Raw genomic sequence first — 288,358 nt, 5'->3', positions numbered from 1 at the left:
CTTATCCAGTCTCCTGAATAACCAAACTATTTACGTTTCACAGATGACCTTTCTGAGCCCTTTGAAAGTCTGCGCCTTTCCACTGTTAGCTTAGCTTAGAATAAAGACTGGAAACAGGGAGAAACAGCTAGCCTGGCTTTATCCAAAGCACACAAAATTCATCTACCAGTACATCTAAGGCACAATAATTAACATGTTAGATTTTGTTAGTTTAATTTGTACAAAAACCAAAATGTGCAAACAAAAGGTTGTGGTTTTTTGGGTGGTCATTTACGTGGGACTATTTCACGGCCGAGTGTAGTGACTTCCTGGAGTCTTTTCAGTTGTGCAAATGTTACCAATCTTCTCATCTTTCCCTGAAAGAGAACGTAAAAAAGAATCCGTCCCAGAATGTCATACTATTCCTTTCCGCTTAAGGTACGGTGAAGAACATTAAGTTCTTTCTGAAAGAGTCCAAGTTCCATCACTGCCTTGACTTGCCTGCCAAGTTGTTCATAACTATGTAATGTCCTCATGCATTATAAAGACCTGGCCACGATTGAAAACAGCATAGTAAAAAAACAACAAGTGATCAAAGATCCTGAAGTTGACAGAAGAGGAACTGAGATGGCTTGACCTTAAACATACTTGGGTTCCCTGGTGGACATGAGAACCAACTCCCTCCTCAGTAAACAGTCCTGTAATATTAAACACAGAGGACGTCAAAGGGCTCTAATGTTTGCTCCTCTCTGCTGTGGATTGGGATGTTTTGCCCAGGGTCGGCGTCCCACCATTATGACATCACTCAGGACCCAAGCAGGAGACTATCAAAGGCACCGCGATGGTGTATCGTATTCATCAATTGAAAATATTCATATGCATATACACCCTTGCCACCCTAGAAGGGAAGCATCTCCTTTTTAAAGGCAGCACTCCACTGGCAACACATGAAAAGTTACAAAACATCAAATAAGGCACTGGGAAAAGAAAATTAAAAATACAAAACGCTGGGGTGAAATGGAAGACGTGTTAAAAGAAGAGGAAATTCTTTAAAAGTGTAATGATTGAGCAGCGGCTGATTAATCAGCGATGGCTTTCTCGGGTAACTGTCCAACATTACTTTTGATTTAGCGTGCTGGGCGATCAATAGAAAGAGCTCGAGGTGGTGTTTCTAATTAAGGTAATTCATGGTCTGGCTGATATGGGTAAATTACAAATTGCTTTGCACATGTAGATACACATCATGTGAAACGCTCATCAATTAAGTTGAGTTTGCTGGTTTTATGTTTTCTGTGTCTGAAACTTGAATTGTAAGTTGGGCTTGAAATCCAAACCATACAGACACCTAGTGTAAAGCTCAGTGTCAGATCAAAAACACACAAACTGAGAAGAAGTGTATTTGTGTCAGGATGTTGAGACCCCCATCCAGCAGGTCTGGGATATCACATCTCAAAAGCCTTGTGTTCTTATCGATGGCCCTTAAGAAAACAAGATTTAATGGAGCAAACATTAAATCTATTGAGGATCAAAGAGGCCTGATAGCAGGTGACGGATTCTTTACCACAGAAACAAAACCTCATGTCTCCAGTGGTCAACGGGGGGAAAAGATTTGTTTGTGTCTCCTACATGATAGTACATCTGGAGTTTGGGTGATTTCACTTTGGAAAATGTCTCCTCCTTTTCAGCTCAACAAGTTTCTGGAAAGAGTGCCAAACCCATTTTAAAATCATGCAAGCCATATGGGTATTCTGCAAACAAATTTACTCTTGAATCTAATAAGAAGTTAATGTTACTGTAAATAAATGCATACATGTCGAATCCAAAAACTAATCCATATACAGGTACTAAATCCTTCTACAATAGCAAATATTTCATTGGAAATACTCTTCACCAAAAGAATGAGAAGAATTCTAACAACTTCATGATGCAAGCATTTGATTTAGCATAGTGTTAGCTAAAATAAAGGTGCTGGAGAGCCTAGAGATGTGATGAAATATAGATATCTGAGTTCAGGGTGAGCGGGCTGGTTTGTGTGTGAAGCATTCGCTTTATTGTTACAGAGAGAAAAGAGCTGTATTCAACCTCTATAAGATAAGGCAGTAAACACCAGTTCACCACTAATTCAAAGTAGTTGTGTTTGTCCACTGCCACTCCACAACAAAATGATGTCAATTGAATAACTGCAAATCTTGCTGTTTAGTGTATAATCGGGAGGCGTCTTGTGTTACCACAGGCCTCCGAGCCACTATTAAACCTGGAGACTTTACTGTGATGGGTTGCGATGAGGTGCACGGCATCAAAAAGACACAAGGTGCCACGCTCTCAAACAGAGAGGTAGGTTAAGTGGCAAAGAGTGGCAGAAAACGGCAGTCATTTCAGAACACTGCCGCTGTGCTGCATGCTTATGCCAGCAGAAATGGCTTAAATACACCCCCATGAATATGCGATTTCTGTATGAAGAGTTTGACAACAAAGGGCTCACCGCATAGTTTCTGATGAGGCTAGATTGCTTGTGCTTGTGAGTGTATGTATGTGTGTGTTTGTACAGATCGGCAGGTTTCTACCATTCTGTCCTACTTACATCTCCGATAATGTCCAATTAGGGAAGTGGAGAAAAATGAGTGGTGTTTAGATCAGTTTTTACATGATGCCATGGTTTTTACCATGGTCAGAAATCTTGCCACAGCATGATTAAAAACTAAATAAACAAACAACAGTCAGTTTAAAAATCCAGTGCAGTCTTCCATTTGTTTTTTCCTCAAACTGAAAACAGTAGCCTACGTACAATAAATGGCTCGTATCTGCAAAAGAATACACTTCAAAACACTAACCACTGGAGTTGAAGGACTCCACATACAAGCAATAGACAATAACAGTAAACAATCCTAAATTGTTAAATACCAGCAAATAACATTTTATTCTAGATTACTAACCAGGATATTCAGGCCTTGGTTTTCAGTGGGATGCAGTGGTGTACTTTGTGACCAGTTATCTAATAATCATCTTAACTTGTGCTGTGATTGAAGGGAGGGATTTTTCTATATTTCATCTAAGCAGTTCACGCTGTTTCTGCCCCCATCTTTGGGTTTGAATACAAAAAAGATGTTTCTAATGCTAGAGACTATTTATTGCATCCTGCAAATGTTCTGAGCTGTACACTTAAACCTTTGACTAGATTGTTATTAATTTTACAAATGGTATGCCACTCAGGTTTTAAGCAGAATTATATTTGGGTCTGACCATTTGTTTAGAACAGCTGAAACAGCCAATGAATGATGATATGCTGGGTCACTGTGACTGATGTGGTTAATGTGACTACAGTGGTGACATGATGAGGAATGAGGGTGACCCAAGAGAATTAGGAGGAAACTGATGTCAATTTTCTGCCTCACGCCAACGTAGACCTACTGGAATATCACTAGAATGTGCCGGGGGAAAAAAAGGAAATGTTTCCAGAAGACCACTCAAACCATTATGCAGACAATGTTCATATTCTTGAAAAACAAAATTACATTTATCTAAACTTTGGCCATTTCAACACACCAAGTTGTGCCACATTTCATAAAGCTGATTGATGTTATCATTCTTTTTGCAATATTATTTCCAAAAGACATTTTTTTCACATTATCTGTCCCAAATTATTCCACAAAATTTCTATGAGCTTCTCCTTGAACTTAATTTCTACATTCATACTCTACTTTTACTTAAATCTTGCAGTTCACTTCCCCTCTAAAGCCCTGGTAAAATAGCTCTCCTTATGACTTAAGCAGAATTGACAATTAGCCTGCTAGCTGGAGCAGAGGTCTCTGCAGTGGGTCCCTGATGGTACTGTACGGCAGATGAAGAGATTGAACCACCACCATCAATGGTTGCCTGTCTGAGATTGGCTGCTGTAATTGGTACCCACTCTGTAACGCTCACATTCCATCACACTTTATTAACGCCCGTCATCCAGTCAAAAGCTAATCTTTTATTCTGTTTTCCAATTATTGTAAAGTGGCGGGCTTTAAATGAGGAGGAGGAGATAATGAAATTAACTTCCTAACTTAGAGCAATTCTCCATGGCACAATGATCAGATATTCTCTTGGTCTGGGAAATGTATGCTAATTTTATGCATCTATCATTAGTTATTACCACTGCAGCAACATAAAACACAGTTTTCTTGAACAATTAGACTTAAAATGCAGAATTTTAATCAGTCAGAGGAGGCTTGCATGCATATTAAAACTGCTGTAATTGAAAAGTCTGAACTTTTGACATTTCATGAAGCAAGTGTTTGACAGCAGTGACAGTTTGTTTACATCCTGCTGCATCTGCGTTCAGTTTCAAAGATTCTTTCGTAATACCTGAGAGCAACCATGGGGAATACTCCAAGGCTTTTTTTTCCCTCTGCTTGTCTATTGTTGGTTCTTCAATATTATTTTTTCTTGTCACACATTTTAAGCATTTTCTTTTTTTGTTTGATTTCTTTATTTTATCATTTTTGGGTCAGGAAAAGGATAGTTTGGTCTTTGTTAATGTAATAATCACCTATGCTGAAACCTTATGTCAGGTATGCAAGGTCCCATTTATGCTGTTACAAACATGAGTAAGACATCCATCCCATCCATTTTCTACCGCTTAATCCATCAGGGTCGCGGGGGATCTGGAGCCTACCCCAGCTAACATGAGTAAGACATACATAAGAAAAAGCTCAGAGAAAGCCATTCAAGTAATGGGGGCCAGATAAATAAATGAGGCTTTTAAATGATGCAGTTCTATTTTTCTGGTAATTTGTGCCAAATTACTAATTGATGAACAACAATAAACTCAGTGCATGTGTACCTCCCCTTGTACACGTAATCCAAAATCACCCCAATCACGCTTAAGGAGGAATTTTTTCCAGGATCAAGTATTGATAATCGATAAGCTGTTTAATTAATTTTTTTTTCCAAGTAAAAATGCCAAATATTGTTAGCTTTTCCTTTTTTTAGATCATACACTGAATGTCTTTGGGTTGTGGTCTGTAGGTCAGATGAAACAAGACATTTGAAGATGTCACCCTGGGCTTTAGGAAATTGCAATGGCCCACTTTCACTTATTATCTGACATTTTATAGGCCAAACAATGAACTGAGAAAATAATCATCAGATTAATCGAGAATGAAAATAATCCTCAGTTGCAGCCCCAGTTCAATTTGTCTCAGTTTTTCCTGACATGGATTATTCTTCTATTTAAAGTATTTCCCAGTAGTGGAATAAATAGTTTGGGGGTTTTCCTATCACGCAGACAGCAAACAACATTTTTTTTTTGGTAGCAGCAGCAGCAGCAGCTCTGTTGCACAGCAAATTAATTTGGTTTTGCTTAACTAATGAATCTAACACTCAATAAGCACTCCCCCTTCCCTTGTCTTCTTTGCCACAGGCCCAGAGCTCCAAGGCCCCCAGACGAGCTACCATCCCCATCCAGATCATCAGTCACCCTGGGCAGTCTCTCCCCAAACGGGACCCCCTGATGCCCAGTAATGGCTGTTTGATGACCCTCATAAAAGGAGTCAATGTATTGATGGAGCCCTTTGAGGACAGACCTAATTTGTATGAGGATCAATTCAGCCAATTCATAAGAAAAGAACCAGCGGATGGAGAGGAGGGGTGTGTGTATGTGTGTGTGTGCGTACGTGTGTGTATGGGAGGACTGAAGACTTCAAAACATAACATTACACCTGTGACCTCGCAGCTCCGACTGTGTGTTTGCGTTGACATACACAATTTGTTTTAATGATAGTCTGTCGTGTTGTTATTAAATAATTGAATCCCTCTCAGATCAGATTACCATGTAAAGGACTGCACACTATATTATGCGTGTCACTGCTGTCTGTCATGCGCGCTGCTTTATGTCATCAATTTTTATGAGTGGGCTAGATGCATATATGGGTGATCTATTCAGGGTATTATGAATCTCCAAAAATCACGATAAAGTCATTCATTCCGCTATAAACTGAATTCAAATAAATACAGCACTGACATATAATTACTGTATCTATCAAATTGACAGAACAATCATTTAGTGCATTCGTCTACAGATAAATGAAGCAAGAAGGCCTGGCCAGACAACAGCAGCTGGCATTCAAGAAGAGGAGTAACTAAGAGAAGAAGAGTTAAATCCTCTTTTAAGCTTTAGAAATTAAAATTGAAAAATTGCAGAATGCTTAAACGACACAAAATAACTTCTTTAAATGCAGTATATTTCAAAACTCAAACATAATCCCACACAACAGGCAAGATTAATTCATTTTCTCAAGTCAAAAAAGGGTTGAACTATAAGAGACCGTAGTTCTAATCAGGTGTATAGCTGAGGTGATCCTCCAGATATTGCTCTCAGAATAATCAGTGTCTCGGTGAAGCCCTGCTGCCCTGGCCTCTGCTTACCTAATGAGACCCCATGCCCGTGATTTCTCAGCGTGCTCCGGCTCACCAGCCCACTCCTGCTCCACCCAGGGAAAAGAAGAAGAAGACGAGAAGTAAGAAGAGGAGGAGGAGGAGGAGGAGGAGGAGGAGGGGGCAATGAATCCAAACGCAGCCACCCCCCCTCCCTCCCATATCATTTGCATGTGCAGACTCAGGAATGATATCCACAGAGAACCAGTCAGGAGGGAGAGCTGGAGAACAAAAAAAAAAGAAAAGAAAAAGAAGAGAAGGCAGAGGGAAAGAGGTGTACTCTCTGGCCACAAATGCTTCCAGAATTGGGTCAGGTTTTTCTCTCTTCATCCTCAGGAAAACTGAAAGAAGTGATAAATGAAATTAGCCACCACAGAGTTCCTGTCTTCTCAAAGCGATGAGGGTGGGGGTGGAAGGTGGCAGGTGAAGTAATAGGAAAGACAAAAAAAAAGAAAGAAAAAAGAGCAGAAGCAGAGGGTAGGGGTGGAGGGAATGAGGGAAGATAGGAGGGTTTTTTTTTGAATGGAATCCAATGGCAGGTCCTGATGGTGAGGAGAGGAGAGAGTGGAGAGCCCCAGTGTCTGCAGCTCCAAAAGAGGATGTGATGAGACTGCATGGCTAATGAAGCAGCGCTCCTCTCTGGCTCCACAGAGAGCCCAGCCTTTTCTTATTCCCATTCATCATTAATTCAAGAACGTTGATAATTTCATTAGTTTTTTTTTCCCCGCGCATTTTCCAGGGCCTTTATCAATAAATGATGGGCAATGGACCAGGGGCTGCCCCTGCTTAACTAAACACACACTTCTCTCTCTCTCGCCATTTCTTTTTTCCCTTTTCCTTCTCTTTCATACTAGCAAATGTGGATTTGTATAGTATGGAAAAAAGGGGGAGACCTCACCCCAAACTCAAAATAAGCTCCGAGCTTTTGTCTTCAGTCGTAAACTTAAGTCAGTCAATGCACAGATAGAACACAGAAGTTGTGGGTGGCCTTCTGTTTCACAGAGACATGACCCTGTCGGCACCCTCGGATAAAGTTTGTGTAATTTCTGATTGAGCCCATGTGTGAATAGAGCAGGTAACTGTCACAGAGAATTCACAGTCAAACACATTCTTTGTGTAAAACTAAAACCAGATCAGCTCCACTCTTAACATGGTAGAAACAATATTATAGTAACTTTTTTTCAACCAGGAAAGTGCCTCACTGGGATTAAATATCTGTTTTATAGCAGTATGTTGGCCAAAGTAGCAGCAGCACAAACATATACACAGACATTTCTAAACACACATAATGAACAACAAGTGGAACACACAATACAGATAAACTCGTTCACTCATTCACACTCACCCAGTTTGTGTCTATATTTGTTCACTTTTTTGTTCTACACCATTGTAAAACCAAGAAACATTTAAAAACAAATTGAAAAAAAAGGAAAGAAAAGAAAAGAAAAAAGAAAAAGGAGGTGCATTCTGGGACCAATCATCCTGGGATCTAACATATGGCACTTGCAGTGACACAGGGGGCATCTCAGGTAAATAAACCAGTATCTGGCACACTTCAGTAGAGTCTGCCTTGGCACAGTTGTAGTGACACAGGGAGCTTGGCCAGGGTATGCATGTATGCACACACACAGACACACAGACACACACACACATACACCCACAGAGCTAGATTGGGGGCTCTGAGGGGCTGGATCCAGGGATTACTCTAACCACATTTATTTATTAACTCTCAATTAAGTATGGGTGTCCCAGGGCTTAGAGTGGCTTAGTGAGCAAGTGGGACCTCAAGCACGTTTTGATGACAGTCAAGGCCCCTGATCTCAGTTCACTCCATTTTGCTGATTAAATATAAGCTTTTCATCTGTGGATACAATGCTATTAATTAAATCATTAGATGAGTGATTCACTTATGAGCAAAGGGAGCAGTGAAAAGAGAGACTCACACGAGTAGCTCGCTGCAATAACTACTGAAATATTCATTAATAATAAAAAAAAAAAAAAAAAGATTGCCTAAATTCAGTGACAAGGATTACATGTGTAGAGACCCTCTCTCTTCCTTCATTGGACCAGCCCCCTTCAGTATGGGCTCATAGCCCCTTTTTGATCACCAGATAAAGGGATCGAACAAACGCAGGAATCACACATTAGTATAATGGGCATGTGCTGCACACACACACACACACACACACACACACACACACACACAAAGTTACAATGAGCCTATTAAGTGTGTTGCATTTTAAACAGTTCTTCAATGAAATATGACCATGGAGTTGTGATAGCTTGCTCGGGGGAAGTAGGATCACTGTAACTATAGAGGGTAAAAACAGAGCTGTGTTTTCTGTTTCCCTGCTGAATTACAAGACAAACATGATGCAAAGCGTCCGTATTTGTAGAGCATCCCTCAGCTGATTAAGGGCACATTCATGCACAGACACACTGCTCAGGAGAAACGCAAATGTAAACCATGTATTTCAATGGAAGAGTATTCGTATTCAGGTCGAGGCGGGGGGAGCACTGTGACGTGACCGCATTTTTTTTTTGTCAAAAAGCACAAGTTGAAAAAAAACTTTTGAGTAGATACAACAAAGACCAATGGTCAAAGTGCAAAGTGCAAACAATGAATGACAAGCCTTGGGAAACACCAGTCTGCATCCCTGTAAATGTTGTCAGTCGCATCATCTTATTGAAACTTGTGTAAAAAGCCAACTGTTTGCTAACAAGTTCACCATATAAGCTTTATAAATGATGTAAAATTGTACAATATACATGATAAGACAACCTTTTTTGATAAATTCATGGCATATTTCCATTTTCAAATCACTGAATTGATGGAGTATGTCAACAGGAAGAAGAAAAGTATTTGTATGAAGTGGAGAAAAGGTTTTGTGGGAGGCAGCAGTGGAGGCCGTTAGTCACAGACAGCTACAGCACTCTGTGAGGTGTAATATGAAACAAAGCTGCAGGTTCTTCTTTACTGTAAGACACCTCTTTCACCTCTTGCTGACATGAGAGCACAGGAGTTGGGTGAGGAGCTGGCTTGATAGATGGACAGGCAGAGGGAAAGAGATACAAAGAGGCAATGGGAGAAGGAAAGAGATGAAGAATTAAAGAGAGGGAGGGAGACTTGTCTTTCAGGAGCCGACGTTCTGGGAGGCCTGTCGGAGGAAGTGAGTGCTGTCGAGCAGACAGAGGCAGACTGAGCGAGCAGGTGAGGGAGAGGGAGACAAAGCGGGTCAAAGCTTCAGTGCTGCCACCCAGGAAGCTAAAGGCCAGACAATCAGCATGGCAGGGACCACAGCTGTGTGAAGCTGTGATGGCTGAGCTACTGAAAAGGTACTGACAACACACTGCACCTCTCTGTGTGTTGGCAGCAAACAGCATTGCAGTTCATGTTCTTGAGGGGTAAAAAGCCAGTATGACATACAGGCATTGAGAGAAGAAACCTCACTTAGGTCTACATGTGTTTCCACCAGATGCACGCAATAACATACAAAGATGCCTCTTGTTAAAGGGCAGTTCACAACAATTACAAAGAAACATTATACCACTTGCTCATAGATTTTTTTGGCCATGTTGACAGCTTTTGTTTCATTTACTTAGCTTTTGAAATGGCCTTCTCTGAGATCTGTGCTGCTGCCCCAATATCATACTGACAAACACATTTAACCACAGACAACCACACTAGCAGCACTCTGAGGTTGCACTAATGACAGCGTTGTATTGTGGTACTGAAGTCCTGGATAAAGTGACATTTTGACATGGTGATGGCACTTTAAGTTAAAGGATTCACCAAAGTTATTACAGTTCATCTAGTGGAAGTTACTTGTCAAGACATTTTAATCAGAACCTTGAATCTGAAACTCATGGTGGCACAAGAGGAAACGTTAGTAGGCTTCATCCTCTGAGGATCATGAATGTCCAAGTCACATGCCAATCCATCCAATTCTTGGAGATATTTCGGTCTGGACCAAGTGGACCAAGCCCTGATCAACTGATAGACCAACATTGCCACATCACTAATATGACTAAAAATTCAACCACAAAGAAATAAATAAAGAATAACCCAGGTAATCGACAGATATATTTACATAGTTTATCAGTTTTCAGTGAACTATTTCCTCTGTGGATTAGTCAAAGTAGCTGGGAGATTGTCTCTGAAAAATGATTTAATGTAATTAAAAATTCCCGATTTCACCCAGGTGGGCTGGGTTCGACTCCTGGTATGTGATCTAGTTTGAGATCAAGCATCTAAAGGGGGTTATCCTTCACTTCTGAAATAAATAAATGCTTGTAGTCCCACAAATTACGAAAGAAATTACTACTCCAAGAGAATGATGGCTCAACACCTGGAAATATGAAACAAAAATATCTTCATCTCTAGGTATCATTGCAGACAAGAGAGAAAAAACTGTATATTTTCTTGTACTTGGATGAATCGACCTTTAAAAGGTGAAGTATTCGAACTACAAGGCTGGCGAGGAGTACATATCAGTCTATAAATAAACAAAACCAAGGACAAATGGTCATAACACCAAGACTGAAGGATGCACTGTAAACAGAGCAATGGATGGTACTGATTGATTGCACAGTGTTATGTGCTAGAATACAAATTTACTAACGACAATACAGTTGACTAATGTCTGGTTCATGGCTGCAAGGGAGACCAATGGCAGGGGTACAAAAGCAGATGAGAAGGATGCTCCTCCCGCCTAGATAGAGTTGTGTGGTTTGAGCATCTGCCAGTTCACCACCCATAGGGGAGTGTCGGTGGGCTCTTCAAACACCCTGCGTGGGTCCTCCTCCTTTTGATGCTCCTGGAGAGGGAGAGGACAGGGGGAACAGGAGACACTCCTCCACACACGCTGCTGAGCACTATTGGACCAGATGGGGGGAAAAAAATGTAGGAAATGAAGAAGGAGAGGAAAAATGAAATGGAAATAGGAAATTTACAGAATCAGCTGGTGTTTTCTTGGTGTGTATGAGCAGCAGGAGAGGAAAATGAGGAATTAGACAAAAATGAAACTAATGATCAGTGTCAAAAGTTGTCACACCTGATACTTCATCTCCATCTCTACATTTTACTGTCAGTCTATGAACATGCAGTGTACTCTAGATGAACTTTAAACTGCTTGCAGGTGTGAATCTGAGCATCATTTTTATTGTTGTTTTGCATGTCTATGCGTCAACCTTCAACTGACCCTGTGTCTCGACATTTATGACTTTCTGTCCATGCCTAGATTTTCATGACAACCTTTTGCCCCGAACAGCCACGGGACATATGGGATGTGTCCATGCGGTCAAGCTCTCTTAATCTTAACCATAAAGAAAAATGAAGAGAAAAGAGTTTAAAGTTTGTTATACCTTAAAGATACCTGCAGCCGTACCTAGGGATGCACAGATACGACCAGCCGCAATGGTATCATCACTAATACCAACTTTTTAAATACACATTATACTTTCCCACAAACATGCTTAACTTATTCAAATGTGTTTTTTTAGCTGCTGATTTATTTCCTACGGGTCAGTTAATTGGTGAATCCCTTCAGCTAAACAGCTAAAAAAATTTCAATTTTTACAATATATAACATAGTCCTTTTGCTTTGGTCAGGCTGCCAATACTGCCAATAACAACAAAGGACACACACACACACACACACACACACACACACACACACACACACACACACACACACACACAAACACACATACATGCAGCAGGATCACAGGGAAAGCATCACAGGAAGGGAGCAGTAAGGGGGGAGTGAATCGCTTCTATAACTTTGAGTTTTTCCTCTGTGTTTTATTGGCTGCTGAAAACAGACCCATACTCAGCAGTTTTATATCTTGGAGGTGTCTTCTGGATAGGTTTAAAGCAAAACCTGCAATGTGACTCTGTGTGTGTATATTTCATACCAACAGTAAACAATGCAAACATACATACAATCCTATTTGGACAATCAAAGACAATCAAAAATGACTCCTCATAGGATAAGTTTTTGGGTAATTGACAGGATGCTTGTAAAAAAAAAAGCATGAAAACCATAAATAAATGAACCCATGAGGCTTTTGTGTGGTTTTGGGTGAGCACCTGGTATCAAACATACTCATACCTTGCGGATAAAAGCCATGACAGAAAAATTACAGCAACAATCAGTTAAACCCTGTACAAGAGGAAAAGCTGTTTGACTGACAGGTGTAGGTGAGAGGTAAGCTATGGAGACCAGCAGTCAAATGGACAATGGAAGTCTCACCTGCGCTGACGTACGGATAAAAACATCTTACACTGTCTGATCTTCAAAGACAGAGGACTGAGGAGCAGTCATGTTGAAATGGTTCAAAAGTGGTTCTGAATTATTGAAGAGCCCTGGGTCTCGTGATGACGTGATAACAAACCAGTGAGCTTAATAATCAGGTGAGAAAAAAGCATCTTAAACATGTGTATGTGTTCAAAACACAAAAATCTGATCTGAGTGGTTAAGAAAAATCAAATAGTATGAAAAATTAGAAGGCCTCCTTTTAACAAAGAACAGTTTGTGAGGTAAACTTCACTTGCGCTATGAAGCACTATCAGAAGAGCTATCTGAACATATAAAATAAAAGACAACACCGGTGATATAATATCTACAGCAGCAGACACAGAGCTGAACCATTCCAGCTGACTGGAGCTACACCACCATTTGAGCTAAGGGCATTGTGAGGGATGGATACTGGGAGGCAGACATGAATCATATGTCTGGGAATTATGTCCACAACATTTAATATAGCAGGAGTGTATTTCTGTTCAGAGCCATGAGGTCCCAGCAACGCCTAGACAGGGAAAACAAATCTGTAATGGGCACACAATTGAATCAGGTGTCTGGTCCTCTTAAGGAAATTAAGTTGTCGCCAGAGCGGGGCCACTTAATGAGAGGCAGGCTTGCGGACAGTGACGAATGGAGGGTGACACTGGCAAGAGTGTGAGGCCGCCACAATATCTGCATTTGGACTGGTGATGATTTTTCATCCATGAACCCCCCACTATCCTGTTTCTTTCTTTCTTTCTTTCTCCCTCATACACACACACACACACACTGCCTCACCTCCCTCCACCCTCCCATTTCCAAGGCTTCATTGGGGACACATTTGCTCCCTGTGTGATACTAGCCATTTATTTGCACATATATTCATGGGAATGATGACAGCTAATAAAGAGGGGAATCTTCTTTCCATGTGTTTTTACTTCATGGTGCATCTTGATGGTGGCCATTATGCGATTTTGATAGATGTCTCTCCATAGTCTCAGTCACTTGCAGCAGAACGTACACAGCATGCCCTCCAGTATGAACAGAGAGATATACAATACTATTAAGTTGCAAGGGAACCCTGTTTTAATAGGGAGGTACTGTAATGCTTATTTTTATTGCATGATTTGATTTGGTCCATTATTATGCATTCGTAAATGAATGCACCAAGAATCTTATCTACTCAACCTTTATGCATAAAATATTCATGGACAATTGTGACTCAGTTATAATATCATTTTAAACAGATGTTACACAAAAACTGCCATTGTAGGTTCATTTAAAGTCATACTCCAACCAAAATCTATTTTTGTGAGTATAAAATACTCTGTAGGCTAGAAAGATTTGGTCAGTCGCCATGGTCATTTTAAATATATGTCACATGTGATATATTCCAACAGTGACAAGTTACCAAAAAAAAATGAAAGAGTCCTTAGAAACTCCACAAACCGCTGTTGTACTTGTAGTTCTGAGTGAAATGTGTGTTCACAAGGTCTGAATGATGCCAACACGCAGCTCACTCTCAACCTATGCTAGGTCCACATTTCCAAGTGGTATTTAGAGCTAGGTATATCCCACAATTCACCAGGGTCTACTGCTCCACACCAGTTTGAGATGATCGATGAATATTCACAATCTATTCTTCTTGATGAGATCCACAAGAATGATATCACAGACATACATAATGACAGAAATAACATCCTTCCCTAAGCATTTTATGACAGCTTTATTTTGAATGGCAGAAATCAATAAAAATAACATAATTTTATGTATCTTCTATGTACGGTAGATAGAATTTAATTGCTTTAAGAACTGTATCGTACTACTCTGAGGAACGTGCATTTGTTTTTCACTGTCATCTGACTGTAATTGTTGATCTTCCTCATTAGTTAATTATGTGGACAGAAAATCAACAAAACTATCAAAAGCACGTGAGCTCAATTGAACCATGTATTTTCCCAATCCAGTGGACAGCTTCAGGAAATTTCCAAACGCCTGCAGTCTTAACAAGCACCTGGATACTGACAACAAGTGAGGGCTTGACTACTCACAAATTCTGCAATAAAGATTGGGTATTGGGACGAACCCGAGGACTGCTTGGAAAATTCTGCTTTTCTTCCACCATGAAAATTTGTCACCTCTACAGTTCATTGTACAGTAACTAACAGTAATTTAAACTGACCAATGCAGCTTTATCCACAAAGCTAGAACAGACTTTTTACAGCCACCTAATACACACATGTTGTTGAGTATTTGATGATCAAAACATGTTTAGTATATTATCATTGCACATACTCTGATCACTCATGTAGACACAGTATGTAAGGGCCTGATTTATTCTTTCCCCTTGAGCTTGTGAACTATTAAAATGCAGACTCATATGCAACTTGTGAGTGAAAAGCTCAGCAATCTGTCACCTAAATGGATTATCCTGATGTCAGAGATATTGCCACTAAACATGGAGACATGGAAATTTTTCTGCCACGGCGAAATGGCCTTGAAAGGAGGAGCCATTCTCATTCCCATGAATTGCTCCATCATTGTCTTCAGTCCTGTCTTAAATGGAAGTGAAGAGGAGCATCTCAATAGGTTTGATCCTTCTGTGTTGTGTTTCCAGTGATGAAGTGCTCATTTGTTTCTGACGAAAATGAGAAAGTTGCCATTACCACCCCCCGAGATGCTTCTGCTCTTGAGGAGGATCTTGAGTATTAAGAGGCATTTCCCTTTTGTGCTTGACTTTTGTGTGAGACTCCACCTACAGAAGCATCTACAATGCTAATTCAGTAACATAATCCATGTGTAGCACAAACAGACAGGACCAATACTTGACACTGAGGCTCCCCACGCTGATTAATTCTCTTTGATAACTGACCCAACATAGTCCACTGTATGCATAATGGCATTACTTGGATACAGCTGTAGTGTGTTGACGATCAATGTCTGTCCTTTCAACACAGTAATTGTGAGGACAGAGAATGGCTGAGTAGCCCAGGCTGCTGCTGCAGGATGGCCACTGGAGTGAGTGGCAACTCATATATGCCTTTTAAAGTTATACTCCATCCATCCAGACCAGACTTGAGCTTAGGTTTAGTTGTGTGGATGGAGGCAGCAGTGCAACAAAAAAATAAAATAAAATAAAAAAAATCACTGTGGAGTGTGGTAGAATTGTAGGATTCAATGAGGCTTCAACACCCCTCCTCTCTTGCTCCATCTCTCCCAGCTGACTGGGCATGAATAATTGACCCCATGGTCTGGGCCCCTGCTCATTACTGGGGGAAGTGTCGGCCTGGTTTGTGATGCTATGAGGGACGGTGCAAGCGCCCACTGTCCACATGTCTGGCTTGGTTTTCCCCTCTACCTCTGACCACACACCAGGTGGGCGGGTGGGTAGTAAGACTTCTATTGCCAGAGAGGAGCTTTTCGAGAATTCTTAAGAATTCTCTTGTGGGTTTAAGGAGTTTTGGGCAGGATTATCAAAGGGTGCAGAAGCAGATGAGGGAGCGAACACTGACATCCAGGAAAGTTCTGTGGGAAAGTTTTCAGGCACACACTCAAACTAGAAGAAAACTATTCATGGTCTTAAGGTGAATACTCTGCTTGCATGGAGTCATGACTGTTTTGATATGGAAGTGGGAAAAGTCTTCCGCAGGAAAGTTGCACAGGGCAAAGTTGTGCAGCTGCTAAAACTCAACCAAACAAATTCTCAGCACATCACAATTTAACTCTAAAAATCTTCACATCAGACAAAAGAAAAGTAAACTGTGCTTCAGTCACTATTCATACGTTACGGAAATTCTTAGGTCGACATGTGACCCATTTCTCCCTGCAGTGCAGTGAATCTGACACATCTGTATCCACAGAGGAGGGACAGATAACGCTGGTGAGCGAAGCCACTGAACGCTTGCGAGGAAAACAATAGCTGACGAGACGCCCCCCAATACATCAATCAGACAAGTCTGTCAGCTCAGCTCCCTGCAGAGAGATCCATGGGAAGCAAAAGAGGGACCACACAAAACACGGAGCCTGCAAATGAGAAGCCACAGTATGGATTACTGCGTGATGAGCAGCCAAACTAGACAGAGACAAGGGATAGATGAAGAACATGTGTGGGTTGTGTGGGTCACGTCCACAAGGACAGTTAAATAGTGTGAAGACAAGTATGTGCCTTGTGCTTGGGTGGTGCTAAAGACTGACAGAGGAAAAAACATGAACTGCACCACTAATTTTAATTCCACTGTGATCATGCGTACTGAGTGATTATGTGATAGTATTTGTTTAAAATCCATCCATTTAAATTCAATTTACTTCAAAAACAATTTCAATATTTCATACTGAGTATTTTCATCGGGAAAGGCATTTGAATATAAAACAAGACAAAATTTTCAAAATTACACTGGTAAAATCCAGGTGTGTTAAAATGGCGTGTTATAATCACATATCACATCAAACAACAGCTTCGGTTGTCCACACACTAAAAACAACCTATGTTTAGATTGTCCTGACAGGTGACCTCTTGAGGTCATGAAAGTCTTTTCTATCCTTTCTAAGTAGGAAAGGTGCCAACAGTAAGCAACTGTAAGCACAACAGTGTAAAACTGACAGGAGGAACTGATTCAACACAAACATGTGGATCCTCATGCCCATGCATAAAATCAAACACTGATCCGAAGGTCTGCTATTGGTCAAAAAATCTAAGTGGTATCTTTAGTCACAGAGATGAGAGATCAGCAAACATTCACACAAGATGTGTTTTGGAGTGGTCAGTTTTTGACACTGACTTAAAACTTAAACTTCATTTCTGGAAGTTTTGCTGTAGCAACAAATATTTTACCAAGGCATACTTTGTCCTTTTGAGGATACTTCTTTGAAATTTTTCCTATTAGGGCTGCACGTGGTCATTATACTTAATAAACTTAGTCACTGACTACTTCTGTTATGTGAGAACAGATTGGCAGATCGTGGGAGGGACCAGCCCAAGCTTCTCTGTAAGATGAAGGTGGTGAATGGCTTACATTTATCCCCATTCACTTTTCTTTCTGAGAGGAACTCAGAGGAACACAGCGATGACAGGAAATTTGCATTCACAACATCACATTTTGTACATATTCTGTATTGAACGGTTATTTTTTTCCCCAGCAAAACTTGGTTAAGTTAGACACTAAAGACATAATTTATGATGTTCACAGTAACTACAAGCCCTACATAGGCCTTTTACATAGTCACATTAAGCTTCTTTTTATTTCACCTTTAAGTCAACTGTAAGTATCTAAGACTGCATATAAACAAACATACAATTATACAAACAAACAGCACCAATCCATAGCTCAGAAATCACTGAATTAATTCCAAAGATCACACCCAGATTCTGAGCACGCTCGGTAAAACATTGTGTGAGTGGCACAACTTTCAGTCCACAGATACAAAGAAAAAGGGAGAGAGGTGTCTTACCAACATTGTGGATGAAGGAGATTATCAGAGCTGTTCCTGGATGTTTCATTGGTCGCAGGCAGCCAAGGATGCTGGCGGAGAATATCGCGAAGCTGTCAGTGTTTTCAGGGAGGGGGGGAGAGAAGAGGGAGAGGTATTGTTTGAACTGGGAGTAAACGCTGTGAAAATGGTGGAGCTGGCATATTTACACCCTGGGTCTGCACAGGGGGATTACAGGCAACGTTTTTATGTCACCCATTTGACAGCATCATCTCATGGAGGTTTTGAAGGCTCCCCCTCATTAGCTGGGCTGGGGCTGCATTTAACACAGCTTTGAGTTTATAAAGACAATGGCTGCCAAACCTCAAGGCCTTTAACAAACAACAAAGGAGAGGGTAACAATCAAAGTGCCCCTGTTCCACTTTTGCCAAACTTGAGTGAAAAGTCGCCAGCTCATAAAAACGACATTTTACATGACAACTGGAGAATCCCAAAAGGCAGTAAATGGATATAAGTGAAAAGTGAAGGCAACATAATTGTGCCTCAGTGGGCTCAGTAAAAGTATCAGGAGTAAAGGCATGCCACTGACTGAATATCACTTTACATAAACACAGATTTTAACTGGCTGTTCAATCTTCAGCAATTTGAAGTTTTTTTTGGGGGGGATTTCTTGCATTTATAGCCTTTGGTCAAAAAACTTGGAGAAAACATTAATGATAAAAAAGTGACACATAGTGAAACATAGAATTTTGGGTGTTTTGGGAACCAGATGAACAAACTTCTGCACTTTGTCTCTTCTCTTGTTTAGCAAGACCTTGTTATACTGGACATGTTTGATTTTATGTTGGATATCAGAGGATATTTTGTTAACTATATGCCAGTGGGATTAATTTGTGTTTTGTTTTGTTTTTTTATTAACCTCATGTTTATTTTCGTGATTAATGTTTGGTCTATAAAACATTTTTAAAAATTCCCATCAGTTTCCTAAAGCCCAAAGGGATGCCGTCAAATGTCTCGTTTTGTCTGACCAACAGTCCAAAACAACAAATCAATTTAAAATTTATCAATTAATCATTTAAGTCACTGCCAAAAAATTGCTGTTTCCAGCCTCGCAGTTGTGAGGATTTGTCAAAGTTCGTTGTTTTATATCACTGCAATAACGACACAAACAAAACATGACCTTTGGAGATGTTATGTTGGACTCTGGGAAACTGAGTTTTTCACTACCTCTTGACATTTCATAGACTAAAGAATGAACTGATGAGGAAGAACATGTTCATAGTAGTGAAAAACAACAAATCCTTGCATTTGAGAAACTAAAACCAGAGATTGTCTGGAGTTATATACTTTAATTAATTAGACTAATCGTCTAATTATTTCAGTTCAGTCAACAAAGCCCGATCCACTCACATTTTCTAATCATGAACATGGTGTTACTGCTGTTAACTTTTAAAATAAGTCCACCTAGACAGAGAAACCATGGAAACAAAGATTCAAAATATTTTGTCTGATGATCTGAAAGAAAATCTGGTAAAAGTACATCTAAAAGAGCCTCTCCATTTAGTCTTTGCCTTTCTTTGCTTTCACCTCAAAAGCAGCACAACAACCTGCTTGTGTTACAACCTCCCTTGCTCTGACGTTTAGTCACAGCAAAGTATTTATCCACCAATTACCCACAGATACCATTCCTCTCGTTACAGCCGGGGGCCCCATAAAAGGAAACAAACAATAACAACAGTGATGGCTCCTCAGAAAAAAAAAAGAGACACATTATAATCCAGGCAGACGTGAGAAAGAGGGGTGTGGAAAGAGACTGTATTGATGGAGACGAAATTGAACTTGATTAAAAAGCAAACAAAACAAACCCCCTACAAAACACAAACACTCCACACACTTTGTGAATGGGCCCGCACAAAGCTAATATGTAGCTATCCGAGCACTCCTGAGGAGGTGAGATGAAAAAGACAAGTGTTTAAAAGGAGAGATCTTCCTCTGTTTGGCTGACATATTTACACAATTATGTGCAGGATCCAAAGCAGCGCAACTGGCGTTTCTCTTTCTCGACAAGTCACAAGAAGTTTAGTTGTTTTGTTTTTTTTTTCTTCACCTCCCTTTTTACTTTCATGTCAAGTTGATTAAATGAGAGTGTGTGACATAGATCTGCAGGGTAATGCCACATGGCAGAACAGTGTCATCCTTTTTTCTGATGGAGTTGCACTGGCTTTACCAACTCTCCATCAATTAATCTTAAGACTTGTTAAGCATTACTACACCTAAATGACGCACAAACACCCACTGAAGATGTTCTGCTGCTACATTTCTGATATGGTGCAGTATGGGTTTGATTGAATGTTTTCACTGACAGCACTTAAAATTACAACTCACCTAATTGCTTTATTTACATTACGAACTACATTAAACAAAATTATTTCCTAGTTTCATATTGATTCCTACAGGATGATTAAAAGCATCACACCTTGCTTGTTCGGTGGGAGTCATCACATTTAGAGGTGGATGTGTCATGGGCACATAATGAAAGAGTCCATGCAATAAAAGTACAATAAAATACATGGCATGAGATATAATGCTATGGGCAATTAAATCCAGCCACACAAAAAGGACCACACAGCTCTTATACATATTCACCCTCCCACTGAAATCCATAGGAATTGCTAAGTCATCCTCCATGTCTCTGAGGCATTCACGTACAATGGCACTTTTATCATATGCTTATCAGTGGTGGCCCCTCTCTTATAGAGCTCGATCTTTTGGCCCCTCAATCACGGAGCATATTACTCCTCTGTCAGAGCAAAGCACTTCCTAACGACAGGGAGGCCAGCTGGGACTGGGGAGAGGGCAGGAGGCACATGCATTAACATAATAATCCAACCACACTCCCACAGGCCCCGGGGCCAGACAGCATATTATAGGCCCCCCTCATGAAGGTCCTTGCAGAGAAATAAAGCTGCTTTACTGTGAGCCTGTCAACCTGTGGCGAAGGAGAGGATTTACCTGTGCTAATTGTTGACCGTAATAAAAAACATGGCACTACTAGCCCCATATGTGTAAACAGTGATCTTGTTACATGCTGAAAAAGGCTAAGTGTTGGGTAATGTGAGGTATAACTTAACCTAGTTCTGAATATCTCACGATGGATTAAAGAGAATAAGTAAGGCTGTTTCTTTCTCTCCCTCTCTGTGCGCACTTGCTTTGTTGCCTTCTACAGTCACATTGCAACACAACATAACCCAGTAGCCTGACACATATTTCTGAGTATAGGAAGCATCTCCTCGCCTCCTCATATTTACTGAAGTGAAATGCGGAGAGACATAGGCTTTGAGGACAAGAGAGACCGAGAGGGGAGAAAATAAGGGGGTTGGGTGTTGGTTCCGCAGCGTTCCCTGTGGCATAAACTGGGTAGTGTTAGCAGCATGCACTGAGGCCTGTGATCCTTTGCACTGGGGTCCCTTGGTACCTTGCGTGGTCTGCACATTTCTAACCACATGAGACACTTCGCTATCATTGCGTCAAAGCCATCATAATAAAGCCATGCAGCTGTAGCACACTGCTGATGCCTGGAGACACAACAACAAAAAGCCAATACACCAGTAACAAGAGAAAAAGTGGGGAAAAAAAGACTCAAGTTCAGCTATTTGGTAGAAACTTCAGCTTCTGCCTAGCCCAATTCTGCGCCACATCCACTGATGGAAAAAATAAAGTTCATATAGAGGAGAGAGCCAGCAAGTAATGTATTAGAAAACCAGCAGCAAAGAGCTGTGTGGAGCATTTTCATTGGGAGGCCTGTCTAGCACAGCCTGACTGTCAGAGAACCTCTAATGTGAATGTCCCACTGACTGCTACTGTAAGGCTGTCAGTCGCTGGTTGGGGTCCTTGACTGAAGACTCTCACTAGCAGTTCACACACAGTAGTAGCTCAGTGTTGAGAGAGAGGCTGGCAAGACGAAGAGAGGAGTGAAAAGAAAAAGGATCTCCACAAATCATTTTGATCAAGAGACAAGGTAGCAGTGAGGTAGACCTCCCCCAGCCCCCGCCCCACGAGGAGACAACTCTCTAATTGGTGGAAAGGGCAGCCTGTCCGTGGCCGTATGCGCTCTCAGATCTCTCCCAGGACAGCCAAGGCAACGTGCCAATTACTGCCAATTGTTGGCCTGTGGTTGAGATGTGGACAGTTGTCCGCATGGAATAAGAGTGAAGGCCTGGCAAACGCGCCCGCTGATGCTGATACTGTATAACAGCAACATAATAGGGCACTGTTAGCCCACAAACTTTCAGAAAATAAAAGATTACTATCCTTTTTCTTTTCTTTTCTTTTCTAATCTTTTTGATTTTGCAGACTGATTCAGTGGTAAACTCTGAAAAACTGAAATTAAATATAATCCACCTCAACAGCCGCAGCCATGTGAAGCATAAGCAGCTATTTCAAGCCAGGCGTCTTTAACACCACCTGACCGAGCCTGTACTTTTTAACAGTCCAAATATAGCCCATGTTTTGTGGGACCAGCAGACCATTATGAGGATCTTTTTAGCGGAAGTTGAACATATACTCACTTCATCCATTATCCATTAGCTGCTCATCATGGTATAGGTCAAAGCTGGAGCACAACCTCTCCTTGCAGTCAGACCTAAGCAGAGAAAAGAGGGCCCTTCACAACTCCGCTCACCCAAAGGCTCTTAACAAAGAAGCTGGAAAGTGCGGCAGAGAGGAGGGAAAACAGTCATAATTCTTGTTCAACTAAAAATCACTATAATGCTCTTTAATTGTGTAGGCAAAAATCTTTTCAAAAGAGCATGGTAATTTTACCCTGTTAAATTATTCAGCGCACATTAATAACGGTCGGGGCCGGGGTGGACGAGAGCGGCTGTTTTAGGAGTGATGAGCTGCCGGAGCTGGGAGACAGGATCTCACTAAGGCAGTTTTAAGCCTCGTTTTAAAGATACATTTTCAAGTAAACGACATTAAAAATGACCCGGAGTAACCCTGAGAGGTGCTGGGACTGTTGGTGCAGGACTTTAAGTACACTCAGAAAGGATGTCTTTCTCTTCAACAACTTCTCTGTGAAAAGTTTAAAATGAACAGAAAGGGCTCATTTAATAACAACAGATGAATATTTGGGTTCATTTGTTAAATGTCAGAATATTTTAGCCAACACAGTAAGTTTCAGCTTCAACAGAGACAGACTCATGTTAGGGCTTATTTTGCATCCTCAAAAATGTGAATTTACAGTGAACACAAGTATGAAAAAGGCGAATACCATAGGAAAGCAAGACAGAAAAGAAATACATGTCTCCATTAAGAGCCAAGAACAATGAAACCTCAATATGGCTCTATAGAAAATTCTCTTTTTTGTTGGTTGTTCATCTGTGCACTTCAAACAGTGAGTCATAGTAGAATAACAGATAAAAAGAGAAAAGGTCACAACCAAGATCTGATGAAGGGCAGTGTTGACTATAGGCTTTAAGGGATTCCAGCCAGCAGATAGCACATTCAAGAGAGCGATGCAAATGAGAATTTGCATGAACCATGCACTAGTAAAGGTAATATACATAACTGGGGGAAGGGGTGGTGGGATATAAAGGGGAGGGGGGGTTCTCCATCAAAAACGGACACGAAGCAACACTTTCTATGCTTAATAATTAATATAATACAGTGCACACACACATTGCATGGGATGCATATCACCCATCCACTGAACAATGACTTTTAAGTGCACTAGAACATAGTGAGCCTGACAAAATATGCACAAATGTGTGCGAGATGAAATACGCCTCTTCCCCCCATAAAGATGAAAAAAAAGCAAGAAACGCCTTCCCTAGGCAGAGAAAGCTTAACTATTCTTCTCAGTTCAAAGTCAGGGGTCTACTCTAAATATTTGTGTATTAAACATAACACATAAGATGGAATAAATGGAGGACTCTAAAAGAAGTGCAGGGCCTGCAGGAGAAAACAACATGGAGCTGTAATGCTTCTTAATGTCAGTCTGACTAACACAAACAACCATGGTGAAAAACAAGCCAAGCCTGCAAATCTTGTAGAAAGTGTAAATCAACGCAATTCAGATACTTGCTGGCTACATGTTGTAAGTGAACTGGATATGCTGGTGTAACTGGCCTGGCCCTCTCCAGTGTTGCGCAAAAGCACAAGCATTTCAAAATTAAACTGTTACACCTTACAGTTGAATCAATTCAGTGTCAACGCTTACAGCTTTCGAGGTATGCATCAAGGGCCGGTCTAAGGAGGTACCATGCAGCAGATTAAATCTAAATACGCTGACTCTCACACTGTTTGTTTGTTTATTGAGGCAAGTCAGGGGGTGTTCTGAGCCTCAGAACCGCATTTAAAGCTGATCTGGCTCCTTCAGACAGTGCTGCATCCGACTTCCTGTTGTCGACTCGCAGTTGCCACAGAAAAATTGCTGCTGCAGCCGAAGACAACCTACAGCACTTTGTATGCCGAAAGAAAAGAGTTAATTAGAAATACAAATTCTCCCAGATTGTTATTAATGGGAACTGTAGAGTAAGCAACACATATTTTGTGCCCATAAGTAATTCTCAGGTATCTTTGATCTGTGGCCCACAGCGGATGCTGCTGCGTGCCGCTGTCTGGCTTCTGGGACTCTGCCAGCGCCAGACATCTGGCTACTTTGTTATCATTGGCTGATCTGCTCCCGGGAGGCCACTCTTGTGACACCAGGCAGAGAGTGTCCTGGCAAGGAAAATTATCAGCACATTTTGAGTGGATTAGAGTTCCAAAGTGGTCTTCAAATCTCTACAGGGGTCTGGTGAGCCATGCTCTACTGGGGGTTCCTCAGGGCTCTGTTTTGACACCACTGTTGATTTGAAAGGCAGCGAGGGTATGGCTCCCACTGCTGCATCACAGGTTTCAGGGAACATCTTAGGAAGTGGAGAAAAGGCCCCCAATTATGATCTGTCAGATGTAGAAGAGGGAAAATGCACCAAAGACTTCCCTTGATTAGTGCGGAGATTCTGAGTAGCAGCAAATGTTTGTACTGTAGAGTGCTGTACGCCGTTTATACTCTAGTGTCATATCTGGCAAAAATGTATGAAGTCTGCATTCGTTTTTACTGACTAATGCAGTTTTGTTGTTCTTCAGATTCTGCAGCGATGAAATTTTCAGTCACGTTCATAATACCTTTGCCTTGAGCTTTTTTAACTCTAAGGGAGTTAAATATGACTCCATCTCAAAGGTTGTGTCTGACAATCCGTCATACAAAACACTTGTTTAGAGGTCAAAGAAAAGAATGCTGCCTAAGCACTGGCTTAGTGGAGGAAAAAAAAAAGCCATGATGTGACAATCTGAACCTTATTCATAGGATTGATTGAGGTATCGTGTCTTCTCCCTTTTTTCTCTTGGCGTTTCCATTTGTGAATACAAAGCTGCGGTGACCCATAAATATTACATGGTGTGGAGATGCAAAGCAGGAATTAATGACTGGGGTGTGTGTGAGAGAGCGTGTGTATGGCAGGTCCCTATGGGATTCTGCTTAGACAGGCGGGCATGGCGAGGGTGTGGTCTCTCTCTCTGTCTCTCTTACACACATGCACACACGTGCGCACATACACACACACACACACAATGTAGACTGTATTCTCCTCTGCACATCTTCACTGCTGCTGGGCTGCAGCATTTTTGGCCAGTGTGCTAACCTGCTTGTCATTACCTCTGTACCTCTGCAAACTCGAACCAGTTATTCTGCACAGAGAGACTGGCACCGTTTCAAAGCCGCTTTGTGTTAAGATTTTAGTGATAGCTAAATCAATAAGTAAATATTCAATTTGTTAACTGACCAAAAAAAAAAAGGTAGCAAGTTTCAGCATCTCAAATGTGAGAATTTGTTGCTTTTCTTGGTTTTAAATCATTGTATGTTAAATATATTTGGATTTTCAGGCAATTTATAAATGTCACCTTTGTATCTGGAAACTTGTCATGGGCATTTATTGGAAAAATAACTGAAAGGTTAAATGATAATGAAAAATAGGAAAAGGAAGCTGTAATATTGAATAGTAAGATTCAAGTGCACAAACATCTGATATCTAATGTGCACTGAAAGTAACTTTGTCTCTCTCGTTTAGAGCAAAATTATTTGCCAATTAGTTGAGTAATTAGTTGATTAACAAAAAAAATTTCTGCAACTTTGATAAATGATCGATCGGTTATTTGATTATGATGGGTTCTGAGGATTTATTGCTATTCCGTGTCTTACGTGTTAATGAACTGATTTTTTTTTTGTTTCGGACTGTTATATGGACACAACAAGCAAACCTGAAGACACCACTGTGGCAGAATTTTGATGAGTATTTTTCACTCAAGAATCTAACTGGGAAACCCACAACAAAATTAATCATTTGCTGCAGCCCTACTCTCTCCATTATACAAACATTTACATGTACATACACACCATATATCAATTTGTGCTCAATAAGCATGTGTGAACCAAGCTGTGGACCAAGATCTGTTTGCATACCGCATCCTAAACATTGCCATCACACAGTTAACATGTGATGGGGGCACTCTGAGGTAATGACAAAATAGTTGTATGAGGATACAAGAAAGAGACAGACAAGCAGAAAAATACAAAGACAGATAGAGATAGAGGGAGAGGAAAGGAGAGACTGAGATTAGCTTTTCCTCTCTGCTTAGCATGATGAATCAGTTGAGGAGGGGCCACTTGACACCTGTCACCTAACCAGCCAGGCACAATTACCTCCAGGGGGAGGACAGGGGACTTGCTAGGGAGTTGCGCAAAGCTCCCAGTGAAATAGACGAGCGTTTGAAGATCATTAGTGTTACAGGCCCTGTCTTCGTGGCCCTGTCCAACCTCCTGAATGGCTCGCTTTGATCACTGTGCTGCATTTTTGTCAATAGTATGGGTACACCGCATAAATTATAAAGTTATACACACAAAGTCAGCAGGTAAAATGCCATGCTCAATTTCTGTTTCGGCCACAGATGGGGCAGCTGATTGCAAGTAATGAGCGTCATCATCACTCTGCAGCCAATAATGTGCGGTGGCCGAGCTCTCATGTTGCTATCATGTTCAAGCCAGTGGCTTCTCAGAACGGCATGCACATGATTCAAGTTCAACAAAAAGAAAAAAAAATCTGCTCAGAAAAGATATTGGTCTGTTCCAAATGGGAATTCAGAGTTCTATCAGAATGGGAAAAACTAATGCCACCATTGTGTTGCATGGTGTGTGCATTTTTAAGAAATTTTTAACAACTTTTTTTTGGTTGACTATCCTTTTACAGTTTGACAGAGTGAGGCCGGTAAATGTGACAAACTGTAAATAATCGGAGGCTGTTAAAGAAGAGGTTACACTGGTAATGTTTTTAAGCCTTTAAATAAAATATAATCTAGTGTAAATTTGAAGTTGCAATGAATAATTGATGTTTGTTTGTGTATTTCCCACATATAGGCAGAACTCAAAATGTATGCACACGTTAAATTTACTTGAAAATTTTAAAAGACAAAAATGACCCTTATCTATAGGTTGAAGGACAGTTCGAGATTAACAGTACTGAAGATTTCACAGATGACAGACAATCAGATATGTCACACACATACACACGCCATGCATCTGCAGCAGCGAGCCCCCTTAAGTATTGTGTTTGGCAGTGCACTGCAGCGGTTCCAGTGAAGAAAAATGATCATTATAGCTGATGAGGCAAGGGCTTCGAATGATGACAGTGTGACAGCAGAGAGCTTTTTAATTTGTCGGATCAGATTGTGACATGCTCCATCACAGAACCGAGGAAATCTTTTCATTTGTGCAGAAGAAAGGGGGAAAGGAGGTCAATTAGCATCAACCATTAGACAACCCAATGACAAGCAATATATTACCGTGCGGGACAGTCAAACTAATGAGAGAGGCAGCAGAAATGTTCATCCAGGTTGGACAGAATTCTGCAATCATCCTCCTACATTAATCACTTGTATAGAACTTGACATACGCATTCTTTATAGTCACATGCTTCGAGGCGTTGCTCCTCATATACGCTGCCTTCCTCGCCACCGCGCTTGTTGTCATATGAGGTCAGATTTACTCAAAGGAACATCTGTCATGTCAAACGTTATCCTACAGAACCACGTGCATCAATGCTACATCAAACGGATGCAGCTAACAGTAGCTCATGCTTTACTACTCGGTTAAATTTAAACTTTCTGTTGTTTCTGTCTCGCTATTCAAGGTTGATCAGTCAAATCTGGTCAAGACTGTAGGATATTTTAAAGATCACAAAGGCTTCCACCAATATGATCTTTGCCAAAAGCAACGAGAGAGAGAGGATCTCATTTTATCAGAAGAGACAATCTCAAAGTGAGGTTTTTTTTCCCCCTCTTTGCCAGACAGACTTTATTTGACTGGCTGCCAGGTATAGTGCGCCTCTCTCGATATTGATCTGAAGTACCTAAAGGTATGTGACATCATTATGAGGGTTGACCTTATCATCTGCTGCCCTGCAGCCTATAGGCACGACTGGGCCAGAATCTAATTCCTCCCCCACAAAGGTTGGTACCTGGTGCGTAATAGGGAAATTGGTAGCGGTGTTATTTGTTTTCCTGACCTCATGGCACACCTCACTCCAAAGGCCTCTAATCAGTCGTGGCCTGAGGTTTACTTCACTACTTGACCAGGTTAGACAGCTTTGCTTATGCTTACTGTACTATAGTCAACATTCATGATGTTACTGCCCATAATGATTTGAAGAAATATGGAGAACATACATCAGCAGACAGCTGTTCTCAGTGATTTACAGTGATTTCAAATGAATGTTGTTTGCTAACACGTTCGTTAACTTTACAAGGTGATAATACGTCAGCGCTGTGCTTATAACTTGTTCCACTGCCCCCAAGTGGCCATAAAAAAAGAAGAATAGTGACGGAGCTTTAAGAGGAGGCAAAGGCAAACAAACGCTGATCTTCATGAAGATCATCACACCAGCCTCCACATCCTTATCTGTGTTGTGTGTACTGGGAGGAGCACACTACATACAACAGAACTGTCCAATATGAATGTAATTTCTGGGCATACTGTGCTGAGATAATCTAATACAGAGGTGCTAGGATTAAACTACAATTAAGAGACAATTTTATGGTTGCAAATTGTGACACAAGAAGGTGTTATTTGATCACTGCATGGCCCCTTTCCAATGATGAACTTAACCTTCATCCCAGTGATGTACAGAATAGTGAGGAACAGTCTGAGATGTAAGTTAAAACTGTGACACCAAGTAGTAACAGTTTTTACAACTGCTATTATTAAATTAATCACTGCTTTATCAGCACAGAAGGCTAATTGGCAATATGTCATCATAATCTGCCTTAACACCAGAGGTCCAAGCATTTTAGGTCTTATTAACTATTTTAGGAGAAAAAAAGGCGCGAATAAAATGTCACAGACACACAAGTGGTTCCTCTAAAAAGTAATTAGAATATCTTGAGAATTGTTGATGCTCTTATTTAACCCCATGAAAAGATCAAATAGAAAATCATCACACATTGTGTTCCGCTTGAGCTGCAATTCAAGTGCAGTTTTTGAAACCTCTTTCATTATCTCAAGTGGTGAGCCACTTGTTCCCTCTGAGAGCTACAGAACAGTGTGTGACATTTAGTAAATCCTGAAGGTTTCTACCTTTTGTTGTATGCATTTAAACAACACATTAAAGCCAGAATGTTCCTTGTGGAACCTGTCACATTTCCCAGGTAAAGCAGATGAATAAATAAAGCACCGCTGTTAGTGGCTGAAACACCCCCTTCTTTGTGTGATTTGCTGTTGCCTTGAGTTAGATCCTGATCTCTTTGTAGGCCCTCTCCCAACAAGCATTGACCTTCTGCTCCGACATGTAAAGAGCTCCACGAGATCAGAAAAGGGAGGGGGAAGCTGTGAATAAAGGCATCACCACTGCGAGCAGCCAAGAGACTTCATCCACTTCACTCCACACTTCGCTCCCTCTCCCTCTCCTCTGTCTCTCAGTGCAGCTTTATCTCTGCGTTGAGTCTAGGAGCGGAGATACCTTGTTGGCGGCACAAAGGAGCGGTTCTGTAATAAAAACAGCTGTCTCTGGTGGTCTCGGTGTAATTGGGATTGTTAACGTGAAGAGCTCCTGAGGGAGGCTGAGAAGAGTATGTCTTTGTGTAAAGCACACAGACACCTCTGCAGCACTCCTTGATTCGGATGTAAGTAAGAGAGTGAGGAGGAAAAAAAGCAAACAAGTCACCTGAGTTATATCAAGCCTTGCTGCATGTGCTCCGCTGTTTTACTATGGTTTTACTTTTATTTTTAGACAGTGCAGATTTATTTATATGTAGTAAAGCTCCTTGAAGTGAGGAAAATCTTTTCTTGCACAATTCCACTGAGGCTTTGTGTTTTTAAAGGCAAGGTATGACTGCACCTTCCAGCGGTGAGACAAATCTTTTTATGATGGCAACATTCCCTCCAATTACTGCATCAGTGTGATGAAACAAATTGAGGCAAAAAATATTTAAAACTGGAAGAGCGCTTGGCTGACTATATAGTAAAATTTTAAAAAGTGACACAACAAAACAAGCCCAATCTCGAGGGTGTAAGATTTTTCTCATTTGGAGGCCTTTTTATATTTTATAAATACTTGTTATATTGTAAAATAATTCTGAAATGCCACATAATCTGTGTATTTGCTTTCCTCAATAAAGCATTGTAATGAGTTAGATTTATTTCTTTATTTTTACTCATAAATTATTTAAGACCGAATTATAATTTTACATATAACAGTGCTATTGCAGCCTATATGCACCTAAAAAAAAATAATAATAAATTTTACAAAAGTATAACTACGTTATATATTTTTCCAAACCATTACTTTATGGGCCTAAAAGGGTTTGTGACCCCTGCAAAAATATCTGATCTTGCCCCTTGATTGTGTTTCAGTTTGCCATGACAGACCCATCAAAAGTAATTCTGTTGAACAGTCTGACATACTGTCCTCCCTCAAACGTGAGAAAGCTGTTGGCATTGGAGGTAAAAGTGTTAGGTACGTGAACACACACGAAAGTGTTGAAAATGTACTTCAAAGTCAATTGCTTGCGAGCAGCTCGGGCTGATTTATTTGACTTAAGATATACTTTTTTGTGTGTTTCATTGTGGATGAAAATTTCATACACCGATTTAGAGGTGGTGAAATATAAATGATTTCTTTAAAGTTTCATCATAAATCAGTCTGTCGGTATATGTGAGCAGACACTGATTGCTCCTTGATGTCTCCTGAGCCTGATCTCTGTCTCCTGATGTCTGGAGGTGGCTCCAACAGCGCCTGTTGTCCCGCTGGGGAGAAACATATTTCTGCAGCTTGATGGCTCTCTTGCAACGTAAAACTGCTATGCGGTAATGCCAACAGGCTTTTTGTCGCAGCCGTGGGGACTTACTAAACGTCTATGAGCATCAAAACAAGGGGAAAAAAACCGGGAGATGACATCTAGTCCTTCACAAAGACCCGCCGTACGGAAGAGCGCGTCTACTGCCACCTTAACGCTGCTCTAACATCTGTAGTCTCGATTAAAAAGCTTTCAGACTTTATAGAAGCGATGCACACACTGTGGCCACGGACCAGGGCGAGGAAGTGCAGCCTATTAATTAGGATAAGACCATATATAATAATCACCAGTGAAACCAGTGATTTAATGTAGATTCCTTAACATTATTATTATTAGCATGTTTAAGGAGACTGAGGGATAATTTCACTATCTGTCAGAGATATCGATCATTGCCTCACACCTGCTACAAGATGTCACGTTTCTGTGTGTGTGCGAGGTTTAGTGTGTGTGTGTGCAGAGAGAGAGAGAGAGAGAGAGAGGGAGAGAGGGAGGTGTGTTTTGAAAATTAGAATCACACAGGAAAAGAAAAACAAAATCCAAGAGGCATTGTTCTCAGTACTTTCTAACCTCCGAGAGCTCCGTTACATCATAACAATTATCTCTTCCTATAGACGTGACCATATTAAACAAATGAGGTGCCCCTTGTTAATTACAACGTGATTGAATGTTTTAATTACATTACCGATGATGTGGTTTAATTAGGGGGGGGAGATAAGATAATAGCCTGCTATGACAAGTATATAGATTTGCAATTAAATAGTGCTAGCCTAATTTTTTTAAAAATCCACTTTTATCGTCATTCATTAAGTAACTAGTGTCCTCTTTGCAAGCAAAAACTCCACGCATTAAAACAATACAATATAGTACAACACAGGTTATAATTTTCCAACAAACTTTGCAAATTTATTTTCTGTATTTTACACCCGTTTTATTAACATTAAGAAAATTGTTATAGCAACAAATGAGGGAAAAAAGTGCAGGCGATAAAATGAAACCTTTCCTATACTTTGAATTTAGATAGAAATATAACAATCTGAGCAGTTTCCAGTGTTTTTAATTTTTTTCAAATTTTTTATTTTTTTTTTTACCTTAGGTGTAAAAATAAAATCAAAGTAATATATTTTTGACGTTACGATAACATGATCTATTTTGACCTAAGTGTGTGGAGTGGAGCTGTCCATGGTGTTCATTCACTTTCTCTGCTCCTTCGGGGACGCAACTGTCTATTTGGCATAAGTAGATTTTTCTTTCTTTCTTTCTTTTTTTTTTAAAACAACATTCAACAATAGAATATTTTCAGACGCAAAAAAACGGAATTCTAAAAATGTCTCAGAACTTCATAAGACGTGGTGTTGGTAACGAGGAGTTGGTGGTAAGAAGTAGAGTCATTTTAAATAAATGCCCTGTCGCAGACTGCCCATGCGCAGAGTCCCCAGCGGCGGCGGCGGTGCTGTGGCAAATGAAGAATAATAAATCATGAAAGGGTTTTTCAGGTACAGCTGAAAAGAGTGTGTGTGTGTGTGTGTGTGTGTGTGTGTGTGTGTGTGTGTGTGTGTGTGTGTGTGTGTGTGTGTGTGTGTGTGTGTGTGCGAGAGGGTGAGAGACTTGGAGAGCTGCAGAGAGAGAGAAAGAGTGTGAGAGGGTGTGTATGTGTGAGTGAGAGAGAGAGAGAGAGAGAGAGAGTGAGGGGGGAGAGAGAGAGAGAGAGAGAGAGAGAGGCGGAGAGAGACTCAGTCTGCCCTTCGCCTCAGAGCAGAGGCAGTTCGGGTCCCCGCAGCATTCAACGTAGTCGAAGAGGTACAATACAGAGACTGTCACCGCCATTACTTCTCACTTACGGTCATTTCAAGACGGAAACTTTTGACCAAAAAAAACAAACCAAGCAGGTCAACGAAAGCGGCAACAGTTTGAAACTTGAAGTATTTTGGAAATCCTAAGAGACGGAGAGAAACTTTTTTAATTTTTTTTTCTGTTCTGGCGTCGTCTATGAGGAGCTCTGCCAAAAAATATCCAAGGCAAAAAAGAAAAAAAATATTCATATGATACAAAGTGGAGACAGTTGGAGGAGAGAAAAAGAACAGAGAAAGGTTGTTTTTGAACAATCGCGCCACAAGTCCACAAAGGAAAAGGTATCGGCTGCGCTCAGTTGCATGGCTTGTTGGTGCCTGCGATATCTCATTTGCCAAAAAGACGAGACACCTCCACACCTCCGCTAGTAATAATAAATAGATGTGATAACTTCAGTGTTGGACGACCGTCTTCAGCCTACACTTTATTCGACAGTGACTTGAGATTCCTGCGAAGCAATTGGGCTTCAACTCCCGACCGAGGAGGCGGAGTCTTAACTTATTAAAAGGAACTTGCTGAGGCTTGGACGCCAGTAAATATGATGATGATGTCTCTGAACAGCAAGCAGCCTTTTGCAATGGCCCACGCCAGCTTGCCCGAACCCAAGTACTCCTCGTTGCATTCCTCCTCATCATCCACATTGACTTCCAATGCACCTTCATCCTCCTGCTCTTCCTCCCGACACAGCAGCACCATCATCAGCAGCAGCGGCAGCAGCTCGGAGGCGATGCGCCGAGCCTGTCTCCCAACCCCACCGGTACGTATTCTGCATAATCACTGCTTAAAGGCACATTTTGACAGCCCACTTTTTTGCTTGATGTTTTTTTCATGTCTGCACAGCAAATCACCCAACACCTCCATATTTTTTTCCTCTGCTCAACTTATGTATTCAGTCGGCTTTGCCTTTCGTATTAATTTTTATGACCTGGGATGTTGCATGTGTCTTGTTTTGTGTGCTCCCTTTTTTAGGATTTCTTTTTTTCACATTCTGGAAATGTTTTAAACCGAGGAGTGGAGGGAGAATTCCCTGCTGACAGTTATGTGTGCATTCTATTTGCAATTGCAGAGCAATATATTCGGAGGCTTGGATGAGAGTTTGTTGGCCCGGGCTGAAGCTCTAGCGGCGGTGGATATAGTCTCGCAGACCAAGAGCCACCATCACCCTCCACATCACAGTCCCTTCAAGCCGGACGCAACCTACCACACCATGAACACTCTCCCCTGCACCTCGTCTTCCTCCTCCTCCTCCTCGGTGCCTATTTCTCATCCGTCCGCCTTGGCTGGCCACCACCATCACCACCACCATCACCACCACCACCAGCCTCACCAGGCACTGGAAGGGGACCTGCTGGACCACATCACCCCGGGACTGGCACTGGGAGCCATGGCTGGGCCGGATGGCTCGGTGGTTTCCACGCCTGCGCATCCTGCCCACATGGCGGGCATGAACCACATGCACCAGGCAGCCATCAACATGGCTCATGCCCACGGGCTACCACCGCACATGGGCATGAACGACGTGGACGCCGATCCAAGGGACTTGGAAGCCTTCGCAGAAAGGTTTAAGCAGAGACGGATCAAACTCGGGGTTACCCAGGCGGATGTAGGGTCAGCTTTAGCCAGCCTGAAGATTCCTGGGGTGGGCTCCCTCAGCCAAAGCACCATTTGCCGATTCGAGTCCCTCACGCTCTCTCACAACAACATGATTGCTTTGAAGCCCATCCTGCAAGCGTGGCTAGAAGAAGCCGAGAAATCACACAGGGAGAAACTTAATAAACCCGAGTTGTTCAACGGCGCGGAGAAAAAGAGGAAGCGCACGTCGATAGCCGCACCAGAGAAGAGATCACTGGAGGCCTATTTTGCCATTCAGCCGCGTCCCTCCTCGGAGAAAATCGCAGCAATCGCAGAAAAGCTGGACCTCAAAAAGAACGTGGTGCGGGTCTGGTTTTGCAACCAGCGGCAGAAACAGAAACGAATGAAATACTCTGCATGCGTCTAAAAAAATCGCTTTAAACCACCACCCACAAAAAGACTTGGAACTGTTTAGAGACGATTTGTATCATATTTCCTATCTCACACCTTTTTTTCAATCATCGATGACTTTGTGCTTTGAACTTCGAAAAATTCCTAAAATTGAACAGTGACTGAAAAACTCGAAAACCCCCAACGACAGTCACATCTTTTACTCGCTGAGAGGGAGATGTGGAGTCAAGTAAAGCATCGTTTGACAGAGCAAGTAAGACCACTGTTTCCACACTTACTATGCTTCACCTTTTTAATGTCAACGCAGTCTGACTTACAGGACTCTATGCTTTAATTTTTATTTATGGTTAATTTAAAATGAGGACTATAGTTTGCGTTAGACCCCAATGAAAATAGCATTGTTATTTACACACAACGGGACTAGTTTAACTCAAAGCACTTGGTTGGTGACTATTGGTGTTTATATTTTGGGCTTATAGGATAAGCTACATTTTTTCCCTCGGAGTTCATGGCGATGCAGTCTGACATTTATTCAGGGTCCATGAGGGGATTAAGAGGACAACACACTGCTTGGTCTTGAAAGCTAATATTAGATTACTGCCAAATAACCCTCTGTAAATGAATAATTTACTTGTCACACACTTCATTTTGTGTCTAAATGTGTAATTAATTCCACTTATTTTGTTACCATGTGTGATCTAAGTCAGGGATATATTTTCAAGATACCTGGGGTTTGGATTAAGCTAGGGTTGTTTATTATTAGGCCTCAGTATGTGGAAATATCGAAAAAGGGACTCACTTGTTAGGATTTCACAGAATTTCCCAATTAAAAAAATATGATTTCTTGCCGGTTGCAATAAGTTTACAATCCAGCGTGGGCCTGTATCTTATGAACTATTTATTGAGTGAGGTCATGTTTACTTCATTATATATTTATTGGGATTCCCCCCTCCTCGTTTTGCTTGAGAAAATCAAATTCTGACAGCAAGTTAAGCGTGTTGTTCTGGTTTAAAGGGAAACGACTGTGAAATATACAGTCACAAATTTTAATTTACGATTTCTAACGTTTGAGATGGTACAATCGAGATATATATGAGATAGTATTCTCTTTTTAAATTATTTTATGTATGTTTTCTGCTATTTATTTGTATAAATATACGCGCATCATTATGAAGTCGTTGCTTGTTAAAAATCACCTTGTTTAAGTAATGTTTTTTCTTGAAGAGAAAAGAATCAGCTTCATGGAAGTATACGTGTACAATGTAAATATTTCATTGGAACCAGTCGATGCACATAAATATATCCGTACAGGTTTTTGCTGTATTGCTGTTTTAGCTGAGGTAACTTATTTCTGTAATGTATGTTGCTTTAGGTTCCTGGTTAAATAATTCTATTAATTTATTACATCCATGTAATTTTAATTTATTTAATTATTGAACTGCAATATGTGTTTCATTAAAGAACAAACTTTAACATTTAATCGGACGTTTTACATGACTACACTCTGTAATGTGGCTCATCCAGACATATTAATATTCTTTTATTTATTCATCTACTTATTTATTGATGATGAGGAGGGAAACGGTTTAGCTGTGGGCTGCACAGCTTGAGCACAGTAAAAGATATTTTGTGGATTCTTTAGGCTTATTTGACTTAGAGCATTGACGTTTTTTTAAAAAGGTAACGTGACTTCGCCGTTACCAAAAGGTGTCAGGTTTGATCTTAGAGACAGCCATGAGCCCTGTCACAGTGCCCATGAGCAAGACACCAGCAACGACCCCTCCCCCACCCAATCTGTTCTCCTACTGTCTGGGTAAGAGATGAATAACTAAAACGAAATTGTAAAATGTAATTAGAAATTGCTTTTTGTTGCCTTTAACTTCTGATGGCACCGTCCTCCTCCAGGCCTCATCATAAAGCAGGCCTGGCAGGAGTCCTTTTTCTCCAAGCCATCAATGTTAAAGACACACGTGGCTTCTTTCACTGACTTGCTGCCAGCTTATGCAGCTCACTGTTGCCTTACCTGAGAGCAAATGCTAATATTCTATTAGAGTCTAATCAGGGGGTCTATGGAGAGCTGGATGGGTCCCTGGAGCGCAGACTTGCCAGATGTCAGCCCGCCAGAAAAACAGCTCGCCTGCCAACGTGCCCGTCTCTATTTAAATACACACTCAAACATGCTTCGTTCGTGCATGCGGGCACACAGGCTTTGAAGCGAAAGCTTTGGTTCGAAGTTCTGGTTAGATGTGCGGAGGAAGAGGGGGGGAAACACACAAAAAAAAAAAAGGAGGGGGGAGCATCTTGAATGTCATGTCCATAGCAGAGGTGCTGTTCTGGGGCTTCAGGGCTGACTGGCTAGCTGAGCGCTGAGCAAGCGTTTCAGCACCATGGACAGATACCTGAGAGGCTGCACGAGCCAAACATTAGCATTTCTGAAACCTGTCCTCCACGTTTACACTGATTATTTACAGCACCTGGTGCACATTTGCATGGGGATATTTTTGGATAATTTGAAATTGATTATAGCAGTAGATTTTACGCCAGCAGGAGGAAGCAAGGTGATTTTGCTATACTTGCAATGGAGAAAAAAAAAAGTGATTCAAAAATATTTAATAATTGGCCAGTTGGACTTTTGAGCTTCAAAAAAGCTGTGTCAAGGTCTTTTATATTTTTATTTTTTGACTATAAAATATTATTATGCGCCTCCTGGCTTTAAAATAAAAGTGTCACAGAAAGGATTGGTTTACTTTGCACAAAATACGTATATTTATATTTTAATTTCCAGGCACTTTAAATAATTCAAATGTTTCACATATACTCTTCCTCAATATTTATCCAACAAAAAAAATAAACCCTTATGACTCTTAACCAGAAAACAACGACTACATTTCATCAATCCATAAACCAAACATCTTCAACCGCCATCCTCGTGACAAATTAAGAGTATCAAAACGACCCTTATTAATGAGACAGCCATGATGGTTCATCAATTAAAAGATGCTCCTGGTGAGTGCTTCTAATTTCCCCTAAATGAGCCATTCACTTAATACGTTAATAAGAGCGAATTATTAAATTACACATCGAATTATGAAAACCAGATAATTATGAAGAGCGAGTTAAGTAGTCATTAGCTATCCCTGTTAATTACCGCTGGTCAGGGAGGGCTGCCGAGTGAGTGTCTCATCGGGAATTGAAATTAACTTTATGCAGTGAGCCTCGCTGCTGCTTGACAAGCACAGACAGACAGGCAGACGAGCAGGCAGCCAGCCTCTAAACCAGACTGCTGCTGCCTGCGTTCACTTTCACATATTGGGAGAAAATCGATTTAGATTCTTTGATAGCGAATCAATGAGGCCTCAGAACTGGAAAAAAAAAATACACAAAAAAATCACACATAGGGCAAAGAAAAAGGCCTTAGCACAATGAAGAAAATCGAAGGTCTTTTTTTTTTAATATAATAAATAGTCTATGTGAACCAAACACTACCTTAAAGCCACAGACACATCTGCTCACATCAGGCTGCATGGGCTCCATACATTGAAACGTACACACAGAAAGACACTGTGGGAGCTTTCTACAAAACGAAAAGGGCAGCGCTGTTTCCTTTTGTTATAATTACGCCCTCTGTTTTATTTTTCTCTTTCCCCTGAACATTTCCCCCCTTTCACAGGGATACTGATGAAAATTTAATGAAGCCAGGGACTGTCGGAGCTCCGCCTGGGGACCTGAGAGTAGAATATTTTAACTGTACATTTACGCCAAGTGTCTGCCTTCAAAGACGCGACTGCTCTCGAATTAGACGAACTGTGAGCCATAAACTGAACGCGCTACACGCCACATAAGCCTTTATTTATCATCTGTTGGCTCTTTTGCACCAAAAATATTGGGCAACACCCGTCAGATGGCTGCCTGAATAGTGAAGCGGCAATCGCCATTTGATATTGTCGCCAATCAGTTGTTGTTGATGCAATATTAATCAGCCATCAATAGTCATTAGTTTGTTAAGTGTTTTCCAGAAACTAATCGATGGGGCAGCATTGGATGGCTAGGAGGAGGTTGGTGGGATACTTTTTGATCTAGGACGGCATGCAAAGGAGGGAAAGCCACACTGTATCTGCCAATGAAACAGCTCCATCTCCCTCTCTCTCTCTCTCTTCTCGCTCTCTCTAATGCTAGCCTATCACACACACACTCGCGCGCGCGCACGTGCGTGCAAGCCACGCACACACTCACAAACGGAAGAGTTGATGCCAACTGTGGACATACTTTTTGGTTCAAATACTGTATCCTCGATTTGAAAAACATTTTAAAATCCTCGTTTTTTATTCTGATTGAAGACTGGATTGTTAATTAAACTGCATGGCAAGTTACTGTGTTTTTCATCACATGGGTTAATAATACAGGATAAATCCACACGACTGAAGTTGGAGTCTGAACTGTAAAAAAAAAATTTAAAAAATAAAAGTTGGGAAATTTCGTGTTCCGGTCAACTGATATAAGAAATTACGCTTTACTTTTAGAAATCTGAAATTACGCTGGGGTTGGATGTGGGTTTAGGGTGATTTCTGCCATGTGACAGTAAAAAGTAAAACGCACTATTGGTCAAAAACAGACGCACAATAAGTTATTTAAGTAAGAAACAGGTAATCATTGTTTATTTTGAAATCCAAAAACTGAGCTGTAGCTGTGTTGCAAACATTGGATGCTGTCCAGACATGCGTAGACAAGAGGTCTTCATTAAAAATTCATTATGCCGATGAATTTAAACACATCGCCTTTACTTTAAGTCAATTCATGTATTTCTTTAATGCAAGAAATTAAAGGCAAGGTTTTCTTTTTATGCAGATAATCGCTGCACACCCGGTGCAATAACACTTGCACCGAATTAAAACTTAAAATATACCAAAAAGTTGTGAATTTTCAAATTTTCATTAAATATAAGAACAAATAGAATTTGGTGGGAAAAGTCTGTCTTAATTTAATTTCATGCCACTGGAAACGTTCACAGCCTTCATAACTAAAATAGCTCAGGGGCGTGATTAGAGGGTGGACGCTGAGAGGCCACAGTCACCCCTGACATGTGGCTGCCACGCTGCCACCAAAATAATGATTTGGATGCAAAACCAAGTTTCTGCTTTTTCCCCAGAGCTTTTTTTTTTTTTTTTAATGTCTTTCATATATTTGTTATTACTGGCAACAATAAGTTATGTTTAATTTCTATAAGATCCAGAATTGTAATTCTTGGTTTTGTAGATTTTTCTTTACTGGCCATATAGTTAATACCGTTTTGTAAAATTGTGGATTTTATTTTTCAGCATGAATCAAAATGAATTTTAAATGCATTTGCTTGAGGGTAATAGTGTCTACAGCATGCCTAAGCTGTTGCAATACAACTATTTTCAATATGGAGCTCATGTTTTACACTAGACTTTATCGGGGACAGATTATATGTGCTCTGTACATTTTGCAAGTTAATTCAACATTAAGTCCAGTCCAGAGGAGTCTTCCAAATATGGGCTGGGATCCATTGTGCTGCGAATTAACATGTTTTTTAATGAAGATTATTTCTGTACATTGTGAAAAATAAAACTGACCACCCTCCAATATATCCGGTATCATTGACCGTCTGCAATACTTTTTTGTACAGCTAGAGGGATAGTAAGGAACCCTAGTTAAAAAAAAAACAAAACACAAAAACGTGTGTCTGAGTTCATAAAAGTGGCCAGCGTCTTTGCATAGTTGATTTTTCAGTCTTTAACTTTTTGTTCTTTCGGCAGTTACTGTAGATCAATGGAGAAAACCATTTTAAACCCGTACCTGCAGTTAATTATTCACAAAGGAAACAATCGACTTAACTAGAATTTACACAGTACAAACCAAATGCTCAACAAAATAAAATTAAATAAAATAACTTAGGGGGTTTAATCATGTGATTCCCATTTCCACCTACCATACACATTCCTCATTAATTTGTTTAGCAACCGTAGATGTGGCATTACAGAAACACATCCACTTGAAGCTTTATTCTTTTAATACCAATCAGCAAAAATTTGATAAGGCAGGAGAGGTATATGGGTAATTAATGGTTTTACAAACAATACCACTGTCTCATTAACTGGTTTCCTAATTCATTAGGAAATCTTTGCATAAGTTATTTGTGTCAACCCAAAGAATATGTCAAAATACTTATTTTAAAGACTGCTGCTCATCACATTTTACTTTTAATGAGAAAAAACCCATAGGAATTTGACTGCATGCATCTTTTACAACTCTAAGTGTAGCTCTACAGTACCGAGTAGCACTTTAACATATTCTATCACTCATTCTGTATATAGCAATGCAGGTAGATTGTCATACACCAGGACCTTTGACATCAGAATGGCAGATCTTAAGTTGTTGGTTCCGTATAATGTGTATGAATATATAAGCCATTACGTAAATGTGTTCATCGTTTAATTCAGCCTCACCATGTCTACTCAGTTATGTATTATGACCTGATGTGTAAATTGATGGCATCAAAGTGCCTTCAGCTATCAAATATTTAACAACATCGAATGGGTATACGCGTTTATGAACAGCTAGATCTCTTCCTTGCGTTCCCTTTTCACCTGATCTTCTTTTTGCAACCATCGAGTGTTAGACTTGTTCGTTCTCAGAGGCTGTTTTGGTGTTCCAAATGAGTAAGTTGTAGACCTCGTAGAGATTGGACCTTAATGAGAAGGTGGTAGAGCTGTCTAGTGGATGTGTGTTCATTGGGCTTTGACAGCCGTGCTCTGTTGCAGATCTATTAATCATACCCACAAGGAGTGCAAGTCTCTCTCTCTATCTTTCTCTCTCCCTCTCTCTCTCTCCCTCCCTCCCTCCCTCCCTCACTCACTCACTCACTCACTCACTCTCTCAGTTTTCAGTTTATACAGAACAGAATCATTTACATAAAGTCCTTAAGGCAAATAACTGTTGGGGGCTCTAATTTATATCTGATCGAAAATTAGCCGTCATTATGCGCACCATTAGCTGCGTCTTTAATGTGCTTCTAAGCACCATTTGTCAAGCAGCTTGTTAATATCCTTCAAGTCTTTAAAGTTGAGAGCTCATTAAAGACTGCTGTGCCTGCTCTTGATGCTATTTCATAAAATTCTATGGGAAGGGACAGACCATTTAAAAGTTTTTTGCATTGACATTGTCCAAAAAAAGAATAGACGATGTGCATCCTGCTTGCTTAATGCATGATTTGGAAACAGAAAGTAAAAATGCACAGTTTTAGTGTGGGAAAATGTTTTAAACCCTAAATACATTTAGGCAAGAATATCAATTGACTAGAGTCTAATTAAACATTTGCTTACAATATGATCACACCACCTGAAACATCAGTGGCTTATTATCAGGAAAACCAATTCTCTTTTGCCCATGTAAGACTTGGAAGTGAAAACAAATTGTTTTGAAATTCACACATCAGAAAAGCAAATGGACCTCTGCATATAAACCCTCCGCTCAGTCGTCTCTCCATAGTTGTCTTGCCCACAGCCCATAACAGGAGACCCTCACAGGCCCAATCTTTGCCTATGGGTAATGGGAGTTATGCTGCTTTATTATTGGTTAAAACTCCAGTGTCCTTAGCCCTTTTTTTTCCATCCAGTATAACAGATTCCTCTAGGCTAAAGCAATAAAGAGAGTAATTAGAATGCTAAAGACAGATGTAAATAAAGGGAATGAGACAGTGGTGAGGGATGAGGCGTCTAGGTCACACACTCTCATCAAAAACCCAGTTGGTAGCAAATGACACAACGTTCAGAGCCAGAGGCCTGAGGCTACGACTGCAAACCAGAGGACATAATGGACTAAATTATGGCCTCAATGGCTATGCATCTCAAAGCACCAATAAGGACGGACACACACACACACACACACACACACACATACACACACACATACACACACACACACACACACACACACACACACACACACACAACCCAAACCCCAAACACAGATCTACTGTATGTTCAGATTAAATCTAAAGCATTACATAATGTATTCACATTATACAGCATACCATATCAAAACAATGTGCTATTATTAAGCAGTATGATTCAGTAGTCACACAGAAACAGTGTTAATTGACTGCCTTTTGATGCTCCTCATAGATCAGTCCACTGAGGTTATGAACTATTATTTTTGAAGCTTCTGTCCAGCTATATGGGAATACATTTTGCAAAATCAATACCTGATTTCATTCTGGCATAGCGTGAGGCTTTCACTAGAACTTCATTTATTCATTTAGAGAAATACAATTTGTAAAATAAGGTGAATCTTATTGGATTAGAATTATATTGAATGAATAAGACGAGCAGTGTCTGAGTGTGTGTAGGCAGACCCCAGCAAACATCAACACTAAACACTATACACTGGAGATTACATGCATGGTGAGGGGGTTGGGCTAATTAAAATATTTGCATTATTAAAAATACATTAACTACTAGAATTCCATCATATTTAACAACATGAGACATTAATAAATTAGCCAACTTTTGGTGATGAAATAAATCCTTCTTTATACTGGGCCTCAAGGGGAATTCCAGTAATTTTTCACTGTGTCACTATTATCATCCACTTTAGTTTTGTACTCCTGTGTCATTTTGTAAAGTTTAAACTCTACATTTTCTGCATAAATGTTTTTGCTTAACAGTGAAAAAGCATCTTGTATTGTGTGTGATACCTGTCGTATCTTGGCGATGATGATTTTGAGAAGAAAAGACACATTATACAGGTCCAAATGAAATGAAAGATTATACAAAGAAAATAAAAATGAGTCACTATGGTTAGTGTGAACTCCACTGGGTGACATGGATTAAAATCTTCTTGGCACAACCATGGTACAGGTCATTGTATGGGGATAATGATGTACTGTAAGTTTTGTACATTTTCTGGAAATTCAATTGAGAAAATTATAGATAAAATTACTAAATTCAAGTCCATTCAAATTTTTCACTGTGTGCCTAATCAATTAAGCATCTGACAAATCATGGTACTTTATCACTTTAATGCACAAATCCTGTATTGCAATAAAACGGTCCCACTAACCAAACCAGGGCTATTAAAGGAAAAGATGCCTCGGTATAAACTGCGCAGAAAAATCACTGATGGTTGACAAGCTTCTGTCATCTTATATCACCACACCTTACACTATGGGTTTGTAACTGGTAGCAAAATTACTATATGTTTTTAAGCAACTGCTTTCATATAGGCAGAAGAACTTAGAGGACAGGATCCATGTCACAGAGACACCTATGGCTTCCATGCAATGGGAAACAGTAACAGTCTCCAGAACAGCACAAACATACCAGTATTACACCCACTCACTCACAGAAAATTTCCAGTCGTCTGGGCTGTTTGTGTTAAACCGTGATTGCAGTATTTCAGACAGCACTTGAAGGCAGACTTTAACAGCCTTATCCTGGGTACAGATTGGTAGCTGTCAATCATGCCTGAAATGAGCCATCAGAAGACTCTCATCTAAGGACTGCTACCAAAAAACCATGGACTTCATTCAAACATGTAGTAAGTAAAGACATAAACAGTTTCCTGCACAGAATTATAAATTTCTTTACTGCACTGAAATTATTACAATGCATATAATAAGTAAAAAATGACAACGTGCCAAATTATCTCTCCGAAAAGCTTAACATATTTCTGCTTGACCGTCAAGATGACATTTCACGCAGTATGTCGATTACTGTAATGGAAATGAGAGGTATATAGCATTTTTATTGCCAGTGACAAAAGTTACACGATCTTGCCATGCAAATACTCTGTTGGAAGTAATGTCTCAGCAAAGCAAGTTGATGCCACCCACTATATTAGATTACACTGGGCTGTTGAAATGTGTGCTTCTGAGGTGCCTTTGCAAAAGGTTGATTACTTTGGATATATTTCTCCTGCCGCTCTGGGCTATTATTGCTTGAGATACAGACTATAGTCAGAACCCTGATGGAGCGATCCTGAATGGGCAACGTCCCTGGTAAAACCATATAAAGTGATTCAATGCGAACATAAAGAAATGTTAACGATCCTCAAAGACCTTTGTGTTGGATGGCTTTCCTTCCAGTTACTCGCTCTTTCTCACTCTCTGCTGTCCTTTTTATTTCTTTCTCACTTTCCATGAGCACCAAAAGTGTGAGCATGTGCAGATTGCATTTTTTTGAGGAAAATAATAAATCTGATATCGACTATAAGAATAAGACTCATCCCCAAGAAATAATGCTTTTGCGGAAACACCCCAAAAAATATTCCATCAGCATGTTTCTTTAAAATTGCTAATATTGACAGTGAGCTTTGCCGGAGAGATGCCTGTGTATCTCAGTGGCTGTGCTGTGAAATGTGGCAGACAGACATAGTTTCTGACCTCTATATAGCAGTGTGGAAGGACCTCAACAGCTGTAAACAACGCTGCAATCAGTGTCCCATCTGCTCCCATGTCCCACTTGTGTGGATGCCTTTTTGCCATTTCTTTCACCCTCTGCCAAGTGGCTGCCTCAGGACATCTAACCCAGAGAAAAGAGCTCATTTACCCAAGGAGGAAAGAAGCAAACTAGATTTCTGAGTGCGTTTGCAGACAGGGAAACTTGGTTGTGGCAGCATTTACAGCATTTAACAGAGTTAGACGGGCTATAATATGCAAAATTTGCCATTTTACAAAAACAGTAGTTCATCAAACTGCAATAAAACATGATTTATGTTATAAACTAAAGTTAAAAAAAAAAAAATCAGTGATCAACAAAGATCTTGCAACTGACCAGTTACCCAAGCAGCTGTTACATGTTGATTTAACCTCTATTAACTCCTATTCAGGCTAATGATGCTTCACAGGGATTATATGAAGAGGGTACTTGAGCTACATACACTTCAAAGGTAAGTGATGTGACAGTTGAGTAGTATAAGTAATAAGAGCCCACATACTGATTCTTACTAATCTATCATGATACTGATAATTCTTTTAGGAAATGCTGAGATTGTTGTAATTTTATTTATATATTTTTTGTTTTAAGAAATAGTCACTAATTCAAACGTAAAAGATGCCCTGTTGGGTTTTTGACCACTTGCAGCACTATGGAGCAGTGCTATGGAACGAGTGCGTCCCTTTTTTTATTTGCATTACGCATGAATACCAGAACGCATATTCCTAATGCCGGTTTCACACTATTCAACTGCTGATGACGGTAACATACAAAAAAAAAGGCGTAGTGATGAATCAGTAAAGGTAGGGAAGAAGAAAACTGCTAGCAAGCAAATATGATGTTGCTGGTTTACATTTCAGGTTTAAAATAATAATATACATTTTTTTATATTGGGTTTGTAAATGTTTTATGAGGAAGGAATTGCATCAATCACATTTGTTATTCTTCAAGAACAGTACAATACACTTCAGTGTACGCCTAAATGCATGCATTTAACAGCAATTTATAGACTGTAAATGTGTAAAACATATTTGATAAGGACTTCACCTACATTGTTGTGCTCATAATGTCGAGACTGTTGACATATTATGCTAATTACCGTGTTGTGCGCTGTATGTTTAAAGAGTGAGAACACATTAATTAAGCATTTCCATATATTTGAGTCCTGAAAGTTTTTTTGTTTTAAATATGTATGATAGTGAAGATGATAGCATGATGCCCTTGCTACCTCGATGCAGAGAGGTCACCATGCCTCAATCAATCCACGTTTCTCTGTTCTCCAAATAATTGCCTTATGTTTCTATAATCAAAGTATAACATCTTTACAAGCTCTTCATTCAGGGGTGGGCAAAGGCAAACTTTGCATTCTGCATGCATAATCCATGTATAAATATGCCTCACACCAGAGCCCTGTGTGTTATGTGATCTGAGTGGGGGTCAGAGCCACCTGTATTCCTGTGGGTGGGATTGTGGAATTGCAGGAGATTTGATTGGAGCATTACCCCTACATGAGGGCCCTCCAGAACTCCTATCTGTTGTTCCCCCTACTCATTTACTTTATCCGTGCACTGCTGTAATATACATAATTCAGACAACCGGGGAATGTCTTTGGGCTCCGAACCACCTGCTGGCTTTTATTAGCTAATTAATGGTGATTTATCAGAGCTGCTAATTTGAGTGGGGCCGCTTGCCTCTAGGAGTCTCAGAACACCGTATGAATTCTGATGGTGATTATGCTTATTTGATGGGCAGTTTGCTAAAACAAAAAGTTCTGTCTTTTCTGCCCCACAGGGATGGAATTTCTGTTCTTACGAAAGACGACCTTGTGTGATTTTTTTTTCTTTCTCATTAAGGTCTCACACACAGTTCATTTTAATACTTAAATTCAAAACAGCTTTTTTACCTTTTTTTTTACCTGTGGATGTGCGTCCTTGGGAAGGTCTTTTTTGATGCCCTTATGTTTCAAGTATATTTACTCTTCAAGGACCACAAATTCACCTAAGGTTCGAGACTGGTAGTTGGGCAGCCTTAACAGAGAATTCCAATATAAATAGGTCCAATTTACCAGTACCTATGTATCTAAAAACACTCAAAACATTTATGTATCTCAACTTTGAAAACTTACTTACTTTTACTTGTTAACACAAACATGACAAAGATAAAGGTTCAAATAAACCACTGTCTCAATGAACAAAGATTCCAAGACGACTTGGATATGATTACTGGAAACAGACTTCTAGTTCAGGTGACAGGTGATTGACAGTAAGCAAAGAATAACTGCATGCGATGATATGCAAACAAAGGTGCTACAGTATGTGGTTATGGACTGTCAAGTTTGTTGCTCATGTCGGGCAAAAATAAATGGCAAAAACTGGTTTCCGAGAATATATGAAAGGCCATAAATACCCTTTGTAACACTGGGATTACCTTTACATGTCTTCTGGAAGATAATGCTCTACAGTTTTATGAAAGATTTTCAATATTACATTTTAACTTTAGTAATGGCAAGAATTTCTAAGCTGTTAAGATCAACCCTGTTACCTGGAAATTACATTCATATACATCTAAACTACATTCGCAATTACATTGTGGTGGCAACATAATCACGGACTGGATCACGTTCAGAGTTTTAGTTTTTTTTTTTTCAATGAATGGACCACTGCATTTATTAACAGCAGAGGGGTCACTAGGAGGTGGTTGGGGTAGACGGCAGGCGCACAATGCAAATGCCTGTCACCCCAGAGACCAGGGTTCACATCAACAGCCCTGTCTGCAAGCCTTTCTCCCAGATATTACATTCCTTTACTACTAAATAGCTTTCCCAATTATGCTGCGGTGGCAGTGTAATAGCTGGTTGGATTATGTTGGGTTATTGTTTTTTGTTTTGTTTTTTTTGTTAATAAATGAAGCCATACATTTATTAACAGGAGCACAGTTGCCAGAAGGTGGTTTCGGTGGATGGCAGGCATACAAAGCACACGACTGTCACACCACAGACCAGACTTCGTATCCAGAGTCCCGGGTTCAGGGCTGTTAGATCATCATTTTCACTGTCTTGTGTCAGGCTTGTTGCACACTGAACTTTTGTCAGAAGCTTGTTCTTTATGAGAAAGGCTGTCATAACCCTCCCTGAATACCTCCAATGACTCCTAAGAAAAATCCATGAACTTGACAATTGGTGTTTTCTTTTTAACAGACTGAGTTCTCTGCTTTTCCTGGATTGCTGGGAATTGATTTTCTTCAGAGTTGACATAAATAACCTGATGCAAAACTGAAGTTAATTTTTTTGTTGTGGTTGTTGTTTTGGTCTAACCTCAGCATAGGGCAGCTGTTTACATGTTGCCAAACCCTTTGAAGACAAGGGGACTAGCAAGGGGATAGCTGGTTAGAATGCTAACTTAAGTAGATATGTCTTCAACATTATACACGGATGTCTTTGACATAACATCAAAACTGTTATTTCCTTCTAATTTTGGAGGAATCGCATTAACAAAATTTATGTCCAGAACATGTAATGTGTGTATGAGAACAGGACTGGCTTGGTGAAAACACTGCACTGAAAAGAGTCAAAGTGTAAATGGAACCTGCATCTAACCTGTGCAAGCACCTGGACGTGTCCATTATATTATCTCAACTAAACACCATTTAACCAGCTACAGTATTTATGGTTTGTGTTTGCCTGATCGCTGTCTGGCTAGATTGTTAACATTGTTTACTAGCTTCATTGATAAAACCACACACTGTTCCATTGAGGAAGACCTCAGCTGATGTATATAGCACATCCCTGTGTTCTGCTGAGTCATGTTTTATTTTACCAATGGTGAAACTTCTTAAAAGATTGTTACGCTGACAGTCTGAAACAAAATGTTCACCACGCCTGCATTAACTCAAACTGAGACACGTTGTTGTCTTTGGGTGGTGAACAATTAAGGCATTGAGCTGAAATTTTGGCCTGATAATGGTAAAAAAAAAAAAAGAAAAGCCAAGGGCTAACCAAAGTCATTAGGGTTCATCCTCTGGGAACCATGAATATCTATAAAAAATTTCAAATCAGTTCATTGAACCGTTAGATATTGGTAGGTTTAGAGTGCCAGTTTGGAACTGCTCCAAGTCTAATGATATACACTGACCATTGAATGCAGATGTTTATGTTGTACAAGTACAAATTTAAATCCGATTTTAATTGACACAAGAAATCAGTTCTTTTCTTCATAAATGAATCTTTATACATTGACGATGCCAAAGTATTTGATCCAAAATTAACTATTCTTATCTAGAGAATGCTTCATGTCATTCAATTCACCTCCAATTCAAAACATTTGACAAGACCTTGTCATATCAACAAAGATCCAATGTTTAAGGCATCAGCTGGCCGATTGATGTTTTCTGCCCTCTGCATGCATATCCTTGGGGAAATACTGTAGACTCTCTCCCTCTCTGCTAAAGCTGGTTAAATCCCAGAAGGCAGGCAGAAGTATAAAACACTATGTCAAGTCATTTTGTATGTCTGAAATTAGAATGTGGAAGGAGAAAAAAAAAACTAGGGTTAAGATATGTCTGCCAGCGCACACCTTTTCCTTATCTTTTCATCCCAATTCAAATAAAATTCAAAACAGCAGGTAAATGGCAATATCACACAAGCAGGCAACGGTGCCTCCAGCGACGTGCTCCATTAAAAGAGTTTGCCGCGCAAGGTGCTGCAGCTCTCTGCACAAACTAAAGTGTTTGCTCAGTGGGAATTGAACAGGAATTCTGAAAACACACTTTAATGTCGAAAATCTCACAACACCCCCTCAATGTAAGCATTTTCAAGACAATACACATGTAAAAATAACCCTATTATGTGTCTGTCATGGCGTTACGAATATCACTTGTATCTACATGTGTTGTATCACATCAAAGCACAATTTCACACTGACAGCCAAACTCAATTTGTAAGCAGAGGTGGGTCTTTAGTGTAAAGACCATATAACTGTTGATCGTATTCATTTGACACCGCACGGAGAGTCAATTAAGATGCCAGTCAAGATCTCTACTTCAAAGGTGGGATATGTCTATGTAATTCCAGCGATGACCCAGAGAGGTCACAGTGTGAGTGTTTGTGTGTCTGTTTCTGTTTGTGTATACACACAATAGACCTCTGGTAGAGACAGGCCACCAAAGCCCCTCTTGGGATGGAACCTTCAGTATAAAAGCAAGCTATTCACAGGGACCTGAGCAATTGTACAAGGAGAAAGGGACCAATCCTTCCCACTTCACCACAACACACACACACACACACACACACACATACATGCACACACTCAAAACTCGCTAGGTTCGATGGGGGAAATGGAAATAATTCTGTGCCCATGAATGCTATCATTTCATTCCTCTACTCTGAATGCTCCAGGGATCTCTGAGAAGGAGTAGGAGCAATAAGTTCACTTTGCTGAATTAATGCTGTAATTCTTTATCAGGAGAGCCTTGGCATTACCTTGAACCGGGCTGGTTTTATGCAAAATGGTTTCAAGCCTAGTTTTTTTAATGATGGTCCTAATTTGTTGGCTCACTTTAAATTATTAATCTCTTTTATATTCAAGTAGTTATTACATGTCATAACTGTGTATCTATGGGGTGAGATTTAATAGCATCTGCTGGACCTTAGGAAAGAAGCCGGTGTAGGAATGCTATTAAAAATTGATAATTAGCTAAATATTTGCCTTGGCACCTGCTTTGAGCCACTGTGCTAATTGGCATGGGAACAGCTGCAGTGGTCACTGAAGACACAAAATGAGAGGTTCGTACAGGACCTCACTGACAGAGGCAAACAAATCAATTTGAGAAATGAAACTGTGACATCCAGAGGACTCCACTTGTGACTGTTAACATCTGGATATTGTCTCATTTTGAAATTTATCAGAAAACACAACGAAATTTGAAATTTGAAACAAAAAGGTAAGTGAGTAGCCCAAGCTGGTATCCAGTGCGGGCTTAGATTGGTACTCTTCTCTGATGAAAAGGATTCTGATTTAAATCATTACTTTGCCAATTTTAGATGAGATATTTTGCTTAGCCAAAGTCCTCAGCTGCTTGTGTTTAGAAGTACTTTATATTTGATATGTATAAGGTTTTGTAGATGCACTTATATGTTGCACTTATACACTGAGAATTTGGGGCATTTAAGTTAATTCTTAAGTGTGACGTGGTTTGAAATTGTATTTGCACAGATAGTGTGAATTTTGAATTTGAACAGGTCATTATTAGATCTTTTTTTTTTTTTTTCATGTTTGAATTTCAAATAAAAACCATCCCCTGGTCTGGATCAGATTCTATGAAATGTTACCTTCATGTTTATTGTTGTATCAGGGAGTTGAGAACCAAAAGAGAGATAGCAGTCCACGTAAATGTCATACAAAAAGACTGTAGAGATGGTGACCATACACACAACAGAAGAATGACAGAGTCAGCACCATCCATCCATCAGTCAGCCAGTCCATCAGACATACCACTGAACCATCTGCCAGCCTCCCCCATCCCTCGCTGAACCCCCACAGCCACCAGCCAGGAGAAGGCTCTCTCTCGGGGCCTGATGTGCTAATGTGAACCTTTGTGTTGCTGAGCTAAGTGGATGGCTAGGTGACTGAACTGTGTCTGTATCTTATCTATGGTTTATTACTTAAATAAAGTAAACTGTTGAAATAAATCAGGTATTAATTCTTCATCATATCAACAAATAATTTCTATGTGTATCATTACAGTCATGAATCGGTTCTTCGTTTGATTTGACAAATGGATTCAGGGAATATCACTGAAGCTTAGATTTTTCTCTAAATCTATTCATTTGATTTTTTGGAAAACCTTTTGTTTTATCCTTAAAAACAAATCTGAAGCCCTGCAACAGTGCACTGCATGGCGTCCTCTACAAAATTCAATTAGACATAATGTTGCACTGCAATCTATTCATTTGAGGCACCCAGTGAGGCAGCCAGTGGGAGTGTATTGATTGGAATGTGTCATGTGTGGAAGCGAGAGAGGGGTGGCCACAGTTTTTTTGCTTAATGGACTGAAATAAAAGAGGCGGGAATGGGCTTTAATTAGGAAGCAATGGCAGGGGCATCTAGTTTCCCCTCCCAGTAGTTACCCTGCACCCTCTGCAGAACACACTCATCCACCCATGCATTTTCACATGCAGATATTCACAAATACGCTCACACAATTCCACTATCAATGCACTCACACATACACAAACGTACACACAGTCTACCACCCATGCACACCCACGCTAACGCACATACTGAGACACACAGGAGGAGGGCAGAGGAGAATGGAGGGGGTGATGGAGGAAAGGATGAAAAAAAAAGAGAGGGAGTACTGGGCTCCCGGGGTCTCAGCTGCTGCTAGGGTGCTGCCTGCTCCTCGCAATGAGTTGCAACTGTCAGTTTATTTTATCTCAGGCTTTTCATCATCGCACAGAGCCTGGTTGGAGGAAGCCACCTGAGAGTCTTAGGAATTTGTTGGCTACAAGTCATTAGCAAAGACTGCTGAGATGCGCCGGGGCCAGAGATGTGAGCAGGGTACTGCTGCAGACAAGTGTGTCCCCTTAACCCTTGGTAGGCTGATTGGCACGGCAGCTTTGCTTTGATGGCTGGATAATTGCATGCAGCCTAGATGACACAGGGCAGGTCATAGAAGCTTAGCGGTGCGAGTAACGAAAGAGATGATGTGAATGAAGGCATGTGGAAAACATTAAAAAGTGAAGGCAAGTCTTTTTATTTTCTTTTAATCTATTATAACTAAAGAATAAGTGTATACATTAGACTGCAGATAAATCTCTAATAGATAGACATCTTAGTAGTGTAGTAGACCTGTTTCATTTGGCTGCACATTCACAGTGAGATGTACATTTACTTAGGTGAGTAGTTAAGTAAATGGGTAGGCTGTCAGGTAGGTGGATGGGTGGTTAGCTGGTGCCTTAAAGGATTATTGCAAACAGGATTTTTCATAATTTTGCCCATTGGTTATATTAGTTAATATATTATTGTACTCACAAAAGTAATTGCTGAGGTCTGGAAAGCAACAACATTGCTACAACAAAGTCTCACTAATGACAGAGGCATAGGACACAAAATAGATGCATTAATAGATATGTACTCTTTTGCACACGCAAACGTTGCCAGCTAATTAGGAGAAGTTAAAATCCTGTCCAATCACTGTGAAGCGTGTGTGCTTTTAAGATTATATGGTTCAAAAACATTACAAAAGTTGACAGATGTAGTCTTTCCAGTACTGATGCCACAAAGGTGCGGGGACTACTCAAGCACACTTAACCCATCTTGAGACCAGATGAGACAGCTGGTAAACAAGTCAGTTCATCCAGATTAAATCTTGAGTATACATGAAATTATGAGAACATTCCCAGACTGAAACAGAAAACTACAAAGGACCACCCTAAGTACAGCAGTAAGGTGAAAGCTTAACCTGAAAGTCGCCCATAAAGGATTTTTTCAGCAGATGGCTTAGGTAATAATTTTATTGTTTTCTGCCTTTGTTTTCTTCTCTTTTGCTTAAAACCTGTACGATTGTCTGACTGCTCGTGTTTCTTACCCAGATGGACCTTTCAGCAATCTTGTCATGCTCCCAGATCTCAGCAATTAATTTGGTGCATATAATGTTATAATTAGCAACAGGACGGACCCACAACTACAAAAATAAGACACAAGTTGTAATAAACCACAAGCATCCTCTCATAAACAACATCAAAGCAAAGGCTGCTATAGGTAGGCAGTAAAGAGCAGCACTAATGTGCTCTGTGACCGCTGACTGCTTGGATGAGTCTGGATCACTGAACATGTCACTTCCACTACACTTACACGCTGGCACAATGCAGGTACAGTGAAATGTTTGGACATATCTGTGTGACCACTGTGTGCTAAGCTATCATTGGGTTATTGGTTTTTTTTGTTTTGTTTTGTTTATTGTTTTTATCTGTATGTGTGTAACGTAAGATTCCACTGCAGATTTTCTTATAAAGGGTACCAGCTCATCTCTGGTGCCACAATGCCTTGGTCAAAGAAAGCAAAGTCTCTGTAGCTTCTTTTATGCTGACTTGAAAGAGTACATGTCCAAGTGGGAACACATTATTAAATATGGATTCTGTTTGGGTCCCACTTCAGTTGCCTCCCCGCTCCCACCAAACTCCCAACCAGTGTCAATGTCTCCATGTATGAATCCATGTAAGTGGATGTTTTTGTAATGTGAAGGCTCTAGAGTGGAGGGAGGCTTACCTTGGAAATACTGTATGATTACCCAACAAACACAAACAGTGGTTGTAACCTTGACCACACAGAATTATTCTTTGGAATGGATGAAGGGTGAAGAGGAGTAAAATGTGAAATTCCAGCGGGTGTCTCTGTGTGTATCTAACCTTGTGAAAACATAGAGACGTGAGTTTGATAGAGTTATTACACCTCTGTGGTTCTACCATTTGTGCAGCTGAATCTATTATCATGAGAGAGACAGGGCTAAGCTGAGATTCTGTTGGGACATTTCATCACCTCTGTGTCACGGGTCAGGCAATTGCAGCAGCCACTGTTTGCTTTTCATTACTAAAATACAAACGTAAAGGATGTCTTTTTGTTTTTTCTAACAGAACAGTGTTTACTCTTGCGATGATTAGAGTGTTATTATTTCTACTGTGCCTCTGAAAATGTAATTTTAGAAGCTGAGAGAGTATTTTGGCTTGGCGAGCCGCCTTTTGTTCCAACAATATGCTGCCAGTTTATTGTGGTTATAAGCATTCAGGAAAATAATTAGCCAAGCACATGTTGTGTATATTAAGTACAAGGCGCCTCAGTCGGCTCTCTTGGGTCTTATTTTTTTCTTAATGTACGTTAGTTCAAAGAAACAGGGTTGCACTCTACATTGTAGTGGTGACTGTGTCATCACTTCAACATGAGTCAAAAACTGGTGTATTTCATCATCGAAGCAACCGGTAAACACACTTCATGTTAAGATCAACATCAGGCGATCAGCAAATTGTTACCGTTTTTAGCTCAGTGTGATTGCTGCTTTACATTGTTAGAGCCCGTTATCTGACATATTCATCTTCTTGCTACATAAGGAGCGAGTTATCACTTTCAAGGTGTGTCTTATATCCATCAGGGAAGGGAAATAAGACGCAGGTTATCACTGCTCGACCTCCCCTGACAACTGTCCAATTATGTATATCACACCCTGCCTACTGTTTGCACTAGAAGTAATCAATAAAGGACGTGGCTGAGTGCACATACATTTTGGTGAAACCAAATGCATGAAAACTTAATCATTTGCTCAGGCTGGCGGGGAATCAAATATCGGTAGGGAACAAGTAGGCAGTGGTTGTTAGTGAGGGGAGGGACTGATTAGTGATTGTAGCTCCAAGTTTGATGGGGTGTGGGTGGGGAGGGTTTCTCTCCTGACGAGGCAAATGGAATGGGTGACAGGTGGAAATGGGGATGAAAAGGCGGCCCTCCGTTTCATGAATAAATGTAAACACAGCGCCATGCAATTACTGCGGCTGGTCATCTCTTTTAGGTTGCGGTGGGGGTAAACGTGAGGCTACATCCCTGCAGGTCCAATCTAATGAAAACGCGCAGGTTACTGGGGCGTTTAATTGTATATACGGTAAAGCTAAGTGTGAGGACTGTAGCAGCTTGTTGCGGATGAAAGCCTAACCCTACAACTGGAAAATTTGATTCAGTTTAAACATAGCGTTTCGTTTATTGATCCGCTGTGGAAGGTGAGATCATCACAGGAACACGACCTGAGCAGATGGATTCATTTGAACATGTCATAAGAACACATGGGTCTTGTTGCTCCAGAGAATAACTTGTTACACAGGGCTGGCAGCCCAAATGTAATTTTAAATGGCAGTGATGGATACATTGGCCTCACATTTTTCTAAGAAGTCCACTATCTGCATTTTGTCACAACAGATCAAAAAAGTTATTAACTCACAACTCAAATATGATTTAACTAAAATGTGTCTTTTTATCAATTATAAGAGAAGAGTGGTTAAATGTATTTCCTATTGAAACAGCGATATTACAGACAAGTGCTAATCTTCATCCTGTTCTAAAGAAACCTTATGTAATCATCTGCATGCATATGTATATCTATTTGGTATTAACACTTATCCACCACAGAAGAGGTAGGTCAAAGCATACCACAGTTATATCTTTTCTATTACGAAGGTTAATCAATAATTCATGGGTCACAATAGCAGGCGGTGAGAGTCGGGAGGGGTGGGGGGGGGCACCCTGAGATCCTCTCCCTAAGCAGGATCCCCTCAAAAACAGGAAGAAGAAATCAGAGCCTAAAACCACTCTGTGCAGGAAGAAAAAAAACACAATGCTTCCCTCACACCCACCCAAGATTTTGGCAAAAGGAAGACTATATTCACGATCATCATCACTGACACCACAGCCCCGTTCAGGCATTCCTCAGTGAGGCAATAACCTTTTCTTTCCCCTCTCTCCCTACGCTGGCCTCTGAGTAGTACTCACACCATCACTTAGAGCATTAATCAAAAAGCATGTGCCTAATGGCTCCTGACAGGCAGCGCCCATAATGGGCTGCAGTCCAAGCCTGCATCTTCCTCACGCATCTGGTAACACTAGCAGCGGCGGCCCATGTACAGCTGCCTGCCTGGCCACCACTAGATTGTTAATGACAGTGGGTGATGCGGTCTCACTCACCATAAAACACTTAGGGCCCCGAGATGCTACCACATCATGCATGAAGAAAGCTTTTTGATAGTATGCTAATCTCAGCCATTACTGTGGGATGATTTACAATCACTTAAACAGCACATGAGCCGACTATAGAGACACAGGCTGGCTGGCTGGGATAATAAAGACACTGGCGTGTGTTGATCATTAGAGAGCTCTTTCTCTTTCATTCTCTCCCTTTGTGTGTTTGTGTGTGTGTGTGTGTGTGTGTGTGTGTGTGTGTGTGTGTGTGTGTGTGTGTGTGCATTTGTGTATGTGGAAGCATGCACTCTGGATGCAGTGGCATTTGGCTTAATTAGTGAGCCATTTTAACATGAAAGAGACAAAAGACAAAGGGGAGAAAGCGTGTTGGGCTTCATAGTGGTGCAGTGTTTACCCCTAATACCTGTTATGTGTGATCACAGGCACTACATTAACACAGAACTATGTGGAGCACAAAAAAATGTGTTCCAAACTAATATTCTGATATACTGTTCACCGCTTGACTTGAAGGTCAAACAGACAAATATTGCTAAAAGTGCACCCACTACACAATCCTTTTTTATAAACTTCTTATCTATACTTTGAAGTAAAGCATGATGGAATACCTGCCAGTGCTATCACTTTAAAAAGAAATAAATGAAGACCTGAGATGTAGACATAGTGTTTATACTGCACCTGACAAAAGCCAAAGGCCAGAACAAACAGTCAGCTTCAAACACATTAATACAACAAGCAACATTTACCAATAAAGCTTCAGTTTTGGAAAACGTAATGATCAGAGATGTCTATCCCGCCTTACATATAGCACAGATATGTATCTAGATACACGATCCACAAAATGATACAAAATTTGATTCAGCAGTGATTTAACGTTATTTCGGCTCATATTGTCTAAGATTTGATATTTTTGTTCATAAACTTATATGTTCATGAACACGTTTTTAATAAGATTTTCACTGTAATAAGATTTTCACTACTTTTATCACCAAGGTGCTTAGTGTGTGATGCTAGTGGTTATAACATTATTATATTTACATTGTGACAGAAAAAGTTATTATTTTGATCCATAAAATTAAATAATGCTAACAGATTTTATTGTAATAGTGGCTTTCAGTGGTCTGTGTCAAAAGAAAAACATGTCCTTCAATAAACATGACAACGTGCCCACCTGACCTGCAGCTTACATGGTGATGGCTTGTTTTACCAGCGTTACACCAGTGTTTTGCTGTGTTTGACAATTTATGTTACCAGGCGACATGCCATTCAGCAACCTGCTGCCAGTGTGTAACACCTAGTTTTTTCGATTGCTTTTTCTACATGTAAAGCTAGGAAATTGCATCAATATTTCATAGAAGGCAGCATTTTCTTGTGCACAGATTCAATGGGCAAGGAGATAAACAGTGGGGTATTAATAATGCAGTGCGGTGACACTGACCTTATTTTGTGCCTTTCAACCTGCACTGATATTTTGATGCACAGTGCCCCACTACTCTCTAGCACACAGGAGGTTTTCACGCTCTTTGTTCAAAGCCTGGAAAAAAAAAAGACACTTCCTGTTTGACAGAGATTACATCACTACCTAAACCACCTAAAGATATTAACAAAAATGCTGAGGCCACGTGCTATTTTTTGGATACACTGTGGAAATACATATCTTCATTTTCACAGAAACAATGGGAATGCTAAGTGTCGGTTTGACAACTAGTGTTGACAGCTGAGCAGATGCCTTGAAGGTGAACTGTGAGTGGCTTTGACAGGGGACTAAAAAGGCAGCGCACACTGTATCTTCCCCACACTGCAGTATGGGGAAGATCCTAAGCAGCCAAGAAAAGCTTGTTAGTCTCACTTCAGGTCACCTGCATTAATAAATAAATAAATAAATAAATAAATAAATAAATAAATAAAGCCAGAGTAAATATCTGAAGGTATTGAAGGTTTTCTGTCCAATGAAATGATGATTTTGCATAGATTTGCCAAACCGTAATTTATATGAGACTAATACAGAGGGACAAAAATTGTATCAGAATCTTATATATCTTATTGACATCAATCATGTCTCCCAGCTCTGGGCTTTTAATTACTGATAAAAGTAAACCACCATAGCAATTGTATTATAGCCTGTATATGATCATTTTTCTCTATAAACTGCCTGTACTGACATATCTATGCTTTTGAAAACTAAGTTACATTTAACTATTCCCTCTATGTTTAAAGTAAATAAATATGTCCAGAACTAAAGCCTCAATTACAATTTAACTATAAATAACCAGACAGATTCTCCGACATCAGACACAACAATGAGAAACCGTAATGGGCCACAGTGCTGTGAAAGTGTAATATGATTCTCAGAATGACAAAGTAAAACTGAAATTCATCCCTGACAGTATTGGAAAATTTTGTGGAACAACTTGAGCCACAGGTCATGCATCACACCAATACTTTTTTTTAGCACCAGAGTTGCCTATTTCCCCTATTTCTGTCAATTACTTAAATACGATGCCAGTGTTACATATTCAGCCAGAAGATATCCAATTAAAATCTATAATTCATGTGTTAAACATTTTATTTGGCATGTTTTAAAAATAAATAACCTAAAAGTGTTTTTTAAATATCTCTATGACCCCTGAGACTATGTGTGTGTGTGTGTGTGTGTGGTGTGTGTGGTGTGTGCGTGCGTGCATGCGTGCGTGTGTGTGTGTGTGCGCGGCCTGGTCATGAGCTTGTCCTCTCAATCATTAGTGGCTTAACAGTGGTCATTTCTCTAAGCAGAACAGAAAGACTTGTCCCAGCAGAAACTTGTTTAAGAGACAAACATTTGCGTGTGTATTTATGTGTGTTTGGTCTCTGGTCCACACATTCACAAAGGTGACAAACAGTGACTAAGCCCCATCTGCCAGGAGCTTTTACCATGAGTGTTATAACAACCAGTAATAAGTGTAAATAATAAATGGCCCATATCTTACCATGAGGGGGCCTCGGCAGCACTGCTAAACTATTTAAGGTGCCTTGTTGATGGGAGTTATTTTTTGCTGTGGGGTTGTAGAAATTCTCTGGCTTCCCAGTAGAGTTTTGGCCTGACAATAAACAACAGTTTAATACTTTATCTAATCCCTGCCAGGAGGTGAGTCCAACAGCAAGCTCTTGCAGATGTTCACATCCAATAATCTATCCATAATTGATGAAACAGGGAGGTCAGATGTAATGGCTGCTGCCATTCCAGCAACAAATAAATGGTTATTGACAAAACAAGCCAGTGTGGCACTGAGTGGGCTGTGAGATGACAGGCACGGAGCGGAGTGGAGACGAGGCAGGAGAGGGAGGCTGAACTCTGGACCACTGCTCCTCAGATGGGCCAGCAGGGGCCAGACAGGGCCCAGAGAGCAGAGATCATCCCCTGGTGGAAAGTGGCGGACACACCCGCGAGGAGCCGTCAGGAGAGCATAAACATGAGGAGAAAGAGAGTGAAAAGGGGGGAGGAACGAGGAGGAGGGGGGCGGCAAGCGGCATGGTGAGGTGAGTGCAACTGCATGGAGTGTGCAGTGGGCCAGCTGTCCGCTCTTCTTTCATCTCTGGGCTTTATGTCAGATACAATCTACCTGGCTGTCAAGCCTCGGCAACCATCTCACAGCCCTCTTTCCCTCTTCCTCCCTTTCACCTCCTATGACTAACCCACCCCCCATTCCCTCTCTCTCTCTCTCCATTTCGCTTCACCTCTCTGGTGGCTGTACAGAGGCGTCCACCTCTGTGTCCTCTGATTCTTCTGGCTAAATCTCTGAATGATCGGCAGCATGCTTTATTCTCTGACTTCAAAGTCTCTGTCCTTTCAAACCATAAAGTAAGTGCATTTCCCACATATAACTGGAAATCTTGCAAGGAGATCACTACAATGCAAAATTAATATACTAAAGCGGATTACTTATTTAATTTTGTCCCAGGATAATGCATGGTATCATATCTGTACAGTTTTGGAATACTGCACTATTTCCATGGAAGAAAATGTAACAACTTCAAATTTTAATATGTTGTGTACTACAGTGTATTTTCAAATGCTGCATCCAAAGATAGATAGAATGAATGCTGACATGACAGAAAATAAAAATGAACATGTATACAAATATTACTCAGCAGGCTGCTGCTACCACTTACAAGTTTAAAAAAAAAAAGAAAGTTAGGAGATTCTTTAATTCTGTTTCGGTAATATGAATTTCCACGTGTCAGTGTTTATAGGGAAAAAACAGTAGAGGGGTAGTTAATGACGGACATGGCACGGTGAAAATGGAGAATAACAGTCCTGATGTCATACTGCGGCTTCTCTCTGGCACTTAACTGGAGTTAACTTACTAAACAAAACTGCACTTGTTTCAAGCCTCATTAACTCTTACATGGTAAGTGGCTCTGTGTTGCACAACAGCAGACACGATGAAGGAAAGGCTTCGAAGAATTACTGAGAAAGCAGAGGATGACATGCTTTTTAGTGCTGGAGAAAAAAAAGGCCATTTTTAACTCCAGCAGAGGGGTAGTGACTCTCCCTCGTAGAGTTCCCTTCTCCACTGCTTAATTACTGCGTGCGATCATGAATATTTCAGACATATGCTTTCCCACTTTGTCATTGGAGTTCAGAACTAAGAGAAACAAGTTCATATGCATATTAATAGGGGGTTTGCGGGTGGAGGGGGACAGGAGGACTAAGGGTTGCCAGTGTGCTGGTGACAGCAGGAGGAAATGGCACTCATTCCCCAGCAGCTGCTCTTTTTAGATCCCCCTCAGAGGGAACTGCCCGAGGAGGGCCTCCGCCACAAAGGGGATAAAGGAGATGAGGGCTCTTGATGGAAAACAGGCAAACAACCACTGGGACCCCTTCCTACCCCTCCCCTTCAAACACTAATGCGAGTGCACACTCGCACACACAGAAACCCTTGGCCCACACTTAGCCGACCCCCAGGAGTTGTCAGGACCTCTTTAGCATTTTCCGCGGTGGCTGCTAAACTGTGCATTAGCACCAGGCTAACGGGACCGCTCTAATGACAGACTGAGAGTGAGGAGATATTTTTTCCTAGCTATGTATAATGACAAATGGGATGCAGTCCTGAGGGAGGGGGAATGAGCTGAGGCCCTGGAAGCATCTGAGGCCCCTATCGGTTGAAGAGGGGCATACTATTAAAATGACAATATAAATGTAAATCCTAAGTAATAATTCTTAAAAATGGTTGACGCCTCCCTCCCCCGGATCACGTGCGTCACTGCACTAACGTGTTCTTGGGGCAGCATTAAATATTGTCTAATTGAATTTATGGACCTTTAAAATACCACTTAGCACCCAGTAGAGCATAATGATATGCTTTATTTAACATATCTAAACAAAGACGATTACCGCATTGTGCAGGTTTAATGGTGCACAAAGTGTTCTCTTTCCACTTGATAAAGAGGCCTATTTGCACATGTGAAGGTCTTGTTACCAAACCCTCTGCAAATAAAAGCCTCCAATTCAGACTTATTTGTGCATAGTAAATAGAACACCTTCCCACAACGGACTAATGAGAATACAAAATAAAACCCAATTTGATATACTTAAAATACATAACTTTTTTAATTACCAGCTTTGCAAAAAGTTGATATTTTTGCAATTAGGACCACTCTTGATTAATTTGAACTCTGTCAAGTCTGCATGGAGATATCAGGAACTTTCAATGGCAAGTTCAAAGGGAGCACTAATTAATTTGACCTTTCCTGTCATAATTAGTACGCCCAGTGAACCTCCCGCAATTTACCAGCAAGAACAAAAGAGGTAACACTCAAGCTGTGCTCTTGGATTGAAAACATTCTTTTAATTGATGTTTTCAAACAATACATGACACTGTGTTTTGTTCCACATGCCCCTCATTTGCACAATTCTTAACACGGACGCAGATCTGAAATACACACGCAGAAGTACTCAAGTTGGGAAAGTGTCTTAAAATGTAAGACAGGAGCACAAAGACAAGACATGCAGGGTAAGGCAATTAGAGCACTGGCAGCTATTTCACTTCTTCCAACATGTCAGAGGTACTAAATGTGATTTATAGTGGGAGTTCCTGCTGGGCACTCTGAAAGGGGAAAGAATTGAGAGGCATTCAAGAGTGCAAGGGGGAGGGCTTAATATTACTACCTAAACAAATGCTTTTTTTTGCTTCTTTTTTTGTTGCTTTTTTGAGAGGCAGAAAAATAAATTCGCCGTAGCCAAAGACAAGAAAAAGCTTATAAACGCACAGATAACACAATCATCACTAATCTATTCTGCTACAAATGTCTTGAAGTAGTCTTACAAGAGCAAAGCCCATTACTTAAGGTACTCAAAGTATTATTAAGCATTTATCTGCAGCCAGGGTAAGCCAATGACAGCCTATGGACAGGATTAGAGTACAAGTCTAATGCTTATATCTGCAAACACATCAGAATAACTGCCACAGCTACAATAAACCCTTGTGATCTGGTTCTGATCTTGTTCCACTTTCCCATCAGTCATCATCATAGCCCCTATAATTCCCTTTCTTAGTGCCAAGATTTTTCTGTCTTTTTTCCTCTTAGATAGAAGGCACAAAGAGAACAGGACGGAGAGGGGTGGCTTTTGTTTTGGTACCTCTGTGTCTTCCCCCACTCTTTCTCTTTCTCTTCCCTTCCCTCTGTGGGGCTCTGGTGTGATTATTACACTTTCAGTGGAGGATTTAACCACGGGCCAGTTGGGCCATCGCCTCGGGGAGGCCCCCATTTCAATGCGTGTGTGCTACTTTTTCCCCCAGTTTATTGCCTTGCCTTTTATTCTGCCAGGCAGTCCCACTGACATCAGGGGGCTCTTAGAATAACTTGCCTGAGGCAATCAGATCCCTGAACCTTAAATCAGCCACCGTATACTGGTATAGATTCCAGATCTGAAAATGAGCTAGTGCTAATAGATAAAGATAACTCATATAACGTTAAGGATTAAAGGATTTTTTTTTTTTTTTTATTGTTTTAATATTTGCACAGTCTGTCAACCAAGGAGGTGTTCATGTGCTCACCTTTAACAACCTTTAGCTAAGATGATAAAACAAATTTGGATTAAAGAATTGGATTACACTTTTATATGTGGGTGTTCTGAACATGAGACTCCATCATGCTACTCCTATATCCAATACACATAATTGCAATTAGTTTAGTATCTGTGTGTGTGCATTGCTAAAGCTTCACTCACACTACTTCTCTCTTCCTTGTTTATGAGAACACATTTTAAAGGCTATATTTTTTAATGATACTCCTCACAGTAACCAACCTACAACTAGGTTTGCGCATCATTCTGAAATATTTTACATTAGTATCACTAATGCAAGCCGCTTTACCTCTACAAGATCTCAAAAGAAAGTAGAGTGAACATTGTAAAAAGTACATAAATTTATATCATTCTGATTTCTTTTAAAATGGCATATATGATTTCCATACTCCATTCAATATCTCTATGTTCTGTTTTTCGTTATCTTTCCAGAAGTCTCACCTCTAACATGTTCTGAAGGTGCAGATCATGCAGAGAAAAAAACCTATCAAGGTTTGAATAACAGCTAAAAATCGATTGGTGACAGACCAATTAGCAGACTAAAAAACTCTATGAAAGTTTAGGCATAATTAGCTGTTGGTTAAGTCAACAGGGACCCTATTTTGTATTGATGGTCTTGGCCTCTCTCTCCTCTGGTCAGTATAGACTGTGTGTGGATCAATGTGACAAGTCAAGTGCAGGTCAACCTTATGTGGAAATTTCAGACCATCTATGATGAAATGAAAGGGGATCAATATTCTTTTGTGCTGTGTGAAAAAAAACAGCACTTATATTCAACATTGTCAAGCTGATGAGAAACGAATAATAATAATAATGCAGCACTGGTATACGACCTTCGAGTGCTAAATAATGCAACCCCTGACTGTACCAGAGCCTCTTTTCTTTTCAGTGCAGTAACAAAAACCTTTATGAAGTAGAGGGGCTTTAAAAATGAAATTCTTTATGTCATGTACTCACAATTTTATGGTCAAAATCTTTTATAGAAACTAGTGTGAAAAGTGCAGTGCTGTTTTACATTAGAGAAGCAGCGGTTCCCAACCTTTATGTCTTTTGACACCTCAAAATTATGCAAAGTACAAAGCATATCAAAGCATATCAAGTATGTATAAAGCAATGGAAATAAAGAGGTAAAAAAAAAGGAAGATAAATCAGAAAAATATTTTTATGGACGAAATATATATATATTTTATATTTTGTTAATGATTTGGTAACCACTCAGATTTTATTGTGACAATTTCAAAGGTTTCTTGACACCAAGACTGGAAACCACTGTACTAGAGTTGCATATCGAGTAACATACCGGTACACCATGAGGGATGACAGCAGGTTTACAGGAGGTTAAGTGGCAACATTCACGTCCTTCCTCATCCAAAGCAGCTATGACTCCACCTGAAATAGATACACATGGACAATTTCAGAGTTTACCTAAACTCTGAAACACTTTTGTTTTTCTGATTTTAAAAATGCACTTTTTAAAAGAATAGGTAGACGCATAATCAATCAAAAAAAAAAAAAAACATCTTGGTGAAAATGCAAACCAAGAAATGATTAATTCAAGCTTCTGAGTAAACACTTAATAATTTCTTAATGTAGCACTGTCAAAAGACCTGATTTGTTGCAGGCAGACATGTACATAATTAAGATATACCGTAATTCCTGTCTTGCATGTGTGTGCGTCTGCATGTGTGCGAATGCTTCAGTGTATGAATGACAGCTCGAAGAGCCCATGTAGTGGGTAAATATTGCAGAAGGCCAGAGTCTCAGGAGTGAGCACTGTGGATCTGTGATCTCTGATCTGTGCGGGAGCTCAGCAGGACACTACCACTGACTCCACTATCGTATCAGCTGTAGACATAAACTCACATTTGCTGGCCTCCCCTGTCTCCTGCTACAAGAGGTTTAGCATGTCCAAAACTGATGGCTTGCCCCTCCTAGTGGAGGTGTATCAGGAGTCAGAGCTCTAATAAGAAGTAATTGTGCCCTTGCTTTACCATGGCACCCTATGAGGGATAGGGGTCAACAGAACAGCTGGAACTTAGAGATTGTTAAAAACAAACATTGTTGCTTGGGGTTTATTTGTAGATCGGCTCAAACATGAAATAAAAGGCATTGCTGATTTCTCGCAAGGCTTTAAAAGGGATCTTCACAGGAAAAGTCACAGCTTTAAACATCTAATTGCAGTTGGAACCAAGAAGCTGAAGCTACGCGTGAAAAGGAATGCATAGTTACAGCTTAAAAACAATGAAAAATGCTTTAAACTGAAAAGAGCAAACATTGAATCATTGTTAAAACGATGTTAAGTTAAATTCATTAATATTGAAGCCCCAGCTTTGTTGAGACGGTTTTAAGTCAGATTGTATCAGCCTTTAAGATCTGAGTTTAAGATTTTATATGCAGTTTATGCAAGCAAAATGGGCCAGCGCCACATTGAGTTCTCGCCTCACTCTTTATTGAAAGCTTTCTTAAAAACGACTGATAAAAGCCAAGGGCATCTTTAAGAATTGACACACTCTTTAAAACATACATCTCATGAAAAAGACTTAAAGAGGGCCAGTTGCAAATTTAATATAACTTGGGGGATGCAGCAGTGAAATATCATCAGTGTGCAGCGGCTGTTCACAAAGTAACTGCCTGGGTCTGAGAGAATACTACGCTCACATCACATCTAAAAGCCAAACACACTGGCAGACAAAGGCGAGGCAGGCAAGGCTGATGAAGAGTGAGGAGAGAAGGCAGGCTCAATTGAGCTGGAGAGATATACCCCTATTTCACCTTTTTGCATCACTTGCTTTTGTACTATATGTCCATGCAGACAAGAGCCTTTTATGGCATGAAAGTAAGGTTTTGATGAGTTCATCTAAGTAAATAAGCAAAGAAGTGAAAGAAAAAAAAAAAGTTTCATGACATGTCTGATTCCTCCAACACCCTCTACAACCCAAAAAACAAAGAAACCTGGACAAAAGAACTCTCAGTATTCAGAACAATACAAGTTGAGGGCTCTCAACACATGAGAAACTTAAGTGTAATTCTGCTCACTCCTATTTTGATGCTCTTTTTTTTTTTTACCCCATAAATATTTGATGAAATGGGCCCAAACCAAAGCTATATAACAATCCTGCATAACTGATGCTCACACCCGTGAGCCATCAACATTAGGGGCATGATTGAGTGCATTCAAATGAATTCAAACTGCACATTGATTACTTGATGGAATAAATGGGTCCTTCCCACCACATTCTCCCGTCATTCCTCAGCTCTGCTAACATGCAATAGATTCCACAGAAAGCAGCATTTGCCAGACAGAGAGGAGCGAAAGGGACGGACAACCTTGGCAAATGCTTGTTTTGATTTCCCATATATTTCAAAAATGATATGTAGATTTGATCTCTGCAGGAAGTTAATTAGGTTCATAGATTGCTCCAGGTATTCTTCAGGTAATTCAGAGTGTCATGATCCCCAGAAAAAAACCCTGAGACCTCACTCTGCTCCAAACTCACTGCTGCATTATTGGGAGTACCTAATTATTTTTACTGTGTCAGGGGTGTGCATTTTTGCCTGGTAGTAACACAGTGAAAAGGAATAATAATTGGAAAATCTAATGAGACGAGGCTACCAGACACAAAGAACCTAGCCTACATTGTAAAAAGTTAATGCAATTTATAGAAGTTGCTGTGATCCTCTGAGGCTGACGTTCAGACCTCAACCTCAGAAGAACCTTCTCGCTTTCTGTAAATCATCATTATTGGATGCCATTGGCCAGTAAGGAATAACTAACACTTTTTTCCAATAGCACCCTCTCCATTTTAACACTCATACTGTCAATCAGGACGATAAAGGAGTGCAGTTTCAGGACAAACAGTGTCACTGCCATTGCAATGCAATTAATGGAAGTCTGCAAAAACCCAAAAATTTCTGCAGCAGCTCTGCTCTCAAAAACCGAGGTAGTAGCTTCAGGTCGAGCCTTAGGCGGCTCCCAGCTGTCAAAGTTGGGAGGATACACAATGAGGCCACTCATTTTCCGCTGAACAAGTTGTTCAGCTCAGAGCAGGTACAGCACCTGCAGGGTGGTTTGCATATTGGCACTGTGAAGGTTGAGGAAAGCAGAACTTCTCATTAAAACCTTCAGATATCATTAGTTCTTCTATCAACACTTCACACCAGCCACTTCCTTCCCATCTCCTCTGCAGCTTTTCCTCTGTGGAGCAGCTGTCTTAAGTATAGTGAAACCCAACATAAACATGAATAAATAAATTTCCCATCTAATCACTCAGCTGAAAAGATTCATTCACACTCCCACCTTTCAGCCATATTTTATTTAAATAAAGGACATCAATCCTTGAATCATAAATAAAGGGCCGTTCCATGCCAATTGTTTTAAAATGTTAAGCTATAACTAAAACCTCATAATGAAGCTGATCCGCAGAGACCAAGGTCAAAAGTAAAAATCATTTTGGTAATCCGATGTACAACAGTTCCCTCACACTGTGGCATAATTAACTTGAATGTATTAATTCTTTAGTACATTGCTTATTGAATTATACATCCTCAATTTGCCTTCGACAGTACAGTATATTGAGCAATGGTGGTGAATAAGGAGTAGTTGGTAAGACCTGTTGGCATATCTAGAGCCCCTGAGCATGAATTATTATCTGCGTTTCACTGAAGGACATTCTGGTGGATTCAGGGAAATCATGAACCCCTCTTGAATAGGCCTATTTGTCTAAGTAAGCTGTAATTGCTTTCTCAGGACATGCAGAAAAGTTTCAATATTTTAAATAATATTGTCAAATCTGAGTATACTGTGGCTGTAGGAGCTGAGCTCACTTCCAGAGATACACACACATTGCTATGTGATAATAAATGTCATTAATCCATGTGTTCAACACGGATTAATGGGTTCACAGATCAAATGACAAAATGTGACTGTGGTCATTGTTAGCAAACTCAGACGTTTATTTCAGGTAAGGCGCTTGTCAACGCTCGCTAGTGGACAAACTAATTGCGGCATTGTTTCGAAATTACATCGAACATATCTCTGGCATTTCTGTACTGCAATGTCCAGCCAGTATATAATGTTGATATCAATATACCCGACCAAACTAAGCTAATATAAGTTAACATATCAGAGTGGCCATTGCATCAGTTGGGCTCTAAATTTAATGCAAATGTTTCTGAGTTCGGACTTCTGTTGCTTTCTATCAAAAGCTCTTATTTATCAAAACTACTATGAATCAAAACTTCCAGTTAGAACATGCAAACACAGGTTTTCATATTTTGTCATTCATTCCATTCCGGTTGTTGAGGTACCGTTTTTTTTTGTTTTTTTTAATATTTGCTTTTTAAGCCTATTGCTATTGTAAATTTTGAAAACAGATTGCTTAATACCAACTGATTTTTGCATCCATGACTGGCCATATCAAATTATAATGCATCTTGTAATGCATTAAAATACATCTATCAAATATGGACACAATTTAGCAACACAATGTGTAGTCAATTAAATAATACCATGTATTGTGGCATTGTGCCCATTGCTACCGTGACACTGATCATGCACAAAAAAAAACAGCAGATTTCTGCCAACAGCCTTTAAACATGCTCACTAGTTATCTAGAACAGAAACGTGAGTATATCAGTTGTTCATTAATGACAGACCTTATACAAATTATTACACGTTCCAGACGGTATGCATAATTTACCAGGTATGTTGGTGTTTGGGTGTGTGTAGGCTTGGGCCCTTCCTGCTGCATCAATCAGTTTATCAGGCTTTCTTTTTAATACTGAAACATGATATAAATACTTTCTTTTTTTCCATGAAGTGCCCCACATTTAACCCATAATCTCTTCTGTTTGAGTGCTCGCTGAACACCAGTTTGACAAAGGCAGCGACACTGTAAAACTTTCCCATTGTCTTGTCAGTCATGCCTGAAGAACTCACATTCACATATCTTATTCTCACTTTTTGATCCACCAAAAAATGGCAAAGATTCTTTTATATTCAAATGAGAACATTAACATTAGACATCCAGCATCACAAAGTCCCTCTGTTAGCATCTCATTTGAATATCTCATATCTTCAAGACACAGCTCGGTTAGAGTCATATGGGCTTTTGTCCCCAGCAAGGGACACCACAGGCAAGTCAGAGAGGTGTCACATCCAGCCTAGTAATTTGTCATGAAAGAACCCTTTCCTGGGATGAAGGTAACGAGCTGTCAAGGTTAAAATGGCTAGCATAAACATAGCTAATTAATTAGAAACCAGGTGAGGGTGGGTAAGGCCACACTGCTGAGAGAATCCATAATTAGCTAATATGTTACATACACTACTCTGAATATATTGTTAAAAAGGCAAAACAATTATGTTGGTGTGAATATCAACAAAGAGACATTGATAAGAAGTCTCTTAGTGGCACCTGTAACAAGCTCAAAGAGAGAATGCATTATAAATACAAAAGCCAAGCCATTCTCTATTAGGGATGAAGACCAAAAGGCACTCATACAATAACATGTCAGCATCTCTTTAAGTGCACACCAACTCCCTCAGACATCTCAAAAATGCCAAACAAAATGAAAATGACATGCTCCAGCTCAGAAACTTGGCGCTGAGTGAAAACTTTCAACAATGCTTTTCTCAGAGGGCTGAGTTGTCTCTTTTTAGACCAAATGGCAGCTAATCTATCTATACTGTTCACTGGGAGGAGAACAGGCTTTTATTGTGTCAGTAATATCGTTTTGATTAGTGAATGAAAATAGAGATCAAGCATTGCTGTAGTTGTGAGCCAAGCCAAACAAATGCTGGGTGGGGGTGAACATTCAGGTTAAATTTGAAAATTGTAAATTAAAGCGAGGTGAACGTAGACAGTCTGAGTACCCGCATGTACAGTATGTCTATAGGCAGCTTCAAACTGCAGCATTTAGAGTTTACAAAATCCTATCAGTGTAATTATCACTAATTTCATTATCACTGGGGAAACTGAAGACACAGCAGACCAGTTCTTCTGCCTCCGGCTGTATCTTTAAAATTGGCTTTATTTGATTAATGATGAGAAAAGCTGGAAATTTCTTCATGTCAATGAATACATACGCTATTACGCTAAAGATATTGAAGTGGGTCTGTTTGTAAATGCACATTACAAATTATAATGTAGTTGACCAAACAACTTAGGTAGGAAAGGACTAAATGTCTGAGTCTTGAGAGAGTTTTTTTTTTTTTTTGATTAATCCAGTAAGGCAACAATAACAGCCAATTGGTCTGAATTTCCAATATGTCGCAATGTAAATCTGAATGAAATCTGAATCGGTGGTCGAAAGATATAGGATTGTTTGTTAAATTTGTATATTGTGCAGTGTGTTATATAGCCTTCTGGTTTTGGGGTTAGGTTAAGGTCGAAGCTAGCTAGCAAGCAAAAGCTGGTTCTCCCTATAGCTCAGGTAATGACAGAGTAATTGGTTACTTAAAGTTATGGCCACTTTCAGTTTCCACTACCAAAAACATTTTGGTATTAACTTTCATGATGACTGTCATTCTATTCCTGGTGGTAAGGAGTGGGTCGCCCAGTGTTCTGTTTTTTATTCTTGGTGCAGCAGCTGTCACCAGTGTTTGGTGAGACAATCTTATCAGCTGTTGCCACTGTAGTAATTTTGGAGAAAAGAGGAAGTAAGGTGACATTGTTACACAGTGGCAAAGCCTGTGAAAACACATCTGTGTTCTTCTAGATGGCTTGGACAAACAGCATCTTCTGTCATTTAATTTGAAGGACCTGTTGGTTTGGGGGGAGGGGGGGGTGTATATGCAAATGGAATATACCTCAGAGTCTTGCCAATTTTATCACAGCTTAGAAGTGGCCAAATAATTCAGTTTAGCTGAGCTCTCAACCCTAAGGAGACATAAAAAAGAGGTAAAACTGCTTTTTGTACACAGTATGTTCATTACTGAAAAGCACCATTACTAACATAATATGACAAAAAAAATTTCTATGTGTACAGTGCGCAAATCAATTTTCTCTGCACTTCCTCACTTCACCTGTATGGAAACGATTTGGTATACTAAACTGAGAAGCTTCACAGTGTTTATCTCAAACTCTGTTACTGGCAGTTAAGATGCGTTACACATGTTCTGTGATTTTTCTTAGCTGACACCACTGGTAAAAATGCAGAAGCACACAAGTGCACGTGAGTAGTAAAAGGAGGAAGGCCTTGCAGTCAGGAATGTTGAAGGGAAAGCATATTTGGAAGGAGATGTGGCTACTCAGCATAATATGCTGAGCCACAGAAATGCCACAATGCAAAATGCTTCATCCCATAGATTACTGTGCAAATCAATACACATTCAGTTTATATGGAACCCCTGGAAAAATGCCATTATATTCTCAAAATAAAACAAACTCCACTAAACACAGAAAAATAATGGCCTAAAAATGCAGTTGTCTCCTCACAATTCCGAGATGTTCCACATTAATTGAGTGCAAACAAGAGACCCAGGATTCATCCATGCTTTCAGCTCCATGTCACACACAACCATAAACCCAGTGTCTCATTTTGCTGATATCTCTGAGGAGGTGTTACACCACATCCACCACTAGTCTTTGTATTACAGGAGAGCAAAGTTTCTGGTTCAGTCTAGAGAATGGTATGGTCCACTCTGACAGCAGAGACTCGTGTACCTGCCAGCAGACAAATGGACTGTGTTTCTCACCATGCACAAGTCCTGAGGGCTTACACTTATGTTACACTGGACGCATAAACCAGATGCCAGATATAACTACTGTTCAGGTTTCAATAATGTGTAGGCCTTTTCACTGGCAATACATTTATTAGGCCAGGGATGCTTGTTATAATTCTATAAAAACAGCAGAAACTCAATTCCTCTTATTAATCTAAAAATGTATATATTCAAAACCAAGAAAATTCAGATTTTAGATTTTATATAAATGTTTTATCCACCAAACCTCCACGGTAACTAATAAAGAGATGGTGATTCTCACCAACATTATGTTAGATTTTTCCTTTATCTATCTCTGTAAAATAACTGCAGATTTTAGATAATTACACATAACATTTAGCATTTTATTTTGAAAATAAAAACTGCCACAGCATTCAACAAGTTATCACTTCCAGTATTTTATCAGAGAGGCTCAGCAGATTTAGTATAAGTTTTAGCAGCCCTGACTTTAATTTCCCTTAGCATTGCAGATGCCATGGATGAAACCATTTCCATTTCTCTGCCCTCAGGCTCCTAATGGTGCTGCTGTGGTTCCTGCTGCTAAGGGGTAGCTGCCACCACCCCCCTCATTTACCTGCTCGGTGGTGCGGCCCGAGCCTCGGTCAGGAAGTGCTGAAGCTGATCCAGCTTATTGGGCTGGCTTCTCCAGGGGCTTCTGCCACCATATGGCTGACCCAGGCCCTGCAGCCTCCCCAGGGGTGGTTCGCGCCTGGATCAGAGTAACGATTCTGAGTATACGGCTCGCCACGTTACCCCTCTACCCCCAGCATGACTACACAGATGTTGTTTCAGCAAATTCCTGAAAACATTAACTATAGTAGGGAGATGAAAAAGAAGAGGGGGGACATGCAAAGAGGTTATTTTGGATGCCCCAGCCTCTCTACATGCCTTATTTCCCAGCTGATATCAGATATGAGAGATGTCAGTTACTGACGTTTTCTTATTCAGTATTTGGATGCAAAAAAAAAAAAGAAAAAAAAAACATATCAGCTGTGCATACTGGCAAGCTGAGAGAATACTCTACCTGTGGCAGAATTCACCACAATACTCATAATACCATGAGAGAGATGCACTTTCCAGCTGTTTCACTTTTCCAGGCAGTGCCCTGACATTTTAAATATGCTTTCACCAGTGGTTTCAATGGTCCTGCTCCAATATTTGCATGCCTTTTGTCCCCAAAGGCAACAAAAGAGGCTAGGGAAGAGATAGAAGGGAAAAAAGTCAACAGTTTTAACACCAGCCAAAGCTGTATCTAAATGTGTCTTACATCTCTGCACCCTGCTAGGCCCCCCATCCCTCTCATCCCTCGTTCCTCTCGCCTCCTGGAGGGCAGAATGATTGAGAGGCGCTACCCTTGCCTTTTATCCTGCAAGCGAAGGTCTGCCTCTCTCCATAGTCAAAAACATCAACGGTAGAGGTGTAGTAAAGACGAGGAAAGCGTAGGGGAGGGACGAGAAGTGTCACATATTCCCCTAAAGCACAATGAGCCATGCACAGGTTAGTTGCGAGGATATGGAAAGTCATTATTTGCAGGCCTAAAGGGATGGAGTTGTTGCATGGGCCAGATGGTATATCAACAACAGGCAAAAAAAAAAAAAAGCCAACCTATTAGAATCCTCTGTAGTATAGTGCTTTGCTATCAAAGACTTACAAAGGCCTTGTTGTGGCTACCTTGTTATCTAATTTGTGTTTATTTATGTGCCATGTGCACTGGTTGCCTGTGGGAATATGAAGATGTCATTTACATGTTTGAGTACACCAGGGCTGCTTATAAAGTGCAGGAAGTATGTGTTTGAACATGTGAACAAATAGTGTTGCATAAAGAATGATTTGGTATCTTAAACATCCAAAGAATTAATTTTCCCTTAAATGTTATTTGTTAAAATAATTTATGAAAACATCAATGAAATTATACTTAACTAAAATTAACTAATTTTGGGTATTTGACCTTTACATTGAGTAATTGCTAATTACTATTTACATAATATAGATCCTCTCTGGTATTTGTTTTGTTGTCCCACTTACTTGATTAAGGAGGTTGGTCGATATGAAAAATAATGTAACAAACAGCATGGAAGAACTCAAAAGATTTTAAAAAGCAAGGGATTTGAATTGAAGAAATGCGTATATACATATACAGCATAAATGGCTTAACCCTCAGTATGTAATACAAATACATGACAAGAATACGCTCAATATCTAACACTCAATGACAGAACCAGATCATAGGACAGCAACTGGAAGCCAACTAATATTCCAACAAGGCAGAGCCACTCCACAGACAGACAGTATATCAGACAATAAGGCATCATGAATACAATTACAGCCCAAATGTACCAGTGCAGAGACAAAAACAGACTCAAGACAGTTAAAAGCTCTCACAGAACAAAGGAGGCAGCACACTGAGGAACATCAGGTTTCAGTTATTGCTGGGTTATTGCTGGCTTTGGAAGCAAAAAGCAATTATCAGCGAGAACATCAGTAAAAGCATGGAGTTGTTGACATAAAAATGTCCACTTCAGTATTGCTCTGTAGCTCAATCCAGTTGCTGGGAACAGTAAATTGTAATGAGGAAAGCCTGATGGAGGCGTTAGCTCTGGGGACTGTTAACTGACGGGCAAATCGGGTATTATAACTGGCAGATGAGATTTGTAGCATGCTTAGGTTTGTAATCTAATCTCTGCTGTCATCAAATGACACTATCATGACTTGTTTTATCGTCAATGTATAGGAAAATCACTTTGTGGACTCACAATATAGTTGCTTGAACATTTACACTCAAAAGAGTTTTATTTCCTGAGCGTCTGAATTTGGCTGATGTCTGTGTGTTAAGTTAGTCTGAGACATTACCAGTGAAGCAGTGAAGATATGACCACCACCTTTTGTTTTCTGGAGTGATGAGCTTCAGCACTGACACTTTGACTTCACGTTCCAAGCTGAAAAATGTCAATCCTTGAGAGCATCCAGATTTGTTTCACAATTCTGAGTCACCGTCATGTCTTGGAAATGTAAATGTATGCAACCAGTCACTGTTTTCATTTAATCTTTTAAGACATGCAGAATATTCTTGATATATTTCGTCATTTTATAATTTACACCAAAGACATCTGTGCATAAATCACAAGAAAGGCTTTAGATTGTGTTATTAGGTTTAACAAATATAACAAAAAGTCAAGGAATGTATATGACAAGTTAAATTTCTTTGTAATTATGAGCATTTTTGTCATTGTGGCCTCTGGTTCTATAATAGTGAAAGAGATGGTGATGATTGTTGTGTTTGCAGTTACAACAGTGTCATGCTGCAGGCAGGGACCAGCACAGTGCAGTGTTTATATGGTTTGTAGGGACACCTATTGGCTAAATGCAAACACTACACTGTGTGCTGCAGATGCACACAAGATGAAAACGTCCTACCAATCAAGAGTGCATTGCTTTTAATTTGTGTAGTTCATTAACGTTGAATAACAAACAAGGTTCGTCATACATAATGGATAACAATTAAAGTGCAAGGCCTAATCTCATCTCCTTTCCTTAAAAACAGAAAAAAAAGGCGGCTAGAGTTTTACGACTTTTAATACACAGAGCAGTCACACACTGAGCAGTCAAGTCAGCCTGTTAGGAATAAAAAAGCAGTGCTTCCTTAGGACATACTAATGAATCATGTATAAAAGATAATCATTATTGGTTTATAAACGCAAGCGTCTCACAAGCCACAAGCACACAGTTCAGTCCCAGGATATGCAACAACTAGTAATATTGTAATTAAAACTAGAAACATGGCTGAAATTCTCAGACTTCAAATAACACAATCTTACAACAACATCTCTCCACTACATGAAAAGCACAAGAGCAACATCTGTGTAAAATGTCCAAGAATGAATTTTAAGGATGAATTTTAGCCTCTTAAATGAAAAGTTAGGGATCATTTTGTTTTCTGTTTCATTCATCGTAGATGCATCTGTCGATTTTTAAGGACACTATTATAAAATATCAAAAATTAACCGAGCCCAAATTTTTGTTTCTAAATTAGTAAGTAGCATTTGAATCATTCCTGCATCCTGTGGGACAATAAGTTTCCGCGTGTAGTTTGTGTCACGTTACCTTATCCTTATCTTTCTGGATTTATAAAAATAATGGAGAGGAGAAATCACAAGTAAAACAAAAGAAAAGTAGTAAAAATGTTAATGCTAAAAGATTTCCTTTTAATGTTGCACTCACTTAGCTTGTGCTCATTTCCACAGCGCTCAACAGGTGTCGTTTGCTACCGTAAGTCCTACTTAACAGCAAAAAGACTTTCCTCCTGTTTCAGCTTCACCTTTCATGGACCAGCTACCTTTGAAAGAGTGAGTGTATACAATAAATAGAATAATTCATGATTTTGTCATTAAAAATGAAAAGTTTCTTTTCCTCATACTTGGGATGTGTTTTGAAATTATACATAATGGACCATAGATGTTCAGAAGTTTTCCAAACCTCCTCTAGCTACATTGGGAGACGTACATGAATCCCCCCTTACGTTTCACAGGAGAGGGGTACCAGGGCTTTAATTATGTGCAGAGCTCGGATCATTAGCATGGATGGGGGTGCAGTATGGAGCGTCCTCGTCTCCAGTCAAGGCACTGTGCTCTAAGTCGACCACCCCCTCCTTTCTCTTCCTTCTCCTCTCATGTAACAAACGAGCCCTGGCCTTGTTACCGAGGCACAGGTTAACAAGCACCGGCACAGTAAGTTCATGCTGATGAGCCGTAAATACATGTGTGATAATATCGGCTAATACAGGCTACAGACAATTAAATCAAATGATACTTGTCTCTAAATGAATTTGAAATACAATTTATGTGAATTTTTTGGATAAAAATAAATCTATAAAACTTCAAGGTTTTTGTGAAATTGCAAAGTTTGAAGCTGAAATGAAATTCAAAACCTACAGTCTTGAGGAACGTATTCAAAAAATTTCAGAGCACCTGTCTTTTCATGAACCTATGTGATCAATCCACTTAATCCCACAAAAGACACCCTGCTCTATACGGCTTCGCCGCTGGAAACAATCCAAGTATTACTGTGACACAGATACATGTAACGCTCACACACATTTATCCCAACCCAGTTCTAAACTTTCTCAATTATTCATTAATATGAAATTGTGTTTGTCTCAAGTGGAACAGTGCGATTTCCTCCTGCGACATACAGGCATTGTTTGGCCCCTCTCCAGGGCCACTGTCACTCCTTTGCCAATTTCTCCGTTGACACATATTGTTCAGGAATCCATTTCCCTCCTGATAGTTTGGAGAGCCCTGATTTGTCCTAATCCTGAGACCATTTGTAATACAGAAGACTGGGATAAATAATAAATTGTGTATGACAGAGTCAAAGGAACAAAAAAATGGAACTCGCGAACAAATGGTTTGCTTTATGGTTGGGAAAGAAAATCTTTCTTTACGGCCGCATTATCAAATCATGATATGTATATTCATTGTTGAAATGAATAATAATAAGTGGAATGTGGGAGAAATATGTAGAACAAAAATAACTGTGAGGCTGCTGTCTGCTATGACGGCTTTATAATTGTGCTGCTCTGAGGCTGCTCACTATGAAGATGGGAAATTTTGTATATTGTGGAAAATCATGAGGCTTGTGGATACAACTACATCTCAATCATCCTCTGTGGACATCATGTGCTATTTTTATGTGTAAACTATTAAGAAATAAATGTCAATATACATCAAAATGTTAATCAGGAATATTACCAATATTTTGGATGTGATACAAAAGGTATTTCATGAAGGAACCAATAAATTAATAACTGAAAAGGACTAAAACTCTGTAAGTGGAATTTGGTGGAGCCACTTTTATACATTTATTTTAAACATTCAATTCAAAATGATATTGGATAGGTTTATCACTACCAATATACATTCATTTGTTTTCATTGATGTGTTAGTGTCCAAGAGTGTAAATAAAATAACTTCAAAATATAAAATGTGTATGAAACTGCAGATCCTTTGCCTCAGAATGATGTTAAAGTGTTTATTACTGTAAGTTAATAAAATCCAATTCAATAGAAATACTGTATAGAAAAACATATATATATATATATATATATATATATGCCTTGTATAACTTATCAGTACAGATTGTAATATTTTTTCTTTATTTGTACCAGATATTTAATTTGGGGATTATAAAAAATAATCTTTTTAGTATGGAAATATAGTAATTTAGACACTATACTATCAGTGTATAAGTCTGATATAATCATATAGCTAATTTAGTGTGATATCCTGCTTGCAAATGGTCAAAAAGTATCATAGTCACAAAGTGACCTCTTCAAGAATTTCCCAGTAGCATTTTTTTTTTTACCATGAATTCTGCATGCCGAGTATGAATTCATACATAATTTGGAAACATTTACAACACTGAAAGAAGATCACAGTCTCGTGTGATCTTCTATAAGCACTGTTCATTCAAATCCTGCAAAAGGCTCCTGAATAACCTTAATAAAAGATCAGTGATGCAAAAGACTCTCATAAAACAACACTCATCCATTTTAATGCTCCATTTCAATTTCCTTTGTAATTGAGATTCATTTTGCAGAAACTAAATTAGTTTGAATAGTATAATTTGTAAATATATGTTAATTAAGCCCTTTTCTTCATCTCATTTGTTGAGAGAGAGCAGAGCCAAATGAAATTCAAACTTACCTGTAAGGCAGACTAAGGACCTGTCTATGAATTAAGGCAAATAAAAACACTCCTGCACAGTTTACTTTTTTGCATACTCAGTTGTTTTTAGTTAGGCGAGGGTCTTAATTGCATTGTCGTTAGTGTGTCTAATAATCGCCACGGGACATTTGGGTTTATGAACCTATGCAGGCTTCTACTGTGTGTAAAACCTGCAAAAGGAAAACCACAGGAAAAGGATGCCCACCACTGCTCCTTAATTTAAGGAGAGATTAATAAAGTAGTTGCTAGACTTGCAGTTTGTTCTCCCTAAGGGTTGTATTAATAATCTTAGAGATACAAGGTTCATCTGTGGAGATCTGCCCTTGTGAAAGACCGACAAAACTTAAAAGGCTTGTCTTAAAAGATCACTGATGTGCTGCTGTTACTTGTCGTCCATAATTTACTGTTAGTTTCATGCAGATTAAATGTTAAAAGAGAATCTGTCTTTACAGTATAAAATACTGTACTGTGTCTCTCGTGGACTAAACCGCTAATAAAATGGTCTGTAAACGAGAGACCAGGAAGGAAGTCAATCTAACTCTATATTAAGATGTATAAGTCGAGCAAGGTGGATGAGGAAGGATAAGAAAGAGGAGAAGAAGAAGCAAATACGACACGGCTTCAAATACAGATATGCCCTGTGGTTTTCACCATCAGCCATGCTAATTTTAAAATGGAGCACAACACAGTGTGGAAAAGTGTTTGCTTACTTTAACTTCAGATGACTTGAAAATAGTGATACATAGCTCCGATCAGCACACGGCAATCACAGTTTTAAAGCATTATTATTTTTCATAAATATGCTCAAGTTTCTGGTTTTAGCTCAATGCACTTACTTCCTCAGTCACACAAAGCATCCCAACTGGAGACCAGTGTTTTTCTACATCCAGCCAAAGTTTTGAAGTTCATAGTTACTATTAAGCACTCACAGTAATTCCAGTTGCTCGACTATACTGAGAGAATGGTATGTGGCTTGTTTCTGGTTTATCTGGAGCTGATATTGCCTGATTCGGGTTCTGAAACCCGAATCAGGCCTTGTTTCAGTGTGGCACTGCTAAAAATTAACATCAAGCCTTCAAATCCTCCAACGCGTGTCACAGATCTGCCAAAATATATTTGAATAATACCTGTTCTGGGCTTAGCACAGACAAAATTACAAAGACTGAGCAGTAATTCTTATATCTAAATGACTGATGGTGATTAAGCCATTTGCTGGTTAACTGATTAGCTGATTAGAAACTGAAAACAAAATTAACTGCTGACAATTCTGAATTCTAATGGATTAACCCCTTAAGTAAAATTATCAAGTGAAAGGCTGAAACATTTGATGGTTATAAGCTCTTAAAGCTGAGGATTTTCTCTCATACATCACTGTAAATTGAATACCTTTTTTTGACTGCTGGTCACACAAAGTAAGTAATTTTAACTTTGGGATTCAGAAACTTGGGAGGAGAATTCATTATAAGATTAAATTATTAATCTACAATAATAACATTTGGATTTCTTGATAATGAAAATGATTCTAATGAAGGGTGGTAGGACTGTTCAGAATGTGTGAACTCACTGCAATAAAGAAGTCTTGCTCATCTTCTATTAGTAAATACTAGAACTGCACCACTAAAATGATTATTCTGCTCATTTCATCGTACCATAAAACTCTTCATCTGTGACAGTAAATGTAAAAATGACAAAATGTCAAGACTGCAGATTACTGCAACTTTGATTTTCAATGACGAATGTAAAACACAGGTAATGTTGAGGTGTTTTTTACTACAGCGTTGCATGAATGAATACAGGTTTGTGTAGCACGGGTGAGGAACATTAATGAGATGTACGCAGATGACAGGGAGCAGAATCACATTCAAGTGTATTCGCAGAAACACACTAGTCCCTTTGCAGCGAGCAATCCCAGTCCCAAATGTTCATCAGTTTATAATTTATCCATTCTGTTCCCAAAATCAGACGCACAACATTTTCAAACAACGTTCAGACACTATTCAAATTTGATCGCATTTTAGAAATCAAGTGCGGTTCACTGGTACAGTATCCTGGCAGTGTTTGCTTTTGAAGCGACACTGATTTTCAGTTACAGAATGTGTACACATGATGTCCAAACAAATAGTCTTGTACATTGCAATATGTGTGTAATGTCAGAGTAGAAATGGTTTTTCAGAGATACTGTAAGATAATATAAACACAGCACAGTGTTTTTCTAAATACCAAATGTTCTCTTAAGTAAAAAAGGAAAAAGAAAAAAAAAGTCACAACTTATTTTCACATGTTAAGGCATACACTTTGAATTCTTTATGGGAAATGACTTTTGAGTTATCCTTAGCTTTGGCCACCAGAACTTACTTAACATTTGTTGTTCAGAAATTTATACAAAATTTAAGGCCACTTTCACAGTACCACATATCTTCCTTTCTCACAACCAGCTTCAAGCAGTGGAATTAAACCATTTTTAACGTTTTCATAGCAGTGATATGCTTTCTGCGTTTAATTCCTACAGCCTAATTGTCATTTAATTACATCTTGAAACAATCTAATTTTGTACTGTATTTTTTGTTACGGTATATGAATTACTTTTCTTTTTCAATTAGCAGAAAACAAATTACTAAATTTTAAAGTACAAGCATTATCCATTATTCATAGTAATGAAACCATAGCCTTGCATTGCACTCTTGACCACCTGTTGAGACCTCGTACTAAATATTTCACAGCCTTTCTCCCTTTTTACCCCTTCTTCTACGGTCCTTTGATGTTTTTGTTCCACATTCTTTCCTCCTTTTTCATCCTCCCTGGAATAGCTGTGGAATAATCCTACAGTTTTCGTCTTTCATGCCTGAAACTTTGCATTGCATTTTAACATTTGTCTGGAGAACATCCTTTTCCTTCTGTGTGAAAGATCATCTTTAATAAAAGTGGAGGGCTGAGAAGAGCTGTAAATCCGTACTAACCACACAGCGCTGAGGTCTCTGGGAGACTGATTAGCATCTGGGAGCCAGTGCATGGCTTCTTAATAATGAGAAGAAGCGCTGGTCGGCTGCCGTGTGACTCACATCAGCCTTGATGCCATTTCCCCCGGTTGGTCAGGAATTGTTACTGCCTACACTTTTTCTGTGTCCATCATGGAAGGCAGCCATTCAAAGAAGTTTTCACTTGAAAGGTTTGTTAATTTCTAACAATCTCGTCACTAGAATGGAGATGTGACTGTGCTTCCCTTCAGATTCGAGGATGATCCTGTGTGGCCACAGCTCGTGTACAACACTGCCATTACATATCCAAAAGCATAAGCATTCAGGAAAATGGCTCTCTCCTTCCCATCTGAAAACATTAGAAATAATAATTTAGATTCTTTAACAACCAATCTGTGGTCAAATTTGGTGGACGTTCAAAATTATAAATGTCCACGCAAGTTACTGACTTAAGCACTCTGTGTCCTTATTTTTGGCCCATTTAAGGTCTAAACGGAGAAACAACAGTTAGTTTAATGTTTTTACAGCAAAGGAGTGAAATAACTGCAGGCTGCACTGCTTTAATTTTAATCAAGCAGAAAACTGAACTTATTTGTTAAGTTTAACTGAAGTTAAAAACACAATATTTAATATACGGTCATATATATATATATATATATATATACTGACAATGTTTCTGCTCCCAATTAATTGTTTCTCTGGCATCTGGCCATTACACAAATTTAGAGTACTACATAAACAGAATCGATAAATGTATGATGATCCGAATGTGAAATGGTATAATCAAGAGGATCAGTCAAGATCATTATTTTATATCTTGGCATTTTGTCAATTAGACTTGTAACTATTCAGTGAACTGACACTTTATCTGTGTAGAAATCAAAAGCATTAAAAGCCATATCTACTAAGTTCACTGTCTAGTAGGCATTCAGTGTGGAGCTGACAGCAACTGTCAATTCATGAAAGCCAACGTTGTTTTATTTCACATATTTATATGTGTGCCGGACAAGTCCTGATGCTGCCTTCTCATCTGACATCACCAGAAGTAAAAAAAAACAATCAGAAAAAAACAGCAGCATCAATGCAGACAAATATTTTAACTGCCATGGACAAATGTTACATAAGTGTAAGACCGTTGTACTGAAGTCTCTACTGCAAACAGTTCTTTCTATTATCTATTGCAGAATGATCCATAAAAACACTTCCTACACAACCAAAATTCTCTGTGTGCACTTGCTTGAGCGCAGTAGTGAGCCAAAGTTTTGTTTAAATTTCAAGACAATTTTCCCCAAATTACACCTGTAACTACACTGATTGTGCACTGGCCTGTGAGCGCTGTCACAATACCCATGAGTGTGCAGCAGTACACTAGCTGAACAAGCTTGAATTTATTTGGTTCCTTCGTTAGTCACTCGTACCTTTACATACTTAAAAAAATGAAAAAGAGCAGCAGGTAAAACTCAGTTTCATAAGATACAATATGCATGAATATCTGCCTGCAAATATCAAGCATGTTTCAGAATGTGGTTAATGCGCTTGGTTCACACTTAAACCTGACTTCTTTAAGTGTTAACTGTCTCCAGAAACAGTGACCCGTTCACAGCCAATCCATCTACCAATAAACATTACATGTGTAAATGCTTTAAATAACACCAAAACTTACGTAGCTCTAACAAACATTTTCTCTGCAAAAGAAGCAATTTCAGGAAACTGTTTGCTGGAGAACGCTGAGATTCTAAACTGCTGAATGGGCCAGAAAACGTCGAGCTGTGGCCCCTTTCGTTTCAAGTTGGAGGTGTAAGACACGATTTCTGAACAAGCGAATATATTTGAAAAAAAGTGATACGTGTATACTTTTTTAGTATAAATGAAATATTGTTTAAAATACTAATAATTTCTACTGAATGCTATTTATGGCCATTCATTGTAGGCTGCGATGTTTAATTTTCTAATTGTCTTGTAGTCATACAATACATTCCTCTATTGTTCAACAGAAAGATCACCAAATAAAAAAGTACTATGCAGATACAGTACAATTTCTATTATTCTGATGACAGTGATTGTGATGCATCGTAACGTATCCTTAATGAAATTCTTAAGTCTTCTGCCCCGGTGTCAGGTTTGACTCGATGATGTGGTGTATCCGTGATTTTTTTCTTTTTTTGTCTATTCCCTGGACAAAAAAAGGAAAAGATCTAAACCTTTTCTTTTCGACTGAATTTACATCTTCTCCTCATTTCTCCTGCTTTCTTACCAAGAGAATTCTAATGAAGGGCAGAGTCAGATATCTACAGGGATACAAGAGGACCTGGAGATAGGAGAGAATGCAGCCACTGATGGCAGGAAATTTCCATAAAAGTACAATCAGGTTGGAATTTTAAAAGTGAATGTTTAAGTAGTCTAAGAGTTGGGCTTTGATTCACACTCTGATCAAACCCAAGACATCTCATTCAGAGAATAATGATTTTTTACCCTTAATTTTTCTCTGTTTCTGTCTCATCTGAGAGCTTACAGGTAGAGCAAAGCCCAGTGGTATTGTTTTCCCTCCAGTACTTGAGCACAGGAGCCTTTCTTCTGCCAGATTAGACATGGCCAAAAAGAATGGCAAATGCAGATATGCCACGTTATTAGTGGTTGACTACAGAGTGAAGATTCAGGCCCAATCCACTGAATGCATTTCATGTCCCCTCCAACACTGGATTGCAAGTAAATAAATGTGTATTTTTTTTAATATATTTTCAGTAAAAATGTGTAAGAAAACAGCCTTCCTTTTGTGCATATGTTCCCATGCATACGAGGATGTGACTGAATATCCAATATCTATTGTTGCTGTTCACCGGAATTATGAACAACACAGTGGTGAGAAGAAAGAGATGCTTCCATGTGAGGAAAGCCGTTATCTGGACCATGGCTTTAACAAGGTGTCCTCCAAGTTTTGAGGTACCATTTCTGTTTAGCCACACTGTTATTTTAATGGAAATTTCACTCTTCTTTTGTCTCTTTGCAGAGTAAAGCTTTGCACATCAAATGCGCAATATGTTCATGAGGCATCAAAGGTCAAGGCACCTAGCCGAAAGGAGGAACAGAGCGCTACAGTAGCTCCACTGATCCACAAGGTACTTTCACAAAACCCTAAAAGGAACTGCAAAGAAAATGCAACATACAAAATTAGAGGCTATTGTTACCTTAAATAAATAATTTGATATATTCCACCATTAAATAGTGTAACATAAGCAGAAAGCTGTTGCTGTTTCAACATTCAATTAAGGTACTAAGGATGAAGGACTGCACTTTAAATTAGTGGGTATTGTCTTAAGTTGACCAAAATTGTATGCTAAGAAGCCACACAGCAAAGCCAAGTATGTTCTGATAAAGTAAATAAAACTTTGTTTAAACTAGGCAGGAGGTTTGTAGTGCACATAGTGTAGGTCTATACATTTTAGTCTCAAATGTGATCTGTCAGACATATGTGTTTTTGCTGCAAGCTATTACTCTTTCATGGCCTCTTTTTGGAGAGAAGGTTCCTGACCAATTATTTTTAGACAGATGCAGGGATGCAGAATGACTAGAAGCATCAGTTTTTTTTCCAGATGATGCCTAAGGTAAGGGGAGAATGGCCAGAGGCTACGGCACCCCTCCAGGGACACAGAGGGCTTATAAACTGTGAAACTGACATATCTCATCCATTACTTTTGCTAAGTAAACCTTTAAAAACCTTGACAGTCCTCTACATGCTTTCCCCAACCTGTATAAATTTAGCATTTTATGAATTTGAAGTCATTTTTGAAGTATCGACTGTGTATAATCTTGTGAATAATCACTGATCCAAGGATGAATAAAAGCATTCAAACTTAAGAGTATCTCCTCATCTGCAAGCTTTCATATTTCTTTTAACACACCTTATGTTACTTTTATGTAGTACAACTTTCCAAAATCAATACACTGTACACTTTCAGGATTAAACATGTTTTATCGTATCAATATACACTTCCTTCACAAGCCTGTGTTCACCCATGCCCATCAAAGCCCGGCCAGTCAAAGCTAGGTGCAGGGTTGTATAGTTGAAGTGAGTTTGCTGATGTGGTGCCGTTGGCAAAACGTAAAAACTGAAAGAATTAAAAAAAAAAGCTACTCTTACTGCCGCCATGCGGGCTCCCTTGACAATAGGCCCTCGTAAACCAAAAAGCCTTGCAGGGTGCCTCCAGAAATGTTCCTTCAGTCACGGGAAAGCCCATCACTGGTCCCCTTTTGCAAGGTCACCACGTTTGAATGCTGTCACCTCCACTTAGAGACATGCAAAGCAACAGACGTCTCCCTGTAGCTTGCCCCTAATCTTTCACAGACAATATATGAATACTATATATTCAAAGCAGAGCTGTTATGCAAAACAATAATGAACTGCATCATGCTTAATATTTGCCTACAAAAGACACTAAGAGGCTGACAACTCTGAATTGTTTTGCTTTGGATACTCCTGTTGTTTGGTAATTTGTATAACTTCTATGTTTATTTTTTTCTCTTTAATTTCTTAATATTTTACAATAAACTTTATATTAAACATTTGCAAGATCACCAGCATTTTCATATTAATTTAAGATACTGCTGACTACCACTGACTGGTATCACATAGCAGAGGCTCAAACCAGCAAATGAAAGTTCTTGTATTCACTTTTTGAACCATTATTGTACACATCTGTCTGCCAGAAATTTCTCTAGCTCAAGGGATGTAGCAGCAGCATGAAAAAAGCCAAAGAACTCCACAGCATGAAAAATTTTTATTACCATCCCTATGGACTGTGGTACAAATGCAAAACCCAGCTAATCTGTCACAAAAGATAACATTTTCCGACAGCGCTTTTTGTGATGTAATTATTTATTACACAAGGAGAGTATAGCGTATAGAATTTTAGAATGTATATTGTTCAAATCAATCAGTCACTAAGCCAATAGCTATTTTCTTAGAAGGGACACAATGAAAGTAAGCATTACTAAGTTTTGCTCGACAGCCAGCTATGCTAGCCATAACAAAACATAAATTTCTGTTTACAATCTCCAATGTACAAAACAGACCTCAGAGTTTTGCCTAGTTTGTCATAATTTGCGAGGGGAAAGCAGAATGTGGCGGAATTTCAACTCCAAGTTGGCACACACAGGGCAACTTGGAGTAGAAAAAAACATTTTAACACAATATTAACTTTGTTGGAAAAATGAAATAAAAACATCATATTCCAATCTGTACATGCTGAAGACACAAAGAGTTGGTTTGTCACTATGAGCAATCCCATTACATGCAGCGGTTTTATGCAAAAATATGGATTAATGGAGCTATAACTAACAGAAACTAAAAATACACTATCACCAGTTTGAATTTTCAACTCAAATGCTGGCTCTAGATCTGTGTGCCAGGGTCAATAGGGTAAACAGATTTATAGTTCAAAGTACTACGCAACATCAAAAAAAGATCAATCTTTTTAAGGTCATTCTTATATCTGGGACTACAGTTGTCATTAGGGCACCATTAATTATTCAGCATACCCCAAGGTATACACAGAATGTCTTGAGCAAAAGTAAAGCACAAAAACAGGACAATGCAATTCCCCAGCAGAGAAAATGAAGGACTGAATTTCACTTGCCAGTTGTTCTAATTTGGACAAACATCAATCATTGTTTGGGGGACAAAACATTTCCCCAGTTTGTCCACTTACATCTGCTGTCCCTTTTTTAGTTTTGGTCTTTTCAGTTACAAGCAATAATAATCCAAATAGAGGTAAATAGACTTTAGCAATTCAGATTGACCTCTAGTACTCAGGAGACAATCTTTAATCAATATTGCTGATCTGGGTGCCTTTAGAAATGCCCTAAAGGCTTAATAGGCATTATGATTAGCATCTATGAGAATACTGCAGCACAATGAGAGAGGACATACATTACAATGGGCACTTTTCATAGAGCACATCAGGCCTCTGCATGATATAGCTGCAATGTGAAGAAGCCTTTCGGTTAAATACTGCACTACAGCTTTTCCAAAAATCACTTACAAACTGCCTCCCGATTCGAACCTAATGCTGTCAGTCTAAGCATTAGGTGTTTTTTTTTCTGGCTGGACAACAACCTAGTATATGGCTCGACCTAGTTAAAATGCTTTACAAAACTATTCTTGCTTCAGTTGCTTCAGAGTCTGTAATGGAAACAGGTAATAAAATATAATGAAAAAAGCAACACAGAGCTGCCCTGATTCTTCATCCTCATTTATACGGGCGCAACGCAGCTCACAGAGTCTAATTCAACAACAGTTGTGAAACTTTGAACCAGGAAAGTCCCACAAAACAATGCTTTTCTGCCTGGCTTGCTTAGTAATAAATACTGATTAAATTTAAATCTCTAGAGTATTTTCCCACAAACTAATGTACCCTAGAAACTGTATGCTTTGACAACTTCCAAGTGTATGTACTGTAAGACGTGTCTTGGGGGTGGATTATGTGGACAGATAATTCTACATCCCAAGTCATTTTTTTCTTATCACTACATCCTGTAAAACACACAGTTTAATTAGTATGCAACAGAACTCTTTAGGGGAATCACAGAGGGGACATTCCAGAGGTGGTGAGTTTGAACACACATGGGATGTCTGCCACAATCCCTGGTGTAAACCTGAGAAGACACAGCTTAATATTCTTGATTTAAAATGAGGATAAAAAAGTCAGACAATGAAAACTAATTAGCTCACGTAAACACAGGGCAGAAATGGGAGTGTCACTTTAGTAGATGGCTCATCCTGACTTTTTGTTGATATAGCAACCGTCTTCTCAATCTAGACAACAAACATCTTAAACTACATAACATTTCAACTTACATAGCAACCACGGTCTGACACAGCCATAAATTACCCCATTTTATTGCACAGCACACATTGTTTCCAACCTCTCTTTCTAGCTGTTCATTATTTCTACAAAAAAAAGGAGGTCAAGTTGCAGTCTCCACTAATACTCAAAACTAAGGTGCAGTGATGTGCAGCATGACTTCCTGTCAGTCAACAGAATGAACTTCATTTAGATTTTCCCCTGTGGGTGCTTGCAGCACTAGACCAAGGGAACCAAACTAGAGGTCTGAAAGCAACCCAATATACTGTTTAATAAAAATAAATTTGAAGGTGACAGTATAATTACAAGTTAAGCATTTATTGGAGAAGTAAAGTGATTGCAGTTTGTCATCCTTAGTGTATGTGAGAAGAAAGTCTAACAGAGAAACACCGCCCTTCACAAAGCTGGACAGTGTTGTTTGAGTTTCACAGAGTATGGGCAGCTCCATCAATATTTAGCTTCTCCACCACCTCACCTCTTCTACAGATAAAAGCAAGTGGAGGCCAGAGTACAAGGAGACACCACCTCTCCCAGTGATGCTAATTATCCCTGTTTGCTATCTGGGTAGCTCCCAGGCATTCTGATTGGATTTACTTGACAAAATAAATAAATGATCATCATAAAAGTATAATGCCACCTCTCTGACCTTTCCCCATACTCAGGCCATGTTGGAAAAGGTATAGTAGAGCAAACATCGTTAGAATCTTTTGTTCTTATGTTAGATACTTTCTCTCTCTTAAACCATTCTTGATACCTGCCAGGGAGAGCCCTGTGTGTGTGTGTTCCTCACAAGCTGCCTCTTGTCAACCTGCCTGTCTTTGATTACAGTCAACAGAGGTAAGATACAGTGGGGTCCAAAAGTCTGAGACGATTTGGACCCCACTATACAGGTGTGCTGTATATGGGAGCTTGTGAGTATTCACAAATCACAGCACTGCATGACTAGTTAAACCTCCATCAGCTGATTTCTAGCTACTTGAGTGGCAGCAGAAACAAACTCAACACTGACGTACTGTCATATCAAACCCTTTACGCTGACAGAGCAAACTTGTTACCCATGATTTGCCTGCTTACACTTCAAGCAGACACGGAGCAACATTCACCTGGAGTTGTGTTTTGCGTAGTTAAGTACAATAATCATCCTGTGATCCTGATATACTTTTGAGTACAGGTTAATCCTTAACAAAGTCATTAATTAAATAATTAATTAAGTTATCACAGCACAAGCCTTTTGACCACCGCGGGCTCCAAAGATTAACCAAAACAATGGCCCTTCTAGACCACCATAGCCATTTTACATGTTTACTGGAATTCAGTAAAAATAGTAATACAATACTGTGGAAATACACACTCAAAACCTTGCTTAAGTAGAAGTATGCAATCAGCAAAATTCACTCAAAGTACTGAAAGTAAGTACTCATTAAACAAAAGTGGTCCCTGCCAGTGTTATACTGTTGTATATTATTTCTTCGGATTAGAAAGATTAACACATCTTTGCAGGATCGCTGCACTGTTGAAAACCACATATGCCTAAAAAGTCATTTCATGAACTGAGAAAAAATGTGCTGCTTTGTGACAGCACATTTTCCAGCTAAACCACGGTGGGGGTTTTTTTTAATAGTTTAAGACTATACCTATAAATAAACACTTAATCCTTCAGTTTATAAGCAAAAAATCAAATTCAAAATCATCATATTCAGAGGCATATGGTTGTCACTGGACATGAAAAAAATGAGATCTGAAAAAGTTTCTAATAAGTCTAGCAGTCAGACAAATGTAGGGGGCAAAAGGTAAAATATTCCAGTTCAAAATGTAGTGGAATAGAGGTACAAAGTTGCATAACATAACATACCCAGTTAAAGAACTAATCTCGACTTTATATCTTACTTAAGCACTAGCACTTAAAGTAAATGCAGCCTAATTACTTCCTACCACCGCCATTAGGTTACACAGTAAGCTATCAGGACCATTAACTACCGTTTTCGAGGTAGTTTGTCAACTTCAGGACCTACAGAAGTTCTGTTTAACTTGCCTCAGGCCTCACTGAAAGCATTAACTGGTACAAACCACCGTGTCTTTGACACAAGACCTGTTAGTGTGCCACTGTCAATGCCAAAGCTATGCTAACGATGCAAACTGCTAACGGAAGTTAGCTTTTTTTTTCTCCACACTGCATCAATTATGCGCGAGTGTATTTACCTTGTCTGCGTTGTCGTAAACTCCTTAGTCGTTATACTGGCTCTCCACGGACATATAGACGCATATCACTTATTTGGACTGCCAGCCGCTTGACTTTGTGGTCTTTGTGGTTTCAACACCCCTCCAGCCTCCACCTTCAAAGACAGGTGACCAGTTTTCTTCTTCTTCTTACCAGTTTTCTTCTTCGTCGTCGTCGTCGTCGCCTTCTTCCTCCTCCTCGTCCTCTTCCTCTTCTTCTTCTTCTTTAGGTTTATCTGTTGTTTTATGACGTCGTGCGGGTCGGAATTTTTATAGTGAATCAAACTTATATAAACGAAAATGAAATGAACTACAAATTTAACCACACATGCAGACATTTAACTCACAGAATTGGATATAAACTAATAACACTTTTTGAGGAGGTCACCAATTAGTTTCAACCATAGGCCAGTTTTTTTTATTGTTTGTTTGTTTTTAGCATTATTCATTGGTCAGTATTTATAGGCAGTATTTATATTGTCAGTATATTCTGTCTTCTTATCTCTTAATTCATTTAAGACTGACAACAGCTGTTTATGTAAATCCCCATTTGTTAAAAAAAAAAAAGTGGCTCATAAATTGAACATTTGTTCAATAACATGGGTTGCAATATGAGACAAAATAATTGTTAGGTTTTACACCAATGACAAACAGAGGCCTTCTTCATTTTGGCTGAATGAAAATACTGTTGTTGACACAAATCTGTGATGGTCAGACAGGCTAAATTATTAAGCTGTGTTATTTTTCTCATAGATTTATTAAACTTCATTCCAACACCATTCACAGCTCTTCACATGGGGTCATATCTATTGTAATTAACACAAGCCTTGTATTTCTGATGTTATCTCCAGTGGATCTGAAATGAAAAATTGTTAATGCAGTCTATGAAAGGGAAAACTTCAGCTGCTGTCAGGGGCCCAAATGTTTTTGTTTAAAAGCCAGATTTTGCCCACGGGCTGCTGTTTGCCTATCACTGCTTGATGGACTAATGAAATACTGGCCTGCACCTGACCTAAGCCTGGGAATATTTACGAAATAAAGATGAACAAGTTACCATACCACTGAATCTGGCTAAAGGGTGCGTTCTAGTTTAAATGCAACAAAATTCAATTTAAAAAAAATTGAGTAACGATGCCATTACCAATGGTACCAATAATAATGGATTAAAAGCTGTAACAAACACTTTACCATACAGCTTCCCACACCAAAATACACCTGCTCACAAGTTGCAGTGGCAGCTGCATGCTTTTCCTAATGTTTTATGTAATATTTAGGCCTTCTTGTGCACTTCTGCAAAAATTAGCATGCCTACCTGCACCCTCTACCCATACTTTAGTAACACACCTTCAGATGGGATGACACACTAACCACACTTTGGCAGGAACAGAGGAAACTTGCCTCACTGGCTGGGACTGTGCAGTTTGCCTGGGCCACAGGACAGCCCCTAGAAGCCAGCTTTTTTGCCTCGCCTGCCTGTCTGTCACTCTCTTTCTCTCTGGCTCAGAGGCTCACTTTATTGTCTCTGTCATTTGTGAGCCGGTGGTTTGCCTCCACTCACTGTCACCCCTCTGTCAGGCCCTGACCGATAAAGCAAGCACCAGCGCCAATCTCCCTTCTTCAGCTCCGTTGGCTGTTCCTGGACTCCATTCCACCACTAATTAGCTCTTCAGAGATTTCTCTTCATGGAAGCAGGGGGCTGGTGGTGAAGTGTTGGGGGCTTGAGGGGTGGGGCGGGGTAAGGAGAGAAGAGGCAGGAGGATGTAGAGGAGTGTGTGGAGGAGAAACTCTTATTGGATATCATGGCCCCATTGGTTCTTGTAGATAGATAGATAGATAGATAGATAGATAGATTTATAGATTCTCTTTAGTACAACCTGCAAAATGTTTTAAGGCTTTGGTCAAATAGGAGGTGATGTGCAGAAATGTCCTGCCTCTGCCGGGCCAGCATGACCATTGCAAGTCCTCAGGTGATTAACATGTTGGCAGGGGTTCCTACATGAAAAGACCCTTGTTTCTTTGTCTTCTGGTGTGTAAATATTGTGCTAGCGGAATATGAAAGTAGTGCAACTATAAGGTACAAAAACATAGGGAAAAAAGATCAAGAGTGGGTCTCACATCAAGGAGGACCCTGAGGATGTCTTTGTTGTCAACTTCAGAAGGGGGAAGAGAGCAGCAGAGGAGGAAACTGGCAGAAGGGGGAAAGATGCCAGAGAGAGCTCAAAGGATTCGGTCTGGGCAAGGTGATCGGTATTCCTCGGCAGTCTGCCTTCTGGCTCAGATCAGTGGGAGTAAGCTGGCAGCCAAGCCAGAGGGCATAACAGCACAAACACACCTTCAGCACTACACCGCTAGTGGCTCGACTTCACAATCTGGAGGGGCGGGAGTTGGAGGGAGAGACAGAGGGAAGAGCAGGAGAAAATAAATACACTGTAATTATCTTCAAATCATCAACCACTGACAGCCATTGTAAATATTCACATGTGTGTATGTGCATGTAATCCAGTATAAGACACAGTGCATCACCTGCTCTTGTGTCAAAACATTAGTTCATCGGATGAGATTCAGCTGTGGGTTATGTGTGGTGAAGGAACTGAGGTCACCAGTCAGGCAGGCTCATCCTCAGGCCAGTGATGTCGTATCTACTCACGTCATCACCTTACTCTTGGATAAAGTCCAAAACCCCTCAATGTGTGATGAGCAGAGCAACTCTGCCCCTCTTCAAGGACTTCCTACCGCCATGCTGGGACATAAGCCTGACATACTCCTTGCATTAGACACCTACATGGCCCTTGCTGATGTTCTGTTACAGCTCTGACTAAAGGTCTAAACAGTTACCTGATGGGTGGGCAGAACTGGGCAGGGCGCACCAATGAAGTGTTCATGCACACACAAAGTGTTGTGACAGGTACCAGATGTCCTGGCAAAGGCCAGCTGTCTCCATGGACGACCAATTCCCGCACACACACATACACAGGCACACGCATGCACATATGCACACACGTTGCTCTTGGCCCTGATGTAAATTCCATGCAGTGTGAGTCCCAAAGCACCTGTGGTCTGGCACACAGTAAGTGGATTGTCCATTCTGCTATCACACAAGTGTCCTGCTACACACATTTAGCTTCATACCCAAGCAAAACAAATCTCTCCCTATCTTTTGAAGATTTTGGCCAACTGATAATAAACACAGAAAAACAATATACCCCCTCCAAGTCGATTACAATTTTCTGATTACCTGATATCAAATGTAACACCCTGACAAAAGCACATTAAAGCATTCTCTTGGCAATTCAGAGATGACCCAATCACTTTATAGATAAATGTCACTTCTGATTATTCTTAAACTCCTGCAGACACCTTCACCTTCTCATGCCCTCAGGTAAAGGCAGCTCTACTAGAGTTTGCAGTTTATTAAACTGACATTTCCATCCACTGTATTTGTCCACACCATGGTCAAGTACTTTTTTTGTGTTTCATTTCATATTTATTTTGCTTACCGAAATGTATCTCCATTGCAAGTCTTATGTTCACATGACACATGCAGAAAATCACAGAAAATCAGTTTCTTATAACTTTCTGACAGTTTAGGGGCAGCCTAAAAAGGTCAGTGGCTGCACCCATTTGTAATGAGAACTGTTATTTGCAGAATATGTTCCCTTACAAAAATGCAGCAAATCCATTTCAAGATACTTAAAGCTGATGCAGTGTCTGGTGGTTCTGCATCTAGTCAGTATGTTATCCATTCATTATTCTGAATAACAAATGAAATGTTCATTATACTGGGCAGTATTTCAATGAGAATGCTATCAATACAAAAAGAGGTCTTTTACATAAATCTGCGTAGACTTTTAATATATGGATTGGCCACAAACGTAAAACAAACTTGGCTTAAATTCTAAAACTATTTCCAAATCTTCTCTTTCACTGTTTATCCCAAATATAATTACACACTCATGAAGTTAGACCTTGAGTTTCTGTTGGAACCAACGTGTAGAGAAACTAATTTAAAAGATATAACTACATTTTTTATGTGCAAAATCCAATACACATTTAATGATGAATAATCTTCATTATTATTCTATATCTTGGATAATATAGTGTTGTAACTGATCAATATTATGCCATCTTGAACCTTCAGTAATATCCATGGAGACTTTCAAGAGCATCACTCTTCAAGGCTGCGCTGAAGAAATAACTAAAGTATCATCCGATGTTGTCTTAACTGAAATTGCCATTCTGCTTGTGCTTTTCATCCTCATGAACACATCATAACCAAGTTCTCTCCTTTGGATGGAAAAAAAAAGAAAAGTCCTTGCTGTTTTAAGGTTTTAAGTGGAATCTTAATGTGTGTTTTTCCTCTTCTGAACAAGCCTTATATTTCCTGCTGCACAAGGTCAACACATTCACATGGCCTGAGATGGAATTAAATAAATAACTGCAAGAAACAATTAGCAATGCATCAATAGTCAGATCAATAGTGATGTTGGTAATTATCACTTTTGGGATAGGGGAGATGGTCTTTCCTTATTGATGCTCTCTAATTCACGGGTATAACCTCAGGGCCTGCAGAATAAATCAAAACACATCAAGGTAAACCACATTCCCAATTCCTTTATGACAGATGTGAATAAATATTGCCCTGTAATTTAAAATATTAAAACCTGAACTTAGCATGCATGAACGTGGTGTTATGGTCATCATGAACTGTTTTACATTTTGATGCCAGCTTTGATTAGGTCTTTATGCTTCAAACAGTGAGTGCTGATTTATACTCATTTAAGGTGGTGAAAACATCGAAAATTGACTCAACATAGGCAGCTCAACAATTTAAGAATCTTGTTTGAAATAATCAGATAATTGAGAAAAAGGCTAATATGTTTTATGTGACTACACAATTTTAAAAAAAATTGTGATTTTTATTTTTCAAGTGAGAGCCAGTGTCCACTATGTTTTTTGTACTAAAATTTCCCTGTAGTTTTTGTCATATCAGTGATGCTAAAACATTTTATTATGTTGGGGCAGTAAACACTGTATTTATGGTTTAATCAAATTTAAGTAAGGCCTGCTTACTTCAAATAAATAAATAAATAAATCACACTCTAGCATGATATGTAATGATAATGAAATGAGACACTTTATTTAATTTAAGGCCATTTATTTAAGCAAGATGCTGAATTAACTCTGATCCATCCAGGTCCTTGAACCAGTTACAGTCTATCAAATTAACCCTCATCACAATGAGTAAAAACGGTGTCCTTTACTCCACACCGGATCAGAAAAGCTACACTCCCAGAACATTTAACCAATAACCTATGCTACATCTAATTGGTGATGTGTTTCACAGAACTCCAATTAAACTGTAGCCGTAGAAGGCTGGAAGACCCTGGAAAGAATTTTTTTTTCATCAATTTACTTTTTAAACACAATTCTTGTTAAGTTATACAGCACTGAATTGCTGTGCAGTTTCTGCAGGGGTCAAATAGCAAAAGAAAAAGTCCGGAGTAAAAATTTATGTTTGGAAATTAAGGGGATTATAGACAGTACTGCTACTTTTCTGGGTCTGCAAAAATTGATTATTTTCATTGTTGGCTGATAATTTTCTTCCTCCCATTTCAGAAGCTGGAACCACAAAAAAAGATTTAAAACAATTATCAAAATAATTGCTGATTAATTTTCGGTCAATATATCAGTGAAAATTGTTACTGTTCATTGATGACGGGTCACCCGGCTTATGACAAATTTGCTTTTAATTTGTATCATTAAGAGACAAAGCCAGTGTTCAAACTACATGACAGTGATCTATGTATTGTACACATTTAGTTTATGCTGTTAACTATTAACAAAATAAAAAGTCTTCCACGTACACTAAAAATATGATTCCCCTTCATATAGCATGCTCCCCCTTTCTCTCTTCATTTTTCCCCTGTGTTAGCTACATAAGCTGCTGCTACAACCCCTGACCATCAACCCTCCCAGAGAGGCCTTGCAACCATTTATTTTCAGTTAAACCAGAATAAGTTGGCTCAGGATTTCAGCTTTAGGCCTAATTTTAGTTTTGTCCTAGCTTACCTCTGAGCTCTCCCAAGAACCAGACTCTCTCCAGACACACGGGAGAACATTGTGAGGCTGTGCACCATCTGAGCCTGGGCCCCTCAGGCCCTTGTGGTATCAATAATGCAGACATGACCACACTGATTGGAGGAGACAACTGGTGTTTAGAAGGAGCAAACCCAAAAGAGTGCTCCATCTTTACGTAAGTTAACTCTGCTCTCCGTTTGCCACTGATTTAGATGTACAGCTGCTGGAATGGTTGCTCTGCTTGGTGCATAAGCCTCGCTGCCATGGATGTGTTAATGTGTGTATGGGCATAGGCGCATGTGTGCATGTGCATACACACACACACACACACAGCTCTAAGTGAATGCACACACTCAGCCACCCAGGTGAGGGAAGGCACACACAACACCCAGCGTTGTTGATGGGTCCATTGATTTTTGAAGACCTCACTCCTTCTTCCCTTTTTCTTTGATTATTAATTCACAGAAGCAAAAGAGAACTGTCCAGTGCTTTTAAATCTTAACTGCTCACTGAAGTACCATCCATGGGAAAGATGTGCCCTGCAGTGGGCACATATGTGTTTGATACAGACAATTAATGAGAAAGAGGTAATTTTAATTCGTTCAGTTTTTATTATCATAACAGCTGTGTCATATTTCATACAACATGCCGTTTAAACTCAAAATATAAAATAAAAGATTAATTGGAGGATACACCTTTTACAGAAATTCTGTCTATAGGATCTGTTGGCTCTAAAAATTACTTCCTCAACAGTTTGAAATTTCCCAATTACGTAAGTCCAGTATGATGATGAAATCAAAGTGTAAGGGCTGGGTGCTGGAAAATGGCCAAAGGGTAAGAAGTGCTGGGTGTTAGGAAATAGCCAAGCTGACCAACTGGGCTCTGAGGAACTGAGATTTTCTCGGGCAGAGGGGTTTTTGAAAGTTATAAATAGTTTTTCATATAAAAAGAACATAGTGTATTAACACCGTATATTTGGAATTTATTCTGTTAATACATGGAAGAGACACCTTTGACCGCGTGAAGATGGACAGGAGGCTGTGTCTTATCTTTTCCTCCTCTTCTTTCATGTGTCCAGTTTTGTCATTTCCAAAATTATTCACTAGAGGGAGCAAATACAAAGCTCTTCAGTCTCTCCACCCTCAGAAGGCTAAAGTGGACAAAACACTCTGTTGATTGTTTGTATTCATTCATTAATGATCAGTTTCTATATATTTGATTATATATAGAAACTGATCATTAATGATCAGTTTCTATATATAATCAAATAATGTACACAATGTGAAATCTAAAAATTACATTTCATTACATTATAGAAAGTCAGTTCACATTCTTCATATTACTTTCCTCCAGCGCTATAGTTTCCATTAGACAAATAGTTCATGCTGAGAGACTGTGACACTTTCAAAAGTTTTTATTTTGGATGAAGAACATTCACAAATGACGGTGGGGTGGGGGGGGGGGGTAACAAGGTTTTCTCCAAAGCAAAACCACTGAATGTTTGCGCCTCCCAAAGATGATTTCGCAAAGGGAGTGCAGCTCAATACTGCATGCTGGGATCTTTTTGATCAGTTGACTTAGCAATGTTTGTTTGTCCGATGTTGTGATGCTACTGATTAGCGAAGATAGATTAATGAATCATAAAAAGACACGTTAGAAGTGTCTTCTCTGAGGGACACATCCATTCATCTGCAAAGAAACTCATAATACATTTTTTACTTTTCTCTGCATAATTAGATATATTGATGAATATTAACAATTAAGTCTTTCAAATGTCTTATCTTATCTGACGCCAGATAAAGACTGCTGCTCTTAGTGAATTAATTCCTGAGATGCTCCTTGCCGAAACATCTAAGATTCACCCAGAAGGCTGTGCTCTGCTTGCTCCATGCTAGTTGCTCTGAGCTCCCTATGCCTGTATCCCTCAACTAGCACCCACCCTTCGACTCTTCCTTTTTTCCTTTTTCCCCCTCCATGATTTTTTTTTTCTTTTTGCTTGTTTGATATATTTCTTTCCACCCCACCACCACCATATTCAAAGACTTATACAATATACATGTTCCATCTGGTCAAACTTGGTGAACTTAAATATACCTGTCAAGTGCAACTTTAAAGTTTCCCTCGCAACCTCTACTGGGTCTCGCCCAATCCACCAAGGCTTTAATTAAAAAGCAGCCCCAGTTCCAGGATGTGCTTCTAAATGAGGGAGTTTGCGCTGGCAGACGAGGAGCTGGGGTCTTGCAGTGGGACCCGGCTTGTGGCTTTCATCACTTCCACTCCACAGCTCTGAAGTTCCGGAGAGGCATCTGTCTGACTTGAATTGTAAAGATGGAGAGATGCACAGTGAGAGAAATTTAGAGAGAAGAGGAATTGGAGAAGCAAGACAGCATGGGGGTGAGGTGGGGGTGGGGTTGGGGGTGATATCATATTGGGGCTGATACCCTCCTTTTGTTCTGACTGTGCAGAAGGAAAGTGAAATTTTAAAGGTATACTTTTTTTTTGTTGGCATTAATGCAAGAGTGATTGCCTGCAATGAAATTTTGTTTGGCTGCCCTTTTCAACCATCTGATTTTTTTTTCTGATAAAAAAAAATAGCACATAATTCATTACATTTAAATCTTTAAATGGAAGAAACACATGAGGCTGAAATAATCAGAAATGTAATGTTGGATAAGTTTAAAAGCATCCATACTGCCTTTGGCATATTTCTGCAAATTCAACTGTAAATGGACATACATGGTGTAAGTGGAATAACCTGTTATCAAAAGTACAAAATGTCTATGGAAACAACCTTCTGTCTTGATCAAGGTTTTTTCTCAGGATAGGAAAGTCTGTAAAGATTTCTAACCACACTGCAAGACATTTTTGAAAACCAAGCAACTATGACATCTAGTGGACACATCCTTAAACCACAGTGCTGCAGGAAACATTTTGGAAAAATCTCTGTGCATCTATGAACAACTTTGCCTTTGCATTTTGGGACATTTCAGATCCCACCAGGCAAAAAAAAACCCCAGTCCCCCAGTAACATAGTAACATTCAAAAATCATGATAATAAAATTAAAATAAAGCTGGACAAAATGTATATTGTCTACTTTGTACACCAAAGCTATGAAAGTTATTGTGCATTAATGAGAAACATCTGTTGGAAATGATCTGGCCTCACAGATCTAATGATTAGACAAGTGGTTCTCAACCTGGGGTTGAGGACGCCCTACACAGGGTTGCAAGATCAATTTGAGGGGTCACAAGATGATTAACAAGATGGGAAAAGAGGAAGTGTGTTTTTTTTTCTTTCATCTTTGTTGTTTTTTGTGAACTACTACATAGTTTAAGCCCTTCAGGCCTATAAAACAAATTCAAAATAACCTCTCCTCTAGACATTTATACAATTCTAATTGTAAAGTGGTGTTAAATATTGAAAAACCCTGTGAGTTCTCTAATTCTAGCATTTGTTTTATTACTGTTTATAGAAACTGTCCTTTTCTACTTTGGAAATCATCAGGCCTCAAACATCATCCAGAGCTTGGTGATTCCAGGCAGAGAGCCAAAGCCCACTGAACCCTGTGAAAGGTTAGAAATTTCTCACGCATGTCCCTTGCTGGTCTCCAAGCATGTTTTTTGCTTAAAGTCTATGCTTCAGTAATTTATTGCCAATAACACATTGCACCACAAGGGCATTTTCAAAAGCCCACAGCATAACTATGGCTCTGCTGCTGTAAGTTCGAGGTCCCAGAGGATAGTATAAGCTGATCTGAAAGAATTGCCTAATGCATGGTTACAAAACTGACATGGTATCACTTTAATAAACATAATGATAGCAGTTTTTCTAAATATACTTTGCTTATTTTGTCCTTTAACACACAGATAAGTGGTAGATGAGCCCCAGCTGAATATCTGTCTCCCCTATAGAGTCATTATGTGCATCAGCTGTTCCTCTCTGATGAGGGGCATCAAAGGAGGGACTCAAATAACAAATACCTTAGGCAGTCATAGCACTGCATGGACATATGGGCATAAGGGAGTCAGTGCCATTATATAATCAGGCCCAGTTACCTCACTTTGATTTTTTAAAATCAAGATTGTATACAGGGCAGCTATCGGATCGTTGCTTCCATGCAGTCTAAAGAGAAGCACAAACACATGCAGTGTTCACTTGCTCCACAATGTGCACTGGGTTTTGACCTTGTGTATTCACTCTTCACGAAGGAGGCTTATTGGCAGAAAATTAGTTTCAGATGGCATGGTTTACCCTGCCGTGTTTTCTCTGCTTTTTCTTTTCGCTTTCTTTTAACTCTTCTGATGCAACATTATCTTCACAGACAGCGAGATAACCAGCTTTGCTGTGCTGAATTACATTATCAAGTTTTCTTTTTCAAAGTTAATCAGTCTCTGAATTAACAATACCACAATTTTTTTGGTGTCATTTGACAAAGTTAATCTGTAAATAACAAAGTAAACTCATTTCAACCAGATAAAATATTTGCGATGCCAAAGGAGGTCACCACAGAAACTCCTCCCCAGAGTCACCAGTTTACAGCAGTCATTTTGACGAGATGTTTATGTGATAGCTGCTACATTAATCTTTGAAAGCAAATACAGCTCTGTCTAGGGAGCAGAATGTTTTTGTATTTCCTTGCATGTATTTCAGACCAGTAGTTTAGCAGTCTGCTGCCATTTGATCTTTTATCTCGAATCTTTTTCACTTTGACCAAACTCAGCCATGCCATCAGCACTTCAAGGAACAGTTCTGACCCTCAAGCCTTCACCAACTAAGTGCTACCATATGCAGGGTAGACTGTGCTATTGTAGCTGTCACATGTTTGTGATTATGCATTACAGAAGCAATCGCAATCGTATTAAAATATTTTACCCCGATTTTCAAAGTAAAATAGTGAAACTTTCGTGTTCTCGGGGATGATTAGTGATAGATGTGCTGGCTGACATTTCTTGGACGAAATGCTAGTTTATCAGTGTCTGCACTCTTCAACCTATATCAGCCGTACTGTGGCAGTCTGTTTTCATTTTTATAAGCTCTGGGGCTCACCATATGTATAATAAATCATAACAGTCACTAGAGTCACTGTTTCTTGTCTGACTGGTCAGTGTACATTCTTTCAGCCAAGTCTGTGCCACTAACTTTGCTAGCTTTCAAGACCAAGTTTTGTTTTGTTTGTATCCCTCCCCCACTTTTTTTCAAAAAATCTTTTTTACAATATCCGCTCGTTCCTTATTAGGAGTTTCAATGTTTACAGTTTCGTACACAGAGGTTTTGTTGATAAAACGGATCGTTTGAACCAAAGTGTAGTTTGGGGACTACTTGGGAGACAAAAGTGGGTTAATTGCTTTTTGAAATCTCCCTCTAAATTGTTGGTGTCTTCATTAGTAGCGAAGCTGATCTGCATAATATAACTTTTAATAAGTTTGTTTGTGGGAAATGGTTGCGTGCTGATCTGAAGCAGACTTATCATGGTTGATTCACAATACCTATAATTTGTAGTTTTTTTTTTTTGTTTTTTTTTTGTGGAGTATAATATAACATGAGAAAGTCTGAGTGTGCATGTGTGTGAAGTATTTCATTCAAACTAAAACTTATTTTCTTCTACAGTATTTTATCTTACTTATATAAAACAAGAACAGTTTCTTGGATAACACACCTCTTTGTCTCTCTCAGTCACTCACTCAGTGAGATACTTCCACAATTACCTTGCAGAGTCAAAGTCAAAGAAACAGAAGGAGCTTAAGACTAAAGAGACAACATTTTAAGCTGATCAAAACCAGCTCTGAGTTCATCTAGGTCGTCTACATCTAAAACATATATCTTATAAACACATACCAGTGGACTGCCGCATAGACCAAAACACACTCACATTCTCTCTATTTGTTTCCCTCTACACTCCTTCATAGATTCAGTCCAGACCTCTTTCAATTCCCATCATTCATATGTTCCCGTGAACCACTTGGAAATGAACAGATACTTGAACGAAGGAAATAACATGGTCTACACAGACAGTAAAGCCAAGTAAGGGAAGCAAAACATGGCTACACACACACACACACACACACACACACACACACACACACACATATATATACATGTACACACACACACACAATGTTTTCCTAGTGTAATTAAATCATCCCATGCTCGCCCCATGGGATCTCCCTTGAGGATTTAGGGGCCCACACTGACAGTCCCTGCAGGTCACAGGGGTGGCTGTTTTCCTTGGACATGTTTCATGAGACTGCATGTGTTCTCCCTGGGAATTAGATCCTTTGGGGGGGCGGGGGGGGGGGCACAGTGATGGAGATCTGGATTCTGGGCATCAGAACAATTGTTGAGCACAGACTCATCTCAACCCCGCACCATAACACAACAAGCAACCCAAGTCTTTGATTAAGAGGCTCCCAGTAGGTGGCCTCACATTCACAACCTGCCAGAGGTCATCTCAGGTCTTCTCATGTTTGGTCTGTTTATGTTTTATTAAGGAACTCACAATGCTTGTATTCACAGGACACAATGAGTTTTGGATAAGAGGACTTCTTGAATTTGTCTACCTCTTACTCCTTGTCTGTCTCACCAGGGGAACAGGAGGAGGGCGGGGCAGGCAGGTTATTCCTGTTCATGGTAAATTGAGATAAACTGAAGGTCCAAAAGCTAAGGGAGTTAAAATTGAATGTCTGTGTAATTTGCATTAGAAGCAAATGGTTACAGAACTGTAACATCCGCTGAACTCACACCAAGACAAATTCAAGTCAAACAATCACCAGACAGCAGCAAGGTCTAAATAACTTGTGTCCTTGATACAGGCACTTACACTGCTGGAAGCAAGAGTGAAATCCAAACAATTATATTTCTCCTTTACATAAAAGACATTAATTTGGGTAAAATTTAATAAAAATATATAAATAAGGAAATCTGGTATCTATTGCAAAAAGTGCTTTGAAATGGACTTGAACAACAGTGGACCTCCTGCTACTGTGCAGCTTCAAGTCCCTCCTCAGGTCAGACATATTGATGACTAGTCCGTTTGAGCAGGGAGCCAGCAGGCTTGGGTCATTAGCTTGGCTGCTGTGGCTATGACACCAGATGGAGGTGAAGGTATGGCTGTAGGCTGTACTGTGATCCAAGACTTCTAAACATGTAATCCACTCTCCTCTGAGGGTCCCTAACCACAGGAAGCCTCTCATGCTGCTCCACTGATCGCTACCTCGGTGCCTCAGTATACCTTAACATGCTTCACCCGGTTTCACCAATAAATAAACATATGACATCACGATAAAAGTGTGGTGAAGCGACTTCCAAAGTATTGATCCACCTTGGCTTCTTGATGTTTATGATGTATGTGTTGTTTGCTCGATATGAAAGACTGGAGTCAGTGTATGGATTTTTTGATGCTGTTAGTTCAACAAGAATAGATATAATCGAATTGTCTTCAATGAGACTATGTAACATGAGAGATTTATGAGGTTAAGAGTAGCTTTGAGAAGTATGATATCAATTGTAAACCAGACTTATGGACAACAATTACTTCAGAGGGGCACTTATTATGAGTCTTCTTTGTCAAAGTACTCTTAAGGTTATAATTACTTCTTTGTCACAAGCTTTTTATAATATACTATATATTAATTGGATGTTTTGAGCTTTTGCATGAGCACAGCAGGAATATAACAAAAACTGCTTCTCACAAAGTTTAAATCAATGAAACAAAGGCAATTAAATGATGGTACAAAACTGAAGGGTACAATTGCAAAGATAAAGCAAAATGCATATACTGATTTGCAAAATTGTCCACTTCTTAAATATCCATAGGTTTGATCTCAGAAGTGGACACAGTGAAGTTATCTGGAGATATATATATATATATTTTAAAAAAAGAGCTGAGTGATATTATCTGTCTTTTACGATAACCCAACAGCTAACACATTATTTTTTTTAATTACTCTGCATACTTTGCCAGATCATCTTTTCTGGGCAGCGACAGCCCATTGAGGGCACCCTGGGACAGAAATTCAATATCTCTCATGCCATCAAACTATTAAATGCTCATGCAGAGTCTTCCATTTAGCAACTGGTGGGTGGTGATAACTGAGTTGCATGATGACCTGGAATGTGCTCCAGGTTTTATACAACAATTACTTCATGTAAGTTGAACTGTTGAACTGTATGTGAGCTTGTGCGGTATGTTTGAGCCTGTAGTATGTAGGGGGTTTGAGCTTTTTTTTAAATACGTATTTATAGTACATTTGTTATGTGCTTTATTATGTCTTAGGTCTCTTTTAAATTCTTTGTGTATTCTTTGTGTATTTTATGTTTGTTGTACTGTGAGAGGTAAAAAGCCTTTTGTGTGCCAAAGTTTAAATCTTAAACATAAAAAGCACTCACCAGCTCTCACTTTTTGTTCTAATTCTTGTACTTTCTTTATTTTCACTCTCTTTTTTTGTTTTTGTTCAATGCTGTTGTCTTTTATAATTTCCATCATTGTACATACCAATTTAAAAATATAATTTCTTTTTTACACACATACATACATTTAAAAGCAAAAGTTTTTTTTCCCACAATGTCTTTCATGTTGTTGTTCAAGAAACTAACACTGGAGCTTTGTGGATACAACTAGATGATGGATAAATGGTCTGTTTCACTCCAGATTTATCCTGGCACAACCATGTATACAATTTAAGACATTAAGTGACATTTTTAATGGCCTTTAACATTTCTGATAATCACAGCTTCGCACACAGCAGTCCTGTCTTCTGGAAGAACATTCAATGTAAACAAGCACATACTGATGATGATGATGATGATGATGATGATGATGTCCACTCACAGTTTTCGGCAGCCCTGTTTTTGGCTCTCAACTGGTTTGACGTGAACGGAGTGTATTCTCATTGTGAGTCACTCTGGTGGACATATTAGCTGCCTGACGGTGCTTAATCCTTGTGTGAATAGTCATAGATGGAATTGAAAAAAAGAAAACAAGCTTGATACAGGCAACTTACGGGAAACATGCTGGTCTCTAACATTTTAGCGGAAGTCCCAGTGAGATAAATGTGCCAAACTGTCCTATTTTCTCTGAAAATGTTGCATGGTAATTCACATGAGAAGGGTTTGAGCAGTGTACACTTGTACTTCATCAGTCTTTCCCAGCCCAGCAACATCAACAAACCTCTCAGAAAAACCCGCCCAACAAAATGACCATAACATTTTAAAAGAACAAACCCTGCAGTTAATGACCCGATTCTCCAAACATAAAGTTATTTGGTAGCCCTGCCCTGGCCTGCCTGGCAGTGCCCATTTCCTCAGTTTTGATCATCAAACCCAGGAAACAACAGTCAGTGTGAAAGGCTGGGTCAGTATTACTCACACACGTCACACAGTTTAATTGCATAAGCGATAAGACAAGAAGAAGGGAACCAACTTGCAAGAAACTACTGCATGGAAAAGGGACATGTGCATATGTTGATTTTTGGTTCACAATTTCTTACAGATAGATGTACTTATATTTGTTTGTGATTTGCCACTAATGTAATTGTAAGATGTTTTTTGTTATTATTATAATGATCCTGCAGAGACATCATCATAAGTTGTTGCAGTGCATCATTTTGGGTTGCCAGGTTGTGAGCCCAAATTTGAGGGAAAGTAATGTAAATGTAAATATGTAATAAAAACTTAGTTTTATCCATCAACTATTCTGTGTGTTAAAATGACCTTTTCAGTTTTGTGTTTCAGCTTGAAAACAAGCTTCCTGGTTTTAATTGTCTACACAGGTGGGCCTCTAAGTATCCTTTGACCCTCAGGGCCGAATAAGGGCACCATTACAAAAGTCAAAGGTCAGTTTAGTGCTTGAGGCTAATTGATTTGAGTGGTGCTTAAATATGCATATCCCAAGAATCACAGCCAGCACAACTAATCAGCGTGATTATCCACGTATTATAACACAGGGGCATTAAAGATATTATAATTTCTTTAGCATTATAGATTTTGTATGAACTGTTCTTTTATACATGTGCTTATTCTTTGTGATTATTAACCTTTGGGGTATTTAGAAAATTGTAATTGTCATTTTGTTTAAATCAGTGTGTGTAAATTGAACCAAATATCATTTCTCTTACCACAGGCCTTTATAAATTATCAAGATAAAATCCAGCATTACAAGGTGTTCTGTAGATACACAGACCACAAACAGACAAATACACATTCAAGGCACACCACAAATGATCTTTCAGCCTCTCATCAGAGACACAATCACTGCCAGATGGTGTCAGTCTTCTCCCCTCTAACCTTTGACACCCCCTCTCTCTGTCTCTTACTAATACACACAAGAGAGAGTGATAAGGTCTGGGGAGTTGCTGCCCAGTGTGCTGGAGGAATAAATCTCAGAAGGTTATACAGTACAAAAGGCCAGATGAGGCCAGAAAATCCCTGTGGTCTCTTAATCTACACAGAGGATAAACAAAATGTAACCAGAGAAGGTACTGTATCATGCATGCATGAAGGTCTCATTCCCACAGTTTGCAACACTGCAGCTGTTTGACAACCTGATGACATGAGGTGTCAATAAACATTTGGAAACACTGATTATCATCACAGAGCAGTCTGTGTACTCATCACAGGGGTTTTCATCAAAACACTTGCGATGAATATGCGTTATCTGTGCTAGCTCGACAGCCTTCCAGGCTAAGGCTGGCAGTATTCTGTATTTTTCTTATCGTTAACAAATTCCATGAAAAGACCAAAACCAACAATGTTTTACTACGTCTATAGCCCAGTGCTATAATTTTCAGCCAATGTTACTAAAACAGCAGTAAATAATGCGTTTGTTGGAGACTATTTTCAGCCATTGATTAACACACGTGTGCTCATTTGGGTATTCACAGCATCAGGATAGTGTATATGGGCTTGAGTCAAAATAAGCTACAGTGCTCATGTGCATTGTAAAGACGAAACATGTCACCCTGTGGAACAATGTGGTTCAATATGATGTGTTTTTAATGTTTTTGGGACAAGACTGGAGGTCTGTGGCAACGAGGAGTGAGGTAAATCAGGCTTTGGCAACAAAGACAATATTTTTTATAGTTGTATCAGTTCATTTTTGGTTTTGGTCTTATCAACTATAGAGAATATTGAGTATTTATAGAGTTTTCAAGCTTTGCTGGTCGCTTACTGCGCAAGGCCTGTACTCTACATGGCATCACTGGGGCTGCAAAAAGGACCAAGTCCACCATGGAGACTGCAGAGAGAGCCTCCAAATGTCTTTGGAACAGGAGGAGGGATCTGTGGGCCAATGCTGGGACACAAGCCAGGGTCTGATTACCACAGTAGATAAGTCTGGCCAACCAGGTAAGTTTAAGGCTTGGATTTACCACTCTCCTTGGCATAGCTGGGGCTGCATAAAGGAAAGCCATCAAGTCCAGCATGGAGGCTGCAGAGAGGGCCTCCAGATGGCTTTGGATCAGGAGGATGGATCCATGTTTCAGTGCTGCTGGGACACAAGACAGGGTCTGGGTCAGGGTCAAACCTGGCTGGGCCGAGCAAGGGTGTATGATGTTGAAAGGCCTGAAACACCCAATGCCCTCAGGAACACCACTGAGGATGTGTCCCGTTGCATCCTAGGATGGATCTTTGGATCAAAATCTGTGAGCAGACAAAAACAAAAACAATAAATTCTTTTAATTTGCTTTGTTGCCACACAATAATCTTGCAAATACAAAAATAATTCCAACAGTGTGGCTACTCAGACAGGTGCAGCCCATACAATAAGAATGTATGTGTGCATATGTTAAAAATAGACTTTGTTTGAATGTCCTTAATTGCTTGTAACCCATCACAACACAAAAATAGTAGCTTGATTAACCTTGTGTATGTGGGACTATGGTGTTTCAATATTTGGCACTTACTTTTAGCTCATCATTACGTTTCATTGACTAATGCCGCATCAAATGGCAAATCTTCAACCCAAAGCACAGTTCTGCGTCGTTAGTTCAGTGGCTCAGTAGCCGCTTTATTCAGTACAACCGTGCAGTCTAATTCAGTCCTAAATTCAAAGCTGTTCAGCCTTAAACTCTACTTTTATAAACGCTAGAGTGTTCATTTGTTTTTGGGGTTAGTGGTGGTATTCTGGACTGCATTATGTCCGGAGGTGTGTTTAATGATCTGTCCCCCTCTTTTTAATATTATTTCAACAATAAATATATAATTCAAATTAGACATTTCCTACAATGTCAACAAAAAACTGAACATCCTAGACTTGGTAGATTTTATGGGAAAGTTGTTGAACTGAACTGCATTAGATTGTACAGCTGCATCTAATAAAGTGGCCGCAGACTTTGCTGTGTAGTCATGAAGCAAAGACGGGTTTTTTTCTGAGTGAGGCCCCATGTAGCTACATATTTTGTGTTAAATTAATATCTACAATGGTTTGCACCATATCAGAACCTTGACTTTTATACACCAGTTCCAGTTCTTTACCTTTTAGTGATGCAAAGTAATCAGGTAAAGAAAAAGCATCTTCTTGAGTACTTTCAGAAAGCAGCCTTACAGAGGAATACAGATGGGCCCAATGCCCATCATCAAAACAGAAAACAACATCGCTTGCAATCAAGAGAAATAAGTAGAGGGATTAAGTGTTCTGGAAGGAACAGTGGGGCAAGGCAAGAGGTTAGTGCAGTTGAAACAGAAACTGGATGTGATGGAAAGTTGGGTACAGATTAGGGGGAAAGCATGCAGGGTTGGTGGACAGGAGACTACCATCACATGAAACATGTATATAAATTTAGTGACTGATTAAGAAAGAAAAGCTTTTTGTGAATCTCTCAGGCTCTGCGCTTACTGAGCAGATGGGGGCAGTTATAAGGTGAAATATATTTAAATGGTCATCTGATATCAGATCTTTATCAGGAAACAAGCTTGAACGGACCAACATCTGGAAGTTCAACTAGGAAACCCTACATCAGTCTCTCTTGACTCAGGTTTGTTATCTTCCGTTTTGGCCACTTGGTCTTCACAGCTGTATTTACAAGTAGCATGCCACTTTCAAATTGTCCACAGATGTTTTTCAAATGTAGCCTATGTGAAGTAAAGCCTGCAAAGTGTTGATAGCAGCTTCAGTGACAGTTTATACGTTCGAGAGCCTCACAACACAACGTCACACCAATTACAAGTTTATACAGAATGTACACAAAGAAATCTGTGCTTAAAAAATACCACAGCACAAAATGTCTAATGGCTGATTTTTATATTTCAAAACAGCCCTGCTTGCTGGTCTGACAGGCATGGAGTTCTAATTATGTCCCAGACTTTTTGAGCATGAACTCATGGACTTTCTGATAAGGGAAAGCAAAGTGTGATGGGCTAAGACTCTTGCATTTATCAGCACGTTTAGGCTCTGTCTGACAAGAGCCAGATTATAAGCAGGAATGTGTCTAGGCTGTAGCTGACTCCACTATCAGTTACCCTGTCATCTAACAGCTCTGTGTTAAGCATTTGAACACTACAAGTATTGTATGTTGTGGCAACAATTTTGAAAATGAATAGCACCACTTGGCCACTTGAATTCTGCATTAGTTACATTTCTGTAGCTGATACCTGTAAACTATGTTACACAAAATAACTGTGCCTTGAGTAGAGAGTTTGGTCCTCATCTCTTTCAGCTTAGCTTAGCACACAGAATGGAAGCATGGGTAAACAGCTGCTATCCTCCACCAAAACAGGAAAAACTACGCCTTCCAATGTTGTGTCTCCTTAGCTATCAAACTAGCCACAAACACTTCTAAGAGCAGGCTGAGTTTGATTAGTCATTGTGCAGTCACTGGGTCCAGCTGTTACTGGACAGTAAACAGCTGTAATAAACAAAGTGTTAATTACACCACCACGTATTGATTTCTTCTTCCACATGTTGAATACACAAGATACAACCGCACACAAGACTGCGACAGAAGGGACGGGCGGCAGGCATTGTGGGTAATTCTCACTCTCACGTGTGTGTATAAAGCAAGACCGCGACAGAAGGGACGGGCGGCGGGCATTGTGGGTAATTCTCACTCTCACGTGTGTGTATAAAGCAAGACCGCGACATCTGGACCGTGCGCATCAAGATGTCTGTCCCCGTCACTCTGGCTCAGACCAATAGGGAAATAGCTCACAAAAGGCTCATAATGGCAGCAATCCAATGCTTTACTCAATGTGCTAAATATTATTCCGTTGATGTGCCGTGCTAATTCCAGTTTGTGCTATGGATAATTTCAATGCTGTCAATTCAAACTCTAATGCATTGCTTTAATACCTGTCATGGTTTCTTTTCTTCAACACTGAGTAAAATGGGAACCTGAGTAACTCGAGAGCAAATGAGATGAGATAAGACAGGGGAAATAATAACTGCAAACAAACTGACTGCTGTCTGCTTTATGCTTTCTAACGTATGGTGTTGAATAAGTAACACAGGTAATCAGCTCAGAGCTCCAAGAGCCCCAAATTAGCTTTGTTTCTGCAGATTTGTCATAGTAGACTTGTACAAATTTATAGTTTCTGTCAGTTACAATCAAGCACACACCTTGAGACAGCCCGAGGCCATAGTAAAGAAAGTTGCAGGAACTTTACAACAGTTATTCCTCTCAAGAGCACAGACTTCTCCACAGGCTCTTTTCATCAGATATCATCATCACTGCTTCGACAATGTTTCCCTCCTCTAATTAAATAAGTCTGTTAATATTATATTGATTAATTTCAGATGAAGTCAAGTGCTGGCCCCAATAAGGCTATTATGAAAATCACGGTTCACTTTTTTTTTCTCCCGTGCTGTAACTTTTTTGTTTACGTGAACCATACGTCCCAAATTAATAAAGCCAGGCAGTATACTGAACCTTCTCCACTCTGTCACTGCTTGTCACAGAAGAATTGGCCTCAAACTTATTTTCTCCCTCTCTCTCTCTCTCTCTCTCTCTCTCTCTCTCTCTCTCTCTCTCTCTATCTCTCCCTCTTTCTCCCTGTATCTTTCGCTCTCTGTTCTTTCTGTTTTTGCACAAGTGTCCCAGTTAAGAAATTGCTTACATCCCACTCAGTCTGGGGCTGGATTGAAATTTCCCATAGGGTATGTACCAATATGCAGAGAGCACACTTCGACAGATGCCATCAGAGAACAAGCATATGAATTACCAGGCAGCCTGCCATCTTTGAGTTCAGACAGAATGGCATTAATACCTGATTACGATCCAAACAACAACACAACAACAACATGAAAGCCAAAGCAACTGGGAGCAGGTAAAGGTTTCATCATTTATATATTAATGGATTTACTAACAAAGGCTCTACTACCCCCTCAAAAGTTAAAATGTCATAGAAGCTGCCAACAATCAAGGGACTTCGGAAAAAAAAAAAACAGGGATAAGAAAATCAGATGCCGTCAGCAAATCACGTTCCAATAAATTAAATATTCGCCACTGCTGACCATAACTAATTCAGAAGCCATGATATATTCATGACTACAATTAAAGAAAACATGAACCCTTTAATTTTAAATGGCTGTAAATATTGGCATTACCCAATTAAGTCACGTTTGACTGTAGGAAAAGTACCTGCAGATGAACCATAAACACTGATCCTCTATTTTCTGGGATGAAACATAGAAGTGTCATTCAAAGTTTTAAAAAAGAATCACAAGACTGTTTTATGGGAAATTATGTATGTTCATAAACTGTACATGTATTCAGTGCATGTTATACACAGTAGTGGATATTTTAAAAATCTTTTCTTCACATTTTGCAACTCAATTTCAAGTATCACAGCAAAAATGGGAAAGTAATTTTTACTGGTTTGTCCATCTACTCTTTTCTACTTCTTGCTGATGGTATGTATTTGCATTGCTATATTATAGATCTATGCTATAATATAAATAGCGGCCTTTTATTTACTCAGGAACAGAGAAAACAGAGGTTGAAATCATTAAAACACTGCACATTAACTTTTGTACTTCCCACAGCAAGCAATTACAAATATACTTCAGGTCCAGAAATAGATAAAATGTGTTCTGACCAAAGATAGGGTATGTCACACCACTGCCAAACATTTAACAGACAACAGTGTTTAAGTTGCCTGTAAAAGAGCCCAGTGAGAATTGTAATGTCCATAATTTCTCTAGTTCTGCTTTAATTTCATTGGAAGAGGTTTTGTTTATCTTTTTGGTTGTTTAATGTGTTCAGAAAAGAATTGGCTGTTCTAACAAATATGTTCTGAATTCTTCCAGGCATGATAGAAATAGAATAAATTTTTTTTTTCTTTTTTGTAATTGAGTGGTTTTCCCCTTTAAGCGGGTGCTGTGTCAGCTCTTGGGCAGAGGGAAAGACAGACCATGGTGACTTTGATAGCCTTCTTCCTGCTCTTAGCGCACATCATGATAAATGGTCCATTTTGGAATCCATAATGGACACTGATGTAGAAGCACTCTTCTCTCATTGAACGGTCTTCTTTCCTCATTCAGGCATTTAGTCATCTCACAGAGCACTGTCTGCTTGGGAAAGGTTTTTTTTAAGTCTGTTTTGTTTTTTGTTTTTTTGCATGCAAGGATAACCAGTTTATTGGATTTTCCAGGTTTTAATATTTTGTAATTATATTATATATCTGGTAATTGAAAGGAATGCTCATCAAGACTAAACCGCATTTTCTCTAACTTGTCATTTACCTCGCAGTGATTATCCACCTTTTACAGCCCATGTAAAGCTTTATTACAACACTGCATCTGAAATAAGTGTGTTAAGTGTGATGTAGTTCGGCCACCCACACAGTGGTTAGTAGTTAGTAAACGTAAAAACTGGCTGACGGTTAGCTCCCACTTCCCGTCTGTTTCCTCCTCTCAAATGAAAGAAACATAACATCACAACATGGACACTGACTGCCTCATGCCTTCCTCCTTCTAATCTAATCTCTGCTGCCTTTCGTGTGAGGAAACAGTTGCATGTAATGTATACAAGACATAATGTAAGTCAGAGAGGGGCTGAAAGAGAAGGTAGGAGGGCTTTGAGGAAAGGGGCAGATTGAAGGGGCGTTGGGCTCCCAGATGCCCCTGCCCCTGTGTGTCTGTGTGTGTCTGTGTGCTGCTGTGCCTAGGAGATGACTGTCAGCAGGCGGTGCCTCTGAGAGAGGGGATTGGGGGGGGGGGGGGGGGGGGTGATGTTTCCAAAGGGGGCCCAGTCTGTTACCAAAGGGAGGTGGAGATTTACTATCCCACCCAGTCAAAGTGTCTCACTGGTGCTCTGACACACACACACACACACACACACACACACACACTTGAGCACACACACTCAGACATACTGCAAACTCTCAACAGGAAACTCTGAGCCATAATGCGAAGGCACCTCAGAGCAGACGGGTGCATTGCTCAATCCAAGTGGGAAACGGTGCGGCTTTGATAGTGCGTTAATTACTCATGTGATGTGATACAGATGTCTGGGGGCTTCAGCCGAAAGTTTGCCTGACAGTTTCCAAGGGGGCCAGGCAGACATTTTAGAAGCGGTAGGTGAAAACCAAACGTATTTATTATTTATGGATAGATCAGTTTGTGTGCTGTCACAGATCCCAGCAGTGTCATGCTGATGCTAAACTGTGATGCTACTTGAAGGGCTGGCTGCTAAATAGTTCTTTGTGTACTTGGCGACAGCTGGGACTTTGAACAGGAAGAACTCTGGGCTATAAGAGTTGCCTGTACTGTGACATGATGAAAAGGGCTTCACTATCGATCTGACAGCTTGAAACTTTATATGTTCTTTACCAGGAGTTTTGTGGAATGAGTTACTCTGATTTTGTCCAGAAAGTTTGGTGTTTTTCCTGTTAAGAGGGAGTAAAGGTGAAGATATCTGTAAATTCACAAGGGTAGACAAAGTAGAGAACCAAAGGATTCAGAGGGAAATCCAAGGTATAAGTATGTACTTTGTTTTTTGTATGGTCTTCATCTGATTTTTATTTTAACCTTTATGCTTGCATAGCACATTGTACTGGAAATCAGCCCTGCAGCACTTCTTCCATGGTTAAAAAACTAAGGAAAAACCTTTTTTTGTAACCACATGTTTAAACCTTTCTAAATTAGAAACAGCGGGAGAATGCAAAACCTGGAAATCTGTTAGTTCCAAACCCACAGACGAGACTCATTGCCAAAACAGCACAAGCAGACATAAAGCCTTGCTGTTTAGCTGCAACATTATTGACACAAAGACGTAACCATACTCCTTCTTCCAGGAACGACTGAGAGCAAAAGAGATGCCCAATGCACTCTGCTGATGCCTCATCCTTATTGTCTGACTGTAACTAGTCCTGGCATCTCCCATCTGTGCCACCTTGGTAAAACCTTTTTGAAGTCTTGAAGAAGTTGTAAACTTCCTCACAGCATTTGGAAGGGACAGTAATGCTGTCAAACTTTCTTGTAACTGACATTTAATGTCCCACCTTGGTTAGTCTTAAGTGGAGACAAAATGAAGAGATAGCAGTTGAAGTTGGAGGATTTTTTTTTCCCCAAGTGTGTTGTCTGAAAAATAACCAAATCTCCCTCTCGTTACTTTTTTATCTTTCTCACCAGTGATATATTCGGACAGTATTTCAATCAGTGAAATCAAAGCACCAGAAGCGTTCCATAATGGGCACCCCAGTTGTGCATATGCTGGTGCTAATGGCCTGTATAGCAGCCAGAGGAATGTGCCAGATAAACAGGCCCGAGGAGGACTCTCTCTCAGGCTCACTCATCCACTCCACCCTCCAGTCTCCGGGTTTCTACAGCACCGTCAGTCCGAGCACAGGGTCCGACCTCCACCTGGGGCCCTCGGGCGCAGATGCACAAGCTGTGGTATCTGGTTCTGCAAATGAAACTGTCATAAAGAGGCCAGTACCACCTCCAATGTGCCTCAAAGCTACATCTATTAAGGAGTATTTTAAGTACATCAACACCACGATTTCCATCATCGTGTTTGCTGTCGGCCTGGTCGGAAATGCCACCCTGCTGAGGATTATATACCGGAATAAGTGCATGAGGAATGGGCCCAATGCACTGATTGCTAGCCTGGCCCTGGGTGACCTTATCTACATTTTCATTGATATACCAATTACTGTGTACAAGGTAAAGTTTTCACTCCTTTTGTGCATGTTTGGTTGAAGTCTTAACCTTATTTTCAGTAACAGTGACAGGTCTCTGTGTTGATATGATGAAATGCAGCAACAATGGAAGTGATGCCCAGAGTTTAAGCAGAGTAGACGGGAAAAGGGGGGGGTAAGTGAGTGTGCAAATATATGGGAGAGTGTAATCAGTCAGATATCTTCTTCGTGTGGGCAGATAAGTGATGAGAGGAGCAGGGATTTGGCTGGCTTAAACAAACATGGAATTCAGGCTGTAGCCACACATGCCAATGGCCTTGTGCTGACCTGGAGCATCAGTCACTGACCCTTATCTAGAGGCTTTATTGTAAAAACAATCCGCAGTGCTGCTCAAGTGATGAATCACATTTTGAGTTTTTGACTCGGCTGTTCATTAAAGCCTCATCCATGATATTTTTCAACCAGATAAATGGAAGGTATAAACACATAATGGAAGTTTGACTTCTATTCTACTTAATTATTATGTCCTTAATAGTTTAATAATTTTGTGTTTGTGAATAGGCTTAACACGTTCAGAGAACTTTTGTCTGCTGATGTAGCTTTCAAATGATTATCAATGTATGTTAGATCTGTCAATAAGTCAAGATTGAGCGATACCTGATTTTAGTTTTGTGCTTTGATTCTTGGTGACAGGGCAGCTCTTTTGTTTATGTTTGGACTACAGATTGTACCTTTGAAATATGCAATGTTTAATAATGATACATTATTCCTAGGGCTCCTATATTGGTTTGATTTATACCAGTAAATAACATCATACTTTGTGTAATAATCAAAACTGATAGTTAAATTAAGTGATCAGTCAGCCTTATTTTTTGAGTCCATTATGGGACGCCATTTCACAACAGAAATATGAGAAACCCACCTGGTAAAAATTAACTTGGGACTCTGAGGGCAGAGTCACTTTGTAGTCTGAGCAACACATGTGCAAAGAGGAAACCAAAATTTAACTAAGGGAATATTTCAAACAAGCACAAACAAGGAAAGAGCCACGTCTTCAGTGTTGAAACGGTACCGAAACCCCCTGTTCACTTCCTCAGGGCTACAGTGTTTCCAAAAATAATCAGCTACTTATACTCTAAAAACAATGACGTGGACTCCTCTTCTGAGTTCCTGTGAAACTTGAATGGCACAAGTAAACATAAGAGGGCCAGGAAGCACCTTGAAGTTCTTCCTTTAAGTTTAGCTTAACATGTTCAATACAGGCTGTGTACATTGTAGGAAAATTGCCAAGACTTCTCTGATGGCAAAACAAAGACCTCTACTCACATGGCCTTGACTTATTTTACCAAAGGAAGTAATATCATAAGAGACTGTGGAAGTGGCTCTTAGATAGTAGTGACAACATAATGACAAATTTTGAAAGTTTAGTTGCAGTTTTTGAAAGGTCTCATGTTTGCAGGAAATGTGAAAGTTCAACAAAAGTTGCTCAAAGTTTTATCGGTTGATGAACTCCATGTAGTCAGACTTAAACTCTTGGTGACGATAACATGACGATGAAAGCTCTTGTGCTTTGATCCTCAGTAACATTGCCTTACATAGATCTGAATGATGGTCAACATGAACTCAGTAACAAAAGTGAGATTAATAGTCAGATCCCTGAAGACCGGTAAAGACTTCTTATTTCATTAAAACCATTTACTTTGTACTGACGTATCAACTAACCCAAACAGTGAGTTCATGAAAAATGATATCCATGTGCATGATTTGATCAGTCTTGGATAATTCATGTTGTTGTTTAAGTTTGTTGAAATGTGAAAATCATGCCTTTTTTCCACCAGCTCCTGGCGTCACGCTGGCCATTTAACGATAGTATTGTTGGCCTGTGTCTATGTAAGCTGGTGCCCTTCCTGCAGAAAGCCTCTTTGGGCATCACTGTTCTCAACCTGTGCGCCCTCAGCTTGGACAGGTCAGTGCCGTCATGTTCCCATGTTAATGGGCCGGGTTAAAATATTCAATAAACCAGATAAGTGTAAGCATAGTGCATGGGTTTACAGTGTGGTGTTTAACTAAATTTGTATTTTATAGTGGGTTTAAGGGAATAAATTCATTCTCCATAACGTCCTCGACATTATAACTGTTCCTCATTCTGATAAAGAAGGTAACTTTCCTCTAAAGTTACATGGTTTAGTAAAGCCAGCAAGTTTTTTGCAGGAACATTTTTTTTTTTACATTGAAAAAGCAGATATGATTACACTAAAGGAGGCAGCCAAACCATTGGAAAGAAAATTAAACACATCTGATTTGGCCAACTCGCCTTGCCAGTTCAATGTTTTTTTTTTGTTTTTTCAATTCAGCACAAGAGAGAATTGCTTTAGATCGATTTGTCACAGATGTTTTCTTCTAATATAGTTTTGTTTTTCATGAGAAACAGAGTTTAATTTACAAAAAAAAACCCCATTTATGAACATTTTCATCTTGTGTGAGTCTGTTTTTTAAGATGTTCTTAACTTGTTGAATGGGGCTATTTTATGCACAACATTGTGTGATATAGGCACTGGACACTACATATGACGCTAATATTAATAACAATAGAAAGTATACTGACAAGTTATTTCTTTGATGGTACCTTGATAGAAATTCCCTTATAAATAAATAATTATCATGAAGTGCTGAAGCTCAATGTCATTTCACTTTATGCACTAGACACAACTTCAGAGATAAGAGGCTCCTGTGTACGCTCTCAACAGGCCTCAAGGTTCAACTAGGCAGATATATTTAATGACCTCTATTATGAGAAAAAGGCTGCGGTGGTGTACAGCTGTGTTCAAGAGCAGATGTTCTCCATTTGTTTCCAGGAAATGTGTAGCATATCTTAGTCTGTGTGTATTATGAAAGTACTTGAGTCTCTTTTGTATCTTTTCAATGTTGGAGGAAGAGAAAAAGGTGGATACATTACCACTTAGTAAAATATAAATGCCGCCATGTTGTTCAACAGAGAAATTCAAATGTGTCATGAAAAATATATTGTTTTTGCCATAAAATCTTGATGCAGGATTTTACTAAAACATTTCGACAAGTGGTTTCCATTAATGAAACAAACAAGCAAACAAGTATTCAGTGCGTGGGAAACACAAGCCAACAGACAGACCTCTCTGCCAACATGGGCCAGTCTGTTTGGAGGCTTCACAAAAATATAAATATTAGATATTTAAAATAAACAATTGATCATCTCTCTTCATTAATTCTTAACATTTTGATATTCTTTGCTGACTGAGCAGTTTGTTGTGTTTGGTGTGCTGCCATGCATATAGAAAACGTTGTTAGCTTTGTCAGTCAAGAGAGACAAAGAAAATGACGACTTTACTGATTTCTATTTAATGTTGGAGGAAAGGCTGAAAGCAACTGAACTGCAGTAGACCTGTTTAAAATAATAAACTGACTTTTTTTTATTCCTGTCGTGATACATTGAACATATTATTACCAGGATATGAATATCCTGGTAATAATATGTTGTACAATATCAAATTCAGTTTTCTTATTTGTATCCCAGGAGTGCAACAGTATATGTTTCCTGCATTAACCCAGTATCCTCCAATCATATTCTCGTTCTCTAATCAGTTTAATATTTTTTAGCCTGTCTGTTATGCATTCACAAAGCCACACACTGCATGTTGATTTTGTGTTCTCCTGTGTCACAGGTACAGGGCTGTGGCATCCTGGAGCAGAGTGCAGGGAGTGGGCATTCCTCTGTTTACAGTCATTGAGATTTTGTCTATTTGGGTGATGTCACTCTTCCTGGCAGTACCTGAGGCTATTGGCTTCGACATGGTCACCTTCAACTACAGGAATGAAACCATACGCACTTGCATGATGTACCCCAAATCTGACTTCATGAAAGTAAGCCATCATTCTTTTCTTGTTATTAAGATAAGAATATTGTACTTTCTTTCTCCATTGTTTTGCTTGTATTCAGGCCATGATATGCTGTATAGTTCATTGTGTCAAGGGACACCTGCAGAGGAATTGTTGAAACTTCAAATAAAGAGGCAAAACATTACTGGACTTGTGAGACAGGACACCCATCTGCATGAGGACTACTTAAAGTGAAAGCACAAGTTCAGCTTAATATTCCCAAGAGAATAAGGGTACACCCTTATGCCAAAAAGGTGATTTATGTTATTTATTTATTTATTTACCCCTGATTAAAAGTGTTTATAAAAGTTCTGAAAATACAAACTTTCAAAGTTGCAAATTAAAATAAAATAAAATAAAATAAAATAAAATAAAATAAAATAAAATAAAATAAAATTGAGGAGCGACAAAAGTCCTTTTCCCGTTCTTCCATCGTCCTTACTCTCTGCAGAATGTCTGAAGGTCCGGAGCTGCAGAAAGTATCACACACACAGAGTTTCATATCCAAGGGTCAATATGCAATGTTGTAGACTCTAAGGCGTCTCATGACAAAGCATTTGTTGTTTAGGGTGCATCAAAGAAAAATAAAAACAGAGAAAGATATAAATGTGCAAGTGAGAAAGTAACGTTGGTACATAGGGATCAGACTACACGGGCAAGATGACTCGCGGTAGGAATACGAATTTATCAGCTTGATCCTACGGCTTTTAAAAAATACACCCAAAAAAAGCAAATAAAACATTTTGTTTTTTCTTAGAGGTTACCATTTGTGCCGAAATACACTGTCCTCCGCGTGAAATCTTGTTTACCGGTAGGTCTCCTCAGAACAGCTATTCATTTAAATGTCTTATTTTTAAAATTATTTAACGAGCGTTTCTCTTGTTAAAAGTTACTCCAGAGGTGCTGGAAGGCCTCAACTTAACGCAGTCAGACTACAGTAAGAGAGTATCTGAATCATAAAAAAAACAGCTGTTGACAACAAAGAGTTGTACGCAGGTCACTCACTATAAATACTTACAGATTTAGTAGAGCGCGCTGAGCGGTGTTTTGGGGGATCGGACACGTCTGTCGGTGTGTGCGGAGGAGACAGCGGGGACAAGGATTTTGTGCCGACCGTCCGTCGGTCTAAAAACCGTCTGAGACTCCGCCGTGTTAAGCGTCAACATCACTGGCGGTTTTTGGCACGGGCGAACCGAACAGCCGCCTGGGGCGGCATCACATGGGGGGCGGCACAACCACATGAAAAGAAAATCATCTGCGTCGCTAAGCTGTTTTCTATTATCTATCATATTACTGTGTGGGAAATTGGCCAAATCGCGCCATCCCCATCTCCCTGCATGCACCACCAGCATATGCATGTAGAAACGGCACCCTGACTCAAGGTGGTGGTTAGGTTGGAAGAGTGTGGGAGTCGTCCCTACTGATGGTTCTCTAACAGTCGAGGCTCCGACACATGCGTGGTAGCTCATGAGGCAGTTGTATTGAACCACTGTACCAACGTGTGGTTTGGTCACTGACGTTTGAAGCACTTGAGTGACGTTTGAAGCGGGTGAGTGCTTCAGACGTCATACGAATCACCTGATTGGTTCGGTTTGTCATGTGAATCACGTGGTGGGATCGAGTGTGTTCAGAGATAGAACAGCTCTGTATAGTGGCGGTCATTTGAATTTTTCTTTGCAGAGTATGTCGGTTTGTTGCGTTTGTTAGGTGTTTTGAGAGTTAGTTGTGTTGATAGTATATTTTTGGAGAATCAGTGTATGTAGAGCAATAGATATATATCTATTGCCCTACAATACAATAATATATAAATTAGATATAAAGAGTTATATAGATAGGTATATAGATATATAATCCTAAAAACATTAGATATATATAAGACATATAGATTCATTGCATATAAATACACACACAGACACACACACACACACACACCCATACACACACACCCCAGCCTCATCTGTGCCGTCTGAACAGGTTTTTTCCAAGGCTGGGGAAATAGTTTGTAAAAGAAGAAACCCATTGAGTCCAAAAACTGTAGAAAAACTGTTGTTTCTTAATAAAAACAAAACTAAACAGTTACACAAGCACAGTCATTGCCCTGTTCTTCAAGCACACCCTCTTTACCAATGAAGCCCAAAACATACCATGCTATAATTTGTATTTGCACCAGTACCATGTGAAAATGACATCAGTTTGTATTTGTAGAGCACATCTCATGAATGTATCAGCACCATTTCAATGTTTCACAACACAAAATCTAAGTGAAGATTATGTAGGGTTACAATCAGCCAAGCAAAATAACAAACATGGTCTTCTATTATTATTATTATTATTATTAGTCCCCTTTACCATCTGGCAAAGTGGACTAATAATAATAAGGGGGCATGGTGGCCTCTTGGACATTACTGTACGGTCATTTGAATTTTTCTTTGCAGGGTAGGTCATCCCAGTCTAACATTACGTTCCACTCTGTGCCACCTGCAGCTGCGAGGACATGCTGCTGTGGTACGCTGATGTTGCATTTTATGGGATAAAAAAAATGTTCCGACCACCGGTCGGGAACGGACTGGCCGTTCGGGAAACCTCCCAAATCTCCTGATGGCCAGCCCGCCCCTGTTCATAGCTGTTTGTTACCTACAAAACCATGCCGTCAGACCCCCTGGGTCACGGGGCCGCTCTGGACAGTAATGCCCAATCGGGCACCATGCTGTCAGGCCCCCTGGGTCACAGGGCCGCTCTGGACAGTAATGCCCAATCGGGCACCATTCCGTCAGGCCCCCTGGGCCACGGGGCCGCTCTGGACAGTAATGCCCAATCGGGCACCATGCCGTCAGGCTCCCTGGGTCACGGGGCCGCTCTGGACAGTAATGCCCAATCGGGCACCATGCCCCCTTGTCGCGGTTGGAAATCACCAAATCAACCCATTTTCTGCATGTATGGACTTTTGGAGAGAAGAGAAACACCTCTCTCACAGTAAAGACACAATGGAGCCTGCTGCTATGACAAGCATGAGAGTACAGGTCAGTGGATCATTTACCAACTGGTTTTGGTTTTCATCTTCAGTGCAATAACTTCTTTAGTGAACAGAGATGACCAAATAGACTTGATGGGGAGGGAACCTGATCTCATCTTTGTCAAGGAGGAATCATATGATGATCATCCCATTGGCCAGAAGATTCATTTCACAGATAACAAGAAAAGTAAGTTTGCTTTAAAAAAAAAAAAAAAATCATTGAAATCCTGATAGTTTCTGTGATTTAACTGCATTTATTCTCATTTAACAGTTGGAATTTCTGAGGAGGACAGCATGCTTCATAGATCTGTTGATGAGCTGCACCTTCACTCAGGGGACTTAAACAACTTCCCCATGGTGGCTCACACTCAAACAGAACAATGCACACAGCCAACAATTATGTACAGGTTAATAGGTGATGCAACAATGAGTACTGTGGCTGACAACACATAGCCTCCAGGCACTCTCATGCTCCTCTCTCGGGCTGTGCAATGTCCCTCGAGCAGGCGTGAAAGCCTGTGCACTCGCATGTCAATCAGGGTGCTATTTATACATGCATATGCTGCTGGGGCATGCTGGGAGATGGGGATGGCTCCCACATTCTCCATAAAGCCAGACACCATCCTGAGTCAGGGTGCCGTCTATACATGCATATGCTGGGAGATGGGGAGTCTGACTGTCATGAAGCTAGATAAATAGCACTTTTCTGTTTGACTGCACCAGATGGTAAAGTGGACCATGTTTGTTATTTTGCTTGGCTGATTGTAACCCTACATAATCTTCACTTATATTTTGTGTTGTGAAACATTGAAATGGTGCTGGTACATTCATGAGATGTGCTCTACAAATACAAACTGATGTCATTTTCACATGGTACTAGTGCAAATACAGATTATATCATGGTATGTTTTGGGCTTCATTGGTAGAGGTTTATGTGTACGTGGGTAAAGAGGGTGTGCTTGAAGAACAGGGCAGTGACTGTGCTTGTGTAACTGTTTATTTGTAACTTAGTTTTTATTAAGAAACAACAGTTTTTCTACAGTTTTTGGACTCAATGGGTTTCTTCTTTTACAAACTATTTCCCCAGCCTTGGAAAAAACCTGTTCAGACGGCACAGATGAGGCTGGGGTGTGTGTGTATGGGTGTGTGTGTGTGTGTGTGTATTTATATGCAATGAATCTATATGTCTTATATATATCTAATGTTTTTAGGATTATATATCTATATACCTATCTATATAACTCTTTATATCTAATTTATATATTATTGTATTGTAGGGCAATAGATATATATCTATTGCTCTACATACACTGATTCTCCAAAAATATACTATCAACACAACTAACTCTCAAAACACCTAACAAACGCAACAAACCGACATACTCTGCAAAGAAAAATTCAAATGACCGCCACTATACAGAGTTGTTCTATCTTTGAACACACTCGATCCCACCACGTGATTCACATGACAAACCGAACCAATCAGGTGATTCGTATGACGTCTGAAGCACTCACCTGCTTCAAACGTCACTCAAGTGCTTCAAACGTCAGTGACCAAACCACACGTTGGTACAGTGGTTCAATACAACTGCCTCATGCACTGCCGCGCATCTGTCGGCACCTCGAGTGTTAGAGGACCATTAGTAGGGACGACTTCCACACTCTTCCAACCTAACCACCACCTTGAGTCAGGGTGCTGTTTCTACATGCATATGCTGGTGGTGCATGCAGGGAGATGGGGACGGCGCGATTTGGCCAATTTCCCACACAGTAATATGATAGATAATAGAAAACAGCTTAGCGACGCAGATGATTTTGTTTTCATGTGGTTGTGCCGCCCCCCATGCGATGCCGCCCCGGGCGGCAGTCCGGTTCGCCCGTGTCAAAAACCGCCACTGATGTTGACGCTTAACACGGCGGAGTCTCAGACGGTTTTTAGACCAACGGACGGTCGGCACAAAATCCTCGTCCCCGCTGTCTCGTCCGCACACTCCGACAGATGTATCCGATCTCCCAAAACACCGCTCAGCGCGCTCTACTAAATGTGTATTTATAGTGAGTGACCTGCGTACAACTCTTTGTTGACAACAGCTGTTTTTTATGATTCAGATACTCTCTTACTGTAGTCTGACTGCGTTAAGTATTTGTAGAGCACATCTCATGAATGTACCCGCACCATTTCAATGTTTCCCAACACAAAATATAAGTGAAGATTATGTAGGGTTACAATCAACCAAGCAAAATAACAAACATGGTATTCTATTATTATTATTGTTATTATTATTATTATTATTCCACTTTACCATCTGGTGCAGTCAAACAGAAAAGTACTATTTATCTAGCTCCATGACAGTCAGACTCCCCATCTCCCAGCATATGCATGTATAGACGGCACCATGACTCAGGATGGTGTCTGGCTTTATGGAGAATGTGGGAGCCATTCCCATCTCCCAGCATGGCCCAGTAGCATATGCACGTATAAATGGCACCCTGATTGACATGAGAGTGCACAGGTTCTCGCGCCTGTTTGAGGGAACATGAGAGTGCCTGTCAGCCAGAGTACTCATTGTTGCATGACCTATTAACCTGTCCATAATCGTTGGCTGTGTGCATTGTTTTGTTTGAGTGTCAGCCACCATGGGGAAGGTTTGGGGGGGGCCAATGGGATGATCCTCATATGACTCCTCCTTGACAAAGATGAGATCAGGTTCCCTCCCCATCACGTCTATTTGGTCATCTCTGTTCACTAAAGAAGTTATTGCACTGAAGATGAAAACCAAAACCAGTTGGTAAATGATCCACTGACCTGTACTCCCATGCTTGTCATAGCAGCAGGCTCAATTGTGTCTTTACTGTGAGAGAGGTGTTTCTCTTCTCTCCAAAAGTCCATACATGCAGAAAATGGGTTGATTTGGTGATTTCCAACCGCGACAAGGGGGCATGGTGCCCTATTGGACATTACTGTCCAGAGAGGGCCCGTGACCCAGGGGGCATGGTGCCCTATTGGACATTACTGTCCAGAGAGGGCCCGTGACCCAGGGGGCATGGTGCCCTATTGGACATTACTGTCCAGAGAGGGCCCGTGACCCAGGGGGCATGGTGCCCTATTGGACATTACTGTCCAGAGAGGGCCCGTGACCCAGGGGGCATGGTGCCCTATTGGACATTACTGTCCAGAGAGGGCCCGTGACCCAGGGGGCATGGTGCCCTATTGGACATTACTGTCCAGAGAGGGCCCGTGACCCAGGGGGCATGGTGCCCTATTGGACATTACTGTCCAGAGAGGGCCCGTGACCCAGGGGGCATGGTGCCCTATTGGACATTACTGTCCAGAGAGGGCCCGTGACCCAGGGGGCATGGTGCCCTATTGGACATTACTGTCCAGAGAGGGCCCGTGACCCAGGGGGCATGGTGCCCTATTGGACATTACTGTCCAGAGAGGGCCCGTGACCCAGGGGGCATGGTGCCCTATTGGACATTACTGTCCAGAGAGGGCCCGTGACCCAGGGGGCATGGTGCCCTATTGGACATTACTGTCCAGAGAGGGCCCGTGACCCAGGGGGCATGGTGCCCTATTGGACATTACTGTCCAGAGAGGGCCCGTGACCCAGGGGGCATGGTGCCCTATTGGACATTACTGTCCAGAGAGGGCCCGTGACCCAGGGGGCATGGTGCCCTATTGGACATTACTGTCCAGAGAGGGCCCGTGACCCAGGGGGCATGGTGCCCTATTGGACATTACTGTCCAGAGAGGGCCCGTGACCCAGGGGGCATGGTGCCCTATTGGACATTACTGTCCAGAGAGGGCCCGTGACCCAGGGGGCATGGTGCCCTATTGGACATTACTGTCCAGAGAGGGCCCGTGACCCAGGGGGCATGGTGCCCTATTGGACATTACTGTCCAGAGAGGGCCCGTGACCCAGGGGGCATGGTGCCCTATTGGACATTACTGTCCAGAGAGGGCCCGTGACCCAGGGGGCATGGTGCCCTATTGGACATTACTGTCCAGAGAGGGCCCGTGACCCAGGGGGCATGGTGCCCTATTGGACATTACTGTCCAGAGAGGGCCCGTGACCCAGGGGGCATGGTGCCCTATTGGACATTACTGTCCAGAGAGGGCCCGTGACCCAGGGGGCATGGTGCCCTATTGGACATTACTGTCCAGAGAGGGCCCGTGACCCAGGGGGCATGGTGCCCTATTGGACATTACTGTCCAGAGAGGGCCCGTGACCCAGGGGGCATGGTGCCCTATTGGACATTACTGTCCAGAGAGGGCCCGTGACCCAGGGGGCATGGTGCCCTATTGGACATTACTGTCCAGAGAGGGCCCGTGACCCAGGGGGCATGGTGCCCTATTGGACATTACTGTCCAGAGAGGGCCCGTGACCCAGGGGGCATGGTGCCCTATTGGACATTACTGTCCAGAGAGGGCCCGTGACCCAGGGGGCATGGTGCCCTATTGGACATTACTGTCCAGAGAGGGCCCGTGACCCAGGGGGCATGGTGCCCTATTGGACATTACTGTCCAGAGAGGGCCCGTGACCCAGGGGGCATGGTGCCCTATTGGACATTACTGTCCAGAGAGGGCCCGTGACCCAGGGGGCATGGTGCCCTATTGGACATTACTGTCCAGAGAGGGCCCGTGACCCAGGGGGCATGGTGCCCTGGTAGCCTGCCGGCGGGCTGGCCAGTCCGTTGCCAACCGGTGGTTGGAAAAAAAAAAATTTTTATCCCATAAAATGCAACATCAGCTACCACAGCAGCATGTCCTCGCAGCTGCAGGTGGCACAGAGTGGAACATAACGTTAGACTGGGATGACCTATTCTGCACAGAAAAATTCAAATGACCATACAGTAATGTCCAAGAGGCCACCATGCCCCCTTATTATTATTATTATTATAAATATATAATAATAATAAATATATAATAATAATAATCTTCATCATCATCATCATCATCATCATCATAATAATAATAATAATAGAAGACCATGTTTGTTACTTTGCTTGGCTGATTGTGACCCTACATAATCTTCACTTAGATTTTGTGTTGTGAAACATTGAAATGGTGCTGGTACATTCATGAGATGTGCTCTACAAATACAGACTGATGTCATTTTCACATGGTACTGGTGCAAATACAGATTATATCATGGTATGTTTTGGGCTTCGTTGGTAAAGAAGTTTATGTGTACGTGGGTAAAGAGGGTGTGCTTGAAGAACAGGGTAGTGACTGTGCTTGTGTAACTGTTTATTTGTAACCTAGTTTTTATTAAGAAACAACAGTTTTTCTACAGTTTTTGGACTCAATGGGTTTCTTCTTTTACAAACTATTTCCCCAGCCTTGGAAAAAACCTGTTCAGACAGCACAGAAGAGGCTGGGGTGTGTGTGTGTGTATTTATATGCAATGATTCTATATGTCTTATCTATACCTAATGTTTTTAGGATTATATATCTATATACCTATCTATGTAACTCTATATCTAATTTATATATTATTGTATTGTAGGGTAATAGATATATATCTATTGCTCTATATACACTGATTCTCCAAAAATACACTATCAACACAACTAACTCTCAAAACACCTAACAAACGCAACAAACCGACATACTTTGCAAAGATAAACTCAAATGACCGCAACTATACAGAGCTGTTCTATCTCTAAAAACACTTGATCCCGCCACGTGACTCACATGACAAACCGAACCAAGCAGGTGATTTGTATGACGTCTGAAGCACTCACCTGCCTCAAACGTCACTCAAGTGCTTCAACTGTCAGTGACCAAACCACACGTTGGTACAGTGGTTCAACACAAATGCCTCATGCATTGCCGCGCATGTGTCGGAGCCTCGAGTGTTAGAGGATGATCAGTGGGGACGACTCCCACACTCTTCCAACCTAACCACCACTTTCAGTCAGGGTGCCGTTTCTACATGCATATGCTGGTGGTGCATGCTGGGAGATGAGGACAGCATGTTTTGGCCAATTTCCCACACAGTAATATGATAGATAATAGAAAACAGCTTAGTGACGCAGATGATTTTCTTTTCAAGTGGTTGTGCCACCCCCCATGTGATGCCGCCCTCGCTCATTTGAAGCGCTCATTTGAAGTTTTCTTTGCACAGTATGTCGGTTTGTTGCGTTTGTTAGGTGTTTTGAGAGTTAGTTGTGTTGATAGTGTATTTTTGGAGAATCAATGTATATAGAGCAATAGATATATATCTACTGCCCTACAATACAATAATATATAAATTAGATATAAAGAGTTATATAGATAGGCATATAGATATGTATATAGATAGGTAAATAGATATATAATCCTAAAAACATTAGGTATAGATAAGACATATAGATTCATTGCATATAAATACACACACACACACACCAGCCTTTTCTGTGCCGTCTGAACAGGTTTTTTCCAAGGCTGGGGAAATAGTTTGTAAAAGAAGAAACCAACTGAGTCCAAAAACTTAATAAAAACTCAGTTACAAGTAAACAGTTACACAAGCACAGTCACTGCCCTGTTCTTCAAGCACACCCTCTTTACCCACGTACACATAAACCTCTTTACCAACGAAGCCCAAAACATACCATGATATAATCTGTATTTGCACCAGTACCATGTGAAAATGACATCAGTCTGTATTTGTAGAGCACATCTCATGAATGTACCAGCACCATTTCAATGTTTCACAACACAAAATCTAAGTGAAGATTATGTAGGGTTACAATCAGCCAAGCAAAATAGCAAACATGGTCTTCTATTATTATTTTTTTTTTTTTTTTTTTTTTTTTTTTTTTAGTCCACTTTACCATCTGGTGCAGTCAAACAGAAAAGTACTATTTATCTAGCTCCATGACAGTCAGACTCCCCATCTCCCAGCATGCCCCAGCAGCATATGCATGTATAGACGGCACCCTGACTCAGGATGGTGTCTGGCTTTATGGAGAATGTGGGAGCCATCCCCATCTCCCAGCATACCCCAGCAGCATATACATGTATAAATGGCATTCTGACTGACATGAGAGTGCACAGGCTCTCACGCCTGCTCGGGGGACATTGCACAGCCCGAGAGAGGAGCATGAGAGTGCCCGGAGGATATGTGTTGTCAACCAGAGTACTCATTGTTGCATCACCTATTAACCTGTCCATAATTGTTGGCTGTGTGCATTGTTCTGTTTGAGTGTCAGCCACCATGGGGAAGTTGTTTAAGTCCCCTGAGTGAAGCTGCAGCTCATCAACAGATCTGTGAAGCATGCTGTCCTCCTCAGAAATTCCAACTGTTAAATGAGAATAAATGCAGTTAAATCACAGAAACTATCAGGATTTCAATGATTTGTTTTGGGTTTTTTTTTTTTTTAAAGCAAACTTACTTTTCTTGTTATCTGTGAAAGGAATGTGCTGGCCAATGGGATGATCATCATATGATTCCTCCTTGACAAAGATGAGATCAGGTTCCCTCTCCATCAAGTCTATTTGGTCATCTCTGTTCACTAAAGAAGTTATTGCACTGAAGATGAAAACCAAAACCAGTTGGTAAATGATCCACTGACCTGTACTCCCATGCTTGTCATAGCAGCAGGCTCCATTGTGTCTTTACTGTGAGAGAGGTGTTTCTCTTCTCTCCAAAAGTCCATACATGCAAAAAATGGGTTGATTTGGTGATTTCCAACCGCGACAAGGGGGCATGGTGCCCGATTGGACATTACTGTCCAGAGCGGCCCCGTGACCCAGCGGGCATGGTGCCCGATTGGACATTACTGTCCAGAGCGGCCCCGTGACCCAGGGGGCATGGTACCCAGGGGGCATGGTGCCCTGGTAGCCTGACGGCATGGTTTTGTAGGTGACAAACAGCTATGAACAGGGGCGGGCTGGCCATCAGGAGATTCGGGAGGTTTCCTGAACGGCCAGTACGTTCCCGACCGGTGGTCGGAACATTTTTTTTATCCCATAAAATGCAACATCAGCGTACCGCAGCAGCATGTCCTCGCAGCTGCAGGTGGCACAGAGTGTAACGTAACGTTAGACTGGGATGACCTACTCTGCAAAGAAAAATTCAAATGACCGTACAGTAATGTCCAAGAGGCCACCATGCCCCCTTATTATTATTAGTCCACTTTGCCAGACGGTAAAGGGGACTAATAATAATAATAATAATAATAATAATAATAATAATAATAATAATAATAATAATAATAATAGAAGACCATGTTTGTTATTTTGCTTCGCTGATTGTAACCCTACATAATCTTCACTTATAGTTGAGACCTTCCAGCACCTCTGGAGTAACTTTTAACAAGAGAAACCCTCGTTAAATAATTTTATAAATAAGACGTTTAAATGAATAGCTGTAAATAATAAATCAGGGGTCATAAATCACCTTTTTGGCATAAGGGTGTACCCTTATTCTCTTTCCCATCATCATGAAAGTTGTTTGTTGGCCAGCTGACGTGCTGATGTGCTATTTTGGTTATGTGTATTTTTAGAGCATCAATATACACAGTAAAATCAATCACCTGCAATATTTCCTGCTTGGGCCATAAATAATTAAAAAAAACCTAGAATAAAATTAGAATATAACCCAGTGATACTCAACGATGTGTCACTCCTAAATTCACCGTTTAAGCCGGGAGATCCGAATCTGATGTTCAAAAGATTCTAAACAGTATCCCTTAAGAAATAAACATGGTCTACTCACTCTCTCCTAGTTACTGTGGCCTTTTCAACATGCTTGGAGCACATAATTGATAGCAGGCCAAGAGCAATTACTGAGGCCTGAAATCTGAGGCCTCAAGCTGAGCCACATGTGCATATCTATTCCACACGCACAAAACTGGAGTATTCTGTGTTAAACACCAGCTATGCAATGCTGAGGTCTTAGAAACATGGTTCCTAACAGCATTGTTTAACAGCAATTAAATTTTGTTACTTTGGTACTAATCCAAAGTTTTGAGTTAACCTTAAACTTAAAATGTTTGTTTTTACTTTTCGTGTAAGTTGTGTAATATGGTTCAGTCAGTTTGTGTGACTTTGAAATGGTGGTGTGTTTTTAAAGAGCATACTTACCATATTTTTTTTAGAACCACAGAAAGCCAGATGGCCTCATCATACACAGTGCAATTAAAACCAGTTTGTTTTCAGACTCACCAAAGAACACACAGTGAAGCATTCACAAAGACGTCAGTGGCACTGGAGTACAGGGGTAGTCTGGTAGTGGTTTGGGTCTGGGTCAAGTGCAGTTACAGAAACAAAGATCCTTGGAAGGATTATACCTCGACAAATCAGATCATTTCAGGTTTACTTTTACATTCCAATGTCACATAATGTCCTGGTTAGACCTTGAAGGTCCAAGTTAACAAATTTAAAAGAGAGAGATCATTGGTGGGAAATTGACAACTATAGAAAAGGTCAGTGGACGTCCAAAGCTGGGCCAGGCGGAGTTGTGTGGGCGAGTAAGATGACAGGGCATCTAAGAGGATGTGTGTATGCACATCATTGCAGCAGGCAGAAAATTGGGGCTTGAAAAACCTCAGTTCCTCTTTATTACAGAACTACGGGGTCACACTGTAATTTATGCATTCATTTTAGTTTAAATGTAACCTACTGCATCACATGTGCTTGTCTCTGTAGTTCTACAAGGAAGCAAAGGACTGGTGGCTGTTTGGCTTCTACTTTTGCGTACCACTGGTCTTCACCTGTTTCTTTTACGCTCTGATGACCTTTGAGATGCTCAACCACAGGAACGGCAGCCTTCGGATAGCTCTCAGTGAGCACCTCAAACAGGTTTGAGAATACTTCTAAACAATAACAAGCCCTAAACTCTGATAAGCCTACACTGTGTCAAGTATTTAGTCCACTAAAAGCACATAAACCTTTGTGATATATGTGTGATGTGTGAAATGAATACATATTGGTTTAGTCAACGGTGTTTATTCAATACTCTTCTAAACTTCCATTACACAAACTTCATTATCTCTGCTCTAATCTGTTGTTCCTCTCTGCAGAGGAGGGAGGTGGCCAAAGCTGTCTTCTGCCTTGTCCTCATCTTTGCTCTGTGCTGGTTTCCACTGCACCTCAGCAGGATCCTGAAGAAGATGCTTTACCAGCAGGATGATAAAATGCGCTGTGAGCTGCTCAGGTGAGTCACTGGTAGAACAACCCTTAAAGACAAAAGCTCCTTAAAGGTCTGTAGGCAAAAGAAAAGAAGGTAAAAGTAGTAATCAGCCTTTCTGCCATTTTTTATTTCCAGTTTCCTGTTGGTCCTGGATTACCTTGGTATTAACCTTGCAACAGTCAACTCCTGCATAAACCCCATTATCCTCTACTTTGTCAGCAAGAAGTTCAAAAACTGCTTCAAGGTATAGTACTTCCCTGAAAGAGATGGATATGAATGTTTATAACACACTTACATGATTACTTTTTATCACACGCAGACACTGGCCAGTAACGCAAACAGTGAACTCAGGCCTCTGTCCATGACAGAGAGGCCGTGCTGACATTCCGTGAGCTACATGTAAAAGCAGCCTGGTGATTTATGTATTCATTTTGTTGGCAAAGGTCACACACTGCAAATATCTGTCAAAGGGACCTGGGCTGGAGATAAACCATGTCTCAAGATTGCATGTTAAAGGAGTTGTGGGAGCAAAAGAGAAGATAGCTGCACGCATGGAAAATCTATTAGTAAAACTTGTTATGTTAAAAGAATAGCTTGACATTTTGGGTAATATGTTTATTCAATCCTGTTCTCATATCTCTCTGTTAATTTGTCAGTTTTAGAGGCGCTGGTAGGTGGAGCTATTAACTTTGGATGCAGCTAGTATAGCTTCATAGTTAATAGATATGTGAGTGGTATCCATCTCATAGAACTCCCAACAAGAAAGAAAATAGGTGTATTTGACCACAAAAATAAATGTTTTTTTCCTCTCTCTCTCTCTCTCTCTTCACATGTTCTTCAAGTCCTGTTTGTGCTGCTGGTGCTACTCTGACAAACAATTGAGCAGCATCGGACCCATGAATGGCACCAGTATCCAGTGTAAAACCCCTGAGCCCAACAACCTATATACTGACCGCAGCATCAGGAAAGACAGCAACTGATCACTCACTTGAGGGCTATTTCCAAGCTTTTCAATATCCCCGGCAAGCTTTTAAAATGCAACCAATGCTCACCCTAAAATACAGCACATCCAAAAGTACTCTTTCAGACACAAAACATACATCCTTAGGACCACTAAAGCAACATGCAGGGACGTTTTAGGAACTGGAGTTAAAAAGGATTTGATGTACATTGCCCTGAAGTTGCCTAAGTCTCTCAGCAGGCTAAACTTCCTCCTTGTATTCCCACACCCACGGAGAGTGATGCATTAGTGTGAGAGAAGAAGAGGATGACTCTTAAACAGGATGGACTTGAAAGACAGCTATAAATTTTATTTTTTATATAATTTTTTTGGTATGAAGCTACAAAATACAGGACTTAACCACATGTTCATTACTGCAAAACCATGAGGACACACGACACACACTGAAAAAAATGTTTCATTGAATTTACTCAATTTTAATGTTGAAAGTGGTTGCACGCAATATATTCATCTAAATCTAGACATATTTTTTAAGTTGGCTGTACTAGTAATTTCAAATAAATTATATAAGCACACGGAAATTCTGAATATTTGTTACTTTTTTGTATTTCCTTAGTAATTCTAACTAAACCCATGTTTAATTTACTTAAATTCATTATGTAATTCATATATTGTGGTTACATAATTTGTTATTGTGCTTTAAATTAAATTGTTTTATTCTACATTATGTAAAATATGTTAATTCAATTCACAATTTTATTTAAAACAATCAAAATGCATATATAGATGTGGGGGTGGTCGAGAAACCCGGTATACAACAATGAGTTGTGGCAGTCTGGCGCAATTCCCAATTCCATTTTATTTGACAAAATTAGAGTCTTGTTCAAAAACTCCACAGTAAAAAAGGCACATTGGGCCAACCAGAAAGATAAAAGTAAGTAAAAAAGAGGAAAAAAATTTCTCAAGAGCACTTCTCAAGAAGAATCAAAATAATTAAATTGTTTTATGCTACTGTCACAGGGAGACCCCGTGCACTAAAGTAAGGCACATGTGCTACACATGTGCCTTACATGTGCTCTTTCTCAGGTAGATTTGATCAAAATGTTGATCCTGGTGTGAAGTGCTGGTGGTGATGTGTGTGGTATGAACATTTGGAGGAGGGGGTGAAGGAGAGAAGTCACACTGTGATCGTGTATTTGATTTATTGAATTTAAATTTTGTTGACCTGTCTCCTTTGTTGCACTTCTTCCTCTGTCAGACCAGGAACAGCCAAACCTGAGCTCGAGCGGTCCATTTGGTTAAATAGGGGGGTTCACAGGGGAAGAAACCAAGTGTGGTAGAGTGGGAGGGGTGTTTTGTCTTTTGTGGTGAAATGACCTGTATAAGTATCTTGTTTAAAAAGAAATATGTGTTTTTAAAGTAAGTTTAACTGAACTTCTATTTGATAATATGTTATTTAGTATTGGGATTATTGTAAGTTTGTTGGAAGAGATAATTGATATTGATTTCTTGGTGCAGTCCACCAGTATAAAAGTGAGGAGGCTGTGGTGGCCGGAGCCTAAAGGAGAGAAGCACAGCTCCTGAACACAGCTCCAGATTGTAGCTCCTGCCATGGGCCCAAACTTTTAGAGCCTAGCCAGAAAAGCAGTTTAGAGCGAATTCTTTTGTTCTGTATTATTTTGATTCTTCTTGAGAAGTGCTCTTGAGAATTTTTTTTGATTGAGTTTTTGAACAAGACTCAATTTTATTTTCAAATAAAATGGAATTGGGAATTGCTCCAGACTGCCACAACTCATTGTTGTATACAGGGTTTCTCGGCCACCCCCACATCTACATATGCATTTTGATTGTTTTAAATAAAATTGTGAATTGATTAAAAATATTTTACATATGTAGAATAAAACAATTTGATTTAAAGCACAATAACAAATTAGCTAACCACAATATATGAATTACATAATGAATTTAAGTAAATTAAACATGGGTTTAGTTAGAATTACTAAGGAAATCAGAGTAACAAATACTCAGAATTTTTGTGCTGAAACTACTTACATAAATTTGAAATTACTCAAAAATATTAAGTACAGCCAACTTTAAAAATATGTCTAGATTTAGATGAATGTATTGCGTGCAACCACTTTCAACATTAAAAATGAGTAAATTCAACGAAACATTATGCATATAACCTTAAGGAAATGCTTGTTCTAATCCAAACCATGATCTTTTCCAAACCTAAACAGGTAGTTTTTGTGCCTAGGCTTAACCAAACCATGACCGTTCCAGAAGCTTAAGCCTATTGCATGTTTATTGTTGTGAGGACCATGAGGATAAAGATCCAGTATAATTGCCATTGAAACTGTAATTGCTGTTTCAGGAGATGCTCATATGGGTCGTATCACAGAGGCTGGGGAAATGACCAAAATAGCCGTTCAGGTTGGAAGACTTGTTGGAATCACATCCAGTGTCAGAATATGCCAAAATACACAGGCACAAAATCAAGTACAGGATTGTAGGTAGAAAGAACAGATAAGGTACAACTCTGTATTTTTATAGCACATATCAAGAAGATAATAAATATGAAGTAATGCATTATGACAGGTCTGATATTAGCATTCACCAAAAATGGACAGGAATGAGCTTTTTTTCTACAACACTGTGAATTTTACATAATCAACATAATCAACAATAGTTATGCATGTATAACCCATGGAATATGTAGTGTCCACTTTTATAAAGTGTTATATTCCAGTAATTATAAGTATTTTAATCAAACTACATTACCTGTGTAATAACAAAGGCAACAGAGTTGTGGTGAAACCTCCAAATGTTAAAGGAATAGTTCTACATTTTGGGAAATATGATTGTTCTATTTCTTGTCAAGAGTTAGATGAGGAGATTAAACATGAAGCTACCTCCAGCAACCCGTTAGCTTAGCTTAGCATAAAAACTGATGACAGAGGGAAAGTCCGGCTCAGACCAAAAAGTAACAATATCTGCCTCCTCATTATCAAATTTAATCTTGTTTATTCAATCCATTAAAAAAAAGTATGTATAAAAACGTTTGACAAAGTCAACGGGTGAGCGAAGAAGTACTGAAGCTAATTATTTTCACACTTTAGTGCACAGTAACTTAATGTAATTATGTTTCCAAGTAGTGATACGCAATGAGTAATTAACATTTTAACAAATTGGCCTATTACTATTTATGGGGGTTACGTACTGCACTAAGTTTTGGGCTAAGCTAAGCTAACCAGCTGCTGGCTGTAGCTTTATATGTAACTAACAAGAACTAACAAGAGTGATATCAAGCTTCTCAACTAACTCTCGACAAGAAAGTAACTACAGGTATTTCCCAAAATCATTTTATGTGTTTTTGTTAAGTGAAAATCATATTCAGCTAACAAACAAATATACTGCCTTATTCTGTTTGATGTGTGAATACATGTAAACCTGTGTGCATTTGAATCCGTGTTAGCGTGTGTGTGCGTGTGTGTGTGTGTGTGCTGTGTTGTATCATTACTTGCACTTCTTTACTTGGGGTGTTTTGCACACGTGTACAGAAGACCAAGTGATATCTGTACAGTATCATTTTACCACTATTCATCAAACATGTTTGTTGTAATTAACATGTTAATCTCATGGTAGCGCTGCTGCTTATACCAATAAATAAATTTCCATCTCCAGTGTAAGGAACAAAGAGGTTTATTTCACTGTCATAATAGCCTACTGATTTCCACGGAAAGTCAACGAGGCCTCCTGTGTTTTTCATCTGCGTCTGTGAGAAGGACGCGTCTGGGACTGATTTGAAGCACACTGTGACCTGCTTGGCAACTGAGCCCTCAGGGTTGCTAAAGTCAGAGGAGAGGATGTGAACAACTTGGACGGTGGGAACTTGATACATCTAACTCACTTCTCAGCAGTGTTGCCAAAAGAGGAACGGGAAAAGAAGAGTCTGACCGTTACTTATCCTTGTTTTAGTCGTAGCTTATCTTCAATGTGCCAGGATTATGTATGTTTTGCTTATATGCTTATATGCAATGGCATGAGGGTCATAACCATTGAGAAATTACTGAAAACGCAAGTGGCACTTGATTTAATGCACTACAAACACATTTTAGCTACTGTCGGTTTTTTAATGGAACAAGTTTTTGTTTTTTTGTTTGTTTGTTTTTTATGCTTTTTACACTCTCCATGCCTAAAAGAGAAAATTATCGGGGACATGTAATACCATTCAAAAAGTTGAAAACTTACGCAAGATGAACAGAACACTGTAGAAGCCATGGCTTTCTCGGACTTCAGCCTATTATTTGTTTCAGATGGTTAGTGATAAATCTCAGCCAAGTCATAAACTTTATGAAACCTTTTCATATTCCTCATGTGAGATCAAGTCACAATCAGGCTCCAGCAAGTTAATATATAACATTTCACAATTAAATGATGGAAGGGATGAAAAAGACACACACCCACAAACACACACACACACAAAGTTAGGGTGAAACATATTGGAACACATTCATGCTTTTCTGGGAAGTAAAAGAGAGAAATCAGAGTGTGTGAGAGGAAATGAGGAAGGGTGAAACAAAGTGGTTTTATTTCAGTGGAATTTGGTGGGAACCCTGTTTCTTGCCAGCAGTGAATTAAATAAAGCTCAAAAACAAATAAGATGCTCTACATAGAGCTTATTCAGATTTGGTTACTGACACACTAAATAAGATCAAGTGTCCAAGGCAAATACAATGGAGGGCTACGTCACAAGATTTCCTACTCAGATTCTGTTGTCACCATGTTTTGAAATAAAGAAAAAGCTTAATTTCAGCTTTCTTTATGCTGCCATTCATCATGAAGATGTTTACAGAGAGAGGGATGCAAGCAAACACTATGATTCCTCGTATTATTTTGTATAACTTTTTCATCTTATCCTTTATTTTTAATGCCCTATTTCATTGTCTTTGTTGTACTCTTATTTCAGATCATATCACATTATTATGCATTACATTTGGAATGTGTTTCATTCATTCACCACTTCCAAGCCACAAAATCCAATTAATAACAAATCACAGATTCAGTTTTAACCAAAGAGAAGTGAATGAAATACTGTATAATTAGTGGATAGCCATTTTTATTTGTTTTTTAAAGATAAAGTTTCTTTTTCTTTGTGGTGTCAGATTTTATTTCATGGTATCTAATTGGAAGAGAAATTTGTTTCAGAATTGATTTCACTGTGAAATCCATCATCTGGTAAGTGGTACACACAATGTACAGATGTGAAATACACCTGTTAAATTTGTAATGGGGAAATATTATGTTAGAAAACAGCAACAGTTTCTGTTTTCTAAAATGGGGAGGCTAATAGCGGTCCAGCGGCTCTTTCTTGCCCCAAGGCTTCATAGAAGGGTAGTATCACAAGGCTCACCTAGTGTGACTTAATGAAGTACTTTTGATAAGGCTGAATTTATTCAAATGTTTTGCTATTGTCAACAAGGCTAACAATGCCTTAGTCCATCTTTCTAGTGTCCCCAGCCTGGGGCACTGATGTGGGGCAAATATTAGACAAACAGGAATAAATAGCATAAAACTATTTTCAGCTGCAGATTTGGTGGGCTTGTGAGTACTTACAGCAGCAGCATGGTGTGTGATTGACTCAAAATAAACTACAGTCAGAATCATGAGAGACTTAGAGTGTCATGAAGTGAAACTGCAACTCTTGTATTTACGTAAATGCTGTTCATGCTGTATGACTTTAAAGAGCTTCCTCAACTCTATCTTACTTCACTTCTGTTGTTGTTCAGGAACAGATGAACTGAAGTGAACACCCTCAGTGAGTCTGAACATTTCCTGACACAAAGGCCTGTGGCAGACGTATTAAGATAAATAAGTAATTGTTGAATAATTGCAGACTTGTGTATTCCTCTGACAAAGGAGGTGCACTTTGGCATATACATACTATCTCAGGAATCAGACAGTATGTCTCCTCTTCTGTTGTGCATTGATTATTATTATTGTTCCTCAGATCTATCCATTCTGCTTATCCCATCTATGCGTGTTTCCTGCAAGGCACATACTGTACAAGCTGCGTCACCCTACTGTTATGGCTATGATTCAGTGAGACATGATGGACGCCATATCCTTTATTCTAAAATATGTTTTAGGTCTGATCAAACACAGCATATGTTTATGTACTCTGCCTTTACATGGCTGCACCCTGCACGCCACTTTGCATGGCAATCCCTCCAAGCTATCCACCATGGCATTCGTTTGTGCGACTTGTGGCAAAGACTATTTCTAATTCATAAAAGCCAAAAGGATCAATTCAAAATTCATGAACAATCTGTCCTGCAACAACCAGTGATTTCTGTGACTGTGGGGCAGTGGAGACATGGTGCAACAGAAAGGAAAGTTCTGCCTCCCCTTATTTTACAGGATGACACACAGACACATACACTCATGCACGCGCACATACACACGCAAAAGGAAAAGGTAAAAAAAAAAGAAGGTGGCTCTGATTGTTCTTTTTAATGACATTGTTCATTTAGATTAAACAAAAAATATTGCAGAAACCTGGAAAAAGGATGATGGTTATTTAATTTACAAATCCAGCACTTGACTCCATTTAAAGAAAAAAAAAAAAAAACTTAATGAAGATTTCTGGTCATCAAATGATAGGGTTAAATTTAACCACAAAACAAAACAAAAAAGTTGATTAATGCAAATGGGAGTAAAAGCAGTTTTCAAATGGAACTTTAATTCCAATAGTAACCACACTAAAAACTAAAAAGACATTTTCACTTGTCTAAACATAGGTAGATTTAATAACATCACATTACCAACGACTCAGCACACATATTACCAGGACTGCAGCCATCACTAACGTTGCTGAGTACATCTGTGTTTTTCCTGACATTAACTGCCTGCCATGAGAAAGGTCTGTTGCTTCAATAGGCCAAACAAAAGGCCATAAGGACATAAGGATGGCGTAAATCCATAAACAGTTTGGGAAAGATCAGAGTCCTGTCGTTATGAAACTACTGTTACTACAATAAGTACTTTAGACTGGACTGGACTGGCTTTCCGGTAATAGTTAATTTACATTGCCATCTGGTGGCGAAAGCACAGCTTCGGTGGTCAACGAGAATGCGGAGCAACCTAACTAGCCACATGTGACGACCGTTTTAATCAGCGTACTCTATCTATTGGCTTATTGCCTCCTTACCACCAATCAGCGTCGAGAGTGTAGGCGGGACTATATCTATCGGCGACAGCAGGAAGGACAATCTCAACAGCAATTACTTCTGTGGAAACTTTTACCAACAAACGCAAACCACCTTTAAATAAATGAGCGATCGTTTATCTAGGGAGTCGATAGAGATGTGGAGTTTTCTTTTATTGTGTTAGATACTGAGAGACTCTCAACGATTCAGGCAACATGGATCATCAGCTTTGTTTACATGGTAAAACAGCTGATCAGCTAACCTTAGCAGCTTAGCTTGGTAAAATCGAGTCATATGAGCTGTTAATTATCCAACAACTTTGTCCTCATGAATGAAACTTGACACTGCGGGAAGAGCTAACGTATATGTGCAGTAGTGGAGGATTGTCTCAAGTCGCGGCGAGCCGTTGAAAGTGTTAACAATGCGAAGCTAACGTGTAAATGTGTCGAGCGTTAGCAGCGTTTTCTGGACGAATTAAGTTGTGTTGTTTCTGAGCCTGAGGCCAGTTTTAAAGGCCTCACAGCGTCTTCATGTCAAGATGCCTTGTTCCTGTGGGAACTGGAGAAGATGGATTCGGCCGCTGGTCGTTGTGCTGTACATTTTGTTGCTGTTAGTCGTCCTGCCACTGTGCATCTGGGAACTGCAGAAGTCAGAGGTCAGTTCCAACAGTCGATGGATGTGATTGTCATGTTGATGTTTCTGGGAGCCGTGATGGTTTAACACAGACGTGAAATGTCACTAAACGTGTGTGGTACTGAAGTACTGTACATAAATACGGTTTTGGGGTACCTGTTTTTCACTTGAATAACGTTATATTAAATTTATGTTAAACTAGTACTAATATTGTGAATGTCAGAGGGAGATGTTAAATTGTGTACTCCACTGCATTCCTCTTACAGCAGTAACAGGCCCCAGATTTTATCTGGTGTTCTAAGAAAATAAGGCTGCCACAAAATGCACATTCTGGATCGTCAAAGTGCTGGATTTCCTATATTTTAATGCACAGTGAAGTCTCCCTTTAACATGCTGAATGTTTCTTTCCATGGAATGACAGGTTGGCACGCATAATAAAGCATGGTTCATCGCTGGGATATTTGTCTTCATGACCATACCTATATCATTATGGGGCATTCTCCAGCATCTGGTTCACTACACTCAACCAGAGCTTCAGAAACCTATCATTAGGTAAAGATGTCAACAAGCATGTCATCCATGAACAATGGTCTTAAACTTTTTTTTTTTAAACAATTGTGTTTATATTGCTTTTTAGGATATTATGGATGGTCCCAATCTACAGCTTGGATAGTGTAAGTTGTGTATTATATAATTAAAGCCATTATAGAGGTGAAATGTATGTATCTACAGAATTACATGCATTTTACAAGAGTGATTTTCACCATTCCCTTGAGACATTACCTCAAGCAGCAACCTTGATATTTTTTTTTTTAACTCAGTATACAATTTGACAATGATGTATTTGCACTTCTCTCCCTATAATTGCTCTTTTATTTTTCAGTGGATTGCACTGAAATACCCCGGTATAGCAATTTATGTGGACACCTGCAGAGAGTGCTATGAGGCCTATGTCATCTACAACTTCATGACCTTCTTGCTTAACTACCTGGAAAATCAGTACCCAAGCCTTGTGTTGATGCTGGAGGTTCAGGAGCAGCAGAAACACTTGCCTCCTCTCTGCTGCTGCCCACCATGGCCAATGGGAGAGTAAGTTCTCTTTAGACTAATACCATGTTTACACTGCGGACATGTCAGTTTTACTGGCCATAGTCAAATTTCCTCACTATCTTCTTGGATTGCCCATAATTAGAGATCTATCTGTTCAACATTATCATATATACAACATTATCCCCTTTGACATTACTTGTTCTTGCAGTTTGTTCAACTTCTTTTCAAGGCACTGAAATGTTGAGATGAAACTGTTTTTTTCTCGAAGCAAACAAATCAATGACAGTCACCAGATTCAAATTAGCCTCAGTCAGGCGACGTCAGTAACTGGCTAATATGCCTGTCTGTAGTTAATTTTGTCCAGGAGCTTTTTTTTTCCTTTTTTTTCTGGTTACATGAGAATCAGTTTGTTCTTCTTCAAAACAGAAGAACAGATTGACTAATGTATCTGACCTATCATATAATGTTGCCTTGTTAATTTCTTTAACCCTTGGCAGTGGTGTTGCAGTTTGCATGTGGATACATAGACCATGATTCAGTAGTTGTAGAGGAAAATTATGCAGTTCAGTGTTAAAATGTTGTCCTCACACTCGATTTCCTCTGCAGGGTTTTACTGTTGAGATGCAAACTGGGAGTTTTGCAGTACACAGTTGTAAGACCTGTTACAACAGTGATTGCCTTGTAAGTAAGCTCTTATCTATGTGCACTTAATTTTGTTCTTTAATACCAATGGCAGCATTTTCTTCACTATTTGTGTCGATGTTTGTTGTGGCTATATCTTCTTTTTCCTAGGATCTGTCAGCTGTGTGGAGTGTATGATGAAGGGAACTTCAGTTCAAAAAATGCATGGACGTACCTGGTCATCTTCAATAATATGTCACAGCTGGTAATGATGCCACGTTTTTTTTTTTTTTTCATGGGTCTCAATATAATTTGCCTCAAGTGAGCAATGTATCATAAATGAAAATCTTTGAACAAGATTTCTCTTTGTCTTCTCTTGATCTAGTTTGCCATGTACTGCCTGGTGCTGTTCTACAGGGCCTTGAGGGAGGAGCTGAGCCCAATCAAACCTGTGGGCAAATTCCTGTGTGTTAAAATGGTGGTGTTCGTCTCTTTCTGGTAATTCTCAGTCAGGTCATTAAGTCAAACTTAAGGACACGACTGTTTTGTATATATGTCACGTTTTTATTATATTAATACTTGTTGGTGACGTACGCTTAACAGATATAGACACCAGGCTCTAAAGTAGCTACTTTTTTGTAAACTCCCTCAGGCAAGCTGTGGTCATTGCTTTACTGGTGAAAGTGGGCATTATCTCAGAGAAACGTACATGGGACTGGCAAAGTGTGGAGGCTGTTGCGACTGGCTTACAGGTAGGCTAAAGCTTATCTAGTTGAAAAAAGAATTGACAGTAATTGTGTAGTAGTGACTTTATGTAAGAAATCCATGTAAGTGCTTAATTATAACACTACCAAACTATGCTGTTTCCATCAGGATTTCATCATATGTGTGGAGATGTTTCTAGCAGCCATTGCCCATCACTTCAGCTTCACCTACAAACCCTACATCCAGGAGGCTGAGGAGGGCTCTTGCTTTGACTCTTTCTTGGCAATGTGGGACATCTCTGATGTCAGAGCAGACATTTCTGAACAAGTCCGCAATGTTGGTAAGTGCCTTCTAATGTACTTTGGCAGTTGTTTTTCTTAAGTGGTTCTCCAACACCGTGAAGGCTGGAAAGACATTTGTTGTCCCAATTGACAGGGAGAACAGTAATGGGTCGTCCAAGGAAGTCTTACTTCGGCGAAGCACAGAATGATGGTGAGAGATCCGGCTTGCTCTCGTCGGGCTCCCAAGATGTCATCACTGAGGCAGCATCCAACCCACTTTCACCCAACGGTCAGTACCAGGGCCTGGGGAGAACCCTCACACCGCACTCTTTGTCAGCTCCTGCTGGGCTCAGCTCAGCTCCCTGGGATGAAGGATATGAGGCTCAACCCGAAGAAACCCAAGAAGAAGAAAGGACCAACCAAACCAAAGAACCAACAGAGGCAGATATCCTGGTGATCACCTAGCCCATCCTCAAGGCTGATGTCACCAACAGACTCTACCAGACATGGCTGGGCAGGACCCAATTACAGCCTTGCTATTGTCCTTCAGACATTACTGATGCAACATTAAACAAAACTGTTGTTTAAAAGGGCACATCCACCAAGTAATTGTAGACATTTGCCTACAAAGGCAAAACCAGATGGACCTCTCTGCTAGTGACAGCTCAGAATGTTCAGTGACGTTATGGCTAAATGACTGAGGGATTTGTGGTTAACAAGCATTTTTATGCAGTTTTGTTGTACCAAGGAGTTATATTGCTCAGAAAGCTATTCTATAATGTTTTTTTATCCACTATTATTGGGAAAGACTTGTGGTCAGTTATGTGTGTCCCAAAGAGCACACCTTTATTCAAAGAACCCAATATTTCTGTTGTCGTGTTCCTTAAGATGAGAATCTACCTGAAACCTCCTGAAGTCTGAGTAAAGCATGAAGACGTATGCTTTCCAAGTAGGAAATTATTACACAATTTTATGTGTCAGCTCAGTCATATTTCAATCTCAAATGCGATAAATGATAAAAAGAAATATGCAGCCCATAAAATACAAATGTTAATTTCACGTTGTATCTCGCTTTGCAGGGATTTTGGAAGATCTTGACTGAAGTGAGTTATCACAAACTTACTATACTAAAGCACATTAGATGTCCAGAATTATCTTTTTTTTTTTTGTCTTAAGCTGTAGAAGCTATTTATCCCCAAGAGAAGGGATGAAAAGAGCAGAAGCAACGAGACGTTGAGATGCACAGTGAAGACAAATCAGTGGAAAAATTAGCCTGAGATAAGTAGGTTAGAGCTAATTCCTGCTGAGAGATGTGTCCTGACAGACTCTGTGGCATCACTACAGTGTCAGGATTAATACGGTGTCTTTCCTAAGGGTTTGAGTGAATACTATAAGTACAGTCCAAGTATTAAAATAACATACGCAATTCAGTCTGAAACTGTACAATCAGCACGTTCAAGTAAATTCCTATCAGTGCTTTACTGCATATAGCTCACTCTATAGTGATTAATAAAAACATTGTCACTAGTCTTCTCAGATGCCTTGTTCTATGTGCCATGGAACTAATCTATCCACTACATTAATTCAGCATTTATATTCCTCGATCAGTTGTATTTGATGAGAAGTTTTCCACCCTTTTTAGCCTTTAAGCTGGAATAACTTTGCAGCTAATCACCTAAGCCATTTATTTTTCCGAGCTGATTTGTCATTGTAACTTACGTTGATATGTGCAGGGATATTGACATGTTTAACATACAGTGTAGAATATCAGGTTGATGTGTCAGTAAATACATAAATGTATCATATCAACAGGTTAATCTGAATCATGTCCAGCCAGAACATGTTGCATTGCCTTATGCATATTTTTTTTTTTTTTTTAAATAAAACTGACAGGATTACATCAAAGCTGATGTAATTGTTTGACATTTCAATTTAAATCCATCTCTGACAGTCTCTTCAATAAATCAGATTAACTGCATTTTTGGCTGATTTCATTTTTTTTTCTCTTGCATTTATTAAGGAAATGCCACACATTTATTGTCTTTTTCTATTGATACCCACAAACATATTTACAAAAACAACTGCAACCATAATCAAAGGACAATATTTATATACTTATACATTTTATAAGTAAAAATTATCAATGTCCTCTGACTTAGCACAATTTACAAATAACATGACTTGAAGGTTTTTTGTTAGCAAATTATGACTGAACCAGCTTCCCACTCTAACAAGAGTTTGGGTCATGCAGACTTATACCAAATCCCAAAACAAAGAACCTGTGTGTCTGGGAAAACTAAGAAATTTGAATACTGGTATTACATTTATGAAAAATGACACTAGGGAATATATAGTGTTTAATCCATTTCCTTAAAGAGTATGTGACAGTAATCCAAATTTAACTTGAAATATATAAAAATAAAACTAGTTGCAAAGCTAGAAGTTAGGAGGGTATTACTCCATTGACCCAGGGGCATTGTCTACATGGGCTGATATGGAGATGGTGCTCTTGTGAAGCTTCACAGCTAGATGGACCCAGTCTCCAGCTCGTACCAGAAGGGGCTCCTGCAGCACAGCAGCCGCCTGCTTCCAGTGAGAGTTCTGGCTGAGGGTGCTGACGCTGATCTCCTGGTCCAGGTGGATGTGGTACCAGAAGGGAATTGCTGTTACTCTGCCTGCAGATGTAGCCTGGACCTGAGAAACAGGGATCAGGACTTAACAAGGTGCTTAATGATACTTAAAGCAACTCAGCTACTAGTATACTCTGTCCCAGTCACTTGTAAATCACTCACAAGTTCAAGGTCTTACCGATAAGTAACTTCAATTTTTTTCATTTTAATATTTCATTTAATTTAATGTATGAACTTTAGGAAAATAGCTTGGAGCCCCGGTATCAATTCACACTGAACTTCATGTAAGATCACTTGATGAATGTTAATACCATCCAAATATATTTCAATGTACCAAAACAGACAGTTCCAGAAATAAAGTTTTAATTTTTGAAAATTCAAAACCTGTGTCTTGGGCTGAATTCGTGCAGGACCAAAAACACAAAATTAGAAAGTAAAGTAAGTTCAGAAGTTTGTGTAAGGGAGATGGCCACAGTGTATGTTTGTAGGTATGACTCATTTCTAGTTTTTTGTTGTTGTACGTTCATGTACCAGACGGTAGCTCAGGGATTTTTGTGGTGTACTGAGTGCGGGATACTGAGTGAACGCATGAGTTCACGTTTCAGCAGTTCTGCACTGCTCCACCAGAGCACAGGTGTTAACAGGTGACATTGTAATTATATTAAATACTGTTTGCCTTACCTTGACTTCTCTGTTAGTGTAGTTTGCGTTGGTATCCATAAGGTCAAGAACAAAGAGCTCCACAGACTCACTGAGATGTCTGCACTCCAGAGTGGAAAAGTCCAGAAACACATGAACTGGAACCTAAAAAACATAAAGTATGAACACTACTTATGTATTCTCTTATTACAAAAAAAAAGACAAATCCATGTTGCTTATTTTTGCTCATAATACATATTTAGCCACAAGCTACAGATGAAGGGCATAGACTAAAAAACAAAAAGAGCCAGAGGAACACTTCAGTACATTAAAAGTCATGCAAGAGCTGACACGCTGGCACGCTTTCTCACAAACCGGCATTCATCCACATTAGATTTTAATTGCCAATGTCAGTGGATAAACACTCAATCATTGACTGATGCTTAGAAACTAATCTTCCACTTCAAACTCTTTCAAGCTTGACAATCAGGCCGTGGCTGCAGGGCAGCAGACATAAAAGCTGAGGGAGAAACCAAAGTGGCAGCACAGAAAGTGTCACGGTTTCCTTTAGTGCAGAACAAAAGAATCTTTCCTCCTCCCTGTCACAGTTGTGTAGACCTCAGAGCCTGCTGTTTGATGTGCTTGATGTAATGTGTACTGATGGATTCAGGTAGGAATGTCTTGGGCCAAGCTGTGTGTTGTGTCTTGTGTGACAGTTGTGCTAGAAAGTGCCCTCCACTGAGGGCTTCAAAGACAACATCTGTTAAAACAAACGACCATCCCGTGAGGGGCCTGCGAAATTAGAGCACAAACATAATACTGGGGGAAAAAAAATGAAAAAGATAAATACCAGACCAAATAAAGGAAAAGAATTCAAAGGGATTTGGATTTTGCAGCTTCTTTAAAGCAGCTGGGAAGCACACATCAAAGAAGAGAGAGCACAACACAAAACACAGTCCTGGACCTTCGTATTCCAAGTGAAATACCTTGTTCAACAAAACACAAACCATACATGGTAGAAAACAAAACAACTGGATGAGCAGTCCACCTGATTATTTTGGCCAAGTAAAAGTTGATCTTAGATTTTTTTTTTCCCCCATAGTTTTACAGTATTGCACTATATGCCAATCACATTTAACAAACACCCCAGGCAACATATTTGCACCTAATGCACAAACTTTGAATGTGAATGATGCAAGCTTACAAACACAGCATACTGTATGTGAAAACTGTCAATATTGACTGTTGCATCAGGAACATGAGATTGACGGTTGCATCAGGAACATGAGAGAGAATACAAGATGTCAGTGGCCTGAGATGTACAAAAGGAAGATTTCGTAACTTGTGTTATAAAGACTGAAGAAGTTTCAGCTCAACAGTGTGGTTTAAGTGTGCTTCACTGTGATTTCCTGAGTTATTCTGGACTTACATTAATTGATCTAATTGTAAATCACTATTTATCATAAGAATGCATTTTATAATTTAAATAATTATACTAAGTCTAAGTGCTATCAGTTATTCTCGATGTTAACTGATACGCATATTAATTTGTGAAAAAGTGTTTGGGTCACTTTACACAGTGAAATAATCTTAAAAATTTCAGGTGAATTTATAATGTTAATTTAACACCCAACTCAGGTACATTAGTTCTGCCTTATTATGCATAATAAAATAGTATATAAAGTATATTCAGTGTATATACAAGAGCCCAAGTGACAGTGGATTTTTGAGCATAATGCTGATACCAGTTTTATTAGACAATATTCCTTTTTATAAACATCTAACAAACATTTTTGATCAGGATCCCATAGATTTTATTAGTAAAAAAAACATCAGTGCTCCCTAGTGGACCAACAACGTAACTGTTCTAAATTATCTTTGACACTTCTGCAATGAAATTTGTCATTTTTAATCAGATAGTTATCATATACACAGAAAACCAATGTATCTGTGATGAATCATCAAGCCGTGCCAGTACTGCCCGACTCTGCCAACAAGACCAAACTTAGTTCACAGTAAAAATGATGCAGCAAAGCTCAGGGGCACTGTCGTTTGATCACATACTTATTTGAACCAGTGACTGACTGCACTGAAACAGGTCTGTGTGCAGAACACAGCTTAGAAATTCCTGTTAAAACGGACCAGATTGTTTCAGTTAATATAAAGTGCATTAGATGTTATGCCATATTCTCCAGAGAATATGGCCAAGCAAGACACGCGTTTATAAATGGGTAGTGACCTTCCATTAGCAGCGTTCAGCTCAGATTTTAACATGCAAAGTAAATACCATAAATAAGTTACCCTTGATACATGGTAGCTTGTGTTGGTATACTTACAGTGAACTGGTTGATGAAGGGAGCAATATTGAATCCCAATGTCGGCTCCTGACCCTGAACAGCACTCTCCAGCAGCAACGTGTCTGACTCCACCAGCATACCGTACACCACGATCCGCTCTGGGAAAATATGTCCTCCTTCCTCCAGCAGACACCTAAGATAGATCATAGAAATAATTTTAATTAAAAAAATATTACCCTCAAACACCTTAAAGTACATTAAAATGCTAATCAAAATTACAAAGAAAAATTAACTAAAGTCATCCAACATTTCTGCATTTCTGTCCTCAGCTGGTTAAACGATTATTCTGTCCACTTCCATTTACCTGGCCAGTGAAGCCTTCTCCATCAACTTCTGTCTAATCAGACCACAGGTCTCTACACAGTCCAGGATGATGGCACTCCACAGCTTCTCTCTGGACGGCCTCTGCAGCATCCCCTGCTCGTCCTCCACGTGGTTGAGCCAGAACTCTAGATGCTGTTCTGAGACATTATTGGAGTGAGCCAGTCTCTTTAGCACTTCCTGTTGTTTGTTCTTTTCCACGGAGCTATAGGCTTTTACACGACCCTGGCTGGCAGCGATGAGGGAGAGCAGAGAGAAACCCTCTGACACATCCAGCACGTACAGCATGTCACTACAGTCTGTGGAGTTATTACCAGGGTCAGCGAGGTCAAGCTCAACACTGGATCCTTGGTTTTGGCATTTAACCCTCAGCTGAGAGATTAGTTTTCCTAACGCGCTGCAGAAACTCTGATGGTAATCCTGATTGTTCAGGAGAGCCATTTCTGAACATTCCAGTATGCAGAAGTCTTTTGTTTGGTTCTGGTCAGTCTGAAGACATGCTAATGCACTGCACAGTTCTGCTTCGGGGTTTGGGTTTGAAATGGGATTTCCAGAGCAGCTTGAGTCAAGACGCTTGTCCAGGCGGATTTCATGCCCATCTCTCAGCACAGCAACACTGCAGAGCCTCAGGTACGCATCCCGGCAGGAGATCTCAACAATCAGCTCGTCTCGAGGTTTCAGGACAAAACCTGAAGACACCAAAAGGAAAACCACTGACTTAACCTGATTCTACTACAGCAATGTAGGACATGGAATTAATACTCAAACACTGTCAAGTACTAAAAGGTGGAACGGAATCATCAGTCCATGCATACATATATATTATTGAACATGAAGTATTGAATAAAGTACTGTTTTGGTGTCAGGACCATTTATGACCAGGTATTGTATCAGCTCTTCTACTGAAAAGTTTCCCATGATATCCAAACCCTAGAGCTATATGGAGAGAACCAAAGTGTTTATATACACCTGATGTACATAGGAATAGAAAAATAAAAAATAAAAATAAAAGATGATAATACTGGTTGTAGAAATAGAGGAAAGAGGCAGAGAGGGAAAGGAAAATACAGAAAGCACAGAGGAGAGGAAGGGAGAGCGAACCCAGCAGAGAAATGAGATTCAGGGGGACTGAGAGAGAGGGGGAGAGGCACAGAGAGGATTCCTGCAGGAATAACATCTGTTCATGTCTTCATGTCAGTGCGCAGCTCGTCAGAGGCATTTGGGAAAAATGCATATTTATTGCCTATAAGAATTTCATGAACACTAAAGAGTGTCACAGGCGATCACGGCACACACGTCACAGCGGCCCGGGAAACGGATGTTGGTGATCACCGGGAAAGGTGCCGGCTCCCTTGACGCTGCCCGAGTCAATTAGCAGTGCAGTGAAATTCTGTTGAGTCCTGTCTGAAAGACGATGTACTGTGATGCCAACTGGAACATGTCACCTCATATCAGTGGCTATTAAGTTCACAGTGGCCTGAGTCTGATTAGTGCTCTTTGGGACATTTGCCACCCTTAATTTAATGCTAATAAAGTAATTTAAGTACGCTACAAATGTCAGTTTTACTTTGGTGTAATAGCTTTATTGCCATAAATTTAATAAAAATGGTGTTCATTTTGGACACATATATTCCTTTTATGGTTCTTGATATTAAAAAAATTATTACATTTACTGTAATTTTTATACTTTATATTTTTGAGAATTTCAAGAAGATAACTCTTAAAGTGATTTCATCTATTACAGTAAAAAAATTATCAGAAAATAGTGAAATAGTAGTAATAATTATCAGCTAAAATATTCCCTCTATCTAGGTTTTATTCAAAACATTTATTTTTAACATTTAAAAATGTTAAAAATCCAGTCTAAAACACACACTGCCCTCCACTGATACAACATGGAAATGCATGACAAATGGAAGCAGAGAATACAGGAAAGCAAGCTGAGATAAACAATTATATACACAAGCTTGGTTCTTCAGAATGTGAAACAATTAACAGCTGGTGCTGCTTAAACTGAACCTTTAACTTAGTAAAAACCTGAGTGGCCAGTAGTTCATAAAGAATATACAAAATAGAGATCAATGCACATGGTGTCTGCTGTGTATCTGTTAGTATCTTACCCTTGGCGCTGTGGACAGGGTAGATGGCTTGCTCCCAGCACGTGTCCTCCTGGGGTCCAGTAGACAGACTGCTGTCCTCGTCCAGGTGGAGCTGGAACCACACAGCCAGAGCATCCAGCTCCCCCTCCTGAATGACGGGCAGGCAGAGCCGCTGAACCTCCCTGGAGCTCAGGCCCTCGAGTTCCTGCAGGTTCCGAATATGCAACAGTTCAAGCTAAAGTCTCACACATATTTAGAAAAAGTGGGTTTAAAAACACTAATACATATCTCCATCACATAGAGCCCAATGCTGTATGTCCCTAACACTTTCAGATCCACCCTAACTGGTTGGAGCTCAGTAACCCAAAGGTTATTTCAGGCTAGATCAAAACAACAAGAAAATCAACAGAAAACTGGTTTGAGGTTGAGGACCTAAATGTAAATAATAGGATTTCTTTGTGACATGTCTCAACACTGAGTAGGAAATTGTGGGAGGACAAAAAAAACACCTAAAATAAAATATTGAGCAATGAAGGCCCTTCAAACGAACCAAACGCAACAGGAAAAACCTTCCTTCCTTTGTACTAACCATCATAATCCTGGGAGTGGGACACAAACTGACACTGAGCTAGGTTCAACATATTTACTGGCAATTCACTTTTGTTTTTTGTCATTTTGTTCTGTCGGCATTAAACAAGTGAACCAACAGAACTAACGTAGCATGATGCAGACCATGTGAGAGTGACTCTGCGACACTGACTCCAGGCAGTTTCACAGCTCTGTCATCAGGGTAAATTTGCCTGCAAGTCCCTACTGCACGTGTGTGGATAAACTTACAGTATCCACAAATTATCCTACAGGTACAACCTGCCAAACAAGCACTTGTTTCCTATCTGCCAGGTGTGTACTGGAAGCTAATAAATCAGACAATCCCTGCAGACATGTAGCTAAATAATAAGAAGCTACTTATGTGCAAAATTTAAGCCTGCGAGGCAGCCAGTCTGTTAGTTTCATGGGACCAATAAACATACGTTCAGGTAAATAAATTATTTTTCTCACGCTTACATTATTCTGCTTGACTCTAGGCAACAAAAGAAAAAAAAAAGAGACAAAAAAGACAAAACACATTAAACTGACAGTGGATGACTTAACTCAGTTGTCACATTACTAAAAGCTACACGCTGAGCAGATGCTATATTAGCCGCATGCATACGTTTGAGTCCATGTGAAAAGATATGAATGTATCCCACACAGAGTTTATCACCATCAGTCGTCAGAGATGTTCCTGCTCACCTGCACATTATTGAAATCTATGTTGAGGGCTGTGAAGGGCTCTGTGAGAGGTTTGTATCCCCCCGGCAGTCTGCTGAGTCTCTCTGTGGTGTATGGCTCCATGGAGTCATCCGGCTCAGAGCTGCAGCTCACTGGACTACGGAGCTCCCCAGCTGCTGCCATGGACAGACCTCCCACCTCTGACACACAGAGCCTGTACAAAAGAGAAGCAATTTGATACAAGGTTCAGACACCTTGTACTGATGATTCAAATACAGCTCGTCTGTTTGTAGGGAAACATATCTTATCTGATATACAGCCTATTCACAAGAATACAAACTGACTCCAAGGCCTACCTGTGATGCCGGCGGATCTCGACACACTCAACAGCCATACCAAACACAGTGGCTCCAGCAGGGATGACCCGTCCTGTCACAGACTGTTCCCTTAATTCATTCTCACCTCTCTTTAAGACAAGAAACATACGCTTTTAATGACATGACATTAAGCTTCTCTCATGGCACTAACCCAACATGGACATTAACCGGATGCATTTAACTTTAACTGCACTTAACTGCGTTTAACTTGAACTTTTTATGATTTTCACGGGAAGCCTGTATGTCACTGGCAAACAGCAATAGATTTTGGATGCCAATAACTCATAGAGATATTGTTTCTGTTCTGATTCCTGTCCTGTGTTTGTGTTTTCATGACTGAAGTTACCTGTGGAGGCAGTAGGAGGTGGTGCCAGGCATGAATGAGACTCTCTATGATGCCCTCTCCAAACAATCCTGCATCTACTGTCTCTGTCACCACCAAGGACACCCTAAGAAAAACAAAACATTGATGTAACGTCTTACCTCTTAAACATGAACATGAATTTAATTATGGCACAAACAAAGCTGAAGGTACTGTGCCTGTAGGATACAAGTTAGAGTTAGGTTAAATGTACCTGTGTGGGATGTCCTTTGGTACTTCCATCTCCAGAGATTTCATATGCAGGAGCTTAATGCTGCCATCCATTCCATTAGCAGTCACCACCTCACAGGCCAGTTCATACATTGTCTTCGATAGCTCGCAGGCATACACCTCAGCAGCCCCTGCCTTCTTAGCACACATACTTCACAGAGAGAACAGGAAATCAAAACAAAATATGCATGCATTAAAACACAGGTCCTATTCTAGCTATAGCCCAAAAAAAATAAACTTGCTACCATTATGCTACCACTTGAAGATCAAGCTCTAACTTCCAAATAAACACCATAACTTAAAAAATAAAATATGTCTAGATTCTCATGGAAAATTTCTCACCCAAGGATCCCAGTGCCAGTACCTATGTCAAGTACAGTGTTGCAGCCGCTCTGAACAGCCTTCTGAATGGCTTGCTGGTACTTCTGGTTCCTTCCATGGTCATTGAGCATGAAGAAATGCCAGCGCTCCACCAGCCAGTTGGCCACACGGTAGAAGTTCTCCCTGGCCTCTGGGTAGTCCGGTCTCAGCTTCAAGGCTTTATGGAAATGACCTGCAGCCTCATCTCTAAATCCCATCCTGGATAATAAAAGGAAAGTCCAAACATGGTCAAAAATAGTACTGGCAGATAGTTTATCAAATTAATGTAAAACTACATTATTCCCTGTAATTACACGAGGTGATGAGGTATTGGAAGAACATGTATATCTATACAATGGTAACATTTTCGCAACACAGGAGTGTACCTGAACAGGTGTTCACCCATGCTGTTTAGGATGACCTCATCAGCAGGGAAAAGTTCCAGGGCTCGTTCGTAGCAGTCGAAAAGGTCCTGAATACGGCCCACAGAGTCCAGCTCTTCTGCCCATTTGAAAAGAGTGAACCTGAAGGACTCCTGAAACGGAGATGCCACAAAAGTGTAGTCCCAAATGTTTTCGTTCTGCAGCAGTGTCTGCTTAGTTTCAACTGAGTGAGCTGAATTGTGGGTGTGTAAATTTATCCACTATGCAGTGCTCTCACAAATTCCACAATGGGACAAAAAAAGGGGGTATGTTCTGCTAGCAATCCCACAATGCAATGCTCTGCATTTTGTTGATGTGAAAAGTCACACTGTTTGATTTGTAAGTGTCCAAAATGTTCGTTTACAGCTCACTACTGAGTGAACTATCGAGTATCTATTATAAAGAGAGCAGTGAAAGATTGAACAAGGGAGTGATTTTGGACACAGCCAATTACTGTGTCATTGTGTTCATGTGTTATGTGTGCAAAATATTTGGCAGTGAATGTACGCAGACTGGTTTTCAGAGTAGTGTAAACAGTGATTACCTTCGCAAAGTCCTTAAACATAGGTGCAAGGTTGAGGACCAGAAGGTAGTGCACAAACGCAGTTCCATAATCTTGGTTAAACAGGCACTGCTGTGCACTTTCTAGGGAACTAGAGACCAGCTCATTCCTGGCAGGATCCTCTCTCCGTCGCCTTCGGGCCCTCCTGCTATGCTTCGGCCTTGCACTGGCATTAGGCATCCCCTGCAAAAAAAACAAAAAACAAAAAAGGGAGTCTAATGAGAAATAGGTCGGTAAGGCCTCACACAGCTGCAGAAATAAGTTGGTCGGCAAAAAAACAATCTGCAACTATTCTGATAATCGATGAATCGTTTAATTCATTTTTTAAGCTGAACATTTACTAGTTCCTCAAATAGGAGAATTTGTTGGGGGGTTTTTTTCTTAACATTTTAGTAAACTGAATATCTTTGGACTGTTGCTTGGACAAAACAAGATATCTGAAGACTTGTTTTATAGACTAAACAATAAATCAATCGAGAAAATAATCAGCAAATTAATCAGTTGTGAAAATAAGTTACAAGCCTTACATCAAACGCCATACTCTACTGTACAGCCCATGACTATGGAAGCCCATTTCTGCCAGGAACACTTAAACAGATGAAAAGTACGTGACAAAACCAAAACCAAAAACTATTATTATTATTATTATTATTATTTTAACGCCAACATGAATAGCTAATGTTACATGGCGTGTATTAATTTAAAAACAAACAAGGTAACTTTAAACACAATGCTTCTTTACAGACATTACTGACTGCTGTTTTACGTTGACTTACTGTGTGTTGTTTTAGATCACAGACTGGGATGTGGAGTAGAGAAGATCACTAATGTTTAATTATTTTTTTTTTTTTTTTTTTTTTTTTTTTTTTGTTGTCTAGCTTAGTCTAATCAAAGCGGTGATGATAATTTTGCAAAAACACCGTTACAGCTCTGTCCAGTAAAGTCGTTAGCATCGTAGTGAAGCATCCTTCTCCTGGAGGCAGCTTTACGTTGTCTCACATGATAAAATCTGTTCTGACAGTCGCTACGTTAGCTTGGCTTTATGTCAAAAAATGACCATGTCTGTTTATATTCACGTTATATCTACAGGCTGTTAATTTACACTGTAAATCACATTTCTGCTAAGGATCATGCATCAGTTACCGTTCAACCACAGACGTGTCCGTGCGCGAAACCTCTCCGAAACAAACATGTAACAAGACACGGTTCCACCTGCGCAACTGTAACGAAGGTTAGTGTATTTGAAGCAACGAGCAGGACGTAAACACTGTAAGAGACATGGTGAAAAATAGTTTCCATATTTATTTACAAACCGCATTACATTACATGTCACCGCCTCAGAGACGAATCTTCAGGTACAACCGAAGAGTACAAAAGATCAAGATAATTTAAAATTCGACCTTAGAAAATGAAGGAAGAACTCTAAAAGGACAAGTTTGGTCAAAGTCTATGTTTTTCTTAATTTCAACAAAGACACCAAAATCTACAATATATTAATCCCATAAGTATTGTCTCTTTAGCCAAAGTTTGATGTGGCAAGAGAAAAAGGTGTCAGTGAGAGAGGGTCCATCGTTGGGGTCGGAAGTTGTGGTCGACGACGCACATTTGATCATGCTTGTGCACGATGCGTGACAGAAAAGCAGCTCTTCCTCAAGTGACTGAGAATGTCACAACGGGACGTGATCAGACTATGTCAGCAAGAACAGTCTGTCCACAGTTACATAGAGAAGGATATTATAGTAGGGTTGCAGTGAATAAACCCCTCATTACAAAGGTGAATGCACATTTAAGAGTTACGTGGTGCAAAAACAATGGACACTGGTATACAGAGATGTTGAAAAAAAGTGATGTGGTCAAATGAGTCATCTTTGACCATATTCTCCAGAAGTGAGTGAGTGCGTGTGTGGCGTGCACCGAGAGTGCTGGACCCCTACACCTGGGGGGATCCAGTTTCTCTGTTGTGCTGCTGGGAGCATTTTTGCTGGAATGGTTTGGGGTTTGGGTCCACTTCTTCCCTTAGAGGGAAGGGTCACTATAAATCAGTACAAAGTTGCTCTGAGTGATCATCTACGCTATGATAAGACATTCACCATTAAAAAAAAGGATCCACCACATGTTAGATCACATGCTGGACACACCCTGAACACTCTTCTTAGTGTTGCAATAGCGGCTGCTATTGTGTGCAGAGATCATATCTTTACTTCAAAGAATTCATGTAATGAACATTTATCATTTAAACTTTCTTGTGTTTAAACATGTACCTGATTAAAGAATTGACATAGAATAGTAAAAAGAAATGCCTCATGTTTGAGAGATTATTTGATTTGATAATTATCTGGTATTTGGTAATTAAAAGATATTCAGAAGTAGTCTATTGACTATGCATTCACCTGATAAATTAAAACATATTTATCTCCCTTATATGATAGTACATTAGCTGCTTTTAACAATAAAATTATTGCTTATTTTTTTTGTTTTTGTCTTTTCAGACACGTACTACAAGGTTAATGTGTACAATTTTCATTCATAGCTCCCAATGTGATAGCAAAGAAAAGAGAAAAAAGAACAGAAAAAGAGGGGGAAAGTACAAGCAGCATACAAACCAAAGCTATTTAGACATGTACATTACGCTTTGCCAGCACCTGATATCAATATTAACAGGAATATCCTTCAGTTATTTAAATAAACATCACAGGGAGAATAGCATCAGTCGGGCACAGGGACAAAGTTACATCTCGTAAAATATAACTTCAAGGGTACAGACATCTTTTGACCTGCTACACAACCAAATCAGGGGGGGCTCCAGCAAAGAGAAGGCGGAAGTAGACGTGAGTTAACCATCTTGCACACGCTGGACAGCCTTTGGTAGAAGTTTCGCTAGACCACGCAGATGTCAGCAGAGTTTCCCAATCTGTCACTTTGCTAGGTGGAGTAGGCTTGATGGAAGACGGAGAAGCTGGAGACAACCACCATGATTTTTTGACAACTCCCGTGAACCGACTTCATTCTTAACATTTCGTCCGATAGCGTATTGTTGTCACCCTTTTTTTTTTTTAACCGTTATACCTGTTAGCTGCTGTCGGCGTTATTTGACAACTGTGGAACAACACCCACTTCAGAAGAAGTCACTATGCTAACCACTGTTAGCTGCTGCCACTTGACGTAGCTATGTGCTCTATGCTAGACTTGAAACAGCTAGCGAAAAGAGCGGTAGTTTCACTATAACGGATACTTTTTTTTTTTTTTTGCTATAGAGCAAGCGGTATTTTATCCAGTTTCCTGTGCTTGAAAACGAAGCTATCAATCTGTCAGAAAAATGGGACTACACCCGCTGGAGTTCAGTGAATGCTATCTGGACAGCCCGAACTTCAGGGACAAAATAAAGGCACACGAAGCAGAGCTGGACAAAACTAACAGGTTTATCAAAGAACTGTACAAGGATGGGAAGAACCTCATCAATGCAACAAAGCGTAAGTTGACTGTAAATGGTTTTAAAGTCATATTAATGTAGACTTGTCTGGATTCATTCACAAAAATCATGCTCTTTTCTTGGGGTCTTTATATGTTTACCCATTATAACAGCCTTTTCCTCAGTTTGCCAACGATTGTTCTTTCCATTTGGTAATGCTATGAGTTACAGAACAGATGAAGCTGTCTAATAACAGACTGTCATACCAACCAGATCAGGGCCTATTCTTTATTACATTTCTTTTTTTTTTTTTTTTTTTTTGAAAAGTGCTTTCGTTTATTCTGTTTTATGATTATGTGTTTCTGAACATGTCTCCCTTGGCTATTTTAATAGTACCCTGAACTATTTGCTCATAGCTTGGTTAAAGTGATTAGATTGTTATCTCTCTGAACTCTAGTCTTGTGGGCTGGGCTTGTTTGGAAGGTGCCCAGTACTTTCCTGACTTGCCAGGCTTCAACACACAGCCATCGAAAGTGGACTGCTTTCAATATGCCTTGCTGGAAAATCCCTAGAAGTCCTACAGTTGGCTGAATCAATAAAGGGACCCTTGAAAACGGCAAATGTAAATGATTTTTGAAACTGAAATTAAGAAACATATCAGTAGTAATATAGTAGTATCAGTACTGCATTGTTGACAGGCAGGCTTGAAGCATGTCCCTGCAACAGTGCCACATTTGCTTAGTGCTCTGGACTGTCACACAACATGTTTTCTGCTGTAAAACCTGCAGACAGGTTTACTTTATCACATTTGTTTCCATGCTGCCTGTCAGCTGTAGATACCCCAGTACAAAAAAGATGTTTGAAGGAAGAATTTCTAATGGGTAGACAAAAGAATTAGTTGATTAATTAAATAATTAAATGTCACGTTTATGTCAAGAACATGTTCTCCACACCATTACACCACCACTAAGCCTGCACCCCTGACACAAGGAAAGATAGCTGCGTTGATTTGAAATGTTTATGCATGTGACAAGAAACCCGCATTTTTCTGTAGAGGTGTCATTTTTCTGCTTTTCAGCCTGCCCTTTTGCAGTTTCAGTGTTGCTCTTAGCTGACATGCACAAGGAAACCATGCATGCATGATATTGTACTGTGGTGCGCTGTCACCCTCTAAAACACATTACTGTTGTTCTGGCCTGTCATTTGCATTTTTTTGGTTTTGTTTGTCACACGTCCTTAACAAACTCTGGATCTACAAATATGTGTGAAAATCCCAGGAGGACAGTTGTTTTTAAGTAAAAGTGATTGTGTGTGTTTAGTTTTGCTTAAAAGATCTTTCTCATTTCCATTTCTTACCCTTAGTTAGACACTAATTGAGTTCATTAATTGTGTTTTATTTATTGTAAAGTGGAAATGGTTAGTTGATCAGAAGAAAAATAATCAGCAACTATTTTGATTGTTGAGTAGTTGTTTCGGTTATTTTTCTGAAAATAGTGAAGCAATGTATTCTCTGATTCCAGGCTTTCAAATGAGAGGATTTCCAGCTTTTCGTTGTCATATATCATTGTAAACTAAACATTTTTGGGCTTTTAGTCAAACAAAACCAGACATTTGAAGACATCACTTTCAGCTCTGTAAGGCTGTTAGGAGCATGTTTGACAATTTGTTGACGTTTCACAGACTAAATGATGACTAGACTAATCAATAATGAAAGCGATTGCTCGTTTCAGGAATTGGGAGCCGTGGTCTAACAGTCCCACTGGGATTACTTCAGAATCACTCGAAGTTTGAGGAAGGAACTGACGGTCACGTTCTGCCTATCTCGCTCAGTCTCTGCTTTAGCCCTTCATAGACATTAGTTTTGAAATGGCTGCCTTCCCTTCTACCAGTGTCAAATGACTGTTTTAGATATGATCACTGTAATCAGGAGGTGTTTACACTACTTGCTAATAGAAGCAGTAGAGTAGCTCAAACATTATCCAACTGCCACATCAACGTATTAATCATGGCCCGGCTGTTTTAGATGTTACCCAGAGATAAAAACAGCACATTGCTGTTTACAAAAGGTGTTTCCTATTTTGATATTTCATTTGGGGCCAGGCTGATTTACCCAAAGTGGGTTCAAAAGCTGTCAAACTGTATGTCTTTGAATGATAACACTGATGTTACAGATAGAGATGATTCGTTTATAAACAGGAAATTTATCAGCATTAATTTTAATAATGGGTTAAGTCACCTTTCAAGAAAAAGTACTCCAAAAAATACCCATTTCTTGGTTCTGGCTGCTCACATGTGAAGGGTTCATGCTTTTCTTTGTCTGGTTTGTTAGAAACTGTAACATCTTTTGGGTGAAGGACATATTTAACAGTTTTCTGACATTTTATAGATCAAACAATCTACAAAGTATAAGCTACAACGCTTAATTGGTAATAAAATTTAGGTTGCAGCCTTAGTTAAAGATATGTGGTCACACATTTTGTGTATGTGGTCACCAAGACAAATGAAAAAGAAAACACTGAAACATTGCACCTTTGTGAGCACAATTTCAAGTTGTGATTTTAGTTACAATGGAACAAGTTCTGGCTTTGTTTGCAGAACCTTGAACCTGAATCACCTAATAGGTATTGAAATGTGTTCCTAGAATTTTCTTTAAATAATCACATTTTTAAATCAGGATCATGCCACACAAATGTAAAGGCCATCTCTGCTGTCTATCACCCTGTTCCCAGATTTTATCTAATCACAGTGGTATTATAAAGTACACAGTAGTTTTAGCTATAGCTTAAGTGTAAGGAAATTATAAGGTAACTGTTCCTTTGTGTTAATTTACTCTCTCAGGGTGGAGCTCTCAGGGCTTAGCTCTAATTACTTGGACATTAGTCTGATTATCTCGTCTCATGAGAACGTGACCCCGTGTTTGGTTCTCCTCTTCACAGAGATCATAGAAAATAGCCCACATTTTCTTTTTCTTTTAAATCTGCCTTGTTTGTGGTTTGCAGCTTTGAAGTTCTAGTCTTGCTAGATGAACTTGTGTGCTCAGACAATTGTTTTTGATGAGTGGAGTTGATTTGGGGAGGCTAAGCTGTGTAATCTCCTCTGAATATGATGGTGACTGTCAGCTTCACAATAAGGTCTAACACTCAACAGTGTTGTAAAAATGGTGGATAAGGCATTATGTTGTAAACATTGACAGATTTAGTCTTGTTTACAACTTACATTAAAATAGATTCAAGAGCTGTGCGATAAAGTGGTTGACTTTATGTTTGACCTCACAGTGATCTGGTGTGGTGTGAGGACAAATGTTGATCTCCCTTCTCAGCCTTTCAGTAACTCCCTCCACTCCTACGGCCGGGAGGATGTCCCTCTACGGAAAGTCCTTGGTTCTGAGAGGAAACTTTAAAGCGGGGCCCTGGGCCAGAGAGCCGTGACATGGAAGTGCCCACTAGAGGAGCAACGTGCAGATGTGCTTCTGTTTCAGAGGGTTTCCTCCACAGGAACTGTGTCCTGTCTGTACCCTCTCAGCTACCCCTCAATGTTGTCCTTAGCAGATGTATGGGTTTCTTGTTTGTAGCAGGAAGCATGAACTCTCCATTTCTGGAGAGTTTATTATTTCTTTGTAACCTTGTCAGTGCCTGTCGGCCAGCTTTATTGGTTTGATGGTGCATCTTGCATATTCTGTTATTGCTGCAATCATCTGAAACATGAAGTGGGACAGAATTGCTCCGGGGTCATTTAAAGTCACTTCCACAGCTGGGCTTCCTCTGAATTGACCAAGTGACTCATTAAAGAAAACGATTTGGTTTTTTTTTTTTTCCTTCTTCACTTTCAGTTCCATTTTGAAACCCCAGCCATGTGAAGGTCTTATTCTCATTGGCAGACAGGTTTAAGAGTAGTCTGCCATGGTGTGCTTTGGCTCACTGCTGCTCTCTGTAATCACATTACTGATTCTGCCAAAGAGCCACATCACAATCTTTCATTAAAATCGCATTAGCACAAGACGTGAAGTCATGTGGGAGGAACGCTTTTTCATGTCTTACTCCAGAAAGAACAAGACCTGCTATAAAAATGATAGTGTATTTTTTGCTTGATGGCACGACTGTGCTTTTGGGACTCCTTTTTGGTGCAAGCAAATGTAGAGAACCATCTGAAGGACTGCTCACTGCGTTATAACTGGATATCTGCCAAAATAATACACAGATACTATAATATATATATCAGCCATGGCCATTATTGACAGGATACTGTTCAGTGCTTCACCCAACAGAATTGTTGTGAGGATCAGGAAGTCCTGAATGAAGTAATGCAAGCTTTGTGGGCAGGGAGCTTTGGGGGGGGGTCATGGGAGGGAATGGGTGGGCAGGCTGTGTCGGGGGCAAAGGTGGAGTGTGGAGCAGAGATTCATACTGGAAAAGATGGGAGAGTGGAACAGGAAGGACTGTGGAAAGGCACAGTGTGTAAACCCTGGCTGCTCTTTGAGGGCCTGGACCAGGCAAGTTCTGACCTAAGTGGCACATTTGATGAGACTGTAGAAATCATAATAAACAGCACTCCAACAGATGCCAATGAATACACTGTGGACATCTTCAGCGGCTGAACTTTGACATATACATACCTTTTCTGGATCGTTGTGGGGAAAACTTTTCCAGTAGCAGTGAGAACAGGCAAAGTTAAGTTTCCTGCTTTAATACATAGAGTAAGTGAAAAACAAGTTCAGGATTTTAATGAGTTTTAACACTGTGACATTGATAATATATACAATTTTGTAAATAACATATAAGCCCAATTCACAACAGCCTGAGGTTGTAAGCAGAGAAAATGCAAAATCACCTCAGGAGTAACATTAAAAACCTTGCTGCCGAACATTAGAAGCATATTGACTCTTCACTGGAAAAAGACAGACATGCAGAGTGAGTGCAGTCCTTGTTTGAAAATGTTCTATTTCCAAAGTTTTCCCAAGCCATAATCCATTTAAATTACAGCAAAATTAAATATTTCTGAACATAGTAATATATTTTAGCAACAGTGCTCTTGTGTGTGCACCCACAAGCTCGATACTGAACCTGTATTCACATGCAATGGCAGAAAAATAGCTTAAAACAACCTTGGGGTTGTTATAGATGGGGTTATTCATGCTCATTTTATTATCTGTGTCTTAATTTACTGGGAGCTTTTGACACTTGTGGACGCTGTAGTAATAAATGTCCAAGAACGACATGCCAAAACAAAGAAAATAACAAAAACTTATTTTTACTGAACATACATAGAAATACATAATATGGGTGTGGTATGATACCCTTTGTTTCATGGTGGCCACAGTCAGCTATGTGCAGTGTAGAAAATGCCAGTAGCAAAGAAGGAAGTAACCCAACTATGGGCTAATCTTACCATTACTGATCATCATGGTTTCAATTCAGGATACTTATTCAAAACCTTATTTGTCCGACATGCTGATTTTAAGAAGCAGCCTAGTGTCTTTTTGTGTAGCCTATAACTTATTCTAAAGGAGTCTAGTTAAATGTAAGTAAAATCTGCTATACAATAAAGTATACAAAATTAGGGTTGAAACAGTTAGTCTTTGAGCATTGGTAACCCATCATTTTTATTTCTCCTAATTGTTTACATTGTCTCCTCCAAATGACTGAAAGATGAAAATCATTAATAAATGTATCTATAAATAAAATAATCATTAGTGACTGTCCTAATAATGACCTAAAGTATATATGTTTCTACTTATGAAGTGAACACCTGCTTAGATTTGTGGTGCTCTACAATAACCGGCGCCCTGTGCTTCTGTAACCTCCCCACTGTGTCACCTTTCTTTTTTTTCCCACCTCTTCGGAACATGGGCGCCAGTGTTTATGTCATAAAGTCAGGCGTTTTTTCATGTTTTTCCTGCTGCAGAAAAACCTGGTCTGTTATATCAGATGCAGTGGATGTAAGGTGGGGTCTGTATGACTCATACTCAGAATCCAGTAGACTGGGGTCTCTGGCTTTCTGCAGAGAAACTAGCCAAGTTTGACAGTTCCCAGGTTTGCACTGAAATGCCTTGCTTTAAAAGGCAAAAAGCGAGAGAAGCCTTTGCCTTGGACTCTTGTGTGCCCTAGTGTGTGTGGTATTTCTAGCTTGTGATAGTTCTTTCCTCTAGGACAGCAGCTATCATTTCAATCTGTTATGCAGACCTCTCATCTGACACTTTTGTTTATTACTCCACTGATTGTATCCAGTTGATCTATGCTGTTGAAACTTCATTTGACACTGCACAGGGTCACAAATGGTGCCGTGGTTTTCTTCTTCTCTGAACGTTGTCTGACGTCGATTAATGCTGGAGCTTCATGTAACCGGATAGCATTCATTCTTCATGCTTTATGTAATGAAGTCCACACAGCTTGGCCTCATATATTCTCGTATTAACTGTCCACCCTGCAGTGAGTTAAACATGCAAGCAGCCTGTGTAATCAGATTGTGGATGGGTGTGATTAGTGCACCGCGCTCACATATGGTTCTAATAAAGAGACTGGAAATCTAACTGTTGACATCACTGTTCATGGAGTACACACTAATTGTTCACAGTGACCTGTTCCTTGATCTTGTCTTTGCTAAATAAAGAGGATGTTTAATGTACGAATAGAGTACAATAGTAAAATACCCCAGACCCACATCTCTCTCTGTCCATAATGACATTTCAACCAAAACAAGGTAAAGGAAAATATTCACACTGGTATTGTTCTGCAATAGAACAGTAAAAATCTTGTGGATCTTGTGAATCTGAGGAATACTTGAATGCCATTGATTTTTGTCACAGTGGCATAGGCTCTTCGTTATCTTTTACAATACGGTGACATTGGACACTGCCCTGGCCTTACGTCAGATACAATATAGTGTGTTGAGGCTTTGTTAAGGTGGGTCAGGGTTCAGAGTAATGTTGTCAAAACATGATTTTACTATCTGGGGGAGCAGCTGAACTTTCCACTCTACATTCATGTGGGACACTTTGAGTCCTGCTGTTGACCAACAAGGACTCCATAAAGGTCACTGATTATAGCAGGCTTATAGAACTAAATAATATTGCACATGACAGAACTTCACACAATACTGCCACTACCTCTGACAACAACAATACATTATAATTCAAACACATACTGGAGCTCAAGCTTCATTCTTATTTGGCATGCAGGCAGAAAAAATGAAAAAGTAAAACAAAAAATCCTTTGCTAACAAAGCCAAACAAAAGCAGAGCCAAAAACACCAAACATGAGTAATAGAGACACAATGTGAGAACGAAATAAAACAACGTGCAACTTCTAAAACAGCTTTTCTATAAAAGGTTTTAAGAAGGGTTTAAATAAAACGACAGACTCATCACAGACTCAGATGCAGAAACCTGGTCAGTCTGAGTTTCAGGCCTGGATCTAAGGATCGCTAGAAGGACTATTGAATTACACTAATTAAAGTGAATGTTGTATTTTTAAAATGAGGTCATTCAGAGGGTGTGTAGTGATGGAAAACAGCAAGAGGCCCAGAATCAAGCCTTGGGCAAAGCCATAACTGAAAGGCACCAGGGGCAGAAAACATTAAGAATGCAAAAAAATGGTTTCAGAGATATTAGTTAAATGAATTGGTATTAGTATAATGTACCTCAACCCAACCCCAATCCCAGTCCAAGAATGCTGTTATCAGCGGAAGCACTAGTAACGGGCTGTGTTAGCAGCAATGAAGAAGATTTTGTTTTGCCTTGCCATATTATCTCACTAATGTGGTGAGCTGTACAATGAGGTTCACACAGGATTTGATATGGTTTAAGGTATTTTTTTAAAATATGCAATTAGTGGCCTGTTGAAAGGAGGTTTCGAAAACTAGTAAATAGTGTCAATGAAGGACAGCACCAAAGCAAGCCAAAAAAAAGAGCTCTAAGTAAAAAAAGTGTTCTCAGCTCCTGGTGGGACAGTGCTTCATTGATGATGGAGTATTAACCAGATTCTCACCATTCAAGGCCTTGACTTTATTACACATTGGACATTAAAAACACGAGCAGCCAAAAGAAGTATACAATGCTGGATCACATGAAATCTATGCTCCTCGTGTCTGGTCCCCATCCTGCTTGCTGGAGTACAGGGCTTACAATAGAGAATTAAAGAGGTTGCTGTAGCGCACACCAATGTAAGATTGTGTTGTCTGCCATCATTTCAAGCTCTGCAAATTGAGGACTACTGGCTCGACTGGAGTGACCAGAGTCACCTTTTATGGACTTGCACACCCACACCCAGGTCTGGATTTTAGCTGTCTGCGTGGCCTAGATTCCCTTTAGATTTACAGTCACTTCAAAGAAAATTGCTATGTTCAGCACAAGTGTTTGCAACCAAAATAATGGCCTGACGGGCTTATATTTGCCATACCTTTATTTTGGAAATATAACCTGGAACCCATATTTAAACACTTCCCTGGAATAGTTCATCAGGTTGTGTTTACATCAGCTAGAATTCATCTCTGTGACAGAAACATTTTGGCCAAAAAGTTAAAAGCTTTTAGTGTAGCAGTAGTATGAAAAATTTATTTGCTCTGGTTTACACAAGTTCATAATATATGTTTTCTATTCTAAACTGTTGTCTTATAAATTCATGCAGTAACTCACCACTGATTATAAGCTGACAATAAGGCATCCCACAATACCTCTCCCTCCCATCCCCCCTGACCTCACCAAAGTACTCAAAGTACTGTCTTTAAAGACGTGCCTGAGCCACAATGATTTCCCACTCCACTGCTATTGTTTGTTTGCCTGTTAGTTGCTTGTGCAGTGGCCTGTTTTTTTTTTAACCATTTTCTGTGTGGTGTGTGCGAAAAGGACAAACACACACCCTCTCGTCCTTATTAATAAGCTAAAGTTAGGTCAGTGCAGTGTCTTGAAGAAGTTGTTTTGTTTTGCCTACTGTCATTAGAACATATTTGCTAAATTGTAGTGGATAGATATAAGACCCTGATTTGTATTTTTTCTAGTGAGACAGCTTTTTTTGTTTGCTTGTGTATACTTTGTTGTTTTGACTTTTAATTTCTTAAGAACAACAGTTACCTCATCCACAAAAGAAGAGAGGACATTTCCTCCAGGTGCTAAATAAAGACCAACTCAAAGAACAAACAGTTGTAAATACTGTAAAACACAAGCTGCCCCATTGTCTGGTGTGAATCCCTTAGCTTCCTGCAGTACACAGGCAAATTGGCCAAAGAAATAAACCACAGGTGCTTTGTTTTACCCATATTTCCTTGTGTGCTCTGGGATTGTACAGACCCCAGTGGTCTAGGTTAAGACTGAGCTGAAAAGCAGCCACCAGTGGATTTCAAACTGTTTGAAATAAGCTATCGAGGCAGAAGCTATGCTCTTTGTGCCAGGCTCAGGCAGACATTGTCCAACACCTCTCACATGTTTGGGCTTTTGGCCCTACTGTAGATTTAATCCATAGCATGCGTACACACAGAGCTCAGAGAACCTGGAGTGTGTAAGTAGCAAGACAGCCATTAACAGAAATAGCAAAATATCTCAAATAAATATTGGATCGTTTTTTTCTGATCTTTTATTATAATCTATGCTACAAAAATGTACTGTATTTGCATAGGTCTAGTTAATTGTCAAACTCAGGAGCGTCAAGGGTTTTCCCTTAAGAGAATATTGGGTAACTTCTTCTGTCTTTAGCAAAGCTTGAGTCAGCAATAATAAAGCCTATTTTTAGGGTAATGGATACTGTAGCCTTGTGGACTAAGATGCATATCATGTTACTGCAACATCCTCACTTTAAATCCAGTTAGAGATCTTTGTTGCATACCACCAACCTCTCATTCCCCCACATTTTTGTCTGTCTTTTTCCACTGTGTATTATGAAAAACTGAGACACACTGCCACCAAGATTTTGAAATGAAAATAATGATAGAAAGCATGTTGTATTACATGATTTCCTGACAACTTTAATTGCGGTAGAAGAATTGTTTAAGTTTCTGGCAGGTGAAAAGACAGAGAAGCAGGATGAAATCCAGGCTAGCCACCACCAGCTATTAAAACTATGAAAGACCTTTTCTGGAGTTGTAGTATCAGGAAAAGTCTAGCTGCAACTAATAACATTACACTTGCCCAGTAAGCTGTGTCAGTGGGGCTTCATGCATAATTGCATTGCCCCTGGAATTTGGTTGCAAAACCAAATTGGGTTGCAGTCATTATTGTTATTAGCCACACCTGCGCTTTTCCGGCTATGATGTATTAAGAAGTCTGCTGTGAAACGTTTCAGTCACTTCATCCATTAACATGACTAAGAAGATGCTGTAAATTTGTCAACATGCTTAAATCAGACACAATCAGACTTTTGGCTTTTTCCAAACCTGCCAAACTCTGTGATCTGTCGACCTCTGACCCACAAAACAATGTAGTTTACCAATAAGAGCCATAACTATTTATCAACTGAAACAATAAGAGAAAAAAACTTGTAGCTCCTGGTTGCAGCTAACTGTCTTGTAGCAGTTACAGATGCTCAGTACAGTCTTAGTCTCTATTCAGTGGTGTAGCTCAGTTGATTGTTCCCTGTAGAACCCCAGCTATCTTTTCAACTGCTCCTCAGTATACTGCTCATAGCTGCCGTCTTAAAATACCCTTACTGCATTCTGTCATGTTTCCCTAAGGGACTGTCATGGGTCAGAGATCCCACCTCGGGGAATCTCCTCACTGCTTGGAAATAGATTTGGTTTGCTGTGTTTTTACTGACGTGCAGGGATGTAGTGGAGGGTGGACTTAAACCGCATTAATCTGCCTCTCAAAATCTGGAATTGTATGAATTCAGATCCAGGAGCATTAATCAGATTTATACAGAGTTTACATGGGTGAATGGTATCTCTCAGAGCATAGTCACCCATGTTAGGGCTCTGCTGAGGTTTGGCTAGCCAGTGCTATGGCTAGGTCTTTACATCCGTATAGTCTGCCATGTATTAAAGAGGTTAACAGAAATGAATGATTAAGTGAATGTTAAGTTTTAATTTCTTGTTCCAGCATTTTCCTTTTCATTAACGATAGTTAGGCTGTTTTGCATTTTTTTATACTGTCACCAATACTACAGATGTATATTTACACTCTAAATTACATATTGCAGTGACAATACGAAGGAATTTGTGGTAGAAACCAAAGGACAATAGTCTTTATTTTTGTAAAAGCCCAAGCATCATTAGTCTTGTTGCCAATGTAATGGTAGTTTTATTTTAGGAACTCATTCTTTCTTAATTAAGAATGACATTTTGTTACTGCTGCTTCAGCTCAATGCTAAAAACCATTACATATCTTGAAAATAAAGAAATGGATTTGATATTTTACTGGGGCTACTCTGGGGCATTTGAGTTGGTAGTATCACCCTGTTTCTTTTCTCTTTCTTTGTGAAAGCTAGAGTTTGCTCTCTTTTTTGGGACATCTTAATTTGTGTCACCTGCCCTATTGGTAGACTGTGGTTTGATGTGCAACAGGATGTAACACACAGTAGACAAGCAGGATGTTTGCAGAATGGTTACCTGCGTGCCACAGACAGACTTACCTTTCAATTTCAGTTCATTTTTAACACATCAGTCCTATATTTTTAACCAGTATTTTAATAATTAAGACCTATGATCTATGTAGTCGAAATGTTTTTCTTCAGTAGAATGTTCTTACTTGGCAGATCTTAGAAACATACAGTATAATCATGATCAGCATTGTGCCTGCGTTTAAATTCACTGCTTTAAATTATTTTTATATTTTTAATTTTCTTTTAGAGCTTGGGATGGCACAGCGAAAGTTTGCCCAGTGCCTGGGAGAATTTCAGTTTGAGTACATCGGAGATGCAAAGACCGACGATGAGAGATGCATTGGTAAGTGTGGGTTTCCACCTTCACAAAATGGAAACTAACCACTAGTTTTGTTACCACCATGCGAGACGTGCTCTGTAAATGTTTGTTTATGGTCCTCTCTCTACCAGCAAATTAAGAGCATTTTCTGTTGTGCACCTGGGGTGGGAACAAGTGATAATCATAATATCATTGTGTGTGTGTGTGTGTGTGTGTGTGTGTGTGTGTGTGTACGTGTACGTACACGTACATATGTATGAGACAGTAAAGCAGAACGGCTGGGTTTATCACCTGTGTCCTTTTTTTTTCCAGACGAGTCTTTGCAAGAGTTCTCCATATTCCTCAAAAATCTGGAAGACCAAAGAGAGCTGATGGTGAGAACAACCAGTCAGAACCTGCTTGAAAGCCAGGGGAAATACCTATGTCTGTGTCTGTGTCTGTGTGTGTGTGTGTCTGTGTCTGTGTGTCTGCGTGTCTCTGTGTCTGTGTCTGTATGTCTATGTCGTGTATTGCACTTGAATTGTTTAGCTGTCTGTATGCTTGTACTGTGCTTATTTCCAACCAGCCTACACCTATTACTGCCCATATTTGGTACTTGCATCTATTAATGTCTGACTCTGTCATCCACCAGGGATCCAGACAGGCACTCATAATATAATTTTCTCCAGCGTACAGTACAGCCACAGGATCCAGTAGTATTGATAGTGTTTTAACAGTTCCTCTCCTTGTGCCTGTCTAAGGGTCACTGCCCAGCACCTGCCTGGGAGTGGCTACAGAGAGGACTGGAGTTCATATCCACATTATTACACCCAAGCTTTAAATTCCAAGACAGATTGCATAAGCTACTACCAGCAACAGATCGAGTTCATTCAGACATACCACAACAAAAATAGCTTTTGCATCAGGCAGCGTTGTTAAAGTTGTTCATGTATAAACCACAAAAATGACAAGCAGAATATGAATGTGAAGGAAGTTACAACCTTTTGAAAGGACACAAGATTTATATTGTGATGTGTTATAAACTTCTACCCTGAGATGTAGCAGGTGTACTGTGGTTTTAGAGATGGAGCACTGTCCCATCCTGTGTTTTTTTTGTTTTTTTTATGACCTCTGTAGATGCCATGTAATAGATATACTTCTCAGTGCTCCTCATTTGAAGTCTTCTTTTAATTTAAGCAGTAGGCTATATGGCCCGTGAAAGTTTGGTAAAATTATTTTGAAAGAAATATATCTAAAACATCCCTCTTCTTTGGACGGGTGTGCACATCGTACAGGGACTATGACCTTTTATAAACAGTCATTCTTTAGTAACGTCTGTCTGTAGTGTCTGTGGTTAGGGAGTGGGCATCTGCAGATGACTGTTTTTGCGCCAGGCTCAGACCATAATGGCAAGCACGCAGCTCAGCATAGTGGGATGACATCACAGTTCAAAGTAAGGAAAAGTAGGTTGGGCATGCAGGCATGGACATGTCCTGCAGCCAGCACAGCAGAAATGAAGAGGGAATGAAGAAAAATACACTAAGCTCATTAAGACGTTATTGGAAGACAAAGATACTTTGAGTTAAACAGTTATGTAATTTGTATATAAACACTAGTAGGGCAACAGTTAAAAAGCAGCCACTCTAGAGGCCACAAAACTGTATACAGCTGCCACTCTTCATTGGACACAACAAACACTTGAGCCCGGAAATGTTGTGTCATGTGAATTATGAAAGGGGTCTGGCACTGGCACAAGTTGAGCAATTATTATATTACATGTTATGGCTTCTGTCTCTGTCTAGATGAGAAACATCACAGAAACTTTAATGAAACCCCTGGAGAAGTTCAGGAAAGACCACCTCGGTACAGTAAGGGTAATGTATGATGGTTTTTTCCCTCTACCCAATATGCTGTGCAGCTCTCAGTTGATCTGTTTGTATGTTTGATGTACTGTAATGATTGTTAAAATAGAATATTTTAGAGTTGTCTGCTAATAGCGCATGATTTGTACTACACACAGCTTTCGATTCCCTTGTCCCTATGAATAATCTAGTGTTTCTTCTCTCTCCACGGCACTTTCTGAAGGCGGAAAGAAAGAAGTATGAGAAAGAGACAGAGAAGTACTACAGCTCTCTGGAAAAGCTTCTGAATATGTCAGCAAAGAAGAAAGAGCCTCAGCTACAGGAGGTATTTATCCTTGTATGAACTCTCTGTCAGATATGTACAAATATGTAGAGAAATGATGGAAAGGGATATTTTGTTTAGTTTGAGAAACCCTGTTTTGGTTTTTGTCTTTGGTGCCACGGGGAAGAGCCTCACAGCAGAGCCTGTTGGACCGTGTGAGTTTCCACTGACGTGCCTTGCAGCAACAGTTTTCCAGGCTTGTTTGGAAAGGAAATGTGTGCTCACTGCACTACCAAGGTCAACCCTGGTTGCTGTAGTTTATGGGATAAGCCATGCTGCAGTGCCATGAGATGAAAATTTTAAATTATGGACAACTCTGCAACCTTTCCCTAAACAATGTTTCTGTCTTCCTGTCTTTGTTCCATGTAGCCATGTAAGGCATACCCATACGTTGTGTACACCAAGCAGAGAGGACACTTGAAGCTGTTGACATTATGAATGCAGGCTGCTCAGTCTGTTCTGTGTGACTCTTGTGACACAAGGGTCTGTGGTACCAACACAGATTGCTGTCGGAGTTTAATAAATAGACCCAGTGATTTGTTCACAGCCACAAGAGTCATGAACTTCATCAACACTGCATCCGCTGTTTAGTCAACTCAATGAACACTAGCCTTATTATGAAAAGTAGTGTATGAGCTCTGATCTTACTTGTTTCGAAGGGAGTAAAATATGTTATTAATAATAATAATAATAACATTTTCCAGCTTTGCTACTTGGACGTTCTCATACACATACTGTAGTTGTGAGGTGGGACAGCGGTTAGCGCTGTCCCCTCAAAGCAAGAAGGAAACAAAATCCACCAGTCTACTGGGGCTTTTCTGTGTGTGGATTTGCTGCTCTGGTTCCCTCCCACAGACCAAAATACGTGCTAGTTAGATTCACTGACAACTCTGATTTGCCCATAGGTTTGCATTTGAGTGTGTCCTCTGTCTATGCATGCAAGCCCTGTGATATCAAAGAAACTATATGTTCAGGGTGTACCCTGCCTCTCACCCGGTTTCAGTTCCTGACCTTACAAAGGAAACACAGGTACAGATGATAGATGAATGGCTATATTATACTGTCTACTACTGCTGCTTTTGTCCCTGAAGAGGGATCCTCCTCTGCTGCACTTCCTTTTATTTATCAGAGTTGAGAGTCAAAGGATGGAGGGTGACTTATGTTGACATTAAAGAATCCCCTGAGACAAACTTGTTATTTTGGGGCTATATAAATCAACTTGACTTGAACATCATCAGTTTTTTATTTACATACTCCAGTGTCTTTCTCGACAGTCATCATTATGTGTGTTCTCCCTCTTTTCAGGCAGACATCCAGGTGGAAACCATGAGGCAGCACTTTCAGGTGTCGTCACTGGACTATGTGTGCAAGCTGCAGGAGATCCAAGAGAGGAAGAAGTTTGAGTGTGTGGAGCCTGTGAGTGACTAGCCTTAGTGGCATGTTAGCAGTGATGTGGCTGGATATAGAACATATCACATGGATTTACGTTTCTATCTTAAAAGTGACTAAACAACCCCATCATCTTCTGTTACACGGCTGTTGTGTTTTATTATGAGTCTCTCTGTCGCCTGCTGACTCCTTAAATTAACATATCTTATCTGTTTCTTCCTGTATTGTGATTTCTTTTAGATGCTGGCCTTCTTTCAGACGGTCTTCACTTTTTATCACCAGGGTTTCGAGCTTGCCAAGGACTTTGATCATTATAAAAGAGAACTGCAGATCAATATTCAGAATGTAAGAAATATTAATCCTAAGAACAGAGAAAAACTCTTAATAGATAGTATTTATAGTTGTATTTTCTTCCACAACTTGTGAATTTCATAGCTCCTCCAGTTTGGTCTCTCCTATTCATCAGTGCTGTTACACTCGTAGCCCTGTTTCAGTCTTAGTTTTAAATTACTACTAACCGTTGAGCCTATTTCATGGACATACTGTAAAGGAAAAGTCATCAGTTTTGATTTGCTGTGGCCTCTCATTTGGAGGGTCATCCTGCCTAACCACTGAGTGACTTCCTGGAATGTGTGTTTGCTTCTGCTTCCTCTCAGACTAGAAATCGATTTGAGGGCGCGCGGTCAGAGGTGTACGAGCTGATGAAGAGGATCAAGGAGGCACCCCAAGAATACAGACAGACCAGCCCTATCAGTTGTGAAGGCTACCTCTATGTACAGGAAAAAAGTAAAACCTTTGAATGTTTTAAATGTGTTTTACTATAAGTTTTCACATCCCACACATTCATCACATTCAGTACAGCGAGGGACCACAGTCAGTGCAAGAAATACATGACAACCTCTGCAAACATACACAATCCACTGGAGTTTTTCTTTAGCTGCTGTAAAATGTTTAAATGGACTTGTTATGTCCACTTAAATCATTTCAGCATCTTGTTTATTTCTATAAATAAGTGAGAAAGTTCTATAAATACGTTGACAGTGTTTAAATTGTTGTAATTGCAGGAAAGTCTGGGCAGACTAGCAGTCTCCTTTCATTCCTGTGATTATCAGCAGTAGTGTTACAGAATGATGCACCCGCCAAATTATCTGAATAGGGTCCACTCTCCGACACACATCAGCATTGTGGATTGATCCCCAATTAAACTAATGACTGCCATATATTTTTTTATGCGTCTCCACATTGTGTTTACACACAACATTGTATGTCAGGAATACCGTATGCGTTAGTCTGGAAAATCCCTCTTTTTCCTGGATAAGCTGAAGTAATTGTTATCGTCCAAATACTGTCGAATGCCTGTGTCACATCTGTGTCTGGTTTTTCTAGGGCCACCTCCCTTTGGTTCAAGCTGGGTGAAACGCTATTGCACATTTGTTAAAGAGCAGAAGATCCTGCACATGGTGACCTTCGACCACAGATCTGGTGGGAAGATTGTGAGTAGTGCGGTTGGTAATCAGTGCCACATAGTTTTTGTAATTTCAACCACGCTCACGATGCATTATTTCATTTTTCAGGTTGACATGCTACTTTGATGATTTTTTAAAGAATTTACTTCAATATTATGAATAGTAAAGTTTTTTTTTTTTTTTTTTTTTTTTTTCAGGGTGAGACGGAGTCTGTCACACTGAAATCCTGTGTCCGCAAAACAACGGACGTGTTGGACAGGAGGTTCTGCTTAGACCTCGACATAACCGATCGGTACTTTATCACCTCACACTATTTCTCAAACACTATGACGATGCAAAATTTGCAAAACTTTCCACATTACCAGTTTTGCTAAACATCTTAGGTCCACACACTTGCTGGTTTTGGATTGCAGAGGGCGGGACAGCGGGATTTGTCTTGGAGGGCTGCCCTCACACACTTAGCTGGGAGGATTTGTCACACCCTGCTGTGCCCTCCTGTAATAGATATCTCATTTTGTCACACAACTTATCTCTGCCCTGCCCCTTTTCTGTCGTATTAATAGAAATGCAATACCCCAGATTTAGTATGGAAATTTGAGTCCACACATCCATTCTGACTGTGATGAGTAACTTGATATCCATCTGGACCCACATGATTGTAGCTCTCATAAACCAGCTTGGATGACTAATAGCTCTCATATCTGTACTTACTGCAAATCCAAGGTGCATGTGCCCTTGGCAGAGGGTGATTTTGTTTTAAAGAATGCTAAGCTAGCATTTTAATTTTTTAAGTGACACTGACATCGCCAATGCATTACCTCTAAGGCTTTGCCTATTTCTTATGTGGTATGGCTCTCCCCCAGGCCAGGGACAGTGCTAACAGTACAGGCCCTGTCAGAGGATGACCATAAGTTCTGGATGCAGGCCATGGGTGGGAAGGAACCTGTGAGTCAGCCGCCTCTTCTGTGTCATCTACTGCTAACACTCGGCTCTTGTAGCCTCACTATTTTCTGTTAAACTGCCGCCTTTTAGAAAGTATTTTTTTAGTTTAATATACTTCCACATACCTACACTTTATTGTATATCACAAGGGTTATGTATACTTAATTAACTTTTATGAACCCATAAAGATTGTTGTTTTTTGTTAACAGATTGGACACTACCTTGGGAGAACTTATTCTAAAGAAAGAGGAAGTAAGTATGCAGCTGTACCAGACTTTGTCTCTATAAAAGGATATCATTTACGTTTTACGAGGACAGTGTTTCACCACATTTGAAAGTTCTTTTTTTCTGCTACCTGCAGTTGACGCCCAGCTGGATGATGTGGGTTTGAGCTTTGTGAAGAACTCCATCAGCGCCATAGAGGCAAGAGGTGAGCTTCAGTTATGTAAATATTGAAAAGCTCAATTGAAAGAATTACAAGGCGATTTATTTGGGGAAATTAAACATAGGTGCAGTATCTTCATTTGTACACAAGGTGGCAAACATGTTCCACTTTTGAAACAAAAGGCAGCCTGGCAGGTACTGCAGGTAGCATGCACTGTAGATGATATCAGTGCCTTTCATTGCATAGCACTAAAGTTCTTATTAATTTGCTTCAGTCTTCACAGGCTTATCTGACCTCTGCTGAGTCAAGGAGTCATTTTGGATCTATTTCCTTTCCATATGCCAAATATTTCTTTATGGAAATAGTTTTCTATTATACTGAACTTTGAATTGCATTGACATATTCTTGCAACTGCTATATATTTTCTACATACAGGGTTGTCATTGTGTATATGCAGTATATTATTCAGTAGAATAATATCCTCATTCTTTATGATTTCTTATCTCGTTTTTGTTTTTGTTTGCCATGACGTTTATTGTCTGCTTTGTGTGTTATTTTTCCTGCTTCAACGAGAATATAAATGAGAATATAAACAAAATGTTGTTATTATTATTATTATTACTTATCAGGTATAAACGACCAAGGCCTGTACAGAATTGTCGGAGTAAGCTCCAAGGTCCAGAAGCTCCTCTCATTAATGATTGGTAAGTTACACACACAGAAACCTTCTGGTAAAAGCTGAATAAAGTTAAAATTTTAATTTATATGCTACTGCTACTGCACTATCTCTGTGATATTAGTTTGCCCCTAGTTAGTTGAATGTGCTGATGTAATGGATGTGTCTGTTGAGGTGATACTTAAAAGATAGTGACTGTCAATTAGCTCATGACTCAGCCTGTCAGTGCCATGTCTCTCTAAAGTGCAACAAGTGCCTGGGTGTTTCTGGCCTCGCCTCCATTCAGCTTTATATCCCCCAGACAATCCTTACCATCCATGTCCTTGCACTTTTTGACTTTTGCTTAACACACCACTAAGACGGCCCTTCGACTGCTTGTGTCTGGCTTGGTCTGTCTGTCAGCTTTCTCAATTTCCTTTATGCCCCTCACTTGTCTTGAAACCCTTTCGCTCAAACTCCTTTCCTATAGATCTTGTCCTCTGTCTTTTCCATTGCTCCTAGTGTGCTCTCTGCTTTCCTGCCGTCTCCAACAGACACCAGCTCACTTTCAGCTCTGTGTTCAGAATGACAACAAACTCAGGCAGCCACCAGCCTGTCTCAGCTTCCTCTCCAAAACCTTCCAGCCTCCCAACCTGCTGACTCATACTGTAGACTCCATTAACACTCTGCTGCGGCACTCTTTAAGAAGTTTCTTTAAAGCCTGAATGCTTCTAAGGAAAACTACAGATTATTGCACTTTAATGTTTGCAAATATTGGATTACTGATTGACCCTAAAGAATACATGGGCTCCTTTAATTAAACTTCCCTAAACGTGACCAGATTATCCCTAAAATATGTGATAGAGGTGGCTCTACTTCTACACAAACACATTCACAAATATTTTGTGCATACAACAGTTCACCTTGTGTGGGTGAAGTAAGCTTTAAACCCTGAAGAAAGAGTTCGGATCCTCCCACTCCTCCTCCTTTTCATCTCTCACCCACCGACATGGCCAGGGTCCAATCGGAGAGGACAGAGTGATAGAAAATGAGTCTACCATCATATTACAGAACAAACAAAGAGAGCGGCACCTATTGAATGTCAGGCAATGTTAAAAAAGACAGAAGGCTCTAAGAGTTGGCTCAATTCTGCCTCAGACCTGATCTGTTGTACAGTATGTGGCAAGGAAATGTGTGTGTGGTGTTAATGCCTGTAATAGCTGGTGAATTAGAGAGTTTAGTTCTATTGAGGGAAGCAAATTTGAGGAGTGCTGTGGAGACATTTCCAAAGAACTGCTTAACACATTCCACCTTTTCATGGTTTGAGACAAAAATGGCCATGAATGTATTAAACACTGGATGATGTGTCCAAACACACTGGTCTGCTTCAGACAGCTGACCAGAAGCTGAACAGGTGTTGCTTCCTACTTCTGTTAGATAATATCAGTTGGAAACACTATCTTATCTTGAAACATCTCTTGATGGCTTTAAAAGGTTATTTCACTCAAATTACAAGAAACATAGTTTTCTACTGTGTGTTTGCCTCTTTTGAGTTCTAAGATCCAAATATGTGATTAGGGGTAGTTAGCCCGGGGCCAGTGGTTCCCAGTCAGGGATGACTGAGGGGTCACGAGACGACTTAAAGGATATTAAAGTAAAAGCAAAACAGAAACAAAAAAAACTCTTTCTACATCAAATTATCTTAATATTTAGACTTTCCTCTAATCTCTATTTTTTTTTAATTAGTAATTTAATCACTAAAAAATAATTATGATAGAGAAGTGGTCATATCAGTTTTACATATATTAAGCAACCTGTGATGAGGTTTCTCAAATACAATTTTTTTAAGATGTCACAAGCCAAAAAAATTTTCAAACCACAGCTCGAGTATATAAAAGCTTGCAAATTTACGCATTCTCTCTTCCTTTTGCCAGTTGACATCCGCCCTGCTCCTTTCTTTCATTTTGTAATTCCATACCTGTGCAACACAGTAATCCATGCCTTGCTTTAATCAATGTCATTGCAAATTTCCACACCACATTGTTTGTTTGTAAGTTTAAAACTTGATATTAGTTTGTCTTTTGTGTGGGCTTGCTAACACTGTCAGTTTGTGAATCCTCCCACCCCAAGTTTCCCATAGTTTAACAGATCTTTCTTTTGTTATGAATTTGTATAGTGAAAAGTTTTTCTGTATCTAAGTGTAATGGGAGCTGCAGTTCCAATGTTAACCACTATGCTGAAGTCACCATGCAGTACTGCAATGTCTCCAAGGGCTTTTGTGCAGATAACAAAGGTGAAATAAAGAATTTACACCTCTGAACTTGCTGCTGCTTTGTGGTTAGCAGTTTTATATTCAGTGGTGCTCCAAAATTATGCTTTTGCATCTCTCACCTAACCAAGTCAGGCCTGTTTGGGCAAAAGCAGACTACAGAGCCTGTGCAGACCCCACCAATCTCACACACTGAGGCACACCTTTGGCTACAAACACTCCACAAAAACATTTGCTTTCAGAATTTGATATTGAACAGGCCCGTTTGTGGACAGAGCAGACAGAGAAACACAGTTCTTCTGGCTGTAGTGCATAAATAAAATAAAAAAAATAAATTTCCCAGTAACAGACCACCTACCACCCACAAAGCTAAAGTCTGTGTGGTGACCCAGGCCCTGTACAGTACATGTGTCTGACTCAAAACACGTCACTGGCACGTTGCACCTCCACATTCTCTGTAATTCATCAGAGGTTACTTAAGGTGTGACTAAAGCCCCTTGAATTTTCAGCACAACACAGCCCCGGAGTCCCTGTGGAGCCAGTGAAGTAGTAAGGGATTAATTAAACTTGTAATGAGTATAGAACCAGCAGCCCTCTACAGAAGCTGTAACTTCCTTCCATATCCACTGGGGCCAGACTCGACCCCCACGGCTAGTAGCAATGCTTTTATCCTCATATGGCTAATTACAAGTTACATATTTATATTACATATTTAGACTTTCTAGGCTTGCCACAAAAATCACACACAGTCCTTGGTTACTATGATATAATATAATATGAAAAGAATAGTTAGTTGGTGCTGTTGGTTTCTGTTAATTACTCAGTCAGTGAATTATATTGTAATGATATGCTGCATGATTGGGATTCACTCAGATGAGAAGAGCAACGAAGTGGATCTGTCTGCCAGTGAGGACTGGGACATTAAGACAATAACAAGTGCACTGAAGCTTTATCTGAGGTAAGGATTAGTATGATAAAAGACACACACTCACACACTCACACACAAACAAATGTAAACCATCTAAACCCTCATTAGTTGATTAATCAATTTGTCAGTTGACAGAGTTAATTAATAGCTATTTAAATAATCAATTTTTGTCTTTGGGTTTTAGACTGTTGGTTGAGTAAAAGAAGTCACCTTTAATGATTTCAACCATAAAATGTTAAAATGAATTCTGTAGATTAACCAGTAATGAAAATAATTGTTAGTTTGAGCCCTAAAACCATTCATTCCTACCCAGTTAGCAATGATGATGTTAATTTGCTAATCTTTTTAAAGCCCCTGTTGTGATCACTTTAACGTTTATTGTCACTCACAACAAAACTGTTTGGCTGAACTTGTATATTTTGACTAATATGGCCCCTGAACACATTCTGAGATGTAACTTAAGCTTTGTGATGTTTTGTCCTTGTATTGTGGCATTCAAACAGAGAATGTGACATGATCAGTCCAGAGACACCTGTGCTTGGTGCATAGCTGATCATTATGATTCACCTTATAGGCCACTGTCTTATTCAGAGCTGCTGTGTGTCTAAGCAAATCCACGTCTGACCTAAGACATCTCCAGGGGTTAATGGAAGATTTTTTCATATATCTCTCTTCTGATGAACATGATAGAGCCCCTCTGTTGACTTGAAAATGAAAAAAAATCATCCATTGTAAGCTCTGTCTTTTATAAAATAGCTACAGAGTTAATTATGCAAAGTGCCTTTGCATAATTAAGTCTCTGCGAGGTCACATTGCTTACTGTGTGCCTGTTCCACATCCACCAACTCCTTCCAGGTTGACAGATAGTGAGGGTGAAGTTCAAAGATTAAAAATGTAGTTTGGCTGCAAGAAGCTGAGGCAGTTTCATTTAGATGCCAATTTGTTTTTGTAAATATGTGCAGTTTGCAACAGATTGAGTTGGCTTTGGTTTTTTAAATGAAAGTAAAGTTGTATTTCCTGAGACGCAAGTTTTGAATTTGTTTGTTTTCCTTAACCAACACAGTAAGAATATTCATGAAAAACTGATATCGACCTGCAGCAAATGTGCGCCGTTATATTTGTTTCAATATTCCCATGGACTTTTGTTAAATGATTAACTAATTTGTGTGATTGACTGCACTAAAGAAAATCAAATAAGGATTATGTTATGATTTACGCATTTTAAAATTTGACCCTTCCCAGGAAGCAGTTTGATTTAATGGTCTGACAGCCGTGGCACTCTGTTGTTCTCACAGGATATTACTTCAACTCCCAAAGTTGTATTCAGGCAATACTTGCTGCAACATTTACTAATTCTTAAACAGTATTTAAGCTAACACGGCATATCGATATCGTTATGCTTTATATTAAACCGCGTTTAGTGTTGCGCTGATTTATCTTTTACTTTGTGTCAATTCTCCTCAGATTCCTCTGAGGCTAAGTACCTCTGGCCACTGGCCAGCTGCAGTGTGAGAGTACCTTCAGATGAACTTGGTTATCTCAACGCGTGCACCATCTAATTCCATCCCCTGGCCTGGCTACATTAATCATTGCTGTGTGCAGACCCTATAAAACAGTGTGCCGGCTATTTCTGTCCCCCCTCGCTCACTTCAACTCTCCTTCTCCTTCCAACCCCCCCACCCTACTCTTCTCTTTCTCTCACTATCTGTCTGAAGGAGCCTTCCCGAGCCGCTGATGACCTATGGACTTTACAAAGAGTTCATCAGCCCCGCGAGTAAGTTTGACCATGTTTTATACCACCACATCTGAGTAGTAGACTTTCATGTAATTTTGGACATTACATCAATTTAAGCTTTTGATTTCAATGGTTTGTTCTTTTTCGGTGAGTTATTGAAAAACAGTTAAAACACCTTTAAGTTACTTTTACCAACTTTTTCTAATCTTTTTTACAAGTCTTTTAAGGAGATTTTGGTAATAGTGGTCAACCCTTTTAAGTAAAGCCTTCGTGATCTTAAAGCTATTTTCTGGTGCTTTGTGTCTTGAATGCTAATTGTATGTATCCACAGTTGTGTTAATTTACAGATTTTTAAAAACACATGACAGTGCTCTCTGAAAAAGCATAATGTTTTATGCTATACCTTTATGACTTCTTACTTGGATTCAGAAACTTGCTTCTCACTGCACTGAATATATCTGTAATTGATTTGTAGTTTACCAAAGAGCCTTTCAGCTGACTTTGGCTTAGACACACTTTTTTAACACTTCTGACTGTTTTACTGTTTTACTTTGTCTCTGGCCCACGTCAGTTTATTACCTATATTCTTAAAATTTCTGTGCTGCTAAAAATATGTGGCCAAATAAGCCATTAAAAGTTAGAGCTAAAAGGTTTAAAATGACAAATATGCTGTAATTTGCATGCCCTCAAATGGTCCAGTGACCTTGAGCAAAATACACAACATTTTTTTTTTCACCCACTTAAAATCATTTCTGTATGAAATGTTTTCAGAGCAAGCCAAACTTGAATCTTATTACAACAAGTGCTATAATTGGATCAGGTTGACATTTTTATCAGGCGCTCGCAATGCCCTCATAACGAGGGGGAAAAAGTGGATTAGCAATGAATATTTTTTTGATGGGTGACAGCATCCATAAGAAGCTTTTTTCCATGTTTAAATCCTTGTCGTTCCCATAGTAATGATATTTTGTGTGTCTGTGTATGAGTGTGTGTGTGTGTGTGTTTGTGTGTGTGTGGGCGGTCAGATGCCCATGTGTGAGGAAATGTTTAAGAGATGATCTTGGGGGTTTTAACACAACCCTTTTATATGGTAGCGACAGTAATGTAAAGCTATCTCCTCTGCCAGCATAGTGGTCCCTGCTGCCAAATTCTGGGAGGCGTCAGACCATATATCAGCATCACACCTCTTCTTCACTTATTTAAACTGGAATGTATCATTTTCAAATGTTTAACCCTTTATGCTTGAAGGTGATAGCCTCTGATCATTGCCTTCTCACAGGTCCACTAACTTTAGCTCAATTTTTAATTTTCTTTTATATCACAAAATAGTTTTTAGGGCTTTTGAATTAATAGACGGTAAAATCCTTACACTATATGAATTATTTGTTATTTCTGCACCGTAAACTCTTGATTGTTCACTGCTCAGATCAACAGTGTATGTACCACATCATCATCTCTTTAAATTTGCTGTTTGCTAATGTTGTACAGTATTCGATCTCAGCTGTGTTGGCTCTTTGCCACCACGAAGGAGCACAGAGAAATGCTGCTGGTTTAATGCGAGTGTATGGCTGCTGCTGTGTTTGAACAGAGGCTGGTAGTCCAGAGTCTCGCATCCAAGCCGTCCACTGCCTGGTCCACCAACTACCGGAGAGGAATCGACAAGTCCTCGGGCTGCTTATGAAGCATCTGGCCAAGTGAGTGTTCATAGTTCCTTGGTCATAGTTCACCCAATCTCCACCCCCTCTCTCTCTCAGTTCTCTCTTTCTGCTCTTCCTGTCTGTCTCCTCATTCTCACTCCACATGCTTTTTCTCTCTTTCTCCCTCACTCCCACTCTCTTCACTCCCCCTTCCCTGCTGTCACTCCATCTCTTCTCTGTCTACTCAGTGACTGCTGGGTAAGAAAATTGATGCCGCTAGCACCGCATCATGTTTTTTTTTTTTTTTTTGCCTTTTCTTAGGTCATTGTGGTGTATATTTAAAGTTGTTGAGTTGTTGGAGGTGGATTGTGTTGCCTACCGTACCTGTTCAGCATGCGGTTCTGCAGCCCACCAATGAAGTGAAATGAAATGGACCACTCAAATTAAGCCCTCTCTTGAGATTACTCTATACGCCCCTGGATGGACCACTATTGTGCATCACTCCATTTGTGAGATTAGATAGGAGGAAAGATTTAAATAATGTTAGCTAACATTACAAGGTTTTACCTCAGCAAGCTTTTTATAAACTAAATATGAGCAAATTGAAGATAAGTAAATAATCCCTCTTCCCCGAGGCAGTGAAAGTCTGGTGGATCTTATTTCATAGAAACCCACAGCAGAATCAGGCTCTGGTAAAAAGGCAGCGCTATTGAAATTGAATTTGGATTATCCAGCGTGAAATTCTCCAGACTGGAGAGACTCGAATATTTTTCTGAAGCTGGCGTGTGTGCATGTCCTGCAGGGGAAGGAAGCAAAGCCAGAATTTCACACTCCTATCTGAAATGGTTTGAGAGATGTTATAAATGTGAGTTGTCACCAATGTTTTTGTCTTCAAAGGCATCCTTTGAAGCTATTTAAACTGTCTCTCTGCAGATGCACCGCATATCATCATATTTTGAGTGTGAAATCTCTTCACCTGTCCATATAACTTTTTCCTCAAATAAAGGTTTTTCCTTCACTTTTTTGACCTCCTAATATAAAGTTTCATCCACTGAAGGTGTCCCAATTTTGAAATGCATGCAGAATACATTTATTAAAGCACTGATCCTTCCTCAGTTTAAATATCATCTGGCGAGGTAGAGTTGTTGATATGATGAGAATAGCCACTGTCTCACTAATTCATATTGGTATTTGAAAAATGTAAGGAAAGCTTTATCGAAGGAAAGCACGTGTGCTCCTCGAAGTAATACACGGACTTTCCTTGTTTTATTTAATGTTACTGGAAAAAAAATGTCAATAAGCATAGTTCAAAATGAGAAAAACAAAAAAGCATTACCCAGACACATAAAGCTCAAGAGAGGGTTTGAAATTAGCTGTTAAAACTGTAACATCTCCTTGTAGTTTTGAGCCATTTTGAATTTTGGCTTATTGTGAAATTTTCCAAGGGTGAGCCATCTCACCTGAAACAAAGACCACTTCTTACCCATTCACACACATACACACTGCCCAAAGACACTGTGACATGTGAAGCTGGGAAATGAACCACTAACTGTGTTTAGTGGACTACCTGCTGTACCTGCTGAGCCACGGCTGCCTGCTGCTAAGATCATAAAATTATTACACTTCTATAAAAATAAAACATTAACCTTTAGGTACAATTTTCCATACCAAATGCCATATACAGTATTTAATGAGTGTGGACACTGTTTAGGCCACTATTTACTAAGATCTTACTGCGTCAAAGATCTGCGTGGCTTACAACTTGTTAAACAATTTCAAAAGTGAAAACCTGTCAAGGGTGTTTTTCAGGCAGTGACCACACCATAGTTAACATCTGCCACTATTTTTGTTGTGGGTACAATGTTTATAATGTGAGTTGTTATCTTCCTCAGTGTGGCAGCCAACAGTAAACAGAACCTGATGACCGTGGCGAACCTGGGCGTGGTGTTTGGTCCCACATTAATGAGGCCACAGGAGGAGACTGTCGCTGCCATCATGGATCTCAAGTTCCAGAACATTGTGGTGGAAATCCTCATTGAACACCATGAAAAGGTAACACTCAGGACTGGGATTTACCAAACATGCAGTGCAGTAGCAATTGTACAGTCACAAAGTAATACACTCGAAACTAAACACTCTCCAAAAAGTGGAAGTGCCACCCCGTATCACTGTATCTTCCAGTGGGGGCAGTCAGCGCCGTGTCTATAGGGACAGAAAAAAACCTTTGTCTTCTATTAAAATTATACTTTTTTCCCCAAAATGCACGTTTTTGAATGGTCAAATCTTTATTGTTCTGACTATACGTATGCCTTATATGATTCATTGTCACTGCAGTATTTTGTGTATAACAGCTATTTCCTAAATGTAAGGAACGCTAGGCAGCAGAAGGTACAGTGATAGTGCCAATTGGAATCTGAATTAGGTGACATGGCAACAGTAAGATGCACGCAGCACCTTTGTGTTTACCGACCTGGGTAGCATGTAATTACTTGATACTGAAGGATATTAAATGTGCAAGTGATGCATATAATCTAATGTTTTTAAGTCCTGCTTTCTTGGCAAGGAGCACATTCCCACTATTGTTTTGAAGTTTTGTATTTTGTTCTTAAGTTTCGATTTGGCAGTTTCTGTTGGCAGAGGAGTGAACATACTGTGCTGTACCTGACACCAGAATTTCATTTGGGCACAGTACGAGTCTCATTTAGGATGGATGTGATGCTCTTCTCTTCTGTGGATACTGTTTGTTGAGGCAGTTTAGACTTGTGTATATTCACATATAAATCTTGCCTAATCCACCTTTAAGTCAGCTTCTTTGAAAAAATGTTCTAGATAAATTAATAGTGAGTGCTTTGTGGTCTGTTTGGACATATGCATATTGTATTTAGTACTTACCTTGCAAAATAATGGCAGAAATAAAGTACCCAGATAATGAGATGGGTACAACATTTAACTTAAACTATCATGCCATTTACTAAGGTACAGAGGAGTTAGACAAAAGTTTAATTTTCAGAATTTTCTAATCTGGCCAATAGGGGGAGCCCTGAGTGCTTTTACCAGCATTAAAATCATGATGTTCTTTTCATTTTCAAAAGGTTGATTATTGTGTAGATCATATACATTTTATCATTTTTGGAAGGTCCTTTGCCTGCCTAAATACATTTATTTTATTTATGATTTGTTTCATAACCTGTGGTTCATGGGATCATGTAATCTCCCCAGAATGTCATTAATCGGTATCAATCCTCAAAGGGGGATAATTCTCCGTGTCAAAAGAGAAAAAGGTTTGAGATTAGTTTTCTAATCTGTTTGGAGCAGCACTGCACTCTGCATAGAATCAGATGAAACCAGAAGCTTTTAGTGATTTTTTTTTTTCCTCTAGCTTCATTAATGGAAGATGATGTGTGTTGTGAATAATATCCCCACCCAAGCTCACAAATCTAAAATTGGGTGTGAGAGAATACACAGGCCGGGTGAAAACCTACAGGGTATACAAATGTGCTAAAACAACACCAGCAGCACAGTCTATACTGTTAGTCTCGGAGACTACCCAGAGGTATCCAGCACCGTCCAGGTGATAAAGGATGTAGTGTTAGAATGCAGCAGGAGCATTTTGGAAAGTACAGCGTGTTAGTGGAGGGGGAAAGTTGAGCAGACAGACAGACAGGCATTAACTTTCCTCACAGCTGAGTCCCACTCCAGACTGTTGATACCCCCAGATACCAATAGTAGACTCTGTTTTACATTCACCTCCATCTGCAGAGGGAGGCGAGAGAGCGAGAGAGAGAGCAAGAGAGAGAGAGAGGCAGCAGAAACTCTCAGCCATATCAGATTTCTCACTTTTTCTATCTTCCTTTCTCCTACAAACTTTCTCTCTCATGCCCCCTCCTCTGTCTGACTCTCCCGTTCACACTCTGTCTCACTCACTCTGCCACTTTCTCTCTCTCTCTCTCTCTCTCCCTCCCCCTCCTATCCCTACCTCCCTCCCTCCCTCCTCTCCTCGTCTGTGATCCTTTCTGAGGCTCTGCTGAGACTTCCTCTCCTCTGCAGCCCTATTCTCTTTTAACTCCACATCTGAAGTTTATATGTAAACACGGCCTGGTGTAAACAGGCTGCGCCAGTTGGCCAGCCCTCCTCTATCCCAAACTCTGTTTATTTTACTCTCCACTCTTTCAGAGAGTGGGTCAGTTTCTCTGAGGAGAAGTGTCACCTTAACTTAGACCCAGATTTCTGGATGGGATGTGATTGCTTTACATGTGGTGCTGCTCTTGTTTATTTTGGCACAAACAAAATCTTCTCACATGCAGTTTTTAGGGTCCAATCAATGATCTGCTCAGCTTTCCCTAGGAGCACATGCTGTGGCTGCAAATGGCCTTTTCCATTCATCTACCACTACATAAAGCCTGTGAGTTTCAAAACCTGTTCACTAAAGGGAGGTCAGTTGAGGACATGCTGCTGCTGCTGCTGCTCAGCACTCTTGGAGCCTGCGCATATAGTTGTGGTAGAGACTCACTCACCCACTGTATATTCAGATCTTTGCAGATGCTCCGGAGTCATGCCCTCTTTCACCTGCTACCCCAGTATTATCCGCTCCCACAAGGCAGTCCAAGAAGCTGAGTCGACAGAATCGGCCCCTGGCTGTCTACAATCCACAAGCCCTAGACATCCAGAATGGTAAGAGACATACATGAGTGCATCTATATATTTTCACACCTCTGAATATATTATAAGAACTGAGTCCAGGGAAAGACTGTACAGTATGTGATCATTCAGAATTAGAATGTTTATTAAAAACTTAGGAGTAACATATTTCTGCTCTAGAAATTAGACTGGTCTTTCCTTTTAGATGTAAAGTACTTCAGCGATCCAGAAAGTATCTCACATATTCATTAATTCATTGACAGAGCCCAGCAGGTATCAGGGGTACATTTTTTGATCATTTGTGCTTGCTTGTTAGTAATTCATGCTCTTAAATTAATAACTTGTTTGCATAAACTAGTAATTTCAGCCAAAGTATGTTAGCCTTTCAACCAGCCTGAAATTCCATTTCATTTGGCTGCGTTCTTCTATCCTGACGCTGCAGCCATGTTAGTCCACTTCTTGTTGGGAAGGAGGTTTTGCTTTGCCCTAATCAGTCGGTAGCAAGTAGCATATCTATGTCACAGATGCCATTTTCAGTTGCTACAGAAGCTGTGGTCCCAATTGCTAAGAGCAGTTAGCATAGCAATTTTAACAAAGAGCTGTTATTCCGTGGTTGATGTACAAGTACAGTTGAACAGACTGCATTAGTTTTAGCTAATAAAACAGCCACTGAGTGTATTCACCCCTGCTTCCTGCTGTGCTAATAATTCACTCACTCACTCATGGTTAACCGGTTTGCAGTGACCACTACTAAGCATAGCAATATCTACGCATAACACACTGAGCTCAGTTTCCTCCTCCCTGTATTACTGTGTAGAGAGACCTGCATTCATGACTTTGAGTGCCCTTGTTTACTTCTTTTCAAACTGTTAAAATTCACATCAGTTTCCTCTCAAGTTTGTTGAAACTCCTGTGCACCGGGCAAGCTGATCACCTGCCTGTTTGGTGACCCAAACAAATGTGACTCCAGAAAGTTCTGATCCGGGGCCAGTCAAATCCCTTCCCCTCCACTATACCAAAGGAGTCTAAATCTGCTTACCAGATTGCCTCTCTTTGCCTCCCTCATGCCAGCTTTTACCTTGGGGTATTTTAATATCAAGGATGAAAGGCGTAATCCTTTTTTAACCTTTGTGTCTTTCATATGTGCTCCCCATAATGGATTTAAAGTAACGTGTCTCAGCATTCACAGGGTAAAAGCAAATTTGATGATGAGAAAGATAGAAGAGCATTTATGTATGCATGCGGCTCCCTGCAAGTGTGACAGTATGCCATACCAGGGAAGTGCATTAATCAGAGTATATGTGTCAGCAAGCGTCTCATCAGGTGCATTGTTGGAGTACAGTGCTGGTAAATCATATCTCTCAGGAGGTGATTACAAATCAGTTGTGTATTTGTTGTATGTTTGATTTACTTAGCTGCAATAAGAGATTTTTTGGGAGCCATTTTTGGGCAATGGAAACAAACAAGCCATGAACACAATATTAGCATATGATCACTTTTTATGTTAATATGGCAAACTTGTTAACAAACAGTTTCTTATTTACACATTCAGTGGTTATGGAGCAACATTATCATTCATTTGGAGTGGTGTTTCTCATTTTGCCTGATTAGACCGCTTTCTCAAGACTGTGTGGGCGTGTACACACTGTGACATCTCCATAAGCCTCCCGTTATACCCGTAAGGGTGGGACTCCTTGATCATTATTATTGCTTTATGAAGTTTGGTGACCTCACATAATTTAGGTCAAGCATAGGTCCGCCCATATTCAGCCTGAGGTCTAATCAATCATAACACCTGTGTGGATGTGGAGGGCTTAATTAATGGGTGTTATTCCATTTAGGTAATGATCTTTAAAAAATTAATAAAGAAATAAAAAAATAACAAACTATCTGTAAACTGCATAAGGCCATTAGTGCTATGGTCAGTGTAGAATCTATAAATATTGTTATTACACTCTGTAATAACTGGGCTATAACATCAGCACCAGTTCAGTTCAGTCTTAATTAATGATGGACTTCTGGTTCAAGTTCTTTGATAAGTTTGTGGGAGGAAAAAGGAAGAAATGGTCTAAACAATCCCCTTTTTTAACAGTAGCGGTTCCTTGTGTGCCTCTCCAGTCCCCCAAAAGCAGGATTTGTACTTGACAGTAAAATTGAAATAAAAGAGCTTGGAACTCCCTTGTGTTTCTTAGGTTCCTGTCTATGAGTGCAGGAGTATTATTATGAACAATAAAAACTTGGTTGTGAATCTCGCCTGTTTTGACAGCAGTTTGATTTATAAAGCCCCTTGTTGATGAAGCATTGCCTTATATATTGATAAATTATTCGGCTGTTTTATCGGGCAAGCTATCATCATCATCTGGAATAGGCTGAATCTTTTATGGTATAATGAAATTAAAACTTTTTTCGCTCTTTTTTTTTTTTTTTTTTTTTTTAACCGAAGTGTCAGCTGTGGCAGATAGTTCCAGCCTGGCAACGGATGAGACATCAATGGGCAGCAATGAGTCTGTATCGTCTCAGTCGTCGTCAGCGTCGACCTCAGAGACGCCTGTGGAGAAGAGTGATCATGCCCCACTTAACACCAGCCTCAGCTCAGGCAGCAACTCCGGGTGAGTCCCAAATCAATGTGTGACTGCACCAGTCAAAGTGCAGGTATTGGTTGTGTAATAGACAGATCCACAGTAAACACAAATTAGAAACGCAGGCTTTACATTCTAATGTGGAATATGTACACTACATGGATTGCAGATGGAACTGTGGGGTCTTAAGTTTCAGTCGGATATTAGACATTTTCATGTGTGGGCCCTACATGCTAATTCCGTAATTAAATTTGGAAACTCACAGGTAAACTGTCTCAGCAATCACTAATGTTTGAATGTTTGAGCAAATGTGAGTTAAAATGTTAATATTTGTCTCAAGGCTGTATTGATCATCCTAACTTATCCTTACTTAAAAAGAAAAAAAAACCCTGCATACTCCTGCACACTTTCTCTGCTTTAAATCTCAGTCTTCTTACCAGACAGCAACTTAACTTAGCTGTCAATTATGCTTCATATTGCAGAAGAAAATGTTGAGTGAATCCTTATTTTATTAGTACACACACACACTCCACTGTGAGCCTGTAAATGGTGCCTCTGACAGCTCACATTTTGAGTCATGTTTCTTCTTCCCCAGAAATGCATCCAAACACAATTCATTTTTGCTCCTGTATAGCATCATAGGAAGCAGTTCCTCTTTCCTGCACTTTATGGTTGTGGCTCAGTTCTGTCTTTTCCACTCTGGCGAAAAGCATATTTAGCGAGGAGAAGCTTCATTATAAGAGAACAAGAATCGATTTTTCAACATTGCGAGTGGAATCGTAGAAAATAAGCATCTCGATCCTTATTGATAGTGTTGATAGTGAAATAGAGTTTTAGTGTCAGCCCCTGTGACATTAGTCAGATGTCAACTGTTTTCACTTCTTTCTCGGCCTCTGCACTCGTACTGGTTGGAACATGATTTGAGAGTTTAATGCTTTGCTTTCTTCTCTCTGGCTTTTCCTCTCTGTCTCTGCTGTCCTTGGTCCTTTTTGTTGTTTCCAGCCTATGACTTGTCTTGAATGCTGATGTGAGAGATGAATTATTGGGTTATGTTGCAGATGTTAGACTCTTTGCTATGTCATGTCTACACATTCACCTTGAAATAGACTTTTTCTCATTCACTGTCCACAGCTCCTTCTCCATCAGCTGAAAAGAGCTGTAAAATAAAAAACAAATCTACCTCACAACTAGACAGAGGACAATGTGATTCTCTCACACTGACCTCTGTGGGTGCACGCCTGCCTGTGTGTGTAGGCTTGTTCGTATCAAGCTTTTTCTCTAAGTTGCAGGATTAGACAGACAAGGCTCTATATTACTTATGTAACCAACTCCTTTTTTTCCTACGGGTATTTTCTTTCTGTTTTCCCACATATGTGGCATCATGTTGGAGGACGGAAGGAGTAACCAGGAGGAGGTCGTAAATCTCAGCTCTTATTTGTTTGGGAGACAGGTGGCCGTGCGTTGGCCGTGTAAATCGTATTGACATTGGGGCGATATTCATCTTGTTTACCCTTATAGCCGCAGCCCCCATCCCTTTATGAAGACTTGCGCCATATGTCACAGGGTGACGCCCTGGCTTTGTTCACTCATAAATCTTAGCATGTGAGATGGTGGAGACCTGTTAGCACAGCACCTCTCTGGCCTGGAACCCAGGGATTCGGGTTCAGTCCTAGCCAAAAAGAGCAGTAGGGGTGGCATTTGCTAGATTATTTCAAGCCACTCTCAGAAATGTATTATCTGCACTCTGGTGTGCTCAGAAGTGCACCTGGAAAACAGCATATTTTAGTCAGTTTCCTGCAGCAGAATCTGCCTGGTCATACACAAATGTATCCTGACTCATTATATCATGCAATAACTCTTTGTGGACTGTGGCATGATTTATCATCTCCGTCATCTTCGATGTCTCGCCTCATTACTCCTCTTCTCCCCTAAATTCAGTCACAGCTTCTCCCAGCGGCGCTGTTGCCCCAAGTCCTGCCCAATGAGGTTACATTTTTTTGGCCTCCTTTCCTTCCTCTCCCCCTGCCCCAACTCCAGCCCTCCATGCCTCTCCCTGGCAGACAGCTGTGGATCATAAAATGGTGGATCAGAGCTTATTTCCTGCCCACCCAAACTGGCGGTGGCTGGGCGGGCAGCTTGGCTGTAGGTTTGATCCCACTTTCTACTAGAAACACTGCTAAATCCCACTGCTACCCTTCTTCCTTTAGTAGAAAGACAGTTGATAGCCCTGCTCATCCCTGTTTTAGCTCCACACCAGGATCAGCAAGGCCTGGATGCTGCAGGGTGAAATTCCTGCAATAATGAGAAGCAGCAGTCCTCTTCTGTTGATGAATTTCTCCCTGCTACTAACCTGGCAGTGTGTGATAATGTGTGACAACACTGATGGTTAAAATAATAAACCAAAATACCTCCAGCTGCAGTTCACTTTGAAACTGGATGTTCACAGTGTTGTTTGATATTGTTGACATGATGCTTTTTTCATGTAATGTGATATAAATTCTCCTGCATATTATGTTTATGACTGTAAACATTGCTCACAACTTCAAACTTCATATTCTTAAAAAGTCGTTACAAATATTACCAACATCTGGAGGGGGATTTTCATTCAGGCATCACATACAGTGCCTTTGCACGAGTTCACTGTATTTAATCATGTTTACAGAAGAAGCTTAGCTAGGCCTATGATGGGTAAAAACAACGGATGAGCAATTCAAAGCTTGATGCTATTTTTGTTGAAGAGAAATGGCAAACGATTTCCCTCGGTTTGGCTTAGCTGTAATTGTGAGAGCAATTTTGGAATGAATCCATTTACCTCTGGTACATTTAACAAGTTTCTAGGGCAGCCATGTGGCATTCACTGATTTTCTCTAACTGTTTATTCTATAATTATTTAGATATCTGTTTATTTTCAAAATCTTCAAGGATCTGTATAATCCTCTTCCAACTGAAATTAGCAGTTAGATGGATGTGTTGATAACTTTTCTTAAATGTGCGTTTGTTTGGGCTTGTTTTACTATATTCGTGGGGTCTGAAAACTGGGAAAAATGCTAAACCCCACAGGTTTAAATGGCTGATTGAGGGTTTTGGGGTTCAGGTTAGAATTCAGCTTAGGTTTGGGTCAAGGTAGGGGTTAGGGTTAGGCTTTTAGTACTGATGGTCGAGGTTAGGGTCAGGGGAATGCATTCTGTCAGTGACGAATATAGTAAAACAAGGATGGAACAAGGCTCGGGTGGTAGAGCGGGTTGTCCACTAATCGCACGGTTGGCGGTTTGATCCCTGGCTCCTCTTGTCTGTGTGCTGAAGTGTTCTTGGGCAAGACAGTGAACCTTAGCTTCCCTCACTTGTAAGTTGCTTTGGATAAAAGTGTCTGCCAAATTACAAATAAATGTAAGTGTGTGTGTCTGTGCATTTTCTGTTTTTAACATTACCTTATTTAGGGGGTTTGTGTTTATGTGAGTGGGTTCACCTGCAGGTTGGTGAAGTGTTGGTGCTCCTCTGCTCTCCCTTCTCTTGGCTGAGACCCAGGCAGACAGTGGTTGTACTTGGGCCCAGGTTAATGAGTGGATTTGCTGCACTGCAGCGCACTGTCCCCCCATGCTGATGTGGAGCAGCTGAGCACCACAGTGGCCCCACACTGCTGCAGAGCTATAAATCACCCACAGTCAGGCCTGGCCCGAATGGAACAGCCACCGCTGGGGATGGACAAGCGCTCAGAGAGGGAGGCAGGGGAAGAAACGGAGGGAAGGAGCAATGCAGAGGGGAGAATGAAAACATGAGCCCAGTACTCTGTGTTCACCTCCACCTAGGTCCACGTAAGATCCCCTACCATGTTCTCCCTTAAGGCCGTCTCTCTCTCTCCGCCACCAGTGCCAACGTAACCACTATTCACAACATCCTCTCAACCCCCAGCCCCTCCCCAGCTGCTCCCTCTAATTGCCTTTATTAACGTCTCTATGGGAGCGGCAGCTAGGAGCAATTTGCTCATTATGTGCTGTATTAGCACTGGCCCTGGGGCAGGCATGGAACACAGAGGGATGCCTGGCTTAGACTCCTGCTCTCCTCTGCTCCTCTCTGCCTTTACCAGGACCCCTACCTCCATGCTGTAGGTCGGCCATAGACTCGTTGGCCCTGACAACAGCGGGTGTAAAGCACAGCCACTAACAAATAAAGCTTATGGCCAAATTGTAGTGTACATGTATGGGTGACATATTAAAGGAAAAATCAACATAAAGTGGGCCACAGTAAGCCTATAGAACTGCTTCACTGCTCCTTGGCATAGATTCTACAAATCTCTGGAACATGAACACCCTTTTTCCCAAATAATACTGTCTTTTTAATTTTTTTTTTTTTTTTAACTTTATTCCTCAGTATTGGATTTTTGTTGATGACAGTGGAGAGCACTGTCAAGCACATCGGTGTAAGGTGTTCAGATCTGATGAGTGCCAAGACCCTAGCATATGATTCACATCATTTTTGTACTCATCAAACCGTTAAGTGTCCCCTTGTGCTTTTTGAATGGGAGTAGATTTGTAATGTTGCATTTATTCAGGTTGTGGACGCCGGTATATTGTTACATGCATTGATAGTAATGATGGAGAGACTCTGCTATTTTTTGTTGGGTTTTTTTTTTTTTATGTATTCAGTGTGAAGTGACCTTCCTGTTCAGTTGAAATGATCAATAGCGTTCATTCTTTTGATATCACTTTTAGCGGTGGTTGCACGCATGTTTGACTTCTTAGGTTACTTTTGGGTGTCCTCTGAACAGAAAAGCAAACAACTGCCCGTGTATGAATATTCCTTCTGAATTCAAACATCATGTTTAGTTCATGACTCTTTGCATCTCTCTTTCTGAATTCACTGCCTCAGAGTTTTACAGATACAGTCAATCCTGATGATTTTAGACTACGAATTTGCTCTTAGTTCTTCTAAGTTATTTTGAATTAGAAGTTTAAAAATTAGAACGCAGAAGGATAAATACATTTCTTTGCATCATTTGAAATATCAGACCTTCAGAGAAATGTACCAAAGCTGCTCTTTAAGTTTACCTTTCAAGTTAATATGAAAAATGATTGAGAGTCACTTTTCCTGAAGAGGCTTTTTGGCAGATGGAGTAGAACGAATGATTTAATCTATGAAAGCCTGTTTCCCTTTGTGCACAGGCTGTAGATTTATCCCAATAAAAAGAGCGAGTCCACCTCTATGTAGCCGCTGTGTAGTAGAATGAAAAAAGATGGAAAATTTGTTAGCCGTTGTCAAGGTGACTCAAGTGTGATATGTGATATATTACTCTCATTTAAAATCTTCGCTGCATTTTAATGTTTTATTAACACGTATGACCTAAACTTCACCCCACTGTAATTTTTGCTTTGACTTCCCACCCTTATGAAGCACCGGACTGGTGTAGACATTTCTCTCACCTTGTCTCCATAACGACAGGTTGCTCTGTTTTGCTCACGTGTTGCTCTGCTTCCACCATTTAGTGGGGTTGCTATCCTTACTGAATGATTTAACAACGAATGAGAACACAGTGTCTGTTAACATTTTTAACATGGGGCCACATTCTGACTGCTTATTCTAATTGGCTTTTCTTTTTTTCTTTCTTTTTTTCACTTTTGTATCTAAAACCATGGTCGAAGTTGGGGAAATGCACCTTAACATTAACATTTTCTTGCACATTCCTGAAGGAAATCTGCTGATTCCTGTATCATTTCCTACCGAAGCATACTGTCATGTTCTCAGTCAGAAGAAAACTTCATAGTATCTGTGGTGACTAAAGTGTGTTTTTTCGTCTGCAGGGCCGCAGCAGCTTCGAAGTCCACTCCTGGAGCATCCAGAGAGAGCCAACCTGCTGCCACCACTACTGCCTCAGATAAAGAAAAGCCAGAGGAGAGGTAACACAGGGTTCCCTCTCTTTGGTTTCTGTTACTTCTACTTTTTCTTTGTTTGTTTCATTCACCTTTGGTAGTTAAATGTCCCACTCTGAGACTATTTCACTCTCTCTGTTTTCATTCACCTGAAAGATAAGACTTACGTCTTATCTTTCATGTTCGCTCAACAGAATCACCAACTCCCTCACTCGTCTAAAATCTATAAGCAGTCTTGCACATCAATATTTTCCCTGACTTCATCATACTGTATATTCACCTATACACTCACAAGTATGTGGGTGAACTGGATGGGACTGTGTAGACCGTCCGTCCATTACGCTGAGCTGTTGCTCTGCTTCCTTCAGAATGAATGATGAATTCATTTTCATTGCTTTCAGATGTAATTGCAAACAGTTCTGTCATTCTATGGGGCAATCTATTAATGTTATTTTCATATCAATACAAATCCTCATTTTTCCAAATGCGGTTCCACAAGAGTGCATGCTTCCAAAATTCTGAATTCAAGAACTCGGCTGAACATTGTAGTATTGACAACTCTGTGACCACAAACTTTTTTTTTTTTTTTTTTTTTTTTTCAGTTTGTATATCTTCTTTCTCCTCTCTCATCCTACATTGTTACCGCTCTGCAGAAAGAATATGAAATATTTATCAGGGCATCATGTGTTGAAGGCACAATTTCTACATGGTAATGTTGCTGGCATTCGAGATAACGGTTTACAATGGTGGGCAAAACAACTTTTCTGTGGAGACAGTTTTTATGTTTTCGGGAACGGAGTGGCAGAAACACGGCTTTTTACTAACCTTTGCAGAGCGGTGAATATGGTTTCTTTGACGGCGCTCTTTTACATCAAACTGATTTAAAATGCAGCTTCTAAGCTCACAAATGCGAATTTAAAAGCTGAAGCACAGTGGAGGGAGATTTCTATTCTACCTCTGTTTGTGTGCAAACCTACTTTACAATCCCCCCGCCACTTTTTAATTATCTCACCATAGATGGTTGTCTGCTGTGCGAACCTGATGTGTCCCTGCCTTTTTCGGCTGCACAAAACCTGATACAAACAGCGCTGCATCTCATTGTGTGTGTGTGTGTGTGTGCATGCACACAAGCGCGTGTGGGTGTGTTTTGACTCGCTCGCTAGCCTGTCTAGACGGGAGATAGGGCAAGACAAGAGCGTGTAGCGGCCCCGGCTCCTCTCTTAGTACTTTTGCTTATTTTTCAGCCTGGCCCATTTCTGCTGTTTCAGGCTAGTGAGTGAATGAACAAGCAGGCCCTGGGCCCAGATTGAACTATGCAGTAATCCTCCTCAAAGCTCCGCCAGCTCACTGATTGCCTTCATTTTTCAGTGTCACCAGCAGGAAAGCCAAGGCAGTGTACCCATGTGAGGCTGAGCACGACTCTGAGCTCTCCTTCCAGGTCGGCGCAATATTCAACGCCGGTAAGTGTTATCGCCTACACCAGTCGCTCACTCAGAACCAGCCCTGGCATATTGGATTTGGAGGAAAACCGAACACCCAATCTGATCTTCAATCGAACAGAGAGATGAGACGAGGAGAGGGAGAACAGGGAGCGGGTGGGGCGGGGGGAGGGGGGGCAGGAGTCACAGATTTGCTCTTCTGTGTGTCTGGGAAGAGGCTCGACTGAGCTTTAATCACTCTCAGAGGAAATGAGCATTTTGTAGTTCTTATTTTTTGTCAAAACCCTCCGTTGTGAGACACAGACACAATAGATACTCTGTAGTCTTTACAGGAGGACGTGTGGTGACGTCTTTGATAAGATCCCACAGTACATTGCAGTTTATTGGTTGTTATGGCCAAACATTATAAGTAATTATCTAACTTGTTTTTCTTTCTGTTTTGAAAGTGAGATCACATGTTTTCCACATTGCTGCGACTCCCATCGCAGATCTAAACGTCAAAATCCTGACAGCTGTCATCAATAAATATGGATTCGATTAGATGACTGAAACATTACCTTAATCACATTTCAGTACATGTACATTATTTCCTGTTTTGATGCCCGTGCATTAAATCCATTGCTGCTTCAGTGTTGGATGAAAGAGTTCATGTCGGGATAAATGCTGTACAATGGAAAAATTGAATTTAGTAGAAGGTGGATTTCCAACTCATAAATATGAACTCTCGTTATCTGAAACAACAAACACGAAATAAATCAAGTGTCACATTTTCATATACAAAATTGAATTATGTTCTAAAGCCCATTTTTTTTATTTGGATATTTCATTTGGAGCTTACCTCGATACAGAGTTTGGGGATTTTTAGTATAGTTTTTCTTACACTCTGTGTGTCCTTCAGCACTTAATCAGGCTTCACATGCAGTGATTGCCACGTTATATAAATGTGACGTGCTGAGATTCTCATTAACTAAACATCTACGGTATCTTTGAGGCATTTTATGAATTTTGATGCACGATTCAGTCATTTCTAAATCTATTTGAGATTTTTAGTCTGAGCTGTGTGCGTAACGAATGTGCAAAATACTGCAAGACACTGTATGTACTCGGGGGTGATAGCAGGTTGAATTTGTGCTTTGCTTTGAATTTTCTTGGAGGGTCGAACCCTTTGTTTACACTTGCATGAAAGATAGCTCTTTAAAGCGACTGATGCATTTAGTGCTAAGTCCAAATGACAGACAAGAGCTGTGCCGGACTTGCAGGCAGGAAAACTATGTATTCAGTTAGTTGATATCTTGACTGCGGCCTCGGAAGTTGTCACCGACAATTTATCCGTGCATCTGTTGACTTGCAGGTGCACTCAAAATTTTAAATTGGCTCACTTTGTAGACAAATCAAGAATCCGGGGAGGAGTTTTGAAAAGGCATGTCACAAAAATGTGCGGTGCACTGACACATCTGTCACACTGAACGGTTTGTGAGAGCTCCATTTAGCTGCTGAGACTCAGCTCCCGGTGAAATTCTAGAAGAAGGTGGATCCAAAAAAACAGACTGGAGATTTAGAGTCGGGACAAAATGAGTGACAGTGTAGTTTGGTGTAACGTCATAATTACTGTATCCTCCTTTAAACCTCCTTTAAACTGTGTCCTCTGTCTGTCCCCCACCCTCACCTTCCCTGTGGTGTTGTAACCCCTTGGTGACGCTGTGTCCTCTCCTGCAGTGATTCAGTCGAGAGAGCCAGGCTGGCTGGAGGGGGAGCTAGAGGGAAAGAGGGGCCTCATCCCTGAAAACTATGTGGAGATGCTGTAGCCCCACGTGGAAATATTTATGGACAAGTTATCACCTTCAATGGGAAAAGTATGCAGACATGCCTCAACTCTGAATTTCACAGTAGAGCCTTGTTTATCCAAAATCCCCTGAATTCTCTCAAGCAAGTGAGATATGTTATTAGTGGTGGACTGTTCTTGATACTTAAGTATTTTGGCTGGGAAGTAGACTTTGTGATGCATGTGCAAGCATGTTTCTTTGTTTGAATTTACTTTGGTTGAGTGCTCACATGAATTTCAGCATTGCGATTCCATAATGGGTTTGCAGTTAAAATGCTCTGCTGTACACAAAGACGCTGTAGCTTCTAAACGTTCGGGTAACTTTGCAGCAGCGCCAGAGAATGAGCCTCGCTCTCTCCTCCGCTCTGTTACACGTGGTGTCAGTGAGCTCCCGAGTCAAAGGATGAGTCTCAGAAACTGTAAGGTAGAATGTCAGCACTCAGATCACTGTGGCTTTTCACCCTCTTGACAGTGATGCACTCAACTTAGTTTTCAGCTGTTGAAAGATAAGCCATACCCACGTGCCTTAACCACCACAACACCCAGTGTAAATGTATGTACAGGTATGTATGAAACTCGATTGGCGTGTTACTGCTTTCGCTTATGAATTGTTGCATTTCATGTCATTTTATGATCATTTAGATATTCAAAATGAGGCACATTGCTACTGTAATTTTATTTTATTTAACTGGCACAATGATTGCATGATTTTTGAATTTTAAAATACACTCTGTACTGTTATGTTCTTAGTGCACTCCTTTACAGAAATACAGTGAAACGCCTCTTTGATACCCGATGAACCTTCTTGTGTTAAACACTAGCATCAGACAGATTCAGGTGGTAAATTTCAAGATAGAAACGACTGAAACCAAGTGTTTTTCCTGTCAATTTATCTGTTTGGTTTGTTTTAAAGCTTATTTTTGACGTTGCTGAGTTTCCTCTGAGCAGAGAAATGAGACACTCCTACAAAGTTGAACTTTTTCTTTTTAATTTTATCGTTATTTTATCTTCAACTTCAGTGGAATAAGTGGTTATAAGTTTTATAATCAATATCCGTTCACTGTATATTGCTTATAGCTATAGAGTTATGACAGCCAAGTACAGAATACAAATCTCCGTTATGTGATAGACAGGTTTTAAGTTTTCATTGGACTGGTTTTACAATGTACGCACATTACATTTCATCCCTCAACTGTTCAACAAGACACTTTAATTTTTCTGAGAGCTTTGGTTCAGCAGATTATTGTGTTTTCAGTTGCGATTGCTGTAATTTAAAGACATTGATTCATGACGTTTGTAAAGGGCCTTGACTTCTTTCATTTTTATACCTTTGGGTATCCTGATCAATGTTAAGCAAATAAAGATTTTTTTTTTTGTTCTTTACTGTAATGTGTGTTCTTGCCATGAAACAAGTCTGATCAATGATAACTTAAAATGTAATAGACAGGTCGAAATGATCGAAAAATCATACCAACATGATCTGGGACACTGATTTCATATGGTTTCAACAAACTTATTAGACAGTAGGATGTTTGTTTTTCAAAATAAGAGTGATATATTAATACTGTGGACCGCAGAAAATTAAGAGAAGCACTGTAAACCGCATTTGTGGCCATGTTCTGTTGACTGAGAGTTAGAATTGTCAGGCGTTTAAATTGGCGAAATGTGTCTAGCTTCACCTCTGTGAAATCTAGCACTAGGTCTAAATTTTGATGACTCGTGCATTGTGTCACAGAGAAGGCCCACAGCTTTCCACAGGGTCTAAGAATAAAGTTACTGGTGAAATGAGGATTCATTCTGCAGCCAGTACTGCTACAGTGAGCCATGTAGTGTAATGTAAGCCTTCCTCTTTATATTGACCTGCACCGGTCCATCCGACTAAAAGCTACTTCCAAAATAACTTTCCAAAAGGGGATTAAAAATAGATGGTAATCTTTCACCGAGGAAAACATGCGCTAATCCACCTCCACCTCACTGATCCATTAACATCTCCGCCTCACGCATGTTAATTCTTAGACTACATCTGTTTAATTAATACACCAAATGGCCCCAAGACCGGTGCTTTGGCCTCAGTTACATAATTACCATCAGTCCACCACCGCACTCAGACCTGCAGTAAGTGGGCCGGTGCACTATTTAAAAGTAAACACAGTTTGTCCACTTAAAAAAAAGAAAAACCTAAATAAATAAATAAATAAAGGTTGGAGCTGTGGTTTCAGTGCAACACATATGTCCACCAGCTCCCTGAAGCAACCACAGACGCGGTGATTACATAATGAAATGAGGCAGAGCTAATGAGATGGGCAAAAAATCTTCCCCCACTGTCACTCCCACCACCCACCCCCGAGGCCCTTCATCATCTCCCCGCTGCCAAAATCCTGCTGAATCATAGAGACATCCAGCCTGCCTGCTTCTCACTCTGCTTTGGACTGTCTGTCAGAAAACGTGCCATGTTACTCTATCTGCCTTCCCTTTTCCTTTTCCTCCTGCCTACCTGTCTGTCTCTCAGGGGTATTTAAAGCTCGCCTCTGTCTCACTCCTCTTTACCTCCTTTCTTTTTCCTTTTCCTCTTCTACTAGTCAACGTTCCAGTTCTTTTCTGCTGCTCTAATAGTAGTTTGTTTATGAAATCAGTTAAGCTCTTTGCATTTATCTTCCCTCCTAAGCTTGTGAATATGACGCAATGGACAACAGCGGTAATCTGGGTGGGTCAGACTCATATTTTAGGCCTGGAGCCTTAATATCACTTGAGATTGAGGTTGCGTTACCTGCGGTGATTTCTGTGCCTCTGCATGCATTATGCATCACTGTATATCAGACTGGGATGATGTATACGTTGGTGTCACCATGTCGATTTGGACTGGATGTAGGTGTGTTTGAATAAAAATCCAGACAGATGTGCTCGTTTCTCATTTTCCCAGACTCCTGGCTGTGTGCCAGCTGTCCTCTACCTCCCATGACGCAGTGTCCTTCAGCCCCAAAACATAGTCCCACACCATGACTCAGCCTATATCAGCACCATACAGCAGTTTAACAGTGAGATACTGACACAACTAAGTGCCGCAATTGTGTCTGAATTTCCCAACGGTGCTCCACAACATGTGGAGGCTAAACAAACTTGATACTTTCCTGTGTCTTCATCTGGTTCCTTCACAGCGCAAAGCTTCTGCAGTGTAGCCATAATAAGACTTGATATATTATTGGGGCTGAAAACTGAGTCGGAATTTGGAGAAAAGTAAATTTCAAACATAAAGGAGAGAGTGTGGAGAAAAAAACCAAAAAAAAAAAAACCCTCAGCTCAGAAAGTGGGCCACAGAAGCCGCCATGTGCGCGGGCGCAGCCGTGAAATCAGCCTGATCCAATAGATTCTGTTTATCTGGCATGACTACAAGTGAAAGCAATTGGAAATCTGGGGGAGATTTGGAGAGGGCTGTGGATTCGGAGAGAGGAAAAAAAAATGAGCAAAAAAGTAATACTGTCTGCTCTACAGTCTGGCAAAGCAGGCGTGTTTTCAGATCAGCCTTTAACAAGGTTAATGGTGATTTTTCTCCACAGGCACCGCTTTACTGTAAAAGTCTCATCCTTGCATGCTTTATCTCTGTCATTTTCACTCTCCTCGCTTTCCATTTGTCTTTGTTCTCTTCATCTCCTCTCCCTGTGACTGCTGTACCTGCTGCTGCTCCACATCATTTCTGTTTTTCCATGCTAACTCTGTGTTTTTTGGCTCATTATCCTCCCCAGCCACCAAATGCAGCTGTTTCGAATTCATCCAGATCAAACAGCCCATTTTTTGGGGCACCTTTCCTAGCTTCTGTCTCATGGTATAACTCTCATCTCACACATGCAGACCATACAATACACAAACACACACACAAACAGATAAATTACATCATGTCAAATGATTAATTTAACAGTTTTATTAGAATCTTGCAATAGTTTTGCAAACACAAGTATGGCAATATCTGCATCAAGATATACAGTAGTAACTGGTTTCAAAGATGTTTTACTGGTTTATGTTGAAGGATGTCTACTGTATGTTTTGCTGGATAGTTGCTGAGAAATATTGTACAAAGCATCTGAGTAAAAAGTCATTTTTGGAATTGGAAAAAAAAAAAGCATTTGAATATATTTATATAAGAAATGCACTGCCATGGCTGTGGAGATATGGCTTAGTCTCTCATCACCCGATTCATCGCTGTGAACAAAAAGAAAAATGGCAATGACGTGACTCCACATACAGTGATGTGATAGTGTACTGTGAAACAGCAGTTAGACACACTCTTAGTCATTCATGCCTAAAAGGAGAGTTAATTTACAAGAAGACAGCTTTGAAGATAACATTGATCCCTCAAATTGGGCGAAAGGTTTTTATTTATTGTTTGTGGTAGGTGGTGACTCATGACCATTATATAAACTCTTAATTAATCTTGGTTCTTTAAAGGGTTGGTACAACATTTTGGGAAATACGCTAATCAGAAGGTCGATATCACTCTCCGCCGGGCTGTTAAAAGAGTACCCTGATTTAGAATTTAATTCCTATAACATTGTTGGACTCACAATGGACAAAATTATTGTCTTTTCCATTCCACATATTCCTCCTCCTTGTCAAAACCTGTTGCTTATATTACCCACAATGCAAATGGATCACCAACAGTTCACTGTGAGATTGGTTTTTGTGTTTTTTTTGCGTAATGCTAGTAGCGGCTAATGTAGCCTCGAGCAGACTACAGAGTTTGGGTAAGCTTATTTTCTAACTTCACAGACCCCGATTTATTTCTTTATTTCATTTTCAGACTTAACACAGACTCATGATACATCGCTTGAGGCAACTGATCTGACTCTGTGCACCCCCCAGCTGTTCCCCTCTGTTCCCAGCTAAAAGTCACCTGCCTATCGCTCCACATTTACAGCACAGACATGATGAATTAACTCATGGCAAAAAAATTAAATGGTGTATTTCCCAAAATATTGAACTATTCCTTTAAATAGCCAAAACAATCAAATAGCCAACAGTCAAAACATGTTGACTATATTTCTGGAGGGTCATGCAAGGGCTTGATAACATCATCCTTATTATTACTTTTGTGACTGAAACTTATTTTGGCAGTTAGTGAAATAGGTCCAGTTAGTAACTGATCAGAGACCTGGTCAAATTTGAATTGGCAAAGCTTACTCTTCTGACAGTCTCCACATCCATTGTTTCATTTCCTTCTGTGTGTGTGCACAGAGTTTGTATTTTCAACCTGAAAACCACAAGAACTTTCTTTCACGTATCCCAGTTTCAACAGTTTGTGACGTCTTGATTTTATTGTGGTGCTCATCAACAATACCATGATGGGTTAGGAAATCATTTCAACAGCAACAACTCAAGGATCCATCATTTACATCTTGTTACAAAATAAGAAATACTTTTTGATTATTATTATTTTTTATTTTTTATTCATTTATTTATTTTTATTTATTTTTATATTTTACTCTCTATAACATTCAGGTAGTAAGTTCCATAAGTCTCTCACAATGTATGATACATTCATTTCTCTATTTGGCCCTTTCTGCTGCCAACCCTTGCTGTAAATGTTTCTCTGTGATCCAAAACACAGAACATGGCGAGTGGGAAACACATATTTTTCCAATATTCCAACAATATGGTTAAAGTAGAAATGTTTTATACTATACTCAACATAAGGACTTGCTGCATTATTTACAATATATACTGTAAAATTGTAAATCAGGTGAGATAAAAAGGCACAAGTTTCCCTTTTTTAAATACAATGTAAACATCTCATCAAAAAGCATGCATTAACATTTCATTTTACAAAAAGGATATCATTTTTAGACAAAGTACTTAAATATTGTTTTCCAGCAAAATATAATTCTCTCAAAAATACTTTCCCATTCATCCTATGAACCTTTAGACAGTTTATTTTTTTATTCCTTAAAAAGGACAAAAAAGGGGCAAAATAAAGAAACAGTGAGAGATTAGCTTAAGGGTCCTTCACAACTTGAACACAACAATGCACGACAAAGACGGATTGTAAAATGAGGCCCTTCCAATGAGGGACTGTATGAAAATTATAGGAGTGGCGAGTGTTACCAATGTTGACCCCAGCCAAAACTGCAATACCCTCCCACAATATCTCAAAAATAATGTGTTTATGGCAAGCATTAAAAAACTGTGAAAAGAGAGAGCTGCTCCACGGTTGGGCCTATAAAAGACCACATTTTTGCCCCAGAATTAATTTTAAAAAATAATAATAATTTGGGGATGAGAAAAAGTTGAAACACCCTGCCTTGCACTCCCAATAAATACAAACTACCCTCTGTTGTGCAAAAATTAAAAATACACAACCCTGATCCCTTGTCTGGTCCTCCTCCCACCACCTAATGACTTTCGTACAGTCCCTAATGACAGTTGTGATCCTGGCACCTCCATCTCTTTGAACACTAATCTTCACACCGTTACCACCACAGAAGAGACCTCATAGCGTAGCACAGTGCCATCATTACGAGAGCTGAGGCCACAAACACAATACACAACCACCCTGCTGTGCTAATGATGTCATGTTATCTAACTTTGGGCTGGTTGACCATGCAGAAAGTCTTTTCCCGCATCATCACAGTTGCTTATCAAAACAGACAATTCCTGCTAGCTGCACTAATGCCTCATTTCACATTGTATCTCCTCTGTGCAAATCTAAATGTGGAAATAGGATATGGCTAATCCTATAACATAAATGCATAATACCCACGCTGCAAGAGCAGATCAACTATGCACATGCTTGCCAGGAAAAAAACAAAAACACATACGCACAAACTTAAGCCATACTCGCTCCATACTCACATGTAAATACACGCTCACAGGGCACAGGAAAAAAAATAAAAAATCACACGCCCCCACTGTTTTTCTTCCCCAGCGGCTCTATCGCTTTTCAGTAGCATCATAGTAGTGTTCCACAATCACCCATAAACCAGTGGGGTGTGAGACAAGTTGATGGTCCAGATGACTGGGCCTACCATACCTAAAATAGTAGTACTTGGCCCAAAGATAAGAGAAAGGAAATAAACTAAATTAGGAAAGGTGATGATATCAACAGTTCATCAAGCATCCATCAACATGTACTTCAAAACATGTTCTGTACAACAGCTGAATAGAATGTGTTTAAGAAGTTGTTAATACCTGTACACATTTGCCTGGTTTTGATACATTAGCCATTTGCTGCAAGCACTGCAGAGTAATGCTCCATTTTGGATTATATCAACTTTACAGAGTAAGTGTGTTTAAACTGTGTGTCCATATAATGTATTGAATGGACTGTCTACAAGTTACTGTACATGTTATGTTTTGCCTGGCTTTGTAGAAATGAAGCACCTTAATGTAAAATGACTGGCTTGTCAAAAACTAAACCTTTGCAACACACTTTTATAAAATGCTTTTTATTATTTCTGGGAAGAGTAGATAAGTGTTGATTCACAAAGGGCTGGTTTTGCTTCATTGTGAGTAAAAACAGACATTTGGACAGCTGCTCTGGAGATAACACAAATGACAGCAATTACTATGGATGCACCTCAGTCAAATCCATTACCAGCCGACTCTACTGAAACCATTTCCTTAAATGCACGATGTTTTCCATCCTGCAGCACTCCTGACCGTTTTTGCACAAAGGTAAAATTGCTCATCAATATTGTCTTAATTCTACACCACAATGCCTATTATAGTGACTTTATGACATGGGAGCTTCACGTGCAAGCTTTCTTTTACACAAGAGAGACATTTTCATTTCAAATGAGATTTAGCTTTGGACTTTTGCATATTAGTTTTGATTGTTTTACTACATATTTTAATTTAAAAAAAAAAACTCAGTATGTGAATGTTAATGATGGCTGTTATGACACCGATTGAGATTCAAACTTGGACTTGTTAGATTTAATGTAAATATTCAGCTTATGATGACACTTGTATAGCCCTTGGAATATATTCAAATAGACCTTTCACCTTACAGTCTATAATTTCTGTGCCTCCTCAATATGGTCTTTGCCCTGTAGTCTTGCAGTATGTTGCTACACTGCAAAGCAAAATCTAAGTATTGGCATATTTTTTTTCATAGTGCTATTATTTGTGAAAGACTGCATAAGCCACAGTTAATATTTGCAAAAACTTTTTTTTCTCTAGATTTGTAAGGGAATCTGATTTTAGTGCATGTGGAGTGCATCTGTGCATTTGTGTGAAGGCATATGGACAGCATGTGTATCAATTTCCCTCTGTGTGTGTGTGTGTGTGTGTGTGTGTGTGTGTGTGTGTGTGTGTGTGTGTGTGTGTGTGTGTGTGTGTGTGTGTGTGTGTGTGTGTGTGTGTGTGCGTAGTTAATGTATCTAGCGCATCCTAACAAATGTATGGCTTTATCTCCATAGAAAATACTGTTATCGTCTTTGGGGCTGGGGATGTGAGGGGAGGGGGGCACAGGGGATACTTCGGGACGCTTTGTCACATTTGTCACAAGTGCTTTTCAGCATTTCACGCTGCCTCCACGACTGTTCACAGCTCTGACCTGCTCATGGTGACTGCAGGGTCAAATCCTTTCCCCCCTTTTCACTTCTGCCACCACGTCACTTAACTTTCCCATTCAAGACGAGGATGCTGGCATACTGGGCGTCAGGGTGCAGGCCAACTGGTCAGGCCTTCCTTGCACATTTTCTCTTCCTTGAACTTTTTCTTTCCCTCTTCCAGTCCTTAATCTCGCTTCTGTCCCAACTGTTTTGTGAGTCACTTCTTGTGGAAGTAGATTGTGTGAGTGAGGCCTGACTCCACCTTTGGTATCTGGTCACTGATGATCTCCACCAACATTTCGGGGAACTCCACCTTCAGGGCCTGGGACTCGCGAAAGGTGTAGAAACAGAAATCCAACAGGTTCCCAACCAGCTGGACAACACAGACACAAAATGTAATGAGAAAAACATGCTCTGGTTGTAGTTTTTATTTCTTATTTCAAGGCTTTTTTTTATTTTCTTAAGTTAATCTTATTTATATTTAAACATTTTTTAAAAATCTGAGAATTTAAGCACACTACCGTGTGTATTCATTTGTTCATGTGTGAGTGTGTTTACACTCTGTTGGGGCACTGACCCCTTTTCAGTTCTTGTCTGCTCACCACTTGGGGGCACCACAGATTTTTTTCAGGACAAACCTCCTTTAAAGAAGGGTCGTCCGTTCAGCACTAACCCCATTCACTCAGTCATCAGAATCACTGAATTCTGGCCATTTATTTCTGTGACCTCTCGCTTGCTCACTCTCACCTCTTGGGGCTTTGCCTACATTGTCGTTAAGCCATATTCCAGTAGACCCACGCAAAAAAAATAACAGTGATATAGCACATTTGCAACAGTGACCACTGTGCACTCTGATCCAATAAACTCCGAACTGGCATCGATCCCCTTCCGTTCCATTCACCAATACAGCCTGGTCACCGCCCGTCTCTTCCAAAATAACCTCCCCCTCAGGGAGGGATTGGGATGCAGTAATCCTTATTCCAAGCCACAGCATCATTGAACCACTAAGTAAATGCATTATCCAAATCCACTATGCTGCCATTTTACTCAAAACATTTCCAGTGATATTAGAGCCCCAGAGTGCCATTGGACACCTCGCTCCGTGTGTGAAGGCATGGCATACCAAGAGGCTGCCAAGGGAAGCCTGTGCTGTACTGTAGGCGATTGGTACATGGGAGGCAGACAGGGCACGGGTACTTACATCATGCATGGCGTCCAGTAGCTTGGTGAGCTGGAAGAAGCGCTGCCAGGTTTGGCCAGAGTTGTTGGTTGCTTTTCCCACTGAGCGCCGGAGCTCCTTAATGTAATTAACCCTCATCTCCTCGAACGCTGCCTGGTTCTTCAGACCCTCTTTTGGAACTGGGAAACAGACACATACCACTGTCATCAGCTGGACTGAGTGAGAGGACAACAATACTGGTTTTAAAAAAATGGATGCCAACTGATATGAGAGTTTTATGTATGACGTGCAGATTTATTAGACATGACTAAAACTTGTTTTAGTCACACAATTGTCAGGGATTTGTATGAGATTAAAAAGTCTGTTTGCAGTTCTGGCAAAGAGCATTTTCTGCAGTTTACATGTTTTGTACACCTCATGTTATGCTGAACATTTTCTAAAGTATTTAGATCAACAGACGCCTTGAAACTTCAGTGCCTAGAAGACTGTAATCCATCACAGTGTACATTTAGTTGGCTGTAGGGTTGGGCAGTGTGACCTTGAGATAAACATTTGTCAACCGTAAAAGACTTTGACATACCTTTCATACTGAGATAGTCATTACTTTAATGTCTCTGGCTGTATTAGGCCATTGTGGTTAATGTTGTAAAACGATGATCAGGACTATGTCATGACAATGTTAGATTTGTGCGTCATTTTTGAATCAGTGTAATGAAGTTCTGAAGCCAAAACACATAAAATCACAGGATATTTTTAACAGTTATACTTTGTTGATAACATGGAATAACTTTAATTGTGATGATTTACTCATCTCAAGCAAGTTTCAAGCCTCTCTGAGTCGATTTTCCTTCGACACTGAAATGAATAGAAACTAATGGCCGCCTGGAATGAAGGAAATAAGTCCCAGAATATATGGCATGCTTTAGAAAATGGGCATTAAACATGATTTGCAGTTAATGGGCTAAGCCGTGCACAACCACCAGTATGTTCCTTTAATGTAGAAATGTGTTACTGTGTAAAGGGTAATTAGAGGTGCTCAGTGAATTATGCACCCACTCCCACACAGTAGCCTTTTTTTGGACGTTTTTCCCGTGTTGACGACCTAAGCCTATTTAGCAACTCATTACAACCACTTTCACCATTTCAAGTGGTAATTAGTTTTCATGTGTAGCCACTGATTCATGAAAGACGACTGATACACTGGAAGGCATTGATTAAAAGTTATCTCAGCAGCAGTGACAGCATAAAAAGGGAACAATGGTGTTTATGTGTGTTAAAGAGCTTAATCATTTTGTCAACCAAACTTCATTCATCAAGAAGTTTGCTCAATGACCAGAACTGTTAAATGACTACAACCTTTCACAACCATTCACATTATGATGATTTGGATGGCAGCATCAAAGCACTTAAAGTAAAAAGGCAGTGTAATGGGAGGAATTCAGACAGATGTGAACAATGAGATACAGTGGCTGCACCATAAGGATGCATCAAAATGTCTACAGCGTCTCTTTTCTCTCACTCTTTCTCCCTCCTTGAGCAGGAGATCAAAGTCACAGAAATGGAAGTCTGCCAACGCTTTTAAATGACATTCAGCCGCTGGCTACCAGATTAAGAAACACCTCACCTCTCAAAGAGCGCACCTCAAATCAGTTTGAAGGAGCGCCTTCAGTTGTCCTTCAGTCAAGACTTAAGATATGACGATATATACCGTGAGAACCGCGTACACCATTTATCCATACGGTTCATACCAAGGTGTCTATGCCTTTAATACGTCTGGGTGTGTTAGGCTAATTTTAGGCAATGCTGCAAATAAATAAGCACAACTGTTTTATGGCAACATAGGACTTTTGCATCAGTTTGGAAACACTGTACCTCAGATTTAATTTGCTGAATTAACCAAAAACAGGCAGCTCTCATTTCTACATAAGCTGATTCTCAGTTAATTTGCTGGAAATATCTATCTATTCATCATTATGAAATGTACATGACAGGATTTTGTCTGATTCACCCACTACTACAGCAGTGCTAATAAGCAGCCAAGTAAAAAATTGATAGCGATTCAATGACTACTAAAAATTATTTTTATATGTTATAGAGCTACAACTACTTTCAGTTTCAGTATCAATTAATCTGTAAATTTTCTTGTAAATTTTCATGATGTGTTTTGAAACCTTACAAAAATACTCTTAACAGCAGAATGCGAAATTCTGAACCCTAATGATTGAAATGACTTCCCTTTAAAAATGTACTTTCTTCAGTACTTTTGAATAGCCACGATTCGTCAGATGAACCTAAACCACTTGTAGCAACACAAGCAAAAACCAGCAACTGACAGGACCTGTTTGAGTTCTGCAGAACGAATAGCCATTGGCAAAAGCCAACTTCTTGTCAGTTAGGATTGCATCGTTTCTGAGCGCAGAGCACTGTAGGTCAATAACTCAGAGAATGTGTGGTTGTGTGTGTTTGTCTGCCTCCCCCTCGTCCTCTTTTTCTGTCTCTTTCTATGTAATTCTCTTCATTGTAGTTTGATGCCCAAACACCTTCAGGCACAACATACGTGATGCTGAGGAAAAGAGATATGAAAACAGAGTGGACCCTGGTGCATAGGGCATGAGTTCTTTGCTTTATTTCCTGGCTGACATGATGAGAATGTGCTAAAACTCAAGCCTGCATTTGGACCTTTTGTTTTTCTCCCACTGACCCACATACCCCCTGATTAGAAACTGACCTGGCATTTAGGGGGCGTTACCATGACCGGCCCCAAAATAGGGCATTTATACCGCCGTAATTGGTGTCAAACTGATTTTTGCTGCAGGTATAGAGCCTTTTCAACTAGGCCATATTTCTTATGTGGAGTGCGGCTGCATTGTTATGTGCACCACAAGGCTGGGAAAAAATTGTTTTATTTTTTCTAATGCACATAAAATAAAGAGGCAAACATACCTCATGCAGCTAGGAGATGCCATTAGCATGTGTGTTGTTAAAGGACATGCAGCTTCCTGCTCTGGGCTGCTAGTGCATACCTAACTGACAGGGTGGCTCTGGGTTATGATTTAATACCTGATACTATTCATTAGGGAATGCTACAACTAGCATGATTACAATAACAAGCGAATGAAGCTTAAGGATGTTGTTTAACAGGAAATTTTCATTTAAACATGACCCAGAAGACTAATGACCAGTTAGAACAAAAATTATAATAGCAATTTAAGTGTTGTACAGCAATTATCAGGTTTTTGTGTAATTAACTGTGAAATGTGTCACACGAAATGCGCCCGTCACCATATTAAAGACATTGTACACTTGCCCTGTCTGGAATGAGGCTCAACAGCCATTTCGGCAAAAGAGAGGACAGTTTAGAAACGGAACAAATGAACGAGATAATCTAGCAATACTATCTACTCCTGTGTAGAGGTGAGGAGTGCAACTGGTTTGAGCAGGCCACTGCTCCTGTGCCAAATCCAAACAGGGTCATGAGACGCCGCAGGCTCAGTGAAACCTTAGCCAAGGTCAGAGAGGAATAACAGCCCTTCTCTCTTTTCTCTTTATCCTTCCTTCCTTTTCTCTCTTTCACTTGTTCACCCTCTCTCTATTTAACACACACACACACACACAATTTCTCAAACCAGCCCAAAGGCACACACACACTCAGTGACTCTGTAGTACTTGCTCAGCTGACAAGTTCTGACAACTCCTCTGTAAACATTTCTGCCGCTACTCCTTCCACGAGGCCTTAACATTATCTCTGAATGACTGTAACTAAGTGAGCTTCCTACAGCGCCTCAGAAAATCCAGAGACTGCTTGTTTTTGAAATTATTCACAAGCGCTTTTGCCGAAATGTATGCCGAAACTCCACTCTCGGACTTTGGAATGGGCAGGTACGGGAACTTCTCCTCTGCACATTAGAAACGAAGCACTAGATGATTATTTTCTTCTCCTTCCATCATGTTTTACTGCTATATTTTGACTAAATCCAATAACCAGAGCAGATTGAAGCACCTTATACAGTTTCGATTCTGTATACCTGCTTCTTTTATCCACAAGTTCTCCTTTAAAATTCCAGCTCGGGTTTGAAGGAAGTAGAGAAAAATAGCAGGTCTTGGAGCACTGCCTGGTGCTTGACTGGCCTTTATTAAGTACAGCAGGGCTCTCTGGAAAACCTCCAGAGGAGGAGAGGGAGGCCACAGCAACAGAAGGACCAGCTCTGCCACACCCCCATCCCACCCCCTTTGTCTTCTCTTTCTTTCTCCCTACAGCTATGCACCTGTCTCTTTCTCACCAACACTAGCTCTCACTGTCAACATTTGTCTGATTTCACTCTTTAAATCTCCCTTTTCCCCCTTGGTTTTTCATCCTCTCTCCCCTCATCTCTCTTTTCCTCATCTCTCCCAACATCCAATAGCTGTAGTCCAGTCGGAGCTCCCCTGCTTCCAGATGACTCAACAACACTGAGTTTATATAAGGGAAATGCTCTCACACCGCCTCTTCCATATGTCACTGTACTCTAAAGCCAAAACCAACCTTATACCATTCGTCTGGGAAATGTTGAATGCATCAGTGTCTGCTGATGTATTTACTTCACTTTATATGTATTATTAAAACTAATCTTAAAAGTAATCGCAAACTACAGCTGCCAAATAAATGTAGTGGAGCAAAAATTGCAGTATTTCTCTCTGAAATAGAGTAGTGAAGAAGAAGTAGCATAAAATGCAAATACTGATACAGAAATACTTGGGTGCACTACTTGAGTAAATCCTCTTAGTAACTTTCCGTTGCTGAAACCTTGCCATATTTTGCTTAAGAAACTGCAAAACTGAAATCTCATTTTTGATCATTTCCAACTCGATTGCAAAAATGAATCAGAATTAGGGCTAATACAGCAGTCCAAGTGGATTTTTTACAAAAACTTGTGGGGCCCTTTGATAACCCTCAATCAGAATCCAAGAAGCAAGTTCTGCATAAAAATTTCATTTTTTCTGTCCAAATTTTAAATTCAATTTGATGTAAATTTGTATCATCTATAATACATGATTAGTTGAAAGACAAGAAAAAAAAGTTTGTAGTTATAAATCAACCTTTTGTAAACCTGTAAAATAAATCTGCATGGGAAATTCAAGTTTGTACATGTGCAGAAAGGGTTTATATGTGAAAAGATGTGTTTGTGAAAATACAATGTGCATGTGTAGAAAACATTTTTATTTGTTAAAAAAAAAAGACTGAATAAAATCTGTGAACAAATGATATCAGTGGTGAGGTTACACAAAGACACTGAAGTGTTTTAGTGAACATCTGTCTACAGATACAAAGCAGAAAACTGCATGTAAAAGTCAGTGCTGCAAGCTCCCGTACGAAGTACAAATTTTGACCCTGTTTTTACACCTGAATCTGATTGGAGAATGACAGCCCAATCAGAGTCCAATCAGAGGGCCGGTGGTTCGGTTACCTTCATCTCCACCGCTGGTCCTGACAGATGTGAGTAAGACTGGGCACTGAGCATGGGCTCTTCCACGACAATTATATGTGAACATCACTTTACAATCTCAAAATCTTTTTGACCCTAATTTGAGCCCCCTACAAAACAACAAGCTTCTTTTGTGGTTGTACTCATCATAACTTATTTTGGATCGTGATATCAACCAAATGCATAAATTTAAATGTGAAATGGCAAAATCTGTAAAGCTAGGATGAAGTAAGGTTTTCCAGGATTGCCCATCTGAGTCCAGCATTCATGCACCACTTTCAGAGGCTTCAGTAACTGAAAAATAAATACTCTGCCAATGAATATTTCCACTGATTGGCACTGGTGCTGAAGTTCAAAGAGTTTGAAGTCTGGCCAGCATGCAGACTCTTCAAATACCTTGCCACAGCTCTCCCTCATCCCCCTTATCCTCACCTCTCTCTCTCTCTCTCTCTCTCTCTCTCTCTCTCTCTCTCTCTCTCTCTCTCTCTCTCTCTCTCTCTTTCTACTATTGAACTATAACTATTGAACATCTATTGACACTGGTACACACAAGGCCCCGAGACTGCAGCAGGTCTCATGTGTACCAGTATACTTTTAAGTGTTGCTGTTATCTTTTTAACAGCTAAAAGGTGTGGGTGTGGACGGTGAAGTTATGACACAGCTGCCATCATGGAGTCTTTAACTGTTACTATTGAACTGACAGCAGCAGCTCCCAGTGCGTTGAGGTCGTGGAAAAACCGCTGCTTTTGGATTTCCAACTGCGCAACCTGGTCCAACACATCCACTCTGCGAGGCTGCACTGCCTGTGGGCGAAGTTTTGGCCGAGAGTGGCAACACTTTGAGACCTTCTGTAGTGAGTGATAGAAGTATTCTGTTTATCCACTAGCAATTAAAAAATGAAATAAAAATCAGATTACAGATTCACTCAGAGAGTGGAAAAACGGAGGCACAGCTCCCCTTCTCATTTACATTCACTGTATGTTGCTACACAAACAGGTGCATGCAACATCAAGTCTATTTCCACACCTGTTATGCATGTTAATGGATTACTAAGAATGAGCTTAAAGCATGATCTAACAGACTTTAAAAAGGCATGATCGTGGGTGCCAAGAAGGCGGGAATGAGCACTGCCAACACTGTCTCAAAGGTGTGTGGTGGACAGATTAGATGACACATTATCAATACATTTACTAAGGAGAAGCTGCCTTTTTGGTAAGGAAGGTGTGAGATATTGGGTACCTCAGGCCTAAACAGTCTGCAATACAAGTTGATATCACAAGACAAGTGCTAATTTGGGAACAAACACTGCATCGTACCATTGCATGAGACAGACACGTCTCCTGTTCACAATAAACCTTTGATTATCAGTGAACGAAAAACATCGGCACTGTTGATTCTGGTGAATCCTGCTTCCAACTTCACCACTATGATGGCTGACTCACAGTACAGAGTAAGCAACACAGTCACTATGCCCAGATATGAGTTCAATTAAAATGGTAGAAAAAGGGTCCTTGAATACTTGTAGACGGACGCCTTAATGCCAGAGTATCACAGCCGTTTATCCATTAATGGGCAACATGTTCTCACAAAGGATCGGTACTTTCTATTAGAAAAAGCCTCCTGTCATAGGGAAACCGTCCAGAAATATTTTAAGGAACAATCTGGTGAAATGATATTAACAACCTCACTATCAATCACCTGATTAAATGAAAATATAATCAGCTCCACCTGAATTTAAATGTAGCATAATGAAAAGGAGCATCCACTCATCAACCTCTGGCAGATATGTAAAGCTGTGGTGTCTGATAGTCAGCTTTAACTGGGACACTACAGGTCCCTTGTTGTTGTCGCGCACATGAAATGTGGCAGCTGTTGTCCAGCACTAAGATGGTTCAAAGTGGAATTGAACAGCAGCCGCTATTAGCAGAGGCAGCTCTTCTAATAGTCTATATTCCTTGTAGCCAGAACATTCAACTTTGTATTCACAGCATTCATGGTAATGTTTGTGATTTGGTCAGTTTTAATAGAGAATTTCAATTATGTATTTATTTTCTGTATGGACTTGATGTTGACTACATAATGTTTTGGGGGTTTTTTTTTTAATAAATGGTTTTCACGTGACATTTCATTATACTGCTGGTAATTTGTGTTTGCAAGCAGTTCTGCACAAAAGAATCAGTGTGAACATGTGGGTACGCGATGAATAAATGAGATCCTGTGCAGGCCTGCGGCTCAGTGCCCTACCTGTGCTGAGAAGCAGAAGGACCTTCATGGAGAGGAACTCGTCGTAGGTTAGCTGCAATCGTACAAACTCCTGGCTCACCTGCCTCATGCCCAGACACAGGTCGTACATGGCTGACTGCTGCATGCGGTCCCTGAAGAAGGGAAAGAGGGAGGGAAGGGGGAGGGGAACATGACAACAAAAACATTTTAAGCTTCACAAAAAGAAGTACTTCTTGCAGAACTCATACATTAGATTGTATCACTGTTAGTTATACTCCACCCTCAGTACTTTCTAAATTATGATTTTTTTTTTGTCAAAACTAACTTGCTCATTGGCTTCCTCACTCCATTCCTATCACACTAGTTCAGCATAGTGAAACAATATTTCCACACAGCGCAGAGGAGGACCCTGCTAGTCTGGGCTAAGAGCAGAATACCAAATCCCCCCAGATTGCAGAGCGCTGCGTACAGTATCACAGCACAGATGCACCACTTTCCTAAGGCTGTGGCAGACTAAAGACCCCATATCTAGCCCTGGTCACCTCAGAAAGCCTTTAAGGAAGGATGTGTAATTTCCAAGATATTTATGTTGACAGAAATGACACATACGTGAACATATGTTAACTATACAGAGATGTACATGTTTACTGAACAGGCTTATGTGAAGCGACGTGTCTAAAATACATCATTAAACGCATAAGATGATGGCGCATGCCCATCATGCCTAACACTTCCTCCCTCCCCCTGTTTTTCACACACATTTTATCAGAAAAATAATCTTGGTTACGTCACAGAGTTCACAAAAACAGGAAAGAAACATTAGAGGGGATATATAGTATGAGCCAATCAGAAATGTGCTCTGCAGATGCCACAGATTCAAGGGAATCTCTGGCTTTACATGCCACTTCTCTCTGCTATAAATCAGCATCACATCGAGACTACAGTAATTAAATGCAAGTGGTGTGGCTTGACTTGAAAGAGGTCGGAGTTTTACCCACAAAACAGTGAAACTGCATTTTACATAAGGCTGTGGGGCTAGAGACTTCACTCTGATAACAGCTAGACTAAACATTTTGTGGAGACTGCCAGAAGCAGCTGATTTGAAAAGAGTGCATAATGTTCCCATTAGAGAATAAGACAGCATAACGCTTTACAGTATTTACAGTACATCTGTGTCTGTCAGCCCGACTAAATAACTGATAAACTGTGACAACGTCTGAGCAGACCTGTTTCCCTGCTGAGCAGCACTCTGTATGTGTGCAGTTTCGCAAAGTGCAGCATAACATCATTTCATACAACTTTGGGCTGGAGTTTCTAAAGTCTCCACACGTTTTCTCTCTCTCTCTCTCTCTCTCTCTCTCACTCTCCTTCTCTCGCACTCTCTTCCTGAAATCAATTTTGCTGAATCACTGCCCAAAATGAGCTGCTGGTTTGGGGAGGAAAGAAAAAAAACTGGCAGCAGTCTCTCTCCTTCCCTCCTTTTTCGCTCTCTCCTTCTCATCTCTCTCTGTATCTCTCAGTCTTGCTCTCACTCTCAGTCTTCTTTCAGTCTTTCTCTCTCCATCTTGAACTCTCTCTCTTTCTCTGGTTCTTTGGTAAAAGATTCAGGAAGGAGCACAGAAATGAGGAAAGGAAAGTTCAGATGCACCTTTGGCTGTAGGAACCCAACAAAATCTACGTGGTCAGAAACGTCTGTTCAACAAATCGCTTAAAAGTCTAATCAGTCAGTCATTCCTTTATAACAGACAGATATCATGACAAAAATAATTGTAAATAACATTTGTTATTAATATTTTTGAACAGTGAAATGGGGGGAAAGTCTTCAGAGATACATCAGAAATGCTCTTTTAGCCTCAAGCCTTTGAGTGGGTGGGCCAGTGTATGTTTTTGATTGATAGCTGAGCTGACAGGGGAACAGTGACACAATGTAAATCATCTTGCACCGGTAACTGCAGTTACAAGCCAAGGACAGACAGTGTTATTGACATATAAACCAGACCACATAGCCGAACTGACTGACACTGACATTTTCTGGTATAATTTAAGCAGTTTAAGGTGCCACAGTTGACTAGCTAATTAGCAATACAGCCTGCAAACTCACTTTACAAGGGCACTTTTCACAGGTGTTTGTTGTGTGTGTCCCTGTCAGTCAGTGACAGAGCAGTTGTATGCCGTTGTCTGTCACTGTAACTGTCTTGAGTTTGAAATACAGATTCCAATAAAAAGATTTGATTGGGTATATGCAACGTTAGCTCTCTATGTGGACAGAAAACAGACAGCGCTCTGACTGGTGCAGGCACAGGACAGGGGGTGTTGTCTTGAAACCCAAAAAAAAAAAAAGTTTTAACATATATTTTTCTGTATTGTTTCTGTGTAGAGTACATCTTACTGTCATTGTTTCAGCCACTGAGAATGGCTTATATATGTTACATTTCATTTCTACCTTCACATATGGCAGATAAATTCTGCCTGTACATTAACAAGATCATAAGTGAGTGCCCAGAAGTTTTAGGGAAATAGCTTTGTTTATCTGTTGCATGCATTTACCACACATAAAAGACTAAATGACACAGATTATGCAGGCTTACTTTGCCTTTAATGTAAAATGCACATTTGTCTTTGTAGCATTTACTCTCAATCAGTGACAGATTTCTCTCTAATAGCTGAGTGAGTGGGCAGTCCACTCAATAAATGCCTTAATGCCCTCGGTGAATAAGCACTGAGTAGCTATGGAAACAAGTGTACACTGTCCACTCCCCTAAAGACTGAGTGGACTCAGAAAAGTTATGGACCAATTTGCCCCCATTTTTGACTGAATTATCAACGACCTAAACAACAGATAGAGCGGCGTACATTTAACAACACGCAACACACCTTGGCCCAAAGACACACAACAGTGATGGAAGTGACATCTAGGCTGGCCTGATAGAGCAGCAAGCATGTGACCAACATCCAGGCCACCACTATCTCCAACCGGTCTACATCTCCTCTGCTCTGTCAAGCTGAATACCAGGCCCATCTGTCAATGGGACAGGCCCAGTGCAGAGAAACTGCATCATATATAGCAATAGCTGAAGACTGTACAGTAAAAATTTCTCTTCAAAAGATACAAGTGCAATTCCAATATTTTCCTCTGTGTTAGAACTTATTCCAAAATGAACTTGCCAAACAACACAAACCATTAAGTCCCTATCACAAAATTAGATTTTCTCCAAAAACTGTAAGTCATCTTGCAGACAGAAACACATAATTCTTAATAAACTGTGATCCACTTGGCACTAAAAAGATTAGAGGATCAGAGGATCTCTGGTGTGGCAAACTAATGCTTTGCCATCTGAACAAAGCTCATAGTGCTACGACACACACAAACACAAATGCTGTAGCTGCGTTTCACAATGGCATTTGTGCTGTTGTTTGTTTGTTTATTTATTTATTTATCTATCTATTTATTTGGGACAAACTGACCCACTGACATTGACTTACACAAGCTATTAGTTGGAGCTTTTAAACCTGCCCCTGCATGAACCTCTTCATCTCCAGCAGGCTGCCTACAGAGACTGCTACTCTCCTCTTAGATTAATTCTATAACATTCAATTCATCACCAGCCATGCACTGCAGCTCCAACAAGAACATGCCCACATACACTTCCTCTCCACTTGCTCTCGTGTTCAAACGTATTAACACAGATTAGGTGGGACATTGACTGCACCTGCTAGACTTTGATCGTCTGTGCTTGAGATAATTAAACAAGCAACAAAAAGTATAAAAGTACAGTATTTCCTTGTGAAGTGCCAGGAATCAGGTGCAAGATTATGACCTTGTTTTAAGTACACATGCAACGTCATTCAAACTGACTTCGACCCATTCAGTAGTTTTCAGTCATGTTAATGGAATGCTTAAAATAGTACAGCAGGAAAACACACCTCTTACTCTCCAAAGTCCACTAGCAAAATTGATGTTTATGCATAAATTTGCATCTGATGAGCAGCTTAAAATAGCAGAAGCTACTAGACATTAATAGTCAAAGACTGTTTAACCAATTACTGTATCAACTAATTATCTACTTTAAAAAACAAATTGACATGTTTGTGTGTTGGAAATTCCACAGGGCATCAGGCACAATCACAATGTATTTTGTAGTGCTGACAAAACTTTGCCTTCACAGAAATGTGTCCGCTGAAATTGTGTTGCTTCGAACTATAATAACAGGTTAAATGGTAGAAGGATAAGTTCCTGTCTTTGTTACATTTTGAAGATAAAATTGTATAAATAATGTATATGAAAAAATATTTTACATCTGTGCCATTTCATGTCAGGACCAGTACCCTGTGATATCATCAGAAGTATGCGTGCAGTATTCTGTAGATAGGGAAGCGTATGCCTACTCGTTAAAGATGAGGTCAGGGGCAAAGTAGAGCATCTGTCCATTGGTGTGTTTATAGGAGCGCCAGCTGAGGCAAAAGGAGGACAGACACATCCATGAGTACTGGATCAGGGTGATTTGGTCCTCGATGGGCAGGCCCCGGAAACCTAACACACACGAAAACACACACATAGCAGACGCAGACGAAGCTGATGAGAAGAAAGCACTGTGTTTAAAAGTAGCTAGCAATGCTCAGGTATTGCTTTAATGTATTTAGACTTAAGCCCCAACTTAGGAGGCATTTGTTTAGCTGGGCACGTGCATGTGTGTACCTGTGGCTGCACATCACATACTGTGTATCTCTGTTACAATGCATTTTTGTGCCAATATTTATTTAGGCACGATAACCACTGAGAAACATTCACCCATTCTTTTATGTAAATCCTACAAGGCCTCCGGTTATTTGCGTGTTGTCTATGGAGCACCAGAAATAGAGTTGAATAGGAAACTTGCCAAACTCTCAATCAAACTCTGGCAAGAAAGTCCTCATGTAAAACACGGGCCAACTAAGGACACACAAGTGACTTATCAAGGTTTAGGGACTATTTCAGTCTATATGCATGTCAATCTGCCAAAACCAATCAGTTATGATAAATATTATGCAACTGTAGAAAAGTTATGTGAAGTGCCTGGTTGTTCACTGCTCAGTTAATGTTAACTTATGAGAGTCTTCTGTAAACTACGATATCTGTATTTTTTATTTTTCAGGTCATTTTAAAGGTAACTAGAGATCAGAAAGGTATGTGATAGTAATGTAGCTTTCACTGACTAAAATGAGATGAGTCACAGACTTTCCTTGAACGTTAAGGTGGTATTGACAATACTGGTCAATATTACCTTGTGTGTTAGCCCTGCCACATCCAGATGTAAGCTAACTGCAAGCAGTGGCATATCTGAAAGTCGAAGGTACTCATTTTGACCCTTCTGTCTGGCTCCCCTTCTATTTATACGTCCGGATATGGCAAGCAGACACCGTGGAGGTATCAAATATTTGCAATACAGCAAATTAAACAGCCTCAAAGAGCTACCTGTGAGGCATCTTTCAATATGTCTCCCACTGACTGGCATTTTAGGGGAACTTGTTTACCGCTTTTCAAACGTTTTTTTTTCTTCGTGTGCTGTGGCTCATAGGTAGAAATTAATGAGATATAAGACATTAGATCTTCTGTTCAACATAACATCTGACAACAGCGATGTAAATGAGTTATGTTTGGAAATCTTAATCTTGATTCTATTTAATGGTAAAATAGGATTCATGGTTAATCTTGTTGAAGCCTTGCAGAATAATTTCCTGACATAATATTTAAAATTAAAATTGTGTGCCAGGTGCACTCACAAAGACAGTGTTGCATTTTCAAAACAGAGCGATCAAATATGAAGATGGCATGTTATTTTATTAAAACCAGTCAACAGTCACAGTATAGACACCCCCTTATTTATTAGACTTATCACTTACCTTTTTCTTTGACTGATCCATAAATAAAACTGACTAAATTTCAATTTTGTGTTAACACTAAATTCATTATAAATAAACAGTATAAATGTAAAAAAGAGCAAGCTCTATTGGTTTAAATCTCCATGGCCGCACACATTCTATTTTACTGGAAATATGCAATTTACTGGATTTACATGCTACTTTAATCTAATCAACTAACAGCAGCTTTTTAATTCACTTTTAAAAGACACATATGATAATTAAAAAAATATCTCAACTAGTAGTACAACCTAAAATACTACAACTGTCACCATTACATAAAAACCTTCAAAAATTGCAATTTACACACCTTATTTTCTTTACATATATCTGTGGGGGCCCTGTTTTAACTCCTTTCCAAATCTGGCTTAAAACACACACATAAAGAGCATTTAGGCCTCAGCCCATCGCTCTAGTGGTCACTAACCTGGAAGTACTTTGGCCCACTTCACCATTCGTACCATCTGCTTTCCGGCCAGGCGGTTGAGACTGGACAGCAGGTGGTCAGTGGTGTCAGGCTGCGTGTTGTCATAGCCAGAGTACACCTCTTCGGGCTCAATCAGCTCCAACACGCTGCAGATGGAGGGTGGCAGAAAAGGTGTGACCACCCCGGGCCCATGGGGCACCAGGGCACTGGCAGCGCTGGCATTCAGCTCCTTCTCTGAGGACAGGTAACCACCTCCAACGCCACCTGTGGCAGTTTGGCCGTCCTTAGAGCCCTGCAGGTCCTCGCTGACTCCCTTCAGCTTTCCTAACTTTTTGGACTTTCGTGCTGTGGGGAACACAACAGCCTTTATTAACACACTGTTGATGGTGGCATTTCTCACACTCATAATCTGAGATTATAATTGTGACAGATGCTTTAAAAAAACTAATATGGATATACTTTTATAATAAAATTCATATATGTTGTAGGTGTTAACAATTTCTACTGTCATTAAATGTTTAATTTTAAACCAGGTGTGACAAAAGTAATTTCTTATTTGTCACTTTAGTGTTAAAGGCGTGCTGATAAAATTTCTGCAGTGTCATTTTTGAGCAAATCTGTTATCTACGTGTCTGAAGGCAGATTTAGGGAACTGTAAATGTTAAGATGTGGATCAGAAACTGCAAAGTGCTTATCTTGATGTGAATGATGTACAGTAAAACCAGAAGCAGACAATAGTACAGTCACAATGTTTAATTTCCTGTGTATTGTTTAGCCACACGCAGATGGAGATCTTTGAGGGATGATAAACAAGCAAATAACAAATAAATGCATATTTTCAGCTGGAATTTTATTAGGTACGCCTAGGTAAGGTTTCGGCTCCCAACTGGCTCCTCAGATTTTCTGTTGCTTAACTGATTTATTACCAAAATAATGAATTACCAAAATTATTAATGTACAAAACATACTTTACATCAAATGCTTATTGTTTATATGGCTCATTGTATATCCTGTGTACACTGTCCCAGTTATGTGTAGAACCTGCTCCATATGAGATTTTAACCTTACATTCTCTATACTCTGCCTTTGTATTATCGATGGAATTGAAATGAATCCAAACTTTACTGTTTCCTGTGCTCACCGTCTTCAGGACTGCTCTCTCTCTCTAACTCTCTCTCTGTCTCTCTAACTCTCACTCTCTCTCTAACTCTCTCTGTGGTTTGTGTGTACTGTCTGTTACACCCCCCGCCCCCACGCACGCGCACACACACCACAGCAGGTAGTTGACCAATCACGTGAACAGACTCCCAGGCAGTAGTCGGCTCCCATCGTTCACTTCACGGAGCCGCTTCGTTCGCGACCAACACATCACTAACGTCCGTACGATTCGTAGCCTACAGCCAATCAGCTTGTTCACGCAATCAACTCAGGTGTGCTGCTGCACTCACACGACAGACCCACACGTTATAACTTAACATATAACACCCCCTCCGAAATAAAGCTGTCTTTTAAGGCTGTACTGTGCGGTCTTTAAAAAACTGCTGTATGACTACTGCCTATAAAACATTTACGTTAGGAGCTCCCCTGCTCATTCCGCTTTGCTAAGCTAATTTTTGTTTGCTAACGTTAGCTACTGCTGCCGGCGTTCCACAAATCCGTCGGAAGTTTGTGTTTATCCACTGGTCATCAACAAACTCCACTTCAAAAATGGATTTTTAAAAGTGGAGTTTCCAAAGGACTTTTTCATCCCTGAAATGCCGGAGGTTCACCACTTCGTTTCATTAAGGTAAGCCGCTGCTGACGCTAATGCTACTGTTGCTAGCTAAAGTGCTAAGGGGACAAGTTGCAGTATTCGCCGGCCATTGCGCCTGTTCATTGATTGATTGACGTTTCTGCTTCTCTTGTGATTCACATAGCTAGCTTGTGGCTACACGAGCTAATTTCTCTCAGGTTTTTGTTTGAAGTTATACTGATCTGTTACTTTAAACTGGCGATATCGATGGTTTTGTACTTAGCTGGGTGCTGAATTGGTTTGACTCACTTTACCCATTTGTGTAGTAGATGATACTGGTGTATACTGACAGCAGGAATATAAACATGACCTTGTCCTTTACACAGCGAAATTATGAAATTATGTTCTTTTAATACTGGCTTCAAGGCTAACTTTGTGTTGGTAGTCACAGTAAAATTTGTTCCACATACTTTATATTTGGTTGGCATCACAAAAATATTTGTCTCTTTATAAATCTGTGTCTGTCAGCTTTCTTTACTTGTCTTCCTATCATTAATAGATAAAAACAGCTGAGCTACCATTAAATGGTTTACACTGACGCTACTCAAACATACAGACACACTCATTGGCAACCTTAAGCTTTTATTTGTGACTCATGGTCATCTGCTGCTTTTCAACACTACGTAACGTCTCATTAGACCAAGATGTGTTTACTCCAAGTCATGTTTTTGTGGCTTTAATATGCTTAAGTTAATAATTATCTGCTGATAAGATGTTGTGTGTGTATATGATTGACACATGGCAGATTGCTTGGTCTAGATTTATCCAGTTAAGTGCAGTAGATGGCAATCTCACCCCAAGTGCATTGTCAGGGGTAAACATACTGTATGTTGGCTGTGGCCCAGTTCATACTAGAGAGATTAAAATAGCTGATGTCAGGGTCTGTGTTTTTCCCCAGTCTCCTCTGTGCTTAGTGTATGTTTGGAGGGAGTGTCAATCCTGTTTTCTAATAGCTCTGTACCTACATATATGTTTTCATGGCTCTTTTATTGGGGGAGTGACAACAGAAAAACAGCAACTAAAGTACATTGTCTAAGATATGCAGACTACACTAAAAAAAATTGTGTAACATCAAAGAGTGACACAGGGCGGCCTATTTAAGCTGACTTTATGCCCATTCTTTTGGGCACAAAGATGTCGTTCTTTAACCTCTCTGCTATACTGCTCCGAACACCACATAAACACTGCTGCTGCTCATACAGCATTTCAGACCCACCTTCACCCCAGTACGCACCATACAGTCTCTTGTTCCCATGTGAGGGAGTCTATAACTGGCATACTCCAGTGTTGAACATGAGCATGAACATTGTGTATGTTTGCAGAGGGTGATGATGTCAAAGAAAAGAATCTACTTTGTCAATACCCTGTTCGTGATACTACATCAATTCAATTTTATAACAATAATAATATTGTCTCTGGTGAAATATAGCAAGAAAGTCAAATGGGCCTTAAAAATGAAGCATTCATACATTCACAGAGCAGAAGAAGTATCTTAAAGCGCTTTTAAGGAATTGATTTTTCCCAATCAGTGCCCATTTATTTATTTTATATTGTACTATCAGTGTTTTGGATTGGTTCCAGAACAAAGTTTCTTTCCCCACGTGTTGTGATGTAACATTTAAAGGTACAGGCTTTGAATCAAATGCAAACAAAAGAGTATCCTCAATTCTCAAATTTTAAAGGCCCTTATTCTGAGCAGTTAATCTTTAGTGCACATACGCTTTATTTATCTGATTGTTGACAATAACTGAATAGTCTGATAGCTGTCTTAGAAATCACTCCAAATAAAACCCATTGTATACTGCATTGATCAAAGCAGGCCTGTAATGTTTAGGTCTTTGTTGTATCACCTTATTAGATGATTATTTTTCTAAAATATTTTATTCGGTTTTTATCTGTATATAATAAGTGTTTCAGTTGTTCTCCTGTGACTACAACCTTATACCAGCAGCCATTGAATGACTCCAGCCATAGAGAACCTGAGCTTGGTCAGGGGTCGCTTTGTGCCTGTAAGGTCCATTTAGATCATTTATGTGATACTCGGCTGTAAACAAACTTGATTTGACATGACAACATAACTTTAGATAAGGACAGAACCTGTCAAAAGTTAATCTCTCTGCATATCCGAATAGGTAAAAAAATAAATGTTTAATGACATAAAATCGGCGCAAGTCTTGTAGTATTGTATGACACAGGACAAGATCATTTAGAAAAAATATTTTACAGTCATTTCCAGTTATAGTTCATTTTTTTGACACCCAGTTAGTGAACCTTTCTTGGAAATTATAGTGACACAAGAGTTGAGTTAGTCAGAAAAATCAATGGTGTAATGTTTTTATGTCTGATTGAATGGCTTTCCATAGGCATTCATTAATTATTCTTCCTACTGTAATAAGATGCATACAATTCCAATATATTAAAATTTAAATTTAGACTCATTGAGAGGACCCCTAAAATTCAGAAACAGCAGAAGTTAAATGTAAGTGTAACCTGACAGCATTATTCCATGGTTTGTCCACTATACTACAAGCTGAAATTTTCTATGCACTTACATTTATGTTTTAAAATTATTTTCCTTTGAGAGCATTAAATTAAAAACACTTATTATAATTTCCATCTCAGTCTCTTTAATAGACTGAAAACCTATCAAGTGTGCTCTCAGCCCTGCACATGCCTGTGACCCTGAATTGGAATAAGCCAGTGGCAAAAAACAAATATATTTTTAAAACAGAAAATCACATTTCCCTTGTGAATCAACCACATCCCTCTCAACTACAGTGTTGTCTTTCCTCATAATACAATACTGTAACATGTCTGCAGGCTTTGTCAGCTGGCACCATATAGAGTACTGTAGATCTACACCTACTGTTGATGCATTATGCATATTTATGCTCAGATATACTATATGCGCACACATACACCCAAACATCCCATGACTCAGCATCCCCAGGCCTCCTGTGACTGCAGCCTAGGGCTGGATATCGTTCAGAAATGTTCGATACCAGTTCCTTTTTTGATACAAATTTTATAAAATCTTTTTTAACGAGAAGAAACTTAAATGACACATCGCGGTACAAATCTTTAGTTTTATTATTCCACGTATTTTCATACTACCACACCTATTACAGTAAAGTTAAATTGTGTAAACAAGTTGTACAAGTTGGCCGAATTTTTCTGTTACACATTACCTGCGAAAATCCCAGTCATAGCACCATCCTCCGTTATATCGGATGAAACTCAGAAGGAATCTCTGTGAAGTTACGTGGACCTAAATGCTGTTAGGAGGATGGCTGTGGTCCATTCTTCTTGCAGTTGAAAAAAGGAACTTTATGCTCGTAAATTTATCTGATGCACGTTCAAGTGTTTCATTAAATTCATCATGTTGCCGGTTTCGGCCGCAATCTTCTTTTTGCAAATATTGTATTGCGTGCCAGTGGCTTTGCGTTTGATAAAATGGAGCCACGCTTTTACCTTAGACAGCCAATAACCAGCATTATTAGTTCTTGGTACAGGCATGCTGCATGGTTACTGGCTCACTGGTGCTGATGAGATTTACTCCTTAGGTATCAGAATCTGGTACCAAATAACGACAGTATTTTTTAATGCTCAATAGTATCGAAGCAATTTCATCAGTGCCATAAAAGTATCGGTACTCATCCCTACTACAGCCAGACCTACTTTTCTATATCTATCATTTCTAAGGAGAGTGAGGCTGACTCAAATGTCACATCTGAGACACATGACAGGGCAAATCTGTAATGAGGGTGTGACTCCTCACCTCCGAGGTTCATCCCGGCCTGGAGACACTTCCGTACGCGACATGCCGGACAGTTTTTCCTTCGGATCTTGTCAATGATACAGTCATTTCTCCCGGCACACAGGTAGTTGTGCTGACCTGCAGCAAGACAAGACACAGTGTCAGTTCAGTGGTGATTCGTACATGCAGCTTGACATAGAACAGCAGTGATATTTTCAAAGTGATGTGCAGCAAAGAGATTAAGTAAAGGAAGAGAGAACTGGGAGCATAATAGCTTTGAACATATTGCGGAAAGTATACATTTCTTTATATGAAAGACAGTAAATGTTTGATTCTGTTGAATCTCTGTTGTAATGTAGGTCAACACAGAAACCCGTGAAATGTCTGGCAATATCAGAGATCTACATTTCATGATTATCACTGTGAAAATGATTGAAATTGTGATTATTCCGCTCTCACATTCTACAACGCATGACTAGTGGTGTATTATACAGTATATGGCATGAGGGTATTAGAATTCACTGGAACCAGGACACTGGCTGCAACTAGACTATTCCTGACAGTGATGCTAACATGGCGAGAATCCCTCCTGCCTCCTGCCTAGCCCTTAGCTAAACCCAATGATCTCCCATTTCAGAGCGCTTCCTTCCGCTCCACTAGCTCTTCACTGTACAGTTCCTCTCCTCCTCCACTCTTCTCCTTCTCTACGCCTGTGTCTCCATCCCTCCTTTTTCCCTTTTTCCACACGTCCGCCAGCCTCAGAGCGCCATACGCCCACACACAGACAGGCTCATGCTCGTGCACACATACAGTCATTCACTCTCGCTCTCATATACACACACTCATGCATGCACACACACACACACACACACACACAGCCAAAGCTGCTCCACTTGACATTTTTTTATTAAAAAAACAAAAAAACAAAAAAGTGCAAATGTTGTATCTGTTTTCACAAACAAATACACAAGGGATACGTACACAGAAATCATGACAAAACCCAGATGGAGTGGTATAGTGTGCTATAGTGACCCCCAGTGACCCTGGTATGTGGATTAGCTCCATTAGGGTTGATGTTAAAATTGTGTGGGCATCTCAGACTGTATATGGTTGAATGCATACACATGTTTGCATGTCAGTGCATATCAATCTTTATTTTCCTACAAAATCATTCTGTACCATTTGTTTCCTTAGGAATATCCAAGATTTCTGGCATGGACTTCAGAGTTGTTGCAACAAAGCTTGTGCGTTGTGTTTACATACAGTTTGCTCAAACATGTACATTCTGTGCATTGCCTTTGTTGCATCTACAGTACAGTATTTGTATTTGTGTAGGACTGAGCAGAAGTTGTTTTCTGAGCTAGCAGGAGTAGTGCGCAGTGTGTCTGTCTGGCTGCTGCCAAAAGCCAAGGAACCAAGCTGCAGGAGGAGAGGCAGCAGCTGTAGCCCCACCACTATTTCTGGCTAAATCACATGACCGTTACATAAGCCCATTTTTCTTGCTCTAAAAAACAGTAAACTGCGACACAGGAAACACAACGCAGCCATCCCCTTCCCCACCCCCCTTGTGCACGCACCCACACACATGCATGTACACACACTCGCTTGGATAGACCCGGACCAAATGGCAATTCTAAAAAGTCTGAAGCTTTCCTGTCAACTGTTTTGCTCATTCCCGTGAATCTTGTTAATAATTGTTAGAGTGAAATACACTTTATGAGACAGCTGAAGTCAGCGGTGTGTATGTGCGCAACTATGTGTGTCTCTGAAAGGGAAAGAAGTTGTTTATTTATGCACTGTGTGCATGTACTCATGCACTCACACAGCATGTTTACCTCTGAATATGTGCATTTGCTTATCAACCTGGCACGTGGCGGGCATACTGATGAATGTTACTTTTTCTGTTACCTTGGAAAATATCTTATAAAACTGAACAAAAAAAAAATCTTTTCATCTCTAATGAAAGTGGCTAATTTATCAACCCCGTTTGACTCATATTTCCATGTGCTTCTTATCCAGAAATTACTGGAAAAGCTGCCAATAATGCCAAATCCTATCAAGATATTTTCATATAATACTCCATGAAAAAGATAAAGATTCTTCAGATTGTATTAAGTTGTATGTATTGTACTGTATTAAATTTGACATCTTTCCAGACACTCACTGCTTGTACAATGCACACTCTGTCAGCATTCTCCATTACATGGCGACCCTCAGAGCTGTTTAATGGAGTCCACTCACGTCTAGGTTTAGCTAATGATCTCACAATCTGGCAACAACCTGCGGAGATGTCTATGTTGTCTGTCAGCTCCAGCATACATCAGTTATAAGGAAATTCTTCTAAGAGGGAAATAATCTTTCCTGTGGGGACCCCACTTTAACGAGAGCAGTCTGCCCTGCAGTCCTCCTACCACCAACACAGATACAGTACATCTGCTTTCCAAAGAAAACACACAGACTTTAGGGCCTTTTCTGAAATACAGCCTTTAACCTGACATATTTAAATAGCCACTAGACAGTGCTCAGACGCCTGATTGTGAAAATAGCCCCTCAGATTCAGTAGTTGACCCACATCAATAATACTACTGTGACTGTCTGAATGGCATTTGGCAGAGGAAGCAAATCTCTTAGCTGCGAGCCGGTACTGCAGACACAAGATGGAATACAGCTAAAGGATGTGCTGAAATCTATGTCAGTCTCGTGGATTAATGCCATTTAATTATCCACTCGCAAAGCATTTGGTCAATTCTGTGATCGTCATTCATCGGTATTTATGCAACCTAAATTACATAGCCAAAATACCAAACAACCAAAAGACAGGCCTCTCAGAGATGTAATTGTTGTTACCACTGGGCCAGCAATATGCAAATCACTGCCTTGCAGTAGCTCTGCAACTCCAGTTCTTTGGACAACACACAAACAGCTGTGTTGGATGGGGCTCTACACAATTAAGTTTCCCTGTCTGGATCATTATAAAGAGAGGCTGCAGAAGTTAAAATAGGATGTAAATAGAAGCTGTTATTTTGTTTACTAATGTCTCCACTTCTATAATAATGTGCTATATCTCTAACAGTTGTCCTGTGCACTTTCTTCCCACAAAGATATTCCCCATCTGCTTTCTTTGTACTATGTATAATGCATTTAGTTATTATTTAGGCTTCAATATGGTATTTACAAGTGTCTCATGTACAAAAGTGATGTTTACAATACTCTTATCTACAATTCATTATAACTTTATTCCCAGCAGTGGCACAACACCAAACGCCAAGATGTTCAAATATTAATTTGTATAACTTATGTTTGAAGTATAGGTCAGACACACATCAGATTTCCCCCCCTCCCAAAATCAGAGAAGGCAGGCAACTGTTGCAACAGAAGTATGCCCAACCCCCCTTACCCCCTTTCACATCAAAGCTGTTTTAAAAACATAATTTTATGTCTATTGAAACATTACCTGAATGCCTATGTAAAAAGTTAATCACACATTTTGAAGGAAAACAACGTGGAGTACCTCCACTTAATTCTGCTGGTACAGTATGGATTACGTAACTTTGGTTTCTTATCTGCTACCACTTAAATAAGGTTTTTTGTGTACAGAGCAGAGTGCATCTGATATGCACACTTTTAGCATACTGGCATTAAAATGTAATGCCACAGCACTCTCCTGGTACTGTATCTGTAACAAACCAATCATCATTGAAGACACTGATAAAGCCCATCAGATTGGCACTGCTTATTTGGTTGAACACAAAAGGTGTAACCCACTGTCTGCTCTGGATCATTTTTGCATTGATGTCAAAGAACAAAGGTATCACCAGGGAGAAGGAAGAGATGGAGGTCAGATTATATCCACCAGAGAGCCATCGGGCCTGGGGGTCAGCCCAGGCTAGGGGAACTGAGGGCATGGAGGAAGTAGTGTGCGTATATGAGAGTTATATCATTGTGCACGTGCACCAAACATGCAGTGTACCTGTTACTGTAATAAGAGGCTTCACAGGCAGGCAAAATGGAGTCTAGATACTTTATATTGTGCTGAAATGGATTAGCCAATTAACTGATTAGTCATTTGACAAAGAAAATTACACAAGCATCTAAGTAATTAACCAAGCAAAAATTCCAAACATTTGCTGGCTTTAGCTTCTCACATGAGGATTTGCTGCATTTTTCTTGGCTTCAGGAAAATATTTTTTTCCCTATATTCTATTATTTTCCAGGCTAAAAATTGAAAAAAAAAAAAAAACCCAATTGACAGATTTTTTTGTTATAAAAACATAATCATTAGTTGCAGTCTTGATATATTGCATGCCCTTGTGTCTGTTTCTAAAGCAGTAAGGATGTAAAACATATACTATAACAGTAAGTATATATTTAGGTTGCAATAGAGAGACCCTTCCACAGGTTGCGTTCTCCAATCTAAACGTCTGTTACGTTATGTGGGGCACAAGCATACGATCTAATGCTTTACACCTGAATTCCTTAAATACTTACAAAGAAGTGTGTTCCCATGCACGTGTGTATATCAAGCCTGTGCTTGTGCTTTTATATGTTGTATGCAGTCTTTTAATCAATGAACATCAGATGTGAGGTGTGTGTTGAGGAGCTGGGCTCTGGACAACACCGCTAAATGGCTTCCCTACAGCCGTTGTCACACGAGCCTCTTGCACACACACAACGTGAAGCATTCACTCCGGCACTGGAGGGAGGCCTTTATTCCTCTGACCTGATCTGAGGAAGATGTGATTGGATGCCAGAGTTGCCAGTCAGAGCAGAAACAGTGCGAGACGTGTCCTCAGATGACCTCTCCCACAGAGGCGGTACAGAAGAACAGGTTTTTAGATTGACGCGAGCGCCATGGAAACCACGACCCAGTAACATTTTAGAACACAGTGAGGCCATAACAAGGTTGACTAATGTCTTTGTAAACCTCTCAGTTCAATAAGAGACCAGCAAAAACAGCTAGTGAGCTAAAAGTAGTGCATAGTATTATTACAAAGCGCAGACATGCCAAGCCACTGATGACATGTGAATAATAAGCTGGCGTTCAACTCTTCAAATGCGCTCCACATGGAGTCGTTTATTGAGTGCAGCTGTCTTGTATCAACAAGCTAGTCTTTAGTGGAGCGGATTCAGGAGAGAAGCACACATGAATGCATTCAGCTATTTCCACATTTCATTAGCGATGATAACACATATTTATGAACTGTTGTTTGTCAGAAGGTATTTTTCTGCAGTGCAGGGCAAACATTCATGCCAAAGAATTCATTAATTTCAAAAGAGCTTATAAATTGGCTGCATGTTTTGCACATGACAGTTGACTCGACGGTAGCAAAACTTGTAAGCTTCATAAATTCAATTTCCCCCAAGTCTCTGTTTGTTTACTATGGGAACATCTAAAATGTGATGGTAAATAAAATGGTAGTACAATAAGAGATGCCATACTGTGTAAGATAAACTGCATGACTTGTAGTGAATAGGAGAGCAGGTGGATGTTTCTTTTATGAAAAGAAAGTGTGTGCACTTATTTACTGTGTTCTGAATGCTTAAAGAATGAATTGAGGGCATTTTGAAAGGCTCACAGCCTGAGTACACTCAGCAATTAATTTGATATTTCTATATTTTTCCTGAGATCATGGTTATAAACTTTATAGTGTACAGTTGGCGGTGCCTTCTGGTAGATATGACAAAAATTAAGTGGAATGAATATTTGTCCTCTTGAGGAGGACTGTAAGTGAACAGATTTGGAAAGTAAAAGGCTCACGTGGCCAATAGATATTCCTAACAGATGGTCTACGTGTAAATCTAAAATGTGGACTTCAAAGAATAACTATGCCAGGCTCCGGTGATGTAAAATAAAGCTACCTAACAATGACATGTCTGACTTGGATAAAGGGGAAACCAGACCCTCCACAGTCAGAGGATTTCTACTGATTTGTTGACGACTCCAGAATGCTAACTAACTCTGTAGTAAAGGGCTGTGAGCCAGTTAGTCATCTAATGAGCTACAGCCAACCGAAAAGTTGTGTCCCCTGAAGCCGGCAGTGCCAAAAGAAATTAAGCATGGGCTGGATTATTCTCCTTGTACAGATGCCCACTCTCTGCAGTCTTCTTTTATATCTCACATACTGAGTCTTAGTTTTTAACTTTGAAAGAAAAGAGGAGGAGAATGAGGAGGAAATGCTGGTAGAGGGGAGGAGTAATACGTCTCCTCACGTCCTAACTTACACCTCTCTGGCGCTCACTGCTGACACATCACTTTCCGTCCCTCTCCCTGTCTCTTACTCCCTCTCTCAGCTCCTCCTCTCTTTATCTCTCTGTCTGCGTCTGACTTTTTCTTTGTCCTTCCTCCCCCCCTCCCTCGCTGTATCTGTTTCACTGTCCTCTATCTCTCTTCACTTTGCAAAATCCTTCTCTCACTATTTTCATCCTTTGCCTCCCTCCACCTTACTTCTCTCTTTCCACCTCAGCAGCAGCTGTGGAGGGGTCAAGTAAGGTAACAGCTCGCTTTGCACATCAGAAGGGCGCACGCATCACACGCAACCTTAATGACATCACAACATGGGTTGCCCTTATCACGCTTTCATAGTTTGCACAGTTGAACTTCTTTTGTTGTTTGGCAGTGCAGAATCAAGAGGAAACTCCACTCAAAAGCTGAAAGATACTCTGAGAGATATGAGAGTAAAGAGTACTGCGTTAGATTTGAAGGGCATTGCACACTCAATGAGTCAATACCAATATGATTATATATAATATACAATACGAAAAAGGTAGTTTAATCACCTAGAGGTCTGAGTTTTTCAGAGCCTCACCTGACTAGCACTCACACAAAGTCGAATCTTTAGCATCTGCCACCACCTCTCTTCTGGCCCTGCTTGAAGCAAGAACAATGGCTTGTCTGATTTGATAACCCCAGACACATAATCTAGTTTCCGGTCCCCAGAATGACAGTGTGTAAATATCATCAAATTAAGGCATGATTTGATTGGGAATGAGTGCAATTCCTCCAATGGTCAGGAAAACACCTAGAGGGCCTAAAGGGTGGCTGGCAGGACTCTTTTTTTTTTTTTTCCTTTTTTTCTTTTTTTTCCCTGTCCTGCTCTGGGTCTGTAAGTGTGTGTTTTGCATTCAAACACTCATCTAAATGAGTTAGGCCAACGCCTCAGGCAATAGACGCAAAATGAAAAGCACATTATGGTACTGCTGATTTTCCCTAAGCTAAATATAACATAAATGGCTGCTGCGGGAGAATTACCTACTAAATGTATTTATTTTAGTTATTTATTTTTGTTAGTCTTTTTTTTTTTTTTTTTATGGTGCCACTCAACTTGGTCACAGTCTATAAATGACTGCTTTTGGTAATTGTAATGATCTGTGGGGAATATATTTTTGGAAATATATGCAGAAGACCTACAGAGTTTAAACAGTAGTTTGTTGCATAAAACATTGTAGTGCAAATAAAACCAGCATCAACTACCGATTAATAATTCTTCAAAAAAAATTTCAGCGCTGAGTGCTGTCTAAATGGAAGGAATAAGTTGTTTCACTGCTTTCCACCATGCACTTGTTTGAGCTTTTCAAACTCTGTTCTATCAAGATTAAAAATGATTGTCTGATAAAGTTATTTATTGTATTCTCTCATTGACATTTTCCAGTTGGAAATGCTGTAAGCTTCTACCACAAATCTAAACTTACTTGGCAAAAGGCACTCCCCATGAACCACTGTTAATGAATTGAGCACCATGTCTCTGCCAATAACTCTGAAGGCTGCAGTTGTCAGTTAAGGTGATACTGTTTGGAATTATTTGATACTCACAGAGACGATTGTGGGTATTCATTTTGATGTAATGCAATATGAATGAAATTTGCTGAATAACAATGTAAATACTGTCACAGTGGCTTTGTTCTTCCAGGTATTAAGAGTTTAAACATTTTTCTAAAGTATAAAAAATTTCAGTGTGTGAGCAACAAAAGAAAACACTGCTAATAAATAGAGCAGGACATTAAACATGTTCACCATGTAGGTGTTTTCATGCAAATAAATATGAAAGTACAGAAAACACAAGCAAATGCAGAAATGCTGAAATGAATATGTTGACAACTCATCATTGATGTTCAAAAATCAGCTATTGATGTTTATTTTTGCTAATTACTAGCATGTTCATAACTTTCAGTACTGCCAAAAAACATTCTTCTGGACAACTTGCAGCATTTCTCTGTTTACTTGCTTTCTGTATTTGCAGTGCATTTCTTTGTGCTGCCTGTGTGTTGTTGATTCGGAAAAAGTGTTTCTCAATTTGTTTGTGCTTTACTTATTTACAACGTTCATGTCTTGTCAAAGTGGTGAAGATGTTGTCTTTATTTGCTTGTGTTTTCTGAACTCGCAGTGTAGAAAAGCTCTCAATAGTGACATTTTGTTTGAACATGGGTTATGGCCGTACCTTCCACAGCTCTTTTGAAGAAGACTTTGCAGCTTCCACATGTCACGACACCGTAGTGGCATCCTGATGCCTCGTCTCCACACACCAGGCACACTTTGACTGTTGAGGATGGTTGTCTCAGCGGCGAGCTGGAAGGACACACACACACACGTTTTCAGACCAGACATAAATCAACTAAGAATTTTCAAAAGTCAACAGCAAAGCCAGGGCAGAATGTCCCCTTCCTAGCGGTGCTACAGCCTGATACACATTGTGAAACATTTTTGGATTTTACGACCCAAAGTACAGTAGCAGCACAATGTGGCTACCCATAAAGATGTCTGCCAACCAAGAGAGGAGGGCTTTGCACTCAACTGATTTATAGCTTACCCAGGCTTACAGAGATGACAATGACAGAATTATAGAGGAGATTATTTAAATTCAATAAGCAGAGAGACACAGAGCAGGATGTCAAATTTAAGTTGGATCCAAAACACTTGTCTCCTCCTCTGGCATGAAAAAAAGTGAGGCACTGGAAAAAGTATTGGGTGGTGGACTAAAATAACAAAAACCACAATAAAGCAAAAACCTTTCTGTAATAGTGTAAACTGTGTAACCAGTTAAGGTCAACGATCAAAGGTGAGAATCAGGACTGATGTGTGCTGTACTGTAAATACCACGGCATGTTGTCATTATTTACTCAACCAACAGGCAACAGAACTGATGACAGTCTGCTGCAGATCTGCCTGATCCAAGGCATTGTTTACTTTGGCATCATTTGCTGCTTTCACCACTGACTGATTCCTACAATTACATGACCATTACAGCTCAGGATGCACAGTATGTTCTTACTGATGCAGCACTAAATGAGAGAATTAGTTAAGAGTTGCAGTGTACCTATTCCCGCAAATGCGACCATGTGGGTCATGGTAATGAGTGTTAAAGGTCAAAAGCAATGTATGATGTCTGTCTGTAGTTAATCTATTATGAATCCAGGTAGTAAAGAGGCACACTTAAAGCATTTTACTATCATGTATGAAGAAGCAAAAAGGACTTGCAGTGCACCTTAAATGTACAATATGACCTAAAATCTGTATCACTAAATTTTCAGCTTCTACCCTTCAACCTTGATGGTCAGAAACGTGACAGTAATAACGTAACTCTTTTATAGTTAGTGCATGTATTTTCTGTCACATGTAGGCTCACTTCTAACATGTTTGTCCTGTGTTAATCACAGCATTATCAATATACTGAGATGTTTGCTAATCCATTGATTACATGTTTTTATGTCATTTAGAAACGCTGTCACCCCTCCATACTGGGTGTGAGGTTTTTTTTTTTTAACTATAAAATCCCCACCAACTATATATCTACCATAACCAAATTTAAGTGTGCCTTATCAAAAGTGTTTGTTTATGCTCTAAATGTATGTGGAAAAAAAGGATTTATGTCCAGTGCACATCCAGTGGCACTGGTTGAGAGGGAAATTTTAAAAACAGAGCAGGCCACTAAATACACTTCAGTGTCAAACATGATGTGGTTTCATCATTTTGCAGAACAAGTATATTCTGTGGAGGAGGGCACATGACATGTAGCTTAGTGGTGCGAATAAAATTGTAATAGACTCTTAATTTTAGGGTATGCTACTTATTTATGCTACTAGTTAATGGAATGACACTGAATCTGCCATATAATAAAAAATGATACATTTACATTTTGAGAGGATTGAAAGCTATATGCATTTATGGGTTAGGTCTATACATATGGAAAGATTAGGGTGTACAGTATAATCTTTCATAAAACATTTCACTTCAAGTGCATAAGCACAAAACACACACAGAGAACACAACATGTAGATGGGTACAAAGAGAGAACACCTTGTATCAAAACATTAAAAGTGGCCTCAGCTTCCCCTTCTTTTCTGTGCTAATTACCTCTCTCCCATCTCAATCAATAACATGCAAGGTGATTGTCTGGTTAACATTCTCCTTACATCCTTCATCAAACCAGCTGCCAAGCTCTCTCTCTCCCTCTTCCTCTGTCTCTCTCCCCCCACTCTCTCTCTCTCTCTCTCTCTCTCTCATGCACACAAATTTCCTCCAGGGGACTTGCTGGAAAGGGGTACAGCAACAGCACACTCAGATACAATCAGGACCACTGATCTAATTCCCTCCTGTCCATCTACACACACATTCAATTTGTTAGGACGCTTAGAGGAGTCTCTGGTGAGGTGTTTGTCTGACTAGATCTTTCTGGCACTGGGCCCCATGGTTTCAGTTAATGCGAGCACAATGTGTGTGACTGTGTGCATGCACAAATCCAATCCATGTCAGCGTGTGTTTTTCAGCATGTTAATTTATTGAATATTCCCCTATACATTGGCCTTTTCACACCATCACAAAGGAAGTGTTAACAGGAATCCACGCCAAGATCAACAGCCCCAGAACAAGAACAACACGAGCAGTATACGAGAGGTCCCTCTAAAGTATGCCTCTAATATGGAGTCAGTGGTCAACCCTTTAATAATGCTGCACATTAAAACCTTGTTGCTGTGTACCAGTGTGCCTGCCTGCTGGTCCACCAACAAGGTGACTTCCCCTCCCTCAGAGAAGTATATAGGTCATTCACTCTCTCTGCTTATGAAACCAGAGCAGACAGGCCAGGCTGCAGTGACTGTGCAACAATGGCTGCCAGTAGCCCAAAACTACACACAAGTGAGCAGGCAATCCCAAATCAGGCTGTTTCAGCACAGATATTATCCTACTTGTTTGTTAGGGTAGAGTATATACAAAAATAATGATGGAAATATGTCTTAATGAGCTTGAAAGAATAAGAGAATGTCATGCAACAAAATCAAAATCAAAATTGGGACACTGTGGTTAAGCGGTGTGCATTTTTGACCACTAGGCCACGAGCACATGCCACATGAATTTCCTTTTTTGTTTTGCTTGTCATTTTCATGGCTTGAAATATTCTGAGGTCACAATTTATGTCTGTTTCAATGAAGGCTTAAATGATAATGTACCACTGGAAATAACATCTTGTTAAGGCTGGCAGTACAAACTTAATACCTGCCTGCAGAACCTAGTGCCACCCTTCATCACATACTGAAAACAGAGAGCCAGAGAGCACAAGAAGCAAATGCAAAGATAATACTGAGTACAGATGTTTTTTGGGACTGAGCATATTAACACATGTACAATATATTAACACAAAAAATGTTGCTCGACTTAATCCTTAGAGACGAGACATTTTTCCATTTTGCAAAAAAAAATCTAATATCCCTATCTCTAACATAATGTCTATGAGTTTTCGCAAAAAAGTTCTGCAATAGTGTGTAGGCTACTTCTGTGAACTGGGTCTGTGACTCATTTTTTTTCTTGACCCCCTGTCTTCTCTATTTCTGGGTACAGTTTCAGACTAACTCAATGGGACTGACTGCACAGATCAAAGGTTTCATTCTTCGCTCCAGTTGTTGCTTTTTTCCCTTCCTACAGAAACCCCAGGGCAGCGGTTTCATTGTTTTCAGTGTCCTTTCATCTTTAAAGATAACACACAAAGCTAACAACTGATTTAGTTGCTGTTTATTTCCCATGAGGATACAGATGAGTGCGAGTACACAATGCCTGTTTCGTCCCACCAAAATGTACAAGCAGAAATTTGTATCTCCTGCTAACTCTTGCTGCCCCCTTCGCTGCTTCTCAGACAGACACGCTGCTTAGGGAAGATATTAATGAAACGACAAAAGGAAAAGAAATGTGCGAGCTTGAAGCCAGACGAAGCCCACTGTGCCCACTAAAATGTGTGAGGACAAACCACAGGACAGATGTTTGGGCTCAAATTGGCCTCATGCTTTCCTACAAGTAATTCGGATGTCACACTGGGAGCATTCTCCAAATGGTTCAAATATCTCCACCCTCTCTCAGCTGTGGAAGGAATGCTAAATCAGCGAGCGATAAGACCAGAAAGGATGGTTATTTAAGCCAAAGATTTATCAGAATCCGGAAACACTGTACTTTATAATCATAGCAGTCATTTGAAGCCCCTCTCTCTCTCTCTCTCTCTCTCTCTCTCTCTCTCTCTCTCTCTCTGTATCTCTTGCTTTCTCTCTTTCTCTCCCTCTCTCGCACACTCTCTCTCTCCTAATCCATTAACTGTAAACAGGTCAATATGGGTCACAAAGAAAGGTCAGAAGTCATCCAAGCGTGGCATAACTAGAACAATTAGTTTCCATAGAAACAGAGCATGAAGTTAAAGAAAAATTACAAATTAGAGATACAAAGGAAGTTAAGGGGCCGTAGTTATTCTGAGGTTATCAAGATAACATCATTATGGATGAATAATGGGCCGTGCGATGGCTGAATGATGGAGGACAGCAGGGCCTACGTGGTAAGACTGAACCCTGTGACCCACACAAGTACATTAGTATGACAGAGTCAGTAAGCAAGCAGCTGAACCACAGAGAGTTTTGTTGTATAGAATAACAATATCCTCATGCATGTAGCAGTGTCTGCCACACACACATTTGCTTACTGTACTGTACTGTATTTTCACTGCTGTAGAGCCGCCCACAGTAAAGATACATTTGTGTGTGTGTTTGGGTAGACACACTGACTCGTTCATTCTAGAGGTTGTTATCACAGAGATGGTTCAGACAAGTACCACTGCCTCCCTGAACCTGCCCTTCATGAAAGAGAAGCATCCTTGACTCTGGGAACAAAAAAAAAACAAAAAAAAAAACACAGCTTCCACGGTACAGTACCTCTCTACAGTCTGGCCTACAATATTTATGTAACACACACCGTGGCATGCTGAAAAACCTTAAGCTAGACCAGTTCAAAGAATATTTATGTAACACACAACTTGGCATGTTGGAAAGGTAAAGGTAGATTAGTTTAAACAAGCCAAGGGAGATGGAGAGAGAGAGAGAAAGATAAAGAGGACAAAATGGCTTACATAACCATGAGCAGACAGTATAAACATTAGGTTGACACCCACTCACCGCCTCTCAAAAGGAGAGAGGTCTTATGGGTAGTGTTAGAGAGCCACCAGGGATTTATTTTTCCTGGTGAAGGTGACCCTGGCATTGGACAGAGTACCTGAGCATACAGAAATGTGAGATTTCCTCTTTGGCAGGTTTGTGTTACACTTGTGTTAAGGTTACAATATAATCTACTCTGGCTGCTTCCTATGGTTAAAAAAATGTATGAGTTTACAATGTTGTGCATTAGTGTTTCATATGTTCCAGAAAGGAGAAATACACATTTTCCTTTTCAAAGTTTATAATTTTGCTCATATTTTCTGATAAAGTACAATGAATAAAGACTTAAAGTTACAGGGTAAATGAGGCGTTCTCACCATCAAGTAAAATGCATTTCACCACAGAAATGGCAAATTTGCTGTTTGATGGAGTCTGGTATCCCGGCTGTGATTGCATTCCTTGTTTTAAATTCCAAGCTGTTGTGTTGTCTCCCATCCAAGGCTTATGCCGACAAACTTCATGTGACCTTACCCATGACAGCAAATCATGATTATCTTTCTATAAATCTGCTGTTTAGAGTGCAAACAAAGAAACGAGACAAGAAATGCACGCAAACGCACTTTTTTGGGAGTCGATAGAGCCTAGGTCTATGGGCAGATACAGATTACAGTATCGTTCAGATCTACATACAGTATCCAGTTTGAACTCAACATGTCTGAAGCTGTACCTGTCCATTCCATAAACAACTGTGAACATCCACTTCACTCTTTGCTGAACTTTCACCTTTTTCTGGTGTATGCAGCAGCATAGTGGTGGCACAGGGGCTTTATGGAGACAGTGGATACCTTTAGGGCAGCAGGAGTATAACTCAGCTGCTTATGACCAGTCGGAGCTGTATGACCATTTTAACTTCACCTAAATCACTCACTGTCTCACAATGTGAATTAAATTAATCACCTGAGATATTTTGGCTGAGTGGTAAAGCATGCAGGCATGAATCTCAGGGAGATGTGGCAGGGTGTTATTATCTGGTGGGGAGGATTATCGTGGCTGGAAACTCCCGTAATTCATGCCTGTCAAGGGCAGCGAGGGACTAATCACATCCATACAGTATAAAATTAGGCCACTGCGTGCCCAAAGCTTCGTTCATGGTTTCTGTGCAACATACTTAAACTCTGTGTGAATGCTAATGAACGCTGGTCTGCATGTTTTTCATGCTTTGCAAACTGCACACCAATACTCCAAAACTTTTTGTTTCACATAAATTTTCTTTTTTGCATAATGCCATAATGCAGTCCACAGAGTTAATTTACACACAAAGCGTGACCCAGGCCAAAGATCACCAATACCGTAAGAGACTATGGCAATAACGTATCTGTACAAGGCCGAGAAGAAGGTTTATGGGTGTAAATCCCACCACCTTTGGTTACGTCTAAAACTTCCTCCATTTAGAGAGACATTTTCCAGAGCTGGAAGTTGTCACTTGCCACAGGAGATGGACAAAACATCAAACACCTGCAAAATGTTGTGAAGTGTCCTGAGAAAAACAGTCCTGCGAAAAATTGTACATGCAATATAAACACATTACAATACAAAACAAAATAACTACAGTCCTGGCTATGCTTAATTCATCCGCATAAAACAATCCTGCTATTCATTTATGCAGCTCTGTAGCAGCCTTAACAAATCTGCTTGTCAGGTCCTGGAGCACTGTTTTGATCGACTATACAAAAGTGCCTTTATTGTCTTTAAGAACCTAAGTTTTCACGTGCTCCTCACAATGATCTGTTACTGATCCCCAAAGTTTCTGATTTTAGCACCAAGTTTCCAAGATTCTTTGCTAAAAACAGAAGCAGCCAAAACAACAGCTGGGAGCACAATTCAGCTGACATGTTGAGAAATACATTGTTGGGCATCAGGTTGATTTCCAGGCATGGGAATGGGAGAAACAATGCAAACAAGAGCCTGGTGTTCCACAAAAAATGTTCAACACATGAAGGAACATGAAATACCAGTTCAGTGACTTAAATCGCATTCCTCTCCTGAAAATAAACCTACATGATGACAACAAAAATAAGCACGGTAGTTGGCTTAAATCTAACTAAATACGCAGCAGGGAGTCTGTTTTCACCACCTTTGTGAAACATGGCTCAAAACTGACTATAATCTAGCTTACTGCCATGAACATAAACACAAACGGACTGCTTCAAAGCTACGCTGCAAAAACTGGTTGTGTATAGACCCAAATCCTTTGATTTCAGTGGCACGGAGGATGAACTCTAGACCTGGCCTCCCCTTGCGTTCATGTTTCAGCTCTATTTACTGCTTACTTTGGTTTCTCCCACCAGCTCCATGCAATACCTGGCTCTTTACAAATGTGTCTGGTGGCCTGTACAGCAGGTGACCTCCAAACTCAGCTTAGAGGCCCTAGGACAAATGAGAAAAACAAATCCCTGGAGAGGGAGATTATCTTTAAGGGATCAGCCCTGACCTGAGCCACCTCCATGCCACACACTCCTTACCTCTGTTCTCCACTTTCTAGCAACAGTTAATGCACAGCCAACTCCTTTGCACTTAACCTTCTTCAGCAGAAGAAGGGTCTCGTCAATAAGATTACAATATACAGCAAGCTGAAGGTCGACATTTAAATGCTAAAATCTTATGAACTAAATGAACTAAGCATGTGAGTCCAGGGAAATTAAACATGCCGAAAAATATCTTATTCAAAAAGCGACCTTTTCCTTTCTCGTGTGATTCAAAAAGGCCTCACTCTGAATGTAGGTTAATGTACACTGGCGCTGACACATGTTGCCAGCAACCCTACGCATTAGCTGTCACATGCGATTATCCTCAACACCCACCAGTCATTTACAATTCTACTGGGACAAACATGTAGGAGAAGCAGGCAGGGAGTCCAGTGTGAGCAAAGGGGAAACACTGCACACAAACCATAGTAGATTAACATGCATCCTGATAGATAAAGTTAACTATGGGGCTGCCAAGTTGACCTGTCTGGGGTGTTTATTGTATGTATAGCTAATAGTCAAGTGGCTCACTAAATTCACAGGGTATGAAACCACAACCTTAAGAAGTGGGCTGTGTAGAGGAGCCAAAGCCAAGTCTCTGGCTGGCTAAGATCCAGGTGGTTAGCACCAGGACAGCACATTCTGCATGTTAGCTCCAGAACTGCTGAGAGCTGCTCTCCATTCAGCCTCTCTATAGTATTTGACAGGTTCAACAGCAGAAGAGCAGCCGTATACCCAGCTAGAAGTCCTGCCTGCGCTCACCCACTTAGCTCAAAGTGCTGCTGACAGCATCTGTCAGGAGCCAATTGAGTAATGAACAAAAACGTGCCAATGATATATCAACTATGCAACTACAGAAATATGGATATTTAGAAGGTTTCTGCACAGTGTTTTTTGCATATTTCATTGTTTAAATATGCATAGTATCTGCAAATGGAGACTGGTTATGTATTCTTGTTTAAGAATTACAGTATTAGAGATTTGTTCAATTAATAATCACAATCAATCAATCAAGTGCCATTATGGCAATTCAGTGCCTCCCAGGTTAATGCCAATCAACCCAGAGTACATACAATGAGTGATTAAACAGGATTATGACAGCAGTTTGTCCAGCAGCATCAGGGCTTCTTACTGTAAAGCTCAACATTATTTTCCTAAAAAGGTCAACTTTAAGATTCTGACCTCACCGGTACAAAAGGTCCCACACATACGGCACAAAATGCAAAAGAGAAAGAAGGTTAGAGGGCAAAGACGTGGGAAGTACACACACATACACACACACACACAAAATGTTGGGCCAAACTAAATGTGTCTGTGCAGTGACCTTTTTCAAATTCAGTGTGTTCACCTCCAAAGGATTACAGGCCCAGATGGCCGCTGGATGAACAATGCAACACCTGCTTAGGGATACAGCGCAATTAGGGTCTCATAAAAAACTACTGCAAAAAGGAAAAACTCAGTCTACACAATGAACTACCAAAGGAACACATATGCATGTTCTTAGTAATCTAACACTGACCACAACCAAATTTCAGTTAAACTCTTCAACTTATACCAGATCTTAAGGCAAAGTTCGGCCTTGTATTACACTAGGGATATCAACGGTTTTCTGAAATAACCCATTTTAAGCAGGGCAATATTTTGTCTTTCTATTTACAAGAGAAAGTAGTAGTAGTGAGGTCAAAATAGTGTGACTAGTGTGATTTCAATCAGCTGGGTAAAGTGAAAATAAATATTATGTATTATATATATACAGTAATTTACTGAAGTGATGAAGTTTGCCCTCATTGGCATTGTCATCCGAGCAGGTGCAATCCAATAAACCTGATCTCAGTTTTCTCATTTCAGACAAAACACCCCTTAAAATTTGACCAGATTAGCCTTAACAAAGAGGAAACAGAACTACTAATTTCAGTTAGTACTGCTTTCTTTAAAAGGGATGTCTGATGTCTTTTCAACAGATGATATTAGAGAGATACATGGTTGTGACTCTTACATGCCTACCTCTTGCACCTTTATAAGGTATGCACCCGGCCTTGACAATCTTCACACAATGCCCAGCCTTAACACCAAAGACGTTTTTATGTGTTGCACAAAGAGATGTGTTGGCTACGTGCAGAGAGAATGACGAAGAAGACGGAGAGAGACAAGAACATCAACATTCAAGAGGGAAAGGCTGTTTTTATCACCTCTCATCCATCCCTCTCATAATCATACATGTAACACATAGTAGCTGAAAACACAATTTCCTGTTCAAAACATGAGGTTAAAAATAACATCAGTCGTGGTAACCTTGGCTCAGGTGAGAACTGCCTCACAGGTATGGCTGACTATTGATGTATATTTAATAGGGTGAAAGATTTGCAGTGGTGCATGCGGCTGCCCTTTCAGAGCGGACCGTGTCCATTTTTGGGATGGCCACTTCCAGGGATGTCAACAGTGGTGAGGCAGACTTTAGGAGCACAGCGAATAGGGGTATAAAGGATGAAAAGAGACGGGACAAGGGAATGAGCAATTGGAAATATTTAAGTAATAATACAGGTACTGACTTATTTGCTGTTTAATTGTGACAGGCTCCAAAGTAAATACTGATCTCGTTCACCAGCAATTAAAGTATTGACAGTGAGCGGTTTAAGACTGTCAAATACTGTCTGATAATTCATTGTTGCATGTACGTTTGGGTGATGGTGAGGTTGAATACAATCAATACCATTATTTTACTAAGAATATTTCTCTAATTGTGACTAATGGGAAATGTTGCACAATTCTCATAAAATAGTCACGTTGATGGTCGATTGAAGTGAAATCATGCAAAACGCTCATTAACTTGGACGACAGAATGATAACACAAAATGATCAGATAAATGGAAAAAGAAAAATGGATTCATCAACTGTAATACTGTAATAATTGATTAATTGTTTTATGTCATTTATGACAAACATTTGTGGATCCTAACTTCTTCAGTGATGAAGATTTGTAATTTTTCTCCACCTCATATTATAATCTAAATCCCTTTGGGGTTTTTTTAAACTTAGCTTCGCTTAGACAAAATAAGGAATTGGAGAGCATTCTGGTGGCTTAGTGGTTAAGATGCGCATGATGTAACCGCAACATCCCAGGCTCAGTTCTGGCAAATACACATACAAATGTCAAACACACAATTAATTAAACTGATGTTCAGTGGCACCGAGCTGCATTCAGGGACCTCTGTTGTATGTCACACCCTTTTCTCTCCCCACACATTTCCTGTCTACCTCTTAACTGAAAACTGTCTAATTAAGGCAAAAGACAGAAACCATCAAAACTTAATAAAAGGAATAACAAATTGGATAAGAAGTTTGAAGATGATATCTTGGATTCTTGGAACTTGTGATGGGCAACTGTCATCTTTTTTTGATCTTGATTTATTTATTTTTGTTTTTGATATATTAAACCATTTCTCAGGATCAGGAAACTAACTGAATAATCAGTTCTTCCAACTAGCCCATTACTGATTGTTTTGATTTGTAATTAAATTATTTTCTTAATTAACCAATTCATTGATTATTCTATAAGAGAAAATGGTAAAAATAAAAATACCCATCACAGTTTCCTAAAACCCAAAGTTACTTCTTCAGATTTCTTGTCCAATCCAACCATTTGTCCAAATTCCAAAAATGTTCAATTTGTTGTCACAAAAGACAAAAGCAGTACGTGGCCAGTTGGAACCAGTTTTTGTAATATTTGCTTGAAAAGTGACTTAAACAATTAATAACTTATTGAAATAGTTAAGACTCTGTCAGTTAGCTAATCATTTTATGGGCTGATTGGCTCAGCTATGCTTCCAGCCATAGATCATATCATCACAAGATAATTCCACTGAAAGATGATGAATAATATTCAATTATTTCCCAACCTTATTTCCATATATCCTCACAGATGCTACCTGCTTTATCACATTTATGGCAAAGAAGAACTGTAATATCAAGAAATTAATGTTACATACTGCTTTAACGTACTCATTTGACTGGGCTGTCCTTGGCCTCTTTCTTCAGGCTCGCAGTCACACCCGCACAAATGTATTCATCAACATACAGCTACAGGCACATACACACATGTACCATTTCCCACCACGTTGTAATTCCCTTCACGCTGCACTTTTAATAAATCATAACATCAGGCTTTGCCACCAAGGCGCCCTGTTCAAATAAAACATTCGCCCAACCAAATACTCCTGGGGCTCAGAATATCTCCCACATTTTCCATCTGAGGGAAATACTGTCGATTCAGAGGTTTCTCTACTTCCTCTCTCTCTGCTGCTCTTCCCCCCACTGCCTTGTGTACACACTACATCTCATTGTTTGAGGTGTATGAAACTCTGAAGATTAGTGTAAATACATGACATCTTCAGCTCATCGCATAAATATTTAGGGAGAGAGGTCTCAGGTGGAGAAGGGAGGGAAAATGTCTAGTGTATATACAGTATCTTATTTGACGGTGTAAGAGTGTTGGTTTTGCTGTTATGATGCCTGAAAATAAAGAAATAGCAATAAAATCTGGCTCGAGATTAATCTGTTTCTTAGAGGGGACTACTCATGGTCCTACCTCAGATGATTTTTAAAAAATATTTAATTTTTTGTGAGCAGGAGTTTAGTCCACGGGGATTTATACAGTGAACAAAGGATTCCCTATTGAAACAGGTTTTGTGCAGCAGAAAAGCAGCTTGTAGCTCTACACTTTCTATCTATTCACTGTTCCGCTTCATGTTGCAAAACCTGTCAGCGCTAATGAGTAGCTTTATGGGAGGAAATAGAGCATAATTGGTTTTTCTGAGCAATACAAAGTGTGGAATATGGGAAAGACGTCTGTCAATCTCATATCAAGCATATACTTTCTCTACCAAGACCTGACTGGCACACTACATCCAGATTTCTGACACCATCTACTATGTAGCACATTGATGGCCTCTCAATGTGCCACTGACTCATCTTTATGTACTCTGCCCCTAGGGTCTGTCTGTCCACAGAGGCTTTATAGGAGAAAGCCTGTCATAACATCCATGTTAGAGTGTGAAGCATTCCCATTTTACTGGGATCCATGGCCAAAGCATACAAACTCTGGTTACTGTAAATTCAGAAGAAGTGCCAGGCTGCTCTGAATAGATCTGTCACCACCAAATCCCCTCAGGAAACAGAGGTCATAATTTCCATTTAACACCTACTGCTCCTACACATACATGTTACGGTTTATAGCCTTAGTCATGTTAAGTACTCTATATCTAAAAGGAGCATATTTTTCTGTGTTTTATAGTCGAACATAATAAAACCTTATAAATCCAAAAAGGCCCAAACCTGATGGCCTTTTGCTGTCGATACATCGCCTTTGAGGTTTAAGATGAAGGATTCTCTACCGTTCTAAATAAATCAACAGCTGGTTTGCCCCATTGGCTGTACAAAGAAACAGGGATTTATATTCTGTGTTTATACTTTTGTTCATGTCTGGATTTTATTTGAATCCCTGTGTCTCCACTGTTTCTAACTTTGGATCCTTCTCAGCGAAAGCAAAATGATTTCCTGGTCAGAGAATCCACAACATTATATTAATTACCACAATATTTAAAAATTGAATTACATCATTTAAGTTTTTTAGTATACAAAGCTCTTTAACTACCTTGTCATACTGCTTGAGCTCCTTTTCCACAGATTTTTTTCTGCTGATTTGATTCAACCTTCCTCTCGTGCTACCTTTTCCTTTTCTTTTCTTTCTTTTTTCTTTTTTTGTTGTTGTGGGCTAACTCTGGCAAGCTGCTGAAAGGTCCTTACCCCAGCTGCTGCTCTTTCACCGTGCCTCTGTAAACACTCCTGCTTCCTCAGCCATTTCTACTCCTTCACATCGCCCCTCTTTTCTGAAACACACACACACTGCGCGCATTATCCCTGTAATCTTTGCCTCCTGCTGAGCAACTTCTTCTAATTTATATGGATTAAAGCCATTTGTTGCAGAAGGCAAAGTGTGCCATCGTGGAGCCAAACATCAACATTAGCCTCATGCTGGAGACTTACAGCTTCTATTGTATACGGGAGGCGTTTAAAAAATCCATACATGTTTAGTTGAACTGTCTCTTTAAACTCATTGCACCCCAAAGCCTTTCGTGCCTGGGTTGAATGTACAAAGGACTATTTGAAAACTTGTTTTTGTTGTGATAGCATCAGTTGTTATTAACGAGGAGCAAATGCTGCGTAAATGAATCTGTCTGAGCTCCTCGCCCTCGGCCATCAATCAGAAGTAATACACTCACTGCTGATTTAATAGGGTTAGAATGGCGGCAGTACACTGCTGTAATGCTACATGTCACTCACTGAAAAATATTAGTTCACTAGGCCCATTCTGCATTCTTTTGGCCTCTTTCCTTACCTGCATTTGATGCACAGGGAAGAGGAGTGAGAAAGCAGTGAAAGAGTTTAGCCATCCCTTGCAGCTTATGAAGCTGTTCCAACAGTCTCGCACCCTAGGGAGCCATTCTGGTCACACCAGATCTATCCAGAGAGACAACAGTGGACTAACAGTAAGCATAGGCTGTTATTTCAGGTCTGTCTGTGCAGCATTAGCATGTATTCCCTTGGTCTTTGGCCAGGGTAACAAGAGATTCAGTTTCCCCTTTTCTGGTCCACTGAAATCAATTGGCGCAGTTAGGAACAGTAGAGTGTGAATGATACAGACTAATTCTCTTGGAGAGGGAGGTTAATGTGAAGTGCACAAGGTCAGTGCATTTATAAAGGTAACTTTGGCTTTGCCTGTGACTTTCTCTCCTGTGTTTTTTTTTTTTTTTTTGTTCTCTCTGTCTTTTGCTTTCTCTCACATGAACACACACAGCCGCAGAGTCCCTTAGTGGTTTCGTTCTCCTTCGCTCGTTCACTCTCCCCTTCTCCCTCTCTTTCTCTTTCCCGCATAGGTTATCTCACACAGTCTGTCTTTCTGAGTTTTCTCTCTTTCCCACTTTTCTTTCCTTTCCCCTTTCCCTCTTTTCTCACTCCTTTCTTTCTGCATGCTAAGGAAGTGTCTCTACACATCACAGGGGCTCAGAGAAGGCTCTGCAGCAATAATTGGATTATTGAACAATCGGCAAACAAACATAAGACACAAAGCACAGGATCAATATGAAACGCTTGCATCATTTGAGGTGGTCAAAAGCAATCAAAGTACAAGCAGTGAATAAAGCAGTCAAACAACCTGCTGTTCAGGATTAGTGAGTTTAAGAAGAAATTGTGGTGAGATGTCAATAATTGCTTATCAGACATCAAAGGAATCTTTCCTCCACGCAGACTCTCCCTGTCCTGCTCAGTCTGGTGAATCTGGATGAATGTATGTCACAAGGCTTAAACTGAGCCCTGCAGTGAACAACACAGTCTGTCTGTGGCCGGTGAAATAGCTTTGGGTTTCTATTGTGTATTAATGTCCAGATGGACAGTTGTGTAGTAATCTGCTGCACTTCCTGTTTACAGCCAGGTAGTGCTATAAACTGGCTAAATATAGCTGCGGCTTCATTGAAAGGCAGCATAAAATGAGGGTGTGGAAACGGAAAAGTTTCATACCATGATGCAGTCAGTGATATTGAATGAAGTACATTTCCTGTCATTTTTAGTAGGGTTTCAACTAAGGATTATTTTCATCGTTGATTGGATGAATATCTTCTTGTTTCCTTGATGTAGGTCTGTATTCAGAAATTAGTCAAATGTCAGTCATAGTTTCCAACAGCCACCATTCCAAGATGACACAGGTCTTAAATTGCCTACACTACAGTTTAAACCCCCACACACCAGCATTTAAAATGGTAAAATTTTGCTTAGTTAGTTTCTGTTCAGTTTCAATCATTGCGATCAGTGGATTTACTTGCGAGGCGAAGTAAATCTATGCAAAGTTTTCATGCTGAGTTAAATTTTGACTCATGGACAAATAGCAAACCGTCTTGACGGGGGTGACCTTTGAGGGAACAAAGAGCCAGATTGGAGGAAGCTATTGTAGCTCATTATCTGTGCTGCAACATCCACTTTTATTAAGCTCCCACTGTTGGAGTATAAACTGGTCCACAAAAGAAGAATACTTTGTTGACAATTATAATACAGGAGTTGTTGGTGCAAATACATCTTTTGAATGAACTGTATGAATTTATTGTCCTGTCATGTCCTCCCAAAGCAACTGTTGTCTTGGACATCTTTTGTAACCCTTAAATAACCTTGTATGATGTACAACTCTGGGAGCACAATGCCAGATGATTCCAGTAAATTCCCCAATACACCAAAAATAGAAAGAATCTCAGAGAGATCTTGTGAAAGAATTAGCACTAGCTTGTTCCTGGCTAGCTGGTATGCTACTCTGACTCACTAATTAATTAACTAATTGTTTCAACTCTAAATCTTGTAATGTACAAACTTGATGCTTGACTCATGCACCAGTAAGAGGACGGTAGCAATGAGAGGTTACTATGCACAAGCTGATCATATTTATTTATTTATTCACAATTTAGAAGAATCACTATTTCAGTACATGGTCTGATTTAGAAAGCTGTAAGCCAAAAAAGCCCAAGCCATTTACCCCCTGAGACTCTGTAAAACAACAGCAAATCATGCAGTAAATAGCTTATACAATACACTGTGCATCCACACACTATGTACAGCTCTGCTATAGGATACAAAATGACTTGTGAATTCAGAATAGGTGCATAGTTCTACCAAGAGCTTTTTCTAGGTCAAGTGAATAAACATTGCCAGTCTTGCATACTTCCTTAAGCAGCAGACAACAAGGGAAGAAAGAAAGATTTCCTCTAAAGTTTGCCAAGGGAACCTGTTTCACTAACCCTGAACTTCTGGTGTGGAACGTAAAAAGTTGAGCTCCTGCCCGCCTGTCAGGTTGCGGCGAGGAGGGTGTCGATAAAAATGTTACATCGGAACTGACATGCTGGCAGTCTTTCGAACAAAAGCCCTGCACTGTCATTCTGCTTTACTGTCTCTCTGAGCACACAGTCACTGAGACCCTCTCACTGGTTCCTTTCTTCTGCTTCCTCACTCTCTCACCCTCCCTCCCCCTCACTCTTTCTCCCTCTCTCTAAAACCCTTATAACATCCTCCGGATTTAAGAGCTTAAATGTCAGTCTCATGATATCAGTGCCATTCAGATTAAGCGCCTTAAATACGATATAAATGTATAAATGTAGGCCAATGAGTGGGCACCATTCAATCCAATTAGCCGTAATGAAGGCAGTCTCAAGGAATCTCAAAAGCAATAATTTGTAATCGTTTTCTGTGGCTTATTGACTATTACATGCCACAGACAGCCGAATATATTCTACCTTCGTATAGAATTTTAGAGATTTAAGACTTTTTTGTACATAGTATGCGACTAGAATAACTCTGAGAGGAGGTCTGCGAGAGCTTAAGCCATCTAATGCTAAACAGTAAAGTAGTTTCAATTTACTACATGCCGTCTAAGCATGCGGGCATCTTCTCACACAACTTGAGCATTACGAGGAATTCAGACCCAAAATAGAACCGCGTTAAACAACGCAAGGTCTGTGTTGGTGGGTGTGTTTTGCTTCAGGTACTGGCTTATCAGATTCCAGAACACTGCACAGCAGGGGATGATATTATGAGGAAGCAACACTCATTTTATCCTTCATCTTGACAAGAGCAAGGTAAACAGTGGAATTACCATGTTTTTCTTGTTACGATGTCATGTACCAGGATTATGTGCATGCACAAATGCGATTGGCCAACAAGGGTTCAGATTTTTTGTTGGACAGCTGTTTCTGCCTCTGTCGTGTTTTTTTTTTTTTCCCTAGTGCCCATTGCATCAAAGCACTGGTACTGGTACAAATGTGTGTGTTGTCACGTAGTATTACTGCCAGTCTGCACCTATAATAATCTAGCGAATTTTTAAGGAAGGTGTGTGCTATGATTTTTTTTTTTGTTACCACCAGGATACATCCTGCCACTTTTACTGATGACTCCACTGTAGGTATTCTTATGTGTTATGTGTTTATGAATTCCACTGTAAGCATTCATGTATGTTAGCTATCAGGTGTCAGCTTCAGATATTTCCTTTTTGTTTTGTAAAAAATCGTGAAAGAAAACACAAACAAATGTGTTCCTGCTCTACCAGTGTAGAGAGTTAAAAAAGATGTGGCCCAGTTCAGCTGGTCAGCAGCTGGATAATCTCAGCTCACACTGACTAGGAGACCGTCATCTGAAGCAGTGTCCCTAAGAGAATGACAGTATCTGTCATTCCAGAAAGTAACCCAAACGACATTTGCTTATGTTCAAGTGACAAAGCCCTGCAACGGCTGTAGTAGTTATGACGGAAACAAAGAAAGAAGTCAGGTGATGTTGTTGATGTAGGAGTAACAAGGTTTCTGTAAGGAGGAGGTGGGGGGGTGGAGGTGGATGGGTCAACAAAACATGAGACTTTTAACACGTTTGTTTCCTGTTTCCAAACGGCATCTATTACTACTGCATTACTGCTACTATTACCACTGCAATCATGATGACACACATGCCTCATCCTTAATATAATTGTTATTTTAACCCAAAATCCAATCCTCCGGTAAAATGAAATATGTCAAACAGTAATTTGTAACAGTTTTGGAAGACAGACAAACTACTGTGTGTGAAGACACCTCTATGTGTTGATCCTCAGGGCACGGACGAGCAACATATTTTGTCATTTAATTTGGAGGACTTGTTGACTTTCCACCTCGATGCTACAACAATGGGCACATTGGAACATCAGTTACTATAACGGGAAAACACATTACAAGATGTTTTTTCAGCAATAATGTATGTTATGGTTCAGACATGATTTTCCTCTCTGTGATTTTCCTCCCACCTGTCGCACAGAGAGGCATTTGCACATCCTTATTTAAACCTTGGACTGGAAATGAAAACGGAGACAGAGCGCATATGAGAGTGGGCACATTAGAAAGTAAAACTTAACAGAAAGCCAAAATAAACAGGAAGTAATCACTAATTCTTTTATTATTGTAGTTAATTACTAACTGACTAAGAGCTGCAGGGGAAAGTCAACAAACTCACATTTGGGGCACTGAACTTCTCATAGGAGGGTGGTTGCGTGATTTGCCAAACAAGTATGAACATGTGAAAAATTTACATTTGCCCTACGTGATTTAAATCAGTCCCGTCTGTAAATGGTCACTCACTGTAGGACTCTAAGGGAGAATGGGACAGCCAACTCAGTTCCAAGTTTCACTGAGGTAGTCTCTCCATTCAGGATTAAAATTTAAGATAAATGACCTCAACTCATCATCTGCAATACTGAGCAGGTATTTCTAAAACCTGTTAACACACGTCATATTGTTTATTTTCAAAGTGAAGATAATGCAAAAAGCTGGTGAATGAGGAAAGGCAGTCTTGCTGTTGGAGTCTTGTGTTTCCTGTAGATACAAAGGGATCCTGACATTAATACACTTTACCAGATAAACTAAAATACATTACAGTGACAGCAAAGTAGACCTGGTGGCAGTACTTCTTCCTTGTATAGCATATCCTTGTATTACACAGGTGTTCCAGTCAGTGTGTGGTTTACCCTGTTTGATTGTTTTATTTGTTCGACTGGTTTAACTGTCAAAGCTGTATTTCACCACTTTCCACACCTGATTATTCTCCCAAAGGTGTACTTGGAAAAATTTATCTTTTAAGATACTATGAATCTGAGTGACTTCATCTGGAGGACACCATTATGCATTCACCAAGGTGCATTGTAGCTATCTAATACAGCAGCGCTTCCAGTTGGTGTGTGTGCCATGTCTGCCAATGGAAGCTTCAATTTTTGGAGAATCAAATATTAGTAGGCTGCATTGATTTTGGAACAAACCTCTACGTTGTGTGAGCTCAGCCTTCCTGCCAAGTTTGTCTGGTCTGTCTACTCACTCTTCCTTTCCAAGCACTAGAGTCACTTCTCTGAGCTCTTTGTTCGGTGTGCAGAGCTGCAATCGCACTGTGTATCTGCTTTCTTTTCTTGTCTCTCTCTAATGATATTAGGAGAGGCCAGACTCACTGATAAAATGTAGCTAAATTAAAATATCTAGCCTTTTAACAGTTGCCGTGGTGTTCACTGGTGGTGTGGATTTTTTGTTTATTTTTTTGGTCATGCTTCTGACACCCAAACTTAGAAAAGTCAAAGTAAAACTAAATTTTGGCCCAAAATGCCTCAGCTGGAGTGGCAGAAAAACTGACTCCGGCTAAAACATGTTTAAAATGCAAGTCTGAAGCAGTTAGTGTCTCCTAAGTCACTGGCTACCAGCCAGTAGGAAAAGATGACAGGAAGGACATGAGACTGTTTGCCTTACATTCCTCACTCCCTTCAGGCATTTACTGTAAAGCGTATTTCCCTAGCTGTTTAAAATAAACACTATACTGCACATAGCTTAATGCTTTTTTATTGGTTCTTCACATGCACCCCAAGAACAAGCCAACAATTCATTCAGACTATTTGAGTTGACCCTTATCTTGTTAAAGCAACTGTAATCATTTGTACTCACAGATGGCACAGAGAAATGTCCATGTTCCGTCGTTTTAACATAATGCTTTGATTATTATAGAGAACGGTTCATTTGCTGGATAAACCCAATTTTCTATAATTAAAAAGAAGAGGATAAGTTCAGTGAGGTGTGGGTTGATGTGTGGGGATTAATTATGATCATGTGGTACTTTATTGAGACTTTCTGCTCCGAAATCTTTCATCCTCAATGAACAATATATAGAATAAATTGGATACTGAACAACTGGACATGCCCTTTCCCTCTGCCCTTTTGTTCCTCTTTCTGCTTATCTCTGATCATCGTCTCTCCCTCTCTGTCCATCCCCTGTGCAGCTCTTTATCTGTTTCTGCCTCTGTTGTCTCTTTTCCCCTCGATTTTCTTTTTACTGTAAATTTCAGATCCTCAGACGGACACTGACATAAAGCAAATGAGATAGCCGCAGTTATTTCAGCGCTTCAGTTTTATGTAGCTTCAGTAATAAATGACCAATGAGGGCTTATTTAACATTTTTCGTGGGCTTACTTGTTATTTGAGTCTGTTCTGGTACATATAAATACTGTACACACAAAGACTACAGACATTACTAATGTGAGACTGTTATATCTGTTCATCTCACAAAATCCCAGGTTTAGTGATTTATTTTCCTCCTTTGTTTTTCTGATGTTGACAGTCTGTGCATCAGTGATATGAAATAAGCTCACACTGAATTAAGAATTTCCCAAACAGTATGCATTGGGAGGCTTATAAAGTATATGGAAATAGTATAGCACTGATGTGTGCTCAGAGTTGTCTTTCACAGGGCGACACCAATTCCCATGGTGTCCTATGACAGAGGGAGAGTAAAATGCTGGCACAACAGATACAAATTAAAATTTTGCAGCAGAATGTAATTTTATGTATATGAGAGATACTGGAAAATAAATAATGGGGTAAAACAATTCCAAAAAAAGTCTTCCATCAAGTCTGCATGTCAGGCATACAGGGAAATCCTTTGTTTAAAGGATTGCAGCACTTCCACGAAACACATCTAAATACATAGATCCTTGACAAACGTAAGACTATCGTTGCTTCCAACTGGAAATATAAACTCTGCTTGAGGTTTTTTTTGTTATCTTAAGTGAGGATTTCAGGGCTTGAGTAAAGTAAACCGTGTCATAGGTTTGCAAGGTGATGTTTTACTGCAAGTCAAAACTTTCTGCGAGCTTCACACTTCTCTTTTCTCAGTCACACAGACTGTTATGCCACTTTATGGGAGTGTAAAAACATTAGCCGACTAATTTAGCTGTTGAATGTCCTATGTTCTTGAAACAGAGGTACGTATGGTGGTCAGAACCTTGCAAAAACATAGACAACGTTTTCCACCACATTTTCCATTGTCCTTTCAACTGGCTTGTACGTGGATCCATGTGATAAGAAACAGAAATATTGGCATTATTACCTTGTTTGGTATTCATTGGCCTGTATGGATTTTGTACATGCTAATTTACACACTTTGTTTTTTTAAAAGGAGATACTTATTGTGCACCAAATCAAAAGGTCAGAGATTCTCTTTATTCTGTCTTTATTCCACTTGTCCTGGAGTACAGAGGTGTGTTGACACACGTGAGCATGCTGTAAACCTCCCGTTGGCACACTCCTTTATGTAAAAGAACCTAACGTGATTTCAGTATACTGCAGGGTTAACAAACACTGGAGGCAGGGTGAGCTCTACACCGTGAGAACAGATCGGATCAATTACCCGTTCCATTGATAGCTAGCAAGTAGAAACTACCCCACACTGGCTGTGGATTAGCTGAATATATTCTCTTTTAATCAGAGTCACCACGACCTTTCATCAGTGCCATCTTCCCTCTGACCAATGAGGTGTGAAGAAAGAGGAGTTGACAGGTTTGAATGTCCTTCAGTGTCTGTCCTGTATCATTATCCATCTCTCAAAATAGATCGAAGCTATCTAAAAAAAGAAATCTGTTGTCATGCATTCGCTGTGCTCGGTGGAGCTCTGAGCCTTTGGTCCAGCAGTAGTGTAAGTTGTACAGTTTACTCCAGTTTTGTGAAGACATTCCGACATTAGGGTCCAAACATAATTTATTTTCCGTGTGATTAGGTTGGACCCCTTATGTGCAGATATACAGCATACATCAAAAGGGAGTACACCCCTGTGCAATATCACAAAAAAGTTAAATGATTCAAAACTGTGTCATCTCAAGTTGAAGTGTGGGGTATTTGATCTTAAAAACAAACAGGTTAGACTACACTGAAAACACAAGCCCCAAAGTGCAACCTAAATGCAACAAGAGTGAGTGCATCTGTGATCAGTGTAACAAAAGTGATTACACCTGTGATTTCCAGTGAAGGCTGATTGCATGAACAAGGTCCTAAAATAACCTGTGAACACCACAGCTTGCTCAGTTTTGGCCTGGGTTGCGTCTAATGCAATGAGGCTAGGTGACTGATCAGACACTGCAAAGGCCATTGCATAAAGTCCACCTGGACTTTTCCGAGAAGAAAACCATTGCTCACAAAACCGCAAAATACTAAATGAAAAGATGACTCCCAGTCTCAAGGAGCTTTGCAGGAGTACAGTTTTCCAACATGGCTGTGATCCCAAACACACTTAAAAAAATCACACCAGAGTTTTTAAAGAAAAAAAAAAACTTTGACCTGGCAAGTATGTCCCCTGACTTCAGCAGAGTACCTTTGGAGTCTTTTAAAGTGGACGGTAGCGCAACAAAACTCCTCTGGCAAAGCGCAGCTGAAAAGAATCATCTGTGAAGAATTGACATATCTGCACAGATTTATGCAAGACTGGTATCATCCCTGCCCACAAGGATTGGATCAGTAATCAAAAATACAAGAATGCAATCACACTAATGAAGGGTGTAATGACTTTTGGTACAGCTGGCTCTTAAATATGGACCTTTCATTATAGTTTAATTAGTAAAACATTTCTATTTTTCAAATTAATTGCCTTCATTCTTCTTGTATTGAATGGACAGGATTTGTAATTACTTAACATTTCAGTGATACTGACCAGGAGGGTACAGTCTACAGTTTGTATACTGTAATTACCGATCACTGATTGTAAATACACATCCTGGAAACACTATATGAAGCCTTATTATCAGAAAACTCTCAATAGCATCATTCACATTGAAGATTATTATTATTATTTTTTTTTTTTTTGATGAGTAAATCAGTAAGTTACTGTAGGGTGAAACTAGCTGCACCTATTCTCTCAGAATACTACAGAACAGAGCCAAAAATAAGAAGCCACACTGAAATATCAACATGTCCACAAAGCAGCTGTGGTTGTTTACAAGTGTGCATGTATGTGTGTCTGCTTGCATGTGTGTGTACACCCCAAAGGGAGCCACAAGGGGACCAAAACCAAAGGGAGCCCACCGAGGGGGAATAACTAAATCATGCAGCCCACAGATGTTAGTTAAATACCACAATGAGACAGAAAAGATGGGACCGAAACTGTCAGATTGCTGTGTGGATGTGGTGTTTGTGAAATTCTGTCTGACCATTGGTGAGCATGCATTAGACAAATGGTGGATCTAAATCTTTGAATCCATGTCAGCTTGCATGTAGCACTATCAGATGTAAACTAGGCAACAGGAGGACTGTAAGCCTCACGCAAACACCACAATGAAACAGTTGGCATGCTCGCCCTCATGAATGTTGTGGAGACACGTATACAATGTATATGATGTAGGTTAATGAGAGATAAATGGTTACAAACAGAAATACAGTCATTTAACTTCTGACAAACTGTTCCTCATTTGATTTCAGAAGTTTTTTACGCGAAGAACTGAAGATAACGTCAGAGAGTTAATACCAGGTGCCTTTGATGATGTCTGCTAATGGCTGTCAGTCCTCATAAGAACTCTTTCATAACGACTTTTAACCAGAAAATAAATAATTATTCAAATCTGTTAGTGGCAGGAAGGTGCAGCGTGATGAGAGCGTATATACAGCAGCTTGTACAGCGGCTGAGCCCTCAGGCTAGCTCTGCTGAGGCCACCGCCTCTCCCATTGCGTCGACACATGTCACATGCCCTCATTTTCAACACCATTAATCTCAAGGGGGTGGGGGTGAGGAGGGTGGATGGGGGAGTAGTTCAGTAGACTGAGCATTTGACTCAGCATTTTGTCTTGCCTTTCATCTAGGGACGGTGTAAATGGTGTGTGTCATTGCTTAACTGGATGTGCGGGTGAAGAAATACAGATACAGAGTTACTGTGTGTTGGGAGTTCCCCAGCCCCACCCTCACACCATCAATGAGCTGATACCAATCAAATTTCCCTGAGATTTTTGGTAGAAATTACAAGATGTCAGAGGTAACACACAGTAATTATAATACTGCAACAGTATTAGCTTAAAGTCTATCTTACCTCTGCTGAACAATGGCGACAAGTGACATGCAAGTTTTTGGAACTGAGTGGAAATTCCCTAGATTTCTTAAGACAGCCAGTGATGTGCCCTGATTCGAAGTTCACATGTGAAACAGCTTTATAGTCTGCTAGATACAGTACAATAAAATATGCAGCTGTCTACTGTACTTTCGTTCTTACTGCCCTCCTGTCTATGTTCTCTCTCTCTCTCTGTCTCTCCCTTGCTTTTCTCTCTGTCTGTAGCAAACACACACATACATACTGTACATGTACACATACACACAGACGCACACCAAGTACCATACTTCTTAACAGCTTTCTCTCTCTCTCTCTCTCTCTCTCTCTCTCTACAGAATGTTAATTTTCTCCCATTCAGTTTCTGGCACCTCTCCAGTGTAATCACTAAGGGGAAATCACCCCTTGATACACTTGTGAGTGTTTGGCCCTTAATTCATATTGCATGAAATGAGAATGCAGCTTTGTTCAGAAGAAGAAAATGTCATGCTGTCAGTAGAGCCTGTCTAATACAACCCACAGATGGGAGCTTTAATAACTAATGCCAGGGCCAAGAGAATAAAACGACAATAAAATAGGACCTCTACCTGATCTGACAGATATTTTCAGATTGAGACACTTAGTGAACTAGTGACATGAAATATCCTGTAGTGTGACTTGCTCTCAGGCTGAAACAGTGGGCTCTAAGCACAGCCTAAACACTAGATAGGACTCAAAAAAAACAAAAAAAAAACCAAACACCTACTGACATAACCAGCACACACGGAGCAACATTGACATTAATTTGATGTTTTGTCTCTGGCCATCTGGCAAATCTATACAAGTCCGATATGTGCTCTTCTTTTAGTTTTGTTTTCATCTCCACCAGCTCCACCAACTCCGCTTTTTTAACCAGCCTGTCTCTACCTTTGGCTGTAGTAATTATGATAGGAGCAACGGGGGAAGTCAGTTTGGCACGCCTGCTGCTGCACACTACTATGGCTCATGTTTGACATTAGGGAAAAACGACCTATAGAGTTGTAAAGTTAAACAATAATGTTGCTTGTCATAAAACCAAAACAACTGAGCTGAAAGATGTCAAAACATTCTGTAGAGCGGAGAGGAACAGCAGAGTCTGGTGATAATTCTGTGAGTCCATTGCTTTTTACTGACCCCTTTCACATTATATGTAGTCTTTTGATCCATTGTTAATTTAAAAATACTGATTTGTGTAGCTTTGAAGATGTATTGTGTAAAAGTAGCTGTTGCCCCAGTTACCTATGAGATGCCAAATGAAAATAACCGGATGTTACAGTGAAGTTTATGACATATTTTAAGAATCATTTCCCCGTGAAGACTGTTTCTAAAGAGGTTGCCAGCTGTCTGGTGACATTTTTAGCTTGAGCTAACCCCAGCTCATTTACATTGAAGTTGTTAATGTCAGTGTTGATTAATGCACACTGTCACATATAAAAAGATAAACAAAAACTAAATGAATAACCTGATGATAAGTTTAGAACATTTAGAAAACCAAATTACATTTATACGTTAATAGTGCTTTCAAGCCTGTGGAAGTTGTTTTCCATATCTTATTAAATTTATGGCATCAAATGGCCTCTCCTAAAGGCAGAAAAACAAGTTTAAACGCATGTGCAAACACTGGAAATCCCTGTTAAAATGTTAAATGTTTAAAGACATGCATCGAGGAGCAGTCATGTGTCTCATGTTATACAAACATTGGTAATGAATGGGATCGCCATGCGCATCAGGGCAGATAATAAACTCTTTGTATTTTCCTACACCGCTGACCAACGTTAACCAATACACTGTAGGTTATATGCATAAGTAGGTCACCACTTCCCTCAATTTCATAGTCTTTCTTCCTCTGTTATGTTACTATGGCATTATCAGACTCAAGCACATCCCAAAAAGACGCTGACAATCAACCCATCCCCTCGACCTGTCAAACAGGCAATTGCAAAGGCAGTATCAGCATCACACCTGAATAAGATGCTTCATCCTGGTGAGCCAGAAATACCGCAAGGCGCACGTGTCACTGGCACTGGAGCGAGTGGGTGTAATCATACTGGAATGAAGAAAGATCTTAAGGCATGTCAGCTACATTCACAACAGGCAGGATAACATCCTCCTCCACCGCCAACCCAAAAGAAACTAGGTGCAGAATGGTGCTTCTTCTCTCAGGTTGCAAAAACAGAACTTCCGAAATCAAGTTTAAAAAAATACCTACAATTAACAAAAAATAAAAATTTAATAATAATAATTAGGCAAAACAAGCCTATTTTTTTCTGTATAACAGGCACAGACATATATCAGAGAATGATGCTAAAATGGCAAATTATTATCCACTTTAACAAAGGCAATGTGACCTAACCCAATAATGATTCCACAACAAGAACAGCGACAGGTTAGGACATTGCTTCAGGTCAGTGGTTTAAATTGTGGTTTAAAAATTCATCATCATGTCCATAGAGTTCTTGGTGCAAGGCCCTAAATCAATAACCCACTGATGAGGAAATGGGGTTGTGGAAGACCACTGTTTTTTCTCTGACTGCTGGCATCAGCAACCCAGAGCCGCCACAACACCAACAAGAAGTTTAGTTTCCAGAATCAGAGGTACACCAAGAGTCATCTAAGATGGCTGAGATGCTGTATAATGACAGCGGTGGCCCAACCTCCATCATGGTGAACCACATGTATGTTAATGTACTGTATCTTAATAAGGCAGGACTATAGGTTAGCAAGAGCAAACCACAACAGGAAAAGATATTACTGGTTTTGTGAAAGCGGGTTTACATTCACTATAATGTTGTATGACCGTTGCAAATGTAAAGCATTAAGTTATAGAATACCAAATGATAATGTAGAGATTTGTTGTGTGTTCCAATTGAGGATACTTAAATTATGACCATTAAAATTTAAAGGATAGCTTTGGGTGTTGTCAGGTCAATCTTAATGCTGTACACACATTCTATGTATGGTGAAAGATTTGCTGGGAGCTGTCACCATTCCTCCTGGGTTGTGAAATAATACCTTCTGTGTAAAGAAAAAAACTGCATTTTAAAAGTCCAGGCAAAACTAATATGAGGCTTTAGTTGTCTGAGTTATCCAAATCAAGTGGTTATCTTCTAAATTTGAAGTCCTTTTAATACAAAATCTGCTCTTTGTGTTCCCACAGACAGTGTTTCTTTGCTGAGCCTCAGAAGACCAATACATTCTGAAAGTTGTACGCACTGTAGTTTTGTTTCTGGTACGAAACAATAATAAACCTACACACAACTGCCAGGATGAAGGTACCCACTTGATTTGGCTCTACTGCCAAAGCCTCTTAGCTTCAGCTGAACTTTAGAATTGATTTTTGCATGTAATGGGGCACCCATTTCTTACAGTGTAATGGTGCAATTGTGAAATAAACTTATACATAACTACCCTGCATGACTTTACTCTAATTCTAAAGTTGGTTAGAAAATGAAGATAATTAAGGTGCTAGGGCAACAATGGTACCAGACTAAAAGAATGCACCAGATAAACCTGAATCTTGACCTACATTACTTATTCTCACACTCGCTCCTTATTATGTTTACGCCACTCTAATAATAGAGTAAGCTAAAACACAGCAGATATGTGTCTGTGAGCATGCAAATTAATCAAGGTATGAATGTGCTCTTCCACTCCTTTGCTCAAAGTCCAATATTGCAGTATAATGGAACATCAGACTTTCATTTTTCTCCAGCGTCCAGCAGCTGAGCAAGATGGTGAATAAAAGAGAAAGCTCCTGCTTAACAGTCAAAACCCCCCAAAAACCCAGACTGTCTCCCTTTCAGAGCTGAGTGAAACAGGCAGCTGTAGCTAAGTCAGAGGACAGCAGGCGAAACAAAAAGCAGACATTGAACAGGAGAATGTTAGCTTATGCCAGGTATGGTGCAGTAAACTCTACAGAGAGTATGGCCAGATCTGAGCACTTCCCAGAACTGTGGACAGTGCTGAGCTGATGCCATCATAGCGTGCTATCAACAGCCTGTGTCTTTCTGTTGAAACTGGCCAATTTCTTTATAGAAAGGCCAAGTTCCCAAACGCACGACCACTTGCAAATTCATTTGTGTTCACTATGATCGGAAACAAATACCACCCACCATTCACTAGAACAAAACAATGGCTGCCAAATTGCCATCTCTCTGTCCTGAAATCTGTTTCTCAGACATCTTGTCAATACATCCCGGGTTGTTCCATTCAAATGAAAACAGAAAAACATTTTCTTACTTACTTCTTGTACTTCCCCAGCTATGCAGACAACTTTCATTTAAATTGGCACACTTTTTAGATCTCTCTCTAGGGCTGAGTGTTGTTTGAAAGTTTCTGATACAGATATAATACAGATATAATACTTTTTTCAATACCTCACTTTGAGGAATAACATGTTTTTCTCATTTAACAAAATAAACCAAACTTCTGAAATGCTAAATGTTGTTTAAACACAAACAGCTTGTTGGAAATCCAACCCTGTCTGTCTTTGAGATTTCTACTGCTGCACCAACACAGTGGAGGTGAATGGAATTTCACTGTTACTATGAATAATCCACAGAAGAAGCTGCCAACAGGTTTTATAGGGGCTAGAAAGAATTTTCAATGAAAACTGCTCACAGTGATTATTCAGAGTAATGGAGACATCTGCTCTATTTCTAAGCACCACAAGCAGAATGCCATTCACCCCCATTGTATAGGTGACAGACGTCTCAAAACCTAGACAAGTGAAACCAAAACTATCTGCATGACTAGACACAACCTAAGGTAAGAGAGTAAAAGTTGTTTTTGTGCGTGTGTTAATGTAGGTGTGTATGTAATTTGATAAAGCTGACCCTTTAATATCCCTTCAATTAAGAGTTTTCGTGTCGCTTATACTGAAAACAGAAATCATATTACACTTCCTGCCAAACACGTTTACCCTTTTTGCAGTGTCAGGCAAGCAAATGATCTCTCCCGACAGGTTCAGTATGATATAGTATCTTTTTCTTTGAGTTGCCACTTGAAAATTGGAAGCCTCCTTTTACCTGCTGGGTCAGTGTGTCATAGGCTCCTGTGGTGCGACATACATGATTTGTGCGCCCAGAGAAGCCAGATCCTGAATAACAGGAATTCCGTGAGATAGATTCAACTAAATGCTTGACAAAGACCACAAATCATTTATATTTTCCCCACAGCAAAGCAGGAGACACCTAGTAAGTGCGTGTTTTCTAGGTCACCACCATAATGGCCAGTTTTTCAAAATGATGATATATTTCCAAAGCTAAAATGTGTGTGATGTGTGTTTCTGGGATTTGAACATACTGTATATGCCCTGATATACAGAATTGAATTAAGAACATTATTGAATCAAGAACACTATTGAATCAAGGAGTAATTTAAAAGCATACCTATCTTATACTTTGAGTTATTAATTAAAAATAACAGCAGAGAAAAAAAAATGAAATAAAATCTATTTAGGTCACTGCATTAAAAGCTCCAAACCCTTCAGAGATCCTAAAGGGGTTGACTTCAGAGTTCATTTTCACTGTTTTCCATTCCCCACACATATCCTTTCTTACCATTTACTCTACTATTTGGTCATTTGTGCCATGAATTAAGTTAACAAAGTCATTAATGTTTTAAGTCACACTCAGCAGCAGCACTTTTCTGAATCATGGGTTCTGCTGATGTAAAAGTGTTTGTGGATGCGCTGTGTGTGTGTGTGTGTGTGTGTGTGTGTGTGTTTTTGTGTGTTTGCAAAAGAATGGAAATGTTATGTAAAAGGGCCCAGAGTAACCCCCCCCCCACCACCAACACACAAACACACACCCTTCACTTTATTTGAGCCAACTATGCATGACCTACTTTGGGAACCTTTCAAGCTGAAAAATTAACATTTTTTTTGAAGTGTCTTCCTTTATGGCATCCTTTCCATGGAGGAACTGACAAGACAAACACTGGGTTTAAACGTAAGCACTTTGGCATGAATACTTGGGCAAACTCTAATTAAACATGAATGATAAAGGCATGCCTTGTTTGCTCAGTCAAGTATATCAGGATACAAGACAAAGACAAAAATACACTGAGAGAGAGTGGAGATGGGTTCTCTCTGCATCCTCTCCAGCAAAAATGAAATATAGATCTAATTGCTTTTTATAGCTCTGAATGAATAATGTCCACCCAATAAATTAGACATCTGCCTGCATTTAGCTCAACAAACAATTCTTTTTTATTTATGACAGTGGTGATACGCTCTTATGAACAGTTAATATCCGTAATCTGTGATTTAATATGTAAGCATTTCCTTGTAGTCACTCCACTGTATATTACCAGTACCTGCATGTTGCGTTATCCTCTCAGATGACGGTGCATTTCATTCAGGTTCCCCTCCATACAAAACCCACCTACAAAGCTCATGACTCAGGAGATCTTTAAGATCGCCTCTGAGAGATCTTCATGGCTTCTTGCGTGCTAGGTAAACAAAGTACTTGGTACACAAAAGACTGCCTTTCAGCTACAGTATTTCACAAAGCAGCACGCTATAAAAATCGGGGTATTCATCATCACACAGAAGCATGCACTATGCTTTGTTGCAGCTCTGGTATTCAGTTTCCGCTTCCTTTATGCAGTTCGTTAATGACCTCAACAACAGAAGGGAATGTCAGCGGTAGGTAATAGAGAGTAGATCTCCAACTACAGGAAACCTGGCCCCCTGTCACCAGTGTGTTTCAGGAAGAAGTTCAAATGAGGACAAGACAAGCATTCAAATCCCAGGAGCCCTGGCCAGCAGTAACCACACTTTTATTGGGGTGTCAAGTCTGGCCTAGAATGTGTGCTGTTGTTGTTGTTGTTGGCGGCCGTGGCGGCCGTGTTGTGTGCTTGTGTGTGTATGTGCATGGCTCTGCGTGGGAGAGTCAGAGTGGAGACTTTTAACATGGTTTCTCTTCTGTGCAAGAAAAGCATCCGATCATTGTGCCACAATGTATCATCTTGGTTCTTTTAAAAAAGATTACAGCCATTGTAGGCATTTTCTCCTACGCTACAGCGGCACAAGGTAAAAAACATCCATTCATGTGCCCGCACGGATATATCTTTTAAGATAACATTGTTGGGCATTTAGATCAGATCTGTAACTCCCCTCTGTTCTGTATTTAAAGTTTTTTTTTCTCTTTTTTTTTGCCTCTGTGCCTGTGACATCCATGGCTGGAGGAATTATATTTTTGGGTTTTCCAACAGTGACATTGACTTGAATGTGATATCTCAGAATTTCATTACATCTGGAAAAAATGTTCACTTGAACTCAAGTATGAACTAATCAGAATTTGTGGTCAAGGGTCAAGGTCACTGTGACCTCACAAAACACGTTTTTGGCCACAACTCAAGAATTTATGAGCTAATTATGACAAAGTTTCACACAAATGTCCTATTGGATAAAATGATAAAGTGATGACATTTTATATCCAAAATGTCAACTTCACTGTGGCATCAAATTTTTTGCAAACATGTTTAATACAGTTTATTAAATTTCTTCTTTGCTACATACATCATATGTGTCTGGACAGACATTACGTAATTCTAGTTTCTCTTTTTGTAAAAAGTGAAAAAAAAAAGACATCAAAATCAGCTACAACTCTTAGCTGCTGTAGCTGTTCCTCTCCAGCTGAGTCAAGAAAAAAGAATTTAACATGACTGCATCTGGTGAGCATTGGACAGAGAAAGCATGAGTATTGTGGTATTTAACAGAGCTGCTAGCAAAACCAGATCTTCTAGAAAAGCCAAAAGGCTGATAGTGGTGAGAATTTTTCTCTAAACACTTTAACAGTAACCTTCACTTTCCACTCAAAACAGCATAAACAGATTTTGGCCAATGGAAGCCGCTGTAAACACAACATTGTCATATTATCACCTTGTAAAGTTGTGCAGTCTTGTAAGTGGTGGACTTGAGCAAAAATTGCCTATTTGAACACCCAACAGGGCCAGAGCAACATCAGCATTCATTTGGAATTGTGCTTCTGGCCACTAGACAAATGAAAGTTCGATATTCACTCTCCTTTTAGTTCTGTTTTGGTCTCCACCAACTCTTGAGGGAAATATCCACAATACACCCCAACTCCTCCTCGTCGCACGTTAACCCAGATGATTAGCAAGACAACTTATACCGATGTGACCTTCGTTAACAGAGCTGTTGAACAAGCCTACCAATCACTGAGATATGAATCCCATCCGTGATTCTGACAAAACTGAGGAAGTCCAACATCAATATCGATTTGTTGGCCAGCAGAGCCCAACAAAACTGAAATAAATTGCCTCCCAATCTGAAGCTATGAAACAGCATTAATGGCATAATAGTATTAAGCTACTTCTCTGTGGGAGCACTGTGAAAATATCTCTATTGAGATCAAGATCAATCACAAATATCCCTGCAAAATCTAAACACTTTGCAGTTTACTAACTTCCTGTATCCAGCATTTAGAGAACATTTCCCCTGCCTATGCCTCATGTAGCCTTATGAACCCTTTACTTAAAAACTCCTAAGCTCTTCAGAAGTCCTTCTCTTTACTCTTTACAAGGCTTCACCTTGTAGCCAAGGTCTCAAATGCCTTGCAAAGAGATATTATCTTTACCAGGCTTTCATTTAATTTTTTTTATATATATATTTTAAGAACAGTGGAGAGTAGGATTTCACCAGTAGAACCAACTCTTACTACTCATACCTTGAATAATGCCTCTCCACTCTGCTTTACACGGCCTCCAATCCACCCACACCAGCAAGTGATGGGCTGCCCAGAAGATAAAAAAGAACTGGATCCTTTTGGGCTCTATGTATTAATATTTTTTTTCATTCAGGTGTTTTATTCATTTAGATTTTTCTAGTAGATCTTTGTGGTTGTTGTTTTTTTGCCATGGATAGATATTTATCCCAATTCACAAAAGAGAAATATTGAGAAAAATGTTATAATAATTTCATTCAAGTATTTATCTAATTTTAAGAAAGGGGAATGATTTAGGATATCGTTGTTGATTCATACCTGTCCTTGAGCATGACAAACCCTATCATATTCAAAAATGTATTTTCAATTCTCAGTTAGTATACAGATTGTATCACGTTTCATCTTATTGTTAAACCACTTCTCAGTTTAAGAATGTTAAACTTCTGCACTTCTTTGTGAGTTTGATGTGAAAAAATGGCTAATTACTTCTTGGGAGAACAAGCTAATTTTCATTAATCACTGTTGGATTGGAATGCTGCACTGAAAGGCAAGTTTTTAACTGCCAAAAAGCCCTGCACACATACAGTGATTTATTCATGTGCTTGTTCCAAAATGGTATGACAACATTTCAGAAGACATTTTCTGTATATTTCAGTGCACATGAAATATGTATAACCTGAAAAATATTACACTTTGATACTTTTAACACTGTTACACACTAATGTGCAAGAGAGTATTGTATAATATACCTGTCTTTATATGGACCTATACAAAAAAACATTCAACTGTATGTCCTGCCAAATTCTGTAACTAATATAGTGTCTGACATAGATTTTGACCAGTCATCCTAATTAGAGGTCTTTAATGTCATGCAGTTGTACTGCAAGGTACTTGTACACTGTTTTTATATGCTGCACTATACATATACACTTTATTGTAAATAACTTTGCTGAGATAAACCATTCCCAGCATCCTACACTGGGCTATTAATTATCTTACAGGGTTTAAAAACACAACTGTTCACCCAGTATCCTCTCAATCTGCCTGACAGTTTGGATTAATCACAAAATGTATTTTTTAAAACACATACTTATAAATGAAATCATTAAATAAATATATTTTTTCCTTTTGAAATGATGTTCTGCAGTGATGATCAGAGAAAGGTAGAGACTGTATTATTTCCTAAATGTGGCTACAAAAGTCTGTACACTGAGCACATGGTCGCTACCTGACATTCATTAAAATTTTTACAGAATAAAAGAAGAGTTACAGTAATGATAGGAAGTCATGAAGCTGTTACTTTAAGGTTGTCAGCATATGTGCTTAAGTTTCAATTTACCACAATTGAATGATTGTGTTCTTCATTGAATTACTACTGTATATTAAATATTTGACAGCACACAGGAGAATGCACAAATTAATGCATAGACAGATGAGACCCACAACCCATTCCCCAACACCTTCACCTGTAACATCCCTCTCACAACCCAAACAAGTAGCTGCCCGCTTTATAGTCAGGAACCCATAATGCACTACGAGCCCCTGTGCATGCCTGGTGTTGGGATTTAATTGGATATTAGTATCCAGCAGTGTCTGAATTAATCAAATCATTTCCATCCATTAATTTAGTGGAGGAACATACAATTACAGCCTTATTAGTGTGCTCTCAGGAGTATGCCTTTTCATCCCTCTGCAGAACATTGAGAGTTGGCCAGAGTCCAGTGCAAAGCATTCTCCCCGCTTAAATCTGGTGCTTCCTCATGATGGACATTCTGTCGATCTATAGAAACTGACTGCAACCTTTAAAGCAAAGGAAATGTCAGACTATAGAAAGGCGCTGCTTTTCCCACGGCTATAGAAAGGGCTCAGTTTTTTAAATGAGAGCTTATCTAAATGAAAATATACATTGTTGGCCTCTATTTTGAGTCTTAACCATTTGTCAGATTATGAAATTATTAGGTCAGTGGACTGAAAAGTTTTAGAGTAATTCTATTTGGTGAAACATCACAGTGAAAACCAGCACAAAAATGCCCTAAATAGGGTGAAAAGAGATTTGGAGATTTAGGCAGCAAGCAAACATAATCCAGTGCACTAATGTAGGTCATTTTATGATAATTTCCATATTTATATATTTCATACAGATATTTCAGATTTCTTTCATGATGGACTTCAACATTGTATTATTCTTCAAGAGAATAAATACTAAACTTTTTTGTAATGACAAAATTAAGAGAGAAACACTCTAATTGTATAATGCTGTGTTCTAGCCACCTGGTTTATCTAAGCAATAAGTTGAAATTAACATCACATAAAGATAATAATTCTAGTTAGGGCGACTCCTTTTTTCCCCCTTATTCCACTCTTGTGAATCTGAGTTGAAACGTTTTTGCACAAAGTAATCCAGACTGCTCAGATGAACAGCCATTTTTAATTAAAACCATTTACAGAGGAAACCAAAGTGAGAAAAAAAAGAGCCGAGGGATTTTACACTCTGTCATCCAAGGCTTCAGTGGATCAAAGAGTTTTAGTTGTGCTTTTTAATGGTTATGTAATATTTTTGCCTATGAGATACTGGGCCTGGGCGCCATGTAGTCAGTCCAAAGCTCGACGTTATCACAGATTTCCTTCAGTGAACTTTCAGATTTCAGGCTGGATACAATAAGCCTGTTTATGTCTAAGTATAACTGTCAATCAGTGCAATACTACTGGTGTAAGAGGACAGTGTAAGGAAGCAGCAACCTCTAAAAAAAAATATTAGGTTCTTGCATTCTACCGAAGACATTTCTGTATGTATGTGCCTACGTGTGTGTGTGTGCGTGTGTGTGTGTGCATATGCATTAATTGTATGTGCTGTATATATGTATATGTGTGTTTGTGCCTATTTGCTTCTTTGCTGGCCTGGCTGGCTGCCATGTGGCCCATCTCTTACTGTCATCCTGTCTGACATTAGGGCTAAGCTGGATCTCATTAGGACCAAGGTGGCAGTGATCCCGTCAACATCGCTTTGGCTCCTGCCATATGGGTCGCCTCCAAGGTAACGGGCTGTATCAGTCTCCTCAGAGCTGCAAGCCTTGTTATAGCACACACAGGCACACGCAGACGGGAGTATCAACTCTCTAGACGAGTGTGCACTGAACATATAAACCTGAATAAACATGTCAGACATAATACTGATAATAACGATAATTACGTGAGATCTATGGGTGTGATGCTGTATAAAAAAAATGTGCAGATAGGCTCAAGCACACAGTACAGTGTACTTACTATACGTTTTCCACAAGAAATGCAAAAATATCATCTATTGTAGTTTTTATGACGTGTGAAAACAATTTAGGAATTCATCAGGTCATAACAGTAATGGAAGAGAGGAAAAGGTTTTTTTTAAATATCTTATTGAAAGATACAGCTATGACAGATGCATACATTTAAAGGCATAACCAACCATCATTATCGGCAATGTTTTGCATTGCACTTGTAAGCCACAGTAAATCATTTGGCAGTTGTTGGCTTATGTGAATATGCAGTGATGAAACTGCACAGTAATAAACTTGACTTTTTTCTTCCCCATCCCTTCCTCCAAACTTGTCACTGCAATCTGAATGACAACAGCTGCGCTGAAGAAAATGAAAACAGACAACTGAAAATGGCAGCGCAATCAGCGCAAAGTTTGTTTCTACAAATTCAATCAGGAAAACTTTTTATCTAATAAATCTCCATTTTGAGATTCTGTGCAACATCACTGCCCAAACTCAGTCTGGACTTGTCATGGTGAAGTCACAGTCAAGCATAGCGAAGCAACATACACCAATGTCCCAGCAATGTCAGAAATAGTACTGTACTGTACTCTTACAGCAAGTGTCTGACTCTTATCAAAGCTAAGTAAGCAGGAAGTCATTTATGACTTTGTTTAGTGCTTCTTTGCTTTAGGTCATAAAAACTGTGAATTTATGACATCCCATGCATAAATAGATGATAGCAATGTGTTATATGAGAACACTAATAGACGGTCAGTGTTATTTCAAAACAAAACAAAACAAAAAAAAAACAAACATCACATCCAAGTTACAGGACCACAAACTTTTCTTTATATTTACTGTGAATAAACAGCAGCATCTCTCTCTGTTAGGTGTATATACATGAAGGTACCAAGGCATTTTCAACTATGTCTAGATTATGGCTTTGATGTTCACTGTTATTAATCATGCTCATGATAATTTACTTCCCTCAACTTCACATGCAACTAGGACACCAGAATACATTGGAAGCACAACAACTGTGTCAAAGTTGCACTTCGACAGATTGGCAGCTATTATAGATTTTTTCCCTTTGGCCTGTTTGTTTTGTTTCAGCCCCCACTCTCACAAAAGCAACTGTTTATTTCATCGGTTTGGCAACAAAAGCATGTGATCAATCATTCATAATTTATGATGCTGCCAATGGCCTAGGGCCCATAAAAACAGATATTTGCATTACACAAGGTCTTAGCTGGACCTCCTGATAACAGACCAATAAATTTTGTAGTTGTACATACACACAGGCCCCTGATAAGAGGTAAACTTTGCCTGCCTAACCTGCCCTGTGTTACAGTAGAACACAGGGCAGTGTTAGCAGAGATGATATTGTGATCACATGCTACTATAACAATGACCTGGACCCCGTCCTTTAATTCCTGTTCCCCCAGCCAGCATCCCGCTGCCTTTCCCAAGCCCTGCTGTTGTTATTATTTAGCACTTCTCAAAGCAAACGCCCTGAATCCCTTGTGCAATATGAGTCTAACTGTAACAAACTGGCCCTCCATTTATCTGATCCTCTAGAGAGACAGACTATTAGCTATTATACAGGTGCGCTCACAAAAAAAAAGATCATTATTTAGCAAAAATGAAAACTGCTGCTCTCTATAAAGCTAAGCTGGAATTTTTAACACAACTCACAAAGCGTCATAGTTTTTAAGTCAGAGATCTGACGGAGAAACACTGAAAGGCGCTCGCTTAGACTACATAGAGACGTCTTCATTCTCCTTACCTGGTCATGCTGTCCGCGATGCAGTTTTGACCCGGGTATCCTTCACCTCTGGCTGACATGCCTGGCCGAGATTTCCACGACTCCATTAACGCCGTTACGGGTGAAATTAGATTCAACAAAGGGTTGGACTGGTCCCTCACATCGTGCCGCATGAAAGACATTGTTCCTTGGGCTCCAATCTGGTAATGGAATGAGTGTCCACCGGAATTAACTCCAACAATGGCCGATGTGGGCATGCTGTTATTCTCTTGGTAATAGCTGCCATCAGTGGACTCCTGCTTAACCCCTTTAGACAGGACATTGTTGGAGAACACATCGGGTTCATAGTTCCCATTCATAGAGGATACAGGGGGTCCTAAGATACCAGAAAGACTGTATTCATCAATGTTATTCCTCAGGGACAAATAAGTGGTCTCAGAGGCAGGGAAGAGACCAAGGGACGGTGACTGCTCACCATAGGGCTGTTGATTCATACATCCCTCATTTTTGTTTGGCTCATTCTTAATCTGTGTGATAAAGGGTGTGCTACTCACATTACATTTGGAGTTACCTAAACACATGCTCCTGAAGTCAGTTCCAGGCTCATTCTTAATGTACTTAACCATGCCCATCTGGTCTAAGCCGACGTTGAACACCTCCCCATCTACCATTTCTACTTTAGGGAACTCAAAGTTCTTGAAGTCTGTGTCTCTGGCCAGACCTGTTGCTTCTGGGCTGTTGGTGTCATTCTGCACCAAACCCAGCCCACCAGCAGGACTGGACACGGGAAACCCACCAGAGGACGGGTTCTGTGGGCTACTGACAGTCATAGTGCCCCCTGTGGCTGGACTGGAGATGGAGGGCCTTACTGTGTTGCAGTTGTTGGCGGTGCTGGTGCAGGTGCCACCAGTGGGGCTTGAGACAGATGACCTAATGTTACACGTAGTACTGCAGGACGGAGGCGATCTCACACTACTCATACTCTGGGGGCTGGACATGGGAGACCTCATGACATTGAGTGGGCTGGTGAGTGGTGGTGAGCCCACTGTGGTGGACTCTACGGGGCTACATGTGGCTGAATTCCTGCGCTTGATGTTGGCCAGAGTAGCAGCACAAGACGTCTGGCTGACAGGACTACTGACAGATGAGCACACTGGTCCAAAGCACGTAGGAGGACTGGTGGTTGACGACACCATATTGTTGCTGCCCCCCGGGCTGGAGATGGAGCTGGAGGTCTGGGGGCTGCAGGACAGAGATGAGGCTAGCATAGATGCTGAGCTAACTGGGGTCCCTGTGGTGCATTCTCTGGGAGTGACACTGGACTGCTGAAAACCAAATTGCTTTAACTTGGGACTCTTTGTGGAACCACACTGGGTCTCCTCTAGAGGCCGTCCACACACTGGATACATCTTCCCAGGGCTGGTACTGCCCCCATGCTGGCTAAAGGCAAAGTCTGCCTCCCTGGCAGCATTCATATACAGACCCATAGACTCAGCTACAGTCTTGGAAAGCTCCTTGGAGTCCATTTCCTGCTTATGACCATGGAGAGAGTTGTTGAAGTGTGGGAGAACAAATGGCTGGTTCTGGCTGAGCCGAAGCATTGGCTGCTCCTGCTTCTTTGTATTGTTGTCTTTGCAGTCGGCGGCCGGGCTTCCAGCAGGGCAGCTGACATTGACTATGTCCATCAGGATATCACTGCTAGTCAGACTTGGATCCTCTGTACTGCAGCAGTACTCCATGGTGCTGGGGACCTGAGACCATCTGTTCTCTGTATCGCTTCCATCAAAGAAACTTTGGTATCTTTTGGTCTCCATTGCTGGCTCATTGATTCACCTGGTAAATGAGGCAAGAAGGGAAAAAAAAGAAAAGAATGAGAGAAGTTCACAGTGCTGTTGTTTCAAATTCATTGTAGTCCAGCTGCACACAATGCAAAGCATTAGTAATAACAGTTTAGCAGCAGGTGTATTACGCATATTTGGCTTTAGGCAGAGATTACAGGTCTCATGTGAGACTAAATTATATATTCAAGAATATGCTAATCAATCTTAAATCTACAGTGTGAATATATTATTTTAGTTTTGGGCAAAGCAGTAAGTTCTGCTTCAGTGGATAAAAACCGAATGAGGCAAAAAAAAACGTACCTTTTAAGAATACATGACAAAAACTGTAAACAATATGTCAAATCTGAAAAAAAAAAAAAAAAAATCCAAAGCAAGGCTGAGCTGTGTTTCCTCTCTCACAGATAAAGCTCCTTATCGCTGCACTACAGGGGATGTACAGTGATAACTTGGAGAAAAATGCATTGCATGGGTTAATGTATCTACGTGACGTCGGCTGGGCCTTTTTTGTTTAAATTCCCACCTCTACTGCGCCCCTATTGGACAGCTCAGCCAGAAATCCACCAGCTTCATCAGGCCGTTCGTGGATTGGTCCGAAATCTGTCACTCAATAGTTATTGCTCTTGCAGCCACAACATAGCTGCGACATAACTTGAAATGTTGTTTTAGCGCCCGGAGCAGCCCCGTCATGTGCAAAAGCACTAAAAAATACTTACAATTATTAAGACGCTTGGCGCAACCAGTTAGACTGCGATCATAAGGCTCTGCTTTTTTTTAATATTTATTTTTCATGGTACGGTAGACTCTTTGAAGGGCTCAGCTCTCACGCAGCCAAGATATCTGAGTCAAAGTTATGCAGGTTGACTGCAAATTTTCCCGCACACATATGTGCAGAACCTTAGATATAAAATGAGAAATAAAAGTGATGTCTGCTTAATAATTCCTCTCTGTACTCCAGCCGTGGTTGTCCTGCCTCCGTAGGACATGCAACTCTCTGCATTTCTCTCCATTTTGCGTTTGCGCAAAAAGACGTAAATACTAAAAGACGATTTTTGTTGTGTTGCTGCTGTTGAAGTTTTATTTTTTTGTGTGTGTTTGTAAAAGTCGTCGCATTTGCGGCTTTTTTTGAATAACAGGAAAGAATAAGCGCAGTAGGAAAATAATCTAAATGATTTAAGTCATATTTTTAGGAGAAAAAAAACTCACAGCACGAGGTATTTCTCAGCACCTCAAGACAGGTGCGTACAGAAATATTAAAAAATGCTATCAATTTTAATAAAATAGCCGTGGCTGTTTTTGTTTAGTACGTAAAGTACATAAACTTCTTGGCCACTTTTATTATGGACCAGACACGGGGCTAACGGTCCCGGGTGAAAGTTATTAGATTTCTCTCCCGCAGCAAATGGACCGGGGATGCAAGAACTCAGTTATCCGACTCAACAGCGAAGAGTTTGCTTTCATTATCTCAGACCCAGCGCCAAATTAAAATGTAGCCTACAGTCAAACATTGAGCTCTGTCCTTCCTTACCTTAATTACGACATTCAGAGTTGTCAGGTGGCTGTGTTGCTGGGCAGCGATAATCCAGAGGACAAAAAAGACACGCAAAGCAAAGTCAATGAATATCAACAAATGTGTTCAGTCTACTCCTTCCAATACATAGTTTTCAGTTTGACAGCTAGACACACTGGAGAAGTCTACTGCGTATTATCACTAGTAATCCTCAACAGCGAGCCGCTGCTCCTGACAGTACGAACGGCGGCGACGGGTCGGACGACAGCGGCGGATGATCTCACATTATGGCCGTAATTTTGCAGATTACCGATCCTGGGCCCGAGATGAAAAGAGTAATAAAAACAAACGAAGGAGTCGGTCGGACTTGCAGTCAGAGCGACGTCATTCTGTGCACATGGACCCTCCTACTGCAACGAGTGCAATAGAAACTCCGAGGGGGGGAGGGGGGGTGAGGCAGAGGAGGGGAGGGAGGGGCTCAGAGCGCAGGTAGTCAGAGCCTGGAAATAGGACACCGTATCCAGTGCAGCCTTGTTTGAAATAAACTCTCAGACTAACAGCGTGAGGCGGTCTGCTTGGCTTTTTTTTTTTTTTATTAAAATGCCCTCTGGAAGTTTGTTTTTCGTTTTTCTGCTGGTCTTAAATCCTCACTCCTTATCTCTCATCGTACTTTGCGCTGTTTTTGGTTTTGTGTTTTTTTTTTCTTTCACCTTTTCTGGTGCCACCTCTGAACAGGTTTCCCATGGAGCCGGTGCGCAGTCACGTACGCGCGCGGGCACCCGCAATTTAGACAAGAGGGGATCTCACTTTACAGTTAACACGGAGCGTACGAGTCCTACAAATACAAATCAGACAAGAGTCATTCTACTGTAAGAGTGAAATCCAGTCAGGATGTTGCCCTGTGACATTATAACGTCTGCTTCCACTAGGTGGAGCAACATTTCTATTGCAGTTCAAAAAGAAAATCCCTTGAGTGGTCAAGATGTCACTTGTCCATGTCAGTCCATGGCAAACTATGATAAAATACTTAATTTCACACCACTAATGAAACAAAACTCAGACTTTGTGTGCTCAAAACTGTCTTTTGAGCAAAACTGTCTTTTGAATTTTTTTTTTCCCCCATCTGACCAGCCAAACATAAAACTGCAGCTGTTTTTGCTTTATGAACAATCAGTCACCACCATAAACAAATTCAGTTGGAGAGGATGATCGTGCTTTTGTGTAGGCAGACAATTTTGGATCATGTTTTTAAAATTAAAGCAAAAACACACACTGATGTGATGTGAGCTCATTAAAGTGAAAAGCACCAAAAAGGAATATTGTTAAAAAGTGAATAACCACTGAAAGAATAATGTATAAAATAGATGTATACCCACATTTAGTTCTGAAGCTATCAGGCGCAGTCAAGTTGGCATACTATAATTTCAATTAGATGAGCTCAGTATAGCTCTGTGCACTTGTGATGAGGTACAATGTGCCTGTGTTTATCTGGTGACACCAACATCAACAAAAGTGTTTGTGATTCTATCATTCGGATTAAGATGTTATTTACATTTTACTGTCAATAGCTCATGGCATTGTTGTGAGTGTAGACTTTGGTTTTACTCCAGCAATGTCCAATAATCAGTTTAATCTTTGGAGTTGTCAGTCAGTCGAGTCACATTCTGTAGTGTTTCACGTGGCTCTGTAAAAGTGTGCATGTAGGACTTAGGCTTTGAGAGTGGAGCTCTGCGCAGTAGTTTGAATGTTTCTCTTCATTGCTTGTCTGGGTTTTCCGAGCCAGCCTGTAGCCATTACCCAAGCGAGGCAGCAGCAGTTAGATTAGTCAAAGCCATCCAAGCAACACTGCCCACCTCCCTGATCTGCCTGTTAATCACCCATGAATGGGGACCTGCTTCAGAACGTTTCCCACCCTTATTCATGCAGCTCCCACTTGTCCATTGCACATAATGGGTGCCAGTCAAACACATCATGAGCAAATCTAATTTAGCTTTGCATCACAGATTTTTTCCTCAGTGACAGTCATAAGAATTTGCAGACTGACAGCAGAACACGACTGATATGAAATCAGTTATAATTGGCTGTAAAAATTGAAGGCAGCTCCACTGAATCTCACCAAGCTTTCAAGCACCATCATTTTAGTCAAATCAATGATAATCAGACTGGCCTGAAAACATTGTACATACATGGGAGCTAAAAATAGACGGGGCAAAGGAGGGGGGGGGGGGGGGAGGGGGGTCGTCCTGTTGGATGAGTGATTGCTATGTTTAGGAGCAGGCTTCCACTCCATTTTAGACACATAGCAGACAACTCCAGTAGCTGAGAGGGCAGAAGGCATAACGCCGAGGTGCACGCTGCGCCTCATGGGGACAGGTGAATTGGAGCATGTTAACTGAAACAAAACACTCGTCAACTCAGCAGAAGACCCTGTCCCCCATCGTGTGTGGTAATTACAGCAGTAGTTTTAATCAGTAAAGAAGTCAGTCACCACCATCCTCCCTCAGCTGCTTATCGTTCCAGTTTAGCAGTTATTCTTAAGGACTGTTCATATCTAAAGTGATAATGTAGCTGTCCCAGCACTAATCCACTTAATTGCCATTTCATCTTCTCACTTACAACTTTGATTGGACTGTTGTTAAAATATTTTAGTATTGACTTTGCGTCAAATAAGTCATTCTGATTATATATTTTTGCTTATAATTTAAGCCCTTTTCTGTTCCAGGTTCTAAGTGCTTGATTTTTGATCCCTCTCCAGTGGATATTAACTGTTAGAAAATTAAACCTATAATAATTCGTTCTGTACAGGCAGCATAAAGTTGTTTTTTTAAGAGCTGCCTCTTGCATCTGTAAATAGCGCTGATGAGATCGGGGAGACCAAACCAAAACGCTGAAGCTGCCATCGATGAAACCAAAACAAAGAGCTTAAAGGTGCTAAAAATTCCTGTTAGAACTGAGGGGAGCTACAGAGTTACTGATTCTTTGTGACTGAACTACAATCATCCTCTTCACATAGGTATAGTCATGTGATCAACCATTAATAAAACATATTGATTATGGCAGCTTTAACAGAATTATTGATCAGCAACATAGTAGATTGCTGGAGCGAAATTAAGTCCCGTGCATCGTCACCAACCCCTTGCCATTCTGGCCATTCCTTTTTGTTGTTGAACAAGCATGCTGCATGTGGTACATTTGATGCTTCTTACCTTATATGTGGCATCTTGGAGCCCATCTGTGCAGACATCGCAGGTCTGTTTTCAACAGTTTGCAACAGTAAACACTTTTCTAGCTAACACATATTTTTTGATGAGAAACCTGGTCTCATTCTGTGTGTCTGAGACAGACTTTAGTATGTTTGTGTCTGCTGCCATATCTGGCGCACAGACTGAATAACCTCACAGTTGGATGATAAGACTCATGCCTGTGAAGGTCAGACATGAGAATACATACTATTGAATTTTAACTAGGGTTGCTATGGGAACTAGCATGTTTTTAAATCTGATCTCTACAGCCATGGTCAGTGTAGGCTGTAAAAAAAAGAAAAAAAGGACCTTGGGCTAAGTGTTGATGAAAATGTATGCAAGTGATTTCTTTTTTGCATGAACTCACTGATAGACATTTATTACTCACTGACAGAGACTGTATGCAGGAAATGCAAAAAGAAGCAAAATCTCTTTTGTTATCATGATATAATTTTCAAATATGATCAATATTCTAGCTTCTGATATCCATACTTGATTAAATATTCACCCAGTAGATTACATTTTCACCTGTTAACCCAAGTTAAATGATTAGTGCAGTATCTAATATAAAAGCAATAGTATTAGTGGTATGAAAGCAGTCAGATACATGCAGAGTTGAAGAGTTATACAACCAACTCACAAGATTTTAATTAATTCACCCAGAGGTATAATTACAGACAGATTCACTCAAGTGTGACTGTATCAGTGTGAAAATTTACACTTTACAACATTTCAAATAAAGGCATTTAACTGATTCCAGATCAGGAAAGAAATATATTAAGGTAGAAGTGTGTCATCATAGATAGATAGATAATGTTTTAGATATTCATGTATTATTTAAATGTATGCGTAATTTGAACTTAACAAATTCAAAGTCAGATAGAAAATAAACAGCATATTATGCAAAATCTGCTTGTGTCTCTCGCGAGACTCAGACAACATAAATAAGGCCAACATCCAGTCCCACTTTTGACACAGATTGCTGTTCACCTTAAGTTGCCCTACTACACGGATGGCACGTACCATTTAAATGCTGAATGATATGCATTCAGCCTGTCTTCCTGCAGAAAGCCTCTCGTACTATGTGTACACCACCTGGGGTTTGTTCATCCTACTTTAAGCAATGACGATTGAAAACATGTTGATGATTAAATAACATGTTTACCCTCAGTGTAGTCAGAAATACATATTCAGTGGGAACACTGCGTATAGGCTACAGCCTGACTTCAGATCAGATTATTAACATGCAGAGAATTATCACTAAATAATGTGTTGTTCAACAAAACTGTGTCAAGTACATTATGAATTGATATTCCTGGTGTCTGCTTGCAAACATTCTTCCCATCCAGCAGCATCTAGATGCCAAGGTAATGCTCAGATTGCATTTTGTACATTTGAGTATGTTTTGGTGTTGAAGTGTGACTGCATTAGATTTTTTTGTGCCGTAAATTTGGATAGAACGCTATAAATGTGTTGCAGGTTACAGTTCTATGTATTAAACAACTTCTCCACCTTGTTCCAATGGTGCCATCATTGGCAGGTTGTGTATGTTTTGAATCAAAGACGGTATGAAAAGAAGCCACAAAGGTGTGTTACTGGGTATGGGTTTAGGTTGCTAAGCTTATGTAGAAATATCAGAACTATAAAATCATGGCAGATGTTTGATAACAAATGTTTGTCCAGCTAAGGAATTGATTTGCGTATGCACAACGTTTTCAGAGGGAAATATTGTACTTTTAACTCCACTATATTTGTTTCTAGTCGCCCATCTTATTCTTGTTCAATCAGCTTAGAAAATATGATGCATTGTAATATATAAAGTCAAAACTCTTTTCCCAGTACAGGTGCACAGATATTACTTGAAGTATACTTCAGTGTTGCCGACTTGAACTAAAGGAGTGAGGCAGGTAAAGCAGGAGACAAACAGAATGTCAGAACAGTAGCCAGAGAAACAGCCAAGCTCAATGTGTCACTCTGCCTGGGATGTAATGTAGCGATACAGTAGACAAGGGAGACCACACAACAGGAGGGGAGAGGATTAGAAAAGCCACCTTTACTCTGATGCACTGTCTAGCTGTTTGTGTGTCATTTATAAAGGTTACCTTCTGCTCCTCTGTCTGTCACATACGGTGCACACATCCACGAGTGCATGCATTCAACTTCACCAGGAGATAAAACTGATTTTTTTTTTTTTAAACAAATATAGGCAGTCGAGCAATATGAATCCCATCTGAAACTTTGATCTAGTTTAAAGCGTTTGGGCTTTGCATACGGAAACAACTGTGGTTTATAACAGTGGGTCTCTCGTGACCCTCTCTGACATGTCTGTGTGTGTGTGCAGTGTTTGCACATATGGCTCTGTGGTGATAATTTGTGAAAACATATTCTGGCCTATTTTCAAACTCCTTTCCTTCTGCTAATTTTCCCTGTGACCTTTGGTCAGACACACTGATAATAGTGTTTACATGCTTAGCTGGACTTTTCAAAAGTTTCTTCTTGTGTTGCCGCTTTCTTTTCCTTTTATTCATTTGTTTATGTCTTGGGATGCAGGTACAGTACAAGTTAGTACTTACAGTACATAACTCGCAACCGATACCAAGTCATTGTCAATATGAGCATTGTGTTTTGACTACTATATACACCTTTACCAGGGCACAGTATAATGATATACTGTACAAATAATACACAGAAATGACCATGGAATCGTAACTTCCCTAATTTGTGGGTTTTTTTTGCACGGCTCCTGTTTCCCCTCGTTTCCTGTTATCTCACTACTGTTTGCTATTAAAGTGACTAGAAAAAAGAAAGGTAAAGGAAATGTTAAAATAGAAAAAAAAACCTCTATTCATCGTTCTCAGGTCTTTTCTTGGTCTTCTTTGTCTACTCTGCACTCTCCTTTTCCAGGTGCACTCAGTGACCCACCTCAGCCCCAGAGCAAATAGGAGGTTTGGCTTTGGAGAATAGCTGAGGCCAAAGTGCGAAAGTTGAAATGGCCTGAATGGGTGTATTGTACATACTGTACAGAGAGATCATATGGTCCTAAAATAGCTTAATAATCCACTTTGCAGGAAAAATATATGACACTGCACCAATTACAGGAGCCCTGCACACTATTCTATTCTGAAAAAACATGTCTCAAATGTGAAAAAAGTTTTCTTTGTGTTTTCCAAATGAGATATTCTGCCACATTACACTTTGAAGCCTGTGGAAGATCAAAGCTAATCACAGCTGTGGTGGGAAAAAAATATGGTTTTATGAGAGGTAAACAATATCTGAACCTGATTTTAACAAAGAGCAATATGTCAAATCAATTAGTCTACATCTTGTCCCAAAGTGCCTGGCCTGTGATCATTTGCTACTGAGGCAGTAAAAAAAAAAAAAACCTCTAGAAATGAG

The 288,358-nt window shown here is 40.0% G+C and overlaps 6 protein-coding genes across 12 annotated transcripts; 4 read left to right on the top strand and 2 right to left on the bottom strand.

Annotated features, from left to right (window-relative positions):
* Positions 1-33,879: 33,879 nt before the first annotated feature.
* On the top strand, positions 33,880-35,340 carry pou4f2 (POU class 4 homeobox 2). 3 transcript variants are annotated; one of them, XM_041036481.1, is made up of 3 exons: positions 33,880-33,956; positions 34,050-34,102; positions 34,379-35,340. In XM_041036481.1, the coding sequence occupies exons 1-3, from the start codon at positions 33,880-33,882 to the stop codon at positions 35,338-35,340; spliced, it is 1,092 nt and encodes a 363-aa protein (XP_040892415.1). The 3 variants fall into 3 exon arrangements, with proteins under 3 accessions (XP_040892415.1, XP_040892414.1, XP_040892413.1); XM_041036480.1 differs by having other exon boundaries at positions 34,047-34,102; XM_041036479.1 differs by having other exon boundaries at positions 33,880-34,098; positions 34,408-35,340.
* Positions 35,341-115,433: 80,093 nt separating this feature from the next.
* Positions 115,434-135,784, top strand: ednraa (endothelin receptor type Aa). 2 transcript variants are annotated; one of them, XM_041036049.1, is made up of 8 exons: positions 115,434-115,653; positions 116,711-117,244; positions 119,058-119,185; positions 120,918-121,116; positions 133,782-133,934; positions 134,156-134,289; positions 134,401-134,509; positions 135,108-135,784. In XM_041036049.1, exons 2-8 carry the CDS (start codon positions 116,768-116,770, stop codon positions 135,243-135,245), a joined length of 1,338 nt encoding a protein of 445 aa, XP_040891983.1. In that variant the 5' UTR covers positions 115,434-115,653; positions 116,711-116,767; the 3' UTR covers positions 135,246-135,784. The 2 variants fall into 2 exon arrangements, with proteins under 2 accessions (XP_040891983.1, XP_040891984.1); XM_041036050.1 differs by lacking the exon at positions 115,434-115,653 and adding an exon at positions 115,943-116,053.
* A 6,681-nt stretch (positions 135,785-142,465) lies between these two features.
* On the top strand, positions 142,466-147,702 carry tmem184c (transmembrane protein 184C). Its single transcript, XM_041036048.1, has 10 exons — positions 142,466-143,089; positions 143,489-143,619; positions 143,705-143,741; positions 143,951-144,156; positions 144,724-144,798; positions 144,910-145,003; positions 145,124-145,236; positions 145,391-145,490; positions 145,612-145,783; positions 145,879-147,702. Exons 1-10 carry the CDS (start codon positions 142,973-142,975, stop codon positions 146,187-146,189), a joined length of 1,356 nt encoding a protein of 451 aa, XP_040891982.1. The 5' UTR covers positions 142,466-142,972; the 3' UTR covers positions 146,190-147,702.
* prmt9 (protein arginine methyltransferase 9) lies at positions 147,696-158,586 on the bottom strand. 3 transcript variants are annotated; one of them, XM_041036045.1, is made up of 13 exons: positions 158,499-158,586; positions 157,338-157,538; positions 156,758-156,906; positions 156,354-156,590; positions 155,995-156,162; positions 155,766-155,868; positions 155,399-155,508; positions 155,064-155,256; positions 153,792-153,975; positions 151,655-152,360; positions 151,330-151,483; positions 149,036-149,158; positions 147,696-148,418 (listed from the first exon to the last, which is right to left on the bottom strand). In XM_041036045.1, exons 2-13 carry the CDS (start codon positions 157,533-157,535, stop codon positions 148,179-148,181), a joined length of 2,565 nt encoding a protein of 854 aa, XP_040891979.1. In that variant the 5' UTR covers positions 157,536-157,538; positions 158,499-158,586; the 3' UTR covers positions 147,696-148,178. The 3 variants fall into 3 exon arrangements, with proteins under 3 accessions (XP_040891979.1, XP_040891977.1, XP_040891980.1); XM_041036043.1 differs by having other exon boundaries at positions 158,132-158,508; XM_041036046.1 differs by lacking the exons at positions 156,758-156,906; positions 157,338-157,538; positions 158,499-158,586 and having other exon boundaries at positions 156,376-156,509.
* Positions 158,587-160,244: 1,658 nt separating this feature from the next.
* On the top strand, positions 160,245-203,894 carry arhgap10 (Rho GTPase activating protein 10). The gene is made up of 23 exons (XM_041036047.1): positions 160,245-160,825; positions 172,534-172,629; positions 172,918-172,979; positions 174,387-174,458; positions 174,670-174,771; positions 176,074-176,184; positions 176,398-176,502; positions 176,814-176,943; positions 177,544-177,650; positions 177,821-177,915; positions 178,487-178,568; positions 178,775-178,817; positions 178,927-178,995; positions 179,580-179,654; positions 182,748-182,832; positions 184,518-184,576; positions 186,126-186,231; positions 188,067-188,226; positions 190,704-190,845; positions 193,256-193,421; positions 199,187-199,282; positions 200,624-200,715; positions 202,411-203,894. The coding sequence occupies exons 1-23, from the start codon at positions 160,672-160,674 to the stop codon at positions 202,497-202,499; spliced, it is 2,298 nt and encodes a 765-aa protein (XP_040891981.1). The 5' UTR covers positions 160,245-160,671; the 3' UTR covers positions 202,500-203,894.
* A 6,883-nt stretch (positions 203,895-210,777) lies between these two features.
* Positions 210,778-282,074, bottom strand: nr3c2 (nuclear receptor subfamily 3, group C, member 2). Of its 2 annotated transcripts, XM_041035327.1 has the most exons (9): positions 281,739-282,074; positions 278,394-280,205; positions 240,234-240,361; positions 231,820-231,936; positions 226,250-226,594; positions 224,311-224,455; positions 219,946-220,076; positions 212,261-212,418; positions 210,778-211,432 (listed from the first exon to the last, which is right to left on the bottom strand). In XM_041035327.1, exons 2-9 carry the CDS (start codon positions 280,184-280,186, stop codon positions 211,277-211,279), a joined length of 2,973 nt encoding a protein of 990 aa, XP_040891261.1. In that variant the 5' UTR covers positions 280,187-280,205; positions 281,739-282,074; the 3' UTR covers positions 210,778-211,276. The 2 variants fall into 2 exon arrangements, 1 of the variants encoding a protein (XP_040891261.1); XR_005893927.1 differs by lacking the exon at positions 210,778-211,432 and having other exon boundaries at positions 212,288-212,418; positions 224,311-224,376.
* Positions 282,075-288,358: the final 6,284 nt, after the last annotated feature.

This window comes from Toxotes jaculatrix, chromosome 4 (genome assembly GCF_017976425.1).
Source record: "Toxotes jaculatrix isolate fToxJac2 chromosome 4, fToxJac2.pri, whole genome shotgun sequence".
NCBI lineage: Eukaryota > Metazoa > Chordata > Actinopteri > Toxotidae > Toxotes > Toxotes jaculatrix.
This window is presented reverse-complemented; position numbering and strand designations above follow the sequence as displayed.

Bases quoted from the DNA above. Each gene is read 5' to 3' on its own strand.
- pou4f2 (XM_041036479.1), top strand. From the start codon at position 33,880: ATGATGATGATGTCTCTGAACAGCAAGCAGCCTTTTGCAATGGCCCAC. The intron at 34,099-34,407 runs GTACGTATTCTG...TTGCAATTGCAG, and splicing joins CCTGTCTCCCAACCCCACCG to AGCAATATATTCGGAGGCTT.
- prmt9 (XM_041036045.1), bottom strand. From the start codon at position 157,535: ATGCCTAATGCCAGTGCAAGGCCGAAGCATAGCAGGAGGGCCCGAAGG. The intron at 149,159-151,329 runs GTAAGTATACCA...TATGTTTTTTAG, and splicing joins CCTTCATCAACCAGTTCACT to GTTCCAGTTCATGTGTTTCT. The intron at 148,419-149,035 runs GTAAGGCAAACA...CCTGTTTCTCAG, and splicing joins ACACTAACAGAGAAGTCAAG to GTCCAGGCTACATCTGCAGG.
- tmem184c (XM_041036048.1), top strand. From the start codon at position 142,973: ATGCCTTGTTCCTGTGGGAACTGGAGAAGATGGATTCGGCCGCTGGTC. The intron at 145,237-145,390 runs GTAATTCTCAGT...AAACTCCCTCAG, and splicing joins GTGGTGTTCGTCTCTTTCTG to GCAAGCTGTGGTCATTGCTT. The intron at 145,784-145,878 runs GTAAGTGCCTTC...CCCAATTGACAG, and splicing joins TGAACAAGTCCGCAATGTTG to GGAGAACAGTAATGGGTCGT.
- ednraa (XM_041036049.1), top strand. From the start codon at position 116,768: ATGGGCACCCCAGTTGTGCATATGCTGGTGCTAATGGCCTGTATAGCA. The intron at 119,186-120,917 runs GTCAGTGCCGTC...CCTGTGTCACAG, and splicing joins TGCGCCCTCAGCTTGGACAG to GTACAGGGCTGTGGCATCCT. The intron at 134,510-135,107 runs GTATAGTACTTC...ATGTTCTTCAAG, and splicing joins AGTTCAAAAACTGCTTCAAG to TCCTGTTTGTGCTGCTGGTG.
- nr3c2 (XM_041035327.1), bottom strand. From the start codon at position 280,186: ATGGAGACCAAAAGATACCAAAGTTTCTTTGATGGAAGCGATACAGAG. The intron at 226,595-231,819 runs GTGAGGAGTCAC...TGTTCCCCACAG, and splicing joins GGCCGGGATGAACCTCGGAG to CACGAAAGTCCAAAAAGTTA. The intron at 220,077-224,310 runs GTAGGCATACGC...TCCCTTCTTCAG, and splicing joins CCTGACCTCATCTTTAACGA to GGACCGCATGCAGCAGTCAG.
- arhgap10 (XM_041036047.1), top strand. From the start codon at position 160,672: ATGGGACTACACCCGCTGGAGTTCAGTGAATGCTATCTGGACAGCCCG. The intron at 160,826-172,533 runs GTAAGTTGACTG...ATTTTCTTTTAG, and splicing joins CCTCATCAATGCAACAAAGC to AGCTTGGGATGGCACAGCGA. The intron at 199,283-200,623 runs GTAACACAGGGT...TTCATTTTTCAG, and splicing joins AAAGAAAAGCCAGAGGAGAG to TGTCACCAGCAGGAAAGCCA.